Source organism: Rhineura floridana, chromosome 6 (genome assembly GCF_030035675.1).
Source record: "Rhineura floridana isolate rRhiFlo1 chromosome 6, rRhiFlo1.hap2, whole genome shotgun sequence".
NCBI classification, from domain to species: domain Eukaryota; kingdom Metazoa; phylum Chordata; class Lepidosauria; order Squamata; family Rhineuridae; genus Rhineura; species Rhineura floridana.
Window position 1 is genome coordinate 32,974,402 of NC_084485.1, and position 288,358 is coordinate 33,262,759.

The window sequence follows — 288,358 nt, forward strand, 5'->3', positions numbered from 1 at the left end:
ATGCTTTGCCTGGGTTCCCCCTAGAGCAATAATTTTTATACAATGAATAAAGCAATTGCTTATCAGTGATCTGCCTGGATTGCCCTGCATCCCACCCAGGGAAGGGAAACCCCATAAATATACTCCACAGATGGTTTCAGTTTCATCCCTCCCCATCCTTCCAGACAGAAGCAACTTTCAAAGTATTCTAGGCTCAAGTTTAAACCTTCCTTTTCATTTGAAATTCATGGAATATTTCAGACGCCTGTGATGGAGATAAGGTGAGGAGCTGAGATTTTCTGGTTAAGTACAATTGGTGTGCTTTTGAACTGTAACATGGGGAGTGAACTGCCTAAGAATGAAAATTAAGTGGGTGGGATGTTTACCTTATGCTGTCTACTTCCAGCGTTAAGCTACTTCTGTACACCCCTCATTTAATGTTATGTAAAAACTTGGGGGAGTGAGTGAGTTGAGAGTTCTTCGTATGTGTGTCTGAGGAAGTTTTCCGTTTTTATATTGGGAGTCACTTTATGTCCCTTGACACTCAATGTGGAGCAGCACTTTTCTGTGTTTTAGCAGACTTGTTCCTACGTACTCTTTACAAATTCTGCTGTTTTTTCTTTGTCTTTAAATGATGTGTAGATCAATTTCAGAAAAATTAAACACACTTTATTAATGCTGAAAAAAGAAGTTTAAACACTTCTTGGAGAAGTCTTACCAGAATCTGACATGGTGGCTTAAGCCACTCTGCAGTACACTCCACCCACTGGAGACCACTCTTGGTAGACTTTCCCAGAATCCAGATTTGAAAGAGGAAGCTAGTATTTTAAGAGCACCTTAAGAGCAGCAGAGTTTTCCACTACCGCTAGAGTTTTTCCATAATGAAGAGTTTTTACTTCCTTTACAGAGTCATGGTATCCCAGGGCCTTCAAGCCTCAACTCCAGAAATATGACAACTTACCCCAAGAGGGGCACCAGTTTTCCCTGTGTCCAAATCAACCTGTAGTGCAATGTCCTTCACCTCCTCCCTTCCAAAAGTGGTACATTCAGAGTGGGCCCATCTTTTACAATTTAAAGAAAGTTACAAGATTGGCCTCAAATGCATAACTTGCCATCTCAACATTTGGAACACAGAAAAGGACTAGCTGTACATGCCCCAGTGGTGGCCCTGCTTTCAGGTGCCATTTTTGCCAAAGAACACTATATTCCTTCAGACCCTAGTGAAAAGGAGGCCCTAGAAGCAGAGATGACTATGGGGGCCTTTCTGCCATATCCCTTTTTGCTACAGCCTCCTGTGGATGTTAGATTTAATGCAGGAATCCCTTAGATGATAGAACAGAGTGTTTTCCAGATTATACAAGTCCTCCACTTTTATTGCAGATGCAACCCTTGCAGCAGTCCAGTTCTTTGCTTGAGCCATTGCACCTACATCAGTGCAATCACTGTAACTACATCAATGGAATGCAGTTGCCTTCTTGTGCACTAACCTTGCATCAGTTCCCTTTCAGGGAATACATTTATTTGGGAAGACCTAAAAGAGGGACTAATTGAAACTATGGAAAAAAAGAAGCCTATACTTAACTCTCACAGGAAGGATGAAAAGATGACACTTTAAACATCTCTGAAGGTTTATTGCACTCTAGACATTCCGGACCTTCCAGATCCCAGTGGTCAGAGACCAGGTTCTCGGCCCAGCTGAAGACAAACTGGTAATAGAAGACAGAAGGTAACAGCAATTCTGAAACCAACCCTCCTCCATTGGAAGACTCCACTTCTTCCTTCCAACCTGGTGGGCCTTAGCCTGAGCTGCCTGAATGCTAAAGATAATCAAGGAGGGGCTCAACATCAGAGTTCCTTCCCTTGCAGACATCCAGGTCGAGAGAAAAACAAGCTATTACAGAACATGCCATTCAATACTCCTGGATGTGAACGTGGTGAAACCTGGCCATTCTGGGCTTGAAATATGTTAACTAGTGTGACATGCTTCAAGTTCAGGATGGAGTCCCTCTATCTAGAAAGACCTCTACAGAAACAACTACCTAACATCTCATGGAGCCATGCCTCCATGTAGTAGCCATCACTCCTCTGTATAGGTTTATCAGATTCACCTACAAACACTTCTATAGTCAATACACAGGCCTGCCCTTGGGGCTGGCCTCAGCACCATAAGTATTCACAAAGTTAATGTTCTCCATAGAAGCTTATCTTCTTCTACTCATGTCTACTCACAACCAGACCTCTGGTTCCTCACAATTCCTCCCAAGCAGAATAGAACAATTTGCCTGCCCTTTTTCACTGTTGGAGATATTGCTTGAATTACTGAATTCAGTGTCTACGCATATATATCCTCCAGCTACCACACTGTTTGGTGATGTACATGGGATGATCTCTGCAATTACAGAACTCTCTCCACAACTTGTCTTACCTTTTTGAAGTAGGAACTAATAAAGGCTTGCTTGCAACTGATACTCTTTGGTGCCTGCATAACTGAATCAGAAAGTCCTACAGCAATAAAAATACAAGCTTTTTAAAAACTGCTGTGTGCATAGGCTTTCCCCCCTCTCTTTTCTCTGGGGGCTTAGAATAGAATGCATAGAATCAGAATGCCACTTAGCAGTGCCACTCTGGGCAGAGGGGCATGTAGCTTGCCCATCAAGTAATAAGCTGGGTGCAAGCACTGCCAAGGAAGGAGGCAGAATGGGCAGCTTATTCAGATCCCTCCAAACCTGGAGACAACCCAGGCCTTCGAGGTAGGGAGCAGCTTTATATCAGGTCAGATCTATCTAGCCCTGCATTGCCCATTTTGGGTGTCCTGGCTCTCAGGCAGAGCACCTTCCCATCACGTACCATCTGATCCTTTTGAAGCTTAAGATGGCAGGGATTTGAACCAGAGGCCTTCTGCATACAAAGTACATGCTGTACTACTCAGCTAAGGTCCCCCCCCCAAAAAAATAAACCAGTGAATAGGCTTTAGGGTATTTAGAAGCCACATTCCTGCACACCACTGAATAGTAAGATTTCATCTTTAAAGAAAAGCGGGGTTCTATACTGCACCCGCTAGTATTTCAGCCTTCCCCACTCTGGCACTTGCTTATTTATTTATTCATTTTATATATTTTATATCCCGCCTTTCCTCCCTGAAGGAGCCCATGGCAGCAAATAAAAACACTAAAAGCACTTTAAAACATCTTAAAAACGAAAGACTTTAACATATATTAAAGCAGAACATCTTAAAAATATGAAGAACTTCAAAAACAAAAAGTAATTCCAGAACAGATGCAGACTGGGATAAGGTCTCTGCTTAAAAGGCTTGTTGAAAGAGAAAGGTCTTCAGTAGGTGCAGAAAATATAACACAGATGGCGCCTATCTAATATTTTGGAGGGAATTCCAAAGGGTCAGTACCACAACACTAAAGCTCCACTTCCTATGTTGTGTGGACTGGACCTCCTGATATGATGGTATCTGCAAGAGGCCCTCATCTTGGAGAGCTCAGTGACTGGGTATATAAAGGGTAAGACAATCTTTTGGGTATCCTGGTCCCAAGACGCATACAGCTTTGTCAGAGCTTGGAAGTAATTCGTTACAAGTAACAAATTACTTGTAATTCATTACTGGTTTGAGGAACGAGTGGGTAATTCCTTTACATTTTGATTGTAATAGAACTAGGAGTAATTTTATTACTTTTGAGGAGTAATTGTAATGTTTCCAGCATTAGTTTTGGGCATTACTTGGGGGGGAGAAGCAGGGGAAATCTTCTGCTCCTCTGATTTGTGGATGAAAATCATGTGCCCCAAACTGGGCTTCTGTGCAGTGTTGCTCTTCCCTTGTGCTCTGTGGGTGGGTAGGAGGCGACAAGGGAGGAGGTGGAGAGCGAGACGGGGTGGAGTGGAGGAAACAATTGTTTAAAAAAATTAATTGTGGTGGTGAAGAATGAAGTGAAGGGGAAAAGTGTGTGTGTGTGTGTGAGAGAGAGAGAGAGAGAGAGAGAGAGAGAGTGAGTGAGAGAGAGAGAGAGAGAGAGAGAGAGTGTACTGTGTTTGCACTTGGCACAGAAAGTGGCCTCCACCACCCTCTCTGGCTACTGTGCTGCATTTGCAGTATTTTAACCTTTTTGCATCTCGGGAAAATGTTTGCTTGGGTGAGTGTCCCTTAGCTGGTGGCAGGACAAGGTCCGGGAGGTGGTTAAGTGAGAGAGATTATGCTGGCTGGCTGAGTGGGGTGGGGGGTTGCACTTGGTTTGATGTGCAAAGATCTGAGTAGTGGCCTCTGCCTCCCTCCCCACCTCCCTTACCAGTGGAGAGACAACCATTGCTATCTTATGGATATAAAGAATTATTCTACTACCTCTGTATGTGTGTTTATTTTTAATGTTGTTTTAGGCTACTTAGATGTGCAGCAGCCAAGGCCAGCACCTTGTAGGCATTTTTTTAAAGTAACAAATGTAATTGTAATGATTACTTTTGAGAAAAAGTAAAGTAATCAGTTACTTTCAGAGCAATTGCAACTGTAACAGTAATTACTACTTTTTGGGCCATGTAATTGAAACTGTAATTTATTACTTTTTAAAGGTAATCTTCCAAGCTCTGGGCTTTGTACACCTAAACTAGAACCTTGAACTTGGCCCGGAAGCTAATGGGCAGCCAGCGCAATTCTTTCAGCAGCAGGGTAACAAGTTAATGATACACTGCCTCAGTGAGCAGTCGTGCCACTGCATTTTGCACCAGCTGCAGTTTCCCGACCAACCTCAAGGGCAGCCCCACATAGAGCACATTACAGTAATCCAGCTTGGAGGTTACCAGTGCATGGACAACAGGGGTCAGGCTATCCTGGTCCAGAAACTGCTGCAGCTGTCTTACCAGTCAAAGCTGGTAAAAGATACTCGGTCACCTGGGCCTTTAACAACAAAGACCAATCCAGGAGCACCCACAGAGTATGAGCCTGCTCTTTCAGAGGGAGTAGGACCCCATCCAAAGAAGGCAATTAGCTAATTATCCAAACTCAGGAACCACCAACTCACAATGCCTCCATCTTGCTAGGATTCAGACTCAGTTTATTGGTCCTCATCCAACCAACCACCTAGTCCAGGCACTGGTCCAGGGCTTGCATGGTGTCTCTCAATTCAGATGTTACAGAAAGATAGTATCAGCAGCGTGCCAGATATTGTTGGACTACAACTCCCATCATCCCTGGCTTTTGGCCATGCTGGCTGGGGCTGATGGGAGTTGGAGTCCAACAACATCCGGAGGGTCACCAGTAAGCCACCCTGCCATAGACCCTGCTTGCAGAGCATTACAGGTTCAACTCCTGGTATCTTCAGTTAAAATAGGACCAGGCAGTCAGATTAGACAACACTGGTCTAGATGCTAAAATAGCCTGACTCAATATAATACAAGACAGCTTCCTGTGTTCAGTTTGACTGTCCCTCCTTTGAAATGAGTCCCGTTCTTGAGAGCTGCACTACTACATCTGACTGGGAAGGCTGATGAGGTAATATTCTCCCAAGTTTTTGTCTCCTTGGCAAGCTCCTTGGCTAATTTCCCCCCTATTTTTGCTTAAATTATGCTGATCAACTTGCATTTGTGTGTTTTTCACATTGAGAGAAAAAATAGTATTATGATAGATGGAAGAGCCATTCCCCTGGAACTAGGGCACTGTCAATCAATCATAATGTTTTATTGATGGAAGTCTACTCCAGCCTGATTTGGATTTATATATAAGAACAGATTAAAAAGAAAAGAGAAAAGTAACTCAGTTTGTTTCCACCCTGGGTCACCTTGAGGTAGGAATTAAGCTTCAGTTGTAGGTTGAATCAGTTTCCCCTTTAGTGGATCAAGAAAGGAATTCATAAGTTATGCTGTGGTGCAATATGAGCAAGACAGATAAGTAAAATTCATCATCTTTTCTATTTTACCCACTGGAAATGGTGAGGGGGGGAGTTGTCCCATGGTGAGTTGTTAGTGAAAGTTTGCTGCCATCGTGTGTCTGCATTTGGGAACCACACAAGATTAACATGGCTGACAGTTGAAATTAGTTTGTATGGTAGGATATTAGGGTTGCCAGGTTCATGGTCTGAGACTGATCCTTTAGGAGAAGAGAGAGTCAGCCAAGTGCAGGTGTTCTTGGAACCCTGTAATGGGAAAAACCACCAGGTGGAATTCTCCCTTCCCCCTGCACAACTTTTAAAGATACAGAAGACCTCTTGGAGGCCGGACCTGGCAACCAAGAGGTCTTCTGTATCTTTAAAAGTTGTGCAGGGGGAAGGGAGAATTTCACCTTGTGGTTTTTCTCATTACAGTGTTGCAAGAAAACCTGCACTTGGCTGAATTTTCTCTTCTCTTAAACATACAGAACCATTCTCAGGCCTTGAGCCTGGCAACCCTATAGGATATGGATTTATTTGCAATGTTGTGATATGAGAGATCCAGATGCCTCTTCTTAGTGAAGCTCTTGTACTCCAGGGCTATCACACATTCTTCAAACCACAATATTTATCAATGAGAACATGTGATTCTCAGCTCCCAATCCAGATTACACAGAATGACTGCCTGATCTTACGGATACTGCTTGTAATAGCAATTGTCTACTTGCTTTCCCAGTCCCTGTGCCATTTTTAAACACTTTTTTGGTAGCCCTAATTTTTTGCAGTTTACTTCTAAGCATCATCACCTCTTTTGTGGAAGCACTTTTGTGGTATCCCTTTTAGTAACACACGCACACACACACACTCTACAGGTGTATGAGATTATGCATGGTGTGAAGAAAGTGTCTAGAATTAGAAGTTTTTCTCTCTCACACAATAACACTAAAGCCCCAGGTGGTCAACCAATTAAGTCAAATATTGGAAGATTCAGGATACAGCTACTTCTACACATACCACATAGTTAAACTGTAGAATTCACTACCACAAGATCTAGCACTGGCTGCCAACTTGGACAGTTTTAAAGGGGAGATTAGACAGATTAATACAGGATGAGGCTCTCCGTGGCTACTAGTCATGATGGCTGTAAAGTCATGATGTCAACCTCTAAAGGTGGAGGCAGTATGTCTCTGTATAGCAGTAGCTGGGAATTGCAAGTGGGAAGAGGGGTGTTGCACTCATGTCCTGCTTGTGGGCTTCCTAGAGGCATCTGGTTGGCCACTGTGAGAACAGGTTGCTGGATTTGATGGACATTTGATCTGATCCACCTGAATTTACAATTGAATGTTACCACTAGTTTTTTTTTGGTTGTTTGTAGACTGCACATTTCCCTCATCCAGGACTGGAATATGCATTTTCCCTTGGCTTTAGTATTTTAAAGTGGAATACACAATACTTCTGTGTGACCAGGTTATCTCCCTTGTTGTGAGTAGATGGTGCTGGTGGGAAAGCATGCAAGAGTCTTACAGCAATGCAGCTGGGGCTTGCTTCCTTTGAATAGGTAGGAGAGCCCTGTAACAGGGCAGAACTCCATTGGGATTCTGAAGCACAGGGCTGCTGCATCTTGAACTCCTCTTTCCTCCTTTGCAATGTGTAATTCAATGTAGGCCATAAGCTCATTATGTTGTATGTATTTGGTCCCTGCCAGTGGCAGCTAATATTGTGGAAAGGCTATGGGGATGAGCATAGCATAACAGAATCAAAATATTACAGAGGGATAATATACTACCACAGGTCTTCAGATGTATTGTAGCTCAGTGGTAGAGCATTTGCTTTGCATGCAAAACATCCCACATTCAATCGCTGACATCTGCAGGTAAGGTTGAGAGCGTTCCCTGTCTGAAACCCTGGATAGCGGCAGCCAATCAGTGTGGACAGTACTGAGCTAGATGGACCAATGGTCTGACTTGGTATAAGGCACCTTCTTCTATTCCGATGTCTTTTCTGCTAAGCTTTAAAGAACTTGGCCTCTTAATCATCCCATTGACACCTATACGGTATTTACCTGTTGCTTTCTCTTTTTTGCATCATTACTGTTAGCATCATTTTTTTATTATTTGTTTCAAAATCCTTATAACTCTTATAGAGTAAATATATATATATATATAAAAAGCTGACTTGTGGTTTTGTAACATCAGTTTATGTCATTTTTTATTTGTATTCATATCTGTATCTGTAGAGGCAGCTAACAGTTGCTTAATCTTCATGTTTATTCTCTGAGATGTGCCTCTGAATAAACTCATAAAACTATTACAAGTTGCAGAGTGGGGGTTGGGCTGCTTATTTTATTCTGTCCTCAGAGAGGTAAGTGGCAAATAAGAGCCAACTGTGAAAAGGGTTGAAGGGACAATGGGTTATAGTCAACAAAGCCTTACTCAGAGTAGACCGATTAAAATTAATGAATCTGAATTAGCCATGTCTAGCATTGAATATTGCCCTGTGTGCTACGGCAGCCACCTCTGGCGTAAAAACAAAAAAACCATGCGCACACAGTCTGATAAACCATTCAGGCATCATGCTTCTCCATTCAAGGACTGTTTGAATCAGTCCATTACATAGCAGAAAACTCAGATTTGTCCCCCAGATAAGCATCTGAAAGCAAACTGCAGCCCGTCATGGTTCTGTGATTCATGTACTTATATTATATTAATGTTTCTTCACACATTTGTCTTAGATGTGCATCTACAAAAGTAAGGTGTGAACCAATACAACTACTTCCTATTGGGAGGACTTCCTACTGGGAGGAAGGACAGAAATAAAATAAATAAATATATAAATAAGTGTTGTACTGAGGAATATCTCTCAGCTGAAGTGGCGACTGAGGAGGTGGAGAAACTATCATACTTGGCTTTGAGGAACATGATGACCATTTAAATGCATTGAGCAGGGGTTTGGACTTGATGGCCTTATAGGCCCCTTCCAACTGTACTATCCTATGATTCTATAAATGCTTTGCCATATTTGTCAAAACATTTTTTTTACATATTTGCTACAAGGTAGGTCTGTTCTAAGATGAAGTTATATCAATGATGTTCAAACTGAGCAGTCACCAACAGTCCCCTCCCCAGTCACCCCAAGGTGGCTGGATTTACCAGTTCAGGAATCTCTCAAATATTTCCCAAACCAGTTCAAGAACCCCTTAAGTATATATCCGCACTTTCATAACACTATAACTTGTGGACATCCAATTAAACTGAATGTTGGAAGATTCATGACAGACAAAAGAAAGTACTTCATCACACACCACATAGTTAAACTATGGAAGTCACTCCCACTATCCCCCAAGAGGCAGTGATGGCCACCAACTTGGATGGCTTTAAAAGAGGATTAGACAATTTCATGGAGGTTAAGGCTATCAAAGGCTACTAACCATAACTGATATGTTATCTGCCTCCACTGTTGCAGACAATATGCCTCTGAATACCAGTTGTTACGAGTCACACGCAGGGAGAGCACTACTGTACTCAGGTCTTGCTTTCAGGTTTTTCATGGGCATCTATTTGGCCACTGTGAGAACAGGATGCTCGACTAGATGGGCCGTATGCCTGATTTAGCAGGCTGTTTCCATTTCTCTTGGATCAAAATTGCTAGAACACTTATCTCTAATGCTTCTATATGTAAAGGTAAGAGATAAAAATGTAGTATCAACAGGATTTGCTTCTTTGCTAATTAAAATTAATTTGTATTTACATTATAATAAATAAAGACTGAAGCTGTCTGTTTTATAATTTCTCTGTGTGTAAGACAGGGGTAGCCAATCTTTTCTGGCCCAAGAGCCACATTCACCCTTGAGCAACCCACTGGGGCCCCATGCCAGCAATGGGTTTGTCCAAACGTGGATGTGGCCACCTCGCACTCTCGCACACAGGACACACCTACAAAGGAACAAAGGAAGCTGCCACATACTGAGTCAGAGTATTGGTCCCTCTAGCTCAGCATTGTCTGTACTGATTGGCAGAGGCTCTCCAGGGTTTCAGGTAGATGACATTCCCAGCCCTACCTGGAGATGCTGGGGATTGAACCTGGGAACTTCTGCACTCAGAGCAGATGCTTTACCACTGAGTGACGGTGCTTCTCCATTTTTTAAAAAATACACACAGATGACACTCACCCAAACCTCTCTGCCCACTCAGGTGCTGCGTCTAATTTTTTTTCCTTTTTAGCCACTGCCAAAATTCATGGGGGCATCTTGTGGGGGCGCATTTGGGGATCCAGAATAGGCCCCGGGCCAGGAGTTAGCCACCTCGGCGTAAGAAATCAGGTATGAAAAATAAATATAATAGAGGTTGCCTCTGAGGCATGTATACTCTTTGATTAATGTTATTAATAGTTATAATTTCAATCCAATATATCTTTCAATTGGCTATTCTGGCTAACCTTCTGTTCCTTACCAGAGGCCTTAGGAGGAGATGGAATAAAAACAGAACTAAAGGAACGTGAGGGCTGGACCATAGCCATGCAGCAACAAAAGGATGCAGTTATGCTAAGTGGACAGGGTAGCTGGACAAATCCACTGCCTTTTCTTTTTTCTAAAAATCAGTCTTGGTGCAGTCCAGCCAAAGTTAAGCATGTTCATGTCTCATTAATTTAAATTGGATGGTTAAGCACATGCTGAAATCTTTCCTGTTGAAATATCTTGGGTTTTAAAATGTTTAATTAGGATTAGATCATATCCTCTTATATTTGCAGTGCTTCTGTCTGTGTCACCTGTGGTTTTGCTACGCATTTGTTGCCCCAAAGCATAATTGCAGAGGGGAATAATAGTGAAAGAGTCATACAGTAAGCAAGGCAAGGACTAGAGCAGTGATACACGATGCTCCATTAGAACAGAAAGGGAAGCTGCTTGGCAGACATTTCCCTTGGAAGCTGACTGTCTCTCAGCATGACAAGCCACATCTTGTCAAAAACCATTTTTTTATATAATTATAGCTTTTCTGCTGCTGTACCTTTGGCACCTGTACTGCACTAGCAAATGGGCAGTGCACATGCAGGCATGCCCCTGCAACCAATTCAACATTTACAATCTTTCTGCCACCCAAATCATGTAGCAAATGAATTATAGCTTTTATGATTACACATAATACATACTTGCAAGCCTAAATGAGTTTTTAGGATTTTCCTAAGGATTCCACATAGGAACATGGTTTGGGAGATGTGTTGATACTGGAAAAGTATTTGGCATTTGAGATGACACAGTTCCGTGAAGCTGTTTGGATGGAAAGGCATTTTCTTCCTTGATGACAAAGGATTTGTGATGATAGGAACTGCTGCATACTGATGCAAACGCGAATCTTTGCTGTAAACTTCTTTCTTTGATGGATATCACAGATAGATGCAGTGCAAACAGATTGAAGTATTTTTCAAATAAAACAATGGCTGCAGTCTCCCGTCCAGTTAGGCCAACGTAATTTTAAATCCAAATATTGGGATTTAATTGGCCCAGCCTAAATGGGTTTGTATGTGAATTAAATAGCACTGTTTGTTTCAGCTCTCCTGTACACCTGCCACTGGAGAGATTTCCATTCAAGTCTCAAAGGGGATCCTGATGATGATCTTCCACACAAAATAATATTTTGATTTCCATTCCAGGAGCCAAGACTGGCCTGGCCTATGTCCAAGAGGAGTGCAAATCCTATGTAAACAGAGCAGGGGCTGACTAGCAAAACTCCCACAATAACAGTGCCAACAGTAATCCCCACCTGGGACTCAGCAGGGGTGTGGGCTAAAATAATTGAATCCATGCACACAATGTGTGTGTACTCCCATGGCTTTGTTAGAACCGTAATTGAGGGTGTTACAATGTTTGGGATATTGCTTTTTTAACCTGGTTACAAAAAACAAACTCTCTATGGTTCTCCTGTCCAAACACCATAGTTGTTCTCTGAAAGGGATGACAGACCAGCGCTGCAGAAAGAACTAATGATTTGATTGGCTAGTACAAAGCTTTGTTGCTAGAAGCTGAAACGTTCACTGCCTCTGAGATCTTATATTCTTTAGTGTTGCTTCCAGTGGCACCCGGTCGCTCTGTCAGTGAGACAATGGAATCTATTCCGGGTTTTAGTCCAAACTTTCCAGGAGCAGCCCAAGGTGCTTACAGCACCTTGGATAGCTCCTTGAACATTCAGACTAAAACCTGGAGTGGATTCCATTGCCTCACTGACATGGAGTCACCAGCCACCACTGGTCCCTTCTGACAATATCTTAGTGGTGCGCCTGTTGAAAGGGGGGGAAATATTGTCTCTCTCTATAGATTTGTGCTAAACAGTTAGGGTGATATTAACTTGTGGCAGCCTCTTGCACAACAGTCATTCTGCTAGTGGGGGCCCTGTTCATAGCATAGTACAACAGCTAAATCCTATGGGTGTCTTGTGCTTGTGAACAATGTTGTGCAACTCTTCGCACAACTGCTATTCTGATATGGGGTGACAGTTAAGCTTTGTGCGCTACTGCTTGCACAATGTCACCTCTCAAATTACGCTAACACGTGGGGCAACAGATTAGTTATCAGCTAAAGGTTGGGGAACCTGTGTTCCTTCCAGAAGTGGCCCCGATCCAGCAGGCTCTTCTTATGTTCTTATGGCTGAATGCATGCACAACTGACATGGAGCAGAAATAGCTTGATCCATCCTTTCCTACAGTCTTAAAGTTACAGGAGCCGTTTCCTACTATCTCTCTGGCCACCCCAGATTGTGGGTAAAACTTTATGTGATGCTAGCTGTCTGAAAGCAATTAAAGTGCATGCATATAATAGCCACCTATGGGTTTGCCTGAGCAGAAGCAGGGCAGGTGGGCTTTATCCCTCTTTCCCCATGCCCTGATCCCAATGAAAACCAGCTCTCAGAACTGTTATATTAACCCAGGAGGTAAAGCCTCTATTGATAGCTTCTCTTCCAGCAAAAATAGCAACTCTGGGAAAGGGGAATTAGGCAACAAATGGGGATGGTGTGTGTGTGTGTGAACCTAGTTCTTCACCTGCTGCCATCCCAGTCCTGCTTGCCTCTCCTGCTATAGCTATCTGTACTGTAAAATATGTAGATTAATTGCTCTCATGCAATATAATATTGTTATAGAATTGGGGACTTGAGATTGATGGTGTTTGGGTCCACTTTCCAGCCTCTGATTTGAAATCTGTACAGATGGAGTTGTAGCAAAGAAACCTGCTGTACTGGTTAAGCAAATTCCTTTCATAAGATAATGGGTCTGTCCCAATAATGTCCCCATTAACATGTGCAAGGACTTGGCTAAGAGAATATCTGTTGCCATAGTAACGAGGACAGCTCTTCCCCCTCAACTAGCTGGAGCCCCACTTCATCCTGGAGCCAGGAAGTGGCCTGTTTGTTTCTTTACTCAGCATGAAGCTGGGAAGCTGGAAAGATATCCAGAAAGATTTACTCCGTGTGCAGAATCCCAAGCCATGGATTTGGGGTGCCTCCTTGGAATCCTGATGGGGAGACAAGATCTGTTGCACTGGTAATGCTGTGAACCCCTCCATCTTACACTCAGGCCTTATATATGTGTAAATAAACCATATATCATAAAGACACCACAGTCTCCACTGACCTTCTTTCCAAGGAAACCAAACCCTGGGTAAGTGTAGGAACTCCTGTATGTCTCGCACTGCTCAGAGATTGGGGTGTGCACAACAATGTGATTTATATCAAGAGGTTAGTAAATAGCAGGGATGGGAACCTGTAGCTCCAGAGACTGCTGGACAACAACTCCCATCATCCTTGGCCATTGGCCATGCTGGCTGGGGCTGGCAAGAGTTAGAGTCCAAAAACATCTGGAGGGCCACAGGTTCCACATACCTAGCATATAGTTGGGACTGTGGCTGGGAGACTGATACTATGATGTTGATTCTTCTTTTTTAAAAAAACAAACCTTTTAGAGAAGCAACATTCCCCATTCTGCTCACTTGATTGCTGATTCACTCCACTGAACACTCCATGGGGAGAAGCAATAATTCAATGGCAAAACACATGCTTTATTGGTGTAGATCACAGGTGGGCAGCCTGCAACCTTAGGGCTGTGTGTGGCCCTTTGCCCAATATCATTCTGGTGACATGGAGTGGGAAAGGAGGGAATCAAAGGGTGTGAGAGAGAGAAGGGGGTAGCAGAAAGATTAAGGGATGTATATTCTGTGGAGGGTCCCCCAACCCTCCCAAGCTGCTTTTTAGGGTGCACAGGGGTGGGAAAGTTCTGTTCCACTAGCACATGCCTTTGTGCAAGCAGAACAAGTGGTTTGGATACCATCTGAAAAAAAAGGGAAGGCTCTGCCCACCTTTGGCTCCACCCACTTTCAACTATAATCCTGCCCACTTTTGACTCCAGCCTCACCCAACTCCAATATGCAGCTGACAGATTACCGCGAAGGAAATGTGGCCCTCAAAAAAGGGTTGACCATCCCTAACATAGAGGATTGCTAGTGACAGCACAGTAAGGGAGCAAGGCTGAGAGAAGCTTCTCTGCATCCTTAAATGATTAAACCAACCCCATGCACTGGGCTTAGGACACTCTACATATTTGGCCACTTTCTAATGCCTCCTCTTGCACCGTCTAGTGCTCTCCAGTGCATCCGGGTGGGTGTTCAGCATGGGCAGGAAGTTTTCATCCTGAAAGCTTTTTCTGCACAGGAATTGATCTCTGAGATCGCAATAGTAAATTATCCTACAGCAGAAGAGGGGATGGATACTAAAAATAAATAAATAATTGACCATGGTAACTGGAGTAAATCTGACAGAAACTCTGCCAAAGAAACAATACATCCAGATTACCAGATGGCTGTTCAATATAGTCATGAAATCTTCTCTAATGCCTACATAATAAGGTGTGCTGTTGTAAAGAATATGTCAGACCAAGGCTGCAATCCAAGACATGTCTACTCAGAAGTAAGCTCCACTGGGTTCAATGGGACTTACTCCCCGTGTGTATGGGATTGCAGCCTAATATAGTAACCTCAAGATCCTAGGCAAAAGCAACTGTTTTTTGACTGACAAGTGCTAAAAGATTCAGATTTGCTGTCTATCACTGGGTTGGCTTTCAACTGGCCCTCCAGCCCCTGAGACATCCTGTCTTAATTCAGCTTGTTCCTCTCTTGGAAACCTGACAAGGTGTGTTTTTTTTCTTCAAAGAAAGAAAGATAGAAAAAGATTTCCTTTTCCTTCCTTTTCGTTTCCTGTCCTGACCTTGCAGCCAACATTATTTCTGTCCTTAAGAATAATTCAGCAGCCAAAGCTAGAGGCAAAAAATGTGTTCGCTTTGGGCCCAATCGTCTCTTCTCACTCAATGGAGAAACTGGATTCAGTTGGCATTTAAAGGTGAATTTATCAAATTCGCACTTTCTGAAAAAAACAACATAGGAACCAAAACACAGCCATCCTTCAAGATTCACATTTATCTGAATTTTGTGGTGCAGTTTAGAATGTTTAGAAAAATGCATATATTAGGGGAAAGTGTGCACAGAAATGAATATGTTATTGAAAACAACATATAAAATGCATTACATTTGGGGAAATTGTTTGCAAAAATGTGTACATGTGTACAGTCAAAACTGCATACAAAAATGTGTTTATTAGAAGAAATTTGCACTACAACGCTGAATAATTTTCATGGGGATTTTTTATTTTTTAAAATGGTAAATTGCTGCAGAAATGAGAAGACCTGAATTTAAGACTGGAGAAAAGAAAATCTGAGAGTACGAAAATTGACAGATCCTTCAATCCCTAGCATCCAAGGGCAAGCACATGCTCCTTCCTAATACTTCAAGGGGCTCTCTTCCTCAAGGGAGATACATTTTAGGGCTGCGTTCTGCAAAGCCTTGTTACCATAAAAAAGTCATCCTTGAAACATCTTTAAAGTGGCAAAACACCAGTATACATCTGACTAGTGCTGCCCCAGGGACACAGTCTCTCCCCCTTTTCAGTTGCTACTCCGTAGTGGTTGGCGGGGTGGAGCAGTGGTGCTTACCAAACCTCCTGTCACCAGTGTCATTGCAGCTTAGCGGGAGGAAGAGGGGTGAGATGGCAGCAGGGTGCAAACACACAGGCATGAGTGCCCAATTGGCTCCATCGGTGCATTTGCACCATGCTGCCTCTTCATCCTTCTTCCAGTATGCAGCAGTGGGACCGGTGATGGGAGGTCAGGTAAGTGCAGCTGCCCTGCTTCTACTACCCCTACTATTATTTATTAAATTTATATCCCACCCTTAATTCTTCCTTCTACAAAATCTTTCACTGGATAGGAGCCCTCTCAGGAACTGGACCTAGCAATCTTCATACCTTCTGGCTGTGTTGGCATGTATGCAGCCACCAGCAGGGAAGTGTTGAGTGTATTTAAGCACAACAGGCATGGGGAAGTTGTGGCCCTCCAAGCAGTTGGACTACAGCTCCCCATCCCTGGTCACTGGCCACGCTGGCTGGGGATGATGGCAGTTGGAGTCCAGCGACATCTGGAGGGCCACAACTTCCTGCTCTCTGCTTTACAAAATAAAAAACAAGCAAGGTAACAAGCTTAATCCATGTCAAAAAGTAATCATTTTAGTCCCGAACATTGTAAACGGTTTTATTGCCACTCATTCATCACAAGGTAATTCTTCCTCCTGACCATGTGAAAACAAGATGGCAGCCTACGTAGACATGTGCGCAGCCCACATGCCACAGTTTTAAAAACTAGCTATAGTTCTTACACCAACAGTCCCAAATGTGCTCATTTCAAATGGACATGATAATGATTGTTCCACACATTTACCTTGGGGAAAAGAGCTATTAAATTAGAATGGGCTGAGTCCATCCAACCCAGCAGATACAAACACAGGTACTGAGCTTAATATCAGAGTAATAGGATTAGTTCATAAATTAAAAAAATACAAAAGAATCATCTATTTCAATCTTTTCCCCCCTCAGAAACTCATCTGAATTGATAAAACTGTCCATCAAATACACTTAGAAACTCCATGTCTTGTTTTCCCACCCTCTTTCCATTTATTAAAGCAAGAAAAAAACTCCGAATGAATTAAACCGGGACTGGCTTTTTCTGCATCCCTGGAAGTAATTTACATAGCAAAAGTCCCACTTCAGTTCTAAGCATCCAGTTATTAGGTCATTCCATCCAAAGAAAAAAGGAAACTTTGTTATGCTGTGTTCCTGGTGCAGATTCTTTTAAAAGATTTTCATACAAAAGCGCTCCACCTGAAGAAAATGCCAGTAAAATAGATTGTGTCTTCAGGAGTGCTGGTGAAGCCCACCAGGGAGACATCCGGTTCTGCTACAAGTATTCTAGCTCCAGTGCGTGCCGCAAGGCCTCAAGGTCAGCATGACAGGAGATCCTCCAGAATGGCATGTTGTGCTAGAATTAGACATTTCAAAAAGATGTTTCCTAAATCATCACCTAAACAGTACCAATCTTAGAAGTGTGACCTGCTTCATTTGCATAGAATCTAAAAGTTATCTGTGAAATGGAGGATAAGACTATCAATGGCTTCCAGCCATGATGACTATGATCTGCCTCCATGGTCGCAGGAGGGGTGAGTGCTCTTGCCCTCAGGTCCTGCCTGTGGACTTCCCATGGACAATTGTTGGCTACTGTGAGAACAGGATGCTGGACTAGATGGGCCATTGGCAGTAATCACTCATCAGTCCCAGACAGCACAGCCAATGAGCAGGGATGATGGGAGTTGTAGTCCAGCAACACTGGAAGGGTCACACATTCCTCATCCCCAGTGTACAACTTACAGTACTGACATATAAGAGACAACAAGCTGTTTTCTCAGGGCCTTTTCAAAGAAAAACACTCTCCAAGTGAAGTGAGTCATGTCCAAAAGTGGGAGTTCAAAGTAGACAACCCAAGGTAGAGAATTCACCCCTTCTGATGGAGAATGAAGCATACATACCAAATTTAATTCTGATGTCTCTATGATAAAAGAAGATGTTACATCACAGTGTTGTTTACAACTAATTTATTTATTACATGTATACCTCACCTTTCCTCTGAAGAGGTCAAAGTGGTGCACATGGTTCTTCCTCCTCTCCATTTTATTCTCACAACAACCCTGTGAGGTAGGGTTAGGCTGGGAGACTGTGACTGGCCCAAGGTCATCCAATGAGCTTCATGGCTGAGGAAGGCCATAGCTCAGTGGCAGAGCATCTGCATTGCATTCAGAAGGTCCTATGTTCAATCCCCAGCATCTCCAGGTAGAGCTGGGAGAAATTCCTGCCTGAAACCCTGTAGACTGTACCAGTCAGCGTAGACAGTACTAAGCTAGATGGACCAATGGTTTGACTCAGTATGAGGCAGCTTCCCGTGTTCCCATGGATCTGAACCCTACTCTCCCAGGTCCTACACCATATTAAATGTACATACCATTTTTGTTCTGACCTGATTGCAATGCATTTGACATCTTTTCACCCCACCTTTAAAAAGAAAAGCTGCAGGGGTCAAGCTGGAGTTCCTTGTTAAAATGTAGAATGATATCTTGAATGTGCACACCAACTTTCATTTTGGTATCCCACTCTTTCTTTTTTACATCTTGGGGTGAGTTGTGCCAGATACAAATTTTAAAAGTGTGTGTGTGTGTTAATAACCTTATGCTACCATATGCTCATTTCACATTGATTTACTCTCCCCCAGTGTTGAAATACAAAGACTACATCTGTGTAATTATTACCGGCCATCCATTCCAAGTAGTCTGCTCTTATCCCATTTAATGTATGGAGGAATGATCATTGTCTAAGAAAAATCTGGAAATTATCTGACAAATGCAGTGGCCAAGCTGAGCTTTAAAACCAGGTCTACTGGATCTAAATCCAACCTTCTCATGCACTGAACCACATGATAATGAAACTGATTTATCATTGTGTTTTTCCTACACTCAAACCAGCCAGTAATGCATAAAAATGGAGAGATCAAGTGGTTTCTTGGGCAAATAGAAACTCGAATTTGGACTGGGGAGACACGAGTTGAAATCCCTGCTGAGCCATGAAATTTTCTGGATAGCCCTGGGGCAAGTTTTTCTCTCTTACCCTTACCTAACTCACAGGGATGTTGTGAGGATCAAATGGGATAATTCCACATACATTGTTCAAGGGTTCAACCGTTAGAGGATGGGTGGGATATGTGTGTGATAAATGTAAAATATAGCCAGTCAGCTGCTTCCACTTGAAGAAAATGCCAGCCCCACCCATTCCCTCTTCAACTCCTTTTCCCACATGGCTCTGCTTCCATTTAAACAAATCTGTTTTTCTTTCTCTGAAGAGAGGAGATGTTGGCAGCACAGCCACGCCTGCTGCTCAGCTCCCATCAATTTATCACTCGTCCGACAGGTGAAGAGAAATGACCCACTCAGGCTGAGATATCATCAGTACTGCTGGCGAAGGAGTGAAAGGCGCCCTGTCCTCCCCAGGGGTTTACAGAGCTCAGATGTGTAGTCACCCGTGCTAATGATCACCATCAATCAAAGGCCTTGACAGCTCCAGCAAAGAATGTGTGCCCATTAAGGGGAAAGAGGCTTAAAGCAAGAGACACCAGCAAAGGGGCCTCTTGGAGCACAGTATGTAAAAGGTCTTGCTTAGCCCTACTGTCAGGGAGTCCAGTGGCCTTTGATGCACTCACATGCGCTTACCCCATTACTTTTGAAGTTCACAGGAGCCCTGTGTAAAAGCTTCACACTATCATCACTTCACTTTCTTCCTACACATTTGTGGTGTTCTTTAACTCCTGGAGAACCAACATGTTTGCCTGAGAACTGCTCAGCTCCTAGAGATCTACAGCAGCCCAAGACATGAAGTGGGTGCACAAAGGGGAGAACGTACATTTGTAGCTTAATGAAGCAAACAGCAACTTTGCTGCAGGAGTTGGGTGGGTATTTTAATCCAGAAAGCAGCACTGGCAGAAAGGGGGACACAGGAGGATGTGGCCTTGGCTCAGTGGGGAGTGCACATAGCTTTCAGGCAGAAAGACCGAGGTTTGATCCCTGTCATCTCCAGGTTCGGCTGGGAAAGATCCTCTCTGAAATGTTGGGAGATTCACTGCCATAGATCAGTGGTCTGACAGGATAAGGCAACTTCCTGTTTTTTTACCCAGCACTGTAGTGTCAATACAAACTCTTTCCCCCCCATCCCTGCCCATGATTATTTGCATGGAAGATCAGATCATGGATCTCTGTCATGTTGTCTAGTTAGGCCCTCAAATTGTGCTCCCTTAATCCACCTTTCAGCCTGGCCTGCTTTCACCACAGTGAGAATCAGTCCTCAGTTTATGCATCCAAGTTGTGCCCATTCCTGTTTTCTCTCAATTGTTCAATATTATTATGATAATTTAAAAAGAGTAGAAAGTTGTCACTTGTTATTACACAACTGTGCAAAGCGTCCATTTTGTGGTTCTGTATTCAAACATTCTTCCTGCTGGTTTTGGGGAAATGAGAAGTAGCAGATATTGACACACTCACTGATCTGATCTTGCTCCTTATTTATGTAACTAACAAACAGTAGTTAATCAAGAGCAGCTTCTGTAGCAAGCAGAAACTGTTGGAAAGCCCTCAATAGCTGTCAGGGGAGTGGAAAAAGGATTTACAGTAGGAAATTGCTCAAGATCCTTTGTGGACTTTCAAGCTAGAAAAAATGGACTAATTGCACAGGAATGTCTACTTTTGTTCCAGGTAAGGGGTGAGAATGCTTTTTAAAGTATTATTTAAAGATGGGTTCTGAACCTGAAAACTGTACCTTTTTTGCCCCCTGTTCCTCTTCAACACCATCTCCTATTACAATGTACACCGCTTTCCGTCCAAACCTCTGCATTATCCTTTCAAAACAGCTCTCTTTGCCTACGTAACAAAAGAGGAGCGTTAAGTTTCTGTGCAAAGCTGATAGAAGAACTGAGAGTCAAAGGAGATCCCCCCCAGTTTCATTTCTCTGCTTCAATTCAGTTTGTTCTTTGCATGAGGTTTAAGGGGTGAACTTATCTAGCGCAGAGATAAGGAAACTCAGCCCGCCCCCCAGGCCTCTCTGGGTTGTATGAAATTCAGAGCAGACCCACTATGGTAGTCATATCCATTTATTTCAGTGGGTTTACTCTTAAGTAGGGCTTGCAACACTCTAGCTGGTCCTCAGAATTCTCTCTGGACAGACCCCTCACTGATCCTTCACAGCCTCCTCGAGAATTTTTGTGTGACTGGACAAGGACATTGATAATGCCTCTTGAGGAGCCTGTGTAGAAACTAGCTTACCTGGCTAGCCCCTCCTCTGAATCTCCAGAGATAAAAAGCGTAAGGTTTCCAATATTCCTTGCCTTTTGTTTCAGTGCATCACCTGGGATGACCCATGCTATTTTGCATGTTAGCTAACACATTTTATTTAAATTGCTGCTTCAGATAAAAATGTTTTCTTTCTTTTAAAGCAGCTTCCTCTTTATTCTGGTCTCTTTTTACAGATTTCAATAAATCTGTTCTTGTGATTTAAACTCAGGAATTTGTTGTTGTTTTTTGCCTAGCCACAGGATCTGGTCCTCCTCACATTGCCTCACCAAAATGCCCACACTCTCAGCTTCAAGTAGAGGCGCTGGGAATTGAAGGTTGGACCCTGGCTCTCTGTAACAAGGCGGGAGGCTGGAAAAGTGATCCCCCACTCTCAGATCTCTATAAATATCACAAGCCTGGATTTGTTTCCCATCCAGACCTAGGTTGGCTGCAAAAAAAAAAAAGTGGTGGAAGCACTACTTCAGGAGTAAATAACCCTAAGACTGGTTTCAAAGTCTGCTCCAATTCATGGGGCCAGCACAAGTGTGCCCTTTTTGTTACACATAGGTAGACCCAGGCGAAAATCAGGGGTGTGATATTAGTGTACATATCACACCTGGGCCATGATGGATTTAAGGATTGATCCTCTTCCTGACCCCTGGTCAGATTATTTATATATTTGACAGTGAAATGTCCTCAGTGACACACTGAGAATCTCAGACTATTTTTCTGCACATGTCTGAAAATGCAGAGATGCATTGGGAAATGGGTATCCCTATGCGTAACCCTATGTAAACCCCTTAGAGCATGGGTTCTCAACAAGGGGGGAATTCCCCCCAGGGGGGGAATTTTAGGGTTCCAGGGGGGGAATTGGGACCACTATTCAGCAAAGTGTGATGTCCTGTAGATTATGTACAATCTGTAAAATTGTAGTTTGTTTTTAATTTAATCTGCGACATTCAATAAAGTTTATTGAATGTCACAGATTAAAATCGATTCTTGAACATGCAGCATTATTTTCATTTGCAAAATTAAATTATTATTTAAAGACCAGAAAGTGCTTCAAGAAATTCTGTTATAATATAAACTAAGAAATTTTTCTCTCACGAGAAACACCACCGTCACTCGCAAAACGTCAACATGCTATGAGAGACTATCTTGGGAAGAGGGGAGTTATATTCTGAACAATGGTGAAAGGGGGGAATGGAGCAAAACAGGTTGAGAACCACTGCCTTAGAGGTTGTTGTCATCAATTAAGTGTTATATAAAATGTTGTTAAATAAAATAAATAAAGTAGTTGTCAACATTAATTTGTGTATGACTTGAAAAGTGGAGTAATACATAATGACTTTTTAGCATTCACATTTGCTGGGGTAGTCAGCACTGACATATGACCATTGCCCCCCGCCCCAAATCAACAATTTTCAGACATTCATCATCAACATATACATAGGTATACTTGGTTACAGAGAGTGGTATTCAACTAACTGTGCTTGCCTCCTTTTGCACCATCCCCATATCTGCTCCATAGGGTGAGGAGAACCCCCAGAACAGATTTTAAGGGATACATGTGGGGAGGAGAGGTGAAGAACCCTCCACTGTGCAAAGATAAATCTTTGCACTGATGGAACCAGGGCCTTAGTGCTACTTTGAATACATCCCACTGTTCATACCTGTCTTTGTTGCGCTATAAATATTTTCAATGGGGAAGACTGGACCTAATCCATACAGCAGCACTTTTGCAAGTGCTGGTATAAGCTGGGTCGTAGTCACCAAAACATTTACGCAGTTAGGCCTGCAAGACAGAAAACAGCGTAAGAATTAAAGTCAAAGGCCCCCCCTCCTTTCCCTGCAAAGAGACCTTTGTTTTTCTGCTCTATTAGTCTAACCTGGAAGCAGGATGTAAGGATTGCCAGGAACGAGTCCCATGAAATCAGTTATTAACACAGTCAGCAGCAGCTAGACTCTTAAAACGTTTTTCTACCTCCATAATTTATTATAACTCAAAACTAGTCTGAAAGTGGAGTATGTCACAAGTAATCACACACAGGGGATATAAATGGTGTAAAACTCCAATAGCATTTACACTGTGCCCCCCTTGGGTAACTGACTCCCTTTATTACTTCCCTGCTTTCCACACAAGGCATATCTGGGAGCCAGAAATGGGGCTTGAGTGTTCTGGTTTTAGATCTAGTTCTCCATCTCATGTCCAGATGGGCCCCCCACAAATTTGGCAAAGATCTCCTATAAATAAATGTGCCTTGGTTTGTTTGGAGAACAGAAGAGGAAAGTAAAACTTTTGCAGCCTGGAGATGACTCCTTAAGCCGTTCTTACCGGGAATGTATCAAATCCAGAGCTTTTAAAGCATGTGTTAGCCAGAGATCAGTCAGAGCTTCCAGTTCTGCTCTTAACTGCAGCCAGGTTTCCCTCTTAGGAGCTCCTATTAAACCTGCGGACAGAGAAAGCAGCATCTGCAGCTAGCTCCAATGGGAAGGCATGGAATAGCTTGCACATGGCTTTTGCAAAGCCATAGAATCACTGAGTTGGAATGAGCCAGAAATCCATCTCACACAACATGATGCCCAAAAGCCAGGGCCATCCATCCACCGATTTCCTACATACACCCACCTGTGTAGTCGATATCACAGTGTGCCAAAAGGCCGAGAGAGAAAAACCGCATGCAGGAAAGACGCTTATAATAAAATTAAGCAGCATGTTGCTGGTCAGATTTCCCTTCGATGTCATTTGTGGTAGAGCTCCCCCCCCCCACACACAACCTCCGGTATGTCCCAAGACTCAGTCCTGCAATCTCATCTCATTACTCCTTTATTAACTCCAGCAGCCTTCACCAACCTGGTGCCCTCCATATCTTCTTTTACTAGTGCTGGCGAGGGCTGATGGGAATTGGGAGGGCTCCAGGTTGGCATAGGATGAGCTATAGCCTCTCTCCATCTTGAACAGGCAGCCTTGTTTTTACAGCTGCACAGAACCAACTTCAGTTGTTGGCTTGTCTTCAGGCAAGGTTTGCTCAGTTGGTCACCTTAAATGTGACTGGTGGGGCAAGATGGGGGCCAGCAGGGGTGCAGTTATCCAGGGTCTCGGGGTGGTGGTCTTAGACCCTTTCCTTTTTTGGGAGCAGGGTCCCTATGTCTCCAGCATCCTACGAGCCAATCAGCATGAAAGAGGAGTGTGTTAGCCAATGAGAACTGTCTACTAATATGTTTCCTTGTCTTTTCCTGCTGATTGGAGCCAATCAGAGTGAAAAGAGGTGAGTCAGCCACTGAGAAGACTATTTTCAGTAGCTAACACTCTCAAGCTGATTGGGCTCCTAGAGACGTTGTGAGACAAGGCATTAACAAACATTTCTTTCTCAATCCAGCAGCAAAAAAGGGGGGAAGGGGCATGGCTGTGACTATCATGAAGGGACCCTGCGCTTCTGAATTTGCCATTACAGTACTGGGGGCCACGGCTCACTTCATCCCACACCCTCCCCACTCTCTCACAGCATCCACTGCAGGTTCCCAGATGCTTCTAGACATTTGACATGAAGTGGGAAACACCTTACTTTCCCCAAGCTCTCTGCCTGTCAAAAAAAGACAGGACTGCTCAGTGGAGAGCCTCGGGAAATGCCCAGCCTCCGACCCTTCTCATTTGCCTGCAAATGAATAAAGGAGGTAACAGCAGTAGCCACTAAGGGTGAAAAAAATCCCAGTATTCCAAGCTCTTCCTCCCTCCCCTAAAAATGCCTCCCTCCCCAATTATAGCCACTGTTTGAGCCCTCCAATACTGAAGGTTCAAGTCCTGAGCTCTAATAATCTGCCACTGCTTCTACCTGTAATCTTTAGAATTTCTTGCCAAATCCTCACCTTATGTCTAACCTGTTTCCAATGGGCTGTTATGATTATGATCATTATTTATTAAATTTATATCCCGCCCCTCCTCCCAGTAGAAGCCCAAGGCAGCAAACAAATACACTAAAAACACTCTAAAACATCTTCAAAACAAGCTTTAAAATATATTAAAACAAAACATATTTAAAAACATCTATTTTTTTAAAAAAAAGGTTTAAAAACATGTTAAAAAGCAATTCCAACACAGACGCAGACTGGGATAAGGTCTCTACTTAAAAGGCTTGTTGCAAGAGGAAAGTCTTCAGTAAGAGCCGAAAACATAACAGAGATGGCACCTGTCTAATATTTAAGGGGAAGGAATTCCAAAGGGTAGGTGCCACTACACTAAAGGTCTGCTTCCTATATTGTGCAGAACGGACCTCCTGATAAGATGGCATCTGCAGGAAGCCTTCACCTGCACAGCATAGTGATCAACTGGGTATATAAGGGGTAAGATGATCTTTCAGGTATCCTGGTACCAAGCTGTCGGTAATGGGAAGCCAGTGAGGTTCTTTCAGCAGCGGGGTGACCCTGCCCCAGTTGCGCCACTGCATTTTGCACCACCTGCAGCTTCTGGACCAACCTCAAGGGCAGCCCCACATAGAGCACATTACAGTAATCCAGCCTGGAGGTTACCAGTGCATGGACAACAGTGGTCAGGCTATCCTGGTCCAAAAATGGCTGCAGCTGTCTTACCAGCCAAAGCTCCCAAGAATCAGAGTTCTGTGTTTGTGTGCGTTTATTTTCCATTCATGACTGGGCTGCTTTGCTTCTGGTGAACCTTTATGCATCAAGGGAAACTTGGATCCAAACTAGGCACGATTGCAAGTAACATGCTTTAAAAAACAAACAAACACCTTGAGGGGCAGGGAGGGGGATCAGGATGGGGGCTGCATCACAAAGTGCTTTTTCCTCATGGCAGCTTCAGGGAAGAGGGGTGTCATTTGAATGGCAGCATGGGAAGGCAAGTATTAAACCCATCCACGTGGTACAGTCCTGATAATGACCCCCTCCTTGTAGCTGCTGTTTACATTTAAAAACTAGATACGTTAATTGCATTCATGCAATTAATGTCATGCCTAGTTTGACTCTTAAACTGAACATGTGATGCTCAATTGTGTGCATGTTTTCCTTACATCTCCCACTCCCCCACAGTTGCAGGATGCTGTAATCTGAATCAGGGCCTTATCTCTTTCCCTGTGGATATTCAAGCACCCTCAGAAGGCCAATTCTGATAATAAAAATAGTCCTTGGGGAAAGAGGTAACAACCCCTTCCTCTCACTGCATGAACCTCTGATTCTGCCTCCTGCTTCTCATTTTGGAGAATTCCCTTCCCCACAAACCTCAGGTAGAACATTCACACAACTGAGAGCCATGGGTAGTGGCGGCTAGAGGCTCCATGTCAGTAGGGCAGTGGAATCCGCTTTAGGTTTTAGTCCAAACTTTCAAGGAGCTGTACAAGGTGCTGAAACTTATGCTGCTGCCTCCGAGTGATCTTTGAGCAGTCCTGGAAAAATTTGTGCTGATGAAGTTAAAACTACCCTGAAATGTACCTATGGACTGGGTTTGGGCTTTTTGGGGGGGGGTAAGCTACGGGTCAGCTGTTATTGTTCTATGTGAACCTTTAAACCATGTTCAACAGAACATGCACTGTGAACTTAAACAATAACCATTAAAGGTGCAGACTATTTCCTGCAGATTAGTAACTGTCTGAAAGGAGCCCATGGTCTGAGCTGAAGCAGACAGCCAGATCAGTCCAACCAGTTATTATTTCAATTCTCTTGAAAAGCTGTGTGCCAAGGTCATTATTCCGGATGAAATGAAGGCAGACAATGCACGTTTAAAATACCTGGAGGGGCAATTGCCATTTCTCCCTCCCCCCCTTTTTGGTGTTAATCCTAGCTAGGTGACAGATGTGATGATGTAATACCAAGCTGCTTCTACTATGAAAAATGTTAGACTTCAGCATAGGTGGGGTTCTGCACTGCTTTGTGATGGAGTTGTGAAGGTGAATTGCAGGCTTTCCGGTGAAGTTTCCCCCCCCATCTGGAATCATTGGGCAGTTGTTGGACACCCTCCCCCTCAATATCCCAACAGGGCCCACCAGTGCTGACAACTGCTGAGCTTGGGCACTTGCCAGATGTGGATAACCCTTTCCTCCCATTTTCAGGGGGATCAATTGCTTCTTTCTTGCATTCACAAGGAAACAATCTTGCAGCACCATGATCGCATTTAGATATGAACACATCAACAAATATCTCTTCTCACTTATTCTCTCTTTTCTCCACCCCTCCAAATTTTCTAAAACAATTTATCTGAAATCTGGTCCCCAAGGAAACTGGGAATGAGCTGAAATTTGTTAAAAGTGAAAGAACATTCCCTTTGGCAGCATGTCCTTGGGAGTTGCTCTGCAAAGGTCCAAAGCAAATTGGGGCTGAAGCAGGAAGGAAACAAGGATTTACATCTGTGGGAAGTAGTCAACTAAATAATTGTGCTAACCTAGAGCATGGATTAGTGCTAGTGTGATGGGACTTTCCTCATCTCCTCCCCCCATCCCCTAATCTCCTCTAGAGGGTTGGGGGAACCCCCAGAACAGATTTAGGGTGTGTGCAGTGGGAAGAGAGGAAGAGAACATTCTGTTGTACAAGGAGACGATGAAGCCAGTGCCTTAGCGCTACATTGAATACAACCCTGTGTGTAGATAAGTGTGAAACAGAAGAGCAGCTCTCCAAGAACTCAGGCAGAGAGACATTTTCCAGCCCTGGCACTCAGATCCTTTAAGATGAAGACTTGAAGAACTGGAAGTGGTCTACTGGTCCACTGGTCAATTTAAACTTGGCAACTGGATGGGACCATGATATTTCTCTACCTTCAATATATAACAAAAGCAGAACATGGGGTCAAGAGCAATAATGACAGTCTTTTGCTCCAATGATAAGACTATGGCAACTCCTTTGTCTATTCTGTAGCACAGCCTTCCCCAACCTGCTGCCCTCTAAATGCTGTTGGACTACATCAGCCCCAGTCAGCATGGCCGATGGTCAGATAATAGGAGTTGTAGTCCAAAACATCTGGAAGCCACCAGGTTGCGGAAAGCTGCTTTAACCTCTCAGATCATCTAACTAGAAAACAGACAAAACATTTCCCACTCCCCTTTCTGGTATTTCCTCCTCTCTAAATTGCAATGTACATAAGCTGTTCTCCACATCTGCTCTGGAGAACAGGAAGACAGGCTCTTATGAAGATGAGAAGGTTTGGGGAGATACTTACCGCCGACATTGTTTTTGTAGGTGTTGTAGAGTTCTTTCACCCGCCGGTAGCGGAATGCTAATTTCCTCATCCAATCAACTCCACCGTGAACTCCGGAGCCCAGACAAAGATTTGCTCCAGCAGTTGAACTGTGAAAGCCATCTGCTGAGAAATTATATGTGCTGTGGCAAAGGAAGGAGGAGAAGGGGAACGAGTGAAATTATAACCTACACTTCCGATTAGGATGGAGAAGCTAGTCAAGAGAAAAGAGACAGAAGAAGACTTGCTCCAGAGTTTTGGCTACACTAGAGACAGCTAATGATAAAAAGAAAGCACTCTTCCCCTTATCCATTTGTCCAGCAGCTTTGCCCTCTCTGCCTATGGTTGAGCTCATTGAAAACAGTGATATATTGAATTAAATCCTCAGCTAGTCCTCATATGCTTTTATCGTCATGTTGATGAAATGAAACGTAAGACACAGGCCACGATCCACCTGTAAGTTCTCCTTTGCAACCCCCCCCCCTGGCAAAATTAAGGGAATTTTGAGCAAAAGGTTTGTAAGAATGGGGAATATCTGCTTTATTTATTTATTTATTAAACTGATATCCTGCCCTTCCTCCCAGAAGGAGCCCAGGGTGGCCAACAAACAAACAAACAAACAAACAAACAAACAAACAAACAAACAAACAAAAACCCACTAAAAACTCTCTAAAACATCTTAAAAGCAGATCAACCTAGCTTTTTGGTGGCCCCATCATAGGGTTGGCCCCAAGGACAAATATTGCCTTTGCCCAATGGGCACACTAGACCTAATGGTGAAAGAATGGGATCACAAGCATATGGCTCGATTGCCAGAAAATTAATTTAAACGTGATGCATATCTCTGTCAATGTCAGGTGGATTCTAATTCACCTCTGAAACATCTAATACTAGACTACTGCTGAAAAGTAAAAAATGAGACAACTGCCCTGTCCCAATATAGCCTAGGTCTAAAAACTTGTGCCACTGATGATCCTCCAAGTATCAATAAATTCCTGGGGTCTGGTTGCACTGAATGCTGCAGCATACTTGCCTTACCTTAAATCTTGTCCATTGTCATCTGATGATACATCATCTATGTGTATCTGGTCACAATCCTGAAAACCATTTAAAAAAACAATCAGCCAGGAAATGAATATTGCTTTGAAAAACAACAATGGCAAGATTTCGTGCAACACAAACCATGCTGAGGAAAGATCCCCCAACAATTTCTGGTCAATTATAGTAATCAGATTACAAGCAACATTTCAGACACCACATTCCCAGAACATGAGTATTATGCGGTTAAACACAGTAATTCTCACAGACAATAAGGTCACTCATACAAATCTTTATGCATCTAAGAGTAAATTGTTTCCTATTCATTCAAGGCAGTGTTGAAACATGCAAAGAAACACTGACTGTCAAGAGGAAAGCATCATTAATAGCATCTAGGCCTAAACCTGCAAACTTCCTTCTTTAAAGAGAAGGAAATGCCAAGGGAGACAAGACTAACAAATGTATCTGGACAAAGTTTTAGCAAAAGTGTTGTTGCATGCTTTCTACTTCTGTGAGTGGTGAGAAGTTTCAGGGGGAATGTTACCTGGGTTTGGCTTAATTTGGATAAGAAAACACAGGAGGTCTGTGGCATTTTGTAGCATTTGCTTTGCTCACAAATATGTAAGTGAAGGCAAGTGCTACTTCATATCAGATCTGGGGCCCTTCAACACAAATTACTTATAGCTTTCAGCAAACTGCTCTCTCTCTCTCTCTCTCTCTCTCTCTCTCTCTCTCTCTCTCTCTCTCTCTCTCTCTCTCTCTCTCACTCACTCACTCACTCACTCACTCACTCACTCACTCACTCACTCTCACTCTCACTCTCACTCTCACTCTCACTCTCACTCACACACACACACACACACACACACCCTATTGCCTCCTCTTAGATTTTGTATCATTTCCCCCAAGCTTCGATGGCTACCTCCTTCAAAACATTCAAGAGAGCTCCATCACCCACTGGTGAATCACTTTTTCATGAGAGTGCTGTTCGCTCAGGTCCTGTTTTTGGGCTTCCTATAGGCTTCTGGTTGGCCACTGTGAGAACAGGATGTTAGATTAGATAGGTTGTTGGACTAGACAGGTCATTGGCCTGGTCCTACAGGCTCTTCTTATGTTCTTATCACCAAGTTATTAGGCAGCAATCTGCCCAGGCCTGTAGCCAGCCAAAACGGTCAAAGGAAGAGAGCACCAAGAAAAGAAGGGAGGGGGAAATTTTCTTTCTGTAATACATTTATTTTTTGTAAAAAAAAATTAGGGGGGAATCTTGGGGGGAGCTAGGGGAGCACCCCCTAAATGTGTCTGTATCTGCCTACGAAAGGAATGCTCAGATAGCAGCTGTAACAGTTTTTATGCCGCTGGACAAATGTGCTGCTTGATATGCTATTCGTAACATTGGTTGTATATAAATGTTTGATACTTTTAAAGGGGGAGGCCTTGATTAGTGATTAGAACTGCAGAACGTGAGGATGGCCATTATTCCACATTAATTAACATAGTTCAAAAGGTATCTTCTGTATCACACTGGACAATATTGCATGGTTCCCATTGCAACCTTAGGGGCCCATCTCACTGCTTGAATGGCTGTTTCTATCCTACAATTGGCTCAATACCTTTATACCGCAAGCTTGCCAAATTTGGAAATATTCTCAAACGCTGTGTATTAACACTTTATTCTATTTGGAAGTGACCTCCATGATTCTCTCTAGAAGAAGAGTATGTTTTATTTGATTTCTTCATGAAACATACAAAAACGGTCTTTTCATTTTTGTACATTTTTTTTGTTCCTGTTGCTTTGATATGGTTTAATTTCATATGTCTTTTCACTGGATGAAAAACCAATAAATATATGTGTGTTTGCTTTAAAAAACTTTGTACCAGACTGATATAGAAAATCTTAAGAAACCAGAAACTGTTGTCTGCCAAGAACTCTCAGGGGATTATCATTTCCCCTTGCTGAGTGTAGAGGTTGTGATAGGAAAACACTACTGCTATCAACCTTATTCTTTGAGCATACCTATAAACTTATACACAACCTTTGGAGAGAAAAAACAACCAGAGCCCATCTTAATATATAATGGACTTGGAGTTCAGCCACCATAAAATATGTACTCTAACCTTATCTTCCAAGCTCTTTATTGTCTGAGTGAAGGAGGCCTCAACCTCAAAAACTTTAAAAATGTTATTTTAATGGTTTCTTTATTTGGTCTGACATTCCAAATTCTGAAAGAGTCAGGAAGCTTCCTTCTGTGAACCTTGCAGGGCAGAGACAAAAATGTATGCTGCAGTTCACATGCAAATTAGCAAGTTGGTTCCCCACCTCCAGCACAACCCATTGTGTTGACCTGATATTTCATGGAGTTACAGAAGCTTCAAGCAAGAAAGGCTTTTACTGACAAACATGCATGACAAACTTTTAATGAGCAGGGTGATGGTCAACCTACACACTACACTAACTGCATTTAATGTGACTGGTTTTTAAGCAAAATCATGATCCCCAGCAACTAAGATTGGGAAGTGTGCCCCCTCTAATCCTGGAGAGAGCATGTAGCCATCATCACTTTAGTGGTGGTGGGGACAGGGATCAGAACTGGGAACACAGTGGGTGGGGTGAGTTGAACTTTTCCTCCCCATGGTCCTGATGGAAATAGTTTACACACACACACACGGCTGCGAAGCTGCTATTTGCATCATGAGGGAAGGTCCCATTGGCAGATCAGAACCTGAGAAGCCAGAGGCAGGGGTGTGGTCAAAGCAGGGCCTAATGTGAAGGACCAAAGGGGCAAGCATATTCAGACCTGTGTTGAAGTGATGATGGCTATATGCTCTCTCCAGGATCAGAGGCCGCACACTTCTCAAATCTCAGTTACTGGGGATCATGATTAGGAGAGGGTCACTGCCCTCCATATTTATTTATTTATTTAAAATATTTCTATCCTGCTCTTCTGCCCCACAATGTGACACTCAGGGCAGCTTCCAATAAAATCACACACATACACAATAAGATTATACAGAATAAAAACACAAGACAAAATAGTAAGTTAAAATACATAAAATACAATTACTTAAAATACATAATATACAATAAGCATATATATATACAGACAAACCGAGAAACAAACCATATCCTGCTTATGGACTTCCTAGATACATCTGGTTGGCATCTGTGGAAAATATGATGCTGGACTAGATAGGTCTTTGGTCTGGTCCAGCATGGCTCTTTGTACGTTATTATGTTTTGGAAAAGCAGATCAGGATCTGTGGGGCCAGAGACAAGAGCATACGAGAGGGGCAAGGACCAAGCCCAGAGAAGACACCAATTCAGCCAGGACAAGGTGGGTGGGGTAGAATACCCAGATGTTGCATTGCTACTCTCACTGAGGAGTTGCTCAGACTGAGAAACTGGTTCTGAGGCCTAGATTTTATAGGGCCTGGTGGATCCAGATTGGGCTGTGCGGTCAGCTGATATTATTCAGGCAGGCTGGTACTACAGCCTAGCTGGCACCCTTGATCCTCAGAAGTTGGCCAAGGTTGCAAAAAAATAACAACAACAGAGCTCTGGTGGAACACGAAATAAGGTGACTCAGCCTGCTTTATCATGGTCCTGGTTTGAGACCAGTCCTATCACAGGGCCCTTCCACTATATGGAGTTGGGATTCATATTACAGGAGAACCATGTACATTTGCAGGTGTGTTTCTTTAAGCATCGTTTGAAGCAGCTATCTTAAAACTTGCAGGACCATCATATTTGAGATACAAATTCTGCTTTAGCTTGCTTGTGTGTGTTACGAGACAGACTTTTGCTGAAGGCGAATCTGATATACCAATTCCATGCTGATAGTTCTATCTATAGTTCCTTCCTTCCTTCCTTCGTCACTTTTCAGACTGCATTTTAAGTGAGGGCTGACTTTACAAACATGGCCAGAGAAAACAGAATTAAAAGCACATTTCTGCTGGCACACTCACATGCCTTTCCAAAATGATAAAAACATTCTCAACCGTGTGTGTGGATTGTGAAAAACCATGCTGGAATAATATTGTCGCAGCCCACTCAACTTCACTTGCACTACGCAGAGCAATTATGTCAGGGGAAAGGCATGTGTGTGTGTGTGTGTGTGTGTGTGTGTATGGGGGAGAATCTGCTTTTCTCATTTGTGAATGAATTGTTCTGTATGCTAAAGTTTGACAACAGTAGCGATCACATTTCTGACTTAATAAAATACCATGACACTTAGTGAGACACTACCTCATAGTCCATTGCCGACCGACACTATCATGTTACTGGGTAAAACACAGCAAAGCTGGACAAAGCAGGAATGTAGGCCATATTTTACTACAGTACTTGGTTACCAGACTAATTTTTCATTTTTGCAGTTTTTGCTTTTGAGACCTTGGTGAGCAAGGAGGAGGATGTGAACATCTGGGTGGCTCAACATGAGGCTCCAGTTTTGCTTGAATAAAGTTTAGTAATGAGGACATTTCCAAGACCAAGCTCCACATCTGTTGGCTTTAACTGATATGCTGAGATCTCATAGGGTTCTGTGTGCCTCATACAGGCCATGTAGGTAATTAAAATAAACCACAAGCCCTACTTGCAGTCTCCAAGAGCATTTGCTATGGTGCTGTAATGTTTAGATCATCTCTCTCTGGTGATCAAATGTGAATTGATGTAAATAAGCCAACAGGAGATAGTATGCACTCAAGAGAAATTCTGGATTTTATGGGCTCCAGAAGTTAGATTTCTGATGTCATAGGTTGTCGAAAACAAAGCCAAAACTCTGAAGATTTTTGTATTCTACCAGCTAGGAGTTATGCTTACAAATGACACTGCACATTCTCAGTGCTGCAGTCTTTCATTCATAGTAATGCAATTTTCTAGGGCCAGTATGAAATGTTCAGGCATGCATGCGTACATACGCGCACACACATACCACAGCCATTTGGAAACAGAAACAACTAGAAATACAAGAAGTTTACAAAGCCACTCTGTAGCTCTGATTGAAATTAATATGTTACTCGTTTAATTTCTCTTTTGGACATCACACCCTTAGGCAGAGTTCTCATTTTTTTCAAAACCCTAGATTTTACATTATGAACATTAATTGGCTCACACATAAATATGTTTTGACTGTCCCAGTAAACTTTGTTCTAATGGATTTATATGTTCACCTTTGGAAAGTCTGAGCTGCTTTTAAAGCATTGTTTGAATATACCCAGTCCTTTAAACATTATTCCGATACGGCAAACTGACTTTAATTACAGAATACCCAGTTGAAATAATTCCATGAACATGGATGTTAAAAGTGCTAATACAATTATACAACTAAGAGCAAAGTACATTAAAACCTATGCAGATCTGTTCAAGGATTGCATCACACTTGGTGGAACTTCCCACTTTCTATGAGGATCGAACAACAAAAGGTTAGTTGCACCTGGGCTTAACATGGACAAAAATTATACTTTCCTGCCTCTTGTGGTCACTCCCCTGACCTCCTCTCATAAGTTCATTATTTACATACTAACCGACGAATGAGCTTGCTGGATCAATTCAGTTTTGGGTTGTGGATGTAAGCTATCCAGTCTTGCTCACCTCTTCATACACCACTTGATGGTGCTACAACATATTGCAACTTTAGCAGATCAAACAATGCACAAAACGTTCTGCTTGCTTTTCTCCCTCCCTTTTTCACAGATTCTCTTTCCCTACATTTCTTTAGGCCAAACTAGTTGAGATGTGAGACGTGCAGTCCTGGTGTTTTCTTTTTATACTCAAAGGCAGCCACAAAAGTTACAATCTTGACTGTTGTCAATGGCAGGGGAGAGGATGTTCAATCCTTTCCCTATGTCCTGTTTTTCTGATGAAACTTCCCCTCCCAGCTACATTTCTTCCTGCAGGGTAAAAATACAATTTTCCCTTGAGGGGAGAAAAGGAACTGGGAGAAGCAATATCGATGAGGAAAATGGCCCCATATGTGCATACACCACCCCTTTGATCTGCAGAACAGGCACCTTTACAAGTATCATTGAATGTTCATTTTGCACTGGGGAGGAACTGGTCCTTTCGTGTGGCAGCACCTGCTTTCTGAAACTCCCTGCCTATTAAAATTAGGCAGGTGCCTTCATTCTACTGTATCTGCTAAAACCCTTTTTGTTTTGGCAAGCCTACACAGACATGTAATTTGATTAAGTATATTTGTTTTTAAAACTGTAGATTTTATCTACATTTTAATAATTATGTCTATCTTTTTTAAAGTGTTACTTTATTGGCATTTTCTTATGAATATTTTATAATGGTTTATGTAAACTGCTTAGAAGTGTCTTTTTGATTAAGCAGTATATAAATCTTGTTAATTTTTTTTAAAAAAACAAAATCTCTTCCAAAGCATTGATTAAATTATCAACTCTCTGCTTTTCAGTTTTAAAAAAATATATGGTGGGATACTGCTTACGTGTCTCCTACATCTCATACAGTTTGACCCCTTGAAACACAAGTGTTCCAAGGGATCTTTAAGATCCTTCTTGTTTGCCACACTGTGGCAGTGTGCCTAAGGATGAGGGACAAAACGAAAAAAGCCAGTTTTGGTTAATGAAACCTGAAAATGTAAAATAATATATAATGTGATCAGGTTTCAGTAGTATTTTTAATGGATCATTTTATTTAATAATAAAATTTAATAAAAATAGATCTTGATGTTTTTAAAACCTATTTTCTGTCTTTGATATTTTGCTTTTAAACAAACACAGATCCTGATAGATGACTAGGTGTGCAGCCTTCATACCTCCACTGCCACTCCAAGCTTTGAGCAGGAAACAAAAACTAGAAGCTTCTCAGAGACCTAGTGCAGTATAATGGTTAAGAACATCCCAGTCCATGCCCCAGCCACAAGGAAAAGCAGTTCCCCTGAAGCTGCTTTTTGGCACTGGAGGGAAGCTTCCAAACAACCCTTCCTACTTGCCACAGTACAAGACAAGGTTACCCACAGTTAATATTTATAGTTTTTAAAAGGTACAAGAAATGCCAAGCTATGTATATATCATCTCCCATAGTCTGGCCCTTACAGTGATCTTTTGGGAGGATGTGTGTTGACTTGCATTCTGAAACATCCCGACTCCACATGGCAGTGGGTGCTATTAAAAAAGAGTAACAGTGATCTCTTTTGGATTTACAAGCACCTTTCTTTCCAATGCATAAGAACATAGCATATGAAGAGCCCTGCTGGATCAGGGCAATGGCCCATCTAGTCTAGCATCCTATTCTCACAGTGGTCAATCAGATGCCCATGGGAAGCACTGCCTTGGAAGTACAAAACTTCGCTCACATCCACACCATAAAGAGTTAGCATGAAGGCAGCAGCTTCATGTGTGCATAGGATTGTTGCAAGGCTAATACAGTGCTCTAGCCTCCTTGGAGGAAGGATGGAATGCAGTAAGTGACACGAATAGAAAGAAGTTCAATAGGGCTTTACTGCCAGGTGATCAGCCTTAGGTCACATCCAGACCATATATTTAAAGCATTTTTATATCGCTTAAACAGTCATGGCTTCCCCCAAAGAATGCTGGGAACAGTAGTTTGTTAAGGGTGCTGAGACCTTGTTCACCCTTAACAAACTACAAGTTCTCAGGATTTTTTCGGGGAACCCATGACTGTTGAAGTGGTATAAGAGCGCTTTAAATGTATGGTGTGGATGTGACCCTCATCTGGCAAGAGAAATTCGTGGCACAGGTCTACTATTGACTCAAAGAGATAAGAGGAAAATGCATTCAGAGTCATTACTTTAATTTTTTTGTCCCATGCTTGCCTGATGTTTGTTGAGAATTTTTCAGTGTGAAGTACCATAATTTGCTCTTGGGGAGCAAATGGAAATAAACAACATTGAACTAACAAATCAGAAGCACCTGAACTTTCCTTAAGCATATATGTTTTTTAGTTTGCATAAATGACATTTTTGAGGCACTCAGAAATCAGACTCTATTATTATGTGGGTTTGCTTAGGCAAATAACTGCCTCATCATGCGAAGGAGAAGGAAGGAACTGGATTTGTCAAAAAATAAAAAATCATCCATATGTAGTGGAATTGTGGTAAAGCTCAGTGCTATTGGAAAATGGTGGTAGTTCTAGTTAAATAAATGTTTAAGGTAAATGTAGTAACTGACCCACTGCTGTGCCTATTAAACTATACTCAAGGTCAGGAAAGTGCCAGATAATATCAGATACAAATTTTATACATAGTGACCATAGCTAGCATACTCTTTGCTAAAACCTGGAAACAGGATAGCTGTCCAAAGAAAATCGATCTAACAAGGAAAATTTGGGAACAACTGGAGGTCATAAAGCTAACCGAGATGCTGCGACCACATAAACCAGTAATAGAAAAGTGGCTAAGTGGGCTTCTACTATAACGTTTATTAAAAAAGAACTGGAGTTAGATGATATAGGAGTAAGCTGTAAGCTACGATAATTTATATTGATTATTATTATGATTATTATAGTTAATATCTATATTATTATTATAAATATCTATATTAAATCCTTTTCAAAATGAACTGTCAAATATTTATTCTTTGCGGATACCATGGACTGTGAAAAAGACAAATAATTGGGTGTTAGAACAAATTAAACCAGAACTATCATTAGAAGCTAAAATGATGAAACTGAGGTTATCATACTTTGGACACATAATGAGAAGATACAATTCACTAGAAAAGACAATAATGCTGGGGAAAACAGCAGGGAGTAGAAAAAGAGGAAGGCCAAACAAGAGATGGATTGATTCCATAAAGGAAGCCACAGACCTGAACTTACAAGATCTGAACAGGGTAGTTCATGACAGATGCTCTTGGAGGTCACTGATTCATAGGGTTGCCATAATTTGAGATCGACTTGAAGGGACAGAACTACAACAACATCTGTATGTGATTTTTTCTTTTCTCTGTTGTATATTTTTGGTTATGTAATCATAAAGCATGATGATAGAACAAATTTAATTAATAAATGATAGATTTTTTTAAAAAAATAGAATTGTTCTCCTTTTTCTGGACCAGCCTCCTAGATCCAGTGGTGTTTTGTCTAAGGATATTTCAGCCACAAGCTGATGCAAACTGGTCTGTCCAGCTGGGTAAACTAAGTATATTTTTAGCACTGTAATTGCTAGTTTGCAATGGGGCAATGCACACTTGCCTTAGTCAGGGCCCTTAGCAGAATTTGGATCCACTGCACCTACCAGATTTCAGGCTTTTGTTTTTAATACACTAAATGTGTAATCATTAAAAAGATAAAGCCTGTATCTGCTAAGATCTCAGACTGCAATCCTAGACGCATTTACCTGTAATTCTCATTGAACTCAGTGGGATGTACTTCTGAGTAGTCATGTATAGGCTTACAGTCAGTCCCATACTCCTTCTAGAATCCCATGAGGACCATTTGCCCTCCCACCTTTTTACAGAGCAGGACATGGTATTGTCTGATCTGCTGACACTGAATAGTTGTCTACTAAATGATATTGGACTGATTTACTCATATCAAATCACGTTTATGTAATTTATGCAGTTTGCATGCTGTTGTTATTGTTATGGCAAGTTTGTAGGTTTTGGCTGTTTAGGCTGTAGAGTTTTGCTTTTTGAATTGCAGCAAGCCAAGATCCCTAAATGTACTGCTATCTGAAGTGGGGTGAGAAGTAAGGAGCCGCATGTGCTCAAGTGGGCTAGAGAGCAGTTTTTCTCCCTCTCTCTCACAGCACTAGAAATCAGGGTCATAAAATAAAACTGATTGGCAGCAGGATCTGGAACAGACAAAATCCATTTCAATCCGGCTTTCGGCCGGGGTTTGGTACAGAAACAGCCTTGGTCGCCCTGTATGATGACCTCTGTCGGGAGAAAGACAGAGGGAGTGTAACTCTGTTGGTTCTCCTTGATCTCTCGGTGGCTTTTGATACCATCGACCATGGTATCCTTCTGGGGCGACTCGCGGAGTTAGGAGTTGGAGGCACTGCTTGGCGGTGGCTGTGCTCCTATCTTGAGAATCGTCTCCAGAAGGTGATGCTTGGGGAACACTACTCGAGTCCCTGGGTGCTCCAGTATGGGGTCCCGCAGGGCTCAGTTCTGTCCCCCATGCTTTTTAATATCTATATGAAGCCGCTGGGTGAGGTCATCAGGAGTTATGGAGTGCGTTTCCAGCAATATGCTGATGATACGCAGCTCTATTTCTCCTTTTCATCTTCTTCAGGTGAGGCTGTTGCTGTACTGAACCGCTGCCTGGCCGCGATAATGGACTGGATGAGAGCAAACAAACTGAAGCTCAATCCTGACAAGACTGAGATGCTGCTAGTTGGGGGGCCCTCTGCTCAGATGGTTGATGTCAGACCTGTCCTAGATGGGGTTACACTCCTCCTAAAGGAACAGGTCCGTAGGTTGGGGATCTTATTAGATCCGCTTCTGTCACTTGAGGCCCAGGTAGCCTCGGTGGCACGAAATGCGTTCTACCAGCTTCGGCTGGTAGCCCAACTACGACCCTATCTGGACAGGGAGAACCTAGCCTCAGTTATTCACGCTCTGGTAACCTCTAGATTGGATTACTGTAATGCTCTCTACGTAGGGTTACCTTTGAAAACGATTCGGAAACTTCAGCTAGTGCAGAATGCTGCGGCCAGAGTTCTTACTGGGACGAAGAAATTCGACCACATAACACCTATTCTGGCCCAACTGCACTGGCTTCCAATATGTTTCCGGGCCAGATTCAAAGTGTTGGTCCTTACCTATAAAGCCCTTAACGGCACTGGACCGCAATATCTGATGGAACGCCTCTCCCGCTATGTTCCTACCCGTTCACTCCGCTCGACGTCTAAGGCCCTTCTCCGGGTCCCAACCCATACAGAGGCCCGGAGAACAGTAACAAGATCTAGGGCCTTTTCGGTGGTGGCCCCCGAATTATGGAATGCCCTCCCAGATGAGATACGCCTGGCGCCTTCTCTGTCATCTTTTCGGCGCCAGGTAAAAACCCACCTCTTCACCCAGGCATTTTAAAGTATTTAAGCTTTTAATCTTATTTTTTAGTTTTCTTTCACTTTGTTTATATAATGTTTATATTGTCTGTGCAATACACACTTGCTGTATTTTAAATATTGTGGTTTTATCATGTTGTACACCGCCCTGGGAGCTGCTAGCTATTGGGCGGTTTAGAAATGCAACTAAATAAATAAATAAATAATAAAATAAAGTACTTCTTCACGTAGCATGCCATTAATTTGTGGAATTTGCTACCATAAGATGTGGTGACGGCCTCTAGCTTAGATGGCTTTAAGGATTAGTCAAATTTATGAAGTGTGTGTGCCACTTAATACAACTTGGTGGGAGAAACAACAGGAGAGAGCTATTGGCTTCATGCCCTGCGTCCAGACTTCCCAAAGGCACCTGATTGGCCACTGTGGAAAACAGGATGCTAGGGTAGATGGGTCATTGGTCTGATGCACTAGGGCTTTTCTTCTGCCTTCCCTCCTTGCAGTGGGGTGCATTCTAATAAAAAACTTACTTGCCCAGTGGTGGGGAACTGACAGCACATATGCTAATCCTTGGAAGCTTTTGGGTGGTCTGTGGCCTCTTATTAGAATCATGAGAGGCTCAGATTTGTAGTTGCAACATTGTAAGAGTTATGGCAATGTGTGGTCACAAAGCAAGTAAGCCCCGGCACTCCCCTTTCGTGATTCATGGCAGGATCACGCCCCGCCATTCCCTTGCTTAATCTACTTTTCTCAGCTGTTCTGCGGTTGCACACACAGCGCTGCCCTTAACAAAGATGGCGGTCGAGGTTTCCCTAAGGGGCTGAAGCCTCTGCCGCCATCTTGGCTCATGGCATGCATGCGTGCTGCGTGTGCAACCACAGAACAAGGTAAGTTAAGCAAGGGAATGGCAGAGCTCTGAAGCTCTCATCGTGCGATCGGCGGCAGCGATCCTGCCGCAAATCAAGAAAGGAGAGCAGAGGGGCCCCTAAGGTCAGTGCCCCACCTGGCCGCCCTTTGGAACCAGCCCTGCCCCCATTAGACTGTGGGATTTTGTGATTCCCGTTTCATTACTTTTGACGGGCTGAGTGGTTTTTCAATGGTTAGCCATTATTGAACAAGTATATCACAGGTGCAAGTGCTACATGTTCATCTGCTGCGGCTTTCCTTTCGCCACATAGAATAGTAGAGTTGGAAGGGGCCTATAAGGTCAACGTGTCCAACGCCCTGCTCAATGCAGATATCTAAGTTAAAGCATCCCCAACAGGTGGCTGTCCAGCTGCTTCTTGAATGCTTCCAGTGTTGTAGACCCCTCCACATCCATACGTAATTACTTCCAGTGTTTTACCGCTCTGTTAGGAAGTTTTTCTTGACGTTCAGCCAAAATCTGACTTCTTGTAACTTGAACCCATTATTTCATGTCCTGTTCCTGTTCTTGTTCCTCCTCTGTGTGACAACCTTTTAAGTACTTGAAGAGTGTTACCGCATCTCCTCTTAGTCTTCTCTTCTCAAGGCTAAACATGTCCAGTTCTTTCAGTCTCTCCTCATAGGGCTTTGCTTCCAGTCCCATGATCATCCTCATTGCCTTCCTCTGAACCTGTTCCAGTTTGTCTGCATTTTTCTTAAAGTGTGGTGTGCAGAACTCGATGCAGTTCTCAAGATGAGGCCTAACCAGTGCCGAATAAAGGAGAACTAGTACTTCACGTGATTTGGAAACTATACTTCTGTTAAAGCAGTCTAAAATAGCATTTGCCTTTTTGCAGACACATTGCACTGTTGGCTCATGTTCAGCTTGTGTTTAACAACAATTCCAACAACCTTCCCGCATGTAGTATTGCTGAACCAAATGTGCATTTGGTTTCTTTTCACACATATCCCTGTTATATTTCATTCCGTTGTTTTCAGCCCAGTGCTCCACCCTATTAAGATCATTCTGAAGTTTGTTTCTGTCTTACAGGGCATTAAGTATCCCTTCTAAATTTGTATCTGCAAATTTGATAAGCATTCCCTGCACCTCCTCATCCAAGTAATTAATAAAAATGTTGAAGAGCCCAGGGCCAGGACTGAGTCCTGTGGTATCCTGCTCGTTACCTCCCCCCAGTCTTGAGGAGGAATCATTTATAAGCACTCTTTGAGTATGATTCTATAGCCAACTTCATGCAGATGTCGTGAAAACAAGAACCACATATAGCTAACACAAGTGCTTTAGCTGCAGCTCATGAAGTGCTCCAAGGTGGTCCTCAATGGGAGTGCCTAAGGGCCCCACTGGCCTAACTTAGTGGAACAGAAGCAATGAAAGGACGGCCCTTGTTCAGACGTGCTTATGTTCTGAATAGGGCTGCCAGGTCGGGACCATTCAAAAACCTGAGAAAATGGGGGCGGGCCCTAGTGATGTCACGGGGCGGGCCCTAGTGACGTCATTAAATGTGATACATTGTATCAACCACAGTTGCTTGGAGCATACCATTCAAAAAAAAATTCTCTGATCAGAGATTAAAATAGAAATCTTACCTAAAATAGGGTGTTCCTAGGTCCATCTGAAGTGACAAGGTCATTCTTTCTCACAAGCTTAGGGAGTATGGATGGAAAATGGAAATGGAATGCCTTCAAGTCGATCCCGACTTATGGTGACCCTATGAATAGGGTTTTCATGGTAAGAGATATTCAGAGGTGGTTTACCATTGCCTTCCTCTGACTTTGGACACATATACTTTGGACACATAATGAGAAGACATGATTCATTAGAAAAGACAATAATATTGGGAAAAACAGCAGGGAGTAGAAAAAGAGGAAGACCAAACAAGAGATGGATTGATTCCATAAAGGAAGCCACAGACCTGAACTTGCAAGATCTGAACAGGGTGGTTTACGACAGATGCTATTGGAGGTCACTGATTCATAGCGTTGCCATAAACTGTAATCCACTTGAAGGCACATAACACACACATACAATATGAAGAGAGATTCCATTCTATGCTTACATGTAATTAACCTATGAAAGTGATTGTCACATAACGTCTACTAGGATATAAGGGTAGACTTATAGTTGGCTAATAGCATCATTAGGCAGAAGTGAAATCTCCATATTTTTAGAGATGATACAGTACATCTGACTACCAGGCACAAAGGAACCTAGGGGAAAGAGATCATCATGTCATGCTTGAAAAATTCTCGTTGTGTCTTCTGGCTGGCAACTATCGAAAGTGAAAGTTCTGAATCAGATGCATCATTGTTCTGATACTGCATGGCAATTTTGTTGGAGTAGTGGAGGAATTGGTCAGAATTTAATAATCAGAATTTGGTGATGCAAGCCATGTTGCATATATGACACCCTGTCTTCTAATGATGAAAGTTTCTTGCTGTTTAATGCTAGAAGAGTAAGAGACATGACATCCCATCCCATCCCATCCTGTGGCTCAGTGCAACATACAGTAAAGTGATGTTAGTTGTGCACCCAGCTATATCATTGCAATGGGCAGTTTGCATCTTGAGTGCTCACCTGGGTTTTTGCTCAACATGTTTCAGATTTTTTTTGGAGGGGAGCAGAATTTGGAAAACATTGTTTCTTGTCACAGAGTTGGGAAAGCAACTTGGGATGTGTAGGAAAAAATAGAAGCAATAATTTAGAGACAGAGGAACCCAAATGTAGAATCCTAGGGAGGAATTTTTGCTGACTGAAGACCTATTTTCTTGAACAACACTACTTGGATGGGAACTCTACCCAATTCTTTTTCTATTTATTTACTACATTTGTATTTTGCCTTTCCTCCAAGGAGTTCAGGGTGGCATACATGGACTGACTCAAGAACACCTAGTGAGCTTCACGGCTGAGTGGGAGTTTGAACACTGGTCTATAGTCTACTACTCTAACCACTACATCACACTGACTCTCTGGTGCTTATAAAAAAATTTACCATGCTGGTTCTGTAATTGCCTATCTGCAGCATGGGCAAGTAAGGGACAAGTATGTTCTGAAGTTGTTACTACAGATGACTGCGTATATGCCTTGGGTTAGCATTACATCTGTTGCTGCTCTGAATAGGAAAGGCCAAATGCTCTTTTGCCACTGAATGACTTAGTGCAAAAGTCACATCTACAGAAGGTGATGGAAAGAGAATGAGTTGGGGGGAATCAAGAAGATACAGATGTATTTCCATGCTTTATAAAACAGTATTCAAGCTTTCTACAGCAGTGGATATGGGCAAAATATACTGGAAGGTCTCAATTTGTTGACATCACTAAATCCCTTATTCTTTCCCTTGTACAGTATTATCATGTTCCCTGTTTGAGGAATGTGGAATACCACTCCCAATGGAAATTACCCTGCAATTTTCCAGTTTCCCAATTTTTAGCTTGTGTGCACACATTTTATTTTCTTTGTTTTCTAATCTTTCCAGTCCTTATTAAATGTGAAGTATTTCTGGGTCTGTACTTTCTCCGTATTCTTTCTTAATAGGGACTGGATGAACTGTACAAAGAGATTGCGTTTGGTTTTCTAAATCAGGCCACCTCTCTTTAGATTACAGGGATAGTTTGCAGAGGCAATGTACCGTTATGTCAAAATTTAATTAAAAATTGAATGATGCAGTGGAATATGAAGCATGTGCTTCCTGATTCTTATTAGGTCTGGAGTCTATGGTGAACCTGCCTTGAAGTAAGTTAAAATAGCACAAAGACACTACAGGTGCAGCCAGGAACAGAACTCAACTTTTCCTTAACTGATGTTTGAATACTGAGGTGTAGACTTCTAAGCATGGGATGTGGCCTAATGATGCTTTTGCAGGGGAAGGTATAATCCAAGAGCATAACATTTTTTGAGCAGGTGAAGCTTTGTAGGAGAAAATAAATGAAATGGAGTACAAAGAGGCTTCAGATCAGCCTTAAGAGTTTTAAATCTGGATAATGTGCAGAGGCATGTTATTTTGCCTGCACTTGGAAACTAGGCAAAGATGGCAAGAATGAGCCTTTCCATAACTATTTCCTGTGGGTTTTTTGTTTAGTATGTTTATCAAACAAGGAATTTGGGGAAATTGTTTATTGCTTTAGGTAGAAGTGGTGGTCTTAACATGATGGCATACTGTATCTAATGTCTGGCTCTACTTCTGTAAATTAAGAGAGCTGCCTTATAGATAAATACATACCACATTGTCCTTGCCTCAAGAGAGCTCCCAGTCACCAAAGAACAGTGAAGTGGTACAATGAAAGAGAAAATAGGGATTCAGTACAAATGTAGATTGCTTCCATCGTCATGATCTAGAATTCTAACTTCTTGGTCTGCCTTTTCACATTTTTCTGATGAAAGGGAAGTATCCTCAGGATTTTTTTATATTGAGTCCAGTTCAGGCATAGCATCAAGAAGGAGATTTTAAAGTTGTGTAGATCCTCCATAAACTAATGGCTTGTGGATGACTATAAGGACAGCACCATGTAAAGGTTTGGTAGTCAAGCTTGAACAAATCGGAGTTTCTCTTTGGTTATTTTACCCTCCCAACTGTGATTTCAACATTCAGATTAAAACAAGGTTTGGAAACTTTCTTTAAGCAAAGCTCAGAGATTTGCTACTGATAATGGCAGGGGTAGCAAGATCTAAGAAATTCTCTCTCTCTCTCCAGCCTGTCTCTCTTTCTCTCCAGCCAGCCTCTCTCTCTTTCTCTCTCTCTCTCTCCAGCCTCTCTCTCTCTCTCTCTCTCTCTCTCCAGCCTCTCTCTCTCTCTCTCTCCAGCCTCTCTATCTCTCTCTCCAACCTCTCTATCTCTCTCTCTCCAGCCTCTCTATCTCTCTCTCCAACCTCTCTATTTCTCTCTCCAGCCTCTCTATCTCTCCTGCTCAGGCTGCCAGGCCGCGTGGGCCCTGTCTCGGCAGCGGTTGCTAGAAGACGGCTTCCGAGCAGCCTGCAAGCCTCAGCAGGAGTGGAGGCCGGCCAGGGCCGGCTCCTTCTTAGCCCCGGAGCCAGTTCCCCTGCTCCGGAAAGGACGGCTGGTCCAGTGGCTTCACCCCTCCTGCTGTGGGTGCCACTGGGCGGCAGCAGCCGCGATGGGGCTCAGCAGTCTCTGGCTGGGGGGGCCCATCGCGGCCGCTGCCGCCCAGCGGCACCCACAGCAGGAGAGGTGAAGCGGCCGGCCGTCCTTTCCGGAGCAGGGGAACTGGCTCCGGGCCGGGGCTAAGAAGAAGCCGGCCCAGCCTGGCCTCCACTCCACTGCCACCGCCTCTTCACGGGCTCCTGCTGAGGCTGCCAAACCACTGCTGCTGGGGGGGGTCGCTGAAGGGGCGGCGGCTGGACGGAGCCCACGTCGTCGTGGCAGACGCGGGGCAGGAGGCTGCCCTCACTCAGCCAGGCGGCTGCGGGCTCCACGTCCAGCAGCACCCTCACCTGCAATTGTGTGTGGGCGCTGGGTGGTGGCTGCTGCTGCAGCTGTGGCTGTGTGCTGTGGGGGGTCCCTGCAGGGGCGGCGGCTGCTCAAGTCCACGCTCTCCAGTGGTCCCTGCCTGACTGACAGGGCGGGAAGGCGGCCAGCCACAGCCCAACGTATGTGTGTGTCAATCACGCATGCTTGGCTGAGGGGGCCAATGAAAAGCCGGAGATCTCCCTATTTAAACAAAGTATTGCCGGAGGCCAGAGATGGCCCCCTTTTGCCGGAGACTCCGGCAGAAAACCGGAGACCTGGCAACCCTAGTTCTGAATGCCAAGAAAATGATGGTTGTCTAGAAGGTGCCAGGGTGACACTCTTGTAATGCTTCTTCCCATTTACTTCCATCCCTAATAGGCAATAGCTGCTTCTGAACATGGTGGGGCTACTGCCGCTGACTGAGAAGGAGAAGGGCGAGGCATGGAGGGTGGTGGAGTCAATCCGATGCTCCTGCCACCACACACCATGCTCCCTGTGCCTCCCACTCTCAGTCAACGTGTTTGGAAGCCAGGAGAGCAACAGTGCCCCATTTGTGCTGCCTCAAGGGCCACTACTGCTAATAAGGCTGCAGACAGGGCCTGTTTTTATTTTTTAACTTTTATGCAGTGTGCAGCAGTTTTAGATGCTGTAATATGATGATGAAGAAAGAATGAAAGAACAAAAGGAAGAAAGTCATAAGAACCACTGATCCACATTTAATTTGGCTCATTATATGTGGGCTGAAACCTGGCCCTTAGCATTATTATTAATTTGAAGGTGTTAATGTTATCCTGCTGATTAATTTTAGAGAGTTGTGTTTCCTACCCCCATCCCAACTTCAGTGTTACTTTTATTTTATTGGGCCTTGAGCACATGGAGGAACCAGCTTAAAAAATGTTTTCAAGCAAACAAAAAAAATACATAAAGAAGCACAATCTTGGGAGGCACGCACAAAATTGTAACCAATTTTGGCTCCTGCTGGGAATAAGGGCAGGATATAAATCAAATAATAAATAAATAAATAGAGCCATACCCTCCTTGAGTGCCAAATAATTACAAAGCAAAAACATATGGAAGACAGTTTCAAACAGGTGCAAATCATAATTTACTTGTAATTATGTGCAGTTCTATACAAACTTACCTGGGAGTAAGTCCCATTGAATGCAATGGGGCTTACTTCCAAACAGACCTGTGTAGGATTGCACAGTAACAAAATATTTGGTATAGAAAAGCAAACCGCCCAGAGACCTTCGGCCATGGGGTGGTATACAAGTGCAATCAATCAATCAATCAATCAATCAATTGATCGATCGATCGATCGATCAATCAATCAATCAATCGATCGATCAATCGATCGATAGCTTCCAAAATGGGTGGATAAAAGAGAAGGTACAAAATGAAACATAACTAATACCTACCTCAAGGTCATTAAAGAACAGATGTGTATCTGCAAGGTTGAATATCATTTCTTCCATCATAAGGCCTATCCGCACAGATGTGGTAGTGTCCTGTTAGAAAGAAAAGCTGTGTCAGCCACTTGAGCATTTTTTCCTTCCACAATTCTTGCTTCTTGGGGGTTAATTTTGGGAAAATAGATGATATTGTAACTCTTCATTAGGGGAAAAACACAAGAGGGATCTGCAACAAAATGTTGCAGTAGGGAGTACTGAAGTTCAGGATTCCAGACACTCCAGTCCATCCCTCCAACCCCTGAGAGTGGGCAGGTGCTGGCTGGTGGGACCATGACAGAAGGGACAGGAACCAGCTGGTGAGAGTGGGTGAGTGAAATGGAGGATGTCAGCAGGCAAAACAGCAAGTAAATGGGTGGGTGCTGACTGGGCCAGTGTGTGGCTGACTTTTTCCCTCTGGCAGGTGGCCTCATTGTCAGGCTGGCTCTCCTCCAGCTGTGAGGAGAGAGTGGAAGTTGTTAGACAGGGCATCCAGGCTCCTATCAATTTGCAAGACAAGACTGTTCTGCCTGTCTTGCAAGGCGCCAATGAGGGGGCTTCCTCTGCCACCGCTCCACCTATGAGTGGAGGGTACTTCTTTAACATGCTGTCTTTTTAAGGCAGGACAAGGAGGAAAGAACCTGCTGGGCAGGACAAAAGCTCAGCTAACCCCTTAGGAGGAAGATCTCGGGTATAGCTAAATTAGGGATGAGGAAATGGCGGCTCTTCAGATGCGGTTGGACTCTTAACTCCCACCAGTACCCCGCCAGGGTGGCCAACAGTCAGGAATTATGGGAGTTGTAGTCTGATATTAACTGAAGGGCCACAGGTTTCCCAGTCCAAAGGAAAGCCTAGGGATGGAATGATCTGTCCATTTCGGTTCTCTCAAGTTTCTCATTTTTCTAATCTTAAATTCGGTTCTCCACGTTTCTGCAGCTATTTACATTTTTTTAAAAAAAGAAATCCTCATGAAAATTCTTCAGCATTTTAATGAGAATTTCTTCTAACAAATCCCTTTTTGTATGCAGTTTTGACAATTGTACACATTTTTGCAAACAATTTATCCTAATATAGTGTATTTTTGTATATTATTTTCACCAATATATTCATTTTGTGCACACGTTCCCCGAAATATATGCATTTTTGTAAACACTGCTTGGTTGGAGAACTGCATCACAAAATTCAGATAAGGGTAGATTTCAAAGGATGGCTGTGTTTTGGTTTGCATATTGTTTCGGAAAGTGCAAATTTGATAAATTCTGCTTTAAATGTGAACTTAATCGAATTTCTCCTCCTTTCCTACTACAGCCTTTCCCTCCTTTTTTGAGTTCTGGAAATGGGAAGAGGCAGTTCTCTTTGGGGAAAGAGGCAGCAGGGCCCTGCTTCAATGGGCAACCTAATCCAGATACAGAGTGTATTGTCCCCTTCCAGGGCCGGCACCAGGTATTACCAGGCCCTTGGGCACCAGCCTGCTCTGGACCCGAATGCATATAGCTACATGCAGAGGAGTTCTTTACAGATATTCTATGAATGAATGAATGTAAATTGGGGCTGAGCCTGCTACTGCAAGACCAAGTGAGCTCACTGAATGCATGATTAAAATTTATAAGGGGTTTACTTCTCTTTATTAAAGGGTGGAGATTTTCAAGGAGTGGTCTTGTGGCTTGTAGCTTTCAGCTGTGTGTTCAACCATGGATTAACTTTCTGCTTCCTTGCATCTTTGTTTAGAGAGAGCATCCTCTTCAAAATGCCTTGAACACACTACTCTCTTGGAACTACATTAAGTTTTTAGAGAAAACTCTGCTATCCACATCATCCAAGCTTTTTGCCAAAGTGATTGTGTGTTTTCAATTTTCACCACTTTGAGACATTTTTTGCCATGTAAATTCTGATATCCTGAAATACATTCAAGTTTTCTTTTCTTCAATCAGAATTTTGTTAACTTGGATACTCTGCCCACCCATGCTTGCTCTGGTCATGTGGCTACCAAAGTTTGACTTAACTTGTTCTCCAGATTTTACTGGAGTTCTTTTTGGTTTTCTTGAGGTTAAGATATCCCCAATAACCTATTGAAAACAACTGGGGGGCATATTTCAGGTTTTAAATCCCATGGATGTCCACAAAAGAAAATTGGTCAAAAGGCTAAGGGGAAGGTTCTGATTATTCTGTAACATTTTCCTCATCATATTTACAAACTTATTTCTGTAGCCATGAGGCCTTGCAACCTTTTTATTTAAAGAAAAGCTGAGTCTAACTAAAATAGCTTCCAACTATGAGGCAAACCCTGTACGGAAGTCTACATTCTTCTTCGGACTAGGGAAACAACTCACAAAAAAGGTTCCTTAGTTCTCCCCTATTAAATTTAAAACTGTATCATTCATCTATTGTTAGTTTGTTTTTTAAGCTTCATTTTCATTAGCTTCATATTGGACCAGCACTGGGGAGCTTTTTATTTTAATTTCCTTTTGCTTTTCCAGATATTCTTTGGTCCCAACACACCATTCTTTGTAATTTATTACATCACTGCAGGCACTTCTATCAAAATGTTCTTGTAAATTTCTTTTAAGTTGTCTCTATTGAATTTAGTCTGATTTTCTTTCATATCCTTTCTCAGTCTGAATAAATGTATTTACATGTGAATTTTCCTATATCAAATGTAAGGGGGGGAATGTTCTGTAATTATAGTGACTTAAATGCAACATTTTCATGCCAATCAAAACTCTTTCATCCAGGCCCATGTCTGGTCTCTCCTTTCTGACAGGACTGTAGAGAATGGCTGTAGGTCAGGGGTAGAGCATTTGCTTTGCATGCAGAATGTCGCATGTTCATTCCCTGGCATCTCCAGGTAGGGCTGGGAGAGAATCTTGTCTGAGATCCTGGAGAGCCACTGCCAACCAGTGAAGTCCATATTGAGCTTGATGGACCAACAGTCTTACTCAGGATTAAGGCAGCTTCCTATGTTCCTATAACAGTCCAGGCCTGCTTTTTTTTACTCCTGCACCTGAGGGCCAAACTAGATGGTCCACTAAATATGCAACTCATGTCATAAATGTTTTGTTTAACTTCACCTCCCCTCTATAACAGTGTCTGCAGAAATATTTTTCTGGGGTTTATGAATTGTTACTACAGGTCATTGACAACATACTTTACTCACTGCATTTAGACTTCCAGTGTGGGGATGCACCCCTTTGCCCCCTCAACACCCTTGTCTCTCTAATGGATAGCAGGAGGTTACCAATGTCCTGTTGTTCTGTTTTCCCCACCCGCCAACAATGGCAGTCAATGATGTGCAGTTGGGGAAGGGAAATGCACAACACCATGTCAGAATGTGGGTAAGTTCCACTAGCCACTTTAGAGGTGGCATTAAACATTTTGGGTGGCAGATGTGTATAATGTCTCATATTTGGCCCTGATTGGTCTGACCAGTTATGGGAACAAAGCATTGAATAAACCCTTGTAAATATTCCACTGCACGTTCAGATGGCAACAGAGTCCATCTTGAGTAACCCAAGGTGGGTTGAAATAGGATGTGATGAAACCTAAGTTGGTGTTTGCTAGGACACCCACAAGACTAGTCAAACATTGCAGCTACTGCCACTAATTATGTATGCAGCACTATACACAGACAATATGTTATGCAATCTCTGTTGCATTCACTCTCAGAACAATCCTAAGTCACTATTACTCTCGTTCCCCAGAGGAAGAATGCAAGATGAGGATGACTAGTACACTAATATGGCAGGGAAGCAATCATTCAAACCCCTGTTCAGTTGTGAAGCTCACAAGACTGTGGGCAAGTGACACTCTATTAGAGCCTAGTCGGCACCTTAAGGTTGTTGTAATGCCATTCAGACCTTTTTGGAAGGCTGGTATATCCCAATGCCACTCAATGGAGCCAATGGAAGCCTGAACCAGGATATCTCCCAGATCAAAACCCAATTCTCTGTCCCAGCCTCCTCCAATCTGATGTCATCCAGATGTACAGGGTGATAACTCCCATCATTCCTGATGACTGGCCGTGCTGATGGGGGTTCCACCCCATTATTCCATAGTAGCTTTAAAAACACCAATATGAATGGTAAAAATCAAGACTGACTTCAACATGCATTGTGAATCAGCCCTGATTGTGAACTGAGAGGAACAAGCAGGATTACTTCTCTCCATCTGACAGAGGTTTCCAGATATGGCACCACCCCATCCTATCCTCCTAAAATGCCTTTTGTACCCATTCCATGTCTCCCCATCTAAATCCACCAATATGTTTTTGGGGAAGGAAAACACTTTTATTGATACCTATGTCAGGGATGCTTTACTATGCTGGGTATGCTTTAACTTGAATTCCTGCATTGAGCAGGGAGTTGGATTCAATAACCTTATAGGCCCTTTCCAACTCTACTATTCTATGATTCTACTATCTTTACTTTTCTGGCTCCACTGGCTTTCAGAGTTTCTTCATCAAGGGAATGCTTTCTGAATTGAGTTTACAGAAGAACCCCACCCCCTGCACATCCACCATGAACCCCTATACCTTGGAAAGGATTATGGGAAGTCTATTGCCTTCACGTCCTGTTTGGCACCTTCGTAGTGGCAGTTGTTTGGTCATTGGGAAACAGGATGCTAGACTTTATAGACCTTTGAAATGATCCAACAGGCCTCTTCTTATGTTCTTGTGTTCAAGGCCTCTCTGAGCATAGACCACATCTTAGAACAAAACTCAGCAACTTCCTATGCTTATCCTTTAATAAGGGCAATCTGCCATTCAAAAGGTAACTGCTCTTCTCACTGAGGAACCTGATAAACTCTTCCCTGCAACACCTTTAGAAAAATCATTACCTTAATCCAATCTTCTAATTTTTTCTGTGTATTCAGGGCCACCTGCAACTGAACATATGAACTTGCCATATTTTGAGCCAGAACACTGGTCCATCTAATCCAGTATTGTCTTCTCTGATTGGCAGTGGTTCTCCAGGGCCTCAGGCACAGACCTTTCACAGGTATGCAACTCAGCAGCGTTTTAGCTGAAAACACTAGGAATTGAACCAAGAACCTTGGTTTAAGCAAAACATGTATCCGACCACTGAGTTACAGCTTCTCCTAGTTGACAGCTGGAATGAAGAAGCTCAACCATATAGCAATCACATTACAAATCTGTCCCAAATCCTAATCTGTGTAAGTGGAAATATCTTGAAAAGTTGCAATGAAGAAGATGAAGCAATTCCCTGTTGCTCCAGAGGCCAGGATCAAAAGCAATGAGTAAAAATGGCAGGCAAGCAGATTTTAGATAAATAATAGGAGAAACTTCCTAACAGTATGAGATGTTCAACATTGGAACAGCCTGCCTTTGGAGATGCCCCTGTGGTGACAACAGCATGGAGCCAACTGTGGGATGGTGGTGGAGAAGAATGGAGGGAGAAAGGAGCTGGAGGACATGGAGGCAGCGGCAGAATGGCCATGAAGAACTGTGGAGCAATAAAATCTGCACCAGCAGTTGGAATTCCCAGGAGGCTGGGAAAGAGGGCTTGTCATCACTGCCCTCCTCAGCATTTCCCTGTTGCTGCTGTTGGTCTCTTCTGTAGGAGATAAAAAGCAAGCACCTGTAAGTCATCTAGCTGGTGAGAGGGCCCTTCCGCTCTGAACTGTATTCAAGACAGACTGCTGAGGCTCCTTCAAGTGCAGCAAGATGAGCACCTGAAGCTCTATTGTCTGTTAGCTTTCTTTTTTGCTTTGTACTTATGTTTTAAAGTCTAGATGATTTCTTTTGTAATACTGAATGTTTGCTAAATTGTTTTTTTTTTGGTCCTTTTTGAATGCACTGGTTGTTTTGTAAGCTGACTTCTTTCCCCTACCTCAATGTTTTGTATTTTGATATTTTGAATGTTTGTTGTAAGCCACTTTGGGCACAGCTCACTGTGGAAAGGCGGTGTGTAAATAAACTCAATCAATCAATCAATCAGTGCAGGCCATGTTCGTAGGAGGGACAGAATCAGCAGGCTTCTGTCCTGCTAAAAGCACTAGGCATGCCTTGATTTTTGCACAAGTTATTGCTCCTATTCAGGAGTAGTGAACGTGGTGCCCTCCAGATATCGTTGAACTCCAACTACCATAATCTCTGGCCCTTGGCTATGCTAGGTAGGCCTGATGGGAATTAGTTAGAGGCACTTGACTTCCAGAAAGGTTTCTTCTTGGACTCTCCCTCTATGAAGGCCTAGTGTTGTATACACGTGTGTACATTATACTAACTTGAATCAGAATATTCCTCAAGTTTCCCATGCTCTTTCTTCTTAGGAAAAAGAAGATCATCTGCTCTACTGAGGGGTTGCTGTTTATGTGGATATTGTAGCTGTACATTACTTTTTTAAAAAAATGTTTTTAAAGTTGTTTTGTTTTGGTGTATTTTAAGGTCTGTTTTTGTGATGTTTTGATGTGTTTTTAGCGCTTTTGTTTGCTGCCTGGGCTCCTGCTGGGAGGAAGGGCGGGATATAAATCAAATGTTGTTGTTCTGTGCCTCCAAGTAGACTACGACTTATGGCGACCCTATGAATCAGTGACCTCCAAGAGCATCTGTCATGAACCACCCTGTTCAGATCTTGTAAGTTCAGGTCTGTGGCTTCCTTTATGGAATCAATCCATCTCTTGTTTGGCCTTCCTCTTTTTCTACTCCCTTCTGTTTCACCCAGCATTATTATCTTTTCTAATTAATCATGTCTTCTCATTATGTGTCCAAAGTATGATAACCTCAGTTTCATCATTTTAGCTTCTAGTGATAGTTCTGGTTTGATTTGTTCTAACACCCAATTATTTGTCTTTTTCGCAGTCCATGGTATCTGCAAAGCTCTTCTCCAACACCACATTTCAAATGCGTTGATTTTTCTCTTATCAGCTTTTTTCACTGTCCAACTTTCACATCCATACATAGAGATCAGGAATACCATGGTCTGAATGATCCTGACTTTAATGTTCAGTGATACATCTTTACATTTGAGGACCTTTCCTAGTTCTCTCACATCTGCCCTCCCCAGTCCTAGCCTTCTTCTGATTTCTTGACTATTGTCTCCATTGTCAACTGTAAAGTTGCATAAATCTTCTGTTGTCATTACTTTAGTCTTTTTGATATTCAGCTGTAGTCCTGCTTTTGTGCTTTCCTCTTTAACTTTCATCAGCATTCGTTTCAAATCATTACTGGTTTCTGCTAGTAGTATGGTATCGTCTGCATATCTTAAATTATTGATATTTCTCCCTCCAGTTTTCACACCTCCTGCTTCTTGGTCCAATCCTGCTTTCCGTATGATATGTTCTGCGTATAGATTAAATAAATAGGGTGATAACATACACCCCTGTCTCACATCCTTTCCAATGGGGAACCAATTGGTTTCTCCATATTCTGTCCTTACAGTAGCCTCTTGTGCAGAGTATAGGTTGTGCATCAGGACAATCAGATCCTGTGGCACCCCCATTTCTTTTAAAGCATTCCATAGTTTTTCATGATCTACACAGTCAAAGGCTTTGCTGTAATCTATAAAGCACAGGGTGATTTTCTTCTGAAATTCCTTCCTCCATTCCATTATCCAACGTATGTTTGCGATATGATCTCTGGTACCTCTTCCCTTTCTAAATCCAGCTTGGACGTCTGGCATTTCTTGCTCCATATATGGCAAGAGCTTTTGTTGTAAAATCTTGAGCATTACTTTACTTGCATGGGATATTAAGGAAATAGTTTGATAATTACTGCATTCCCTGGGATCCCCTTTCTTTGGAATTGGGATGTATATGGAACGCTTCCAGTCTGTGGGCCATTGTTTAGTTTTCCATATTTCTTGACAGATTTTAGTCAAAATTTGGACTGATTCTGTCTCAGTAGCTTGTAACAACTCTATTGGTATGCCATCTGTTCCTGGTGATTTGTTTCTTCCAAGTATTTTAAGAGCAGCTTTCACCTCGCATTCTAAAATTTCTGGTTCTTCATCATATGGTTCCTCTGTGAATACATCTGTCATCCTGGCATCTCTTTTATAGAGTTCTTCAGTGTATTGCTTCCATCTTCCTTTTATTTCATCTCGGTCAGTCAGTGTGTTCCCCTGTTGATTATTCAACATCCCTACTCTTGGTTTAAATTTCCCTTTCATTTCTCTAATCTTTTGGAACAGGGCTCTTGTTCTACCCTTTTTGTTGTCCTCTTTTATTTCTATACAGTAACTATTGTAATAGTTCTCTTTGTCCCTACGTACTAGTTGCTGTATTGTTGCATTTAGTGTTCTGACTGTGTTTCTATCTCCTTTTGCTTTTGCTTTCCTTCTCTCTTTAACCATTTGAAGAGTTTATTCAGTCACCCATTGGGGTCTTTCTCTCTTTTTAACTACAGGTATTGTCTTTTTGCATTCTTCTCTGATAACGTCTCTGACTTCATTCCATAGTTCTTCTGGTTCTCTGTCAACTAAGTTTAAAGCCTCAAACCTGTTCCTTATTTGATCTTTATATGCTTCTGGGATGTTATTTAAATTGTATTTTGGCATTATGATTGCTTTGTTGGTCTTCTTTAGCTTTACTCTGATTTTTGATACGACCAGTTCATGATCTGTACCACAGTCTGCTCCTGGTCTTGTTTTTGCAGAAAGTATGGAACTTCTCCACCTTCTGCTACCAATTATATAATCAATTTGATTCCTATATTGACCATTTGGTGATGTCCACGTGTATAGTCATCTTTTCGGTTGTTCAAAAAATGTGTTCACAAGAAACAAATTAATGGCTTCACAGAATTCAATAAGTCTTTCTCCTGCTTCGTTTCTGTCTCCTAGGCCCCATTTCCCCACACACTTACACACAAATGCAGTGTGTATGCATTTGTCAGGGCACATGTTTCATGCTCCTTACAATGTGTGCTTATTTAAAGGGGGATAGTTTGGGTATGAAGCTTCAGGAATGGAGAAAAGAGGTGCCAACTGCTAAAGTCCACTGTCTCTTGCACAAAAATACTGCAAGGGCTCATCCTCTAATGCTGTGGCTTTTAGTTTATTTTTAAAAAAATGAATGTTTGCTTATACTTGTTTTAAAGCGTGCACTAAGGCACACAATGCATTTTTTTAACCACCTACAGCTACTCCTGATCCACTTGGCTGGCCCTTTGCATTCAGTTACCTCCTCCTCTGAAGCTGTTGCTGAAATTGTAAAGGAAGTTGGAGACTGACTTATCTTTGGCAATCTCTCAAGCACAAGTCACTCTTTCTTACCTCAGTTTCTGGTTCCAAATCACTCACAGTTCCAGACTTATGTCTTAACAGGTAAACTGTTAAGACTTGCATGCCATTAGTCAATGGGCAGAGATTGAGTGCCCTTCCATTTTACTTATGTGCCAATTCATCTGACATTCCAAATGTTTGCGTAATGTATTTCCACATCTCAGTTTTGCTTTTTCAAAAACAAGGAGTGCACCACACAAAATCTCCCCCCACTAACTCCTCTTTTATTGAAACGATCAGACTTCCTAAGTTCCTGCCAAGTACTTGCTTATGCAGTGAACAAATAATGACTTTTCCACCAGAAAGAAAGCATTAATTAAGCTTATTTGTCAAACTTCTATTCTAAAGGGAGGAGGGGGGTTATCTTTTGGAGGTGTCAGCCAGAGGTGAAAGGCAGATTAGTACACAATTGAGGGCCTTCCAAGTTAAATCTCATTTTTGCGGTTAGCTGTTAGTAATAAAGTTGTCAGTAAAGAAAGAGTTTAATGGTTTTAATTTGGTTTAATTACTTGGAAATGCTTGGAAATGGGACGAGTTTGTTTGCTTGTGTTAACTAGAAAAAAAGAAGTAAAGGTTGTAAGAGAGAGAGACAGAAGGTTGTGTCACATGCCTGAAAGAGGGCAAGTTATAATCTATTCTTTAGTTGCTGAATTTCATGCCTTGATGAGAATGTATACAAAAAAAAATCAACATAGCTTAGTACTTAAGCAAGCAATAGAGAGGAGATTTCCCCCACATTTTTCAGAACTCCAGAAAAACCTTCCCCCATCACCAAAGGCTTCATTGTTCTCTATTTATTTATTTTTAAAAATATCATTTTAGGGAATAATTTATGCCAATATAAAACTATAAACTTGGTCTCCTTACACAGCTATTCTTATAAGCATTCACCAATGTTTTTCTATAACTCATTAGTGGCTTCCAGAGCCTCACACAGTGAGATCTGGGTTAAGATAAAATGATGTCCTTTACTGGATTATTGCTGTTGTAGTAATTGTTAATGCACAGATAAGTTGATCGGCACTGATTCCTGCATGCATCGGAATGAAAAAGACTGCTAAAGTTCTCTGAATTCCATCTTTAGAAGTATAAGAACATAAGAACATAAGAAGAGCCTGCTGGATCAGGCCAGTGGCCCATCTAGTCCAGCATCCTGTTCTCACAGTGGCCAACCAGGTGCCTGGGGGAAGCCCGCAAGCAGGAACCGAGTGCAAGAACACTCTCCCCTCCTGAGGCTTCCGGCAACTGGTTTTCAGAAGCATGCTGCCTCTGACTAGGGTGGCAGAGCACAGCCATCATGGCTAGTAGCCATTGATAGCCCTGTCCTCCATGAATTTGTCTAATCTTCTTTTAAAGCCATCCAAGCTGGTGGCCATTACTGCATCTTGTGGGAGCAAATTCCATAGTTTAACTATGCGCTGAGTAAAGAAGTACTTCCTTTTGTCTGTCCTGAATCTTCCAACATTCAGCTTCTTTGAATGTCCACGAGTTCTAGTATTATGAGAGAGGGAGAAGAACTTTTCTCTATCCACTTTCTCAATGCCATGCATAATTTTATACACTTCTATCATGTCTCCTCTGACCCGCCTTTTCTCTAAACTAAAAAGCCCCAAATGCTGCAACCTTTCCTCGTAAAGGAGTCGCTCCATCCCCTTGATCATTCTGGTTGGCCTCTTCTGAACCTTTTCCAACTCTATAATATCCTTTTTGAGATGAGGCGACCAGAACTGTACACAGTATTCCAAATGCGGCCGCACCATAGATTTATACAACGGCATTATATCGGCTGTTTTATTTTCAATACCTTTCCTAATTATTGCTAGCATGAAATTTGCCTTTTTCACAGCTGCCGCACACTGGGTCGACATTTTCATGGTGCTGTCCACTACAACCCCGAGGTCTCTCTCCTGGTCGGTCACAGCCAGTTCAGACCCCATGAGCGTATATGTGAAATTCAGATTTTTTGCTGCAATATGCATAATTTTACACTTGTTTATATTGAATTGCATTTGCCATTTTTCCGCCCATTCACTCAGTTTGGAGAGGTCTTTTTGGAGCTCTTCGCAATCCCTTTTTGTTTTAACAACCCTGAACAATTTAGTGTCGTCAGCAAACTTGGCCACTTCACTGCTCACTCCTAATTCTAGGTCATTAATGAACAAGTTGAAAAGTACAGGTCCCAATACCGATCCTTGAGGGACTCCACTTTCTACAGCCCTCCATTGGGAGAACTGTCCGTTGATTCCTACTCTCTGCTTTCTGCTTCTTAACCAATTCCTTATCCACAAGAGGACCTCTCCTCTTATTCCATGACTGCTAAGCTTCCTCAGAAGCCTTTGGTGAGGTACCTTGTCAAACGCTTTTTGAAAGTCTAAGTACACTATGTCCACTGGATCACCTCTATCTATATGCTTGTTGACACTCTCAAAGAATTCTAATAGGTTACTGAGACAGGACTTTCCCTTGCAGAAGCCATGCTGGCTCTGCTTCAGCAAGGCTTGTTCTTCTATGTGCTTAGTTAATCTAGCTTTAATAATACTTTCTACCAGTTTTCCAGGGACAGAAGTTAAGCTAACTGGCCTGTAATTTCCGGGATCCCCTCTGGATCCCTTTTTGAAGATTGGCGTTACATTTGCCACTTTCCAGTCCTCAGGCACGGAGGAGGACCCGAGGGACAAGTTACATATTTTAGTTAGCAGATCAGCAATTTCACCTTTGAGTTCTTTGAGAACTCTCGGGTGGATGCCATCCGGGCCCGGTGATTTGTCAGTTTTTATATTGTCCATTAAGCTTAGAACTTCCTCTCTCGTTATCACTATTTGTCTCAGTTCCTCAGAATCCCTTCCTGCAAATGTTAGTTCAGGTTCAGGGATCTGCCCTATATCTTCCACTGTGAAGACAGATGCAAAGAATTCATTTAGCTTCTCTGCAATCTCCTTATCGTTCTTTAGTACACCTTTGACTCCCTTATCATCCAAGGGTCCAATTGTCTCCCTAGATGGTCTCCTGCTTTGAATGTATTTATAGAATTTTTTGTTGTTGGTTTTTATGTTCTTAGCAATGTGCTCCTCAAATTCTTTTTTAGCATCCCTTATTGTCTTCTTGCATTTCTTTTGCCAGAGTTTGTGTTCTTTTTTATTTTCTTCATTCCGACAAGACTTCCATTTTCTGAAGGAAGACTTTTTGCCTCTAAGAGCTTCCTTGACTTTGCTTGTTAACCATGCTGGCATCTTCTTGGCCCTGGCGGTACCTTTTCTGATCTGCGGTATGCACTCCAGTTGAGCTTCTAATATAGTGTTTTTAAACAACTTCCAAGCATTTTTGAGTGATGTGACCCTCTGGACTTTGTTTTTCAGCTTTCTTTTTACCAATCCCCTCATTTTTGTGAAGTTTCCTCTTTTGAAGTCAAATGTGACCGTGTTGGATTTTCTTGGCAATTGGCCAGTTACATGTATGTTTAATTTAATAGCACTGTGGTCACTGCTCCCAATCGGTTCAACAACACTTACATCTCGCACCAGGTCCCGGTCCCCACTGAGGATTAAGTCCAGGGTTGCCGTCCCTCTGGTCGGTTCCATGACCAACTGATCTAGGGAATAGTCATTTAGAATATCTAGAAACTTTGCTTCTTTGTCATGACTGGAACACATATGCAGCCAGTCTATGTCCGGGTAGTTGAAGTCACCCATTACTACCACATTTCCTAGTTTGGATGCTTCCTCAATTTCATATCTCATCTCCAGGTCTCCCTGAGCATTTTGATCAGGGGGACGATAGATCGTTCCCAGTATTAAGTCCCTCCTGGGGCACGGTATCACCACCCACAACGATTCTGTGGAGGAGTCTGCCTCTTTTGGGGTTTCGAGCTTGCTGGATTCAATGCCTTCTTTCACGTATAGAGCGACTCCGCCACCAATACATCCTTCCCTGTCCTTCCGATATAGTTTATATCCAGGGATAACCGTATCCCACTGGTTTTCTCCATTCCACCAGGTCTCGGTTATGTACATCACATACATGCAAAGGATTCCTTTCAGTGACAGATTAAAATATTTTGCTCAGGCATTTGCTCAGATTATGGTATTTTTTAGCTGGCTGAATTGGTTTAATTTTATTGTATTGCTGGTTTGTGTTATAATGTTTTTGTAATGTTACATTTCTTTGTTTGCTGCCCTAAAATCCATTTTTAATGAAGGAGGGCTTATAAATAGATGTGTAAAAAGAGCAAGATTACTTTGCAAGAACTTTTAGGAACATTATGAAAGCTTTGGTGCAACAGAATGCCCTAACCAGCAAAGGAGTTACTAACAGGGAGGGCCAAAATCTTTTTCCTGCTTCAGGTGAAAAGACTAGTTTCTATCTGCTTCTCTCTCTCCCACCAGCCACAGAGTGGTTGAACAAAGTCCTCTACACAAGAGAACCTCATGTTTCATATGGTGTGTCCAAGAAGAGAAGGTTCTGCCACTTTCTCCCTTCTCTGAGTGCTGTATAAAGACACTAGATCTCCAACTTGTACTGGTTTCCTGGTCTTCATGCTTTGCACAAGATTACAGAGAAAGAAGAAAGCAGTACAGGCTTCTGTCCTCTTGAGCATCACCTGTGTGCTGCTGGAAGGATCACCTATGTGCTGCATGGGGTCCTTTTGTTCAGCACCCTCTCTGGACAGAGCAGGTGGCAGCAATGGCAGAAGACAGAAAGGATAAAGTTTGCTTGCTACAGGCTTTATCACAGAGGGTAACAAAATGAAAAAAACCCAAACCCAACGAGTCTGGTGGCACTAAGAAATTTACTACAGCATAAGAACGCACAATGAAGGTGATAGGATGGCCATTCATAAGTCACCAAAAGGAGGACACAGATTCGGATAATATTTGCACATGCTAATTTGCATAGGCTGGGCCTGGCAACCAAGAGGTCTTCTGTATCTTTAAAAGTTGTGCAGGGGGAAGGGAGAATTCCACCTTGTGGTTTTTCCCATTACAGTGTTGCAAGAACACCTGCACTTGGCTGACTTTCTCTTCTCCTAAAGATACAGGATCAATCTCAGGCCCTGAACCTGGCAACCCTAGACTGGACAACAGGCAAGAAAGAGGAGACGTGTAAGTCAGAAACTTGATGGGGAGATATGCAACTGAGCTGAGTATTTAGATTTCAATTAGCCCTTTAATAAAGGATAGTGCAGATGTAACAGCTTTTCTAATAGCAGTGGTTTGCATTCCCTACAGTCATGTCAAGCCATGAGAGCCACAACACACTCCAACATCCCCTTTTTTTTCTCTTAAAAAAAATCCAAGCTGATGAATACACATTAGCTGCCTTGCTCTTCTGTACTAACAAACGATATAGTGGCATGTTTAAAACAGCCTTAAAATTGCCTAAAATGACTGAATCCTTTTATTATTTAACCTAAAAGGGCACTGAACACAAGATTCAGCCTCCAGTAGGTTAAACAAATTTTTTCCTACTTCCTCAGAAAATGCTTCCCAAATTGCGTTCATCTTGAGTTAATCCACCATCTACTGAGCTAATTACAGCGTATTTGTTTTGAAAATCTATTTTATAGAATTCCAAAGAGCTGTGTTTTCCTTAGGAAGGACTTATTCTGCTTTTCTTCCACTTTCCCCTCTTACTTCTTCCTCTTGCTTTCTAAGTAGGGGTGCCTGCTAAAAGGTCATGGCGGGTTTCTAATATCCCAAGGTGATCAGCCCATATGAGTAACAAAATGTAAATAAACACAGCTGAACCAGGAAGAAGATGGAAGGTTTTCTCATTATAGACATAAAATAAACAGATGTCTTTAATCACTTTGGCTTATGTTTGTCAAAGGAACAGAGAACTCTTAGATGTCTGAACAGCAGCAGTGGTGGTACACACATATTAGGCCAATTCTCAAACAAAGCAAAGAATACATGCCATTCTCAATTAGCTAATAGAGCTCCAGGGGAAAGTGTTTATATTTGATCTGAACCTTAGCAATATAGATCTTTGCAAACCGATATAAACCTTGACAAAATGAGTAGATTTGAACCTCTACAATTAATACTGCAGGTGTCAGACAATATAACATGTTTTTACTCTTTCAGAGTGCAAAGAATGATAGGAAGGACAGTTGGGCTAGCCAGCAGAACCATGAACCAGTATCACAGCCAATTACATTTCTATGGCATTTCACAGAAGATAATAATTTTAAGGGAAATTAGCAAAATATATACTAAAGCTCCATTCTGGCAGCGGAATTTTTTTTAAAAAAAGATTTAACATACAATCTAATGACAAACTGCCTTGCTGTTCTAACTGGAGGATATCAAAGGATGACCTGAAGTTGGGAGGGCATTTTAGAGACTGATTGCTCATGATAGCACTGTTCAGACATTCTTCTCACACAATAAGGGCAGGGATGCACTTTCCCTCCATCATGTCCCTGTTGCTTTGTTGCCCTCCATGAGCTGGACAATCAGGGTTCTAAATCATATGCAGACCCTCCATGGGCACAACAGGCTCCCCTCTGCAGACCTTTGCCCCCCCCATATGTGGAGGGTGGTGGAGCCAGTGATGGGGACATGAAGAAGGGGGCTGAGCTAGCAAGCAAGAGAAGAAGAATGCCTCAATAGAGCTAATGTAAATTCTATTCACACCTAGTAACGGTTGGCACCCGTACATCCTGCCCTTTGCTTATGTTCATTGGATGTAAGGTGTATGTGATAAAGTCTGATAAGCTGTGATTTTTATCCCAATGATTTTGCTGGCTGTCAGGCCAACATGCACTGGACTAATCTTGCATATGCACCATTTACATACTATATATAATATATGTAGGTGAATCAAGTCCATTAAGCAAACAGACAATTCCATTGAACCATCACATGTTGAATACACAAGGCTACAAATTTGATATGGACTCCACCTTCCCCCTTCTGCTCTTTCATGTGGCTTCACTCTTCAATTTATTGGTTTTCTCTAGCCACAGTTTGGTATAACATCAGAATTGGCAAAAATGCCAAGTTAGTGCTATCTCCAAACTATGGATTGCAAATCAATTTCAAACTTGGGTTTCAAATCATGGTTTGGAGGCAAGATGCTAATGATAGCAGACCAGTTATACCATGCAAGTGAGAGGGAGCCTGTAACCCCACCCCCCTGCCAGCAACTTCCTGAGCCACCAAATTAGGCTAGAATGCAAGGACATTTTTACTCTGAAAAGTTTGAAATTTGAAATGCTAGGAGCTCATCATCATGACAGTCTCCCATTATGATCCATTACACACACACACACACACACACACACACACACACACACACACACACAGAGTACATAGAATAAAGGTAAAGGCGTCCCCGCACTTGTAGTAAGAGTCGTTTCTGACTTTTAGGGTGACGTCTTGCGACGTTTGCTAGGCAGACCGTATATATGGGGTGGGATTGCCAGTTCCTTCCCCGGCCTTTCTTTACCCCCCAGCATATGCCAGGTACTCATTTTACCGACCACGGATGGATGGAAGGCTGAGTGGACCTCGACCCCTTTTACCGGAGATTCGACTTCCTCCTTCCATTGGAATCGAACTCCGGCCATGAGCAGAGCTTCGGCTACGTTACCGCCACTTACCACTCTGCGCTTTATTAGGATCGGTCAATAGTGATAAAATAGTAAGCTGGCCTCCTTCTCTGACTTCCTCTATGCTAATATTTCACAAACAAGAGTAAAACTTGAAAGCCTTGTTATAACCTCATTAACTTGCCAGAGCAAGGAACATTCATCAGTTACCATGGCACTATGGAAGTTGATGTCATCACACCTGATCTGAAAAAAGTCCTGTGCCTGCACTTCCCCATGTTCCCCCTCCTCTATATCACTTGTGTTTTGTTCCAAGACAACAACAGAATCTTGACTTATTAAATTGACTTGGCAATATGGGGTTTTTGATGTCCTCCCCTGACATGTTGAAAGCACATGTGAGAGGGTCACAGGACTGCTGGTAGCCAGACAGACCACTATAACGCATCAGAAGAGGTGCTACATTTATACTGATGTAGAACTTCTTCATGTCAGGGTGAATCCTGATTGGACCAGGATCCCACCTTTGACATGGAGGAGCCTTCAGATACGCAGCAAACATACAGGGATTTCATATGAAAGAAAAAAAGATGGGCTGTCCCCATTGTAAGATCCCACGTTTTGCCCAAACACACACCTGGAAACTCAAGAATCACCACTGGATATATTTCTATGGTGGTGGCAGCAGTGGTATTGCTGCTGTTGCAACCTATCTTGGATGATGCTGCATCCCAGTAGTAGCTCCTGACCCATTAGTTGAAGACCAACGATATAGTATATACACACATCTTGGTAGGCTGGATGGATAACTGATGACAAATCCCTATACTATCTGGATTATTTATTTATTTTATTTATTTTTTAATTTTTTATTAATTATTTAATTTATATCCCACCCTTCCTCCCAGCAGGAGCCCAGGGCGGCAAACAAAAGCAGTAAAAACACTTTAAAACATCATAAAAACAGACCTTAACATACATTAAAACAAAACAACTTTAAAAACATTCTTTAAATAAGCTTTAAAAACATCTTAAATAAAAAGGTTTAAAAAAATATTGTTTAGGGGAAAAAAAGATTTAAAAAAAAATATTAAAAGCAATTCCAACACAGACGCAGACTGGGATACGTCTTATCTTAAAAGGCTTGTTGAAAGAGGAAAGTCTTCAATAGGCACCGAAAAGATAACAGAGATGGCGCTTGCCTAATATTCAAAGGGAGGGAATTCCACAGGCTAGGTGCCACCACACTAAAGGTCCATTTCCTATGTTGTGCAGAACGGACCTCCTGATAAGATGGTATCTGCAGGAGGCCCTCACATGCAGAGCGCAGTGATCGACTGGATATATAAAGGGTAAGACAGTCTTTCAGGTATCCTGGTCCCCAGCTGTATAGGGCTTTGTACACCAAAACTAGAATCTTGAACTTGGTCTGGTAGCAAATTGGCAGCCAGTGCAGTTCTTTCAGCAGCGGGGTGACATGTTGGCGATACCCTGCCCCAGTGAGCAGTCTCGCTGCCACATTTTGCACCAGCTGCAACATCTGGACCAACCTCAAGGGCAGCCCCACATAGAGAGCATTACAATAATCCAGCCTGGAGGTTACCAGTGCATGGACAAGAGTGGTCAGGCTATCCCGGTCCAGAAACAGCCACAGCTGTCTTATAAGCCGAAGCAGGTAAAAGGCACTCCTAGCCACGGAAGTCACCTGGGCCTCTAGTGACAAAGATGGATCCAGGAGCACCCCCAGACTACAGACCTGCTCTTTCAGAGGGAGTACAACCCCATCCAAAGCAGGCAACTGACCAATTATCCGAACTCGGGAACCACCAACCCACAGTGCCTCTGTCTTGCTAGGATTCAGACTCAGTTTATTGGCCCTCATCCAGCCCACCACCAAGTCCAGGCACCAGTCCAGGGCTTGCACGGCCTCTCCCGATTCAAATGTTATGGAGAAATAGAGCTGGGTATCGTCAGCATACTGCTGGCACCTTGCCCCAAAGCTCCTGATGACCGCTTCCAAGGGCTTCACAGAGATGTTAAACAGCATGGGGACAAGATGGTACCCTGAGGCACCCCACAGCACAGCTGCCAGGGCACTGAAAGACAGTCACCCAATGCTATTCTCTGAAAGCGACCCTGGAGATAGGATCGGAACCATTGTAAAACAGTTCCTCCAATACCCAGCTCACCAAGTCATCCCAGAAGGATACCATGGCCAATGGTACCAAAAGCCGCTGAGAGATCAAGTAAGAATAACAGGGTTGCACTCCCCCTGTCCTTCTCCTGATAAAGGTGATCCATCAGGGTGACCAAGGCCGATTCAGTCCCATAACCAAGCCTGAGTCCAGACTGGGATGGCTCAAGATAATCGGTTTCATCCAAGAGTACTTGCAACTGCTGCACCACAACCCTCTCAATCACCTTCCCTAAAAAGGGGGTATTTGCAACCGGTTGGTAGTTGTCACAAACCAATGGGTCCAGGGTGGGCTTTTTCAGGAGTGGTTGGATCATTGCCTCTTTCAAGGTGGTTGGAACCACTCCCTCCCTCAATGATGCATTGACCACACTCTGGATCCACTGGGTCAAAACACCTCGGCAAGCTTTAATGAGCCAAAAAGGGCAAGGGTCAAGAGGACACATTGCTGGCCGCATCATCACAAGCACCTTGTCTACATCATCAGGCCACATCAGCTGAAACCGTTCCCAAGAAGTTGCAGCAGATGTTGCACTGGACACCTCATTGGGAACTACAGTAGATGTGGAGGGGGCATCAAAACTGCTATGGAGGCGAGCAACTTTACCCTCAAAGTGCCTTGCAAACAATTCACAGTGGGCCTCTGAAGGGTCTAAAACTCCATTTCCTGGAGTTGATCTCAACAGACTCCTGACAATATGGAAAAGCTCAACTGGACGGCTACTTGAGGATGCAATGGAGACAGAGAAGTGGGCCTTCTTTGCCGCCCTCACAGCCACACAGTAGGATGGTTATGATGTTTTACTCATGCCCAATCAGCCTCACAGCATGTCTTTCGCCACTTGTGCTCTAGCTGTCGTCCAGCCTGTTTCATTGCCCTTAGTTCACTGTGTACCAAGGTGCAAACTGGGCTCCACAATGCTGGAGAGGGCGCTTGGGGGCAACCGTATCAAGAGCCCGATGCACCTGGCTGTTCCACAGCGTGACAAGGGCTTCAACAGGGTCACCTGCTCTATCTACTGGGAACTCCCCCAGGGCATTCAGGAATCCTGTGGATTCCATTAGGCTCTGGGGGCGGACCATCTTAATCTGTCCACCACCCCTGCAGGGAAGGATCGGAGCCATAAGTCTAAACTTCACCAGGAAGTGGTCTGACCGTGACAATGGGGTGACATCCACCCCATCTCCAGACCACCCCATCCTCCATCTGGAGCAAAAACCAAGTCAAGGGTGTGCCATGCCCTATGCATCAGGCCATGAAGTCCCAAGCCGGAACACTAGAGGCAGCCTCAGCATGGACATTGAAATCACCCAGCACTATCGTTCTGGGCTCCTCCAACACCACAGCCGAGATGGCCTCCACCAGCTCAGTCAGAGAAGCTACTGGGCAACAAGGTGGACAGTACACCAGCAGCAACCCTAGTTTACTGTCTCCTCAGCCTGACACCAGGTGCAGGCCCTCACAGCCAGCTCCAAGACAGAGTGGTTTTCTGGTGACAGAGATGGAAGTTCTGTAGACCACAGCAACTCCCCCCCCCCCATCCCTGCAGCCTGTGCTGGTGTTGCACCAAGTATCCAGGTGGGCAAAGCTGGGTTAGGTCAACTCCTCCCAGCTCACCCACCCAGGTCTCAGTAATGCACACCAAATCAGCACCCTCATCCACAATCAAATAATGGATGAGAGTGGTCTTACTGTGTACTGATCTGGCGTTAAACAACAACACACACAGGCCAGTGGGCACAGCAGATGAGCAACGAGGAACCCATCCATGAGAGGAGTGGCAGCAAGGAACAAGGCGCAGATAGCCTTGCGCTCGTTTTCTATAGTAAAGGAGTCCAGGGCGGCAAACAAAAACACTAAAAGCACTTTAAAACATCTTAAAAACAAAGGACTTTAAAGCTATTAAAACAAAACATCTTGAAAACATCTTATTTTCATTTTTGTGTTGGCCCAATTAACAAAAAAGAGCAAGGGACAAAGCCACCTCCCCACCTTTTTTTAAAGCTGTACATCTTAGGTGAATAGACAGCTTTTGTGCTGAGCTCTGACCCTGCATCTACCACAAACCACTGGGGTTTGCTCTGGGGTTCACATCTAGTTCCACCATGGGTTGTACCCCCTCAGACCCTGCCCAGGGTCCACAGTATTGGTGGAATCACTGAACACAGCCTTCCCCAACCTGGTGTCTCCAATTATTTTGGACTACAAGTCCCATCAGCTCCAACCAACATGGCAAATGGTCAGGGATGATGGGACTTGTAGTCCAAAATATCTAGAGTCCATCAAGTTGGGGAAGATTAACTTAAACCATAGTTTGTGGGTGAATACAACTTGTTATTTTCATTCTCCTAGTTATTCTCCTAGTGTTTTGTTTTGCATTCTCAACCCAACTTTGGCATTTGTTGTGGGACTGTGGATCACCACACCATGTAAAATATCTGAAATGTGAGTTGTGCTACAAAGTCCAGAATGGTCGTACAAACTAATGTGAATAAAGAGCTTTGGATCAGAATGTGCATGAAAGCAATTAAACTGGCATCCACAGACTTCAGTGGGTATTATAAGTTATGTTTTAAAGTTGGGAGGGTATTCATCTCTCTCAAATAGAAGCGGAAGTTTGGCCCCATTGTGTCTCCTCTTTTGCTGCCATTCCTTTGCCTTCTTAGCACTAAAGGGTATTAGCATGATGTACTCTCAGGTTTTTAGCCCACCTCTTGTTACCTGAAAGCCGTAACAAGAAGAAAAGAAAAAAGCTGGAACAATAATGTCAAGGTACATCTGGTGCTCACAGGGCCTCTGCTAACCTCAGTTGTCCAGAGATTTGGTTCTAATCTATACAGGTTTTGTGACTGCGGAATTAATACCTGTCATGTGTAATTAATGATGGATTATGTTGCAAGATTTGCATGGGAAACATACTGCCTACAAAGAGGATCAGAGCTAGCACAACTAGGATTACTGCAGCTTGGCCGCAATTGGTCAAGGCATGGTGAGCTCATGCAATCATTTGTACAGGAAAAACCCATCAAATAATGGTCTTTGAACAACATTCTTTCATGGAAGATTTTTCTTCCAACTATACCCAAAGATGATGATTTAAAAGTTCCCAGTGCAGTGTACAAGAACTGCAATAAAATGCAACATTAAAAAATCAATACTGAAACCATAAGATTATCAAAGCTCACAAATCTTCCACAAAATTCCAGCAGCACATGATTCACAGCGATCACAGCTGACCAACTATCTCATTAATCTCCAAATGCCGAATATAAGAAGTATGTTTTAATAGATGTCACAAAGGTGGCAGCAAAAGGGACAAATGTACCTCCAACTGAAGGGACTTCCACAACCAGGATGCCATAACAGAGAAGGCCCTGCTATGAGTCACCACGGAACAAGCCATGGCTGTTGATGAAACTATCAGCAGGATCTTCAGGCACAGGTTGGCAAATAATGAGGGAGGCACCACTTCAATATTTAACCATTGCCTATGAAACCTTTAAGTGCTGTCCAATACATGTCTACTCAGAAGTAAGTTTCACTGAGTTTAGTGTGGCGTACTCTCAGAAGCGAGCAAAGGATTGCAGCAGCCTTTGTTTCTTATTGTATTGATTCCCTTATGTTTCTAAAGTCATTCCCACAACACCATTTTTGATACCATAAGACAAAAAACAAGGGTTCTTGCTAATACATCCTTGTGCATGTGCAATCTGCTCAATTCAATTGTTCTATTGGTGGATTTTAAGGGACACAGAATTCTCTAAAATGTTTTAACTTCCATGTCAGCAACTGTAATAAGTAGACCAGTCTGCAAGGAACAAAAGGTGCCAGATTAGGAACAGTGGCATGATCAGGAGCCGTGGGGCTGATTCAATTATGCAAACGTTCCTTCCACACCAATAGTTTCATCTCGAATTACTAGCTTTTGTTCAATCATGTTTTATAGGAAATCTAGACAACACCACAACCAATCTATTGCATCCCAATGTTTTCAGTTTGTCCTTCTGTCTTTTTTTCAGACCTGATTTGTAAACATTTTCCCTGCTTACAATGCAATTGCAGTGCCAGCCTATCCAGGGTGATCTGGTAAAGCACTATAGCACGTTTTTGGCACTACTGTGCCTTTAATTAGAAGCTTCATCCTTGCAGCTTCTGCATCTTATAATTGGTTCCTATTTAGCAGAGATGCGGCATTACTGATGAATAGCCAGTCAGTTCCTGTTCCCCTTGGATGAAAGCTATGGCTTTACATACTGCTCTCTTTTTATTTTCTTTTTTTAAGTTGCAAAGAAATACTTTTTCCCAGAGAGAGAGAGAGAGGAAACTTGTAAAGGAAACTATCCCCAGCAAGGGACAGGAACTAAGTAAGGGACAACTCATCGGTAATACTGCTGCCATTCTGAACAGGAAACAATTACAGAGGCAAAAATCCCAGAGAGGAAGCTTCTAAAAAAGTTACAGGGACCCTTGCTGAACTGGATTTCCTTTTGAGCAAATATTACAGGACAATCTTGACCATAAGTGATGTGTGAAACCATCTTTTTGATTTTGCTTCCTGCTGATTGTGGAAAAGCAATGCCTCAGGAGCACTAAAAGGCACTAGTGTGAAGTTCTGAACAATTTTTTTGCAGTCACTTGTGCTTTCTTTTCACAAGGAGATGCCGAAGCTTTCCAAACACTTTAGTAGGTTTCTGCATGATAAACAATATTTTAGGACTTTTTCAATGGGCACACATTTAAGTGCGGACAATAAATCTATCCTGCTAATTAGACATTCGGCTTGTTCTAACCATCATAAAACAAGCCCAGCTGGTAGAATCATAAAATGATGTCAAATCATATTCCTGTGGCTGCAGCAGCAGTGCTCAAGGCTGTTCAAACAACTGCCAAGTTGGTAATCTCATTCTAATAAATAGCAAATACAGTCCCTTCCACTCCGTATTAAAGTGCTTAAGCATGATCTGACTCAAAGAAATTTTGAACTTATTTGTCATTATCAGAAAGAAAGAAAGAAAGAAAGAAAGAAAGAAAGAAAGAAAGAAAGAAAGAAAGAAAGAAAGAAAGAAAGAAAGAAAGAAAGAAAGAAAGAAAAGAAAAAGAAAACTGTTGTACAAACAAAAAGACCTATTAGAGTTCAGTTATGGTTACTAAGTACTGCTCTTGCAAAGGAGCAAAATGTGAATTTGTGCAGCTTCTGCTACTTGCAGACAAATCCTCTGATTAAATGTCATATGGGATTATAGGTAAAAAAAATGAAGTCACTTTTTGGTATGAAGTTAGGGCTCAATTCTGTACATGAAGGAGGGCAGAGGAAATAGCTGAGGTTACGGGTCTCTACGTCTTCACAGTACTAGTTTCTTGGAGCCATGAAAATGTAATCACTTTGGAAACTGGGTTATATTTTTAATAGCTTTGACAGCTTTCATTAATAACTTCAGGTACCTCTATGGATATAGTATCCTCTGGGCTAAACTGGAACTCATGCCCCTGGATGAACCTTTGCCTCTAGGCTTTTACAGGGCCAGGGACTTTCAACTGTGCCCTAATGAATTGACTTGGGAATTACGATTCCAAAGGATGTTAGTTCGATGGTTACTTGTAACCAAATTATTAAGAAAATACAGTTTAATTTGGACCGGTGGGCACATTTACCCTTGAGTCTATGGGGCAAGGTGAATGTAATAAGAATGAATGTCCTACCTAGGCTAATCCATGTCCTGAGAGGCATTCCACTTTCTGTTCCCCATCACTACTTTGCACAAATTAACTCTTTATTCCGTCCTTTTGAGGGGGAGGGGAACACCTCTCCTCCACATATCTACCTCAAGAAGATGCAACTGACTGAGCAAGGGACCTAACCTAGAGGCCTACCACAACACTTATCTTTTGGTGACAGCTTTGTACTGGCAGAATCCTGTGCCTATGCATTCTGTGCCATGGGGCTTCTTTGGACTCTTCTTATGGGTCTCTGTTGTCTGCCTGGAGTGTACAGGGTTTGAAACATATTTGGGGGGGGGTTCACTTGCCACCATCAACTGCGGCAGTGCAGGAGGTCTGGAGTAGGCTATGAAGTGCTCATTTGATCCTTGCTCACATGAGGTATTTACTTTATGATGTAACTCCTGTGTTGAATTTGGGAGCAAGATGGTGTTGTGGAAGAGTTGGGTGCTCTCTATGTTGGTCTGCCAATAAACAAAGATGGGGACTTCTTGCCTTTTTCTCTCCTAAAATATTAGTTTAGGCTATCATCTTCAGTGGAGTGGCAGTATTTGCAGTTGCAGCACCTCCTGGTCTTTACCTATGACTCAGCATCACTTCTGAAAACTCTGGATTTGTTGAGGGACCTGATAGCTTCAGTACAATTTCTGAAACCCACCATTTGCTTTTATAAAACTCTGTTGAGTGCTGGGAAGTTTGACATGGATGGCCTTATGGAGGGCTGGACCACAGAAGTAGAGCACTCTACACATTTGAGAAAATGGCAATCAACATTGACTGCTGTAAGGTTCTGCTTCCTGGACTTTAGGCTATGTCTTATCCAGCAGAAACTTGTTTGTTTGGCTTACTGGACTCCCCATTGCCACTGTCAGAAGCATATTACATCTGCTAATGTTGTAGTGAGGCAAGGGCCGCACTGAAATATCTGGTCTTGCTGTGTAGTGGCCCTGTTTTGGGCAGAAGTCCTTACTCACATTAATCTCACCATGGGAACTTCTCTAAAAATTTTAGATCTTCCTGCTATATTTCATTGCATCTTGATGTCCTTGAATTTGAGGTAGGGATGCTATAGCTGGACCCTGCACACATTATTAGTGGCCAAGCGACTAGTCCTACAAGACTGGATCAAATGGCTCCGCAATCACTTGTTGGCCAGAGGACCTTTCTTCCCTTGCAGTTTATGAAAGAAATACTTTTACTTGAAGGTGCAAAGAACATAAATACTCTGAGATCTGGGACTGCTACTTGGAGCTGTTTGCATGATTGGTATGCCAAGTGGGCTCTGTTGGAGACTATTTATTGCTCAGGACCCCAATATCTTCTGGAACGCCTCTCCTGATATGAACCCACCCAGACCCTTAGATCTTCTTCTGAGGCCCTTCTACAAGTCTCCCCTCTGAGGGAGGCTCAGCAGGCACTGACAAGGGAAAGGGCCATTTCAGCTGGGGCTCCCCATCTGTGGAATATCCTTTCCAGTGAAGTTTGCCTGGCGCCTTCATTGACATCTTTTAGGTACCAGGTAAAGACTTATCTTTTTTCCCAGGCATTTGATAGGCTAAGATGATGTTGTTGTGTATCAGGGTGCTTCCAAAGCGTTCTGTGGCTGAACAGGGGTTATTGTTTTATTATTTATTTTTATTGTAAGGTATATTTACTTTTGTTTTTAACATTGTTGTATGTTGCTTGGAGACCTTCAGGTAACAAGTGACTAAATAATAATAATAATAATAATAAGTAGTAGTAGTAGTAGTAGTAGTAGTAGTAGTAGTATTCCCTCCCATCCCTTTCCCTATCTGACCTCTTCTCCCCCTGATTTATTTATTTGTTTTTATTCCCCCCCCTTTAGAAACCTATGTCTGATTTTCTTAATGGTATTATGACTTGACATGTTTTGCTGCTCTGTTCCCTCCCCTTTATGGTTCCTGCTTGTTACTTGCATTGTTACAGAAAAAATAGAAAAACCAATGAATTATGCATAAAAAATACAGACGCACCCTTTTAATGTTGGAAGAGTGAGATACTAGTTATGAGCAGGAGTGGACGACATGGTGGTGCAGTGCTGCAGAGCTGCCCTTCTGAAAGTGTTGTCACTGCCCTTTATGTGGCAGGATGGGGCAGGGTGGTGGCCACTGCAGGGTGCACAGAGACACCCATAAAACCCTTACCTGACTGCTACCTTGCTCCATCCTGGCAAGCGGCAACACCACTGTCAGGAGGGTAGGTCCGTGGCACTGTCCCACCATGCCTAACACTCCTGGTTATGAGATGTGGTTTTTGAAAAGCTCTTAGGAATCTTCTGGGGTTTGTGCATCAAGCATACATGTTGGCCTTTCCAGCACTATAAAAAGCATCTTTGGCATCTGGGAAATCTAATGGCAGAAGTACCTTGCACAAAATCTTGTATTAGTGCTGAGCTTCATGTTCAGGAGATCCACATAATAATTTATTTGTTAAAACAAGAATGTAAGAAGAGCTTGCTGGATCAGAATAAAGGCCTATCTAGTCCAGCATCCTGTTTCCCACTGTGGCCAACCAGATGCCAGAGGGAAGTCCAAAACAGGCAGCAGTCCTTTATCCAGCTGTTGCTCCCCAGCACCTAGTATTTTGGGTGCCTCCAGACTGTCAGGATTTTGCAGGAAGGATTCAAGCACATACCCAAACTTTATTTATTTAAACTATTTATATATCACTTAATTATTTTGATGTCTGTGGTGTACATAAAAACAAGCCTACATAAAACAAACAGCAAACTTTACATTTGCACAGCTAAAGTGGATTAAAGGGTTCTGTCACCTTAGCACAAAAAAATCCACTTTTAAAAAAGAATTGGACTTTTTGAGGTTTGGAAAGTGAGAGGGAAATGCATTGAAAAGTGTGGGATGAACAAATGATTAAAGTGAAGATGTACAGTTACTCCTTAAGCAAATAATGATAAATGCAGGATGACTGCTCATTTTCATATAAGCTCCCTGAAAACAATTCAGAACAAGTGCTCAATAAAGACCAGACATAATGTAACATCTGTGTAAGCTTTGTGCAATCAAATCAGGACAGATGCTCAATAAATACCGTCAGTCCATCAACACTTACATCTCATGAGGCCTATAAATTGTGTTGTCTCTCTCACACAAACATTATTTGAGAAAACTGGGTGGTAGGGAGTGGAATCTAGCTAAAATAATAGGTAATAATAGGTACCTCAACCAAGCAGGAGTTCTTCTATCATGTCTGCTGAATAAATTGCTTCTTTTCTTTTTTTGGGAGAGAAAAGTCTTGACAAGAGAAACAGCTCAGTGTCCTGTCTAGGAGAAGCTGAACAATACACTCTTTTGAAGAAATTGGTGTATTGGCCTTGTGGCAGGATGTTAATTAAATTTTCACATGTTTGAGGGAAATACCACTGGACTTAGTTACATTAAATATATTCTGAAGAAAAATGAGCAACATCTGTTAGAAAAGCTGGTGTATTAAGCTGCCCTGACAATTCTCAATGTATTCTGGAAGGACAAGCGGCAATGGTGGGGGATGGGGTGAGGTGGATTGAGAAGATGGATTCCACAGTACCTTCCCGTATCTGGATGCAAACGTTCCCGTGAGCAAGGAGTGAAAAATAATTATCGTCTCGTCCAAGTCCCACACAAAAACACGCTGTGATGAAAGACAGAAGGGTGGAAAAGAGATAAAAATCACACCAAATTAGTTGCAGGGATATACTCATTTGGGGTTATATAAAAACTCAGTCTTCCCCAACCTGGTGCCGCCCAGATCTTTTGCACTACTGACCCTTGTATCAATGACGTACCCCTACCTGCCATCTTTGCTCATCCAGTTCTACCACTTCAGCCACAGGAAGGGTGGCTGCTCCCTCAAATGACTCCATCCTTTCTCCTTTGCTCCCCTTTAAGCCTATCATAACACCTCCATACGATACCTTCTCTTATGTCGTGGTGGGGCCCCTGATCTGGCTGATGTACCAGATCCTTCAGCTGATGATTGTTGGGACTTCAAAGCACCACGTAGCAGCTTGCAAGGAGAGCAGTATGGTGCTTTGCATCACTGCTGATCTGCAGGCTTGATTGTCACTGTCTATCAGCTGGTGGGCAGTGACTTCAAGCCTACTTTTTGCAAGGATGAGCTGCATGATAGATTTCCCCACAGGGAAGTGAGCTACGCAACCAATCCAGCCACATCTCTACCTGCCCCACACCTGATGTTACATGTGGCGTCAGGTGTGGGTCAGGGGTGTGTGGTTTGGGGAAAATGGCCTTTTGGTCCTATGGGCCAAAGGTTCTCAACCATGCCTTATGTCCATCAAATCCTTTTCTGTTAAGCCTTTGGACCAAACCTCATAGCCCCATTACCCTACAGTAACTAAGCCGAAGTGCATGCAACTGAAAGGATCATGTTTTCTTCTCCTGTCCACCCTTGTCTCTGTTTTCCTCGCCTTCCTCTGTGTCTTGTGTGCCTGTCTCTAGAATGCAAGCCCCATGGGGGTAGCTGTCAAACCTGTTCTTTCTGAAGTACCATGTACATTAGAGGTGAAAAACCTTTTCAGACCGAGGGCCACATTACCTCATGGGAAAACATCCAGGGGATGCATGCAAGTGGCAGGCGGGGCAGAGGCAAAAGTGGGTGGAGCACTTTTGCACACAATAGGCCACATTTCAGTCATGCAAAAGTCAGAGGTGTCTACACCTATGCGCATCCCTCCCTACCCTTCCTTCAGAAGACATTATCACAAGTCAAAGACACATTCCAGCCAGGCAAAAGCATGCAAGGAGGATGCAGAGCAGGGCCACTGGGAGGTGTGACCTGAGGAGGAAGAGACCCAAAGGCAGGATAGAGAGGCCCATAGGCCTGAGGTTCTCCACCCCTGACACACAGGAATGATGCAATATAACTAGATAGGCAGATAAATAATAAAGCATTAACTTTTAAGTTGAAAAATGAGATCAGGTATAGATTAGATGTTCCCTTTCCCACCTAAAGTATAACAAATGAGATGCAATAACTAAGATCAAACAGTGCCACCCCAGATGCCCATCAACCTGCTTACTAGGAATAAGGTAGTATCCAATGAAGCTGTCTCCTTAGCACAAGGACTTCCACTTGCACAACGGGACTTTCTCTCCCTTTCCTCTCCCCATGCCTCCCCAAATCTGCTTCAAAGTGCTGGGGGAAAACCCAGAACAGACTGGGAGGGGGGCGCATGGTGATGGCTGTCCACTGCCTACAGCTGGGCCTCCGCCCAATGTAGGAGGGATCCCTCCTAGTGGGCACTCTGCCATGGGTCTCTTCAAATGTGCAGCTAGGCCTGGCTGCTGGCATTCATGAACCTCCTGACTCGGTCACGTCATATGAAAGAAATGGAACGGATTCTATTCCAGATGTAATATAAGTTACATCTGCATAATTTTTCTACCAGGTGCAAGTGATCTGGTGTTTATTTTATTTCACTGGGGAGATCCTAGAATTACACTGTCCTGGATTTAGTCAAACACAAATGAAATGGGGACGGGGTGAGGGGGAGCGAAGAAACCCTCTAGACCTCTCACCTCAATTTCAGTGTCAGCTGTTGGGGAGGGATCATTATTTCTTTTTGATCGACCTCGTAGCTTTCCATCAGTCCCTCTGTACTGCCTGTCTGTTTCTGTGTCTTTTACAGGTGTTGTATATTCACCTATAGGCAGAAAAAAGAATACTACTCACAGACAACATCCCATGCTATGGTTCTTGAGCCTGTTTAAAAACTACATAAGAGTGCTCCACTTCACATCGAAGCAAAACTGACTCCCTTGGCAGAAACTGCAATTACAAGATCCTTCAATATAGCCTCTGATTCCGTTTCAGTTGGAGTTGGGGAGAATGAATGAACTCTTTTCAGTTACATATATATGATATTGCCATGATATTTGCTTGTGGTGCTGCTAACATCTTAGCAAATCTCAAGGCCAAATCAGACACTCATGTATTTGCTAAACAGGCACTCAAATAGACTCTAATGTGGGGTGGGGAGGTATGAGAGAGTGTCTACTTTCATCACTAAATAAAGTGGGGGGAATGGGAGTGAAACCCATTCCTTCCCCATCATATCTTCCTGTGAGCCACTTGCTTGAAGACTATACTGCATACAGACCATGCCTTCTGATACAGGAGCTGGGCTAGGGGTAGATGAGTGGGAAATAAAAGCACAGAGTGTAAGGAGGTAAGGTTGGGTGGGGGTTGCTCCCATCGTTATCACATTCCTTTTAGTGATAGAAGTAAAAAAACCACTATAGACAAAACACAAAGTGCATCTTTAGCAAACAGATGCACATCTGGCAACAAAACGCTCGTTTTTGTATGGAATAGCATGTCTTGCTATTGTACTTCAATCTCAGAATCAAAGGTCTCTGATCTAGGACATGCAAGAAGGTGTTGCATAGAAATAATTGCACGTAACAACTGGGCACAGTGTCCCTAGATAGCAAATGGGGATGAAACAACTGTAACAAAAGATGCATGTGAAAGTGCATTCTCATATATACAATGCAATGCTGTTGAACTGTACCACAACATGCTCACTGTAATGTGCATCTACATGCCTAACCAATTCAGCAAGGTGATCCTTTGCTGGCTTAGGAACAAGAGTTTGTGTAGTGTAGTGGTTAGAGTGTTGGACTGCGACCTGGGAGACCAGGATTCAAATCCCCACTTGGTCATAAAGGTTGCTGGATGTCCTTGGGCCAGTCACTATCTCTTAGCCTAACCTACCTCACAAGGTTGTTGAGATGATAAAATTGGGAGAACCATGTTTGCATGCCTCCTTGAACTTTTGGGAGGAGAAGTAGGATATAAATGTAATAATAAATAAATAAGCAAACAAAATGCAGGCCTGCAGGACCTCAGTAGATTTCTGAAGTTGGATTCCAACAGACTCAGATGCTGAAACTAAAGGAGTTCTGTAAAGGGGAAGAAATCCAGAACAGCTGTGAACAGCTTATTCTTCTGAAACAATGAAACTGTAGACAGCCAAAGGCTGGGTTCAAACTTAATGTTCTTGATCCAACAAAATTGTGGTTTACGTTTTGCCTTCAAAACATGGTTTGCAATCCTGATTTGTAGGAAGCACTCAAACCAGAGTTTCCTGGAATGGGTGTCACAGAGAAACTATGGTTTAACAAACAAAGATATCTCCTTTGCAGCCAGATGTGTGAGGAGGGAGGAGAGTGCTTGAGATTGTTGCCTGTTCCTGCTCAAAACAAACCATGGTTTCTCATACTGTGAATGTTATCACTGTACCCAGTTGTAGTGTCTTAACTGTATATTTTAATTCCTAAAGTTTTGTGCAGAGTTTAGAGATTCAAAAATCATTCACAAATGCCAGTTATGCAATAACTGAACTATCTAATACACTTGGGTTCTTTTTCTTACTAATTGTTTATAATGGATTTTTTATTGTTATTTTTACAATTTATAATTCAAACAGGATAAACATCAGATTGGGGAGCAGAGAAGTGAAAACAGAAGAAACTGAAAAGGATAGTTAAATCTAGACAGGTGTGACAAGTTAGGATGTCCATATATTTTGGCAATTGTAAACACCAAATTTAACAGTAAACATGTTTATAGTACATACACTTCATTTATTTATTTTGTTGTTGTTGTTATGTGCCTCCAAGTCAACTATGACTTATGGAGACCCTATGAATCAGCAACCTCCAAGAGCATCTGTCATGAACCACCCTGTTCAGATCTTGTAAGTTCAGGTCTGTGGCTTCCTTGATGGAATCAACCCATCTCGTGTTTGGCCTTCCTCTTTTTCTACTCCCTTCTGTTTTCCCCAGCATTATTATCTTTTCTAATTAATCATGTCTTCTCATTATGTGTCCAAAGTATGATAACCTCAGTTTCATCATTTTAGCTTCTAGTGATAGTTCTGGTTTGATTTGTTCTAACACCCAATTATTTGTCTTTTTTGCAGTCCATGGTATGCGGAAAGCTTTCCTCCAACACCACATTTCAAAGGAGTTGATTTTTCTCTTACCTGCTTTTTTCACTGTCCAACTTTCACATCCATACATAAAGATCGGGAATACCGTGGTCTGAATGATCCTGATTTTAGTGTTTGCATTTGAGGACCTTTTCTAGTTCTCTCATAGCTGCCCTACCCACTCCTAGCCTTCTTCTGATTTCTTGACTATTGTCTCCATTTCGGTTAATGATTGTGCCAAGGTATTGATAATCCTTGAAAAGTTCAATGTCCTCATTGTCAACTGTAAAGTTACATAAATCTTCTGTTGTCATTACTTTAGTCTTTTTGACATTCAGCTGTAGTTCTGCTTTTGTGCTTTCCTCTTTAACTTTCATCAGAATTCGTTTCTTATCATATATTAAATAATAAGCACCACCTGTTACCTAACAAGAAGCAGTTAAAAATCAAGTGTACTGGGGAGATGTATATTGCTACCTCTTGCAACATTCAAAAATGTGTACATATCCTAGAATTCCAAAGGACTTCAATTACTCATCTGATCGAGTTCTTCATACATTTTCCCCACTCATGCTCATAACAATGTTATGAAGTACCTCCATATTTCCATTGAATAGGCAGAGAATTGAGATCAACAAAGGACTCATCCAAGACCACCCAAATGACCCAAAGCTGATCCAGAATTTGACCCCAGGAACAAGTGTAGAGGCCTGATAAATGTAATTCTATTAAGGTCTCTGTTTATCACTTCAGAGGTTTCTTCATATAGAATATACTGAAGTTGAAGTATCTCTATCCAGAAAGGGAATCCATGTGTAAGGCTTTTGTGTACACATGGCTGACACACTATTTACATCATAACACCTATCTGGGCCCTACTGAACAAGCTGATTGTATCGTGATGCAGATGGGAATGAGCATCCTCGCATCCAGGACCACTGGTGATTACCTGCAAGTAGAGATGTATGGGGGCCAAACTCCTGACAAGACTCCTGAATTGAGACAATGGTCTGATTCAGATGATCAAGATCTCAGCTGAATAAGCCAAGATATGCAGGAGCTTCTGGCACCCACACATAGGATCACTTCTCCCTTCCTGTGACCAAGCGAACAAGCCAGCAACTGTAGTGAACTGTAACTTCCTGTTATGTCTGAATCAGCAGTCACATAGGAAGCTGCCTTATACTTACTCAGACAATTGGTCCCTCTACCTCAGTGTTGTCTATAATTCAGTGGTGGCTGATGGCTCCATGCCATCCACTCTGGGGTAAAGCATCTTGGACGTCTCCTTGAAAGTTGAGCCTAAAACCCAGCGTAGATTCCACTGCCTCACTGACATGGAGCCACCAGTTGCCATTGCTACAATTGCTGGCAACAGTCTTCCAGTGTTTCAGGCAGAAGTCAGTCTCAGCCCTACCTGGAGATGCTGGGAACTGAACATGGGATCTTTTGTATGGAATGCATGTGCTGTACTACTGAGCCATGGTGCTTCCTTGCAGTTCTTATCTTATTTCACCACTTGTGCAAAGGGAGGAGTCAAGTGCTGTGTGTTGAGTACCTGAAGCTCATCCATACCTCAGCTGATTAATCTCAGATCTTGATTGCCTGAACATAGCAATGGAAAAGGATGGGATTATTAATAACTCTGAGGGTTTCCTAGGACACCAAGTGAAAATGTTACCCTAATAGTAAACTTGCCTACAGAATTAATTCAGAGCTACATTTAGAAAAAACAAACAAACCAATCCTATGAGGTATTAAACATTTCAGAATAGGTCAGAAACATCTTCAGGGCATAGTTTATCTAAATCTTTTAACATTCCATCATTCCCCTTTTATGCTTCAACCAAGGAAAAAAGGGTGCCCCCCAACTCATGAAAACTGAGATGTTTTATAAGTTGAATAACATTTTCATATTTGCAATTTTAATTAAAAATCATATGCAATTTTAATAGCCTGTAACATAGCACAGTGGGGAGTAGAGCCTGGCTGGGAGTCCACAGTCTGTGAGTTCAAATCCCCACTTGTGTCTCCTGGGTGTCAAGGGCCAGCTAAAGATCACCCCCACAGTGAGTGGCTCAGGGGTTACGTGCCCTGCCACCTGTGCAGCCATGGGCAAACTGCATCATCCCAAGGAGCCCAGTTGCCCCCAGAGGGCAGCTGCGGACAAGGAAGGGGCTGGCTTGTACAGCTGTGGCAAGCTGAGCAGACCCTAGCCAGCTGGGGAGGACTAGCCTCAGAGGGAGGCAATGGTAAACTCCTTCCGAATACCACTTACCATGAAATCCCTATTCATAGGGTAGCCATAAGTTGGGATCGACTAGAAGGCAGTCCATTTCATTCAACATAGCCCCAGAAAATGTGTGCTCAGGTCTTAAGCGCAAGGAATTGGAATTACTTTCAGTTGAAAATCAAAGGAGCTTATTTCCAAAACATGCTTACAATGGAGGTTTTAATTCTGCTGAACAGCTTAACAGAGTTCTAAAATCTTTGAAAAAATAAAAGATTTGTTACTTGCCTTGGGTCTTTCAGTGGAGGTTATTGTTGACAATGCTAATTAATGTTGATAAGAGATCTACATTTTAAAAAACCTCTTTAGATAGCATTGGTTTTAATTTTCTTTCTACCTTATATGCAGCTCTCCATCCCTCGAGCAATTCAGATGCAGGATTTCATATAGGAATCTGGGTCATTCCTTCATGGGAAGGATTTTGAAATCTCAGGCTGAGATCAAATTTAATGAGGGAAAAATACTCCCAAGTACTTTCAGAGTAATCTGTGTTAGCTTTTTGTTTTGTTTTGTTTTAAATAACTTTATTTTTCTTTTTGAGTAACAGCAGATGTGCAGGGTTGTCTCATAAGTGAGCAGACCCCACTGTGGGCGTATGTAAAGTGATTATCCACAAATGACGTGGTACTTTATATAAATGATACTGCCTGCCAATGAAAATTTCACTGGGGAAGTGATATCCTGACTATATTCCAACAGGACATTGGAAGATAATGATATTTGAGCCCATAATTGATAGTTAAAAACAAAACACTCCAATAGATCATGGTTCATTTCAATAAGTATGGAAGGTTGTTTTTAAAATAAATTATTTTAAATGTGGGGCTCACTGTTAATGGTTAACTCAGCCTGTTTTCTGTAGCTCTATTTAAAGGGTCCTCAGTCAGTATGAATGCCTGTTAAACTTCCCATAAAACTAGATTTTATAGGCAGTTGCTTACAAAAGTTGTTCTATTTCTAGAAAAGAATATGAGACCAGTGGTATTTGTTGTAGCTGTTGTTGTTGATTGTGTGCCCAATCCCTACAGACAGCCATTTAATTCTAGAGTTCCAGTTTTGGTTAGATATCTTGCTCCCTTCTCCGCCTGAACTTGACTTGTTGCATCTAACTACAGTTGCATTATGACTAATACTTCTAGATGTGAAAGTATTTCCATCACTATTTGTTTAAAGTTTCATCATCCTTTTCTAAATTTCTGCTTATAATTGTGAGCCCACAATTATTAAAATATGTGTGTATGTATGTGTGTTTAAAAAAACAGTCCTGCTGTAGTGATCTGATGCTAATATGCACAAAGTTTGTTCTATTGCACTGATACAGAAAGAGCTTGATTGACTTGCATTATATTTTCAAGCACAGATCAAAGTGCTGGTTCTTACTTTTCAAGCCCTGTTCTAAATTGTTTGAGTTCAGGGTAAATGAAGGGCTGTCTTCTCCCATATGAAACTGCCTGTCTTTAAAGATCATCAGCTTAGTCCTTTCTCTGGTTTCCCGCCATTTCAAGTCAGGCAAGCAATTGCTGGAGAGGAGTCCTTTCCAGGGGTGGCATCCTTGAGAGATAGCATGACAAAAACCACCATTGTTGTTGTTTAGGCACCATGATAAGAACTCTTTTATTTCCCAGAGCTTTTACGTTAACAGCAATGGCTTTTTATGTTGGCTTTATTTTATACTGTCTGTTTATTTTTAATTCTTTATTTTACTTTTGATTTTTAATTATTTATTTTTATGTATTTTATTTGTAAGGCTGTATTTACTTAGGAGTAAGCCCCCACTCAATTAAATTGCACAGGGTTGTATCCAATGTTAGTCCTAATCAGAGTAGACCCATTGAAATAATGAACATGACTAACTTAAGTCCATTAATTTCAATGGGTCTACTTTTTAAAATACATGGGAAGTCTAGATATAAGTTTTTTAAATAAGTTTTCATCCACAGAATTAATGCTTAGTTTCTGCTAGGGGGATGGAGGGGGGCGGGATGGGAGGATGCAATGTCACAACTGAAACCTTCCTGGAAGCAGGAGCAGCTGGCACAGAAGAGTGTTGTTGTGGAGCTTCCGTCCTTACAGCCTCATCGCTGCTGCTTACGTAGACAGTGCAGGAATAGGATGATGAGGCTGGGGCTGTGCAGGTGCACTGCTGAAAATGCCAAATTGGCTTCACCAGTGCAGTCACACAGCTTTAACTTCACCCGTGCCCTGGCACCATCTAAGGAAGATGCAGTGATGCTACCATCAAGAGGACGCCTCTGTAACACCACTCCACCATGCTAGCTGCTCCTGCCTGGAAGTTATACAGTCTGATTTGGAATCCCTTTCCCTTCCCTCCCATCTTAGATATGTAGGATCTGGCTTTGTATATTTAGTAATAAAATTAATCTACTCTGCAGATGCTTCTATCCACTCTCCTTAATATTTTACTAGCTCTGAGGCCGAGTCCTTGCTGGCACTGAGAGTAAGTCCTGCACATAGCTGAACTTGCAAGATCATTTTTTGGAAAAAGGGAGCAATTTCTGATTATTTGAGTCACCTACCAGAAAGTGATTCAGTGCTCTGACTGTTGATGTTGTGTGATGACTCTTGGAGCGAGTAGGTTGACGTTGGGATAGCTGACGGGCTGATGCTATTTGCAGACATGTACGAAGAATTGTAGGAAGAGCTGTAATACTGCGAATACTGGCTTTGGGTGAAGCTGGGATATGAAGAATACTCCTTTGAAAGAAGAGACAGCAACTCGAATCATTCCCTAAACATTTAATAAGCAGCAAACATAATTAAGAGCTATGCAGTTTAAGGGCCAAATATAACCAGGCTTAAAATATTTCCCCATTATTCTTGCCATTATCAGATCCATCACTACTTACACAACTATGTTCTGCTAAAATAGTATCACCTTTGACTGTAGAATTCACTGTATCTGCCAAGAAATGTTAACAGTAATTTGCTCATTTTGTGAAGAATATAGGAAGCTGTCATACTGAGTCAGACCATTGGTCCATCTAGCTTATTATTGTCTACACTGATCGGCAGTGGCTCTCTAGGGTTTCAGGCAGAGTTCTCTTCCTGCCCTACTTGGAGATGCCACTGGGGATTGAATTTGGGACCTTCTGCATGCACAAGTCTAATGCAGTGACCTAGCAATTCACTTGATAAGACTGCATGCATGTAATAACACTTCTTTGTCCTCCTAAATAGTTGCCCCACAGCATCAATGTGATGTGCATGTGAGAATCTGCTGAAAAGAAAACAACTGCACAAAAGCATGTGGCCTTATCCCACTTGTTTTTCTCTTGCATGTGGCACTGAGGTAGCACCAAGTCCCATTTTCCTGATGGTTGTTATACATTTTTACAGAACACATATTAAAAAAATTAACATGCATCTGCTGTAAACATGTGAAATGCAAGGCCGATTCATAAATATAATACACAATGGTTTGGTTCAGATCTAATTCCAAACAATGGTTTGGCACTATAGCAATAAAATTTATGCTTAAGCCTCCTCCCTCCTCCTCCACTGAATTACTTTCTGGTTTCATCAAACCAGTTTGCTGTTACAACTAAACCAGTGACTGTTGGTCTGCACTTATCCACTCAAACAATATGCCTCTCAATACTAGTTGCTGTGAATCACAGGTAGGGAGAGCACTGTTGTTCTCATGTTGTTTGTCGGCTTCCCATGGGCATCTGGTTGGCCACCGGATTTGCTGGAACAGATGGTCCCTTGTTCTGATCCAGCAGGGCTCTTCTTATGTTCTTAAGCCAAGACTGCATATTCCGCAACTCTGGTTTGGGGACTGTGCACAAACCATAATTTGCCATTTCAGCTATAACAGAAAACTATAGTTTGATGAAACAAGGAAGAAATTCATTGAAGTGGAGCATGAAAGTGGAGGAGGAATGTGGAGAACATGGCATGTTCTCATAGTGCTGAACCATGGTTTGATGTTACAGGTGAACTAGTTCCATGTATATATCACAAAACAATATTGTGGCTCTCTGCAGCATGTGTTCATATCACAAACACAGAGAAATGTGCATATCTTCCTTTAACATGTACCTCCTAAAGTGTACTTGGCAAAGAAACCTGAATAAATTATCTTTTCATGAAATTCATTAGACTATGCCTTTGACATAGATCACATCCAGCAACCTCCAGTTGTATTCTCTAATTGATTGGTCTGCCAGTCCTACACACAAGCAACAAATTGCTGAAGGCAGGAGAGCTCAGCAGCAACAGTATATGACTTTTGTGCTTCCACACATTTCCAAACTTATAGAGAAACCATGGTTTAGCTTGCTGAGTGAAGCTTTGTTACCAGAGGGCATACAAAGAGGAAGCAGCAGAAAAACCAAAATTTCACTTATATGTAGAGAGGCTAGAGAGACAGGGAAACCTAACCTTAACCATGGTTGTCAAACACACGTCAATCCATAATTTCACATTCTAGTTTGCTGCATCCGTCGACCAAAGGGACAGCCAATATTGTGCCTTTCAGATGTTGTTGGACTACAACACCCAACAGCCCCAGCCAGCATGATCAATGGTCAGGTATGATGAGAACTGCAGCCCAACATCTGGAGGGCAGCACATTGGCTACCCCTACTCTAGGATCTGAGGCAGAGGTATTTTTCAGCTTCGCTCCTTGAGATCCTAGCTAGATAGCCATTCCAGGGAACCTATTATATGCAATAAATGTGACTTTATCACTGAAATATGGCCGTTGGCACTGTACAACCCCCCCCCCAAATAAGAAGCTACTGTCAAAACTATGGGAAGCTGAATTTAGGATATAATTTCTTAAAAAGATTTTATGTCCCATGGCCTCAGTGACTTCTGTTTAGCCTTGAACGCTCATTCTGCCTTGGCATGAACAAAAGAAGTACAGTGACTTCATACTTGGTCTACATCAAGCTTTATGAGCAAGCACACTCATGTAATGTATCCACACCATATATTTATATACTTGCTTTATATATAAAGGTGCTAACATATGCAAAGCATGAAGTTTATAAATAGGTGTATATCCAAATTAGGAAGAGCGCAAGCATACTCCAATGGCTTCATATTTACAAAAGTCTCCCTTTGACACTTCATAATGTTTATTCACATTGGTTACCTAAAGCTAAGTTTGCGGGGGGAGGAAGAGGAAGTGGAAGCTTTCTTTAAGTTGGAAACTGCTACTTTTCGAAAAGGCTGTTCATATGATACTGTGGTCTCATTAAGAATTGTGAAATGTTTCTAGCATTGCAACCAGGGCCGGGACTGGTAGGAGGAGGAAGAGAAGGAGACTGGTGAGAGAAAGATATAGTGTGTGTGTGTGTGCGTGTGCGTGTGCATGCATGCATGTGTGTGCGTGTGTACGTGTGTAAATGGAGCATTTGGTTGATTTTGAAAGCATTTGGTTTCCAAGTCCCTTACCAAGCTGTTGATATCTATGAACATCCATTGATACATACATTTTCTTTGTCTTTTCAGACTGAGACATTAAGAATGATAATCAGAGATAGGTACCAAGGAGGTTTGTCATACCCATGTGGGTGTAATATGATGAACCTCCTTTTCAGGACATAAAAAAATGGTTAAAGCTGTACCTGGTGCACTGTGCTGAACCCTGCAGAACTCGTCAGGCCATTGGGTCCCTGGTAAATCCCTGAGGTACCTAAGAGAAGAGAAAGAAAAAAGATAATGCAATGCTATTAAGCCCAATACAAGTAGCCAAATTACCCTCTGGGAAAGTGTTCTTACCTTGGCCTTGCTTGGCTTTCTGCATCACCTGTCAAGTGCTAGGGAAGGTTTTAGGAACATAAGAACTTCAATAAAAAGAAGAGCCTGCTGGATCAGGTCTAAGGCCCATCTACATCTATCTGGTTGGCGATGATGAACAAACAACTCTGTACATATTCATAGTTTGGGACAATATAATATCTCAAAAGTATGGTAGTGTGTTCATAAGAACATAAGAAAAGCCTGCTGGATCAGGCCAGTGGCCCATCTAGTCCAGCATCCTATTCTCACAGTGGCCAACCAGATGCCTGGGGGAAGCCCGCAAGCAGGACCCGAGTGCAAGAACACTCTCCTCTCCTGAGGCTTCCAGAAACTGGTTTTCAGAAGCATGGTGCCTCTGACTAGGGTGGCAGAGCACAGCCATCACGGCTAGTAGCCATTGATAGCCCTGTCCTCCATGAATTTGTCTAATCTTCTTTTAAAGCCATCCAAGCTGGTGGCCATTACTGCATCTTGTGGGAGCAAATAGATAGGATGGTTTGACTAAGACAAGAGGCAATTAAATCTTGAAGCCAGGACCTACTAGGGATGTGCATGGACTGTAGGGTGTCTATGTCTGTATAGTATAGTTTATATATTTGGAAGTGTTACCATATTTCTAGTCTCCTATGCATGCGAAGTTTTTTAGGGGGAACGTAGGAGGCTATCTTGTACCAAGTCTGGACAGCCACCTGTCAGGAATGCTTTAAGTTGGATTTCTGTATTGAGCAAAGTGTTGGACTCAATGACCTTATAGGCCCCTTCGAACTCTACTCTTCTATGGTTCTATAGTCCAGCACCCAGTTCTCATGGTGGCTAACACAGAGTGCTTCCTTGTACCAGATCAGAAGTACTTGTCTTCCAAGACCAGTATTCCTGCATAGCTATCTTAAGATGCTGAAACCTCAAACCCTTTTAGGCCCTTGCCTGTGAAAACATGCGGCCACTCTGCACTTCTTCAGCTCCAGTCATTCCTTTTTCAAGCAGTGGGGAAATGGCATCTTCCTGGGTAATGTCTGTTTTTGGAAAGGGGTATTTAAAAACAAAAGCTTCCATTTGGAAGGCACAGATTGGCAGCCACAAGAAAGTGAGGCCTTTTCCTGTGGTCCCCCTGTGCTTCTGGAACTTCTTACCTGTCGACATCCAGACGTCCACCACATTCCAGTCTTTTTGGAAAGCTGGTTTGAGACGGCTTTTTGATAAATGCTATTCAGCTGTGGAGATATTTTACAGCTGAATAAATGAATTGGTCTACGGGAGTTTCAGGGGTGGGGGAGCTATTTTATTCTGCTATACAGGTGATGTACTCTTATTTTAATATGTAAGCGGTGTCAGTGGCTATTAGCCATGATGGCTATGGTCTGACACCACAGTTGGAGACGCAATGCTTCTGAATAGCAGTTTCTGAAAACTGCAGGAGGGGAGAGTGAGAATGCGCTCCTGTCCTCCTTGTGGGCCTCCTAGAGGCTCTGGTTGGCCACTGTGAGAACAGGACGCTGGACTAGATGGGCCATTGGCCTGATCCAGCAGTGCTCTTCTTACGTTCTTAAGCCGCCTTGGAGGAATGTTTATTCGGAAAGATGGCACATAAATGTTTTAAACATAAAATAAACAAACAAACAAACAAATTTGAGGTTATGTGCAGATTTCTTTCAGGAAAAAAGGAGGCAAAGGAGCATGGAGTAAACCATTGTGAAGGAAGGATGCAGGCTTGAAAGTTCACAGCTGCTAAGCCTCTGAACACTTTTGGTGTCTTGACTCTCCACTACAGGCAAGGAAGGGCACCTACCTGTCTACAAGTTCTGTCCTCTGTACTCCTGGTGAAATGGCCCTGCGTTGAGCAGGAATTAGCTTACCTCCTCAGTTGTTGTCCTCTCCCTCCATCCCCCACTACAACTTTCTATTTAAAAAGAACCCGAAGAATCAAGTCGCTGACAGTTTCTCATTGTAGGAATTGCCAGCATTTTTATCTGTGCTACAGAGAATCAGTACATGGGACCAGTGGAGTGCTAATTTAGCCAAAGCACAGGAACAAATGCCTCTCAGTGTCTCCATGCTGTGTCTTTTCTCTGAATATCCGCTTGTTTGTTTTTATTTTAAGACCCTAGATTAAGCAGGGGAATGGACAGCTGAACAAACTGCAGCTCGCCAAGTGCAGTCAGTCACAAAAGCACATGCAGGGAGAAATAAATCTCATGCCAAAAAAGGAAAGAAAGAAAACCATCCCACTCTAGGAGGAGAATCTGCTTCCAGAACTAATTTGCCATCACATCTGGCCTTTAAAAGCATTTTAGACAAGGGGAGGGAGAATTAAAAGCATAGGAAGGGTCAAGAGCTAATGATCTCTCAGCAATGTGGAGCCTTAAGAGTGCCAGCTCAGGCCACCACTTCATTTGGGTATTCTCCACCCAACCCTGCCCTGGGCTCAACTTGGAGCATTCATACCAAGGGGATAAATCATAAAAGTACCTGTGTGTCAACAGCTTTGCATTTCCAAGACAATTAAAAAAATCTCTCTAGACTCAGCACTTAAAATCCATGCATGTTCAGAGACATGGGCTGGATGAACTGAAGACAAAGGAACAAAATTGGTTTGTTTGCTCAGCCCCATGGGAGAAATTCTGGGCAAGATCCCTAGTTTCAGTGGAAGAAGAGGACAGTTTTCTAACTGTAAGAGGTGTAATATTCTTTAATGTTCACCTTGAAAATGCTGGAGGATCGACTTCCGGGAAGGGTGACTTAGCTTGTGCCTGCTTTTGGGACGGGCTCCCGCCTCAAAAGAAGCTTATTCAGATATAAATCAGTCAGAACATTTTTTTTTTTGACTGATGAAATTTCTCCCGGGCAGGGAGAAACGTAGAGATCAACCTCAAAAGCCTGTTTTTGTTGGGAGGACTGGATTTCATTAATTTATGAGATAAGGTCCAGCCAACAATGCCGGACGGACTTTCTAACAAGCTCTATCTGTATAAGCGATACGTTTATCTTTTCTTTAAAGAGAGAACGGACTAACAGGCAAGCACCCTTCTTTCTATTATTTTTTTACTTGGTTTAAATTGTTGCAGCAAAAGGAGATTTGTCAGATTGATCGGCTTTGGACAACTTCTGGGTGAGATATAGCTCTTCTCTGTTATTCACGAAATTAACAGCTTATCTCTGTTTCTGTCGCAAAAAGCTGTCCTGGAAGTGCATTCTAAAGATAATAAACAGAAGAGGGATTTCTATTCCTGATTTCTATTCCGAGGAATATTATATTGTCTGGGACTATTCTTTTTTTGGTCTATTTTATTTTGACGAATCTGCTTCTTCACGACGCCACTAACTGTTTTGATGCTGGGAACTAAATTTGTTTTGAATTCTTGAACATAGAGAGATAAGGCAGGTTGCTCTGTTTATATTGTGATGTCATCAAGCCTGGAATATTAACCCAATTGTTGCTGAAATAAGAAGTGGTTCTTCTTTATTTTTGTTTTGCTTTGTTTTTGTGGTTTTAAAAATGGCAATCAAGAAAGTGGCTGAGAATCTGGAAGTAACTATGTTTCAGAAAATAATGGATGAGATTGAGATAACGAAACAAACCCTGCGACAGGGTAGTAAGGAGCTGAAAATTGAACTGAGCAAAATGACGCAGGAGCTTAAAGAAATAGGGGATCCTGTGAGAGAGGAGAATGAGATCAGAGATGAGAAAAGAAAAAATAAAGGGAAGATACAAGCCCTGGAGATTGGAACAAATGTGGAATTGGAAAAAGATCTGGAGTTTATGGATTTTAGAAATAAAATCTGCTGTTTGGAATTTAACGTTATCTCTGAAGAAATTAATGAAGATATTAGAGATAAAGTTATCAATGGCTTGGATAATCTTCTGGACTGGAATGATGTGATGGAGCTTGATATAGAGAAAATCTATGGAATTAACTGCAGCCATGTGACAATGGAAAAACTCTTAAGAGATGAGCCAGTGCATTTTGTAAAAAAGAAGAACACAGATATGACTTTACAACAGTATTTCAGCAACTTATTCAGAATGGATGGCAAGAAAATATTTGGGATAGAGGAAATTCCCATCAGACTCTTATTATATGACTATGGCTACAACAGCAAGATTATTATGGAATACTGATAATGGAAGATTGGACACTGAAATTACTGGACTTAACAGGACTATTGAAGATGGAAGATGGAACTAATAGGGATAATGGAATAATGGCTATTGAAATTATTGGACCTAATAGATTCTGATGAGATGGATTAATCGAAATGTTTATTTGGACTATGGTTATGACAATAAGATTATTATAATTATTAACGAGATGGATTAATTGACATGTTTATTTGGAGAAAAATTGATAGATATATTTCTTAAAGAATTGAAACCTCTCTTTGACTTTTTGTGGAAAGAATAAAGTAATGTTTATGAGATTTGATGATTAATTAAGATAACTACTGGAGGAAAGCGATTTTATAATATGATTTAAGAGACAGGATTGTTATATATTGTAGATCTATAACTGATTTGATATGTGACAAATGGGAAGTCAACATTTTATTTTTTTTGTTTAATCATTTTTGTTTTGTTTTGTTTTTTGTCTTTGAATGTTTTATGATTTTGTTTTCTATGTTTTATGAAAATCTGAATAAAAATTATTGTAAAAAAAAAAAAAGAAAATGCTGGAGGATCAAAGAGGTCACTGGATTTAACACAGAACTAGATATATTTATGAAGGATTGATTACTTAAAAACAAAGCCTCCCATCTGCCCTATACATTTAAAGTGGTGTCATAGCACATTAAATAGTTGACCTCTGTTTTTATTGTATTTTTAATATTTTTATTGTATGGTTGTTTTTTTTAACTTGTAAACGGCTTTGATGTTTTAAAATAAAATAGTGGTATAGAAATATACTTATAAATAAAAAAAATAAAAATACCACTTTAAAGCTCCCCCAAAGAATCCTGGGAACAATAGTCTGTTAAGGGTACTGAGATCCCTGTTCCCCTCACAGAGCTACAATTTCCAGAGTGGTTTAACAATCAATCCCTCTTACCAGAGAACTCTGGGAATTGTAGCTCTGTGAATAGAGCAGTTGAGGACCAAAGTAATGTGTCAGTTTGGCCAGTTGGAGTGAGAATGGGCCCTCTCCCTGGATGATAATATTCTGAATTATTTCTCCCTGTCTGCTCAGCATCAGAGATTGTTATGACTAGAAACAAGATGTTGGGCTAAAAAAAGATTACTTCACAGTATAACTTCCTTGAGAAATTTTGGTGGAGAGTTTTGCCGACTTACAGTGTCTTAGTGATCATTGCATTTGGGACTGGGAAGGATCTACTCCTACAGGACAAACTACAGAATGAAAGTATAAAATCCGACTGTTAGTGGGTGGTTAGGGAAACAGGTAAATTTCCTTCCCTGGCCCAATCAATTAGCAACCAATGAGGCCCACCATGAAGTGCGCAGATCAATAAGCATCCTAGAGGCAGCAACAACACTGAGCCCTGCCTTGGCTGAAGCATCCTTTATAGGTCAGGGGGAATGTCTTCTCTCTGGTCACCAGGGTTTCCCCCAAGCTCTGACCACTCGGCTTGTGGTTGAAAGACTATGGGGGAATTGGGCCAGCAGGGGACAGTGAGCCAGAAGCTTACATGGCAATGCTGCTTCCTCCTTTACTGCTCCACCTGTGTAGGCATAAAGGTGTCCCACAGCATGAGGACAGGACTCCGGCTTCTCTGAACAAAGCATAATGGAATAGCTATCTGGGTGGGTTTTGCATCACAATTTATTTATTTATTTATTTAAAACATTTATAACCCGCTCTATTTCCGAAGACTCAGAGCGGCGAACAAAGAACAGGCATACACAAAGGTTAAAATGAGCAATAAAAAACAATTTTAAAATAAACATAATCACAGCAGGTCCTGTCAAGAATTAAAAGACATCCTAAACATCATTTAAATTAAATGCTTGACGAAATAGGAACGTCTTGACCTGGCGATGGAATACAACAAGAGAAGGAGATAACCGCACTTCTAACGGTAAGGAGTTCCACAGCCTGGGGGTAATAACAGAAAAGGCCCTAGATCTAGTTCCCATCAGATGAGCTTGGGAAGTTGGGGGGATCATAAGAGGAGGATCAACAGAGGACCTCAAGGGTCGGGAAGGTTCATAAAAAGACATACGACCAGACAAATAGAGAGGGCCCAAGCCGTGTAAGGCTTTAAAGGTTAAGACCAGCACTTTGAATTGGGCTCGGAAGCAGATCGGCAGCCAGTGTAGTTGTTGTAGAAGAGGAGTTGTATGGGCTCATAGGCCAGCTCCTGTTAACATTCTAGCTGCCGCTCTCTGAACCAATTTAAGCTTCCGAGCTATTTTCAAAGGCAGCCCCACGTAGAGCGCATTGCAGTAGTCTAACCGGGATGTAACTAAGGCATGTGTTATCTTTGTCAAGTCAGATGTCTCCAGAAACGGGCGCAGTTGGCGGACCAGTCTTAACTGGGCAAAAGCACTCCTGGAGACCGCCAAACCTGGACCTCCAGGTTCAAGGCCGAATCCAGAAGCACCCCCAAACTGTGAACCTGAGTCTTCAGGGGGAGTGCAACCCCATCCAACATTGGTAAATTCCCTATGTCCAGATCAGTCTTACGACTAACAAGGAGCACTTCTGTTTTGTCTGGATTTAATTTCAGCTTATTCACCTTCATCCAGTCCATCACTGCAGTCAGGCATTGGTTTAGGGGCTGGACGGCTTCCCTAGCATCTGGAGGAAAGGAAAAGTAAAGCTGGGTATCATCAGCATACTGATGGTAACGAATTCCAAACCTCCGGATGACCTCACCCAGCGGCTTCATATAGATATTAAATAACATCGGGGATAACACTGAACCCTGAGGGAACCCACATGTTAGAGGCCAGGGGTCCGAGCAGAAATCACCGAGTACAACCATCTGAGTCCTACCCTCCAGGAAGGAGCAGAGCCACTGCAAAACAGTACCTTGCAATCCCATCCCAGAGAGACGGTCCCAGAGGATGCCATGGTCGATGGTATCAAAAGCCGCTGAGAGATCGAGGAGAACCAACAGGGACACACTCCCCCTGTCTAGTTCTCTACGGAGGTCATCAACTAAGACCACCAAGGCCATTTCAGTCCCATGGCCAGGCCTGAAACCAGATTGGAATGGATCGTAATAATCCGTTTCATCCAAAAAACGTTGGAGTTGTGAGGCAACTACTCGCTCCACGGTTTTACTTAGAAATGGGAGATTGGAAACTGGGCGAAAATTGTCTAAACAGAGGGGGTCTAAAGAAGATTTCTTTAATAATGGTCTAACAATGGCCTCTTTTAGACATCCAGGCAAGCAGCCTTGTTGGAGAGAGGCATTAACCACCCCCCAAACCCAATGCCCATCTAGGCCCTGGAGAACAAACTGGATGCATCTTAATGCAGATAGGAATGTGCATCCTCACATCCAGGACCATTACCTGGTGATTACCTGCAAGTAGAGATGGATGGGGGCCCATGACAACTGAGTCAGTGACCTGATTCAAATGATTAAGCTCTCAGCTGAATAAGCCAAGATATGCAAGAACTTCTCTTCTCCCTTCATGTGAGCGAGCCAAGAACTGCAGCTAACCGTAATTTCCTGTTTTGTCTCTGTGTAGGAACCTTGGAAACCGCCCTATAAAGAGTCACACCCATTGGTCCACCTAGCTCAGTATTGTCTACATTGACTGGTAGAGCCTCTCCAAGGTTTCAGGCAGGGGTCTCTCCCAGCCCTGCACAGAGATGCCGTGCCTTGAACATGAGATCTTCTGTATGCAAAGCAGTTGCTGTACCACCCAAGGTGATCATACTCTGAGCTGCCTCCAAAGTTCTTTGAATGATTAAGAAACAAGTTGTTCTGGGGGGTTTATAGGGTGCACAATGACAATGCATGGGCAGGGAGGCAAGAAAGAAAGGAGAAGGCTCTGCTCTCAACCTACATGCATCTACAGAGAGCCTACATGCATAAAGCTATTGTCCTCTTATCCTCCTTGAGGGCTTCCCATAGGCATCTGATTACTGTTGAAACAGGGTGTTGAACTAGATGGGCCTCTGGCATGATCCATTGGGGTACTCCTTTGTCTCCAAAAGGTGTCACGTTTCATAGCCCTCGGCTTACCTGTCCTACATGGATTTGTCAACCACTATTCTGTTTGCTCATCTCAGCTCTCTTTCAAATGATTTTCTTCCATACAGCAATTTGTACGGGTGGGGATCAGGAACCTTTTTCAGCCTTAGGGATGCAGTCCATCGTGGGCAACCATCTGGGGGTGGGATGTGGTGAACATACCGGCGGTAGATTGGGCAAGAGGTAAAAAAGTGGGTGTAGCAATTGATGTGACTCTCACCTTTGTATAGTAGGCTACACTCCAACCACACAAAAGTCAGTGGTTTCTCCACACTCCCCATACGCAATCTGTCCATCCTCCATCAAGGCAAACAAGAGACATTATCGCTGTTCAAGGGCACATTCCATCCTGGCACTTGAGGAGGCATGGAGCAGGGTGAGGGGCACATCCTGGGAGAGAGAGGGTGTAGCCTGCGGAACATCCTAAGGACCAGCCATAGAAGCCTGAAGGGCTAAATCCAGCCCCCAGGCCTGATGTTCTTCTCCTCTGCTGCAGAGCTTTACTGGGTTCACCACTTTGCAAAAGCACCCAAGCATTCTGTTTGTACTGATGCTGATAGTCTGGTACTTCAGTGTATTGATTCCCAACACTTTTCTCTCTGTTGTCAATTCTTTGCATTCCAACAGGCACTGCCATGATTGTTTTTCCATCCTGCCTACCATGCCTCTGGCTCTGCTGTATAAGTTATCTTGCTATTCTTGTTAATAATGCAGACTTGTGAAAGTATGTCCATTCATCAGAGGAGCTTCAGATACTGCTGAAGAAGAGCAGTTCTTACCAAATGCAAGTTACTCCTTCATCTGGCTGCTATTGTTTTTGGGAGTATTTGATAGGAGACTCACAAAGGCTGCAACCTGTGCCCAGTTCAAGGTTCTACTGATGACTTAATAAACCCTAAACGACTTGGGACTAAAATACTTGAAAGAGTTTTTCTCCCTGTATCTCTCTTCCTGTGTTTTAAGATCTTCAGAGGAGTTCCTTCTCAGTGTCCCATTACTAGGACAGGTACATTATGTTACTTGCTAATTATATTTATATCCCACCCTTCTTCCCAAAGGAGCAGTTGTAATGTAAGACAGAGCCTTCTCTGTTGTGGCACCTCATTTATGGAATACCCTCCCCTCTGAGGTATGGTTGGTGCCCATTCATCATCCATTTGGCAAACAACTGAAAACACGTTTATGTGCTCAGGAATTGCAAGATATTAATTTAGTCAGACTTCAGTTGGAATGAGGGGGTCTCTCTGCAATGTTAAATGTGGTTTTAAAGATTGTTTAATTATTGCTGCTTAATTATGTTATTTTACCAGCTCCTGTTTATTCTATAAATGAAATCTGATGCGTGTTACTCTTTATTCTGGTTTTCTATGCCATTACAACTTGCCCTGGGATCAGTAATGATGAAGGGTGCAAGCTAAAAAAAATTATCAAATAAATAAAGATATCAACATAACCTACCCAAGTTGTTTGGGCAACTTCTGATTCAGAATGATATGTGTGCATGTTTAGCAGGCAGCCCTTCATCAGTAAAATGCTTACAGAGCTGCTCTCAGCTTTTGAGTTCATGGTCAGAGCTACTGCTCTTTGTGATAGGATGGGTACATGTGTAAACAATCCATTTAGAAAAATATGAAAGCTGCCTTATGCATTATACCAAGTCAGGCCATCGGTCTCAGTACTGTCTACACCAGTGTTTCTCAAACAGTGGGCCAGGATCCACTAGTGCCTCCTCACTTGCCTGTTCTCCCCCTAGTCATGCCATAGTGTTTTGATTGGACCAATGCCAGCAATACCAACTCCTTGCATGCTGAATAAAGGCAGCCTGGAGATAGAGAAGGTCTCCCTCCTCTGACCAGAGATTTATTTATATATTGCAGTTATATCCCACCATTCCTCCAAGGAGCTCAAGGTGACGTACATGGTTCTCCTCCTTTCCATTTTATCCTCACAACAACCCTGTGAGGTAGGTTAGGCTAACAGATTGTGACTGCGCCAAAGGTCACCCAATGAGCTTCATGGCTGATTTGGGATTTGAACCCTGGTCTGTCAGGTCTTACTTAGGCACTCAAACCACTATACCACACTGGCTCTCCGGTGACAGTGATAATAATACAAACTGGGAATAGAAAGGAAGGGGATAAGAGAACAAACTGATATAAGAAGAGAAATGAATGTAAAAAACGCCAGGGAGGAGGGATGAAAGAAATGGGAGAAGAAATTATAGGAGATGAATGAACATATTTTGAGAGGTATGTGGGGTTGGGAAGGGAAAAGTATAAATCAAAAAGCCTTTTCCACTTAAGAATCTCTGGATCAGCAAATTCTGTCTAAAATGGGGAAGCTGTCGCAGAGTACATGTACCTCCAGAGTACATGGCTGCGCTTAGACTGAGGAGAGCTGAGCTATGGAACTCCTTGCCGTAAGGAAAACACTGTGTCAAAGAATGTATTAATTTCCAAATATGGATTAGATATCAGCAGAAAATGATGTCAGTAACTGCCAGCTGATTACGTCAAACTCTGCCTCCTTCTTTTACCATTTTGTGACTGGCTCTGCCCCTGCGCCACCATTTCATGATAAGTGGGCCTTGGTCATTTTCAGCCATTTCAAGTGGGCCCTGAGGTTAGAAAGGTCTAGCCTGATTGGCAGTGGCTCTCCAGGTTTTCATACAGGAGTCTTTCCCAGGCCTGCCTGGAGGTATGAGGGACTGAACCTGGGATTTTTTCCATGCAAAGCATATACTCTTATCACAGAAGTATGACCCCCACCCCACCCACAGTTATTCACCTATTCTGATGGTGGGTCTATGCCATCCAGCTATCATTCAACCACATGTACTCCTTTAAAATCAGAAGCACAAGTCAAGATCTTTTCCTTTTGGATCTTCTCCACATGGAGAACAGTTCACATCTGTGTTCAATCAAATCAGCTGCTAAAATGTCACAGTGCTCTCATTCACAGGTAACACAGAGAACATTTAGCTGGTAATAAAACAACCTAGGTATTAGAGGAGAACAGCTCTTCAGATATACAGTACTGGAAAGTACTTGGTAGAAAAACTCTAAATTGACCCCGTGCCATCGGCTTTCCTAATGATGGATTGTGAAATGAAACATCTGAGCATATAAGGGCAACACTCAAACTGAAAACATTAGGAAACCCATGAATGAAATAGCCTGTGTCCTTTCATGACAAACTGATTCCATTTGCCATTCCTTTAATGTTTCTTTAATAAATGTGTGTCACACTTTAACACAATTGCATCTGTGCCTGAGCCATAGATGTAGCGGGTCTCCACCTTGGTGGCCCGCATGCCTGGAGGGCCTTTAACTTTCACAGCATGTGATGTTCATTTTTTTTAAAAAAAGAGTTCCCACTGCATTGCACATAATTAATAAGACTTAACAGTTACCTATAAAATAAACTTGCTATGTTATCCAAGGTTTTCCATGCTGACAAAGTATTTATCTATCTAGCCAGCTAGCATTATAAAAGGTGCCCTTTTGATGAGAAGATGATACATTTCTACAGTCAGTTACACAACTAACTTAATCAAGGCACTTACTACCATCATAAATATAAGCAATTGAACAATTACTGAAAAGAGTTCTTTGAGTTCATAAAGCCCCAAATGTAACGTACTATAGTTCTACCTAAATTAAAAGGTAAATAATGAAAAATCAAGGGGTCATCATCTTGGAAAAAAAAGAGAGCCAGTGTGGAATAGTGGTTAATGTGCTGGACTACAACCTGGGAGACCAGGGTTCGAATCCCCACGTAGCCATGAAGCTCTGAATTAAAAGGTAAATAATTAAAAATCAAGGGGTCATTATCTTATCTTACCTCTAAATCCAGTCTCTTTCAAAAGATCCATCAATGTATGCCATGTTGTATAAAAGCTTTAGAGCATAATTCTAAGCCCCCCATGTTGATGGCTGAAGATTGAGGATGGCACGTATAGTTCTCTCTGCTGGCCTCCGCAGAGGGAGAGGAGCACCAGTAGGGTACAGGGAAGAGGGCTCTCAATTTCACCCAGGCAGGTGCTACGCTCCTGCTGCCAGTAGGCAGTGGCATGTTTCAGAGTGGGGCAGGGCAGTAGAGACTGGGAAGTGCTGGATTCTAAACCCAGCAGATCCCCCAAGGGGCCTCATCGTTGGGCACTTCAGCTACGGTTGTAAGCAGGCAGTGATTTCCATCCCGTCTTGTGCTCATTGCAGTCAGTGCTGTTTCTGTTCTGCTGTAGCTTCCACTAAAACCTACATTAGTCTTCTCGCTATCCACTATTGCAGAAACTAACATAATTATGTAATTAATTACCAAACTAATTTCAATGCATTTCAATGAAAGGGAAATGTAAAAAAAATGCAAAAATAACACGGACTAAAAATATGCTATCAAATATTGCTCATATTCGCTTGCGTAATTTCCATTCCTCACCATGGGCAAGCACACAAACTCCGGCAACTTCCACTACATTTCCAGTGGAATTTTCTGATATCCCTACCTTCAGCGACACCAGCCTGCAGCTGGCATACCACAAAAGAAAGAACGAAAGTGCCACCCCGCCTCACCTTCCACCCTGGCAGACACCAGTGGCAGGGGATTTGATGTGGTGGTGGATCAGCTGCTCTGCTCTTACCCACACCTCTATCCTCTGGACCTGCTTAGAATTGCTCTGCCCAAGTCTTTCCTCCATTTGTTCTATCCTAATCATTTCTTAGGTGTGCTTTGGGCCTGGCAGGGTTCAGATGCCCTGTAGAGAGGTAGGCCTTTCCCTTTACCTCCCAGGGAATACACTTGCCCTTCTGGTCCCTTATTTTTTCCCATATGCTCTTTCTACAAAGGAGTATTAGATCAATTGACACAAGTAGTGAACTCACTTATGATGAATATTTGAACTTAGCATTTTTTTACAAAAATATTTGTCTGAAATCTTTAAAATCCTGCACTAAAAAAAAATCCATTTACATCAACATGGTTCACCCTCCCCCCGCCATGAGTAATTAAACGCTGCTGTAATGAGCTGTACTGGATTTGCAAACAACTTCAGAATAAGCACATGGAATAAAAAAGTTTTAGTCACAGTCGGGTGTTTGAGCTTTTATAGGATTTTGTAGCTGAGGCAAGGTACTGTATGGTGGCAAGAGAGGGAAAAATAGATGAGGGGCAACACAGAGTATCTACAATCCACCAGGCCTAACACTGCAGACTAGCATATTTTGTATCTCCCAAGGTGCTTGATTAATGCTCCTGTTTTTGCTGTCTTAGGCGAGTCACACAAAATGGGGGGGGGGCTGTAAAGCACCTGGCCAGGTACAGCACATGGTTGTTGTGCATACCTGGAGTCATATATTGTGCAGGTTTGGAATAAGCAATATAACTGGGAGACGTAAGGAACAGAGAAAGGTAACATGGGAGGAGGAGGTCTTCCTCTGCACTCCAGATCTTCCCATAGAAATACTGCATCCTTTTACATCAGATATGAGGAACCTGTGTCCCTTCAGGTGTTCTTAGGCTACAACTCCCATCATCCCCTGCCAGTATGACCAGTGATCAGAGATTATGGAAGTTGTAGTCCAACAACCTCTGGAGGACGACAGGTTCCTTTTCCATCCCTGATTTAAATGAGTATTGATAAAGATGAAAGCTAGGGTTTTGTTTTAAGACCACTATACAGATTCTCAAATCCCATATTTTTTGGTTTGTGAACACTTCAGCAAATAAACCCCCTTGACTATTTTTCCAACATCACAGGTGAGGTGCATAAATCCTAGGGACAGATTTCATTTCTGCTCAGTATTTGGAGTGTGTTATAGCCTAAGTACTTAAATATATATATACATATATGGGTGCCAGTAAAGTTTGGGAAACTGCCAGTAATTTCATTTCCCCCCTCAACTGACAACCCTGGTTGCTACGTAGGCAAACTGCTAAATTCACAACCAATAGAAGTCAATGCTTTTCTTTCCAGTACCAGTATATATTGGAATAAGCAAGGATTGCAGAAATGTATAGCTTTTTATGGCCAAATCTGAAACAGTAGCAGATCATTCTTCACAGCAATCACTATTTTAAAATACTTGGTGACAGCTTTTTAGATACCTGCACAACGTGTGGGCTTTTAGCTCTGCTGAGCTTAGATGGAGAGACAGAGTGTGATATACTGGTTAGAGTACCAGAATAGGGGATATTCAAGTTCAAATCCCCACTCAGTCATGAAGCTCTCACTGGATGACCTTTAGCCAGTCACTGTCTAAGCCTTCCCTATCTCACAAGTTATTTGTGAGGATGAAAACAAGGAGGGATATGGGAGAACTGTGTACACAGCTCGGAGTTCCTGGAGGAAAGTCATGATATAAATTCTTCTGCCTGAGGCAAAGGAGAAAATGGGCCCCTCTCTCCCATTCCACATACAAAAGATTACTGGACAGGCAGTTATTGGTGACAGCGTCCTTCACCATTTGAAGCCAGGTTAGATGGCACCGGATAGGCCACGTGGCTCTCAGAGCTCTTTCTTGGCACACCGTAACTCTTCTCCCTCCCACCTGAGGCAGTCACCTCACTCTGCCAAATGGTAGGTCCTGAACCTCAGCCCCTGTGAAACAAATAGGATCTGACTCGTTTCGCTAAGCAGTGGAAGGCAGCAACTGGCGACTTCTACTACTTTTGTCACCCCAAGTCGTTTGCCCTGTACTCATTTGCTGTGGGAAAGTTCTGTGGCAGTATAAAAATAGCTATTTTATTCTTTAATTATTTTCTTACATTCATACAACACCTTTCTTCCATCATGGAACTCAAGGGAGCTTACATCGTGGGTTTCTAGGAGGAGATCGCCCATTCAGGTCCTCACCAGATCCAGACTTGCTTAGCTTCAGCAAGGTGGTGGGCTCATGTGTCTTCAGACCACACCTTGGGACTTTATTACGTTTTATAATACATTTATACCCCATATTATTACATTTTACGTATTATTACAAAACTACATATTACTACATTCATGTCCCGTCTGTCTCCCATGATGGAACTCTGCTACTTACATCTGCGTGCAGCACTTGTGGCTTCAAGGCCATGCCGTGGGACTTGTGATCAGTTAAACACCCACAGAAGTCAGCAGGTCTATATTCAACTTAGGGTTGGCATGCACATGCATGTACCTAACTTTTATGTAAAAGAGTTTCATTTATTTGGTCTACAGACCATAAACATAAATACAGTATAGGGTTATCAAAACAACCACAGATGAAGAAAAAACCTCACAATATACATGCACATAACTTGTGCCTTTTTTAAAGTAACTAAATCCATGAATAATCAGAAATAGTATAAAAGAAATAAAAGAATTCAGACAATTTTTACTCAGCATTCTCCATCACTTTATTTATTTAACATTTATATGCCACTTGATTGTAGTAAAACCTCAAAGGATATTTAAAAATTCAAAAACTAATTAAATCAGAAATAAACTAAAAACAGATTAAAACATATGTAACTTTTAAATTCCTGATAGGCTTGCCTAACAAAAATGTTTTAAGCAGGCACTGGAAAGACTACAGTGAAGGCGCCTGCCTTATGTCAATAGGCAGGGAGTTCCCAAGTGTAGGTGGTGCCACACTAAAAGACTGATTTCTTACAACTGCGAAAAGAATATTATATGGCACCTATAACAGGGTGCAAATATCGCAGATCTAATGGGCCTAGTTTTTATTGCTACAACTTGGCTATTTGTTCCATAATCTCATGGCTGAAGTCTGCCATTTACAATTGAATAATAGAATTCATCTGAATTCCCATGTCCATAACTTAATTTTTCATTACTTGATTACCCACAACTCAACATATGAACAAACTACACATGAAAAAATCGTGTTTTGAGTTGAGATGGTTGGTATGATCATTCTGTCTGATGTCTTGTTTATACATTCAACTAATAACTTGATGGTTCAGAGGTTATGAATGTATGAAGTGCCTTATTCCGAGTCATACCTAGCACAATATTGTCTACTTTGGCTGTCTGTGGCTCTCCTAAAGATCTAAGGCAACTGTCTTTCCCAGCTTGTCACCTGAGATCCTTACAACGAGAGATGCCAGGGAATGGACTTGGGACTCTTCTCCAAGGAAAGCATGTACTGTGCCTTAGAGTTAGGACCCATTCACAAACCTATGGCCTTTCCCTTTGAGGCAACAGAACCCCCAAAAACATGTTATTCTAACATAGATCACTTTAAAAAATGTAATTTTATTTTACAAATTTTTCATGCTACAAATACAGGAACTTGCAAATTTTGCCTAGTGAAATGCATGCATTCTTTCTCTGTTACTGTGAAGGCACATCAATTCTGCCATTCTCACTGCACAATTAAAGCTATCCAGAGTTAAATCACACACAGAGAATGTCAGAATTCACGTACCTTCAGTAACACAGACAAAACACATGCACTACACCCAGCAAAATTGGCTAGTTCCTCTACTTGTCATATCTGGCTACTTATTCAGGTGGTCACTCTAAAGGTTCTTCACTACACTTAAATGCCTGACAGGCAAATGTTTATGAGAGTAAATATCTTCTCCAAGATGATACTCTGAGATCAAGAGGTTAAGAGCCCAACAAAATTACCAGCCACCAACAATAGTCAGGTGGCTTGTTATGGATCAAAATCTTGCAGCAATACCTCCGTTTACTGAGCAAGGAAGGACATAAAATGCTACATGTCTGTCAGTGGGGGATATTTCAACTTGAAAGCAACCTGTGAAAGCAGAAGATAACTGAACCCATATGCAGGGCCTGTCATCTTGCTCAACTGTCTGCCATTTGGCATAATTATCCCCTCCAATAAGGTCGGCATGTATTCCTGTCTGGAAGAGTTTGAAAACTGCAGTAAAGAGCACCTTATATATATAAGGCCCTTTGTTACATATATATATATATAAAACAAAGGGCTTTGCTGCTGCTGCACAAATTATGGCATAGTGGACTATAACTTCCACAGAAGCACATTGTGTATTGTTGTTATATGCCTTCAAGACAATTACGACTTATGGCGACCCTATGAACCTTTTTTTGATATATTCATAAGGTTTTCATGGTAAGAGGTATACAGAGGTGTTTACCATTGCCTTCCTCTAAGCCTATGGCACCTGGTATTCCCAGGTGGTCCCCCATCCAAGTACTAACCAAGCCTGATCCTGCTTAGCTTCTGAGATCAGATGAGATCGGGTGTGTTTAGGGTAGTATGGCCATAGGCATTGTGTATTAATGTCTATCAAATCCTGCACTGAAAAGACCTGCTCCCCCCAAAAAAGTATTTAAACCTGGCAATGCATAAAAGCAGTGTAAATTTGAAGCACTTCTTCATGGCTGACCAGTGTTTGATTTTTAATTTGTGACTGCGTGACTAGTAACAATAACAATACTTTACCATGTTATTATTTATATTCACTAATACACAAAAAACCATGAAAGACCAACCCAAATTCTGTTTGCATTTTGACAAATTTGTAGGGCAGTACAATATCTCAGAGAGGAGGTCAGGTCTCCTGCTCCCCTGGTGCATTCACTATAGCTGCCCAATTTCCCTGCTTTTTAAAGTTGGATAGAAATATCTGTGGGCTATAGGTACGTTCTTAAACTGCAAGGTTTTTTGCCTGTTAGTGAATATAATGATGCATGGTGTGGAGAAAGTGGATAGGCAGAAGATTCCCCCCCCCAATACTAGAACTCCAACCCAGGGTTACCGAATGAAGCTGAAGGGTGGGAGATTCAGGATAGACAAAAGGATGTACATTTTCACACTTTCCACAGTTAAACTATGGAATTCCCAGAGCTTGGAAAAGTTACTTTTTTGAACTACAACTCCCATCAGCCCAATCCAGTGGCCATGCTGGCTGGGGCTGATGGGAGTTGTAGTTAAAAAAAAAAAAGTAACTTCTCCAAGCTCTGGGAATTCATTTCTTCATGATGTGGTGATGGTCACCAACTTAGATGATTTTAAAAGGGTATTAGGCAAACGTACTAGCTCCAGGATCTGAGGCTCCATGCCTCTGAATACCAGTTGCTGAGAATCACAAGTGAGGAGAGTGCTGTTGTGCTCAGGTCCCAGTTGTGGGCTTCCCATAGGCATCTGGTTGGTCACTGAGGGGGAAAGGACTGAACGGGATTTTGGTCTGTTCCAGCAGGGCTCTTCCTATGTTCTTATGCACACATAAAACCAAACTATAGAACTGTGGCCATAATTTCTAACTGCGAGTTGCAGAATGGACGCTTGTCCTATAATATCCTTCCTAGTTTTAAAAATGGATTTAAAACAGTTTGAAGGGGTAGTGGTGGAAGGAAAGCTGTGATACAAGTTTTTAGATGTATATTTGGGCTGTTATGTCTCTGTATTTACTTTTGCTACAGCTGCCAGCCTGGAAGCCATTCTGGGTAATTCAATTCTGCTAATGGAAATTGGTTCCTTTCCCATAATGTATTGATCCAAGGTTCTTGGTGTTTAAAAGAGAAAGATGAATTTCACGTGTGAGAAGTTTACGCGTGTATCTTTCTCCTGGCTATCACATTTCCAGTGCACTCCATCCCTGCCATATGTGCGAATAAGAGACAGCTGCTCGCTACAGACAGAATCTAGAATTCCTTTTCCACCATCGGAAAGCACTAAAGCTACTGCTTACTGTTCTGTTGCTGAATTGGATTGAGCTTGTTCGGTCCGAAACAAGAGAGAGAAACAGAACAGAAATGACAAATGCTTAATAATTCTGGTTTGCCCATAAATTGCCCCTTGTTAAGGACCAACAGGTCAGTCTCTACGCAAAAAAAAAAAAAAAAGAGAGAGAGAGAGAGCACAAATCCACCAGAAATGGCAATGGAAACCATTTCAGCCTACCAGGACATTCTTCAAAAGGGAAAACTCCAAAAGGAAAACTCCACTGGGAAACTGCTGAATTACAGTTTATCAGGCAATGAGAGCCAGTGAGGTGTAGTGGTTAGAGTGTTGGACTAGGACTTGGGAGACCAGAGTTCAAATCTCCACTCAGCCATGAAGCGTGCTGGGTGACCTTGGGTCAGTCATACTAACAAAGGGAGCTGACTTACACCCAGTCATACTCTTGGTTCATCTAGCTCAGTACTGTCTACACTGACTGGCAGCGGTTCTCCAGGGTTTCAGACAGGGGCCTCTTCTAGCCCTACCTGGAGATGTCTGGGATTGAACCTGAGACCTTACGCATGCAAAGCAGATGATCAGCCTAACCTACCTGCGAGGATAAAATGGAGAGGGGGGAAATCATGTACATCACCTTGAGCTCCTTGGAGAAAAGGTGGGCTATGAGTGTAATAAAACAAATAAATAAATAAAATTCTACCCCTTGTGGCTTGACTCAAGATTACATGGTCATTTTCTTAAAAATCACACTACACATCATACTACCCTGAATACGCCCAGTCTAGTCTGATCTTGGAAGCTAAGCAGGGTCAGGCCTGGTTAGTACTTGGATAGGAAACTGCAGGGAATACTGGGTGCCATAGAGGAAGGCAATGGTAAACCACCTCTGAATACCAATTACCATGAAATCCCTATGAATATGTTTTTTTAAAAAAATAGATTCATAGGGTCACCATAAGTTGTAATCAACTTGAAGGCATGTAACAAAAACAAAACACATCTGAACTAGCTTACCAATGCCAGGATGTTTATGCACCAACACTGCCTTGTAAATTGGTCACTGTAGCCATTTTGCTTTCAGGCAGTCATCGCTGTCTGTTCTTTTTGCATTATATTTCCCCCTGTCCTCACTCCTTCACACTCTGCCTGCCCCCCCCCCATGTGTATATATGCTTGCCAATTCAGGATTATACTTCTTGTATCTGATGAAGTTGTTAGTCTTTGAGGTGCCACAAGACTCTTGCTCTTGCTAAGGACTAGTCCTCACTTGCATTTTTGATGTGGTAATTATAGTTATCATTTGATAGCTTGAGTGTAGTAAAATGATCAGGTGAGCAGCTATCCCCATATCAACCAACAGTAAATAAACCTCATGCATCAGATTATCAGATGAACCCTGTGTGTGAACTTAACTCTGCTTCAAAGGCAATGAAATACAGATAAAACTTACATTGCTTTGTAACAGGAAGGCAAAGCATCTTGATTCCGTGCAAATGAAATTAGAATGTGAAAGTTTAACATAACTAAAAACAGCTGATGAATGCCTCAGAATTAGAGTTGTTCCCAACTTGATTCGTAATACCGACAATGTGAACAATTGTTTTTTTAAAAGTGCAGAAGCGCAAATGCCAACTTAGATTATCAGTATTGGGCCTACTGTAACCAAGAACAAAACTCTCACTGATTTCAATGAAGCAAGATTGTAGCCTTTGACGTGACACACAGGTTATGTTCAAATACAATGCTAAACCATTGTTTAGTGTGACATAAAGAGCCTAGGTGAGCCTGGGCTTAGGGTTGTCCAAACCAATAAACTGTGGCTAATCTTCAGTGGCGTCACTAGGCAGGTGCGGGGGGTGCGGAACGCACCGGGTGACACCATGGGAGGGGGGTGACACCCAGAGCCGCCCTAGGCACCAGGAAGCAGGGCAGAAAGGATAAGCGATGCCTTGGGCAGAAGAGGCTCGGAGCTGACTTAGTGCTGACAGGCAGCTTTTCGGAGTGGCGCACCCTACAGTGGCTTTCTTTGCCGGCTTGCCTTCCGCAGGTCCCGGAAAGCCAAAGCAGCGCCTCCTCCAGAGGGGCTCCGGGAAAGAAAGACGGTGGCTGCTGGGGGTGGGAAGGCAATCCCAGCCCCGCCCCACCCTGCCGCCCCAGACACGGTAGGAAGAGCTGGCCGGCTGCAGCCAGGATGCGGCCACGGCCAGCGGGCATCGGTGGGGCAGATTTGCCCACCCTGCCTTGCTTGTGAGATGTGTGATGCGGGCAAGGAGGACCAGCCTGTGGCATTCCCGGGCGGGTGCTTGCCTGTTCCCTCCTCTTGCCCTGTGAGACCACCAGCCAGCTCGGCAACGCGCAGGAGGCCCGGAGGCATTCCGCTTCCCGAGAGCGGGTGGAGAGCTGGTCCCAGGCGCGGCGCCGCGGGTCACCTCCTGTGGGCCTGACAGCCGCCTCCACGCTGGCCCTGCGCAGCCCAGGCCTGCTCCTTCTCGGAGAAGGGTCCAGGAGGCCTGGCAGAGAGGCGATCCCTCCGGCATCACCCCAGGGCCTCCCCGCCTGTTTGCAGTCATGTGCTCTTCCGCGGCGCTGATGCCCTCCCAGCCCCTTCGGGTCTCGCCTGGCCATGTTTTTCTCTATGTAACTCCTTGTGTGTGTGTGACTGCAAGGCCTAAGTCTCTCATTGCAGTAAAGATCCACTGCTACAGTATGGGAAGGGGGCCTGCAAGTGGGACTACAGGGGAATTAAAGGATCTACAAACAAGTAAGCAAAAGGCAGTGGCAGCTGAGAGGAAAGGACTGCGGAACCAGTATAATGGCTGGATCATCTTGCTTCCAAAGAGGAAAGAATATAACTGCTCAGCACATTTCAGGCACCCCCACCCAGCAACCAGCTGGCCCACCAGTAGTGTAGTTGCAAATTCAGAAGTGCAGGGTCTCTTCTTGATAGTTATGGTACAGCCCCTCACAGCCACACCCCCAGGATTCACATTCTCTGTAATTACAGAGTTATAGAACCAGAATAAAACTGCTGTGTGCATAGCCCCCCTCCAAATTCTCCTCTCTCTCTCTAGGGGCTAAATGCTGCCAGAAATCTTCTAATTTTAAGAATACTGACATGAAGTCAAGTGTGAGATTACAATTTGGGAGACCAAGGTACTTTGCCATGAAGTTCACTTCTCGCCCTTGGAGCCAATCAGCATGAAAGGGGAAGCATGTGTTAGCTACTTGGAAGAATCTTCTCAGTGACTGACTCGTCTCCTTTCATTCTGGTCGGCTCCAATAAGCATGAAAGGACTAGGAAACATGTTGTTACCCAAGTGAGAAGACTCTTTTCTGTGGCTAACAAGCTCCCCTTTCATGCTGATTGGCTTGTACAAAGAGACCGTGCTGGGACCCTACTCCCAAAGACATAAGGGGTCTACAACTCTAGATGACTACACCCTTGCAGCCCACCAAAATAAAATCCAGAGGGCAAGTATGAAGAATAAACCCAAGTGTTGGGAGGATATGAGTTCAGGGAAGGGCACCAGAAGAGGAAGACTCAACAAGGCCACATTCCCACTGTACATTTATTCCACCATTATTCCACTTTAAACATTCACGGTTTCCTCCAAAGAATCCTGGGAAATGTAGTTTGTGAAGAGTGCTGGGAGTTGTTAGGAAAGCCATATTCCCCTTACCTGCAGTTCCCAGACTTCTCTGGGAAAAGGGACAGACTGCTAAACCACTCAGGGAACTGCAGCTCTGTGAGAATAGGGGTCTCTATTGTTTTCTTACCGAACTTTCACTTTAACTACAATGAAACTATGTATAAATGTAAATACATTTAGGCTGTGCGTATGATATTGTAATTTAAAAGTGTAATTTTAATTTTGCTAGTTATGTCACTACTGTTGCCATTACATTCAGTGATATACGGGAATTATGATTTACGAGTAACATTAGTACAAAAAACAATACTAAGGATTCTGTATGGTCTGGTACAGGAGGAGGTCCATGGGGGTGACACCATGAGTTACCGCACCGGGTGACACCAACCCCAGTGACACCACTGCTAATCTTAACTATGGTTTGTTTAAAAAACAACCAGTTTTTTATTTCAGATGGTTCTACAAGCTGTAATTAAATAAAAGTGGAAGTGAAAGCTTCTGAACTCCTTGCATTATACCAGAGAAGGAGAGAGAAAGGGGACTGCAGAAGGGTAGTTCACGCCATGCTAAACCACAGTTTCCTATGACATTTAAATAAGGCAACAAATTGACATTGACTTCATGCAGGAAAATCCTGGATAAAAATATGCCTTTAAAATTCACCTGCCTGTCCTGTAAGAGGAAGCAAAAGTGACAATCTTGACCCCATGCAGTGTGTATTAGGTTGGTTTGCTTTTAATTACGAACTAAACTGAATTTCTCCCCCATCCCTAGAAGCAACAGACTTCTGAGAGAGGTAATGTATGTTTGTGTGTGTTAAGAAAGGTAATGTGTGTGCCTAAAGCAAAGTTTTGTGCCTCTCTACCATACATCTCCTTCAAATTTTAAACACCACCTCTTACATTATATTTGACCAGGTTGTTCACATGATTTGACCACCTCCGAATTTTTGTCTGGGAAAATCCTTACACAGCTTTTTGTGCTGCAGGATGGCATTTCATAATGAGGAGTCAGAGAGGGCTGTGAAGAGGATCCAGCAGGAGGTAGGGAAGCTAAGCTAAGGTACATGAGCTCAGGAGGCAGAACTGAAGGCCAATGGGCAAAAAATGAGCCTATAAATAGCAAGATAAATAACGTAAATTCAGCAAGGAAAGAAGCCAAAAGTGGCTCAGAAGCAGAGAATAGACAAGGATTGGTGGAATAAGCAGAAAACTTAGGGAAAGAATGTGTCAGTAAATTGAGAAAAGGGGGGAGAAGTGAAAAACACACACAGAGGGACTGGTATACTTGTGCAGTGCTGGTTAAAAGTGAAGCAGATACATTAAGTAGCCTGGGGACAAGAGACCAGGGCAGCAAGTGAGGCAACAAGGAAGGTTGTGGGTTTAAGTTCACAAACTGATTTAAAATAAGTCACCAGTGTCCTTGGTTTATCACCGTATGTGTCCTTAGTTTAGTTTTTGAATGGAAGTCTGTTTTAACAACAAAATACTTGTAGAACCAAAATGTTTGCATATGATGCAGTTAATCATGTTCACAGATTTTAGATACAAGTTGTTAGTTTAGGCCTCACATTTGCTGCGGTCTTTGTCCTTCTCAGTCAATGGCTAGGGCCCCAGGCAGCCTAAAACAGATCCCAACCACATGTTCAAATCTATACTCTTGGGTGACATCCAATTACAACTAAGGCAGTGCTGACAACAGTGTTACTACAATGACAAAGGCATCAGTATCTAAGCAGGGCTTTTCCTTTCTCTAGACAGCAGCATAATGTTAATGATCAATCTTTATGCTTTCTGCCCTGCAGATCTCTCTTACCCCATCATCACTTCACACTGGCTTTTAAACGAAAGTACATTTTTAGCACAGTCAGCCTCATGTTCTGTAGTCCTTGAAAAAAAGGAGCCTTGCTGTTCTAGAGGAACTTTGTATTGTTAAAAAGTGAGGTCTGAGCCCTCCTGAGAGGGGGAGGCGTCTCCCACCCCAAGCTCGTTGCTGGTATGAAGCACAACTCTGCCGCCACAGACTTAGACTGCAACTAATCCAAACCAGCTGTGAGAGGGAATCTCCAGGAAAAAGGGACAACTAATTTTCTACGGAGGTTTTACTTTTATGAAGCTAAAGCATCGCGGTGACAGTATGCCAAGCACAGCCTCTCCGTCTCCTGAACTTTCCATGATGTTAGATGAATCTAATGTTTATAATGTGCTGGGTAAATTACATTTCTCGAGGAAGAGTTGGAAGCATATAAGCCCAAAAGTACATAAGCAAGTTTCAGAGGCAAGAACCTCAAGGGCATACATGTAAAAAGAAAAATACCAACGGCTGCATCAGTGAAACATAGTAGTCATTACTACCAGCCTGTGCAATAAAAACTGGGATACATTCTTAAACATGTACATGTAGATTTATGTTGAATGTTCAGGTTAAGCTATGTATATCCCACAAGCCCCACACATGGATCTTGTGTGTGAGTGTGAGACAGATGTTCCTTCACCTATGATCTTCCTTGCCCCCTACCACCATGCTAAATATCTAGATACTCTATGACAGCCTTTCCCAACCAGTGTGCCTCCAGATGTTGTTGAACCACAACTCCCATCAGCCTCAGCCAGCATTGCCCATGGTCAGGAAAGATGGGAATTGTGGTCCAACAACATCTGGAGGCACACTGGTTGGGAAAGGCTGCTCTATGAGAAAGGCCACCTGCCAACATGCTATAACTATGAAACCTTTGAGAAGGTGAGGCACAGACTCAAGAGGTCCACATGCCAGTAGTAACCAAGTCTTTCAAAACTGGTCTGCCTAGAGCATGCACTGAATATGGTTAGGCAGTATGCTTGAACCTGGTTATCAAGAGTTAGTAGGATCACAGTCTGAAAACATGCTCTCATACTTCTACAATGTGCTCTGTAAGTTTCCTACTGCTAGAAGTTCAGGGTCTGGTTTCATAGTCATTTCCTTACTCTCTACACTCCCTCAAAGCTATTAAAAATATTTTTAGGCTCAGATAAGATCGATCACTCTAGGAAGCTTTCCCTCACCTTATCACCCTGTTCACAAACAATCACACACACACAGATATCACAGGGAATGGAATGCAGCTTTTCACCGTTCATTCATGTCACCTCCCTTAAGCATTCTTCTAAAAATGCAGTTGTTGGATCAAAGGACTGGACCCAAAGGGGCCCTCTCACTCAGTTTTTACATGGCAGTTTTTACATCTCACGCTAAAATCGTTCTGAGAGAAAAATTAAATTCAAATGTAATATCCTTGCACAACTGATTGTACAACCTCCTGCACAAGCAGAAGTAAGAGAACTGTTACAGAACTTACCATAGTGCTGTGTGAATTCTTAAAAACTGGCAGAACAGTGTTAGTGGCTAGTATTGTCCTGCTGCTCACAACCCTATAGTTTGGATCCAAAGAAAAGAGAGACCTTCCAAAAGTCCTTTTCATTGTGCATTCATGATGATTTGTGCTCAAAGTGGCATAAGACACTGATTTTATGCCTTCTATGTTAATTTTTACCTCAGTAGTCCCTTCCATACCACTCCCTATATATGCATATGTTTTTATGTGTGTGTAGATGTATATATATTACATTATGTATTTTAATTGCATTTCATGTATTTTAATTTATTTTAATGTTTTTGTGATTTATATTGTGTACAATTTTATCATGTACATGTTTGATTTTATTGTAAGCCTCCCTGAGTGCCCTATTATAGAGCAGAAGGGAGGGATAGAAATATTTTAAATAAATAAATAGTAAGTGTGGTTATATGCAATTCCACTTTCAATACTCTTTGGGCCTGTAATAGTTTTGGGGCAAACATACTGCTTTGTTTCTGACCATTGCATGTCCCGCAACCAGTAATGCAGTGCCAAATTCAGAAGTGCAGGGTCCCTTCATAATAGCCACAGCAATGCCCTCTTCTTAGATTATACAACCTTCTAAGATTATAGAATAATCTGGCCAGGCTTGAATACTGCTTTAGAAGACTCAGAGAAGTCTTAGAAGTTGCTAATACCCTCTCTTTCATGCTGATTGGTTCATAGGATGCTGGAGACAGGACCCTTCTGGGACCTGGATCCCAAAAAATAAGGGGGCTAAGACTCCCTGAGACCCTGGATGACTACACCCTTGCTCACAACTTCCTGCTGATATCTTGTAACTTTTTATGTCACAAATGTTCCAGTTTATTTGTTGTTGCACTATATAGTGCTTTTGTTGTCTCTCCAATGCAACAACACTGAGGAAGCATTGCAGAATGGAATGATGTGTGAATGGTCCAGTATAAATCCACCACTAATCCAGTATTATTGTATCAATAGCATGTTGCAAAATGCACCTGCAAAAATGATATTAATAAAAAAACAGCCTGGAGGAGGCCAGAGTTGAAAGGGACTGAAAGAACACAAAGTCTCACCTCCCAACACAAGGCAGAGCTAGCCACTTCTCAGCCTCAAGTCAGGTACAAATTCCAAACTACTGTAAGCCACAGTCATAAAGCATCTGCAGTATGTTACAATGTTGGCAGAACAAATGAGTCCAGGCAACTTGAGCAAGCGTGCCAAGCTACATGCTACAAGGAAAGCCAAAACACCCAAAACAATTCATGCCTTTCCTTGGATATAGGGTCAAGTTTAAGGAACACCTCAAATGGATTAGATGGACACAGGGGATTGCTGTTGCTTTCACAGCTGTTCCTCCTTGTCACATCAAGACCTTTTGCTGTGCAGTCAACAAGACCAATCAAAATAAGACAACGGGGCCCTAGAAGGTGTCAGAGAAGCCATGCATGGGGAAAAAGCCCTTACGTTCCTTTAAGTGGCTCATAAAGGGTGGGGGAAGAGAAAGAATCCTGGCCCACCCTCCCATGTGTACTAAGTGTGGGAAAGTCCCAAGAGCACATTCCTCAGTAGCAACTAAGGAAGGAAGGTCCTGAGCATCTCATGCAGAGCTTTCACCAGCACTTCGGAAAGGTAAATAAACCCCAGAGATGAAGAGCTAGTTAAAAAAAAGAAGGGAGGGAAAAAAACACCTTTCCTCTCTTGAGCAGCTAAAGGAAACTTGTTTTTGATCGGAAAAGAAGCTGTGAGTCTCTGGACAATGTTCCAAGCTTAAAAGGAGCTGCCTCATTAAAAAAAAAGCAAGCACCAATGAAATAACATTCACTGAGTGCCTACAATCCCATGGGAGAGACAAAACTGACACTAAAGGCTACTTGCCTGCATAGAACTCTTTTAATACATCTTAGATATAAATTGCACAGAGGCAGGGCTAAATAGCCATACAGCATTTTTTTCCCAGCATCAACATCACATACAAAAAAAGGTCACTTGCGTAAACAAAACAGATGTCTTCCACCCCAAACTGGCAGAGAAAGTTTACAAAAGAGATTAGATCTGAAAGCATTTTGCAAGTAAACACACCAATGTGCACTTTCTCAAAAGATCTGGAAAATCCAGCATCTTAAAGAGTTGCTTGTGTCAAATTCAGGCCTTGGAGCAGCACTAGGAAGGAAACGCAACTCATGGGGTACTTCTTAACAGGGCATAGGGTCTGCGTGCACACTTGTGACAATGACACAAATGGCAGGAGACACCTAACCTTTCCTCTGCCCATCAACTGTCCCCTACCAATCTCCCCACCCCACACTCCTAGCTGCTTTGAATAATTTCCTTCCCAGCTGGGTTATGAAAGCAAAGGTAAGCCTATCAGGGTTGGGGGTTGTTATGATATGATACATATGATTTCCAGAATTTGCTAAGAAAACATGCAGCTTGTTACATGTTTTCTACCATAGACTACTTTTTTTACTTGAATCCTTCAAAATCTCTTTGGTAGAAAAGTAAAAAAACCCAACAGTTTAGATTAGTGAATAAAATAAATTTTGCCAAGAGGAATAGCATCAAGTTCTTATTACATTTGTAGCATTTAATCATATGCTAGAGTTAGGTACACTTAAGCTTATTCATTTCAAAATATCCCATTCTGCCATGAACTCACCCAATTCTATCAACCATCTCGGACCCTGCGATAAGCAAGTGAGGCCTTAGTGGTGGTGCTGCCACTGGCGGTCCCTCGGTTGGTGTTGACCCGTGACATGGCCTTTTCAGTGGTAGCTCCATTTGTGGAATACCCTTCCTAGTGGGGTTTGTCTGTCTCCCTCATTACTGACTTTCAGGAGGAATTTAAAAACGTTCCTGTTTATCTAGGCATTTAATGGCTGTTCCTAGCAACCCAGAGATCAATGGTTGTTAGAAACAGGGCCGGTTCTAAAGGGCAGCCAGGTTGGGCACTGGCCCGAGGGCCCTGGAGCTACAGGAGCCCCTGAGGGGCCCTCCGCTCCTCTTCCACTATTCACACCCCCCACGCCTCCCACTTACCTCTCAGCCGGCTTTTTAGCATTGCCCTTAATGAAGATGGCGGCCGCAGCTTCCCTAAGGTACTGAAGCGGCTGCCGCCATCTTAGTTGATGGCAGAGATGTGCGTGCATAGCATGCACGTGTGCCATCAACAAAGATGGAGGCGGAGGCTTCATTCCCCTTAGGGAAACCGCAGCCACCATCTTCATTAAGGGCAATGGTAAAGACTAGACAGGTAGGGGGGCCATGAGGGGCGTGCGGGGGCCCCCCACGTGCGCACACGTGCGCACACGTGCACCCACCCACCCACCGGGGGGCCAGGGCAAGCTGATGCCCAAGGGCCCCCGCATGCCTGGAGCTGGCCCTGGTTAGAATGTTTTTATTTATAACCGTTTTTAGAATGTTTTATCTGTAACTGTTTTTAAGATTGCTTTTTTGTTGTTGTTGCTATTATTAAAATGTTGCATTGATGTGTTTGCCACCCTGGGCTCCTTCAGAAGGAAGGGCAGGATAAAAATTCCATAAATAATAATTAATAAATAATTAATATCAGGGTAGCTTACATCATAAATGCATTATGTCTTTAAGACCTTATTAAACACCCATCAATAAAAAGGAAAAATACATGGTTCAGTGTAAGATACGTACATAGTAGTTGTAGCAGCCCCTTGTTTATGGAATGCTCTTCCCAGGGAGGCCTGCCTGGCACCACCCTTGTCATTGTTTTGTCACCAAACGAATGTGTGGATCAGAACATTACTGCCCAATGGCTTTTGCATTTCTTGAATCTTCCTAAAAAGTTCTTGGGTCAAAAGCGTATCAAACACATTTTTTAAATTGTAGGTTGTATTCAAGTAAGTCCTACTCAGAGTAGACTCGGTGAAATTAATGAACCTAAGTTAGTCAAGTCTGTTAACTAAAATGGGTCTACTCTGAGTAGGACTAGCACTGAATACCACTCTCTATATTTTGAGAAAAAATATTTTGAAATGTGTTTTGAGAGAAAAAAATACATCTCAAATGCATGCTTAAATGCAAATTTTAATACAGATTTTAAAAAATAGATTAATTGGAAACAGGACAGAACACACAGGTAAATGAACACATGCGAAAGTGCAACAGACCAGATATACACTGATCCACCCATTTCTAAATACAACTAGCACTTCAGAAAGGAAAACTGGACTAGTGGGAAATAATATAAATTGGGCTATACCACAGCTGCAAGGATGATGCCTCCCCATTGTTGGCTAAGAAAATAAATATATATAAGTGCCAAACGGATTGTGTCTTCAGTGGATTGTGCCTTTAATGCGGGAAAAAAGAGTTGTGTTGTAGGTAGCAAAAATTGTCTTGTCCCAAACACACAGACCATAACTTATAAAATAGATTAGGTGCATTAGCATTCCCTGCCCCCACATGCCAAAATGACAAAAGCCTGATGCTGCAACAAACTTCGCAGCCACATACAGCCATACTGACCATGCATCTGGTAGGTGTAGGGTGCCTGTCCTGATGTTGCGGTGCTGAAGCTAGATCCATAGCTAAGGAACCCACTCTGCCCCGGTGAATGGCTCAGGCTGTCTTCTGTTTTGATGCCTTAAGAGGGCAGAGAAGAAACCAAATTATTACTAGGCAGCTACTATCAAACATACACACAAAGGTTTGGTATATTAAGGATTTCCCCTTTTCCTTGCTATTATTATCAAATGATTGCTGTATTATTAAAATAAAAAGCAGTGGGTTGATTATATATCTATCTTACTCTTCTTGTAGAGAAGTCAAGGCAGCAAACATAGTTCCCTACTCCATTTTATACTATCAACTTTGTGAGTAAGGCTAGGCTGAGTGCATGCAACTGACTAATTTAAGGTCAGCCAGCGAGATCCATGGTTGAGTGGGGATCTGAATCTAGGCCTTCCCACTTCAAATCCAACACAGTAGCCCAGCCTTCCCTAACCTGGCTTGTGCTGATGGAAATTGTAGGCCCATCATATGGAGAGCATGAGAGTGGGAAAGTGTGCTCTGGCCACTATATCATACTGACAATTGCATGCAAAGGACATCTTCTTGCAAATTTCTGGATTCCTTTCTCTACATGCCTGCACATGTGTTTGCACAGAACAAATACAAGGTGACAAAACAAATGCTAAACAAATATTCTAATGAAGTCCTAAGCTCCTGTTTCAAAGTTCTCACAGCCTGGGTATTTGTTTCTAGAGACCATCTGTACTGTGATGCAAATGTTGGGATGATTTACCCATGAGCTTGCCTTAATAACATTGTTTATGGTGCTTACATTGACTTTGGGTTGGATCCAACGTAGCGTTAAGCAGATTGTTCCATCAGGGCAAGGATTTCTCCTTGTGCAATGGAACATTCTCCCCCAGCACCCCTTAAATCTGTTCTGGGGGCTCCCCCAAACTTCAGGAGCAGATTTTGGAACAGTGTGAGGAAGGAGAGGGGAAAAATCCCATTGTGCTAGTACTAATCCTGGCACTAGTGCAACTATTTCATTGAATACTGCCTCTTGTGTTTAAATGTATGCGGATAGTTATTGTTTATTTATTACATTTATATCCCAACTTTCCTCCAAGAGGCTCAGGGCAACATAGAAGCTTCTCCCACAACCCTCATAATTCTCACAACAAGTCTGTGATGTAGGTTAGGTAGTAAAACAAAAATTAGCCTGAGGTCACCCAGTGAGTTTCATACATGACCAGAGAACTCTCAGATTTCGGTATCAATCCCATAACTGCATCCCATCACATACACCATTGCTAGGTGAACAAGAACCGTCATGTCATAGATTATAGTTTTCAAGAAAATGTAGTTTAAAGTTTGCCTAGTGGAGACTGAAACTGTTCTCAGTTTGCTGACAGGATTATGACATCACAGTTTACCTTTCCCAGCTACCGCTGAAAAAAGTTAACATTTTTTGAACTTGGTTTTCACTCTCTTTTGCTGTTTTTTTGATAGCTCTGCTGAACCCTGGAAGCCCCCCAAATCCTGTCAGGCCTTAAGGTGATTGTGTTAATGGCTTTTGGAGGAAGAAAGATGGGGGGGTGCTATGTTTCTCCAGCGATTGTTACTGAGCTGGACTTTCACTCACACACTCTCTCCTGCCTTTCCAGATCAATTTGCTGTCACATTTTGTAGGCCATAGAAATTTTGCTTTGACACAGTAGGCTTTTTGAGGATGAGAATTTTGCAGTCCTCATTTGGAGGGGAGATGGGGGAGACCATCAGGCCCATAGCCGGCCTAAAAGTCCGGGGGGGGTACCAAAAAAGTAGGGAGGGCCACACATTTTTTCTGTATTTTTTTTGTAAAAAAGGGGGTGGCAGGAACATGGGGGGGCTCTAGGGCCCACCCCCGGCTATGGATCGGGAGACCACTGAGGAATTCCAACCAGGGTTTCTTTGATGGGCCACTTGCTGAGAAGGGTGGGTGGGTGGATATGTTTATTCCTCTTGGTGAGGATGTGCATGCACGTGTGGTTGTATACAGAGAGAGTGTGAATGTGTGTGTGGCTAAGGTAATTAAATGCGTGTAGAGGAATTGTGTGTACGGTGTGTGAAGTATGATCTCATATGTCTGGAGGGGAGGGGAATGGTGGTGGGGCACAATATTGGTACTGACAGGCAGAGGGAGTTATGGTGCTGGAGAAAGAGAGGGTCATCACAAAAAAAGAGAAACATAGGAAGCTGCCTTGGGTCCATCTAGCTCAGTACTGTCTAAACTGACTGGCAGCACCTCTCCAGGATTTCAGAAAGGGAACGTTCCCAGCTCTACCTGGAGATGCCAGGGATTAAACCTGGGACCTTCTGCATGCAAGACAGATGCTCTACCAGTGAGCTATGATCTTTACCAAAGAGGAGATATATGCCATCAGGCCATCTTTTCTTGCCCTTCCTCCATCCCTCAGAGACCAGGGTTCCATCTGCACTACACATTTAAAGCAGTATTATACCACTTTGAACAGTCATGGCTTCCCTCAAAGAATCCTGGGAAGTGTAATTTGCGAAGAGTACTGAGAGTTGTTAGGAGACCCCTATTCCCCTCACAGAGCTACAGTTCTCACAGTGGGTTAACAATCATTCCCTCTTCCCATGTGCTGAATGAGTACCTGAATGCACTGATAGTGGTGGGCTGGATTGGGGCCAATGAGCTGAAACAGTTCCTGGGTCTGGGAATTAGGCAATTTCCTTGTTCTGAACAGGATTGCACTCCTTCTTAAAAAAACAGGTGTGTTGTCTGGGGGTGCTCAGTGAACCTTCACTGCAACTGGAGGTCCAAGTGTGGGGAGTGGCTTAGAGTGACTTTTGACTGTTCCTGGACAGGGATAGTTTAGCCACAGTGATGCATGCACTAGCAACCTCAAGAGTTGACTAATGTAATGCACTCTGTGTGGAGCTGCCCTTTAGGTTGATCCAGAAGTGTAGCTTGTACAAAATGTGGTGGTTAGGCTACCAACAGGAGCAGTCTACCTCTGCTGAAAGAGCAGCACTGGCTGCCAACTTGCTACAAGGCCAAGTTTATACATCAGCCTTAAAGATCTGAACAACTTGGGACCTGGTCACCTAAATAAACATTTGCACCCATATAGACCAGCCCAGTTACTAAGATCTCATAAAGCCCTTTTGGTTGGGTCACAGCCTGTGGAAATACATCTGGTAGCCTTTTATGTTGTGGCACCCAATTCAGGGAACCATTTCCTTTTGGAAATAAGATAGGTTGAGTTTCTGGCACCCCCTGAAAACGTATTTATTCAACTAGGCTTTTGAGGGTTACTTGGCCTTAAGAATGTAAGAATCTGGCTACTGAATTTATGGTTGTATTTTAATTTGTATTTACTATAGTGTATTTTTATTGGCTTTATATTTTGTTTATTGAATTGTCTTTTAAAGGTTGTAAACTACCTTGGGGTTGGTATGGAAGGTGGTATATAAATGCTTTAAAATTAAGAAAATATAAATAAATAATCTCTTTCCTCATCCGAAACGTAAGACATACATATGGTTATCTTAGCGTCCAAGAGAATAAACATGCTTCTGCTATTATTTCCATGCCCTGTGTGTTTATCATCATAAAAGGTTCTGCTGTAAATTTTCAGCACAGTTTGTCTCTCTAACCCCCACCCCAGAAGTAAACTTTATCAGGGGAACGTGCCTAAAGAATGCCCTGATTGCAAATACTCTAGGTGGCACTGTTAAGCTACATCTGAATCATGGCAAAATAGAGTTAGAGGGGACCTATAAGGCCATCGAGTCCAACCCCCTGCTCAATGCAGGAATCCAAGTCAAAGCATACGAGACAGGTGGCTGTCCAGGTGAAGTGGTTCACAACATTATCTCTCTCCTTCCCCCACAAACCTACCCCCTATGTCATTTGGTAGGAGAACAGCTCACAGGAACCTGTTAGCTCAAAAATGAAGGCCATTACCCGGACTCAGCATTCCCCCCCCCGAAGGTTGAGGAGGCAATTGTGCAATTAACTGCCCTAGGCTGCAGTTCAGATCCTGAACTATTTATATGGTGCACAGAGTTCACACTAATTATTATCTGTGGGGTAGAGGAGAGGGGCTCACGCTGCACCTGCACCATTCAAATTGCATCTCGTCTTGGGAGTTGGTGAATATAGCAGCATATCACTAGTAGCCGCATATTCAGAGTAAATGGAAAAATTCCACCCCGACTCCAAGAACATAGATGCACAGATGCCCCTAGTTTTTCACAGCCATTTAAAAACTAGAAAGAGAACTTCAGCAGAATTCCCAGAGGCACATTACCCAAAGGATAACAACATCCCATGCCAAAGACAAGCCAATTTATTTGGGCAACTATGAGTGATTATATGCTATTATGTCAGAATGCACCGCTGTTGCCCGAGTTTGACTTTGGTAGGTGCAAGCAAAGAAAAACTGCTTTTCATAAATGACATTTGTATTCTGATTACAGTCGGCAACATGCATGCAAACACTCAACCCATTACAGCCCTGACCATGATTAATCTTCAGTGACAGGCTCTTTCTGGAAGCCTGTTGTCAGACAGAGAAATAACTTGGCACCAAATTAATTTCCACATAGTTCTCCGTTTTGTCTAGGAACTTGGAATAGTTTTATTTTTGAGCCAAAAAAACAATAGTACTTCATTGTTCTTGGTTGTCTGCCAGGTGGGATTTTTCAAAATCTACAGTATCACATGCATTACTAGCAGGCCTGGGGGCAGGGGGGCGGGCAGGGAGAGAGGAGAGTCCACTGTTCAAAAGGTACAAAATAGGTAATCTACAGGATTTATAAACAGCAAGTGGGCCTGGCTTGTGTATGCCCTAAAGACACTAGCCGGTAGCCAATGGCCTGGTTTTCACCTGCTGTTAACAATAGTAACTGTTCAGCATTTGTCTTGGCACCTGTCCAGCTGATACAAATGTGATCCAGACAACCAAATCTAAAGATTTCTCTGATTGCCTTGTTAGAGCTTAGTGTTATAAAGGCAGGTCTATTTACAGAGACAGCTTGGAGATGTTCATTAACTTATTTTATAAAAAATCCATTTAATGTACTTATTTGCTCACCCAATCAGGCATTAAAGTTTTTAAAAAGTAAGGAATGGGGTTGTAAAATCAACATTAACCCAAAACACTCTTTAAAATGGTGAGATGCAAAGGATTATGAAGGGATTAAGACTCTGACAAACACATAAACAAGCCTAAAAAGATTTAAGTTTTTGTTATCTGATGTGGACTCTTAGGGTGTTCTCAAAAACAATACTAAGAACTACATTTTAATTTCTTGCCGATAACAAATGGAGTGCAAAGATCACACTTTACAGAAGATACATTCAAAGAAAAATGTCTCTCACATTCTGCAACACATTTGGGAGCAATGCATTAGAAACTAAAATAATTCCTTACATTGTTTGTGAAAGCACCCTTATGTTTTCAAAAGAATTACCAGATTTGACAATCAGAAAGAGTTTCATGAGCGTAGAATGTACCATACATTTAGCATTTTTGAATCAGATATTGCTTCCCATGACATTCTACAGCAGGGGAGGGGAGCCTCTGGGCCAATAATGGCCCTTCAGGGTTACCCATTTGTCCCCCAAGGCCATTTCCCCCACTAATGACGTCAGTTGATGGGTGGAAGGACATGGTTTAATCCTCCACTGGCTGTGTGATCCTGTTCCCAGTAGGGAACAAGATTGCACAGTCAAGGCAGAAGGATTTAATCCCCACTCAGGAACTGAGCAGGGATTAAAGCCCGTGCAAAACTGCCCTTTGAAGCAGCTCACCCATACAAGCTCCTTCAAAGAGGCTTTTGCAAAGGCTTTAAGACAGCTCCTGCGCTCCCGTTTGCCCAAACAGGAGCATAAAGGCTGTTTTAAAGCTTTTTCCAAGTCTCCCCACACTTTCCTTTTCATTCTCCAAGATCAGGGACTTACAGAGGGCAGGAGAAACTTCCAAGACTCCCCACACTTTCCTTTTAAGTCTCTGACTTAGAAGAGGTTTTTGACTTGGAAGAGACTTTTTAAGTGTGGGGAAATTTAGAAAAGGCTTTCGCAAGTCTTCTCCCCTTCCCTTTAATCCCCCCAATCTCAGAAATTTAAAAGTGAAGCACAAGGGATTTTGTCAGGTGGGTGGCCCGACTCACATGGCAATCATGCAACATCATAACAATGTCATGTCATTGACCAGTGGGTGACTGGTGAGTGTCAGATTTGGTCTGCAAGGCAACTCTTGATAAGGATGTGGCCCATGGAGCCAAAAAAGTCCCCACTCCTGTCCTACAGAATCTGTCTTGCTAAACAGATTCTGTGAATTTGTCTGGGGCTTTAAGTCTGGATTCAGACATCTGAGCCCTATGTGTGGTGGGGCTGGTACCTTACTCTGGGCCACCCACACCATGCAAATTATGCCTTGGTGATTCTCTGAATCTTTATGAACCTTCTGCCACTTTCAGTTGGGAGAAGAGTTACACTCATTGGGTGACTTACAGTACATGTACAAAGTAAATGGAATATGCCTGGCTCACACACATGGTGTTAGGTTCACATGTTACATAGGCCTGGTCCAGGCCCCAGTTCCCAATATGCTTAAATAAGTATCTGTCAGATTTAGTTTTAAATAAAAGTCTAGTTCATTCAGACATTCTTTTGATTTGGTTTTGATCTATCACAGATGAGCAGCAGTAAGTCTCAGGGTCATGTGTATCTCTTTTCCTTCTCCTCCTTTGAGCATGTGAGGAGAAATCAAACATTTTTGCTTTCATTTTGGATAAAACCACAATTTCTCCAATGTATGGATTAATCGGAAGCACTTCCAGCTCTCTTTAGTTAAAACAGACGAGGATATCAAACCATGGTTGAAAATACTTAAGTTGGAAATACTGACAATGGACAAAGAAAAACATTAAGGATGAAGGATTATTACATAAGTAACTAAATACACAATTGTTGGTAGTACCAAGAAGAGTAATAACTACACACTGGAATGGTCTAATGAAACCATCAAATGCAACTCAGTACAATAGAATTTGAAACCAACTTGCACCACAAAAGTTAACAAACAGGATCAGATGTGCTGGGGGGAATATCAGATAAATTTAAGAATGACCAGTATCGTTCTTAATACATGCAGGATACACTGCACACTTTGTTCTTGCTTTGTTTTGAATGGCGAGACAGTACCCTGGCCAGCTCCATTAAATCAAAGCTCAGATGTAGCTTCTGCAGTAGCCACCCTTAGACTGGCCCTTAAATAGGAGCTGCAGCTCTGTCACAGTTGCTAACTCTACCTTTGGTTAGAGGAACCTCTTCGTTTAAAGGGGCACAGCTAACTGAGTTGATCTAATGTAGTGTTCTTCAACTGTGGGTCCTCAGATGTTGTTGGTTTACAACTCCCATCTTCCTGTGCCATCTTAGCCAATGGTCAGGCATGACAACATCTGGGGACCCAAGGTTGAAGAACACTGATCTAATGGAGTGGGGAAGTGTTCCACTAGGTCTTCTGAGGTGGATCCTTGGAGTCAGAAGAGAGCAACATGATATCTTCAGGGAAGAGAGGTACTGGTATAAGAGGCTTGTCTACAGCAAGTGCTTCTGGATGGCTACATATATCTGGGCCATTCTCTCACACACCTCAAACCGTTGGCCTCATTCCCTGCAGAATGGGAATCTGTCTCTAGGGTCCTGACAGTTCAGTTATAACAAAATGGAGTATTATGTTGGAATATTTCTCTGTTGTACTTTATTGTAAATGATAAATATATTTTCCTCAAGACAGTGTGGTTAAATATTTCCCTTTCCTCCATTTTTAAAAACTAAATGATAATTGTCACTATTTGTTTAGATATGCACTGTTTTACTCCTGCTAAAGGATTCTCAGGCCTTGGCACAGGTCCAAGATGGCCTGCACCAGGAGTTCAGTTGGTGTGCAGACAGACAAGGATCAGGAGGGGCCAGAGGCATCAGATGTGGTCTGAAAAGGCTGGAGTCAGGTACCAGATCTGGCAGGCAAGACACCAGGAGTCTGCTGTTGCTTCCCCCAAGATATATTGCACAGACTGATGAGCTGACTTGGCTACAAGAAGTGTTTTAAAGGGCCTGGTTGTTCTGATTGGTGGGAAGGGTCAGCTGATGACGTTAAAGCTGAGAGATCAGCTACTCTCTTCAGACTGGAGCTGCAGCCAAGAGAGGACTATTTTCTCCAAGGTCTAATCTGCCTGATCTTCTGAAGACCCAGAGTGCCTGTGATACAAGAGTTGGGGGGGAACCTTTGGCCCTCCAGATGTTGCTGAACTACAACTCCCATCACCAGGGGCCATTGGCTATGCTTTCTGGGGCTGATGGGAGTTGCTGTTCAGCAACATCTGGAGAGCTAAAGGTTCCCCACATCTGCACAAGAAGAAAGACTCTGGAGGTTCTAGTTCAAGTCACCCTGCCCCTTTGTTGCCTTACAAGGTCTTTGTTTAAAAAATAAGAATAAAATTTAAAGGTTGCATTCAACTAACATTTACTCAGAGTAGACCCACTGAAATTAATGGACCTAAGTTAGTCATGGTAATTACTTTCAATGAGTATATTATGAGTAAAAGTTGAACACAACCCTTTGTTTAAGAGAAAAGTGAATGTAGAAACTGTCTACTCTCCTCCTCTCACACCCAGAGGAGGAAAAGAGTAGAAAATTGCATGTACTTGAGACACCATGGTTTGGAGACTGTCTAAACAGGCCATGCCTTTCTAAGCAGGCAAAGCTCAGTTGCCTTTCACGATGGTAAGTGCAACATGTGACTCAACTAAGTCTTAGTATATGCTGTGCATGCAGCCACCTTGCCTGCTAACTTCTCCTGTGTCCACACTAGTCTTCCCAGGTACTCATCTTCCCTTTTGTTCTTTCTCACTGCTGGAGTGAATAATGAATTATCACCTGGTATTTTCATCACTGGTCCACTGTTAGATTTGACCTTGTTGCTCAACTGTTACACCAATCCCCCAGCTTAGTAACCTCCAATTATTCAGTACCAGCTATGTTCTGATCTATCCAAAGTTTTTGTGCTTGGATCAGATAATGCAAATACCACTACCATTTCATTAAAAAAAATACTACAAAGAAGTGTGTGGTGTATATCAGATGCAGGCTCATTTTTTGTCTTATGTTTCTTGTACCTGGACCACTTTTTAAAATTGCTACTGCAAGTACTAATTTCACTACTTCCCAAGTTATTCTATTGTGCCAATGCATTGCACATTCCAGCTTTTTGGCCATTTCTATGATTTTGTTTTAACCCCCACACCACGTCCTTTACATGCTGCAAAATGATGCACAACATTGTCCATGAACTGGAGATTCCACTGAGAAAACAAAAGAAGATCTCAACCTTCCAAACACATCTAACATGATCTCTATTTGTACAAGATGAAGTGTGGCTGTTCTATACTTTGAGCACACAGACTCTGAGCTGCTGAAAACAGTAAGGCAGTCTCAAAACAAACATCTGCTCTGTATTAACTTTGCTACAGCGTATGTCTGAAAATGCATACTGCATGTGCATGTAAAATATAAGCAGCGCCATCATCTAAAAGTTTGTTGTGCTTTGCTAGACAGAGGACTCTTGGCTAGCAACTACTGAACATATGTCCCTCAGAAACTCAGATTACAAAGATTCCACACTACCAGTATCCCATACCACTACTTAACAGGGAATGAGAAACAAGTTGTCTAGTCCCACCTTCTTAACATGCAAGAATGGCCTTCTTAACCTGAGTGGCCTTATTGACCACTCTTGCCACAGTTTCAGAGTATGCATGTTGACTGAGTCAGAAGATGCTTGCTGTTTTCCATTCCAGTTTAACAGTATTGACTGATAGCACCCTTCATTTTGATTTTATGATGACTTGCATATTTCCTTCCAATACTATGACCTACTGTTTCTTCCAAATCTGTACCTCTTTTCAGATGAACCACTCCATGCATCCAACGAAGATGTTGAGGGGGGAAGGGGATCTCACCCATTGGCCATGCATCCAATGTCAGTGTAGCCTCTGGCCAAACACCTGATGTTCATACATATAGCTGCATACATAAGGGCCCCTTTTACATGTACAACCGAATGCACCATCATTGCATGTGGCCAGAGTGCATGGTTGGATTCTCTTGTCTATGGAGGGACTGAAAGAGGCTTATATCAATCAGTAACAAGATACCCATCCTAAACACTAGAATGGAGGTCCTCTAGGTTACAAAATTACAGTTGCTGTTGCTCAGACATTTGTAAATCATAACTTTGTGCAAAATGAAGCGAGACACCCTCCACACCAAGGGTAGGGAACTTGTGGCTGTCCAGATGTTGCTGGACTATAATTCTCATCATTCTTGACTTTGGTCATACTGGCTGGGGCTGATGGAAGTTGAAATCCTCCAACATCTGGAGAGCCAGAGGTTTCCTGCCCCAGCTCTACACAAAGTGAAGTTTCCTAATTTAAAACAAAAAAATCAAACCGCTAGCACACTACTCACTATAGGAAGGTATTCCGTAAGGTTGCCCAGGTGGCGGATATGCAGTATAAGCAGCAGTTTGCTGGATTCCTGTGCTGTACTGAGTCTGTCCATATGTGGCCATCGTTGGAAAGGATGGGACAGTTACTATATGGGGATAATGTCTATTTAAAAGAAAGAGAGAGAATGTAAGACAAACAATGGATGACTTTCAACAGTTGACTTCTAGTTGACTTTAATAATTATATCCAGTATTATGCTAAGGCATGCTTTTAAACCATTAGTCCAAATAACTACTTTGTGAATAATCAAGAGAATTGAAGCAGGACTGTAGTACCATAGTGCTGTAAAATTAGTCACAGCTTTACCTAGATAGATCTGACATAGAGCTAAGCCCATGCAATTCTCATTTTACTAAGCATGCAGTACTTGTGCACTGAGAGGCGCCAAGAAAAGCACAAATGGTGCAAATCCAAAGCTGGCTTCTTTCTAGGGCTGCATACAGAGGTATATAATTTGAGCAACTAAGCTGATATGGAGGTTCACTCACTGCATCTTGTTCACGCAAACTATCACCTCGCCAGAAATGAACATGACCTTGGTATAGATCAGTGGTACAGCATCTGCTTTACAAGCAGAAGGTCCCAGGTTCAATCTTAAGCTTCTCCAGTTGGACTCTAAGGGTCCCTCCCTGAAACGCTGGAGAGCCACTACTAGTCAGTGTAGACAGTACTGAGCTAGGTGGACCAATGGTCTGACTCAATATGGCAGCTTTCTATGTTCTTATAAAGTCCAGGGGAATAAGCCAGATGAAGGGGGTGGGGAAGGTGACTGAGAGACATATGAATCAACAGTCAAGTCACTGGTTAAAAGAGGAGAATCCAGACTCACTCTAATCTGAGGGAGAAAAAGCCACAGCAAATCCTTTGTTACAGTATATTTGCATATGCCTTATACTGTATCTCCTATCCAAAATTGCCAGACCGTTGCATGTGCATGGACATACACAGCATAAAATCACACCTGGACTGGATCCATATTAATAGAATCATAGAACAGTAGAGTTGGAAGGGACCTATAAGGCCATCATGTCTAACCCCCTGCTCAATGCGGGAATCCAAATCAAAGCATTGCTGACAGATGGCTGTCCAGCTGCCTCTTGAATGCCTCCAGTGTCGGACAGCCCACTACCTCTCTAGGTAATTGGTTCCATTGTCGTATATAGTGTCACTCCAACACCTGTTTTGGCCAAGTGAACATACAAAACATTTCCTACAAATCTGATGTGACAGGCACACCATTCGCACCTTCCAGAAATGGTTTTGCATTTAGGAATAGAACTATGGTACTGTTTATATGAAAATTCCTGCTTTTGAAATTTAAAACAAGAGACATCAGAACTTGAAAATATTGGTTGTTGTCTGTATCACTGCCATCTGATTCATTTCACAAAAGGTTCAGAGCAAAGTTCTAAAACAACATTAACCAACATTCACATGCATGAACTTTGGAGAATTTCACATGCTACCGACCGCTGCATACCAGAAATGATAACCCCATAGTTGATTATGTAATTAGCAAAAGTAGTAAGTCAATTTCCCCGATTTGGGCAGTTCTTTAAGCTCCTTTTCCCCTTCCTCTGATGCCCCCCCCCTTCGCAAATATTTAAAACAGGGATGGGGAACCTGTGGCCCTCAGATATAGTTAGATTCCAACTCCCAATAACTCCAGACAGTATGGCCAAGGTTCAGGGATGATGTGAGTTGTAGTTTAACAGAATCTGGGAGGCCCACCATCCCTGGTTTAAACTAACACTGAGCTGAACACAGCCCCTAATCTCTGTAACCTGCTGCATGGTTCAGGCTGCAAAGTTATAGGAGAGGAGTTTTAACTCTTTTGGGTGGGGGTGAAAGGTTTTTTTTTTGCGGTTTCTCTTGCCATTTCCCCCAACACAATGTCCTGGGGAATGGTGGCTGACAGCACAGGAGGGCCACAACTGTGAAACTGGAGAAAGCAAAAAATAAAATTGTAAAAGAAGAAAAGAAAGCAAGAGGTAGACCTACTTTGTGTCTTCTTTTGCCCCGAACCAGTCTCCCCAATTATAGTTGAAAAATGACTTCTTGGCTCAGCCCAGTTTAAACATAATAGTGGTAAAAAGCATTATACCATACTTTTAGGATTTGAATTCAAAACCATTTTTTTTGTTTTACTCAAATATATTCAGATGTTTTGAGTATATTTTCACCAATCCATGAAACATATGTATAGGCTTTAACTATTTTGTTTTTCAGCACATTTATGTTTGTTTTTCAAACATTTAATGTGATTTTAAAAAAAATCTGTATAACTAGAAAGGCCTTTTAAAAAGTAGTTTTAAAAACACACCAAAATAATCTAGTTTCAAACACTCACAATGATAACAGAAAAAACAATGAGCAGCTCAGACATCATGCAAAATCATGGTTTGTGACTGCTAACTATAGATTAGATTCCATGCCCCTTAATCCTCACTCAAACAGTTCGATTGTTGAGTAACAGAGGAGCATTAGCACCTTAAGAAGACTTTAGACCTGGGTTCCCAAACAGGTCAATGGAGCACCAGTGATCCACAAGCTTCATTCAGGTGGTCCATGGCATGTCCCCATGAATTTTAATTTTTAATTGTATTTTTATGGCTTCCTTTATTTATTATATTGCATTTTATTGTATTATGGAATACAAATTATAATACATAATTATATGAAATACAAATTATAATACCATAAAATGCAATATAAGAATATAACAACATAAGAAGAGCTCTGCTGCATCAGGCCAATTGCCCATCTCTTCCAGCATCCTGTTCTCACAGTGGCCAACCAGATGTCCATAGGAAGCTTACAAGTAGGACCTGAGTGCAAGAGCACTCTCCCCTCCTACAGTTTCCTGTAACTGGTATTCAGAAGCATACGCCTCAGACCATGGAGGCAGAGCATAGCCATCTTGGCTTGTAGCCACCGACAGCCTTATCCTCCATGAATTTGTCTAATCTGCTTTTAAAGCCACCCAAGTTAGTGGCCATCACTGTCTCTTGTGGGAGCAAATTCCATAGTTTAACTATGCTTTGTATGAAGAAGTCCTTTCTTTTGTCTGTCCTGAATCTTCTAGCATTCAGCTTCATTGGATGTCCACGGGTTCTAATGTTACGAGAAAGGGAGAAAAATGTTTTCTCCTTGCCATGCAGAACTTTATACACTTCTGTCATGTCACCTCTTACTCTCCTTTTCTCTAAACTAAAAAACCTCAAATGCTGCAACCTTTCCTCATAGGGGAGTTGCTCCATTCTCTTGATCATTCTGGTTGCCCTTTTCTGAATCTTTTCCAACTCTAAAATATTTCCAACTCTACAAGAAATAAAAGAAGCAATAAAAATACAATTAAAAGTCATACAGTATGTCGCACAGTGCATTGCAACTGCTACAACAGTCAGAACAAGACCACTGGCAATTTTCAAGTGGTCTGTGGGAAAATAAATTTGGGAACCACTAGGAACACAGGAAGCTGTCTTATACCAAGTCAGGCCAACAGTCCATCTAGCTCAGTATGGTCTACACTGACTAGCAGTCCAGCATTTCAGGCAGGGAGTCTCTCCCAACCTCATTTGGAGATGCTCAAGACTGAACCTGGGATCTTCCACAGCTTGGAAAAGTTACTTTTTCGAACTACAACTTCCATCAGCCCCAGCCAGCATGGCCACTGGATTAGGCTGGGCTGATGGGAGCTGTAGTTCAAAAAAGTAACTTTTCCAAGCTCTGGGATCTTCTGTATGCAAAGCAGACACTCTGCCAGTGGGCTACGGCCATTCCCCTGCTTTAGAGGCATTCCTTTCTATATGGACAAGAAAGGAGAATCTAAGATGTAATGTGCAGGCAATTATTGAAAAAAGAAGTGATTTTATTGTGAGTAGACATGGCTAGGATTGCACTGTAATCAACTAACAGCACAAACCTGGATATGTCTACTCAGAAGTAAGTCCTGCTGAGTTCAGTAGTTCCCCCAGAGCTTTGTATTTTGATATTTAGAATGTTTGTTGTGAGTCACTTTGGGCACAGCATGCTGTAGAAAGGTGGCATATAAATAAACTTAATCAATCAGTCAAGGGTGCTTCAGATTACAGTCTAAGATTTCTTTAACTTGGTGACACCCCTAGAAATAATATATTTCTTTTGACAGTTATCACAGATTCAGTACAGCACTCTTACTTTGTAGAGTAGAGATGAAGAGAACACTGAGGCGCAGCTTTGGTGTTGCCTACGAAACAAAATTAGCACAATAAATAACATCAGCTATGCTTTCGAGAGGGTAGCCATGTTAGTATACAGCAGCAAAAACAACAGAGGGTCTTGCAGCACATTAAAAACTATCAAATTTATTATGGCAAAAACTTTCATTGACTGCAGCACACTTCATCAAATGAACCGTTAACCGGAGTCACAGGTATGTATGTGTATATAAAGATAGATATAGATCTATGTACACACACAAACACATGGGGAGTACTCAAAACAGTGACATCAGAAAGGGAAAGAAAACTATACTGAAATCAGTGTTGATTACTCTCCAGTCTTTGTATAATTGAAGTGTAGGACGTAATTATGACATTCATAATTGGGCACATGAGACCCCCTGGGTTATTTTAATGTGGAGTGACAGCAGTAGCCCATGATACAAATGCATGAAAGACTTCAGATTCTGGCTGATTGGTGCTGAAATAAAGCAAGTATCAAAACCTAGGAGGAAAATGAAGAATACTTTGGATCCATGCTAATCTCAGAAGGTGACACGCTGGAAAAGGTACAAGCCAGTTAGCCAAAAGGGGAAAAAGGAAGAAAAAGTGTCAGGATGACAAAGGAACCTTAAGGAACCTAATCAGAATTTATTCAGGTCACTGGTATCTGATGATGTACATCCAAGGGCCACAAAGAATGTAGGGGAAACCTCAGAACCTCTACTGAACATATTTGACAACTCATGAAAAACTGGCATGATCATCACACCCTACTGCAACATATTTGTATTTGTAGTCAGAAAGCCAAATATCTTTATTAGGACTGCATAAATTAAGATGTGGGTTTTGAGCATTTACCACCCATTGCCATCTTGATTTACATCTTTGCACTGCTACATAAGAGCTAGAAAGTAAGGCTCTTGGATTGGGGCAAACATGCTTTTACCATATATTCTTGTAAAATCTAGATATTCTCACCATGAGCAACAGTGTCACCTAATACCCAATTCATAGCAACCTTTGCTACTGCATCAGGCAGGATTCATGCAAAGTGTCAAGCAAGGACAGAAATCGAACTTCTTATTTATTTATTTAAATGTATTGACTGCCCTTAACACAAAGGACAAAGGTGCTAGGGTGGGTCACAACAGTTTTAAAATACATAATTAAAAACAGTTAAAAACGAACTAAAACCACTTCACAAAAATGGGGCACGTCCTAAAAATATACATCTCAGGTGTCAACGGCCAGGATAAAGAGGTGCATCTTTTGCATTTGGCGAAAACTGTACAGTGAAGTTTCCAGACGCACTTCTGTGGGGAGTTCCATAACTTAGGGGCCGCCACAGAGAATGCCCTCTCCCAGGCCACCACCACCACCCCTCAGCTTCTGAGGTTGGTAGAACTACCAAAAGGGTCCCCTCTGTTGATCTCAACACCCCAGAGCGTCTGTAGGGAAGGAGGCAGTCTTTTAGATACGGTCATTGAGGGCTTTAAACACTAATGTGAACACCTTGAATTCGGCCCAGAAATGAACTGGCAACTAATTCAGCTGTTTTAAAACACGGGTTATGAGATCTAAAAGGAACCCCAGATGGCTGCTGCATTTTGGACCACCTGACATTTCCGATTTGTCTTCAAGGGCAATACCACATATAGCACATTATTTTATTTATTTATTTTTATTTATTATTTGATTTATATCCCGCCCTTCCTCTCAGTAGGAGCCCAGGGCGGCAAGTAGGAGCCCAGGATGGCATTACAATAATCCAATCTGGAAATTACCAGAGCATGGAGTATTGTGGCCAAGTCATCTCTGTCCAAAAAGGGCCAAACCTGGCAACCAGTTGGAGCTGAAAAAAGGCATTTCTAGCTGCTGAGACCACCCAGGGCTCCAGTGACAATGTGGGATTCAGGAGTATCCCCAGGCTGTGGACCTGCTCCTTCTTGGCGAGAGCAACCCTATCCAGAGCAGGCCATCTCCCCACTTCCCAGACATGAGAACTGTGTGCAATGAAAGGAGATAGTGGGGATGTGCCAGCTAGCTTGTTCCCTGCCATCATGTTGTTGGTCTGGCCACCCTCCACATGTTGGAGGACAAATATGTACAGTGCCTGCTGTACATGTGGAGGCTCTTGGTGTGATTTAGAATCCTGTAGTTTAAGAGTTGTAGATGTTTGCACAATTCACATAGGGGCTTAGGGGAGAAGACATTCTCAAGCCATGTGAGGGCCAGAGAATCCAGATTCACATCAAAGAGGAAAGTGTCATGTGGTATGGAACATGTAACAAATCCGGACGCAGAAGGTGCTGCATCTTCTCATACATACCAAAGGAAAATATTGTCATAGGATTGGGGGTTGGTTGGTTTGGATGATGTCTTTGGTCCCCTCCAAACCTGTAAGGTTGGGATCCGTAGTGGAGGGAACCTGCTAAACTGGTTAACCAGTTCCTTTGTTAAGATAATGGCTCTCTGGCCAAGTCTGTCAAGAGCCCTGTTTACACATCTAAAGAGCTGGTCAAGAGTAATGCTATGAGCCCTTCCATCTTATGCTCAGGTTGTATATATGTGTAAATAAAACCATATATCCTAAGGACACCACAGTCTCCGCAGACCTTCATTCCAAGGAGACCAAACCCCAAGTAAGCACTGGAACCCCCTGGAGTATCTCATAGCTAGAGATTGGGGTGTGTGCAATAATATGTACACACTATTATATACTCAGTAGTATGGGATTAGTGAACAACTACTTGCCGCCCTGGGCTCCTGCCGGGAGGAAGAGCGGGATATAAATCAAATAATAAATAACTAAATAAACTACTGAGCAGGAGATAGTCTCAGTTACCCAGTTTTCAATCAGCATGTGTCCCCATCGCCGCAAGAGAATTGTCCTCATTAGGAAGTCATCTGAAGATGAGACAACTTCAGTTTATTCAGCAATTCATAAGATAGTGAATTAAACATCTCAGACATGTTTTATTTAATGGAATATGCAAATACATTGAAAATATAAATATAAAGAAATAATCCTATGGGTTCATGTAATATTGTTATTCTGTATAAAACCTGTGAGAACATTTCCAAAATATCCAGTGCACGCAGAAGATTTCTGTATACTTTGCTCATTCTTGCTTGAAAATTATCATCTCAATATAATTTTGTTTGCCTTTGATGTTTATTGTCTTTTTATCATCACAGCCTCATCTATTCAAACTCATCTGTTATCAGTTAACCTTTTATTTGTCCTTGTGAGACCAAAGTACCTGAGCTGAATGAAAAAAAATATAATAATCTCTCTCTCTCTCTCTCTCTTATTAGCTCTCTTCGGATATCTTGCAGAAGCATGTGGGCTTAAAGAATGGAGGTGATGGGAACATGCAATAACAACAACAACAACAACAACAACAACAACAATAATAATAATGCACAGAAGCCCCCCCCTCAACCTCCCTGAATGTGCCAGCTCCACTTCAGACCTTCTTGCATTGACAGGGAAGGTCTGAAAGACTATTATAAATGCCTTCAAATGCCTTATTAGGGTTCCCAATTGCAAAGAGGATTCTAAGCACATTAACCTGAATGCACTCTTGATGTGGGAAAAGCTGAAGTGGAGCTGGTGAGTGTGCAGAAGTTGGGCTGAGGGTTATGTGCACACTCCTGTCCCTTCTTTAAGCTCATACACATTCAAGGTGAATGCCTGAACAAGGACCTCTCTTTCATATGAATCTGACCTTGCTGCCACCAGTTATGCTGCACTGCATACAGAAAGAATGGCTTCCTTCAGACATAATGGCCAAATCATGACTATTGTGAATGAGCTTGAGCTCATGTGCTCCTTCCTCCTCTGTCCCTCTCCAATTAACTACATTTTGCCATATGTTCTAAAACAGGCAAACTATTGTGATCACACACCACAGTTTTTCTCCACTTCAGGATTAGAAACCATTGTATGAACTACATTTCCTCATTCTGGTTTGGAGGCAAACCATGGTTTCTGTGGCTCAGTCATGTAGCTTGCTCAGATCACAAAGGCAGGGTAGAAACAGGCCCAAACCAAAACCTGATTGTGATGGCCAAACCATACGTTGACTATTGACCTGATTTGCATGACACTCTAAGCTAAACCTTAGTTTAATAAACTTTGGTTACAGCTCTTCGATACCAAGGAGAGAGCTTAACCACAAACTCCGGTTTGGACAAGACAGTAAGCCAAACCTTGGACTGGAGAGGAGTAAAACGGTTGCAAACTCCTCTCTGGGATGCCACACAAAGTCGTGCAAACTTGCTAAGCCAAGGTTTGGCTTAGCATGTCATGTGAACCAGACCGTTGTATCTGAGTAAAGCCAGTGTCTTCACCCCTTATTCATTTAATTATTATTTATTCTTACATTTATTTCCTGCCTATTTCCCATCATGGATGTGGTTCCCATCTAGGCACTGACTAGACCTAAATCTGCTTAGCTTCAGCAAGGAGATGGCCTCATGTGCCTTTAGACCAATCTTACATTTCTTCTCCCCAGATACAGAAAGCTGCCACAGATGCTGCTATCTAGGCAACTTGTTGATCTAGAATATGCTCTATCACTGAGCTATGCTCCAAATCTCACTATAAGCATAATGTGCATGTTTTGATTCTGTGGGAGCACTGAAAAAAATATCAAATTCAGCTTCCTGAGAATCTCAGCTTTCTTAAAAAAAATAATTCACAGCCCTTATGAGAATGAATATATGCTATTCATGTGGGTGTGAGCAAAACTTGCTGAAGTATCAAAAGCCAGAGAGATAACTGATTAAGATTTTCACTGGCTGAGGGTGGGCCTTCTTCAGTATCCTTGACTCCCCATCACTATAAAAACAAGAATTCTGTAAGTAGCAACACCTGCAGAATAAATTATCCCCCCCCCCGGTCAAAATGCTGGTATTTCCAAAGGCCCATCCTCATTAAACTATCAGTACCTCACAGAGATTCTAACACCATAAATATGTTCTTAACTTATTTAACCTCTCTCTATTCTCTGCCTTATCTTTTTAAAAAAAACTTGTTATAAAATAAAAACACAATTACAGTAACTCACAGATATATGTTCCGTTAACATAAAAGTATAATAACGTTTAAAAATTGTTTCACATGCAAAATTAATAAGTCTTCAAAACATCCAGTGTCTAGAGATATGGTGATGAATTAGTTGAGGATCGTTTGAAACATAAAATTCAGAATACGAAATAAAAACTGTCTTGCTAAATATGTGAATTTTATTTATATATTTTTTAACCAATCTACTAATAAAGGGCATTTATAAACTAACACTCTTCCATTTACCAGCTAGATCTATTTTTGCTGTTACCAAATTAACAATTGCTTGATCTTTTTTATACTTGATCAGCCGCTGATTTTTTTAACCATCTCATCATTTCTCCATAGTCCTTTTCAGATACTTTAATTTCAACAAAAGCTTTCTTAAAAAGTTAGTAAAAAGCTTACTCTGTAGCCTTACTCAGGTGTTTCAACACCTCATGCAATTACAACAGTGTGAGGGGAAAATGCTGGACTATGATTGCTGCCCTGCTGCCTCTTTTACGTCCCCGAGGGTCTGGCTCTGCTATTGTCCATGCACTGGGGTTAAAGGTCTGAAGCAGGGAGCCTGCTGCATCTGCATAGGCTCCCTGTACTATTTAGAATCCTAATCATGCATACACGTACACAGCAGCTCCCCCACTTTAGATGTTCAGCCCCAGTGCATGGACCATCAGGGGATACAAATGGCAGGGGGTGGGGCCAGTGGGTTCAGCCTTGCTTTCCCGGGCCACACAATTGTGGATTAAAACAGTCAAAGGGCTGGGTAGAGGAGGGAAGGATTAAACTTTCCTTCCCCGTGCACTGTGGTCCTGAACCAGATTAGGGCTCTCCACTAACCTTTGGGTAAGAAAAAAAGCAGAAGGTCCCAAGTTCAGTCCTCTGCACCCCCAGGCAGGGCTGGAAATGAAACCCCGGCGAGCCGCTGCCAGTTAGTGTAGACACTACTGAGCTAGATGGACCAATTATCTGACTCAGTATACGGCAGCTTCCTATGTTTCAGGCTCACAAGTGTAATGTGTAGTTTGATCATCAGACACCCCATCTTGGGGTCTGATGGAAGAGCAGCTTTTCTGGCTCACATATTGGTGGCTGACAGTTTGCCAGCTGCTGTACTGGCATCTACCAGAGTCCGTCTGCTAAGAGTTACACAAGCCCCAAGAAAGATGGTATTAAAGATGTTGCAGGCAAAGGGTTAATCACTACAGTTAATTAGCTAGTGACTTCTGCCAGCCCTGCTCCAACAGGAAGATTGTAGGGGCTGAAGCGCAGCAAACAATAGCTGCAATTGTACTAGCAAAAAACTAGTTCAGCGGCATCATTTGCCAATAATTTTAAAAACAGATTTGAACATTCTCTCCTCCTCCCACCTCCATTCTTTTTCATGCTGTCCAAGTGAAGGGAGAAGATGGGAATTGGGGAAAGGCAGATAACTTTCCATCCCCTAACCTCAACTACCAAAAGAATGTGCCCTTAGTATCTGCCAAGTTTGAAACTTCAGACCACAGATTTGAAGGGTGTCTGTCTGTCTGTCTGTCGTGTGTGTGTGTGTGTGTGTGTGTGTGTGTGAGAGAGAGAGAGAGAGAGAGAGAGAGAGAGAACACAAGACAGAAATAAGTATTCAGCAATGATAACAACACTGTCAGCATCTGCTTTCTGATCTTTTAAGGCACACTAAAACAGCAACAGTAGCTCGCCGTCCAACAGTTCACAGCTGAAAACAGGGGGGCACTCCAAAGATCACTGCTTGAGCATCCCCCACCTCCAAATAACACGCTGTGAAAGGCAGTGATCAGATATAAGGATGTTTAATCTAACAATGGATTCAGATGGACATGAGAGAAAGCTTGAAATCCAAACACCAGCAATATTTGACACACTGGAAAGCAATGGCAGATGGGGATAGCAGTGAAACAGTGCACTGGAATTCTGTGATTATGTGCACGTATTTATATCCATGCGCATTACAGTCAATATCTATGTGTACATGCGCACATATATGCAGACCAACTCAGAGATTTAATGTTTGGAGTTCTGCAGCGAGGAACGTGAGACTGGAGGAATTATATGTAAATGTGAATGAATGCCAACCATTTTTTAAAAAGGCATCCTCAACATCTCCCTAAAATAAAAGTTAGGGTCAGTGTCTTACCAGGCAAAGGGACCAGAAAATAGAAACAATTCCTTGTAAATAGGGACAATTGGAACATATAAAGCCCAAGGCACAAATCAGAACATTTAGTACCCAGTTGAGCAAAGTACATTCTTCAAACAAACCCTTTCCCTTTCTAAGTTCATACAGAAGATATAAAAAACAGATATGAGTATGACAGAGAGAAGAAAATGATCACAAGCCATGGTGATATCAAAACAGTCAAACCCACATCTAGCATGAGCAACCACAATAGCTCCTTGAAGCTGGTCTATTAATTGCTCATATCAAGGCTGACTGTTCTGACATTTCTGCTTCCTCTATGTGCTTCAAAAAGTACAAGCAAGCAAAAGTAACACCGAAAATAACCCCTTTCAGACCGATGGTCTGTCATGGCCCAGTGTTGTCAACCATTGCAGTGCCTTGCATCGAGTTCCTTCCCTCACTTCTAACCTGGTACTCTTTAAAAAGGAAGCGCCATGGGGAGGAGAAAATTCAACCTGGATCCTCACAAATGCGAAGTTTACACCCTGCCATTAAGCCACGGGATCTTCCAAATATCCTGCTCATCCAAAAAGGAATCACACAACTGAAAATAAACACTACCAATATAATTATTAGGAATTAATTAGGTTTGATTGATGTGCGTAAGAGAAAAACTCCAAGCCCTGATTCATGCAAGCCAAGGCCATATGCCTGCTTCCCCTCCTACTCTACATACCCGCCCATGGCTAGGCAGCTAAAGTTAATAAGCCATGAACAAGAACTGTCAGCTTACCTTCTATGTCATCTGGAACCGTGGCATAAGTGTTAGAAAGGTTAAGCTTCAGAATGTCAGGGTGTTCTCTATTTACAGTCAAGCTGGGTGATGTCACTAGATCTAGCATTTCCTTGTACCTGGAGGAAAACAAAAGAGGGGGACTCAGATAATTTATTCATTAATTATGCACATTCGCTAATGATTCTACTTTTTTCCCTAGGAGTACAAATATTAAAGCTGATTACCTAAACCCTGGCTTCATATAAATTCTACATAAACAACATCCACAAAAAAAGTTTTTGTCAAAGGGAAAACATTGAATTAAAAATCAAGCCATCGCTTCCCTTGGAGATTACACCCATCTGATTAATTTTTTTCCTGCTCATCTTGGATTTTGCCATCAGAAGATTACATTTATGTATTTCTTAAAATGCCATGAAAAACAAGCAATGCATTTTAGTATTATCATCATCTTCCAATCCATGCCGCTACTGAATAAGGTTGCGAATTACAGGAACATTTTTAACAAGAATGGAGATAGGAGACTCTCGACAGCATTACACAGTTATGGAAGATTTAAAGAGAGGAAGCTATTACATAGGATAGATCCAGATTAATCTTAATGGCAGCAATCTTGCACACAGTCTGCTTAAATATCATTGAAGTCAACAGCATTTAAGCAGATTTAAGATTTTCCAGCATTGCATTAAGAGACTCCCTTGTTGAAAAATGTTTCTGTGATCAGGGCACTTGATAGCAAATCACACAGAAGAGACTTGTAAAGTCACCTGATTTGGGGCAAGCTGGCATCATATATATTCTTGGCTAAGTACAACTTAAGTCTTCAAATGAAGCTACCCTCTAGTTAACAACTCTAGTTCACAACTAGATTTTATTATTTATTTATTTATTAGATTTATATCCCGCCCTTCCTCCCAGTAGGAGCCCAGGGTGGCAGGTGCATTTTGAGGATGGGTGGGGAATGATAGGGAAGTAGTAGTGGTACCCTAGCCCAAGTTGGTTCTCTGAATTATTATAGCCACCGTAGCCTCTCCGTGCTTCCTCTCTCAAAATTAGCAAATTAGGGTGGCCATTTACACATTTCTAAAAAAAAAGCACAATGCATCACCAAAAAAGCAGGGGAAAAGAGAATGCATATTTGCATAATATCTGCATATGCTAATTTATTATATATACAGATACAACTTTAGAGATAATTACTACAATCTAAACAGAAATACATTGTGGGGAAGGCTGTGACCACGTGACCTGTTTGCCTGTTCAGTTTGCTATTCAGGTGCTGTTAATGGGCAACTTCAGACTTCAGCTCTCCCCTCTTATGGCTCTTTATCTTTCAATCAGTCTTGGACCAGACAGACCTTCAAACAGACCTACTATAGCAAATGTGGGCAGATGGTACCCTTGAGGGCTGGATTTGGACTGGGGACTAGCCACCAAATTCTTTATGAGACTTTATTATTGAGTGAGTCTATTTGGTCATGTCTATGGACCTTGAATTAGTTTATTAATACTAGTTATCCAGCTTAGCATATAATTATTGCATAGCTATATTCAATATACAGGTCTCTAAATGTAACCAACAACTTCTTGTTGTTGTTAATAATAGTAACAATTTCACTTATTAATATCTTTCCAAGTGGAATCCCAAAGTGATTTACAATAAGTCAAGTCAAAAATGTTTATTGTGCTAGCCATAGGCCATGACAAATACTGTAAAAAAAACTTTAATATTGAATATAAACAAAGACATAGAAAATATACATAATAAAAATTAACAAGCAGAGTCTCCCTGGCAGTTAATTGCTATGTTGTCTAATTCTTTTTTTCTGATCTTTTTTGCCGCAAGGGCAAAAAGAGCCACCTTGTGGGTCACATAGCTGTTAACATCACTCAGGAGATATAAGGTCTCCTCCAGGGAGTTCCCATTTCCCTGGGACAACAAAGGTTTAATAAATCTCTCTCTTGGGTGATCGTATAGAGGGCATCTTAACATGTAATGCACAATATCCTCCACCTCTCCTAGATCACAAATACACAGTCTTCTTTCAAATGGCACTTTCTGATAACGACCATCCAGTACCGCTGTAGGCATAACTTGGAACCGGAGTTCCATGAAAGCAATTCTTAAGGGGGCTAGCCTTAATTTAGTCAGATAACAAGCTCTAAAATGTTCTGTTTTCACTGATGCAAAATAAGTAGAAAATCTGGATTTTTTGATTAGACACAAATCTCTTTTGGCGTCTATCCAAAGGAGCCAGTCCCTTAGGTGTCTTTTTTGTATGTCCACGAGATATTTTAGCTCGGGAAGGTGGTAGCTATTTAAGAGGTTATGGGACATTAACTTCCAGTTATGGTTATTTTCTAACTCCTTATAACACAAAGTTGGTAAACGTTCCGTTATCAAAGAAGCAATTCGCTTAAAATAATTCAAGCGAAGCCACACAGCTTTTATCTTTATAGATGGCCAGCCAGTTTCTGTTCTCAAGAAAGCTGCAGGTGTTCCTGGGGGTAAGGAGTATAGTTTTCTAAAGAATTTATTCTGCACTATTTCCAGGGTTGTGATCACATTCGTATCTGCTCCCCATACCTCTACCCCAGATTTACAATAATAAAGCCCCAAAATCTGTATGACTGTTTGAATTATGAAGGACAAGATAGGAGCCCTTAACAAAATCCACAAGTCCACCTGCTGAATCTCCCCCCGGTGTTAGCCAAATCATGGCTCCTCTTATCATGACCCACCCCCAGAAGAGTAGTTAAAGAAGCCATTGTGAAAAGTTGGGGTGCCATTGCATCACTAAATCAGGCAAGAAGGTACCAAAGTCCAAATACCATTATAAGCATTCTAGATTTTGGCATATTGCTATGAGGCCCCAATGTCGTTACTCCTGTTGTTGTAGTAGATGAAAAAATTGTATCAAGGCAGTGCAAAATTGTCCAATTTTGTATGTCCTCATAGAAATCTGAGTTGGGAAGCCAGTTTTTCTAAGAGCGTGATATTCCAGATTTTGCTGTACCAATATAAAATTATTGCCCCTGTGAGAAAGAGATGAAGACAACATAGGAAGCTGCCTCATATTAAGTCAGATCACTGGTCCATCTAGCTCAGTATTGTCTACACTGACTGGCAGCAGATTGCCAGGGTTTGGCAGCAGATTGCCAGAAGTCTCCCCCAGCCCTACTGAAGATGCCAGCGATTGAACTGGGCAGATGCTCTACAACTGAGCTATGGCCCTTCCCCTAGAGCAATCAGTCTGTACACGCTAAGAAGCATTCCACATTTTACTCCAGATTTTTCAGGCTGTGGTCTGGCATTCAATGCAAGACAGCTTTTGTGTTGTTGTTTTTACAGGGCCCTACAGTAACTCACCCCATCGCTATGTACAATCACAAATAAAATAAATCCTATATCGTGGATCTCTTTGCTTTGCATTGCCAGATCTATTAGAGTCTGCTGTTAGCAACAGAGATGGGCCCAAAACGAGCTGTACAGGAAAAGATCTAGACATGCATATTGTCTCCCCCTATTCTGCTTTCCTTTTCGCAGCTGTACAGAGCAGATTGCACCATTTGTTAGTCCTGTCGTCACTCCACGTCCCCTGGGGCGACAGTATTAAGGCAAAAGCATGACTGTGCTTTTAGAAGAGTGCTCCACAGCAGTGTCAGGGAGCAGAACTTGGGAGATGACAGCTGGGCAGTAGGGGAAGTAGAAAAAGGGAGGAGAGAAACTTCAAAAGGCTCCCGCTGCTGCTAATGGATTAAAAGCATATGGAAGGTTCCAAGTCAGGGCCTGAACCAGCTCACCTTTCTGTTTACCCCCGCGTGCTTTTGTTCAGCTACCTAAGCTGCAGACAACTACCTACTCGGAGATAAGATCTAACATTCAGCAGCAGAAAGGTAACAGATGGCATGGAAACAACCATGGAGAAGAGAGAGACAAAGACAGAAACAGAGAGCGAGCGAGAGAGCGCTAGGAGGAATTAATTATTTTGCTTTGGAGAGATACCCTCATATTTTGCAGTCCTTAAACCAGACAAACAGATGAAGCTTTGATTTTCTTGTATATGAAACAGGAGCAATACACATAGTTGCTCCTATTATTTAAGAGTAAGGCCTAGTCCAGGGGTGGCTATCCTGGGCCCTCCAGGTGCTGATGGTCTCCAACTCCCATCTGCCCCAGTCAGCATGGCCAATGTTCAGGGACAGGGATGGGTGAGAATTTCGATTCAGTTCGCATTTCAAGCTGAATCTATCAAATTAACACTTTCCAAAACAATATGAGAACTGGAACACAGCCATCCCTGCAAATTTGCATATTTGAACTTTGTGATGCAGTTTGCCAGCCAAACAACGTTTACAAAAATGCATATATCAGGGGAAGTGTGCATAAAAATGAATACATGAGTGGAAATAGCATGCCAAAATGCATTAAATGATGAAAAATGGCTTGGGGGAAAATTTTACAGTCAAAACTACCTACAAAAATGTGTTTATTAAGAGAAATTCATACCATGCTATAAATGCTGAAGAAAGTTTTTAAAAATCATAAATTGCTGCAGAAATGTGGAGAACTGAATTTAAGATGGGATGAGAAACAGAGAGAACTGAAATTAACAGATATTTCCATCCCTTCAGGGATGATGAGAGTTGTAGTCCTGCAACATCTGGAGGGCCACAGGTTAGCCATTGCTACCTTAGTCAATACAGGATGGGGTAGGTCATGGGGAAAGCCCTTTCCCACAGAAACTTTCTACACATTCTAGGTGAAATTGAAATGAGCACACACGCACGCACAGAGAGAGAGAGAGAGAGGCTCTGTGGCAGAAAGACTGTAGTTTAGTGGTAGACAGAGATGTAGATGTACTGCCTTCAAGTTAGGGTTGCCATATTGCCCGGTTAGCCGGGTTTTACCTGGATTCTATGCATGCCACCCGGCGCCCAGCTAGCCGTTTAGGTGGCCCGGATTCTCAGCTTTAATTTAAAAAAAATTAAGTTTCTAGGTGGTCCTGTTCTCGAGATATACATAAAAACGTCAGCCCCCCCGACTGTTAAATCTTTCTTTAAACAGTACTGTATAGCACTTCATAGCTTTAACCCCGCCCGTTCAGGATTGCAGCCAATCAGGGATTGTGTTTCAGTTTCATTGACCTTAGGCAGTGTCTAGAAAACAAAATGGTGGTTTCACCCGGTTTATCTGAAAATCTCATAAATTGGGTAAGTATATACATTTCAGTTTTTTTTCCTCTTGTGTGCGGGAGTCAGATCTTGGGCAGTGTTTTGAAAACCTTCCCAATACTTGCTTTTTGTAAAAGCAATGCTAATCCCATATGCCCAGAGTAAATCCCATTGAATTCAATAGGACTTACTTTTGAGTAGACATGGTTATGAATGTGCTGAAAATCAATGGGACTTTGGAGTGAATGTAAAAAAGAATTGTGTTTGTGCCCTCCAGTCCTATTTTAAAGCAAGTAGGCAGGGCTTACTTAGGTATTACAGTTTTTATTCTGTAGGAAGGTAATACTGATTTTTTAAAAACTAATACTGATTTTTCTGCAATGACCAACTGGTTTGACAATAAACTATTATATGGGCTGTATGTATTTATACATCTGCAGTGTGTGCGTGTGCGTGTATGGAGTCTTTCCAACAACCCTGTGAGGTAGGGTTGGAAACCAAGGCAGCTCACAACAAGAAATAAAGCCATTTAAAATCCAATAACCATAAAAACAAGTATAAACAGTTGCAAAACACCATAAAGTGGCATGATTTGGAATTTTGGGTTGTGTGAATGAAGTTGCTTATCACTTGAAGTTGCATTTCTGTCCCTGTTTGAGTAAGCCCCACTGAATACGCTGGGACTTGCTTCTGAATAAATAAACCTAAGATTGCACTATAAATATCTTTACAGTTTGTGTAAATAATAAATATATTTGATAGTCATGCATTTATATAAATATTTCTTCATTTATCCTATTTTTGGTTTTTGGTTAGGAATCCTGACTGGTTGTGAGATGCTTAGTTTTCTGCCTTACTCATAGGAATCTTGTTGTGGTTGGTATGGTATTACATTTAGGAAAGTGTTACTGCCTTTTGTGTTGTTTTTTTCCTATTTGCATTTCACTTATCTTTAACCTCACTCCGTTACAGCCATAGAAGCAACAGCAGCATATGCAAGATAATTAACTCCCATTAGTGATAAGAACAAGAATTTATAATTATTATTTCAATTAAAACAAGAGGCTTATCAATACTTTGAAGAGGTCCAGATATTTATTTTCTTTCTAAGCCCAGGACTGGGTCTTTTATGATGCCCGGGGGGGGGGGGGGGAGCAGGAGAGTAGTCGAAAAGACAGACATCCTGGCATTGGTAATCTAATTAGCAAGGTATGTGTGGGGTTGTTGCACACTTCCAGGTTTCATTTTGAGTATGGAGGTGGAACCTGTGTAGATGTGGTTGATCAAAGGGAGAAGAAATTTTGAGTTACGCAAAGCTCTGCTTTTATAAAACCTAAGAAACATACAGATACTTTGAATGTCTGAGTGCCTGCACCAGTGGAATACTGGAGGAACTTGTAAAGCTTGCTGCAACAGTATTTACAACTGAGCATGTTGTGTGAAAGACTCCTTTTCCTAACATTTGGCTTCTTGTTTTTCTCCACCCACCACATCTTTGAAATATATCATATATGGTTAACCGTACTGCTGCCCTGACTTACTTTATGTTTGTTGCTATTTTGTGTTTTTATTATGTTTTTATATTGATTGTGTATTTTTATTGTTTTTATTATATATGTAAGCTGTGCTGAGCTCTGTTTTTAACAGCAAAAGGGCAGGATATAAATTCTCTTAATCAATCAATAAATACTCCATAGTGTTGGAAACTAGAGTCTAGGCATTTAAGGCTAAAAATGTTGCTTTTTAAAAAAAGATTTCTCACATCTTTCCCCAGTTTTTGGTGGTAATTCCTAGGCACAAAAACAAAACAACTGGACAATCCAAATATTAATATGCAAATATTTGCATAATATGCAAATACTTTACATAATATGCAAATTAACCTGCCCGGATTTGTGGAACTGGAATATGGCAACCCTACTTCAAGTCGATTCCAACTTACGGCAACCCTATGAATAGGGTTTTCATGAGGCCAAGAGGCAGTGACTGGCCCAAGGTCACCCAGTGAGCTTCATGGCTATGTGGGGATTCGAACCCTGGTCTCCCAGTCCAACACCTTAACCACTACATCACACTGGCTGTCCTTAGTAGTAGATAGGTGGATAATATATTTTGCATGCCAAAGTCCCCAGTTCAATCCCCGTCATCTCCAGGTAGGGCTGGAAAAGACCTCTGTCTGAAACCCTGGATAGCTGCTACTAGTCAACACCGAGCTAGATAGTACAACGCAGTTTCCTATGTTTGGCAGTGGCAGTGATTGATAGCCCAACATAAACACATGCATGGTTTGCGCATGGTCAGATGAGAGGCAACTTTAAGCACATCTCCGTATCACAACTTGCAACTTACAAGAAATACCATGGGAAGGAAAAACTGGATTGGGACCATGGTGTGGGTGGCTAACCCTTCTGCCTGTGCTGTTTCCCCCTAACAATCTCCCCCTTGAAGCTAATGTTTGCCACAGTCTAGAGAGGTACAAAGGTAAAATAAGTGCTTCACAGGCCTTGAAAAAAATGCAGCCCTCCAAATCTTGTTGGGACTCCAATCTCCATCAGCCAACTATCACAGCCAATGGTCAAGAATGATGGAGTTGTAGTCCAGCAACATTTGGAGGGCCACAAGTCTCCCATTCCCTGATTTAAATAATCAGCACTCCAAACCTATGCAAACTTGGAAGTAAGTCTCACTGAGTTCAGTGGGGCTTATTTCCAAGTATACACAGGACTGCAGCCTAAGTCAGCTCAAGTGAGACGCTCAGTCTTTTAGCTTATAAAACTTAAATGGACCATCATTCTACCTGCACCCCACCTCCAAATCCACAGGAACATGATATATGAAAATTCCTAACAAGGCATGTTGTCATGTGATCAGAGGAGCAGACCACCACCCCCAAAGTTACTAGAGTGGCTTTTGAGTGCCCTGAAAATAAGATTCTAATGTGAAATCAGAGACCCATTAGCAGAATCAGACATGCTGATGAAATGCTGTGGCTGAGAAAATCAGTCAAAGCAGGAACTTTGATTATTTGAGCCAACATGGAAACGAACATGGAAGTGATATAAATTTAAAGTGACAAGTACGAGCACATCTCATTGCAAACAATTATGTCTGCAGATAATTGAATTCAGATGCACTTTGCTATCTAGTTTCATTTATATTCACTAAGCTATATAATTCATATGCAAGTACAAAGTTATTAGCCTCTGGCTCTAGAATTATGTATTGAGGTACCTTGTCCCAGGTCACATAGCAAGTCAACAGCAGAACTGGAAATTAAACCCAAGAGCCCCAAACTTCGTGCTTCCCCAGAACATTTTTCATTTAAATGCTATTAAAGCAAACTTTTCAGGACTAGTAAAACATCCTGTCATTTCATAATTAAAAGTCATCCTGTGATACACAACAGGAGATTTTATTTGCCATATAGTAAATCACCTGACTTGTGCTAATAAACACCCAGGATTCTTTTTATATATTGCAATTCAGATCAAACAGACTTGGGATTCAACTGCTTGTACTGACCATGCCATAGCCACAGCTGCAGCTATTGCAGGTACCACAGTCTTAGAAAACACAGCCGGGATTGAACATCTCCCAAGTCACAAGGTTCCATAAATGTATGAATATTTAAATTGCTGCATGCGTCACCTACTGAATTTCAGCCTGTTCTGCAGCTATTCATGGCAAAGGGTTTTTGCAAGGAAAAAAGTAGCAAACCTACCAGATACTTAGCCTGGCTGCAGCCTGCATTTGCAGAAGACAAAGTTGGAGTCACCAGATGGTGTCCTATAAGAAAATAACAGTCACTCTGCACCTTTTTTCGTACATCTTTGCTGTTCAGTTGTTTGGAACCAGAATGGACTGCGTTCTCAGTGGTCAAACATGATTAGTTTTTGGCTAATCTTGAATTATAAAAGCAGGCCCACTGATTTTGGAATCCATCTGCTGACCTCATTTTCCAAATTTGTCCACATGCAATAGTGCTTTACATAAAATATTTTTGTACTGGAATTTCTCTTAGAGATAAATATCCTTCTGTTGTCTTAAAATGAGTTGCTGCAAGTATAGTATTATAAACTGGTAATAATTCACCTTTTTTACATACCAAAGTAGCAAGCAATGGAAAAATATTGGGGTGGGGGAGCCTATTCTCCATGGCTGCATTCAGACATGGAGCTTATTGTGTTAGTTTAACAGATTAAAATGGTAGCGCTTCTGTCCCATTTTCTAAAATTCCTTTCACACTGCAGTATTTGTTGCATTAAGGAACCATGGCTTTTTCAGCTGATATACTGGTAGTTTAAAGTGGTATAATACTTCTTTAAATGTATAGTACAGATGAACAGCACCTTGTTTTTGCCCCTCACCCATTATACACATCTGCACTGTAGTTTCCCTATAATTCATTGCTTGAGTTAGTGTCTGGGCACAGGGGGTGTTTATGGGAAAAGAAGGAAGGGAATGCTGCTACCCACATCTAGGCTGGAATAATGGGTACAATTTTCATCATGCCAAAAAATTGGTGCACACCTAAAAGGCGGGAACGCATTGTGTGTCGGGATGCCTGTCACATGAGAGGCTGCAGCAAGTGCAAAGCTCCCACAATCTTCTGGGTTCCCAGGCTTGCAAACAGATTATTTCTTGTATTATTTATCACAAAAATCAGTGCTAAACTTCCACTAGGTTTAGGGTTGCCAGGTTCATGGCCTGATCCTGATCCCGTATCTTTAGGAGAAGAGAAAGTTAGCCAAGTGCAGGTGTTCTTGCAACACTGTAATGAGAAAAACCACAAGGTGAAATTCTCCCTTCCCCCTGTGCAACTTTTAAAGTTACAGAAGACCTCTTGGAGGCTGGGCCTGGCAACCAAGAGGTCTTTCGTATCTTTAAAAGTTGTGCAGCGGGAAGGGAGAATACCACCTTGTGGTTTTTCCCATTACAGTGTTGCACGAACACCTGCACTTGGCTGACTTTCTCTTCTCCTAAAGATACAGGGTCAGGATCAGGCCCTGAACCTGGCAACCCTAGAGCTGACAGAGGCCACATCTGTACTATACATTTAAACAGTTATGGCTTCCCCCAAAGAATCCTGGGAACTGTATTTTGTTAAGGGTGCTGAGAGTTATTAAGATACCCCTGTTCCCCTCACAGAGCTACAATTCCCAGAATTCCCTGGGAAGAGGGACTGAGTGTTAAACTGAATAGTGATTTATTTTACATCCAGGGATATTTTGTGACCAATGTTAAGAGATCATTTTGTTTTAATTCTTTTGAGGTGTGCTTCCAAACATCATATTCATGCAATCTAATCCTTAAACAACATAATTGTAATGAGCGCTAACATTTTCTCATATTCATACACAGAAGTCACCTTGATCTATGAGGTTCAGTTAACACCTGTTCTAGAATGCTATTCTAAAATGTTTGTTATAACAAGGAATATCATTTGTCAGTTTCTGCTGTAGCCATAGTTGAGCAAGATAAACTGGATCAGGTCATTAATATATCTTTTAATGACAGAAATGAAATTTGTTATCTAGATTAACAATTCATCCCCCCATTTCCCACATTAATGATGTAAAATTTAAGTTTGAGATAACAAATTTATTTTGAGGGTGGGCTGAAGACAGTTTGAAAGAAGAATTATCTGCTTATAGTGTGTACATCCATCCCATTTTCACTTCTGGTAAAACAAGTTTGGCTGCAGGGCCGGCCCTGCCATTAGGAAAAGTGAGGCAGTTGCCTCAGGCACCAGCAGATGCAGAGGAACAAGAAATGGACAGAGGTGTGTGTTTGCCATGTGGCCAGCACTATACCACCTAAGCAAGCCTGCATCTTTAGATGTAGTGGAGAATTTTTAGCCAGAGCCGGCAACAGACGATAGGGGCCCTCGGCAGCGATCGACCACCACCGGGGGCTTAAATAGGTCTGGCTGCATCATGGATTAGCATGCTGTGCACACACACCTCCCATCACCCAAGATCACCCAGTGCTGAAGTACGATTTAACTGCCAGTCTGCTCAGCTTTGCACATGGAATTAGAAGGGGGGGGCAGGAAGGTCCTTGGCCTCAAGCAGCAAAATATCTTAGACTGGTCCTATTTGGCAGGGGCTTGTTTTGTTTCAAAGAGAAATATGAGTACATCATGGGAAGGGAATCCTCTTTCAAGCCATATTGAACTCTCTTGAAATGAATGTTCCTTCCCAGTCTCAACTGTGTTAATCTTGCCAAATCAAAAGGCAAACAATGGATAAGAGATTTGACTATTGAGGAGCACACAGTAAAATCATTGAGTTGTAAGGGACCTTGTAGGCTATCTACTACAACCCCTTGCTCAATGCAGAAAATCCAGAGCTTGAGCGTCTCCAACAGATGGCTAGCCAGCCTCTGCTTAGAGATCTCCAGCAACTTTCAAGTAACTAGTTCCATTAGCAGCAAATGTTGTTGAATCCTTCCACTTGTTAAGACTGGCCACTGATTGGACCAACATCAGGAAGAGCTCTTTTAACTTTAATTTCATAAAACAAAACAAAACTACATATGTGGATTAGGGACCACTCTTTCCATCTAAGCCTCTGAATTGAGAACAATGCTCTCCATCATAGATGAGAGGTACCGATAACATCTCAAATAAGAAACAGACTCACTCTTGCTATTTTTCCCAGTAATTTTGGAGGTAAAAGAAGCCAGGTTAAACATTTTAAAAACCTCAAAATCACAGTCTTGGATGTACAATAGCCTACGAACTGTGTTTCTTTGTAAGAACGTCTCAAATGTTTCACACCAAAGTGCCATCTCATAGACATCATCCCCAAAATATTACAGCTGCATGTTTTACTCAATAGATCAGTCAAATGAAGCTTTCTTTGATTAATTGGTGGAGGCAACTTTACTTTTTGATATCACTTTAGTTCTGCCCACTGTGTGGTACCTCCTCCAGGGCCCAGAGCTTATATATACAACAGCCTGCATGGTGTTAGGAACCACCTGTGCATTAGCTTTCATTAAAGCTCCTTAGTATGTCCTATCTAGGATTTCAGGTAGGAGTCTTCCCCAGCCTTTTTGAAGATGCCAGGGATTGAACCTGGGACCTTCTCCATGGAAAGCATGTGGTTTACCACTGAGGTACAGCCTTTCCCCTACCGGTTTGCACACAACAAGCACATCTGCTATGTAAAGTGTGAACTTTTAGTAGAAGCCATTCCTTTATTCCATTCCTTTATTATTTATTCCAAACCTGGTGGAATAAATGCTCATTTTGCAAAACTGACAATTTATCACAATGATAATGGGTTGTTCCCCCCTAGGTGACCCTCCAGGCACAGTTCCCCAAGGTGACCCTCCAGGCACAGTTTATACTCCTGAGTGCTAGCTGTCTACTGCTGACACTACCAAACTTAAAGTCCCATCAGATTTTTGGATTTCATAAGTCCTTTGCTAATGCTGTATTCAGGCCTCAGGGTAAGAAGTAGGTTCTGATTCTCTTAAGCCTTGAGTAAGCCAGATCCCTCAATAATAAGGAGGAAATAAAAGGATCAGAAAACTATACACAAACTTTAAAACTCTGGGTGGTAATCATAACTATAACATGAAGTAATAAATATGACAGGCTAATAAAAAGACAAGATTCCCACACACACACCTTTTAGCTGAGAAAAAGGATAAAATGAAGTCTGTTCCAAAGGGCAACAGCCAGTGATGAGAATATACGCCCATGACAAAAAAGGATAAAAGAGGACACTGTATTTGTGAGAATCTTAAAAAGATAAACAACAAGAATAAGTTTAAGTTCTTTCTTCTAAAATCCACACTTGGTATTCAATCAATAAAAAAACAGTCCTCAGTTTTTTAATGGATAGTTCAACAATAACCAAAATGGTGCCTTCAGCTCCCATCAGGCCCAACCTTCACAGCTAATGGGAGCTGTAGTCTAGCAACATGTGAAGGGCATTATGTTGGCTACCCCTGTCATAGTTTATTAGTCCCATTTCTGCTCTTGGAATGTTAGTGTTATGATAATGTTTTTAATGTTACTGCTGTGCAGGGCTGGCCCCAGACATGCTGGGGCCCTTGGGCACAAGCCTGCCCCAGGCCCCGGCGCTCCCCTTCTGTGATTCGTGGCAGGATCGTTGCTGCGGATCGCACGCCCCTCCATTCCCTTGCTTAACCTACCTTTCTCAGCTGTTCTGCGATTGCCCTTAACAAAGATGGCGGCCAAAGTTTCCCTAAGGGGCTGAAGCCTCTGCCGCCATCTTGGTTCATGGCAGGGATGCGTGCACGCAGTACGCATGCATGCCATCAGTCAAGATGGCAGCAGAGGCTTCAGCCCCTTAGGGAAACCTCGGCCGCCATCTTTGTTAAGGGCAGTGCTGCGTGTGCAACCACAGAATAAGGTAGGTTAAGCAAAGGAATGGCAGGCGCTCCAAAGCTCTCGCCATGCGATCCACGGCAGGGGGCCCCTGTAGCCCCAGGGTCCCTCAGGCCAGTACCCCACCTGGCCACCCTTTAGAACCGGCCCTGCTGCTGTGAATGGCCTAAGTAATGTTTTTTAATATAAGGGTAGCATAAGCACTGGAAAAAATAAATAGCAGATATAATCCTGATTTCTTTGTGATTGTGTGATTTTTCACATGGTACTTCTCTAAGCCTCATCTTGCCTTCTTCCTCTCGCCTCCCCTCTTTTCCAAAATATGGGATTTTATTCCCTTTCTTTGAACAACTGAGCCAAAAGAGGGTAGAAGAGAAGGCAATGATGCTCCCATTGCCATTTACCACATACCACCTCAGCTGGGCCTCTCTCTGGGTTTTCACTCACCCTTGGCTGTCAATAGAAGAGCCCCCCCACCAATTGACTTCTATGGGCAATTGGGAAGACCATAGATATGAAAGCCAAGACTGGCATGGTGACATGGCTGTCAATCATGAGATTGGTTTTTGCCCCAATTTCTGCTGTCTTCCCCACTGCAGCTCCTTTAATTTTCTTCTAAAGCATGTTAAGAATTTTTTTTAAGTAGATTGCTAGTAAACAAACTATTAACGTCTAGGCTAAAATGCAGCTGCGAAATCTCAGGAGGGGGAGGGAATTACACTTTGAGATAATTATTTTTACCAGTTCTAACAGGAACACAATTCATGTCCTTCCCATCTCACTTCTTTAAAACAACAGCAAAATTATAACTCTCTCCAAAAATATAGTAAACTTATTTTTGCAGGAAAAGGAAAAAAATTTCAACTGCCACAGCCACAGCATTAGAAATGTTGCTGTGGCAGCCACACATTCTTTACTGATGCTCCTTTTCAGACTTTTATACCAATACTATTTATAATATAAATAACTGGCATGTTTTAAAAATATTTCTTCATTTTTATTGCACTTCCTAATCTACAACAGGACTTTCAAAGCAGCTAACAAATAATCATCTTTTTCAAGATGTCAGAGCCAAACAGCAGTTCTAAAGTTCTGTGCTTAAAGAAAAAAAAACTGACATAAAAATATCAAAACCTCCAAGACTTGCAGATCACTCTGGAAAAATATACAAGCTTCAATGTTGCAGAATTTGTTCTGGGCTACACAAGTGTCAAATTTCTTATCAGAGTAGAATTCATCATCGTCAAAAACTTTAAAGAACAGCTTTCAAAGCACTTATTCCTGTAAAGATGATTCTCAGACGATCTTACTTACAGGTATCAAAAGCAAAATAAAATTACATAGTAGAAACAAATATAGATGTGCATTTGCTTAATTTATTTACTTGCTTTAATTTATTTCAAGGCCTATAATTTATTTTTGTTTTGTTTTTTAACATGCAGAGTAAAGACATCCTGGACTTCCTCTCTGGCTCAAGTTAGAACACAATTCTCCCGATTATCATGTCAAGACTCCAGATTGCTCTAGAAGGGTGCCCCAAAACTAGTACAGTATTGCAGATCCTGCTTTCTGAATGCCCAGGGTCCCATATTTATTGAGCAGCTTATGTTATATCTCACATTTTACCAGACTTACAAAGCAATCCAACTCAGGGGAAGCCAGCAAAATGGGTGTCGGTGGAGGAGGAGCCGGAGGAAAGTTCTGGAGCATCCATTCACTGTTCGGGAGCTGCCGGCCCAGTAGAATGTTGGCTCAGCTGGGAGCTGCATGCATTAGCAGAAAAGAAAAAGGTGGTTCTCACGAATACCCCTACCAGTAAGTAAGCGCTCCCCATTAACTTCCATTGTAGTAATTTTCTTAGACCAACCTTTATCTCAGCATAACTTTGGCCCAGATTGGGACTCACAAGAGTGCTCTGAACAGCAGTTGGATGTTGTAAATGCCCCCCCAGTCCTCTCCTCTGACATGCCTCCAGAATGCCCCTTTTTGGACCTTCCGCCGGCTCCCCTTTTGCCAGGCTGGGCTTCCCTAGCAGACCCCCAGCTGAGTCAGCAGGCTCCCAGCTCTGCTACAGCTGAGCTGGGGCATGGGGCTTTTGTCAGCAGAGCTAGGACCCTGCCAGCTCAGCCGGTGGTCCGCCACATCCAACTCCCCTAAGCCCGATGGAAATACAAGTTGGATTGTGCCTTTAGGAGATATATTTTCCCGGTCATTCCTACTCTACACCATACTTAACTTTGTAAAAAATATCTTTTATGTTTTTGAGCTCAGTATAGAAATGTGCCACCATTAAACATAGGACATCCCTTAAGTTTTAATGAGTAGTTATATTCTGGAATCCAGCATTTACAAAGAACAGACATCTGGAAACCCTGCTTAGGGTTGACAAACAAGAAAACTAATTAGACTTAAAAGACCTTAGAAGTGGACTGTAGAAATTCTGAGAGTTTTTTAAAAAATAAATAACTTTAAGTGGAATTTTAATAATTATGCTGTACCACCTGTCAATGTCATCTGTTTCCAGATGTCTTTGGAGTATTTGTTTTCAGGCTCACCAAAACCAGCAGTCTTAATTTTTCTTTTATTATTAGACCATGGGAAGGAGAAAAAAGAGGAGACTGGAAGGTTTCTTAGCACCAAGAGGAAAGAAGTATGCGTAAGTCAGTAAACTAGCCCCATTAGCTAAAACAATATGCCAAAGTAAAACATTTTCCAGGAAGCCTGGTGCTGAAATTTTTTACACCCAAGGGAGGGAGGCCTAACTGTGGGCAATGATGTCAAACTCTTCAGATAAATTGCTGAAGATCATTGTGGGTTTGAACATGTACAGTTACATAAAAATTATGTCAGCCATTTATTGAGGAACAACTTTCAACTCATACGGTCATGATGGGCCATTTATACATTTTCCCATGGCAATTTTCACAGTGGAAAAAAATAGTGTGGTCAAATAGATGAATGCAAGGCCAATTGCCAGTTATCCAGTAGTTTAGGAAACACCTCATTTTGCAGAGCTCTACTCTTGAGTACGTATGCCTTCTGATTCTAGGCTGAGTGCTTCCAGACTACCTGTTTATTGAACACTTATCATGATTTGTTTGCAGGGAGATTAGTTACTGAATGAGAATTCACTCTGATTTGTTTGCAGCAAGGCTAGATGATATTGCATCAAATCAACTGTTATCCCACATTTTCCAGGGCATTTTCCTATCACTCTCCTAATCATAAAAAGTCTGATCTTTTGGGGTAGTGGATTTGTTGCACAAGAGCTCCAAATCATCTATAATTCTGCAACCTGAATTAGTGGCTGAATTCTAAAAACAGCAAGTCTGGAAGCATCCTGAGAGTTGTTAGGAGCAGGGCTTTTTCTGTTGAACTTATTCTGTAAGGAAGATAATCAGGCTGGTTTTAAAAAGAGTAGGAAAGTTTTCTCTAATCCCACAGGCTAAGAGCTATTGATACGGTTTTTTCTGGTTGCTTTTAAGGTCTCTGTTATAACTATTTTAACTTTGTCTGCAGCTACTGTCATTGTAGACTGTAGATCTTAGATTGGGCTGTTAATACCATGTTTATCTTGTAAAGCAACGTGGAATCCTTTAAAAAAAGCAGAAAGATTATCTATAGATTTTTAATGAAATTATTTCAACCCACCACTGCTGGCAAGGTGAAAGGCTGTAATTCAGTAGTAGAGCACATGCTTCGCAAGCAAAACATCCCAGGTTCAATCCTGGCAACATCAGGTAAGTGTGAGGCCACTTGAGAACCACTGCCAGTCAGTGTAGACTATACTGGGCTAGATAACCAATGGTCTGACTCAGTATACGGCACCTTCATCAGGGCCGGATTAATCTGAGGAGGGCCCTTAGGCCGATTGGTGTTTGGGGCCCCCTTCTCCTCTTAGGCACGCATGCTTGCCATCAACCAAGATGGCGGCAGAAGCTTCAGCCCCTTAGGGAACCCTTGGCAGCCATCTTAAATGATGGCAAACTGCAAAAAAACAGCAGAGAAAAAGGTAAGTGAAGTGGAGGGATGGCAGGTGGTTCGGAAGCTCTTGTCCCACAATCCGCGGCTCCTGTCCTGCTTCCGCAGATCGCGGAAGGAGAGTGGAGGGCCCTCTGTAGCTCCAGGGGCCCTCGGGCCAGTGCCCCATGGGCCCCCAAGAGCTGTGGACCCCTAGGCTTCAGCCTACTAAGCCTAATGGATAATCCGGACCTGAGTCCTTCATGTGTTCCCAGTCTTTTCCCTTAGAAAACAGCTTTTCCATTTCTCCCCTCTAAATAAGCAACGCATTGTGATCTCACGGAAGGCTTCACAGCCTTTACAAGACCCAACCCTAGCTTAATTCATACCTCAAATTGTAACTGCAAAGTTTTCATGTGAACAGGGGAGGCACCTTTAGACAGACCGACAGCAAACAAGAAGGAATGTGGTCAAGCAGGTCACAGTGAGACAAGAAGACAATGACATAATAACTACAACTGTAAACCACTTAGAGGCTTTTCACAATCAAGTGGTATACAAATTTGTTACACAAACAAACTATATATTCAACTACCAGGCCAGGCCAGTTCACAAAGGCATATCTAGGTTTGATAAAGATAACAGATCCAACAAAGAGCTGAATCCAACTATGGCTTTGGTTTTGTCACATTCATACTTTCTGTTTTTAGGCTTAAAGAACGTTGTATGTTTATGTACAGTATATATATAGCACTCAATGACCAAGGTTAAAATGTAATACTGTAAGAAAGTAGTAATACACAGGACTGATTGGTACCCTCCTGACAGCAGTGTTGTCGCTGCTGCTTACAGGGACAAGGAGGGGCAGGGGAGCATCAAGACTGGGTGTGCAAGGATGCATGGGGGGGAAATCTGGAGCTCCTACCACTGTGCCCACACAGCCCCGACCTCACAGCTGCCCAGCCTCACCCCCACAAGTTCCTGAAAAATAGCAGCAGCAGCAGCATTGATGGGAGTGCATAGCACTGCCCCACCCACTCCTGGAAATATACAAACATGAAGCCAAAAACAATTTTTTGTAGTGGTCTAAAACAAAATAAAACTACCAGCAGCATAAAATGGAAGGAAATAACATTAGTGCAAAGAATATGAAAAGGAGTTTAAGTCTGAAAAGCCTGGGGAAACAAAAAGGAGTTTTCTTGGCACTGAAATGACCACAAAGTAGGCACCAAGCAAGCCTCTTTGGGAAGGGCACTCCAGAACCAAGGAGCCACCACTGAAAAGGCGCTCATTTGGCAGGAACACATGAAGAAAGGCCTCAAATTATCTTAAGATCTGCATAGGTATATATCGAAGGAGGCAGTCATAGAATGGTTGAGTTGGAAGGGGCCTACAAGGCCATCAAATCCAACCAGCTGCTCGATGAATCCAACATAAAGCATAACCGACAGGTAGTGTCCAGCTTCCTCTTGAATGCCTCCAGTGTTGGAGAGTTCAATACCTCCCGAGGTAATTGGTTCCATTGCCGCACTGCTGTAACAGTTACGTTTTTTCCTGATAGTCAGCCAAAATCTGGCTTCCTGTTACTTCAGCCCATTATTCCGTGTCTGCACTCTGGGATGATCGAGAAGAGATCTTGATCCTCTACTGTGTAACAACCTTTGAAGTACCTGAAAAGTGCTATCATATCTCCCCTCAGCTGTCTCTTCTCAAGGCTAAACATGCACCAGTGTTCAGTCTCTCCTCACAGGGATTTGTTTCCAGTCCACTGATCATCATCCCAGTCCTTCAGATAAGCTGGCCCCAAGCTGTTTAAGGCTTTAAAGGCTGATACCAACACTTTGAATTAGACTCTGAAATAGAATGGAAGCCTTTGCAGTTGGCAAAGCATTGGCATAATATGCTCATATTGGTCAGCCCCAGTTAACAGCATATGCTTAATACATCTTTGGTGTACACCTAAACAGTGTAAAGGGTGGAATGGCCTATGGTCTCAATGCGCCAGAGGAAAGCAGGGCCAAGATTCAACACCCCTTCAAACACCAAAGGCAGAGATGGAGTAGCAAAGAGCTTCCAATACTGCAGTAGCTGAAGCTACCTCCTCAAGAGCCATTTCTCCCCCCCACCCCAAAATGTGCCTCCTATCCTTTGCATCTTTCAACATCAGAAAAGTGGACTAAAGTTGCGTCCTAGAGGGGAAGCAACCAGCCTCTCTGGTCCTTTAAAATACTGGGTCCAAGAGCCATTCAGTGGTTTCCTTTCCCAGAGTCTGTGAGCTGATAATCCTTGGAAGGTAGAAAGCAAAGTATTATATGAGATTCCAAGGGTGTATTTCTGTCACACTATGCATTAAAACTGTCCATTTATTATGTCCATTCATTTCAATGGACTTACTCTGAATGGAACTAATGGTGGCTACAGCCTAAAGGCTCTATTAAATATTTTTGTGGCCAAAACTAGAACTATAACTAGAAGGTAAAATGATGAAACTGAGGTTATCATATGACAAGACATGATTCACCAGAAAAGACAATAATGCTGGGAAAAACAAAAGTAGAAAAAGAGGAAGGCCTAACAAGAGATGGACTGGTTCCATAAAGGAAGCCACAAACCTGACTTACAAGATCTGAACAGGGTGGTTTTTAACAGATGCTATTGGAGGTCACTGATTCATAGAGTTGCCATAAGTCGAAATCGACCTGAAGGCACATGACAACAAAATGTTAAGTCAAAATGTAAAGATTTATGTGGTCACCTAGAACACTAGGCCTGCATTTTTTAAATGTATTTATAAGCTACCTCATTTTTAGAGTTTGTAAAGTTTCCCACTTTAGGAACACCCCATGCCCAAATTACTCTGAATTGTACAACTTTTGCTTCTGTAGGATACCATCCATTTTATTGCACCTTGCCCAGGAAATGTGCCTGGTAAAATACACACTTGGTGCCTTTTTCTTCGGTGGAACACTTGTAGAGCCAACTATTCTGCAATGACAGCATGACTTAAACAACGCTGAGCCGAAATTCAATCCCAGACACACCAAGCATGGCACTAACACACCGTACAAAATCACTGGAAGCTTGTTATCTGGATCCATCCCTTGTCTGCCCTGAAACCCAAAATGCCCTTCTGCCCAAGGAAGCTGGTGTATGCAAGAAACCAAGCCAGCAGATACATTTCCATTCCACAGAGGTAAGAGGAAGACTTGTAGTACCTACCAATAAATTAGGTTAGTAAAAAAAGACAACTTTTAAATAAAAGTTTTATTGCAGTGGATAACATCTAAAATACCAGGTGAAAGATGCCCCTGGATTCTTATGCAGAACAACTGGATGTTAAGACATTATGCCTGAAGCCACTATCCTGTATTTACTCAGCTTGTGAGTCTGAAATGTATGCATTCATCCATCAAATCTTAATGTGAAAAGTCTGTGGGAGTCCATTACTGCATGAGAGATCAGGCAATAGGGACTGCAAGCTCCTGGTTCTCCTAGTTACTCATCACTATCAATAGTTTTGTCCTTCTTAAGGGATTCTCTTTCTGAGGGTTTGTTTTAAAGCTTTCCTAAACCAAACGACTGGTTGCCATGCACACCGTTAACTGCCAACTGGGCATATTTATGCTTGCAATGGAATTTGAAGCTTTTCCCATTGCCCGAAGATAGCAAAACATAAAGTGATGGATTCTCTGGGGGCATATGTTTGTTCCATGTTTGGAAATTATTCTTCCTTTAGTTAAGTTTTAAGCAGCTGCATAATCTGGTATTAGACTACATTTACCTTCCTTTCTCGGCATAGAAGAGCATCTGAAAAGTAATTATTATTTATTTAAGCTATTTATATGTGGCTTAATTATGAAAGTTTATAATTAATTGATCTCTCTCTCTCTCTCATAATAGTAGAACTTGGAAACATTCAATAAAGCTGAATGTTGGAAGATTTCAGGTCAGACAAAAGAAAGCACTTTTTCACACTGCGCATAGTTAAACTATGGAATTCGCTCCCATAAGAGGCAGTGATGGCTGTTAACTTGGATGACTTTAAAAGAGGATTAGACAAATTCATGGAGGATATCAACAGCTACTAGCCATGATGGCTGTGCTCTGCCTCCATTGTAGGAGGCAATACGCCTATGAATGCCAGTTGCTAGAGACCGCAGGAGAGGAGAGTGCTCTTGCACACAGGTCCTGATTGTGGGCTTCCCAGGGGCATCTGTTTGGCCACTGTGAGAACAGGATGCTGAACTAGATGGACCATACAGACAAACCATTTCTGACGGAAAAAATATTCTTTGACATTCTTTTTGCACTTAGTGTAGCAGATGCCATCTTAGAAGAAGCAATGGGTTGGGCCCAGACTTAGTTGAACTTAGTTCCCATTGCTTCCAGGGGGAACTAAGTTAAGTCATGATTAACTTCTTCAGCTTGATTTCATTGGGCCCTAAATTCAACTAACTTCATCTAGTCTAAAGCCAGCCCATTCTCGCAACTCTTTAAAATGGTCCCTGCATGGCTTTTGTAAGTAAATGTATCAAAAACAATTTAAGAATGCTACCCCATTAAATTGGTATGTCTCTAAAAGATCAAAATGTCTTTAACATCAACAATGATTCTATATCCATTGTTGATGGCTTGTGATAATTACAGGGAGAAATTAAGTCCTGGATGGTTGCTCTTAGGTTCTATCTTAATAAATGAAAGGTTTAGTCAAGGTAGTCAGTTGAGACACCACATAAGCCGGGAGTCACAATGTATCACTGAAATCAGGAGTGGCTAATTTCTTTTGGACCAAATGGACCATTCCCCTTTGCCCAAGCCTCCAAGGTCGACATGTCAGTTGTAGGTGTGGCCAGAAGTGAGTATTGCCAACCCTATCACACACCCCACACACCTAGAGATGTGAAGGCCCAGGGGAAAAAATTGGGGGTAAATAGCAGGTTCCCCCCCGTTCCTCCCCCCGTCCACAATTTTATGGGGGGAAAAATAAGAAAGCTTAAAAAAATAGAAAAAATAATTTTCCTCTAATTTTTCTGCCCCCCCCCCGGCCTTCACATCTCTACACCTACCCTTTCCCCCACACACATTCTCTTTCTCAAACACAGCCCTCCAGGTTCAGATCAGCTGAGGATCTGATGGCCAGGGAAAGGGCGGTTTGCATCCCCATCAGGTCACTGGGCTCCACCCACCCCAACACTCTGTCTACGTCAATCAGTGCTGCCAAAATCAGTGAGGTCTTGAAGAGTAGAAAAATTTGCTTGAAGCAGAGTTAAGGAGGATCAGGCTACCGAACAGGGGATTAGCCACCCCGGCTTAAATTTTTGGAAGTTGTTGCAGATGGTACATAAACAGAGAGCAGGTTCAAAAAAAGATGGGGTGTGTGTGTTGGGGTGTGTATGTGCACACACACTTGGTCCTTGTTTCCATACATTCAAATCAAGGTTTTTGTTCATTCTGAGTTTGACCTCCATTTATGGTTTACAAAGCTATCACCATAGAAAGTGTTAGCAACGAACAATACTGGAAAGGCCTCTTGGCTAAAGTGTATTCTGTGGTATCAAATTTGAGTCACAGATGCCAAGACTTTAAGAGATTGTAGGGAAAATATCTGACAGGTCTGGTTTCGGGGAGAAATGGAATCAAACATCAATATCTACCAAGAATTCATTCCTGAGTTTGGGGTTAGGAAAATCACTCTATAAGCTGCTTTTTTGTAGGTATTTAACTCCGGTGAAAATGAAATGGATGTTTTCAACGACCCATTTTAAATATTGGAAGCGTTCTGCTCTGCATATGGCTCTCATTCATATGTGGTTCAGCTGCCAATTAGTGCAAAATTACTGGACTCAGAATACAGCACGTCATGATAAGAGTCCCACAATGGGGGTGCTTCATATATAATCAAAGCTAATTTTTCATATTTGTTAAAAATTCTAATAATGAAGTTATCGTTAGCTGCTAAAATTGTCTGGGCTCGTTAATGGAATATAATTTCCACCTTCAGTCAGGCAACAGTTGTTGAAATCTTTGGACATTGCAGACAACAATAAGCTAATCGATAAATAGCTCCTAATAAGTAGATCTGGCAATGCTACAAACTAGGCAGAAAAAAATGACATCTTTAATTTTATATTGGATATAAAATTATATAAATATGCATTCATAAGGTTCTGTATTAATTTACATTTTATTTTTAAAAACTTTGTTAAATAAACATTGCAGCCCTATGGAAAAGTTTCACAATTTTCGCCCCAATCCTTACTTGAAAACATGTCCCAGTGATTATAATTAAACCTGAATGAGTTTTATAGCATATTGGTCTAGCCAAAAGCCTCTCTTACCCAACTAGTATAGGTGCCCAGGCAGCCATTGCATTATTTATTTATTTATTATTAGATTTATTTCCTTCCTTCCTTCCTTCCTTCCTAGTAGGAGCCCATGGTGGCATCTCACTGTATAGTAGCAACAACTTCTACTAGCAACAACTTCTACTTGGCTGCTTGATGTGCAGTGAAACTAGACACCGACTTGCTACAATAGCGGAGAGAGAAGGGAAGGAGATGGCACAGCAGTGCAGGTATTCTGTCATTCCTTTGCTGTCTCAAACCCAAAGCAGACAATTTATTTAGTTACAAAAATATTTTTATACTGCTGTTCATTTTAAAAAAACAAAAACCCAAAGCGGTGTACAACAATCATACATATATACAATAAACACCATGTAAAATTTTTAAACCAGAGATTGCCTATTACAGAAAGATATTTTCTTGATTACTTGCATAAGCTTGGCGGCACATTATGGTGGAGGTGGGTGAATACATATCTGCTGTCTAAAATTTTGCAAATGGTACACATGTAAGTTTTTCTTAATGGGGCAAATAGTGGTTTGGGGAATGTCACTGGGAAAACAATGCAGGGGAAAGGGTTAACACACACACACCAGACACACACACCCTATTTGCAAAAGTTTAAAAGAGAGCAGAGATGCATTCACACCGTCTTGAGCTCTTAAAACTGTAGTCAGCCTGGGTTATTAATCCTACTGTTACTCCCTCCTTTTTTGTGTCCAGCTGCAATCACAGCCTTGATTCTCACCTAAAGTTGTAAAATTGCTACTAAAAGCCTTCAACTATGTATTAACATCTCTCTCTGCCATGGCATATTTTCCTCTCCAGCCGTTATGATTTAAAATGAACGCAATTGTGTGAAACTTTCCTATGCCACAAAAGAAGCAGAGTCAAGGATTCTTTAATTTTTTTATAGTAATTTATGAAGCATGGCAAGATTTGCTTTCCAATTCAGCTGTAGGAAAACCTGGCCAGTGTCATAGGAAACATTAGGTGTCAAAGTCAGTGGCATCTCCTGGTACACACCAAAAGGAATGAGAAGTTTAAAAAAAATTAACAGCTGGCTCGGAACACAGTGGATTTATGCAGTGGGCTTATAGAAGGTATCCAGCTTCTGCCAAAAACGTAAAAATGAGCGCTGGAGGTCTTAAAGTTAGAGTAAATACACAGCAGCACCTGAAATACTCCCTGCTTTCTGATCTATTCTGGCTCTCAAATCATTAAAAGAATGATTGGTTTTAAAAAGTAGCTCAAAGCATCTGGATTTTCATACATTTAAAAAACTGTCCAACTGGACTGATGCATGATTGAAGCTTATGAAAATTAACAGTGTGTATTTCAATTGCATACTGTAGGATCTCCTATATATCAGTCTCTTTGATATAACCAGAGGGGCAGGAGAGAATAATGGCTAATAGTGTGAGCTGTGAACCTGGTTAAAAGCTTGCCTTGGTCATAAACTCACCAGGTGGTCTTAAACAAACTAATTTCTCTCCACCTCTGAACTGCAGTAAGGGATTAGTAATACCCAACATAATTTGCAGGGTTGTAGCAAGGATTGTAAGAGATAATTATCAGTGAAGTGCTTTGAACACACATAGTTCTTCTATAAAGCATTATTATTGTGGAATATGTCTGTGAACAAATATGAAGTTATACCGAGTATGTTTACCAGTACTGTTTTTTTTTTATCCTATTTTAAGTCTATGGTTCCCCCCCACCCCTCTGTTTATTTATTTGCCAAGTTACAGATATTTGTTAGTATACATTTTCATCTCCAAAGGAACCCACTTACAGTTGGATGTAAAAAATCTAGCGTGATGAAATATGTATTCAGTGGGTTGTAATTAACTAAGTCCTACTCGGGGCAGACCCATTAAAATGAACAAACCTAGGATAGTCATGTCCATTTATTTATTTATTTATTTATTAAATTTATTAGTCGCCCATCTGGCTGGCTGTCCAGCCACTCTGGGTGACGTACAAAATAAAAACATACAGATACATTGAAACATTAAAAATCTCAACAATAATAATAAAACCTTAACCTATTAACTTCAATGGGTGTACTCTGAGGAGGGCTAGCACTGAATAGCACCCAATGTTACTATAACACTGCAACAATGTAAACCAAAAATGAGGGGGAAAGTGGGGGGGGGATAAAACTAGCTATGACAAAATATAATTCTGTGGGGACTGAGGACTTAATCTTACATTGCCTGGGATATTATTCAAAGCATTCAAGGTGTGCTGACAAGTTTTTGCATAACACTACATCATGGGTGGGGATCCTCTGGACTGGGGCCAAATGTGGCCCTCCAGACCTCTCTACCTGGCCCTCAGAACTCTCCCCAGGCCCCATTCCCTTTCCCAAGTCACACCCCTTACTGGTCATGATATATTACATAAGATGTATTATATTTGTTTGTATGTTAATTTATTTAATAAATTTATATCCCGCCCTTCATTCTAGAAGGAGCCCAGGGCGGCAAACAAGAACACTAATAACTATATATGTTCTTTTAGGGATTTATGCATGTTGAGGGATTCGTAATGAAAACATTGATGGTTTTTGTAATGAGCAACCTTGTGAGCTTTACAGTCCAATCCTAGACATGCCTGCTCAGCAGCAACCCAGTTGAGTTCAATGGGACTTACGTCCAAGTAACTGGGTGCAAAATTGCAGCCTAAGGGAACAATCCTAACTCCCAATCCAGATTGGACTGAGGCATCCCTCCGCTATCAGCAGACAGCCATGAACCTACTACCAGTGATAGTCCTGCCAGCACAAGCCAGTGTAACACACACACACCCAAATAAGGCATTATGCAGGCGAGATGGAGCAGGGCTGGCAATGGATCCACTGATTTGGGCCCCTCTGTGGTGCCAGTCTGGAGCTGGTGCAGCAGAAAGCTTACCACCACCACCAGGGCTTTGGATGCAACAGTAACTCCGCTGCTCAGATCATCTCCTGGGCACCGTTAGGATTGCTCTGTTAGTCTTATAGTGAAAAAACAAGTATATAAGATGTGACTGTGGTTGATTTGCTTTATGATTAGAATGGACTAAGGGCCAATTTTACTAAGGCTTGTTTTATAAGGTTAGTCTGACAATAATGGATGCATATTACATATAATTTATATTTTGAATATTTTTATATTATTTGAATTTCGGTTTAATCTTTTGGTGCTCCTGAGGAAGGTTTCTACTAAAATACAATGGGCAATTTTACTATTTTGTTAAAGTTCTCTATTCTTTTTCAGTACAATTTTGAGCCATTTACTCTCTTTTTTGATCTTTTGTATTTGGTGCTAACCCCATTTCTCCTTTCTGATTTTCTCTGCCATAACAGATGTGTGAACTGATCTCCAGAAATTTTCCTGTAATTTTCATCACTTTTCACTTTCACAGGAGTGTTCTAAACAATGCTACTAGCACTTGTCCCTAGATCACACAACAAAGCACACCAATTAACTGTGCTGAAAACTGCTTTGCTTTAATCCTAACAGACTCACTTCTTAGGCCACATCCACACCAGACGTTTATTCCACTTTAAACAGTCATGGTTTTCCCCAAAAGAATCCTGGGAAGTGTAGTTTATGAAGGGTGCTGAGTGTTACTGGGATACTCCTATTCCCCTGACAGAGCTCCAATGGCCAGAGTGGTTTAACAGTCAGCCCTCTTCCCAGAGAATTCTCTGGGAGGATAATAGGGGTCTTCCAACAACTCTCAGCACCCTTCACAAACTACACTTCCCAGGATTCTTTGGGGGAAGCCACAACTGTTTAAAATGGAATAAATGTCTGGTGTGGATGTGGCCTGTGACTAAATAATCTTTTCACAACCAGAGGTGAGACATCAAAATGGAGTTCTTCACAAGATTCTTGGGTTCTTCTGAAAATTTTAAACCTTTTCTTGATGTTGCCTTCTAGTTAATTTAGATCTAAACTCTTGCAATGTCAAGTTCAGATTTTAAAGAATACTAAAAGCCACTGTTCAGCATGGAAGGATGCCTACCTGAAGAACTGCAATATTCTCCATCTTAGGAACACAATCTGAACGATGCAGATAAATAGCCCCCACTCAGTAGAAGCTTCCAAACATGGCAAGTTGCTGCCGCTGGCCAAGAGGAAGAGGAGCATGTGGGGAGCTCAGTGCAGTGGCACGAGCATCAGATTGACTCTGCTGCTGCATGCCGCACTGCACCAAGCTCCCCATGCCTCACCCATTCCTCCTTTGGTCAGCAGCAGTAATCAGCCATGTTTGGAAGCCAGGAGAGCAACAACACCCCATGCGCACCACCTCACCATGTGCTACTGCCACCACAATTTTGAGGGCTACACTTCTACAAAATGGGAGGCAGCTGTGGCAGTCAGGGCCACCAAGACACTTTGCAGCCTAAGGCGAAGGTCAGGATGGTACCTCGCCCATTCTCATACAGAAACCAAATGGGCTGACAACTGAATCTTACTTCAACACCAGTGATCAGACCCTATCCTCCACTGCATCAAAGGGCAGCAGACAACCTTAGAGAGCACCATACAGGCCATGTGGCATACATAGATCTGTCCTCCAACACCTTGCTACTGCACATTCATTGCTCTACATGGCAGCTTTCTTGTCCACTCAAACAAATGATGCAATCTGATGGCAGCAGTAAGTCTCAGGCCACATCCACATGAGATATTTACTCCACTTTAAACAGTCATGGCTTTCCTCAAAGAATCATGGGAAGTATAGTTTGTGAAGGGTGCTGAGAATTGCTAGGAAACTGTTATTCCCCTCACACAGCTCCAGTTCCCAGAATTCTGTGGGAAAAGAGGCTGACTGCTAAACCACTCTGGCCATTGGAGCTCTGTCAGGGGAATAACACTCAGCACCCTTCACAAACTACACTTCGCAGGATTCTTTTGAGGAAGCCATGACTGTTTAAAGTAGAATAAATGTCTGGTGTGGATGTGGCCACATAAACAAAGTAACCTATGCATACGTACTATGCCTGCTAGACTGCATGGCCTGGGCTGACTGCCTCTCTGTCTCCTCGTTTAGTCAAAGGCCTTTCTCAGTGGTGTATAGGAAGGGCCGTGTCTCAGTAGTAGGTCATCTGCTTTGCATGCAGAGGGTCCCAGGTTCAATCCCTAGCATTTCCAGGTAGGGCTGGGACCCCTGGAGAACAGTTGCCAGTCAGTATAGGCAATACTAAACTAGATGGACCTAGTCTGACTTGGTATAACTAGTGTGAATGGGCTCCTCCTGAGAGGAAGGGTAGGATATGAATGAATGAATGAATGAATGAATGAATGGTATGTCCCTATATTCCTGTCCATGATTCACTGGGAGAAGGTGGCTAGATCAGCCAGCTCAGGTCAGCAACAAGCAAGCATTGCTGATGCTTGGGTGGCAGCTCAGGTGGAATGGGGGGGGCTAATGCCAGTGTCCCCCAACATCAGTTGCCTCTCTCTGCCTAATGACGGGGCCAACACTGCTGCTAGGTGTAAGAGAGTGACATTTCGAAGCTCATTAAACAGAGGCAGCATCGCCCTTGCCTGGGTTTGTATTAACTCGCACATCTATAGCAAGGTTTAGATGAAAGGACCTAGAAATTATAGGAGCTGGCTTCAACCATACACCACCAGGGCCCAGTTCAGAAGCCTGGCAGTCCCCATGGAATTGCATGCAGGAGTGTGCTGCTACAAGCGGGATCACAATCTGGCATCCCTGTATGCAAGATTTTTTTATGACCTCGTGTTTCCATGATGAAGCCAGTACTTGCTGCCACTGCCATTTATGCAATTATGGTAACCCATTTGTTGAGCTACTCCAATTATACAAATACAGTAGCCACTTGGAGACAAAGGTCTGTCAGAACTGTCATCTCTGTGCCAGCTACACTGGATCATTAAGGACCCATGTACTCCCCCAGGCAATCATCACCATCTTAACAGGACCCAGATTTAAGGGACAGCCAGATGGTGCAGGGCTTCTCTGCAGGAAGCATCAATCCAGTGGAAGGATGGGATGGAGAAGGAAACCAGTGCCATTTTAACTTGGGAGACCCCCATCTCCTTCCTCTTCAGGCGATACATAAAATGCCTAGTTTTCTTCCTTGGTTAATGAGAAGCTAATGCATAAAGTAGTGAAAAAATAAGGAATAATTACTTAACAGGCTGCATTTTAATATACCTTGTAAAGAACTGGAGTTCATACATTTTTAAAAGAGCAAATTAAAAGCCTACTAATAAGTGCACAAATATGCTTTTAAAATTCCAATAAAATGCCAACCTGCAGTTCAATAAAATTTCATGTTATGCAAAAGGTACATGACCAGTCACTTTCAACCAATCACATTATGGTTGTAGGGCAGCATAGCTAGCTAGGTAGCTGGAAGCTTCTGACTACTCACAGAAGGAGGGAAATTAAGACCCAGGGATGCCTAAATTTTCTCATGACTACATGGTGATGGAGGGTGATCTACATTATTCAGAGCTTGGAAAAGTTACTTTTTTGAACTACAGTTCCCATCAGCCCAATCCTGATGGGAGTTGTAGTTTTAAAAAAGTAACTTTTCCAAGCGCTGACATTATTACATATAAAAATGGTTTGCAGCACTGTCTGAAGGGATGGAAGCTTCAGCTATGGCTGTAGGCCCTGAGCAGCAGAATTAATTAACCTCTGCTGTATCCCACTAAAACTATTCTCTCTGCTTTCCTTTTGGATTATCTGGAGGGCTTGAAATCTCATAATACATCTTCTTATATTAAAAGATGGAGGATGGCATACAAGATTAAATTCATACTATTTCCTGCTTTGAAGATGGACTTGTTGCTGAATGAATTTTGAAATGGCTAGTCCCTCTCAAACATGCCTTGGCCACTCCTTCTCCGAGTGTTATGTGTCTGTCAACCCTTTTGGAAATTCATCAGCCCTAGAGAGAACTCCGTGTAATGCTGCCTACCCCCACCCCTGCTCTTTAAGTGCTTTATTGTTTTATAGCTGTGACTTGGGAAACATTTTAGGCCAGATTGAGAGCAACTGCATTTTGAGTAATGTATGCTGACAGTTATCCGCATTGGACATCCATTGTGCAATGCGTCCTCTTCCAAGGACCGTTTTCTGAAGTGATGAAATTACAGCCGCAATCATCCTCTTGATTAAAGTGTCATCAGAATCATAATGTCAAAGTGACCGGGGGGGGGGGAAGAGCTTAATTCCTGTCCCTTCCCTGCCACACATGCACAGAGCATGACAGCAGAGGGAAATATCTGGGATTGGGGAGCGAAAGAACAGTAAGTAATTACAGGGAGTAGAATCTGGAAAACAATTACCGTTGTAAAGAAATTTGTCTCTAATGGCATGTTAGTACCTGTGTCATGATTTACTAAATGTCAGTTATAGCTCTTTCACCAGGGCTAAACTTTGCAAGCTGTCTTGGCACTAGCTGCCTTATGATCATTAGGAACAGCATGTTCTGGTTGCTTCACCATTCCTGGTCAGTGAGAAAAAGAAAACACAAAACTTTACAGCCATTTTAGTTTTATTTAATGAACTGCAGGTTAAACACACACACAGATAAAGTGTGTGTCTGTGTGTGCATGCATGTGTGCGTGGGGGAAGGTTTTTGAACTTTTTATATTTAGACATATAATCCAGACCGTTTGTCTTGGAACATCTACAAGATTGTAGAAGGGAAACTGAGAACAATGTAGTCCGTGTTTGCTTCCAAAAGCTGCAAGCCCTCTCCTCAGTTCCAGGGGTTTAGCATATTTTAAATGGACTCAAATATTAATTGCTCAGAACCTGGTCATTTGTATAAACAAGTCCACCACCAACTACACACATTTAGTCATCCTGGGCAGAAATTAGTAATAGTGAAGGATTATCAGTTGGAATCACTGAGCAATAGTGAAGTTAGAAGTGCTTTACAGCTGATTTAATTTGTACAAATATTTCACACACCCTTCCCCAGGTAATAGGAAGTTCAGGAGTAACCTTTTCCAGTGAAGAAACTTGTAGCATTTTTGTAAAATTGGGCATTTCGCAACAGCAGGCAAGCACTAAGGCAGACCATGATAGTCTTAAAAGCAGGAGTGGGAAAACCTTTTTAGCCTGAGAGCCACATTCCCTTCTGGGCAACCTTCCAAGGGCCACATGCCAGTGGGCCAGTGGCAAAAGTGGTTGAGCAACAGCACATCTATGATCCAGCACACAGTTAGACTATGGAATTTGCTCCCACAAGATGCAGCGATGGTCACAAACCTGAATGGCTTTAAAAGAGGAGTAGACAAATTCATAGGGGATAAGGCTATCAATGACCAGCAATGATGGCTATGCTCTGCCTCCATAATCGAAGGTAGTATGCTTCCAAATACCAGTTGCTAGAAACTTGAGTGCTCTTGTACTCAGGTCCTGCTTGCAGGCTTCCAATGGGCAACTGGTTGGCCACTGAACAGAATGCTGGACTAGATGGACCAACGGCCTGATCCAGCAGACTCTTTTTATGTTCTTAGGTTCTTATGAGTGCCAGCTGCAAAACGTTTCATTCACTGGTTATATTCCAAGTTCCAAATATTTGTCTTTAGTCCCCACCCAATCAGGCAATACATATCCTGTAGCTAGTAGCCACCACTCTTCAGTTCTGATGCAAGCAAATGTCTTCTGGCATTGAGATCAACTGAGAGAAAATAGGCTGCCTCCTTACTCGGCATGGTCATAATGCCAATTGTACACAAAGTGCTTTGCAATCTTAATCTTGTTTTGCCCACTTAACAACTCTCAGAATAGATAATTACTTCTATATCATTTTGGGTAGGGGTGGGAAACTCTATGGTCCTCTGTCTAATTTGAAGCAGCTAGCCAAAAAAAGGGGGGAAGGGGTAGCCAAAATTATGGGGAGAGAGAAAAAGAGTGGCAGAAAGAGACAGAAAAGGGTGTGGCCCACATACTTGGTCCCTGGACTGGCCCACTTTTGACTCTGGTCCCCAGCTGTCAGGCCCAGGATGTGACTCAGGAACCAGACCAACGGCTGTAGTTAATTCGTGTTTTATTAGGGTAATGTCCAAACAGAGACTGCGTTTTCTCATGAAGCAATACAGGGATACAGGTCCTGCGGCATTGGGAGAAAGTTGACAGAGCAAGGGACTTCTTCCCGCCTGTTCTTTAAGAAGGGGCCAAACGGGCGCGCAATCTTTCGCTCCTCCTTAACTGCCCCTCAGGTACTGCCCGCCTTCCCCCCCTTCTCTCCTGTCTTTTCAGCTGTCTGTGTGTGCGCGGTGAGGGGGGAAGCATCACCCCCTCCTCTTCTGAAGTTTCCGATTCCAGGATGGGGGATAGGGGAGGAGCTGATGGTAAACTGCCTCCCCGCTTTTCGACTGTGAGCAGCCCTCCCTCTTCCCCCTCTTGCTCTGAGCCTGAAAGAAGGGGAGGCGTGAGAATGTCCAGGGAGGGCTCAGGCTCCCCATTGCTAAGCGACCTTATCACTGGCAGTTCCTCTGTTTCGTCTTCGCTCCAAAGGGGGGAAGTTCCTTCCCCTTTCCCTCTGCCATCCATCCGAATACTCTTCTCCCAACTCTCCGGGATCCAGCTCCCCGGGATTGGGACCCCAGCTCTGCCTTCCGACACCATCCCCCCTCCCAGGCTGTGCCCCCCTCCCCTTGTCTGGCTTGGGACGGTGGGGAAAACGTTGATGGAAAAGTTTTACCAATTCTGGAGCATGCACATCAGCTGCATCTTCCCATGATCTGTCAGCCACCCCATAGCCTTTCCAGTGAATCAAGTACTGCAGCTTGTGGCGTCTGATCCTGGAATCTAAGATCTCCTCAACTTCAAACTCAAGCTGCTCATTTACCAGGAGTGGAGCTCCGGGAGGTTCCTCCGGCTGTAACTCACTGGGAGGGGCGGCTTTCGTTAAGAGGGATCGATGGAACACAGGATGTATTTTAAACGTGTCAGGCAGCTTCAGTCGGTACGCCACGGGATTGATTTGAGTTTCTATTTCGAAATGACCCACCCTCTTGTCTTGTAATTTTCTGCATTTGCCCGGCATCTGGAGGAAGCGGGTGGACAGCCATACCTGGTCTCCCGGTTGAAGGGGGGGCCCTCCTTCCTGTGCAGGTCAGCAACTCGCTTGTACTCCGTTTTGGCTTCGTTTAACTGCTGTTTCAGTGTCTGTTGCGCCACTTGCAATTCCTTAAGGAAGTTCTCAGCTGCCGGTACCAGCATTCCTTCTGAGCTGCTTGGAAAGACTTTAGGATGGAATCCATAATTAGCGAAGAACGGGGTTTGTTGAGTGCTGGAGTGCAGAGAATTGTTGTAGGCGAACTCTGCAAAATGCAAATATGATACCCAGTCGATAGGACACATAACTTCGTAAATATCTTTCCAAAACGGCGTTCAAGCGTTCCGTCTGCCCATCTGTCTGGGGGTGATGGGCGGAGGAGAGTTTTAATTCCGTCTGCAACTGTTTCCACATTGCTCTCCAAAATTTGGCTGTGAACTGAGTTCCTCGGTCTGAGACTACGCTGTTTGGCAATCCATGCAGCCGGTAGACTTCTTTTATGAATAACTTGGCCATTTCTTTAGCCTCTAAGGCCCCTGCACAAGGAAGAAAGTGTGCCATTTTGGTAAGTAGATCCACCACTACTAAGATGGCTGTCATTCCTTGGGACTTGGGTAGATCAGTTATAAAATCCATGGAGAGGTCCTTCCAGGGTTCGTGTGGGACAGGCAACGGTTGTAACAGTCCTGCTGGTGTCCCTGTTTGTGTTTTTGTCCGCAGACAGACAGAGCAGGACTTTACATAACTCTCAATATCCCGACGCACTTTAGGCCACCAGAAGTCCTTGGCCACGTTCTGAATGGTCTTGTAAATCCCAAAGTGTCCCGCTGTGATGGAATCATGACACTGGCGTAGGATTCTGAGCCTTAATTCCCCTTCTGGCACATATCTGGCGGTTTTGAACCATAACAGTCCATTTCTCCAGTGAAAGGTTACTTCTGAGTCTTGACCTTGTCCCGTCTCCTGCTGATATTTTAGCATGTCTGCATCTTCTTGTTGTGCCTTTTTGAGTTCCTCTTCCCATGAAGGCTGGCATACTCCCAACGTTAATTTCTCTGGCGGGATTACGTACTGAGGCTGGTCCTCAGATTCACTTTCTTTGTATTGTGGCTGTCGGGATCCGCTCTCTGGTTTTTGGCTTGGGCATGGTAAGTAATCTGGAAGTTAAACCTAGTGAAGAACTGGGACCATCTTATCTGTCTCTGGTTCAGCTTTCTGGCTGTTTGGAGGCTTTCAAGATTCTTGTGGTCGGAGCGCACTTCAATTCGATGAGAGGTCCCCTCTAGGTATTGTCTCCAGTTTTCAAAAGAGTCCTTGATGGCCAGCAGCTCCTTCTCCCAAACTGTGTAGTTCTTCTCTGCAGGCTTTAACTTCCGAGAGAAGTACGCACAGGGGTGCAGCTCCTTCCCTTCTTGGTCTAATTGTAGCAGGACCCCCCCGATGGCAAAATCTGAAGCATCTGCTTCTACTACGAAAGGGCGGTTCGGATCAGCAAAGCGCAGAATGGGCTCAGTAGCAAACCTTCTCTTCAGCTCCTCAAAGGCCTCGGTGGCGTTCTCTGTCCATTGAAACTTCTTCTTCCCCCTTAAACAGTCAGTCAGAGGAGCTGTTGATTTGGAAAACCCTGGAATGAACTTTCTGTAATAATTGGCAAACCCCAAAAACCGTTGTACATCCTTTTTGGTGACAGGTTGGCCCCAGTCCAATATGCAGCTTACTTTCCCTGGGTCCATCTCCACGCCTTCCGCTGAGATTCGATATCCAAGGAAGTCTAGAGACTTGAGGTCAAATCCACATTTCTCTAATTTAGCATACAGGTGATTTTCTCTCAGTCTCTTCAACACCGTCTTCACATGCTGGTCGTGGTCTTCCTGGTTCTTTTAGAGCACCAGGATATCATCTAAGTAACAGATTACATACGTGTCCAACAAGTCTCTAAACACGTCGTTCATGAATTTTTGAAAAATTCCTGGACTTCCACAAAGCCCGAACGGCATGACCAGGGATTCATACTGTCCGTAAGCGGTCAAGAATCCTGTTTTCCATTCATCTCCCTCCTTCATTCTGATCAGATTGTACGCTCCTCTCAAATCCAACTTCGTGAAGATTTTTGCAGAGCGCAGTCGGTCCAGCAACTCTGAGATCAGGGGCAGCGGGTAGCTGTTGGGGATGGTGATCTGGTTCAATGCGTGATAGTCGTTACAGGGTCTGAGTTCCCCCCCTTCTTTTTCACAAACAATAGTGGCGCTCCAGCAGGGGATTGTGAGGGGCGTATGAATCCTCGCCTCAGGTTTTTATCCAGGAATTCCTTCAGGGCCTCCCTCTCATTCTCTGTGAGAGAGTAGATTCTCCCTGATGGGATGCTGGCTCCTGGCACTAGGTCAATCGCACAGTCGTAAGGGCGGTGGGGGGGTAAAGTCTCTGCCTCTTTTTCATCAAACACATCTTTGAATTCTTCATACTTTGGCGGCAGGGTCACTTGCTCGATCTCTTGCACTGCCCCCGCTAAGGTGTTCTTGATTCCTTCAGGTTGACAGTTCTCCTGGCAATACTGTGAGGTGAACCACACCACCGCCTCCTTCCAACTTATTTTGGGTTCATGCTTTGCTAGCCAGGGCATTCCCAGAATCACCTCAAAGTTCGAGAGATCTGACACGTATAGCGAAATGAACTCTTCGTGCCCAGGGATTTGAAGTTTCACTTCCTCCGTGGCTTGTGTCACCCCTCCTGACTTCAGGGGTCTCCCATCGATAGTCTCCACAGCTAGGGGAGCGTCCAGTTTCCACCGGGAAATTCCATGACGCTTGACTAACTTTGCATCAATAAAATTTGTGGAGGCTCCACTGTCAATTAAGGCAGTGGAATTAAACACCACTCCTCTGGAAGTTGTAATCCGAATAGGCAAGACCAACACCCCCTTTGAGGGAGGTTGGATCGTTGGGGGGCCTTTATACAACGCTGCCCCCAGTCCACCGGCCTGCACGTGGACTGGGTGTTCTAGTTTCCCGACGGCTCGGCTTTCCCCCCTTTCAGTCCACAGTCTCTGGCCACATGGCCCGGCTTTGAACAATAAAAGCATAAACGTTCCCGGCGTCGTCTTTCCTTTTCTTCTTCCGACAGTCTTGGCCTAGCCCCTCCCTGTCCCTCAGTTGCATTACCTGCCATCCCTGCAGTGGGAAGGGTCTTGTTGCGGGATGCCGAGGCTGAGTATCTCGGGACCTCCTGCTTCCTTTCCAGGCGCCTTCCTTCCATCCGGTGATCTATCTGTAGGCATAGCCGGATGAGCCCTGGTAGGTCAGCGGGGGGGGAGGTCCTGGCCAACTCATCCAGGATTTCAGCATTTAATCCACTCCGGTACATAAACATCAGGGCGGCGTCATTGTAACCAGTTTCCTGGGACAGAATTTTAAAAGCGTTAGTGTACTCGGAAACAGTCCCTTTAGCTTGCTTCAGAGCGCCTAGTTGCCGCGCTACTGTTTCAGCCCTTTGCGGGTCTTGAAACATCTGGGTCATCTCCTGTATAAATCCTCTGTACCTTCCTAAGACAGTATCCTTTTTCACGAGATACGGAGTCACCCATTTTGCAGCTTCTCCCTCCAGGAGGCTAATCACGAAAGCTACTTTAGCCCCATCGTCTGGAAATTCCGTGTGCCTGACATCCAGATATAACTCACATTGAGCCACGAAGGTTGCCAACTGATCACTTTGTCCCGCGTATTTTGGGGGCAATCCAATGGGAACCTTTACTACGGCAGCTGGAGGGGCTGTTCGCATCTGGTCTATCGTGGCCTTCAAGGTTTGATTATCCGTCTTCAGCGCCTTGACTGCTGCTAGCAGGGCTTGAACATCCGTCTGCAAATCAGCTACCTTAGTCCTCAAGAGTTCCACTTCTTCCGTCTCAGAAGTGGGGTTCGTCCCCCCCGCTGCTCCCTTTGACATCTTGTCCCAGTCAAGTGAAGAGAGCGTTGAGGGTGATTTAGGAGGCTCTGTCAAGCTGTCAGGCCCAGGATGTGACTCAGGAACCAGACCAACGGCTGTAGTTAATTTGTGTTTTATTAGGGTAATGTCCAAACAAAGACTGCGTTTTCTCATGAAGCAATACAGGGATACAGGTCCTGCGGCATTGGGAGAAAGTTGACAGAGCAAGGGACTTCTTTCCGCCTGTTCTTTAAGAAGGGGCCAAACGGGCGCGCAATCTTTCGCTCCTCCTTAACTGCCCCTCAGGTACTGCCTGCCTTCCCCCCCTTCTCTCCTGTCTTTTCAGCTGTCTGCGTGTGCGCGGTGAGGGGGGAAGCATCACACCCTCCTCTTCTGAAGTGTCCGATTCCAGGATGGGGGATAGGGGAGGGGCTGATGGTAAACTGCCTCCCCGCTTTTCGGCTGTGAGCAGCCCTCCCTCTTTCCCCTCTTGCTCTGAGCCTGAAAGAGGGGGAGGCGTGAGAATGTCCAGGGAGGGCTCAGGCTCCCCGTTGCTAAGCGACCTTATCACTGGCAGTTCCTCTGTTTCGTCTTCGCTCCAAAGGGGGGAAGTTCCTCCCCCTTCCCTCTGCCATCCATCCGAATACTCTTCTCCCAACTCTCCGGGATCCAGCTCCCCAGGATTGGGACCCCAGCTCTGCCTTCCGACACCAGCAGATATCCCCAAGGAAATGTGACCCTTGACAGAAAAAAGGTTAGCCACCCCTCAGATTTCAAGGCTTAGTGTTGAAACAAAGGCCACATCTGCACTACACATTTAAAACAGTATTATACCACTTTAAACAGTCATGGCTTACCCCAAAGAATCTTGGGAATTGTAGTTTGTTGGGGGTACTGAGAGGAGGCTCCTGTTTCTCACAAAGAGCTATAATTCGCACTAGCATGGTTTAACAATCAATCCCTCTCCTCTGGGAATTCTGGAACTGTAGCTCTGGGAGAATAGGAGTCTCCTAACTAACAACTCTTCACAAATTACAGTTCCTAGGATTCTTTGGGGAAAGCCATGATTGTTAAAGTGGCATGTTTTAAATGTATGGTGCAGATGTAGCCAAAGTAAACCTCTGAGAATGCACAGAATTCATTTTGAATATACCTTTTTCTTGCCAAAGATTGTTGCCATTAAAAATCCATTCTGTGCAGCTAGAATTTCCACAGAAGGAAAGCATTATTTGTAAAAAATTAAAGAAATATTTTTAAAGATGTTTTGTTTTAATATATTTTAAAGTCTGTTTTTATGATGTTTTAAAGTGTTTTTGGTGCTTTTGTTTGCCACCCTGGGCTCCTGCTGGGAGGAAGGGCAGGATAGAAATCAATCAACCAATCAATCAAATTTCATTGGATCAATCTATGCAGGAAGCAGTTTGCAAACAATATAGCCATTGCACAGAGTCCCTGCTAGGCAAAGTGTTACTGCATCATAACTGAAGTATCCCTAAATAATTAGCCACCCAGGAATCAGAGCTTCCAGATAGCTTGAGAACCTAAAAAACCTATAAACCTCTGATAAAATTGTTAATAAATGGTAACAGAGGAAGCTGTCTTATACCAGGTCTTATATTTGTCCATCTTGCATGCTACTATTTGACTGGCAGAGTCACTGTGATCTCATAGATTCTCATCACCTATTCCTTGATCTTATTTTAACTGGAGATGCCAGAAACTGAACCTGGAATCTTATGCATGCAAAGCTCAATCACTGGACCGTAGTCCCTCCCCAAACAGATCAATTCAGCTAAATAACTGCGCTAGCACAAAGAATAGCACTAGTGCAATGGGACTTCCCCCCTCTCCTCCACCTGCATTATCCCCAAACCTGCTCCAGAGGGTTGGGAGAACCCCCAAAACAGATTTAGGGGGTATGCGGGAGGAGAGAGAATGTTCCATTGCACAAGGAAAAATCCTCGTACTGACAGAACCAGCAACTTTCCACTATGATGACTGCAAGCCGAACTCTTCTTCCCTGTATTCAATCAAGACTGAAAGATGAACTAGTGACTTCCAAAGAGCCATGTAGGAACATACCACAGAATCGATCCATAGAACACCATAGAACACACCATAGAATCGATCCATCCAGTTCAGTGATGGGGAACTGGATCTCGCCAGCTTCTAGTTCAACTTTCTTCAGTTTCAACAATGGCCTGCCAGATCTTTCTGGGAAGTCCATGGTGCAGACAGTTCTGGCCACACTGAGCCATGCTCCAGTTACCTTCAGATTAGACTACTTAATACACTGTACACGGGCTGCCTTTGAAGACTGCCAGGAGGCCTCCATCAGTTTAAAATATGGCTGCCAGAGTTTTGACTCATGGGAGCCAGTCCATCAGATCACAAGATTGTTGCCAATTTTCTTTTAGCCTTACGTCAAGGTGCCCTAAAACAATAAACAACCAAGGACCAGAGTACTGTAATAATCATCTTCCTTCATACAAACCTGTCTGCCAAATTCGTTTGTCTTCTGAGGACCTGCTGTGGACCCCTCCCTGAATCAGAAATATGGTAGATGAATCCCCAAGACAGGGACTTTTCAATTGTTGCATCCAAGATCTAAAATGGCCTCCTAAGGAAGGTCTGCCTGGCACCATCCCTAATTGCTTTGGGGGAGCAGCCAATACAGATTAATTTCAGTGAGCTTTTGCAGAGTACCATTTCAATTTTATTTTTCACTATACTGCCTTTTAATCCTTTTGAACTGTTTTATTGACATCTTTGTTGTCGTTGTGTATTATTTTTATCCAGATTATAAGCTGCCATTAATATATTACAGCACTGTGGAGCATAAAATGTTTATGCCAGTTCGCATTTAACAAATTTCCTTGGGGGAGAAATATCTGCAGCAACTGTTGGCAAATCAGATTACAAGCAACACTTTTGGAAGTCTGAAGTTGCTCCATTACCATTAGGATGTTTCTCCCACCTCTATCATTTCCTGCTCCCCCAAGGTGATTTGACACTTCATTCACAAAAGTAAGCTCTAAAGACTGATCTGTGCTGCTGTGTTTGAGAAAGAGTAACATGCGAGCCAAGGTGATGAGGTTGAATCAGGGCAAAGTCCACAGTAATTTGAAGTGCTTGAGCAAAGTACTGAGGAGGCTAATGGAAGCTGTTTTAATTTATTACAGTCTTCCCCAGTGAATATAAAGACAACATTTTTCTACAGCAGCTTGATTAAAAAGTCTGTAAGTCCCACTGTGCATATAAAAAACAAAACCACTATAGACAGTACAGATGAAGCATCAGAAAAGGGGCTTCTTTCCATTCTGTGAATAAATATTATAAGACTGGGAATTTATTTTTAATCACCCAATTGCAATTCATTTCTCTCTGCAGATTTCTAGCTAAATTATATTCTACATAGTCGCATCACAGCCATTTCTCCAAAATCAGTTTGCTTCTCTCCTTTGATAATTCCTTCACCTAAAGGAATTCCCTTCTCTCATGATATTCTTGGCAGGACAAAAAAGGCCCAATATATTTTCAAGAACACATTTTGTTTACTTTTTCCATTTTGCTGGCCATAGTCACGCTCCTAACTATTGGCAGTAGCAGAATATATGGAGATTGTTGTACATGGCTGGGAGCCAAATGGGCTCTTATTAGTGCAAAAAGCAACCTAAAGTAAAATATGAATAGGCACATAGATTTTGGTTTTAGATAAAGCCTCCCCAGTGCTTCCTTCTTATGGGATTCTGCATTTCAACTCAGAGCTCATCTCATCACAAACCCTCTTCCCCTGTCCACTGTAGCAAATGTAGAATCTAGTTGTGCCCCACAGATGATGTACAAAAGGACAGGCGTAGGATCCCCGAGAACATAAAGCAAGAGACTCTATTGCTTCATTTTTGCCAGACCTTCAGAAGCAACAAGTAAAAAACTCTGGGCTGACATGTGACAGGCACCTAGTGTCAAGATTGCCAAATATTCTCATACTGCTATCAATTACATGCAAAGTGCCTGTTTGTGGTGGATTCTTGTTGTTGTTATGTGTCTCCAAGTCGACTTCGACTTATGGAGACCCTATGAATCAGTGACCTCCAAGAGCATCTGTCATGAACCACCCTGCTCAGATCTTGTATGTTCAGGTCTGTGGCTTCCTTTATGGAATCAATCCATCTCTTGTTTGGCCTTCCTCTTTTTCTACTCCCTTCTGTTTTTCCCAGCATTATTATCTTTCTGATGAATCATGTCTTCTCATTATGTGTCCAAAGTATGATAACCTTAGTTTCAACATTTTAGCTTCAAGTGATAGTTCTGGTTTAATTTGATCTAACACCCAATTATTTGTCTTTTTCGCAGTCCATGGTATGCACAAAGCTCTCTTCCAGCACCACATTTCAAATGAGTTGATTTTTCTCTTATCTCCCTTTTTCACTGTCCAACTTTCACATCCATACATAGAGATCGGGAATACCATGGTCTGAATGATCCTGACTTTGGTGTTCAGTGATACATCTTTACATTTGAGGATCTTTTCTAGTTCTCTCACAGCTGCCCTACCCAGTTCTAGCCTTCTTCTGATTTCTTCACTATTGTCTCCATTTTGGTTAATGACTGTGCTGAGGTATTGATAATCCTTGACAAGTTCAATGTCCTCATTGTCAACTGTAAAGTTACATAAATCTTCTGTTGTCATTACTTTAGTCTTCTTGACGTACGATAACCTCACTTTCATCATTTCAGCTTCTAGTGATAGTTCTGGTTTAATTTCTTCTAACACCCAATTATTTGTCTTTTTCACAGTCCATGGTATCCGCAAAGCTCTTCTCCAACACCACATTTCAAATGAGTTGGTAGTCAAAAACAAAACAAAAGAGCTTAAAGTTATCTCTGAACCCCCTTTCCATTTATGGGGTATTTTCTCTCCCACATATATTTAGTGAGGATTAATACACATTTATTTATTTATTTAAAATATTTCTATCCTGCCCTTCTACCCTATAATAGGGCACTCAGGGCAGCTTACAAAAATAAAATCAAACACGTACATAATAAAATTGTAAACAGTAAAATCGCATGCAGCCAAATAAGGAAGGAATTATGTGTTGGAGCACTGAGCTGGTAGAATCAACTTCATTATTTCAGATCGCAAGCAGGCAGATACAGCAGAGTTGTATTATTATTATTATTATTATTATTATTATAGGTTTTTGGTAAAAAATGAGGTGCCAATACTCATATACTGATAAAAATGCTGTAGGTGCCAACACAAAATGGCAGCTATGGCCGGCAAAAAAAGAGGTGCCCACACTCTATACCGGTGAGCACTGTCACAAAAAAGGACCTGATAACAACATCTCCTTCAAAATTTGTTGGAAATGGACTGCCTTCAAGTGGATTCCAACTTATGGCGACCCTATGAATAGGTTTTCATGGTAAGCAGTATTCAGAGGTGGTTTACCATTGCCTTCCTCTGAGGCTGAGAGGCAGTGACTGGCCCAAGGTCACCCAGTGAGCTTCATGGCCGTGTGGGGATTTGAACCCTGGTCTCCCAGGTCATAGTCCAACACCTTAACCACTACACCACACTGGGTCTCCTCCTTCAAAATAGAAAAGTAATATAGGAGGAAAAGGGATTGGTTAGTTTGTTGTTCCTGATGTGCTAAGCTTTGGTTGGGGTTTTTAAAGAAAACAGGGAGAAATCACCTCACTTTACCCCAATGTTTGGGAGCACTGAAAATGATATCCCTTCCCTGCATTCTGAAATAGCCCAGCCCACTGTCACCTCAAGGCATTAGCAGGACATTTTGCTGCATGCACAGGCTCAATCAATGGCTGGTGCCCCTGGAAACTGATGGAGCAAAATGCATGGAGCCCAAACAGCAGGTGGAGCCAGAGCCAATGACTGTTCTTGATTATTTGTAATCATATTGTTATCATCACAATGTGATTTTGTTTTAGTTGTGTAAGCCTATATTGGTTGAAAGGCCTTTATTTTGAAGAAGAGTGGGGTATCATTTTTTTGCAACAAACAGTTACAACCAACAGGTGAGCCAAGACAAATTTACCAGTGAATCAATGCTCAAGCTAAGCATCTCATTTAGAACAGATCTGCAATTGATATTCAGTCGATGTAATGCCCATCCACGCGATGGATAGGTACATGTGTAGGTAAGGGGCAGGGTTTCAGATGACCCACACACACACACACACACGTATTTCAAGAATGCAGGGCTGTATAGCCAAATGCCATCACCTCTGTAGCTGCACATCGGAACTATGCCTTCTTCATCTGCATGTTTGACTGACATGTGAAGGGGTGTACATGCATAGAGCTCCTCCTCCTGATTGGGCTAGCCCCCTTCACATGCCGACCAAATGCATGGAAGGTGAAAGGGGAGAGGGACACGGCAACCCCAGTGGAGCTAGTCTGTGCAGCCCCCTCATGCATTCTTTCAACATGTGTGTGTTATCTGAACCTTCCCACCCTCCACATCAAGAGGAAATACTTTAAATGAGAGACCAGGAGGATATAGCACCACACAGGTAAGTTCTTCCTGCTCAACTCACATGACCTTTAATGAGGAGGTACAATGAGTGGCAGAATTCTTGGAATGTAACATGTGAACTGGCAAGTGGGAAATTGCCTGCATTAGAAAACTCACTGCATGTTAAAAACAAACAAACCCCAAACACCTAGCAAACCAGGGAGAAATGTTTTACATAGGGCCCTGCTGATGTGCTAATTACTTACATGCAGGAAGCTTCTTATGCATGTTTTGGGGAGCATGCAAAACGTGAAAAACCCGTCTGCAATATGAAGTGCCACAAGCCCTGAATCCTCCCAAGGCATTATGCACAATATGCAGAACTAGCTTTAGACTGAAATGGTACTGAGCCCATCAGCAGACTAGTCTATAAGACTTGCAAGCTGAAGGTTGCTTCACACTTTATGAAACAACTGTAGTTGTTGTGGCACTGATGTTGACTGCAGTGAAGATATGAAGGGTGAAGCTCAGATGCATGTTCCAAAATATTCCTCAGACTCTTGGCAGGGAGCTCTGATTGGTTGTGGGTCAACTGAGTGTTTAGGGATACCTATCTGCCCTGCATATTTTGTTTGCTTACTTCGGGAAATGCTGATGTGACCTACATGGTTAACGAGCAGAGGCAAGGAAGCTTTTAGAGGCAAGAAGGCTCCTTTCATAAAATAGAAGTGTTGCCCAAATGAGGAAAACAAAAAGGAACACCCCCTCAAAAATGCAAGCAGACAATAAGAGATGAAAAGGAGAAAGAAATGTGGACTTTTGGCTAATAGACTCAGCAGTTGTGGGACAAGAGGACAGGTACTCTTATGGATTAGTAACTGGTTAAAGAACAGGAAGCAGAGAGTAGGAACAAATGTAAAGGTTCTCACAATGGAAGGAGGTTAAGAAGTGGGATTCTCCCAAGGATCTGTATTTGGACCAATGCTTTTTAACTTGTTAAATAATGAACTGGAGTAATCATGGATGAGCAGTGAAGTAGCCAAGTTTTCTGATGACACCAAATTTTTCCGGGTGGTAAAAACGAAAAGGAATTGTGAAAAGCTGCGACAGGTTATCTTCAAACTGGGTGAATGGGCATTAAAATGGCAACATAAGCAAGTGTAGAGGCAAAAAATCCTAACTTCACATACACGCTTCTGGGGTTTGAAATAACGGTGACTGACCAAGAAAGAGATCTTGGAGTAATGGTGGGTAGTCTGATGAATTTTCCTTTGGGGACATGTTCTAATGTTTGGAGTTTTTTAGTACAGAAAAAAAGCAAGTAGGGGGAACATGATAGAGGTGTATAAAAATGTGTATGGTGCAGAATAAGTGGACAGAAGGAAGTTTTCCTTCTCTCATTAATACTAGAAGCCGGGTTATCCAATGAAGCTCATGTTGAAAGATTCAGGGCAGACTATTTAAAAAAGACAAAAGGAACATTCCCCCCCCCAAAGCGCATAGTTAAACTATGGAATTTGCTACCACTGTATGTAGTAATGATTTTTAAAAGGGGGTTAGACAAATTCATGGATAATAAGGCTATCAATGGCTACCAGCCATGGTGGCTACGTACTACCACTAGCGTCGAAGGCAGTATGCCTCTGAATACCAGGTGCTGGGAATCACAAATGGAGAGAGCGCTCTTGTGTTCAGGTCCTGCTTGAGGGCTTCCCATAGGCATCTGGTTAGCCACTGTGGAAACAGGATGCAGAACTAGATATATATTTGGTCTGATCCAGCAGGGCTCTTACGTTCGTAGTAAACACAACTGCCATGTAAGGATGTGAAGCAGGTCAACAATCCAAAAGAACTACAAGCTGAATATTTATCTCCTCCATAAAGTCAATGAACGTTGCATTCCAAGTTGCCAGCAGAGTGGATGACAACACAGAGACACTTATCCTGTTATCTTCATCACACAGTTATCTAATGCTCCCCTGTCTACTGGCATCAACTGTTGTCTTCAAGGCCATGCACTGATTACTACCACAGTCTGCAGCAATTACTGTCTTTGTTATGACAGCAAGGTGAACCCTCTGGGCACTATTTCAATGGCATTAATTAATAATATGGCCAGTAATTACACAGCCTGCTCAGAAAAGAAGAGTTGTTATGGCCATTTATTCAACTGTCAGTCATCCTTTGATCTACCCTAAAAACTCACCAACTAGCCTTAAGCTTTATTTGTACTATGTAAATATACACATCTTCATCCTTAATGGAAGCCAGTTTGCATAGCAGATAATATCTTAAGGATAGAGACCTGTGCAATCCAAAGGGGCATGATATTTAGCAGAGAGTGTGGGGAGAAGAAAAGTGATTCGAGAGAAAAACATGAGTATAGTTAGGAAGGAGCTTGGTATAGTTAAGAAGGCTCAAAAATCAAAGTTGAGTAGGCACAGCTTCTAATCATCAGTGGAACTCAACTTCTACATCTCAGTCCCATGGTTCCTTTCCCTGTTGATCTATCCTTCCTCGCACTCCTACCTCACTTCTCACGCTGATCAACTTCAAATAATTTTTTTTAATTAAAAATCCTAGAGTCGCAACTTTTAGTCCATCAATAGGTTAGACTGGTCAAATTAAAATGTTATCACTGATTAATCTGGCAGTACATTTTTAAATTGTTAATTATTTTTAATACAAGTACTTACACATCTTAGAATAGGCATTCCTGCTCCTCCTTACATAGAAGGAGTTATTCTTATAAAATGATGCCTGATGTGACTCGGGTACGCATCATCAAGAAACCAATGACACAATGCATTTTTCTTCAGAACTGTTTTATTAATATGCAGATTGATCAATTAACACACATCATTTATGAACGAAGTTTCATTAAGTGAAGGAGGTAGCCCTAACAAAAACCTAAAATCTTAGAAAATATCAGTGTTTAGAAAAGCAAATTGCATAAAGAAAAGTTGTATGCCAATCTGTCAACATTTGAACATCTTATCTGAAACACACTTTTAATTTTACTTGGACTAAAACTGGAGGTTTTTCTTTCTACTCCTTATATTCATTATTTCCCATTCTCTGGTCTAGCTATCTCCTGTAAATAAAATTTCTTCTGACAATGTGCACCATTGACAATCCTAAACATATAAACATTTGTTAATTGATTGTCTATAGAGCCAGGGAAGGAACTGGCAATCCCACCCCATATATACGGTCTGCCTAGTAAACGTCGCAAGACATCACCCTAAGAGTCAGAAATGACTCGCACTACAACTGCGGGGACACCTTTACCTTTTTATAGAGCCACACTGAATTTCCCTCTATGAAATGGAATTATAAAACACCCTCCTCTCTGAGATACAGTTGGTGTTGACCCTCATGAGCTTTCAGTGCCAGCTAAAGACCCATTTATTCCAGCAAGTCTTCATATCATAACGTTTATAGGATGCTGAAATTTGACCAGCTTGTAAAAACATTATAGTACTAGGGACTCCGCTCCTGCTTGCTTCGCTCACCAACCCCACCTACTGTCACCAGTGCTCTCTCACACAGGTTGCCAGCACTCCCCCTTCCTCCCCTGCACATGAGTCACCAAGCATTCCCCCCCTTCCCCAAGGTCACCAGTGCTCTCCCTCCCTCTCCTGGGTCACCAGTGCTCCCTCCCTCCCCTCTCCCCCTACGGGTCACCAGCACACCCCTTTCCTTCCCCCATGGGTCACTAGCCCTCCTTCCCTCCCCCAATGGGTCACCAGCCCTCCCTCCCCTCCACTGGACACCTGGGCTCCTTTCCCCCTCCCACCACAGGTCATCAGCCCTCCCCCCCATGGGTCCCCCTCTCTCCCAACCACCTAGGCCAGCCAGGCCAGATACCTCAGCTCTTCTCGCTTGCTCACCCACTGCTGCCACCAGGGGCCTCATGCAGTACCACCATCGCCACTCCGCAGCATCACACTACTCATGAAAGCTTTTGCACACCTGTGCAAAAACATTCACAGATAGCGTGACGCTTAGAAAAACATTGTACAGTAAGATAATAGTTCAACTGATACTGATATTTAACTAGGTTGTGGTACTGCTGTTGTTGCTATTGCTTCTCCTGTTGTTTTTATCTACTTCCATTTTTATGATCTGTTAATATTTTGGTTTTAATCCTACATTATTACAGCCCACCATAGGATTGCTTTCAGGATGAAGAAATAAAAAAAGTTTCATTTTCATAAAGCCCCCCTGCTTATCTTTGTTCTCACGCTGTTGACTTTCACAGCTGCATTTTTTGTTCCATTTAAAAAAGGGGGGGGGGACTTCTTCCTGAAGTGATGCCAGTGATGCAATCAGGGAACACATAGATAATTTTAGGATATCACATAGTCAAATCAGATTGGCTGTGAGACAATGAATCAGTGCCACAAAGCTAACTCAAAGTGAGAGCAAGAAGCATTGACCTTATTTCCCAATAACACAATTGGCACATATGATGGTGCCACACAAGTTTCAGTTATTATACCTGCTCTGTTGTTCTGTGGCAGCAATTTGTGAAATTAAATGGTGAGCCACAATGTAATATCACTTTCATCAGAGTGGAAGGATTTCTTGCATTTATGTAACCTATGATCCATAATTAAACTGAAGGAAAACTCTATTAAATCTACTATATGTTTTGAGAGTTGTTTGGTATGCATCTATTTGCTATGCATTTTGATACCTCTTAAGATATCATAACCAAATTTTGCATGTTGGTTCCTAAGAAAAAGGCGCAGGTTTCATCTATGTTTGGATACAATTGGACACCATTTTGAATCAAGATGGCAGATGGAATCTTTCAAAACTGCACTGATTTTAACCACCAATTTCAATACTGCATCCCCCCCACCCTGAATTCTCAAGCAGTGCTGGGTATGAGGCTGCTAATGAACTATAAGTGAATACAGCTGCCTTTCCCCACTATTTCCTTGCATACCATATCTTGTTGCAAAAAATAAAATAAAAATCCAGAAGCACCCAGTAATCTTGAGAGTTTGGCTGGAAGGATGAAATATACAGGAAGACTTGTACTAGGACATTGTGGGATGAGGAATAAGCATTAAGAATTGTAGCAAACAACACAAGAGCAGACACACCCTGCTCTGGAAATCCACAGCCTACTAAAAACACTTAATCCCACTGAAGTCAGGCCTGATTTAAGAGTGATGCTAGGCATGTAAGAGAAACTTACCCATACGGGGTTACAGGCAGCTGACATCATGTTTACATTTTTTATTATTTTTATCCCACCCTTTCTCCAAGGAGCTCAGGATGGCCTACATTGGGTTGTTGGCTCCTGTGAATACAGTGTTAACACACCAGTTGCCAGCTATGCTGGTTTGCTAAAGCTGCATGCATAGGAATTGGCACCCGATTTAAATGCAGCACCAGCTGTTTCCTTTACATGCCTAGCATCACATTTGAAATCAGGCCTCGAAGGGACAATTCTTGTATCGTTACAAATGAAGGCTGTAGAACAAAAAAGCAAGTTCCCAATTAAAGAGAACTATTGCAGACTATATACTTTAGCCATGGTTCAAGCCAGAGCGGAAAATACCTAGTTGTTTTTGTTGCTGTTTGTTGTTGTTGTTGTTGTTAATAATAATAGTAACAATAATAATAATAATAAATAGCAGTGCTGTAGAAGGCAGGCAAAAAAGGAACACTTGTTCCAATAGAAATCAGACAGGCATCTACAATTTTTATATTTTATCACTTACCAAAATATTTTTGTTTTGCTGAGTGTTTTTAGAGAATTCATTTTATTCAGTGTTGGTCATTTGTTCTTTATTTAATGATTTTTAGAATGTTATGATGTTTTAATTATTTTATTGTACACTGCCATGTTATTTTTTTAATGCGTTGGTGGTTCATAAATATTCTTATAAATAAAAATAATTGATGGTGAAAATAGCTTTCCAGTCCTTTTCCAGTCCTTGTGGCACTGAATATCTACAGGTAAGATTTATTAACACAAAGGCTAATTACGGTACAAAGTTTACTGAGTTACAATTGTTGCCAGCAGTTTGTCTGTAGTCTTTAACACAGGTTAGAGCCTGTTAGATCAAACCATGGTTTGATAACTTGGATTGTTTTAAGTAGCCAAAGTTCAGAGGATGGTTTATAACAGATGCTATTGGAGGTCACTGATATATAGGGTCGCCATAAGTCGTAATCAGCTTGAAGGTACATAACAACAACAACAAAGCAGGGGTAGGCAAACTACTGTTAGCAATCTAATTTCCAGCGGATGGCAAGGAGGGGGAAAATGGAGGAGGAAAGGGTGTGGCAGAGAGAGAGAGTATAAAGTAGTTGGCAGAGTGTGGCTAAGAGAGAAAAAGGGGCACCCACCCTGTTTTGGTTCTGACCCTACCCACCACCAGTAAGCAGCCCCCAACAGACAACCCTGAGGGATCAGCGAAAAGATTCCCACTCTGGTTCCACAGCAAAATCAGAATCTTTTGATCTCCTTGTTTACAGAGGTGAAGGAGAGGAAAGGAATATGCAGTCCTGAGGCTTATGGAGGCTTGTTCCTAAAATGCTAAACCATGGCTTGCTGTGATGCTTGAATGGGGCCGTGTCTTTGCCTATTTATTTTTATGTAAACACCTATTATTTATGAGAAGAGCACAAGATCTACAACAGTTTAATGAGGGATGACCATATTAGAAGTCTCTTAACAAACATTTCCGTTCAGGAGAATACAACACATGTGGAGTTTTAGTGATTCCCCTGTCTCAATGACTGGCCTCCATTAACTGGGCTTTGGACCAAATTTTGCAAGAGGAGTTGCTGGGCAAAGGAAGGAACAGCACGTTTCTGTCATGAAGAAGCAGGTGTAAAATGTCAACGCAATGTGGGTGGAAGACTGATGAGGCGCGAATACCAATTTGAGAGAGTAGCTTACCATATAGGGGGAAAATTACTGTCACAAAGTACCATGTACCACAAACAGATGCAGACTTGGGCAATTTTGCTCAGAAAGCAAGCAATCTGGTTGAAACAGGACTGCATGCTTAATTTCCCCCCCCCTAACTCAGAGTAGAGAACAGTTTTAGCACAGATAACCACATTGGGTTTCTTTAATGAGCCAAAGACCTGCAAGGGACATACATAACTAAGATACTTGTAATTAAAATAATTGGAATATCATTTTCATGAACATGGCAGGTGCCAATCTACAGTTGCTTGGCAGATTATATGACTAATCATACGGCATCCTCCATGATGAGGATGAGATGGCGTTCTTGATTCAGGGACACAGAAAAACAGAAACAAGAGTTGGATCCAGAGAAGCACAAGTGGGACTCAGCTTGTACAATACAGCTTCTCTGACCTCCTGTCCACTGCATCTCACTTTGTCCTCCCAAAAGCTACTTCTGAGGACCAAGGGACCTTCTTGAACCGCATGGGATGAGGCATGGAGGGGGCTTCAGTAGGATGGGGTGAATCAGCAGTATGGGGGAGCACTTTGAGTGAATGGAAGTGAATGCACAAAACACCTTTGGATCCAAGCCATAATGAATTAAGGCTCCTTTTCACTTACCACCTTATTTCTGATCCTTCAGCATTCCTGTTTTTACTTTTTTCATTGCAATTAATGAGAGACAGAAACTCCCCCCCCCAAAAAAATGGAAGAGTGGATTCTCAGGATCCGAATAAGTAGCGCTTGGGTGTGTGTTTGTGTGCCAGTAGTCATATCTTGACAAACGTGAAGTGGATGCCAGCACAAAATGCCTGCTAATGGCACACACACACACACAAAAAGTCATGGTACCATCACAAAAAAGCACTGCAAATAAGTACCTGAGATGGCTCAAACGCCACTCAGGCTTATGCTCACTTCTGCTTCAGCAGATATACATTACAATTTTCAAAGGCCTCACGAGAAAATTCATAACAGGTGTTGGAGAGAGAGAGAGAGGCTTTGTTTGTTGTGCACAGGGCTTCGCTTCTCCCCACAAACCTATGACACCATTTGTCAGGAGCTCCAGGGAGAAAATCATACTCTGTGTGGTTACAGCAACATGAGTTTCCCTAGTTGTTGGGCCATCAGACATAAGACAATGGAGGGCTGCAGCAAACGGATAAAATCTACCAACCAGCCAAAGGAGTAAGTTTTAAAAGAACACCAGAGCAATCCACATCCCTGTAAAACTGTACTTCCAGTCATGCCACTGTAATGCTGGCTCACAGCCCATGCAAGTATCTTGGAAGTGGAGCCCATTGCTGAACTCAGGACAGGGCTGTGCTCATATGGAGGCTCTGTGTGTGTGTGTGTGTGCGTGCGTGTGTGTGCGTGTGCGTGTGAGAGAGAGAGAGAGAGAGAAATTGTGCTCATATATGCACCCACTAGGATTTGCACCATCACAGTGGCCTCACAAAAATACCACTGTGAGTATATAAGTCATAGTAACCACCTATAGCCTCTGCAAGAGTGCAGTTCAGCTACACAGGCGCATAGGAAGCTAATTTATACTGAGTCAGACCATTGGTCCATCTCACTCAGTATTGTCTAAACTGACTGGCAGAGGCTCTCCAGAGTTACAAATCTGGCAGCAGTTTCCTCACATTTCCAATGTACTTGCACAACGCAATGTCTGTCTAATCAAATCCTCTACAGGGCTGTGGACTTGGAGTCAGAGTCGTGGAGTCGGAAGCAATTTTGGGTGGAGTCGGTAGAAATGTACCGACTCCGACTTCAAAATAAATTTTGATTGACAAATTTTTTAAAATATAAATTCAAAATGTCAAAGAAGCTTCCCATGAAGTCAGCTGTAGTTCAGCATTTCACCATAACTCAAGATGGAAAACATTTTGTGTGTCAGTGTATGACACGGGACCCAGATGAAGACAAATGCTGTGATGCCAAGATCAGCACATAATCAGGCAGCGATAAAAATGCTCCTATGAGAGCTTCCCATTTAAAAATACATTTACAGCCCTTTCCAGGGCTGTGGAGTTGGAAGCAATTTTGGGTGGAGTTGGAGTCGGAGTCGGACAGTAGAAAAATAGAGGAGTCGGAGTCGAAGGTTTGGCGTACCAACTCCACAGCCTTGCTTCTCCACAGGCTACTCAAATCAGCACCTCAGACCAAAACCATCACATCTGACTTGTAGCTCCTTGATTTTTCTGGCTATGCAAAACAACACTTTGAATATTATTCCTATTTTCTAGATGTGAATCTGAAAATGAAAGACACACAATACCATCCAGAAAAACTATGGCTGTGGTTCGATTTGAAAGAATGAGAACACAGGAGAAGCTTCAAACTGATAATCAAAAATAACGATCAACACACATAGATGGCCCAATAATCTTTAATTTAAAAAAATTAGGAACATTTGCTATAGAAGTAAATAGACATGTAATAGATACTGAGTCACGAGTCTTCCCCAGGCAAGGTGAGAAGAACTAGAATATAGTCTACGTATTGTACTGGTTTATTATAGTTTGTGAGTTTGTAGTCAAGGCTTTTGTTTAAAATTACAGTGACCTCCTTTGAATTAAGGACATTATGGCATCAAGTGATTGACAGGTGGGTAATCTTACCCATCTAACAAAGTTGGCTCACAGGGTGGGTAAGTGGGAAATAAAGATTGGGCCTGCTTGCCAAATCCAGTTCCCCATCACCGATTTAAACCAACAGCACAAGACTACTTAATCTGAGAATTCCTTTCTGCTTCCTTGCACAGCAATAAATGGTCACTGGCTTTAGTAACAGCTGTTTAGAGCTGTTTGGAGTGGTAAACCAACTAGTCCAGACCTGTGGTATCATCAACAACGCACCACTCAGTAGCTTGTTGTGAGAGATTTGCAATCACTTTGAGGGGAAAATTACTCGGATTCATGCTGAACCTGATGCCGCAATTGGTTCAGGCTTGCTGAAGGTCCCTAGGGCACCATCAAATTATAGCTCGTGGGATCAGTTTCAGTTGTTGCAGCCTGAGGATGTGGACAGGATGCTTGCAGCAGTGAGGACAACTACATTCCCTCTTGATCCCTGCCCATCACGGTTGGTAAAAATTTAGTAGGAGGGGATTAACTGGATGGGTCCAGGGTAGGGTTGCTAGGTTCAGGGCCTGAGACTGATCCTGTATCTTTAGGAGAAGAGAAAGTCAGCCAAGTGCAGGTGTTCTTGCAACACTGTAATGGGAAAAACCACAAGGTGGAATTCTCCTTCCCCCCTCCACAACTTTTAAAGATACAGAAGACCTCTTGGTTGCCAGGCCCAGCCCTGAACCTGGCAACCCTAGTCCAGGGAGTGCTAAGTGCCTCACCACAGGAGGGAGTTGTGCCCACTGCCTTGAAAGAGGCAGTGGTGCAGTCCCACTTAAAGAAGTCCTCCCTGGATTCAGAGATCCTGGATCCTCCCTAGATATTAGAGACTACCATCCAGTCTCTAATATCCCCTTCCTGGGCAAGGTGATCGAGAGGGTGGTGGCTGGCCAGCTGCAGGCACGCCTGGAGGAAGCAGATTATCTAGATCCATTCCAGTCTGGCTTTCAGCACAGAAACACCCTTGGTGGCCCTGACTGATGACTTTTTTTCAGAAGAGAGACAGGGGCAATGCAACCGTTGGTTCTCCTTGATATCTCAGTGGCTTTTGATACCACTGACAGGCTGATGGAGGTGGGAGTTGGAGGTACTGTATTGCAATGGTTCTGCTCCTGACTGCAGAAAGTAGTACTAGGAGATTGTTGCTCGGCTCCATGGCTTTGGGGCTGTGGAGTCCCACAAGGGTCCATTCTGACTCCTATGCTATTTAACATCCATATGAAACCATTGGGACCTGTCATATGGGGTCATGGAGCATGATGTCATCAGCATGCTGATGACATGCAGCTCTATCTCTCCATTCCATCTGAATCAGGAGAGGCTGTGAAGGTGTTGGGCAGGTATCTAGAGGCAGTGTTGGGCTGGATGGGGGTCAACAAACAGGCTGAATCCTGATAAGACAGGAATGCTGTGAGTTGGTGGTTCCCATGTCCAGGCATTAGGTGTACAACCTGTTCTAGGAAGGATTGTACTCCCTTCAAGAAACAGGTTTGTAGTCTGGGAGTACTCCTAGATTCCAACTTGTTACTAGAGTCTCAAGTGGCTTATGCCTAGCTGAAGCTGATTCGCCAGCGAGGGCCATTCCTGGACCAGGATAGCCTGGTGTCAGTTGTCCGTGCTCTGGTGACTTCTTGTCTGGACTTCTGTTAATAAGCTGAATGTGGCACTGCCCTTGAAGATGGTCCGGAGGCTGCAGCTATGCAGAATGTGGCTGCTAGGCAAGTGGGTCAGCCTGACGGGACCATTCGTCACCAATCCTGAAAGTGCTGGGGGCTGCTTGGCTGGCACTGACCTGCGACAGGGCCTTCTCAGTGGTGGCTCCCTGTTTATGAAATGCCCTCCCCAGTGCGGTGCTTCTGTCTCCATCTATCACTATTAACTTTCAGGAGGGATTTGAAAGCATTCCTGTTTACCAGGCAGTCAATTGCTGTAGAGGACTGTTCCTGGCAACCTGAAGATCACTGATGAATTTTTTAAGTTGTGTTTTAGAATATTTTAACTATGTTTTAGAATGTTTTTAATAATAATTGTGTTTTGGAAAGTTTTTTCCTGTCTTTAGTATGTTTTTCTTCTTTTTGTTAAATTGTTTTGTTTGTATTTACTGCCCTGGGCTCCTTCAGTAGGAAAGGCAGGATAAATTCAATAAATAAATAATGTATTTCAGCTTTCCAAAATACAAAACTAGTAGATCTATGGCTCTGGTCTGAGAAGTGGAGCTACTAGTTCAGGGCTTACCAACCTTTTGAGGCCTGCTGGCACATTTGCAAACAGAAGAAACTGTTGTGGGTACCACCCACACCCACCCTACAAACTATATAATAGAATTTTCTTTCAATCCTAATTTCAGTAGGGGCGTGGACTCTGCAGGTGCACCATATTGGTGATCCCTGCATTAGCAGATTACCAGTGTTATGTTATATGTTATGTTATGTTATGTTATATTTCTATGCCACCTTTTGGCCAAAAAGGCCCTTGAGGCAGCTCACAAAAAATAAACACAAATACAAAATACACCGTGTGGTTGTTATATATATTGCTTATGTGCTTCTGAAGGAATTTCTTTAAAGGCCTGGCTGCGAGTGGGCATTAAATGATGTAAACCACAAAACTGCTATTGCTCAGACCTATAACTGAATGCATTATTCTAGGGATGGAGAACCCTAGAACATGGCCTCCAGATGTTGTTGGACTCAACAACTTCCAACAGCCCCAGAGACAATGATAAATTGTCAGGGATGATTGGAGTTGGAACCCAAAAGGATCTGGAAAGCCACAAGGTCTCTAGAAATTCTGGATTATGCAAATAACAGTTTTTGGTAGCTTGTCAGCAGTTTCCACATGACAAATGTGGGGAGGAAACTACATCTCTACAACTTATTCAACACATACAATCCTTGCCCATGAATATTACCCCAGCCCTCATCATGATCCAATACATGACCTTCACATTACCTACTGCAAAGTTATCTGTAAAGCCAGTCCTAATGTTAAACATCATTTGCTATAAGAAAGCTCTCCTGCTAATGAATCTCTTCTCTTTTATGTCATGCTCTTCCATATATGGGCATTACGCAATAGAGTATGATTAAAATAGGAAGAGCTAATAGTAATACTTTGCATTTATATAGCACTTTCCTTCTCAGCGTTCAAAGCACTTAGCATGACTTATCTTGCTAATCTTTTACAAAAACTGGTATTAAAAGATGACAGGAGAGGGGCCGAGGCAGGCAGAATAGTGGCTTGTCTATTAGGACTACCACTGAGCTCAGCGGGGTCTCAGGGTTAAGCAGGGCTGTGGAGTCGGTATTGCAAACCTTTGACTCCAACTCCTCTATTTTTCTACTGTCCAACTCCGACTCTGACTCCTCTATTTTTCTACTGTCCGACTCCAACTCCTTCATAAATGACAAATGTAAATCAATTTTTCTACTGTCTGACTCCGACTGTGACTCCTTCATAAATGGCAAATGTATATTAATGTAATATTAAAATATTAATTTTATTTTGAAGTCGGAGTCAGTACATTTCTACCGACTCCAACTCCACCCAAAATTGCTTCCGACTCCGACTCCACAACTCCGACTCCAATTCCACAGCCCTGGGGTTAAGTCCCCAAAAAGGGGTTTTCTGGGAGAAATGGCAGGGCAAGGGGAGACTGACCCTATTCCAAACTCTGTTCAGCTCGGTCACATGATTTAGCACCCCAACAGAATGTACACTGGCAAAAAAGGCAGTGTAAATCATAATCTATCCTAATGACTTGTTCTACTTCTGCTAGGCTCTGCTTGGCTCAGCCAGCAGTAATCCGCTCCTGAACAAAGTCTGGTATAAGGGAAATTTGTTGTAATATGCCTTCAAGTCGATTAAGACTTATGGTGACCCTATGAATCTTTTGGATGTATTCATAGGGTTTTCATGGTAATTGGTATTCAACTGAACAATGGCCCACAGACTGGAAGCATTCAATATATATCCCAATTCCAAAGAAAGGGGATCCCAGGGAATGCAATAATTATCAAACTATTGCCTTAATATCCCATGCAAGTAATGCTCAAGATTCTACAACAAAGGCTCTTACCACATACGACGCGAGAAATGCCAGATGTCCAAGCTGGATTTAGAAAGGGAAGAGGCACCAGAGACCATATTGCAAACATACATTGGATAATGGAATGGACCAAGGAATTTCAGAAGGAAATCGCCCTGTGCTTTATAGATTACAGCAAAGCCTTTGATTGTGTAAATCATGAAAAAGTATGGAATGCTTGAAAAGAAATGGGGGTGCCACAGCATCTGATTGTTCTGATGTGCAACCTATACTCTAGATCAGAGGCTACTGTAAGGACAGAATATGGAGAAACTGACTGGTTCCCCTTCAGAAAGGGTGTGAGACAGGGGTGTATTTTATCACCCTATTTGTTTAATTTATATGCAGAACATATCATACAGAATGCAGGATTGGACCAAGATAATGGAGGTGTGAAAATTAGAAGGAGAAATATCAATAATTTAAGATATGCAGATGATACCATACTGCTAGCAGAAACCAGTAATGATATCAAATGAATGCTGATGAAAGTTAAAGAGGAAAGCACAAAAGCAGGACTACAGCTGAACGTCAAGAAGACTAAAGTAATGACAACAGAAGATTTATGTAACTTTACAGTTGACAATGTGGACACTGAACTTGTCAAGGATTATCAATACCTTGGCGCAGTCATTAACCAAAATGGAGACAATAGTCAAGAAATCATAAGAAGGCTAGAACTAGGGAGGGCAGCTATGAGAGAACTAGAAAAGGTCCTCAAATGCAAAGATGTACCACTGAACACTAAAGTCAGGATCATTCAGACCATGGTATTCCCGATCTCTACGTATGGATGTGAAAGTTGGACAGTGAAAAAAGTGGATAAGAGAAAAATCAACTCATTTGAAATGTGGTGTTGGAGGACAGCTTTGCGGATACCACGGACCGCAAAAAATTGGGTGCTAGGACAAATTAAACCAGAACTATCACTAGAAGCTGAACTTACAAGATCTGAACAGGGTGGTTCATGACAGATGCTCTTGGAGGTCACTGATTCATAGGGTTGCCATAAGTCGTAATCAACTTGAAGGCACATAACAACAACAATCACTAGAAGCTAAAGTGATGAAACTGAGGTTATCATACTTTGGACACATAATGAGAAGACATGATTCACTAGAAAAGACAATAATGCTGGGAAAAACAGAAGCGAGTAGAAAAAGACGAATGCCAAACGAGATGGATTGATTCCATAATGGAAGCCACTTACAAGATCTGAACAGGGTGGTTCATGACAGATGCTATTGGAGGCCACTGATTCATAGGGTCACCATAAGTCATAATCGACTTGAAGGCAGATAACAACAACAACAAAGCCTACGGCATCCAGTATTCCCAGGCGGTCTCCCATCCAAGTACTAACCAGGCCTAATCCTGCTTAGCTTCTGAGATCAGACGAGATTGGGCATGTTCAGGGTGGTATGGCCGCCCATATAAGGGAAATTACACTGGCATAATGTACCATGGGGCAAATTATGCTGGCTTCCTACAGTTTGGATTGCTCTGCTGAGGCCTAACTGCACGTTGCATTGATGGCATGATTAGCAATCACATCAGGGTTAAGATTTTTATGAAATGAAATACCAGACCCGGCAGGGTGGGGAGTGTAACCAGCATTGTCAACAACACCACAGGGTAGGTGTGGGGAACCTTTGGCCCTCCAGAGTTGTTGAACTACTATTCCCATCAGCCTCAGCAAGCATTGCCAATGGCCAGGGATGATAAGAGCTGAAGTTCAGCAACTTTTGCAAGGCCAAAGGTTCCCCACAATTGCCACAGGATAAGAGGACAGGAAGATTGAGCCTTTCCTCTCAACTGCAATCAGAGTGCAAATCCCTGCCCTCAGCAATTAGTGCTAGAGAAAAAGACTCCCATTGGACTATGCTGCTGCTCGTGGGGTTTTCACCCAGATTGCAAGGGACTTAAGTCTTTCTTCCCCCATGCTGTGGTGCTGAGGAAAGCCTTCAAACCTCCCCACTACTGTGGGGCTGATGACAATCATCTCCTCACGTGGTATTTAATTTCAAAAAGCCCCCAACATGATTGCCAGGTGAGTTGCTCATGTAAGATATTGTTAGGCTCTTAACTGGTACACCACTGATGGGCACTAAATACTTGAGTTTAAGTACAACTAAACAAAGGGTTTTTTTTAGTATTAGTTCATTGCATTTTAGTAAAGGTAATTTACCTTTGTAACTACCTTGAAATAATAAACTTGTTTTCTATATATATAAAACTACTTCCCTCACTCTGCCCCAGGGTTGATAACTTTTTAAAAAACTGAAATTGTTTAACAGAACAAATAAAGCAGTTTATGGGAGGTCTAGGCATTTACTTGACTCAACCTGTGCAAATTGTTCCGTACAAGTGGAAATAATTTCCTCTCACTTTCATTTTGAAAGAATCCCCTAATGAGGGATCTGATACCAGCACATACATGTAAATCAAGAATGAGGAGCCAATGGCTCTCCAGATGTTCTTGGACTCCAACTCCCATCAGCCCCAGCCAGCATGGTCAGGGATGATGGGAGCTGAAATCCAGCAACATCTAGAGCAGCCTATCCCAACCTTTGGGTCCGCAGATGCTGCTGGACTACAATTCCCATCATCCCTGACCGTTGGCCATGCTGGCTGGGGCTGATGGGAGTTGTAGTTCAACAACATCTGGGGACCCAAAAGTTGGGAAAGGCTGATCTAGAGGATCACAGGCTCCCCACTCCTGCTGTAAATAAGGAATTCCTTCCCAAATGACATTCATTTGTCCCCCACAATGGCCTCATTTAGGCACAAGATAAAAAAAAAAAGTCTTGTATTCCCAGACCTTTGAAATGTAATCAGGCTTCCAGCTGACACTGCTGCTTTGTATATATTGTTACGATGCTGTTAATGTTATTTTTTATGCTTGTGCCATATTGTTAGCCACTCCCTGCTCTCATTGGGAGGAAAATCAGAATGGAAGTATCATCCACCCATCAATCAATCAATCAACAGATAAATGGTCAATACAAGCCTATAAGCACTCTCCATGCAGGCCCTTCCCACCCAGTGGGGACAACGGCTCTCTTTCTGGGCCAAGGTGAACTGCTACAATATTCTGAGCGTGACTAGCCTCCTTAAATGCTACACACTTAACTGCACTTGTAACTGGGTTTACATGTTACAAGCTATTTAGTGTCTGTGAAAAGAAAAGAAAAGAAGCCATTTGTGGCTGAGTGAATAAATTGTCTGGAGGTGGTCCTGGTTTAAATTTCTGCTCACTTGCAAACTGACTAGGTAATGCCAAGAGCCACGGCAAACCATACAATCTAAAACTTAAGCAGGTATTTTATTTTTAGAAACTATTCTGATTTATGCATAGATCATCGCCCTTTGCACAAAAACAACACTCTTCTTCAGGTACCTAGAGGAAGGATTATGTTGGTACTACTATACTACTACTATAAAAGCAACTCTTGGGCCCTCACAGAGAATCTAATCTATGTAAAAATGAGTAAATGGTCATACACACATACATGTAAAACTGTTATGATTCCTGACCTGCTTTAAAACCTGTTTGCTTCAAGTATATGCTGGCCGGGTGACAAACTTCATTAACACTTGGCCAATTTTCTAACAAGTGATGAAACTGAGGTTATCATTCTTTGGACACATAATGAGAAGACATGATTCACTAGAAAAGACAATAACGCTGGGAAAAACAGAAGGGAGTAGAAAAAGAGGAAGGCCAAACAAGAGATGGATTGATTTCATAAAGGAAGCCACACACCTGAACTTACAAGATCTGAACAGGGTGGTTCATGACAGATGTTATTGGAGGTCACTGATTCATAGGGTCGCCATAAGTCGTAATCGACTTGAAGTGGTGATAACCACTACACCACCTTCAACAGACTGGATTATTGTCATGGATCCAGCGTAGTGCACTAATTAAGAGTATTTGATTGGGAACAGGGAGAACTGGTTCCCAGTCCCTAAAGCCATAGAGCTGATTGGATTATCTTGGTGCAATAGCCCTCTCTAAGTCTAACCTACTTAACAGGATTGCTCTGAAGATAGCTGAGAGCTAAGAGATCCTTGTCTTCTGCCCTGAGATTCTTAGAGTAAAGTGAATGACCTTGTGACAGTCACTATCTTTTAGCTTCTTGAGGATGTGCTGTAGATCAGTGGTCGAATACATGCTTTGTAGACAGAAGGTCCTTCAAATTAAACCCTGTCTGAGACCAGCGTAGCCAGTACTGAGCTAGATGGACCAGTGGTCTGACACTATAGAAATGCACTTGATGGATTATTGTATTTATTTATTTTTCACATTTGTATGCTGCCCATTCACCAATGTCCATGAGCAGTTCACAGTTTAAAAACAATTACAAAACTAGATTAGTCAATACAAAAACAAACCAACAACGAAATCAGCATAAAACTATCACAAGGCAGCATAAAGGCAGCTCTATAACTCAGCCAAACGGGAACACAAAATAGGTAAAAAAACTAACAAACAATAAACCATAGGGTTATATCCAACATTTGTTCCACTCAGTGCAGACGCACTGAAATTAATAGAGCTATGTTAGTCATGTCCATTCACTTCGGTGGATCTACTTTGAGTAAAGCAAATACTGGATACAACTTAATCGGTGTTAAAAGGCCTGCAAAAATAGAAACTTTTTCATCTGGAAAGATCCCAATGTAGGTGCCAGGTGAACCTCTCTGGAAAGAACATTCCATAAATGGGGTACCACCACTGACAAGCCCACCTCGCAAGGTTGTTTCAAGGATAATGATGGGCAACTTCTATGCTGCCTTGAGCTTCTTCATGGAAGGACAGGATAGAAATGAAATGAATATACATAAATCTATGCAAAATTAGAAAGTGGATGTCACTTTCAGTGAGTTCCACCCATATTCCTTTGTAACTTCGTTGCTATACATACAGCATGATCTTACAGCGGCCCTCTCCAACCTGGTGCCCTCCGACGTTTTGGGCCACAACTCCCACAGCTGGAGTGCACTACTTTTGGGAGGGCTATCTTGCAGGGCAGAGTAGGCAGGTCTACAGCTAGATCAGTAAGGCTTGGCCTATCTGACAGGAAAATCCATGCTTGAACTTTCCTTTCTGTACCTTATCCTACCACTACATTATTTTAAAGCCAACTAGTAGGTGAACAACAATTAAACGACGCAATGGAACTTTAAACTGCCCCGGGATAAATATTATGAAGGGCAATATATAAATACCTAACATAGAAACAAACAAAAAAGCAAACATGCTCCAAGCAAACAAGTAAGTAAAATTAAGAGACTCGTTATAAAATCACAATGGAGCTAAACACATGCATATTATTCATGAATGTGCAGAACAGTCCTGTTGCTTTATGAAAACACTTTAGGATAATTTGAAGGCCCTGGTAGAAACAAACTCCCTCCTTCATCCTTTATGTGTGTGTTTTTCTGGCTTTCTCAGAGTACACAGCCTTTCCTCCCACACACACACCCCTTTCTATATTGCTTCAATTTCGTGTGGATACATGAGAACTTTGCCTCTTCTTCCAAGTTTAAACTAATTTTCTAAATAATAAATAGACCTCCCTCCTCCACTTCTCTGAACACAGAAACTAATTACACTCCTCTAAATTTGCTGCTGCCGTACACTTTAAAAAGGTGAATTTCACCTGCCCAGGTCTTCAGTTGTTGACTGACCTCCCTCTTTTCCCCATTACAGAGAAAGTCTGGAGTACAGCTTGTTTTTTTTCATGTATGTCTTGCCTTTCTGTACATACTGCAACTAGAAGCCAGCTCACAAAACAGTAACTGAAACGCAACAATGTAAATTACACAAGACAATGGTTAGATGAACACGCAGACCTGCCTTGTACATTTATTTTATCCATTTATATCCTGTGTTGTAATGAAGAAACCTCAGGGCAGCTTATAACGCAACATGAAAATAATTAAACATAACAACAAGCAAGATAAGGGCCTCAATACCCAGTGTGGTGTAGCAGTTAGAGTGTTGGACTAGGACCAGGGAGACCCAGATTCAAATCCCCCAGTAGGAGCTCCCTGGGCTATCTTGCACCATATTAGGGATGAATGAATATGTCCATTTCAATTCCTTTCATCTTAAACTCTGTTCTCCACATTTCCACAGCAATTTGCGATTTAAAAAAAAATTCTCATGAATATCTGTCAGCAAATATCTCATAACACGTTTTGTATGCAGGTTTTACTAATATACACATTTTGCAAGCAATTTTTCCTAATATAATGCATTTTCATGAACATGTGCATTTTTTAATGCAAACTTTCCCCTAATGTATGCATTTTTGTACATACTGTCTGGTTGGAGAACTGTATCACAAAATTTGGAGAAGTGCAAATTTCAAAGGATAGCTGTGTTTCTATTTGCATATTACACTGAGAATTGCAAATTAAGTAGTTTCTCATTAAATGTAAACAAAATCCAATTTCTTCTCCCATCCCTGGCCACCATCTCTCAGCATTGTTGTGAGGATAAAATGCAGGTTGTTGTTGTTGTTATGTGCCTTCAAGTCGATTACAGAAACCAGTAATGATTTGAAACGAATGCTGATGAAAGTTAAAGAGGAAAGCACAAAAGCAGGACTACAGCTGAACGTCAAGAAGACTAAAGTAATGACAACAGAAGATTTATGTAACTTTACAGTTGACAATGAGGACATTGAACTTGTCAAGGATTATCAATACCTCAGCACAGTCATTAACCAAAATGGAGACAATAGTGAAGAAATCAGAAGAAGGCTAGAACTGGGTAGGGCAGCTGTGAGAGAACTAGAAAAGATCCTCAAATGTAAAGATGTATCACTGAACACCAAAGTCAGGATCATTCAGACCATGGAATTCCCGATCTCTATGTATGGATGTGAAAGTTGGACAGTGAAAAAGGGAGATAAGAGAAAAATCAACTCATTTGAAATGTGGTGCTGGAGGAGAGCTTTGCGTATACCATGGACTGCGAAAAAGACAAATAATTGGGTGTTAGATCAAATTAAACCAGAACTATCACTTGAAGCTAAAATGTTGAAACTAAGGTTATCATACTTTGGACACATAATGAGAAGACATGATTCACTAGAAAAGACAATAATGCTGGGGAAAACAGAAGGGAGTAGAAAAAGAGGAAGGCCAAATAAGAGATGGATTGATTCCATAAAGGAAGCCGCAGACCTGAACTTACAAGATCTGAGCAGGGTGGTTCATGACAGATGCTCTTGGAGGTCGCTGATTCATAGGGTCGCCATAAGTCGTAGCCGACTTGGAGGCACATAACAACAACAACAACCCAACTTTGTACTTGAGTCCACCCTTTGAGGTTGGGTTTTTTATTTCCTTGTTTTTGTATCTTACCAATTTTTTCTGTTCAAACTTTAAAAGCATTAAATATTTCTTTTTTTACCAAAAACAGACACAGAAGAAACAGTGTCATTTGAAAACAGAAAAAAATGCTTATTTTTGACTCATAGTGATTAGTACCTTATGGCTGCAATCCTTTATACACTTACATAAGAGCTCAAGAACCACTGAAATCAGTGGGGCTTACTTCTGAGTAAACATATGTAGGATTGCAGTGTGTATTATTCATTTTAAGCCAGTTGTACTTATATGAATTTAGTAAGCATTCTTACCATGAAACAGCTCACCACAGATGATGCCCCATTCAAGACAAAAACAAACAGCATTTGATGTCAATAATATAGTCAGCGTACATTCTCCAGTTCTGTGAACATAGCTGTAGCCTGTTTTAAAATTTTATACCCAGTCCTTTTTTCAAGAACTAAAAAAAAATCATAAATTTATCATGGAGGAACCAATTCACAATCCATATCCTAGGACTTTAGCACCCCAGGTTTAACACCCTCCAAAAGAATAAGGTCCTGCATCCTTTTATGAATAATTGTAAAAGTGAGCTCTAGTGGGTCTCATCATACAACTGGTTCTAGATATTTATTTCTGGAATTTATTTTTAAATTAGTCAATCAAGCAATAAGTATGCCAAATATGAACAGTGATTGCACACTTTGTCCCACCCACTCAGTGCCATCTCTTCGTTGACAACGGACAGATTCAACAAGAACAGTACATGCCATTATCTTAACGATTTCCTTTGTAATATTACTTTTACAAAAATGATCTTGGTTTTTCTGATCTTCTAGTTCACGTGTTTTAGTACAAAGAAGTACATAATCTTATTGCCTTCAGGAAGAGTACAAAAAAGAATGAAAACATATAAAAGCTAAGGCTGCAACCCTATACCCACTTACCTAAAAGTAAGTCCCATTGAACTCAGTGTTGCTTACTTCTGAGTAGATGTATATGTATAGGATTGCACCATAATTCTCTCTTTGAAGGAGGAGAGAGAAAGAGAAACACTAATTAAATATGCTTGCAGGACGAAAGATGTTTCAAAAGACATTATCAATCTCAAACACTCCGTATTCTCTTTTGTTTTAAGGAAACACTCCTGCTTTAAAAAGTCCTCTCTCACTGTCATATCAGTCTTGAAGTTCTTCAAATCTACTCATAAATTTCCAGTACATTTCAAGACCAAACCTTTAAGCCTTTAAATAACAGGGAAAAGGTTGTGCCCTGCTGTGTTGTTAATCCTGAGCTTCCTTGTCTTGTATGAACACAATTTTCAACAATTTTCAGGAGCGACTTATCAAGGAATGTGCATGTTCATATTTCTCTCTGATACCATGGCTGAATAGCATGTCATAGGTGATATTGCTAGCTGTTATCTTGACTCATCCATTCAGATTTAATGTCAGACACAAATATGTACCCAAACATGCATCTGCCTTAACATGCCCAACGTCAAGCTAAGAATTTTAAGGAACATTTACAGGGCTTATCAGTGGCTATCTAAGACTGCTATAGCATCTGTGAGATGTTTACACACTCTAGCCTTAATATGTTATTTTTATTTTATTGGGTTTGGATGGTATTTTTATTTATTTATTAGTTTTTAATTGTTAAATTTATATCCCAACTTTTATATGTAAACTGCCCCACAGGGCTAATGCCAAAGTCAAACCCTGTTTAAAAAACACAAAGATTTGTCCTATAAAAGTAAAACAAATCCTTATATTTTGTAAAAATGTTTAGCCCAAGCTTTCAGGATACAAAATGTAAAAGGACACTAAATATGGTGTTCACAGAGGACCCGACCGTCCAGGAAATAGATCTGTGCAACTTTTGCTGAAATAAATGGAAGTCACTCAAGTGCATAGTAGCTTCTGGAAGATGAGCTCTCTCCTGCAGCCTGTGTCATGTATGAATAGGTATTTTCACAGCATGCATGGATGAATAGGAAAGAATACTGGCTTAGCTATTTAGATTGGTCAATATGTACAGTTAATGGGCCAGAAGCGATAAATGAAGACATTTCTCATAGCCTTGTACTGTTAAATTGAAAGGATTGCTTCTGTGCTAGCAGTCAGAACACGTACGACATGAAACAGTACCACCATGGGTATTAAATAAATGTGTTCATATGGAACCCCTAGTATGCAGCACAAAAGCTGCACACTAGCAAGGGTAATTTAATCAGAGGAGCCAGCCTGTTCGTTTGTTGCTGCCCACAAAAAGATGATATCAGCTTTTTCATACTTGCCTGGCTATTCATGGTTTGTCTTCTAAACCACCCAGAGAGCTTCGGCTATGGGGCGGTATACAAATAAATAAATAAATAAAGTAAGTAAGTAAGTAGGTAAATTTCAACAGTCTTTTTTAAGGTTAGTTTTAAAAAATACAGGCTACAATCCAGCATAGCATTATGCACATTCAAGACCCTGTGAATTAAACAGTGTTTAAGTCAACATAAGCCTGAACTGAGTTTGTGGCACAGTATGCCATCGTTCACACATAACACTAAGCACAAACAACTGTGAGGGCTCCTAGAGAGGAGATTGTGACTGCTTTGCTCCTCCCTGGTCGTTCTGCTGTGCACTAAGCTATGGTTTTCGCTTAGGATGTCATCTGAACTCAGGGTCATGGCTTAGCAATCCTGGACAAACCACAAGTCGTAAACCATAGGAAAAAACCTTGGTTATAGTTTGTGGTTAGTCTGAAGAGAGCTAAACCATGAGTCTGGGTTTTGATGACACACTAAGCCAAGCCACTGCTCGGCTCAGCAGCAGCATGACCAAGGAGGTTCAAAGTACCCACAATCTCCTCTCAAGAAACCCACACGCTTCTTCATTCATGCCAACTCATAATTTGATTTAGCATCGCATGGGAATTGGGACCCTATCTACTCACAAGTTTAAGCATTTCAAATACCTATATATGTACACTATACAAAGTAACTTTGGCCCAGTTAAAAGTACTCTTGTCCCACTGATTTCAATGGAAGAGTTTAAGTAAGTGCTTATATCGAGTACTTTGAAAGGTCCATTAACTATAGTTGGTTTGCATCCATTTTTAAATACTACTGCTTAAGAATACAACCTTGCTAAACAGGCCTTCTCTGTTGCAAAATCTTATTGGTAAAGCCTATTTCAAGACCCCAGAACTTTTGATATTTTCAAATTATGGGAGAAACATATTTCATCTGTAATTTTGTACAATAGTACATTGGTTACACTCTTCTAAAAAAAACCCCTCTTCCCTCCCTTCTTGCAGGTTTCTTACAAGAAATAAGAATACAATAAATGACTGTACAACAGAAATGAATTACAGCTGCTTATGTACACTAGGTGACGACGTTTATGTTGTACTTAAGATACAATTCACGTGATAACAAACAGGACATTTGACCACAAAAGATGACAATTTTAAAGCTATTAATTTTTTTTAATACACTTCTTTTGTTGTCAGCATTCTATTGAGATGGCATACATTTCAATGGCGCAATCATGACAAAGTGTGGCAGTACAATGGTGAATCAACTATTGCTACATGAAACACATGCCTAGCAGAAGCAGGTTGCATCTTATTTCTATATCTTTGATATGTACTTTGCTTATTGCCCTCTGCATGCCTCTCTGCATGTTATTTTTTTAAGATGGAAGAAGCTTCATCTTCTAAAATGTTGATGTGGATTTTTAAAAACTGCACTACTGATCTATCACATTTTCTTTGGCTGCTCTCACACTCATTGTATCATTCACAGCTAAAAGTAAATATGCAGCCCCTTATTTCCACTAGAGCAACAGAAGTCAACAATGCCCTCCTTACATGCATGAGCAAAAACCTTTTTAAAGCATCGTTTTGTTCCATGAAAAGCTGCTTTCCCTCTTTTTAAATTTAGTTTTATTATAATTAGTTACATTCCACCTTTCAGGATATAAATCCTTCCAAAGCTTTCCCCTGTAAAATTACAGTAGAAACCAGACCTTTCTGTAGTGGCCTACTGAGCTAAGCTCCCCAGGTACAGTCACTGAGATGCTGCTGTCTTTATTTCTGCAGCCACCTAATTGTGGGATTTATCTTCACCTGATTAGAAAAAGGTGTTTGTTAAACACCATTAGAGGAGTTAAGATCTATAAATAAGGATTAGGTATTGTCTTCTTATTTTCTAAATGGACCTGTGAAATAAATATAACCAAAAAGCGCCAAGCTCACTTGGGATGTCTTCTCCACCAGAAAGAAAGAAAGCAAAACAAAGCAAAGAAGAGAAAAGAAAAGAGAAGACCACAAAAAGGCAATTTCTTTTCTGTTAATCGCTCTGTGTGTTTGTTTAGCTCTTATTCCTATTTGGGTGTGCACGATCTGAAAGAGAGCGCAGTACAGAGTGGTGGGTGGGAGCCACAGTCACACTCAAATAAGTGAAATTATCGCTGGACTGAATTAACCATCTAAAGGACTTTTTTGGGGGGAAAGCTGCTGGTGATAATTCCAGATCTTGTTACATGGCACTTCCAACTACAAGACATAACAAAATTTGAAGAACAACATCTGAAATAATTTACACTTGGCGGAGATGCAATTTAAGATCAATGCTATGTTCTCCCTTGCATCAAAGCAGATCTTTTTATTTATTCTTATTTTAAAGTTATAAACTGATAAAGCCAAAAAGCTACTTGGTATCGCCCCACACGCACGTTTATCCACACAGTATAGACACTGGCATCTGAAACATTCTTTTACAACCAACCAAAGTATCTCAAGGGTACACTTCTGTTAGTATTTTTCCATTTCTAAACAAATAAGATTTTTATCTGATTAAAGTTTACACTTTATGCATAAAATAGAGAGCATGATTAAATAAATCTAAGCAACTTAAAGTCCAATGGGGAGTTAATTATCCCATTGAGTTCAATGGGGCATAAAAGTGTTTATTTTGGCTGAGTCTCACTCAGAGTATTTAAGCTGACCATTTCATTTTAACCTTAACTATTTTAACTTATTTCAGAGTTGGGGGGGGACGACGACGACGTCAGTTTCTTATAGATACAATTATGTTTGCTAGTTTATAAAAATCTCCAGAATAGAGTTCCTTAAAAAAAAATCTGGTAACAATTTTCTCATTAAGTGGCACAGCCTATACATTTGCTACAAAAGGAGATTACAGGTAACATTAGTCATTAATACTTTTTAGCTTCACTAAATGTAAATGTACTGCCTTCAAGTCTATTCCGACTTATGGTGACCCTATGAATAGGGTTTTCATGAGGCTGAGAGGCAGTGACTGGCCCAAGGTCACCCAGTGAGCTTCATGGCTATGTGGGGATTCGAACCCTGGTCTCCCAGGTCGTAGTCCAACACCTAAACCAATGCACCACACTGGCTCTCGCTGGAGATAATTTAAATCTGCAAGTCACTACCAAAATTTGTCAGAGAGTAAATGAGGGAGAGCACTTCACAGGAACTCAACCCAACAACAAAAGAAGCATTCATTCATATCAGTAAGAAGAGAGATGGAGAGACTCTTCTATTAATATTTGAGGCTGCAACCCTATACAGGCAGTTAGCTGTGAGTAAGCCCCACTTAATTCAATGGGATTTGCTTCTGAGTAGAAATGTTCAGGATTACACTGTTTATGTAGATAAAATGTGACTAGACCAAATAATCATATCCCTCCATTAACATACATCTATTAATTTTAAACTCTTCATTGTTAAAGGTAAAGCCCCAGGAAAAAATCCCCTGTGGCAGGGATAACAACACATTAAACAAACTTAAACTTCCATTTTGGCTAAAATGTCAATCACCAATGAAATGTGTTCCTATTTGAGTCATACACTTACATGTGCAGGTGTAAACATGGAACAATCAGAATGCAACCCTTCAGAAGAGAGACATATAAATACATTCTTAGTAGTAATTTTTCTTGCCGCCGTTAACAAAGCAACTCCACATTCAGCCTTATATATGTTTTGGTTGTTGCTACAACTATAGGTCTAGATTCTAAAGCATTTCATCCGTCTGGTGATGTTACTGTTTCATAGAGCCAAAACCACCTTTTTAACACAAGAAGATAAAAATAATGATAGAGCTAAAAAATAAAACCACCACCTTCCAGGCATGGAAGTCCTTAGGACTCATGCAGCGTTGATTTATAAAACTTCTCAAGTTACATTTTTCAAGGTCTAAGCTGTATAGAGTGCAACTCCTGAACCAATGCTATTATTTGTTACTAGCTTAGCTGTAATATCTCATTTCAAGATTGTCATTGGAATGCAGCTGGTGTCGTCAAAATGTAGCAGTACTTGGGGATCTGAAGTTTCATTTACAATAATTTAAGAGAAAAAAACTCACAAAAATGAACAGAGCCGTATGTTAAAATGAACCAATGGTACAATCCAACTTAAAGAAAATCAATGTGTCACAGTAAAAAAGTAAAAAAACAACCACAGGGAAAAATAGGAATGAAATAGACTTATTTAACTCATTATTATCTTCAATAATGCCTTCTTACTTGTCAGGATCAGTGCACAAAAGTTTATAGAAGTCAGATGATAATTAGTAGTCATACTTAGGAATGAAGTAACTTCCCAGGAATACTCCTAAATGTCGTTGTCTGTAAAGCTTTGCACCAAGAAGATTGAACACCACAACCATGTTCTGGCCCATTGATTTAGGCATGTTATGGGATGCATACACCTGAGATTGCCTCAAACAAACTGATATGGAACAATAGAAAACATAATGGGTTCACCACATGTACTTTGAAAGCTCCAAAAGGAATCCAAAAGTAATATATCAGTCTAAACAAGATTAGTTGAGAAACACAGCAAACTGTATACTAGGCAATTTCCTTGATGGGCCCTTCCCTGGGCTCAAATATTTAATTTCACTTTCAAAAGCTTACATAATATGCATAAATCATACTAACTTTTCTTCTTGAAACAGTAAATCCCATTACTGGTTTGTAATAAAGCCTAATTTTAGATTTTTTTTCATGCTCTTAAACCCTCATCATCATATTAAATTTGAATGGCAATACACAAAACTAGATCTTCCTTGTACACTTTGGCCAAAAATAATTATTATTACTCTAAAATTAATAAATAATAAATATTGGACCCCAAGAAGAAATGACGTCCACAGTTTATATTTATTACAAATTTCATCTTTAAAGATTACACTATTCTTGTTGGTGAAAGCACCCACAACCTTATATAGGCAAACTGCCATTTACTTGCAACTTTATTTTCATTTTTTAAACAGAAAACCTTTCCTCTCTAGTGTACCCCTGTGCGGCAAGTGTTAAACGGTGCACACATCAAAAACCTGAAGCAGATGTAAAGCTACGATTGATGCCACATTTACAGGATCAATAACATTCATTGCACGCGCCTTTTCAATTATAGCGGTGTTACTAAAGTCTCAATTAATACTTGAAGTGTTCAAAGCATTTCATCCAGGACATATGAAAACAGGAGCAAGAATAAGTAATGAAAACATTACGGGCACTGATCTCACAAAAGATAGGTAGAAAAATATAGTTATCCATTATGTAACAAACTGAATATTTGTTCCTTCATGAACATATTTGTTACCTTGAAATGAACATTTTAATCATCATGGATGAGTTACCTACATTATTTTCACATACAATTGAAACTCACTCATACCTACATTATACCTCAATCACTTGATGAAATATCAGAAACTCTATTTACTAACTCTCCACAAAGGAATAAGGACAGAGAATCCATAATCACCTACTCAAGATAACGCAAGAGAGTTGATAAGTCTTCTGCAAACCCATTCAACATGCAGAGAAGTCTTTCCATATGTTGCAAACAAAAATTACTCAGGAGAGCTTTGACCAAAAGAAATAAATAAAGAAGTAACTTTTAAAAACAAAATATCTCAAATGCAACACCATAAGTAGAGAGAGAGAGAAAAAAAATCTGTCAAATGTCACAGCAAATGTGTGGCTATGAAAATTAATAAAATGCTGAATGGTAAACAAGGCAGGGGAGGAAGAGAGAAATCCTCATACTTAACAACCCCTTACTTTTTCTGCTCCAACGATAGAGAAATATTTAGAGGGGGTGCCCTCCCCAAAACCACATGGGGCGCAGATACACACAGACTCGGGCACGCGTGGATGTTAAGTTTTGGTGCGAAATATTTGGAACACTTAAAAATGTAGAAAGAGAGAAAATGTATGAGGAAGGAGCGCGTTTTGACCCTCTCCTCCAGAGAAGCTGGAGGAGGGGAGGGGGACCTGGGGGGGGGAGATGTCCCTACATTAAAATCTAAGACAGCAGCTTGAATTTCGTCCCCCCCCCCGACTCGATAAAAATAAGTGTCTTGTTGAGGAGGTTCAAGGGCGGCTCCTCCACGTGGGAATGTCGATAGCCGCCTTCCCGCCGCCCCCCTCACCCCGGGCCGGCGTCAAGACAAGTGCGCTGGGGGATTCCCAAGTGCGCACAGCATCGCTGGCCCCCACCCGGAGACCCTTTGCAAAAATCAAGGACCCGAGGAGGAGGAGAGGAGGAGGAGGAGAGGAAGAGAGAGGGAGGGGAAGGCACCGCAGGGGGGTCCCGTCCACTCACCGCAGGCTGCCGCAGAGCGTCTGGCGCCGCCGGGCTCCCGGTCCCCGCAGCCGCCTGCGCGCGAGGGAAAAAGAGAGCGAGCGAGCGGACGGGCGAGTCTGCCCTGCCTGGCTGCGGTGAGGGCAGCCGCCGCCGCTCCGCCTTGGCAAATCCGCACCCGGTAAGCGCACGGTCCGCTTCCCGTCCACAAATGTGCCCTCCAAAACTCCTCACGCCGCCCCAGTGAGCATGTGCGCTCCAGGTCTGCACATGCCCATTCCGGAGCAAGGATGCTGCTGCTTTGCCCTTACCTTGCCCTTCACCTAAAGTTCAGCAGCTCCTTTGCACCCGCACCCCAAAAAGTCTCCGTTGGGTGGGCGGATGGAGACGGGGCCGGTAAGCGCGCGCGCACACGCGGCACGAGGCCGGCGAATGAGGGTGCAAGGCAGGGAGGAGGGGGCGGGAGGAAGGCGAGGGAAAGGGGTAGACACCGGCGATTTGTAAGAGTCTCATCAAGGATTTCGGGGCGGAGGAGAGAGAGAATATCCAAACTTTTTTTTTAACTGCAAGTTGCTTGGAAACAGAGCATCTCCTATTACCTTGCGCTGAATTTAAACTCCACGAGTGATTTCAAGGCGCCTGTTCTGGGAAGATTTACATGGCACAAAATACAGGAGAACTTCAAAGCATGCAAGGAAAATCTGTTCAGAAGCGGACTCGCTTGCGCGATTCGCTTTCAGAATTGCTCTGTCCTCCCCCTTTTTTAAAAAATGTATCTTTCACCCTCAATCTTAAGCACGGGTCGGCTCCACGAAGGCAAACTTTTTATTTCAACAGAACTTACACTGCGCTCACAACGCTAAGCATATTTACTGACTTAAGTGGGGCCGAGGCCCTAGGATCTGTGTTTAGGGTCGCCTTAGTGCTGAACGTTTGTAAATCAAGGTATGTTGTATACCTTGACAATCCCAATAAGTGTTTAGGACTGCTGCCTGATTCATTTTTATAAGAGTTCAGTGGGGCTTGCTCCCAAATAGGTGTTCATAGGAGTGCAGCCTTACTTGGAGAGATCTCCCATTGACTTCAGTTGATTGTTGAACAGGGCATTCTCGTTGTGTGAAGACTGTTTCTTGGTCCTCATATTGTGTGACAGTTACCATCATCAACATACAGTGCCTTACAAAAGTAATCAGACCCCTGACCAATGCTCTCATATTACTGAATTATAAATGGTACATTGTAATTTTGTTCTGTATATTTTATTTTGAAACACTGAAACTCAAAATCAATTATTGTAAGGTGATATTGGTTTTATGTTAGGAAATGTTTGTAAGAAACATAAAAAACTGAAACATGCTGTTTGCGTAAGTATTCAATCCCCACACATTAATATTTGGTAGAGCCACCTTTCACTGCAATAACAGCTTTAAGTTTTTTGGGGTAGGTATGTACCAGCTTTGTACGCAGTGTTGGAGGGATTTTGGCCCATTCTTCTTGGCAAATTTGCTCCAGGTCATTCAGGTTGGTTGGACGTTGTTTGTGGATTGCAATTTTCAAAGAGTGCCACAGATTCTCACTGGGATTGAGATCAGGACTTTGACTGGGCCACTGTAGGACATTCACCTTTTTGTTCTTGAGCTACTCCAGTGCTGCTTTGCCCTTGTGCTTGGGATCATTGTCCTGCTGAAAAGTGAATTTCCTCCCAAGCTTCAGTTTTTTAGTTGACTGAAGCAGGTTCTCTTGCAGTTTTCCTTGTATTTTGGTCCATCTATTCTTCTTTCAATTTTAACAAAGAAGCTCAGTTCCTGCTGATGGGAAGCATCCCCACAGCATGATGCTAACACCACCATACTTCACTTCAGGCATGGGCAGTGTTAGGTTTGCACCCACATAACGCTTTGAAGTTTTGGCCAAAAAGCTCTATTTTGGTCTCATCTGACCACAAAACCTTTTCCCACATCGCAGCTGGGGCACTCTCATGCTTTCTGGCAAACTCCAGAAGTGCTTTCAGATGGTACTTTTTGAGTAATGACTTATTTCTTGCCACCCTCCCATACAAGCCAGTGTTATGCAGAGCTCTTGATATGGTTGACTGGTGCACCCTTACTCCACTCCTAGCCACTGAACTCTGTAGCTTCTTCAAAATGACTGTTGGCCTCTCTGTGGCTTCTCTCACAAGTCTCCTTCTTGTTCAAGTGCTGAATTTTGAAGGATGGCTTTTTCTTGGCAATGTCTGGGTCATGTGACACAGCTTCCACTACCTGATTATTGATCCAGCTGTGCTCACTGGGATATCCAAACACTTGGATATTATTTTGTACCCTTTTCCTAATCTATGCATTTTTATTACATTATCTCTCACTTCTAGAGAATGCTCTTTGGTCTTCATTTTCCTTCAGATCCACAGCCTGATCAATGATCCTTCAACAGCGGGGTTTTTATCCTGACAATGTGACAGCAACTTTAATGGTTCACAGGTGGAGGCCAATGGTAAGGTAATTGTGTTCTTGATAGGGAAATTTATTTCATCTGTGTAAACTGGGAGCTTCCACAGCACAGGGGTTTAAAATATTTATGCAAGCAAAATGTTTCCGTTTTTTATGTTTCTTACAAACATTTCCCAACATAAAACCAATGGCATCTTACAATAATTGATTTTGAGTTTCAATGTTTCAAAATAAAATATCATACAAAATGAAATTACAATGTACCATTTGTAATTCAGTAATATGAGAGCATTGGTCAGGGGTCTGATTACTTTTGCAAGGTCCTGTATTTTCCACCACATCAGGGACAACCTGAAGTGACTACAAAACTCCACAAGACATGTCAAAGAATCACAGAAGAGAATGAAGAGGAAGTAATCTAGTCCTCCGAGTCCTCACTCAGTGCAGAATCTGCAGGCTGGGGTGCTTCCAGAGGAGAGCTTAATTTGCATACAGGTTGCTCAAATATCGCAAATGGGTTATTTGCAACAGGTTTTTGTTTTACTCCTCAGATTTTCCTTGCTGAGGAGAAATCTGGATTATATGGGGGGAAAATAAAGGCTGGCAGTTTGATGCCAATGATGTCCTATGGATGTTGCAAAAAACTTGCGTGCATGAGAAGCATCAATTTCACATTAAACACCTGCCTGGAGGCACCCCCAATAAAGCTACAGCTGCCCATCCTTTGCTTTAATAACTCCAGCGTAGGAGAGACCAAGGTAGTCTGTGTTCCATTGTCAAACAGCCCTTACCATTAGAAACGTTCTCCTAATGTTCAGCCAAAATCTGCTTCTCTGCCATTTCTACCCATTCATTCTAGTCCTGCCTTCTGGAGCAAAAGAGAACAGATCTGCAACCACAAATGCAATTTTGATGTGAAATATGCTGGGAAATAATGAACATCTTGATTCTGGCTTAGTTATATCTGTATTTACCTCCTTGAGAAGACAGGAATGAATTGTTATTCTCGACTATGAGCTTGAAGTTTTTGACCAACTAGAGTGTGTACATGCAAATACCTGTGCTTGGAATACATATATTTATTTATTTATGTATTATAACCCGCATTTTCATAAAAATATATCAAGTTGGTATACAAGTATAAAAATAGAATCAGCAAAGAGCATCCATAAAAACATCAGTAAAAGTTCAATAAAGGATAACTGGTTAAAAAGAGAATATTTGCTTCATATGTCCTGAATCACTGTATTTATGTATATGTGTATGAAGGGAGCAGGATCTAGCCTTGCCATGCATTCATGTTGTCATGGAATTTATGACTAGGTTGTTTTTGGAGGAGACTCAATAATGAAGCTGAAGCCTGTTTTAAGGTGATTTATCCCGCAAAAAGCTTAACTGGAGCAAAGTACACCACCGACTAAAAATGGTGGTTGGGTACAGACATATATACCCCTACATTCGTCATTGCCATAGCAACAGTCTTATCCAATTATTCTATGCCACTGCAATACTTTGTCCCCATACTAGCTACACCCCTCTATGCATTCTTGTGAGATCTGTGTCTTTGCGCATGTTCAGTCTGCTACAGAAGTTCTACTCACTATTGCCTATGTGGCTCCCCTGCTTAGAAGGAATGGCGGCCAGAATCCGCATCAATGTGCACTATCCAAATGTATCAGTAATTAAAATATACCACCATTAGCAATCCAAGAACAGTAACAAAACCAAAAATAGTTGCTTTTTCAGAGTGCATGTTAATCATCATGGATGTGTGCTGCATTGTGGGATAGACTAACAGCGGTTTGGGTGTGTTAAGAACATGTTCGGACACATCCTCAGTGCCAATCAGCACGTTGTCTCCCAGTTCTTAAATATGTGAAACTTTATGGCAAATGGTCCAAGTACAATGGCAATTCTCTGTGGTGTGGTGTTCTTTCATTTCCTTTCTAATTAACATAAACTTGTCTGAGGAGACATGCTGCCTGTGAAAAATAGCTATTTCTTTAGGAGGAAACTTCAGCAGTATTATAGTTTTATCCCATACAATATTGCAGACTTTTTTGTGGGAAACTCAGGGACCACAGAACAACATTTGAATTCAAGATTTTAATGTACTGCAGGTTTCATTCCAGCCTCTGACAATGCAACACAAACTGTACTGTAATTGGGCAGCTGGTTCTGCCATCAGTTCCTGTCCAGAACAATCTGAATGCCAAACATGTCCAAAAAAAGAAACAAAGATCCCCAGCAGCAGCATGTAAGAGCTGGCTAGCATTTTTAATGCCTTGCCTTCTTGCTGCATGATCTCTACCACATCAGTGCTCTGTCGATTTTGGTTCGCCTCATGCAATGAGATATGGCGAGTTCTATGATCCACATTGAGGATCTGCATCCCAGTATGCAGCAGTTTGTAACATAGGATCATCACTGTTTCCTTTTTTGTTCTTAAGAGAAGGAGAAAGAGATGGACAGACAGAGCAGACATGCAACAAAAAATTAAAAGCAGGTCCCATGTTTGTTTGTTTAATATTTCTTACCATAGGGTTCCAGGGCGGATTACAACAATATAACAATACAATGAAAAACAAGTAAGATAGTTTATACAATTATAAAAAACAAGTTTGAGGGTAAAAACAATCCCTAACAAAAGTAGCAAGTATAGGTTAAATTATTCATAAAATAAAATATTGCAGGTTGAGTGTAAAGGTGAGCCCTCAGTCTGAAAGAACTGAAGATTGTTGATCTGTCAACTGAGATATAACTTTATCTAGGAAGCTCAAAACAGCAGTTTAACCACACAGTAACCTTGTGTGGTAGGTCCGGCAGAGAGCAATTTACTTAATGTTGACCATCCCGTCAGCTTATGGCTGAATTAAGTATGTTTGGGAAAAGGGCATAGCTCAGTGACAGAGCAACTGTTCTGCATGCCGAAGGTCCCTGGCGTCCCCAGGTAGGTCTGTGAAATTCCCTGCCTGAAAGCCTGGAGAGACACTGCTAATCAGTGTCACCAATACTGAGCTAGATGGACCAACAGTCTGACTCAATATAAGGCCTCATCCTATGTTCCTATGCAAACTCATCACACAGATTTTCCTTTCTGGTTAGTCTCCATATTATAATCTCACACTGAGCAAAGTTGAGCAAACGTTTCTTTCCATCATTCACTCTGCAAGGAAGTATGGCTTCATGGGCCAGTTGCGTCTGTTTACTAGGGATGGTTCTTATGTGTTGTTACTGTGCCCATTTTGTCTGCCTTTTTGTCAGACCTTGTTAAAATTTGGTTCATGTTAGTTGGTAGCAATTGCATTCCTCTGGGTTTAGCACCCTCCTCAACGTCTCTAGAAATTAAGAATCTGAAACAGGTGTGTGGACAGTATGCTTCCAGGGTAGGACAGAAGTCCAGGGCCCCATTTGGCAGAATAAGCAGGACTCCAAACCGCAGCAAGGCTGGTTTATCACATTTTGAACTAAGTATAGCAGCACACATTTCCATCTAAAAAGGGGAGTCACCCATAAGACCATTAAGTCCAAAGTCTAAGATTATTTAACTGCACCACTGTTGATGCAATTTCTCTGGTCCATGTATAGGAAAATGCATGCCATTTTGCATACTGCAGGTGCTAAGGTATGTTTTGCACCTATTGTGGAACAGCTACTTTTTCATAGTATATCCTTAACCAAAAGAACCATCACCTTTATTTCTTTCAGATCTGTAACAGACAGGTTATCATACAGGGAGTAAATGAATGCAGCACACAGCAGACCTTGGCCTGGTTCAGGCATAATGGTACACCACACTATGGGTTATTATGAACGAGCAAGCAGGCTGGTGCTCCTGCTGTGCTATTGGGAGCTAAGCCATGGTTTGGCTTAGCATTACATCTGAACCCAGGCATGTGGTTTATCTCACTCCCTACACAACCTATAATCAAGGTTTGTACTTGGCTTAGCACTCATAGTTTGTTAGGGGAAAACAAACTGACTTAGCTTCTGACTGCTCAGTGGCAGCAGAGGGGAAAGAGCAAAGCGGCCGCAATATTCTCCCTGTGGACCATATACCAGTTGCTGGAAACCTCAGGAGGGGAGTGCTGTTGTGCTCATGTCCTGGTTGCAGACTTCCTACAGGCTGGCCACTGTGAGAACATAATGCTGGACTAGATGGGCCACTGGCCTGATCCAGAAGGGTTCTTCTTTTATATTCTCATGACAGGGACCTGTCCCTGGACCTCTTCCTCCTGCTCCTCTGCCCTTTCTGTTGAGGGGTTCCCTCAGCACCCAGCGATGCATCCTACTTTTGGGGATGGGTGGAGATGAAAGCCAGAGCCTCTGTTGCCCCATCCCTAACATCCTGAATCAAGGGGACTGGATCCTCCCCTCCAGCTCACTTGTCCTCTCTGCCTCCTCATCCTCCCCCTTCTCATCTGTCAAACAGTGCCATCCAGTCCAGACCCTGGTGGAACCACAGGGCTGATGACTATGGCCAGGACAGAACATTAGTGGCCCTTACTAAAACACCAAGTCAGAGAACAACATTGTTGAAACATTGTTGAGCCAAGGGAGCTGCGAGGGGGTGCCCTGTGGAAAAGGTAGGTAAACGGAGAGACAATGTATAAAACTGGGAAACAGAGATGGCTTCAGGTCTGAGGGGGGTGGTGGTGGAATTCCTTCCTCATGCAACAGGTCACAGCTAAGGCTTAAAATAACCATCATACCATAATCTTTATGTCTTCTGTAATTCTCCCTTTTACCCTTTATTAACATACTGTATTTCAGGTGGGAGGCCTCAGCAACTATGTTCTGAGGATTTAAAAACAGGTTTATACGCCACTCATCAACCACTTTGACAAAAGGCTTCTAAAGTGCACAGAGAGGTAACTAATCCATGCTAAGGGATCCCAAATACACGGCTGAAAGCGAGCATCAGCTTTCTGATTCACCAGCTTGTGGCTGCTTTTACCTTCATCTTTTATGGAACCATGGGGGCTCACTGGCCAGAAATGTGGGGTTTTCCCCACAGTGCTGTGTGTCTCAGTGGTTTCAAACATAGGCACACCAGAGCCTCCCCAAGGGACCTCAAATAAATGTTCTTGTTTTTCATGAATGCTTCCCCATCATGTGAATGGTGAGAGAGAGAGAGACTGGGGGTGGGGGGTTGAAAAAAGGAGGCAAAGCATATTATGTTTTCATTCCTCAGACTTTCAATCCTGCAATGCTCATTTCCATAGGCCCTACTGTCTCTCATTAAACATCAGATGCAATTTGTGCATGAGATATACATGTGTGAAAGCATTCAAAACAGTCATTCATATAACACAATATCCTGGATAGGTCATATATCCGCCACACTGGTGTTTTATTTACTCCAGGGAAAAAGAAAGAGTAAAAGGAAGACCTTGTGGCTCTTGTTCCTGAAAGAACATGCTGCTGAAAGGACATTCTAGATGCCAGGGAGAGAGAGGCATATGGTGACATGCCACACAGGGAAAGGATTAGGTGCACAAACTCCACTCATGAGCGTGTTGTATGGTTAGTACATCATGTAGCCACTTCACCATTCATCACACATTTTTTCTTGTTGGTCTTACTTGTGATGCAAATGGAGTAAAAATCCAAACTATGCCACGTGCGAAGCTGTATGCATGTTTGGATTGTGTGCTTTTTTAAAAAAAACAACTGCTAACAAAAATGCAGAACAGCTAGGCTGGAAAGCCCTTTTGTGGGTTTCTTATGATGTGTGTGGCATCCAATTTGAAAGAAATATTCCATCTTCTAGAATCTGAAGCTAATTCAGTGCTTGTATTACCGGGGGGGGAATGCAGGGGGGGGCTGGTTTCCTCACAGTTGTGTTACCCATTTACCTACTGTTTTTAGAAGGCTATGGGCATGGTTAGCTAAAATTGGAGATATCAGGGAATATGGATTCTAGACTTAATTAAGACTCCCTCCTGTCATAAGTCAAGCACTGAGGTATCATTTTTTTTTCTTAAAAACAAAATAGCAAAGAAAGATAGCTCAGTGCTATCTTCCTTGCCCACAGATGGGTTTAATCCCTCACATCTCCAGGTAGGGAAAGTCTCCTGTCTGAAACTCTGGAAATCCACTGCCAGTCAGCGCAGAGAGTACTGAGTTAGATGAACCAATGGTCTGACTCTGTGTAATGGCACTGTACTTACTTGCTAAGTTTTCTTGTCCTCAAGAAAGCTTTCCACGTGTATAACAAATGCAAGGAAGGGGTGGTGGGATTGTGCCTGCTCTTCCCCATCCCCAAAGCCCACACTCCTCATGGACCCACCTCAACATCAGCACATTTTGTGGAACTTACTGCCCCCTTCCCATGATGGCTATGTGTGATGGAGTGGGCTGTTGTAAACATCCCCATTTTTTAAAAAAAATTGTGTGTTTTAGCTGATTTTATCCTACCCTTTCAACACTTCTGCTCTCAAAGTGGCTAACAAATCCAAAGGTTCTCATCCACCCTTTATTTTTACAACAATCCTGTGAGGTGGGCTATGCTGAGTGTGTGTCACTGGCTAGCCCAAGGTCATAGCTGAGTGGGGATTAGAGCCCCATTCTCCCTGGCTGGAGTCCAGCACTCTAACCATTATGCCACACAAGCTATTTCCACCAGAAAGAAGAAAGGAAGAGATTTCTACATGTGCCATGTGCAGAGGCCAAACAGAGCAGAAGGGAGGGAAGAGGACCCATACAAAGTAGAGTCTCCCTACAAATAAAATTTTATGGGGTATCAAAACAGCCCCATTGCCTTCTTCCAAAACTGGTTGTTTCTTTCTGCTGGAAGACAGAACTATTTGTGCCATATGGCCTGCCCTATACCCTTTAAGCTAGCCTGCTAACCTCAGGTGTGGTGAAGGATGCTGTCCTTTTGCCAGTGTTGAAGTAACGCCCCATCTTTACTATATATTTAAAGCAGTATCACACCATTTTAAACAGTTATGGCTTCCCCAAAAGATTCCTGGGAACTGTAGTTTGTTAAGGGTGGTGAGACTTGTTAGGAGACCCATGTTCCCTTCACAGAGCTACAATTCTCAGAGCTTCTTGAGAAGAGGGATTGATTGTTAAACCACTCTGAAGGTTGTAGCTCTGTGAGGTGTTTTCCTAACAACTCTCAGCACACTTAACAAATTACAGTTTCCAGGATTCTTCTGGGGAAAGCCATGACATTTTAAAGGGGTATGATACTGCTTTAAATGTATAGTGCAGATGGGGCCTACAACTCAGATGCCACTCTGGCGGGCATCTCTACGTGGAATGAGGTGCCTGTGATGTTCCTGTATTAATGTATATATGGTAAGTGCTGTTTGTATAGAAGATATGTGGTAAGTGGAATGAAAGAGGAGGGGGGAGTAAATGAGCAGTAGAATGCTGGATGATTGGCTGAGTGTTAGAATGGCTGAGCGTATAAAAGGAAGAATGACAGTTGAATCTGGGTGGACGTTAGTGGGTTGTTTGAGAGGTGTTTGGTGGGGTTTTTGAGAGGAGATTGTGTGGAGAGTTGGTGGATGTGGGGAGAGTGTGGAGTTCGGATTAATACTAAGACAAGTATCACAGGAATAAATGAAACCATATGCTTATGTGCCTTTATAAAGTAATCCTGTTATTTCTAATATTTAATAAACACTATTTTGGTTTACCGGAGGCCTGATCCTTGGCTGGGGAATATACGGACCAGAGGGGAGGGCAAGGTACTTACCAAGGCTGAAGGGAAACTGTAACAATTGGTGGCAGCGGTGAAGGGAAGAATATAACACCACAAGTATCCAGAGCAACCCAGAATTATATGCATTCTATATAGATCAAAGGGATTGGGACAGCTTAAGCACGCAGTCACAGAGGTAACCTGATTGAGAGAGACTCAGGCAGAGTCTCTGGGAATACTGGTTATAGGACGTGACTGGTGGTGCTGCCTAGCAGGGGGATCTGGTGAGGTCTGTGCTAGAGCGGAGAGAGAAACCATAAAAAAGGGACAGTCCAGACTGGTGGAGTCCCTGGTGGTGCCTAGTGACAGGCAGTAGCCACGAGCAGGTAGGAACCTGACAGGGAGAGCCAGGGAAGGGCGTCACACATGGTGGCAGTAGCGGTGGGATACGAACAACAGAGAATACGAACACAGGTGTTGACAAGAGAGTCCAGATACGAATACTAGAGAATCCCTAACAGTGGTGTGGCAAACAGAAATAACAAATAAAGATTACTTGTGAGAGTGACTGGCAAAGAGTGTGTGGCAAAGAGGGAGTGAACTCCAACATCATGGCTGAATACATAAAGATGAAAAGAGAGGAGCTGGTGGAGAAGTGCATAACATTCAATTTACCTCATGAGGGTAAAGGGGTAGATGAATTGAGGGTAGCACTAATAGGATTTACAACTGTCCAGCAAAAACAACCTGTCAGGGAAGAGACCCCAGAAGGATACTTAAGCAATCCCGCTTACATAGAGTATTTGAGAGAAAAGTTGAGGATGGAAGCTGATGGGAAGGAAAAACAGAGGGAGTTGGAATTTGAGAGAATGAGAGTGGATGCTGAATTACAGGTGGAAAAGTTAAAATTTGAAAGAGAGAAGTTTCATTCTGATGAAACAAGAAAGGACAGAAATGAAACAAAGATAAAGGTTACACCAAAAGACTTTGCAGTGTTTGAGCCTGGACAAGATCCACAAATTTACCTCAGCACTTTTGAAAAGGCAGCTCAATTGTGGGGGCTACCAGAGGATAAATATATGCAATATTTATCAAACCTGATCAAAGGGGAATTGGCTGAGGTATACCAATATTTCCCCTCAGACAAGCCCGTCACATATGCCGAGTTTAAAGAGGCAGTATACAAAAGATTCAGACTGGGACCTGACTATTTTAGAAAGTTATTCCAAAACTGTCAGATCCAAGCAGGGAGGTCTTTTGTTGAACTGGGAGCAAAGTTGATGGATATATTTGGAAAGTGGATGAGTAGTGCCAAAGCTCAGTCAGTGGAAGAGGTGAAAAGCCTCATGATACTGGATCAATTATTCCATCAGTTACCACCAGAAATAAGGCTCCTTGTCAAAGACCGTTCCCCTACATCGGTGCAGGAGGCCGCAGAGATGGTGGATCACTTTGCCTCCAATAGAACTGGCTGGGTGGGGAAAATCAAGAGAGTTTAAACCCAGACCATATAATGGTGGCAGAAAGGATGTGGTGCCACAGCGAGTGAGCCCTCCAATAAAATCTGAAGGGTACAGGACACCCCAGAGTGGATCTGTGTACCCTAAAATGGAGGAGAAATTATGCTATAAATGTGGTAGACCGGGGCACCTACGTTTTCAATGTTAGGTTGCCAACCCCATTAGTAATCCTGCTCAGGCAAGGGCAGTAAAAACAGAACCAAAAGAGCTAACAACAAAAAAGGTTCAGTTCTGCCAGATAAATTGGACAGAAGTGAAAGACTTGGATTCGAGTCTAAGAGAAGAAGTGTGTGTTCAAGGGGCAAATTATTGGGCATTGCTTGATACTGGTGCCGCTCAGACGTTACTGAGTCCAGATTTAATAAAATCTGAGGAAATATTACCTCAGGAAATGGTGACTATCCAAGGAGTGAGGGGACAACCAGAAAGCTTACCCATGGCCCTAGTGAAAATGCAGTGGAGAGGCCAAGAGGGAAAATATAAAGTCGGTATTAATGCCCACCAACAAGAACCAGTGATACTGGGAAGAGATGTTATGGGGGCACAAGGGAAAATATATGTGGTGACCAGATAGCAATTTGGCAAAGAAGCAGAAGCCATGTTAACACAGGCTGAAGAAAACAGGGTGGAATCTGTTATTGAACCTAAGGTCACCATAGCAACCCCTAGCAAGCCTGCTGAAAGAAACAACTTGTATCAAATGGTCTCTAGTCAAGGAGAGACAGAGCAGTTCAGGGAAGAACTGAATAGGGATACAAGTTTGAAGCAAATAAAGGACCAAGCCCTGACACAAAAGATTCCCTTTACTGACAAACTGAGGAATCAAATTGTGTGTGAGAATGGGATTTTATATAGACTGTGGATGCCTGCTGAGAGAGAGAGTGAATGTGAACCAGTGAAGCAATTGATAGTACCTAGCAAATACAGAACCAGATTTAATGGGGTTCTGAAGGGCATGATAAGAAGTTATGTTCAAGATCACCCACAAGACTGGGATGAACGTTTGGGGTGCTTCTTATTCGCGTATAGAGAAGTCCCTCAGGAGTCAACAGGCTTCTCACCCTTTGAACTGATGTTCACTAGAAAAGTGAGGGGACCTTTGGAACTGTTAAAAAATTCATGGGAAGGAACCCTGGGAGAGTACAAAACATCTGTAGTGGATTTTGTATTAGACTTCCGCAGCAAATTAACATCAATGATGGAAGCTGTACAAAAGAATTTGAGTCAAGCTCAGGAGAAGCAAAGTTACTGGTATGACAGAACAGCCAGGGAACATGTGTATGATGTGGGAGATATGGTTATGGCATTCATACCCAGGAAACATGATAAATTACAGGCTAACTGGGAGGGACCATATACCATAAGAGAAAAGCTTGACACAGTGACGTATGTAATTACCACAGACCAATTAAACAAAAACAAAGTGATTCATGTAAATATGTTAAAGCCTTACCATACCAGGGATGCAAAGGTGTTGCAAGTTACCTTATTCCCTGAGGGAAGTGGGCCTGAACTTCCGGATTTGGTACAGGAAAGCAAAGACAAAGGAGGGGTAGATCAATTGGAATGGTCAGAGGAGGTGAAGGAGGAAGTAAAAGAAGAGATTCTGAGAGTTTTGAAAAACTATGGGAATCTCTTTAGCAATAAACCCGGCTGAACCAGTAAAGCCAAACATTCCATTGATACTAGAGATCATGCCCCAATCAGATCCGTTCCGTACCGTGTGAATGGGAAAGTTTTGAGTGAAATCAAAAAGGAGGTCGAAGATATGCTGGAACTAGGAGTGATCAGGGAATCCATCACTCCCTGGGCCTCAAGTATTGTCCTGGTTCTGAAAAACGATGGAACGACAAGCTTTTGCATTGATTATCGGCTAATCAATAAAATTACTGTCCCAGATGCGTATCCTATGCCTAGGGTAGACGCAATGTTAGAGTTATTGGGGGCAGCAACCATTATCTCTACAATAGATCTCTGTAAGGGATTTTGGCAAATGGAACTAGACGAGCAATCCAGAGCCAAAACTGCCTTCAGTACACCAGATGGGTTATATGAGTTTGTGACCTTACCCATGGAACTAAGGAACTCACCAAGTTCGTTTCAGAGGCTAATCAATACTGTGTTGCGAGGCATGTCAGATTTTGCAGTGGCCTATATAGATGACGTGGCCATTTTTAGCAAGTCGGTGCCTGAGCATGTCCAACACCTAACAACAGTATTAGAGGCATTAAGAAAAGCAGGCCTCACAATAAAAGCTAAGAAATGCCAGTTTGGGTTAAAGGAAGTAATCTATTTAGGACATAAGGTGGGGAGTGGGAAAATCACCCCCTTATGGAGCAAGGTGGAGGCAATACAATCGTGGCCTATCCCCTTAACTAAAAAACAAGTTAGGGCATTTCTAGGTGTGGCTGGTTTTTATAGAAAGTTTGTGAAAGATTTTGGAGAAATAGCAACCCCCTTGCATGAGTTGACAAAGAAAAAATGTTCTGAGCGTGTGGTATGGACGGATGAATGTCAGAAGGCTTTTGATCTGCTGAAGCAAGCCTTGTGCCAAGGACCCATATTAATAGCACCAGACTATGAGCAACCATTCATCGTGGCTACAGATGCGTCGGACCTCGCGCTGGGAGTCGTCTTGCTGCAGGAGAGAGAAGGCACCAGACATCCAGTGGCGTATCTGAGTCGCAAGCTGACGTCAAGGGAGAAAAACTATTCGTCGGTCCAAAAGGAGTGCCTAGTGGTCGTGTGGGGACTGAACAAGTTGTGCCCATACGTGTGGGGACGAAGATTTACGGTAACAACGGATCATCGGGCCTTGTTATGGTTACAGACTATGAAAAACCATAATACTATGCTGCAGAGGTGGTCATGGGCCCTACAAGACTATCAAGTGGACTTCCAGTTCATAAAAGGCAAGGACAATGTATTGGCCGATGGACTGTCAAGGCAGGTGGCTGGGACTGCAGTGACGTGACCAGACGGAGGAACAAAGAAAGACATTTTCCCCAGAGAGACTTGTTTTACTTGTTAACGCGACGTATGAATCCTGGAACAGGAATAATACTTTGCCGTTATTTTTAAGGGGGGGGGAAATGTGATGTTCCTATATTAATGTATATATGGTAAGTGCTGTTTGTATAGAAGATATGTGGTAAGTGGAATGAAAGAGGAGGGGGGAGTAAATGAGCAGTAGAATGCTGGATGATTGGCTGAGTGTTAGAATGGCTGAGCGTATAAAAGGAAGAATGACAGTTGAATCTGGGTGGACGTTAGTGGGTTGTTTGAGAGGTGTTTGGTGGGGTTTTTGAGAGGAGATTGTGTGGAGAGTTGGTGGATGTGGGGAGAGTGTGGAGTTCGGATTAATACTAAGACAAGTATCACAGGAATAGATGAAACCATATGCTTATGTGCCTTTATAAAGTAATCTTGTTATTTCTAATATTTAATAAACACTATTTTGGTTTACCAGAGGCCTGATCCTTGGCTGGGGAATATACGGACCAGAGGGGAGGGCAAGGTACTTACTAAGGCTGAAGGGAAACTGTAACAATTGGTGGCAGCGGTGAAGGGAAGAATATAACACCGCAAGTATCCAGAGCAACCCAGAATTATATGCATTCTATATAGATCAAAGGGATTGGGACAGCTTAAGCACGCAGTCACAGAGGTAACCTGATTGAGAGAGACTCAGGCAGAGTCTCTGGGAATACTGGTTATAGGACGTGACTGGTGGTGCTGCCTAGCAGGGGGATCTGGTGAGGTCTGTGCTAGAGCGGAGAGAGAAACCATAAAAAAGGGACAGTCCGGACTGGTGGAGTCCCTGGTGGTGCCTAGTGACAGGCAGTAGCCACGAGCAGGTAGGAACCTGACAGGGAGAGCCAGGGAAGGGCGTCACAGTGCCATCTTGCATTTCGCCTCAGGCAACAAAATGTCTTGGTCCAATCCTGGTGGGAATCTTCCGTTCACTCCCAAAGCAACCATGGCAGGGAGGGAATTTTACTCTATATGTCACACAGTCCTCACCTTTGTTTTTTATATGATTCTCTCTCACACACACACAGCAGAAGTGATCTAGTTATAAGGAGGTAACACTGCACACAAACTGCGAGCTGATTCCTGAGTGCTGAGGAGGAGAAACTAAATATTTTGTTGCTTTTTACTGTCGTCAAATTCAGAACATTTGTAACTCATAAACAAAATGCATGTTAGCCATTAAAGCTCAAAATTAGGCAGGCAGTAAAAAGTAATCTGAGAGGAGGACTGTAGCTACTGATACTATTGATGCTGTTCTTAAAACATATGGCTCCCAATCATTAACACAATGCGCAAAAATAAAAAAAACTGCAGCCGATGGATGTTTGAGCTTTTCATCACTAACTGATCAAATATGCTCTCTCTTTCTATGGATACTTTCACACGGCCCAAATTGCCCTCGGGCTGGCTTAAAATGAAACCAGCCCAGGGCCAATTTCATGGTGTGCGTGTTCTGTAAATATGTGGCATAACGGCTATCAGGTAGTGGTCAGATGTGGGTGATTGCACCATAGAAACACAAAGGGTACATTATCCTCTGATCAACATTTTGCCAAGAGTTTAGACAGAATACAGACAGCAGACAAAGGTGTGGATTTGTCCTTTTTGTCCATCTCACTGCTGCCAGACAGAAAGGGGGTAAAATATTTTTTCCAGCTCAGTCCTGAACTTCTTTAGAATCAATACATCTGAGGCCCAAACTAGATGTGATGTTAATCATGGGGTGCTTGGTTTTTTCTTTACCAAATAGCCACTGGGGGGTATCTGGATCAGGGCTACAGCATGGGGGGGCTTTAACACTTTGCCCCTGCCACATGCCCCTTCCACAAGTGTTTTTTTTTTTTTTTGCACTTGGAGGAAAACTCCCATTGATGTCAGCGGCTGCTTTTTTCTGGGCAACTCTGGGCAGTGATGGGCTGATCTGGATCAGGCCTTTCTATTTTTGAAGGACCATAGCTCAGTGGTACAGGATCTGCCTTGCATGCAGAAGGTCCCAGGTTCTATCCCTGGCATCTCCAGGTAGAGTAGGAAATGTCCCCTGCCTGAAACACTGGAGAGTCACTTCCAGTCAGTGTATTGAGCTAGATGGACCAATGGTCTGACTCAGGATAAGGCAGCTTCCTCTATTACTCTGAAGTGCTGTTTGGTTCAAATCTAAATACTTCTCACTTAAAATATTGACTCTCAAGTTTCACTCCAGTATTAACTCACTCTTAGACTCAGACAGACTGCTGTCTGTAAAATGATATTAATAACCTACCCTGTAATAGTATCGTGGTTTCCTGTCAGATTTCTATGAGGAGGGCTATCTATGTGGATTGCCCTGAGGCAATACCTGGCCAGCTTCTTGGATCTGGAGTGTCGACAGCCAGTCATGTTCCAATGATGTGTTTCCTTAGGAGCTAAGGAGGCAAAGTGATGGTCAGAGGGGATGAGTTGTCCAGATTCTCTCCCCACCTCTAGTTTGGGCCAGGCTAGCTGTGAATGGAGAAATAAACACAACAGTTTGAGTTAGAGACTAAAAAGGGATCAGAGATAGAGGGAGATGGAGAGATACATTTGGACTTTGTAAGCTAACAACATTTTGGGTAGCTGACTACTTCTTTCTAAAGACCTGATGTGGGTGCAATAAACTTTGGCAATCTGTTGGAGTATTTGAGTTGTGCCTCCATCTATGTTCAACGTGTTTATTAGTAAATAAACTGAAATGTTACAAGAAGCTTCCAGTGACTTCCTTCTAAAGGAATCCAAACCTGGGTAAGCACCACAACCCTGGAACTTTTCACTGCTCAGAAAAATGGGGCAAACACTGTTTCTCTTGTGAGGAGAAACAAGATAGGAAAAGTCAGTTTCTATTCTGAGCTGTAGATATGTTATATATCTATCTAAATCATGTGCTGAAAAAAATCAAAAAACCAAAGTGCTGCTTCTCAGAACATGTTACTGAGCATTTTAAAATAGTTGCTCCCATTATTTTATTTAGCAATTGTTTCATTCAGTTAATTTTATAGTTGCCGCCCCCTCCCTCCAGCGACCTGCAGCGGACCAGAATGTAAATATAATACAGGTCGCAACTACTGAGTACATTACAAGTAGCAGGTTACACTTCAAAACCTTTGGTTCACAGAGCTCAAGACTATTCATCATTTTTATTATTCTAAAGGACTGGAAAGGCTTTAGAACCTTTGCCTAGGAAGCAATATAGATTCTGAACAGCTGGATGTAGTTCCTGCTCATATTACAGCTTTAATACTGAGCACTATTTCGCAGTACATAATCTGGGCATTCTGGAAATATTTTTTACTGGAAATCTGTTTCTCACAAAACTTGTGGCTTTTTATTATTTTTTTTAACAAAGGCAAACTTCTTAGTCATTCTCATTCAAATAATACTTAAGGCACTGACTGCTTAGTACCCTGCATAACTGTGGAGACCTGTGAATGAAGGACTGTGAATGTGGCTGTGTTGAAGTGCTTTTGTGATTGCTCCTGTATGTATCCAACTTGCCCATGAAACCATGGGATTAACATGCCACAGCAAACAAGTTGAACAGTAAGGTGGTAATCGTGGATTGAGTTGTGGACTTAAGAACATAAGGATGCAAGAAGAAGTGGCCATCAGATGCTTCTTCGAAGCCCACAAGCAGATCAAGAGGGCAATAAAATTGACCATATGGGATGTACCCACTTCACTCACTCAAAAACCCAAATGTGCCCACAGAACCAAAATGGCTGGCAACCCCTGCTCTAGGTCCTGGGACAAAACTTCTTCTTCCTTAACTCTGCAGCCATGAATGGCTCACTCCAAGCAACACCAGAGAATGGACCAGGAGGCTTTGGGATCAAATTTCGATTGATCCCAACAATAACCCTCTTGCAATTCAACCCACAATTATTACAGGTTAATTGACAGCATAGTTAATACAAGTGAGCTGGATGTCGCCACCAACCCCATGTTTTTTGCAAAGGTCCCCTCAAGCAATGTTCTCAGTAGACATGCTTGCAAATTGGCCCTGATCAAAATCAAGGGACCCTTTCACTTACTTTGTTGTGTGATGCACATCTTGCAAAATCTGTTCTCTGCTAAAGAGTCAAGGTATGTAGTTTAAGAAATGTATTCAAATATGATATGAGAAACCACTGAGAAATATGGGTTAAGGAGAACATGTTTGGCTATGTAAATAGCATGCAAAGGAAGACTGAGCATCCTGGGGGCTGGGAGGGGTGAAGAGAGATGAATTTGTAACTCTTTCTATCCCTGTTACAGTTCTAACACAAATTGCCTCTCTGAAGCTGCTGTTTTGCTATTTGCATTTCAGTGGGAGATTCCTTTTTTGCCAAATGCAAGTAACAGCTGTGGAGAGACAACTGGACTGCAGAGACAGAAAGAGTTAAACTTCCCTTCCTCACCCCTGCTGTTATGTACAGAACAAAAAAACCTGTGGGTTAATTGCAATTGCAACTTACATCTGAACTTAGAATCAGACTGTCAGTTAACCAGAAAGTTCATGCATAGAACAGAAACTGTTTTCTGGGGTTATGGTGGTTTTGCCTTTTTGGAAGACCATTGTGTTTGTCGATGTTATGGAAAAACAATTCTTTGTAAAATGCTGTTCCCGAAAGTAAGCTCCAGTCTTGAACATTTTCCACTGAAGCATGCAACTTCCTTCCCAATTGGCTTCCCTCTCTCATTGCTCTTAAGATGAACTTTACTCACATCATGGTATCTTTCTCTTTGTGTTTTCAAACAGCTTTTTTTCCCCCTGTCAAGCAAAGTGTTGTTTCTTTTCCCCCTCTGCCCTCCCTCAGCTCTCCAGACTCTTCCTCTGAAAGCACTGAAGCATGTTGAATACAGGCAAGCAATTTGTCCCCTCAGGCTGTCTGTGTCTTTATTAAAAATTACAAGGTGGGAATCCACAGCTAGACTGAGAGAGAACATATGTTGGAAATGTGAAGTCGGAAGACAATGGGCTGTAGCTAATCTCATTCACTCATTGCTGATAATGGAGGTGCTACTTGTCCCTCCCCTCCTCTCTCTCCCTCCCTCCCTCTTTCTCACAGAATCAAATCCTATCTGTCATTACAAACTATTTCACCTAAATCAAGAACAATTTGATTAAGAGGATAAGACTGGGTAACACCTCTTCTGGTAAGAAAAAAAAAGTACTATAAAGAGCTTTATTGTGTGAGATTCAGTAGAAATACTGTCTTTTTGAAATGCTAGTTCGGGGGTAGGAAACCTCTGGCCTAGGGACTGATTGTGCCCCCACCTGGCCTCTCTTCCCAGGTCACACTTCCTCAGTGGCCCTGTTCTGCACATTCTGTGAGTGCTTTTTCCTGACTGTCTGTATGTCGTTGATCTTGTACTGTGATAGTGCCTCTTGCTTGACTAGATGGAAGACAGAGAGATGCATAGGCTGTTTCTCCACCCACTTTTGCCTCTGGCTCCACACACCATTGGCAAGCGGCCCACAGAAGATTGTCCAAGAAAGAATGCAGCCCTCAGTATGAAAAAGTTTCCCCACTTCTGTGCTAGTTGATAAATAATATGCTTTTTGCTTGAAGTGGCGTCAGCTTCAAAAGGTAGAGGGAAGAAGCTAACACCACTGTAAAATCTTTGTGGATTGGCATTTATAGCCAGTTTTAATGAGGTAATGGTGGGACATTAATATATGTCAATTCTATCTTCAAAGCAATACTGTCTTTCTTAAGAATGAAATATTTTTTTAAAAAATGATGTATACACTTGAAGATATCTGAGCCTTTGCCTCCCTCCTGTCCTCCTGTTTCTGAGCACCTCACCACACATAATATCTCATATCATATTAATATATTATAATATCATAATGACTAATCTTGCAAAAAAAATACACAAGGGCAGTGCACGGTTGAAAAGCTGCTGTTTCTCTCAAACTTGGAAAGTTAGTTTCCAAATGATGAAGTCATGAAAATATTGAGGAGCAGACAATGGAAACTACATCACTTGATGTTACTTATGGTTTGTCTACATCACTTGATGTTACTTATGGTTTGTGTCCTGTCACTTGATGCTTCATTTGGTATGCTCTTCTTGTTCCTAGTGAAAACATTTTTTAAGAGGAAGTATGAGCAGCCTTTCTGCTTTTTTGTGTGTTCTAGGCATATATTTTGCCCATGACTCAAGCTTATTCTGGGCCATGTAGATGTACTCTGGAAGGATGGAGGAATCCTAGTCATGAGCTCCACATGGGGACAATGGGCAGTGCTGCTGTCAGGGCAGAATGTTGGGTCAGAAGTCCAGAGCACTACTCAGCAGAGTGAGCACGATGGTGCCCAAATGCAGCATGGCTCACTTACCATGCTTTGAAGTAAGTGAAGTTACATGTTTTACCATCTGAAGCGGGGCGGGCAGGAGTTAGACCATGAAGTCCAGAGCATAAAATTGCACTACTGAGAGTAGAGCTCTGACGTGTGGCTGTGTAAGGCAATAAAAAGTGGGTAGTGAATAGGAATGGTGAATATTTGCATTCCATTTCAAGCAGAATCGATCAAATTCAAGCCTTCCAAAACAAAATGAGAACCGAACACAGCCATCTTTCAAAATTCACTTATTCAAATTTTGCAATGTAGTTTGCCAACCAATGTTTACAAAGATGCATATGTTAGGGGAAAGCGTGCATAAAAATGAATATATGAGTGAAAATAACATGCAAAAATGCATTATATGCTTGTAAAATGTGTACATTAGTCAAAACTGTATACGAAAATGTGATTATTAGGATAAATTTGCACTAAAATGCTGGAGAACTTTCATTAGGATTTTTTTTAAATAGCAAATTGCTGCAGAAATGTGGAGAACTGAATTTAAAATCAGAAAAAATAGAATCTGAGTGAACTGAAATTGACAGATCTTTCCATCCCTCAGTGAATCAGCTTGGCTCTGGAGCATTTCTTGAGATGTTGCCTGCAAAACACCCATTGTGGGAATTCCAAATCCTACGCGGTGCTCCACAGATGTTAGTGTCCAAAGAGTCTGCTTAAGGAGACATTTGGCTCTCCTCACAAGATCAGTGCTGCATGTAGACCCTCTAAGGATCTCATAATCATTACTTTGTAACTCATTGGTTATGTCGGGGAAGTCAACATGGTGCCCTCCAAATATTGTTGGACTCACATCAGCCCCAGCCAGCATGGCCAACAGACAGGGATGGTGGAAGTTGCAGTCCAACAATATCTGCAGGACACCACATTGACTATCCCTGAATTATGTAAATAGGAAGACATGAACCCTGTTCATGTGTTACTGTAGGGTGTAATCAGTGCTTTTCTTTGGTAAAAAAAAATGAGGTGCCTGTATTCATAACTTGATAAAAGTGCTGATGCCAGCATGAAATGGTTGCCATGGGCAGAAGAAAAAGAAAGAAAGAAATGTCGGTACTCTGTATCAGTGAGTTCCATAAAAAAAACTACTGGATGTAATTATGTTTACTTGGAGTGGGGCCACTCTTTTAGCCCTACCCACAATGTCACAGCTCCTTCCTGAAACAACCATGCAGCACCTGTGGTTGTTTGAAGGGAACGCCCAGCGTGCAAGCTCTTGCTCAGGTGCAGGGCCTCTGTGCAGTTGTGACACCTGCACACAACCGGATGTCCCAATCACGCAGAGGCACTTCACCTGAACAGGAGCGGTGGTATTGCGGGTGGAGCTAAACGAGTGGCTGGTCTCCACGTAAACACAATTACTCCACACATGCAAGTAATGTGTGAAAAGAGCTAATTTATTTATTTATTACATTTATATACCGCCCCACAGCAGAAGCTCTCTGGGCGGTTTACAGCAATTAAAAACAATAAAAACAAATATACAAATTTAAAACACAAAAAACAATTTAAAAACACAATTAAAAAAAAAACAACTTAAAAATGCATGCTAAAATGCCTGGGAGAAGAGGAAAGTCTTGACCTGGCGCTAAAAAGATAACAGTGTTGGCGCCAGGTGCACCTCGTCAGAAAGATCATTCCATAATTTGAAAGAACTAATTTATGGATTCCACTTCTTACATTTCTATAGGATTAAACAAACAATGGCTATGCTCTGCCTCCACTGTTAGACACAATATCCCTCTGAACATCAATTGCAGGAAACCACTGGAGGGTAGAGTGCTCATGTCCTGCTTGTGGGCTTCCCATAGGCACCTGGTTGGACACTGTGAGAACGGGATGCTGGACCAGATGGGCCATTGGCCTGATCCAGCAGAGCTCTTCTTATGTTCTTAACTAAGTGACAAAGACTTTCTTGGATGATGCCATGTCAGAATATAGAAAGGGGGGTTCATGTTTGAATTCCTTTCCTGAAAAACACTCCATGCACATAGCAAAATAGCACATCAGGGATAGTTACCTGTTGGTTATGCTTTAATTTGGATGCCTGCATTGAGCAGGGGGTTGGACTCAATGGCCTTATAGGCCCCTTCCAACTCTACAGTGGTATGATTCTAAGGTACCAGACCAGCCTTCCCCAGTTTTGGTGCCCTCCATATGTTGTTGGACTACAGCTCTCCTATCAGCCCCAGGCAGGATGGACAATGGTCAGGATGATGAGAGTGGTGTAGTCTAGCAACACCACATTGGGGATGCCTATTCCAGACTAAGGGCTTCTCACTGATATGCTGCTCTTCTACATTTAGGGAGGTATTTTTAAAAGGCAGAATACTCAAAAATGTGATCCCTCACCGATAAGTTGAAGTGGTACAGTCAGGACATGCTCTTCCAAGTGGTTCTGCTAACTGAATTTGGGAGTTGCGAGGCCCGGCCTCCAAGAGGTCTTCTGTACCTTTAAAAGTTGTGCAGGGGGAAGGGAAAATCCCACCTTGTGGTTTTTCCCATCACAGGGTTGCAAGAACACCTGCACTTGCGCTGACTTTCTTTTCTCCTAAAGATACAGGATCAGGATCAGGCCCTGAACCTGGCACCCCTACTCTGGAGGGTGGTGGCTATGAGGGCAAGTATAAAAAAGAATCACAAAGCAGGTGATTCTTAATATCTTACTAAATGTTTTTAAACTTTTCTGATTTTTTAAAAAATGTTTAGGAGAAATCCTCTCAAAACCTCACAGGCTGTAAGTCTTGAGTTTAGATGGGTTAGCATACTTGCCCTGTAATGAGAAAAAACATATTTGGGGAGGTGGAGCTCAGGACACATAGGCCTCTTTAATATTTGTATGCAAACCTAGAGGCTGCAATTCTGTAGTCAATTGCCACTGAAAACAGATTTACTCCTAAGTAGACATACGTAGGACTGTGATATCAGCTGTTGAAGCAATGTTTAAGGGTGCCTCCAGAGTCCAGACTATCGCAGTTTTGCAGGGCTCAAATGCATACTGTAAATTTAGATTTGAACAATTAAAATGGATATAACCTAACCTGTGTCTAAGCTTTGTGCAAGCAAATCACAATGAATGCTCAATAAATAGGTTTTTTGGATGAGCCCTAAGTAAACAAACAGTCACATATGCCATGGTCACATCTTCATAGATTTAGAAGCAGCCACTGAAGTATTTAGAAGGATGCCATTGTGTCCTTGAACCAGTGTTCAGAAGCTATAATGGAATGGATGAAAGCTAACTAACTGAAGCTTAATCAAGATACAATTTATTTTATTTTATTTACCAGAATTTGTATACCTCTTAATTGTAAATAGAAGCTCTAAGCAGTTTACAACGAATATAACATACATTAAAATTATCAATAAAGTCAATGTTAAAGGCAAGTTTTAAAAGAAATCAAAATATAAATAAAACCAGGAGTCAAAAATATACATTATAAACTCAAATTACAGATTAAAATGTATGTCAACTTTACATGTTTGGGTAGGCCTAAACAAAAAAGTTTTGTTTGAAACTTGTTTGAAAAGAGTACAGCAAAGGAGTATGTCTAATATCAATGGGGAGGGTGTTCCAGAGTGACGGAGCTGCCTCTCTACAACACTGATTCCTCACAAGTGCAGAATGAAGATTTAGTGGCACTTGTAAAACTGCCAGTTCTGTAGATCAAAGTGGGCCTATATGGCGTAAGGCAATCCTTCAAGCAAACAGGTTCCAATCTGTTAAGGTCTTTATGTACTAAACGTAACACCTTGAATTTGGCCCAATAACAAATCGGCAACCAATGAAGAGCTGTGAGATTACTATGGTGGCTGAGTCACTCAGTCATTAGGAGGCAGAACTGCTTGGCTTTGTCAGAATAACATTCTCCCTATGGGATTAGATTTGTGGTATAGGGGTTCTCCTGGACTTAGTGTTCAGTTGTTGCAGGGGCGGGGTTCAAGTTACGTCAGATATACTCATTGCACCCCCTCCTGGGAAGTCAGAGTTGTTGCGTTTTCATCCACGCCTTGAAAATCTTTCAACGCTTACTGCAGTTTCCTCTACTCATGGAGTTCGGAAACTGGAAGCTATGGAGACTAGTGCCTGTGACACTCATGAGACCACACTGCACACTATAATTATAGTGTCAATTAACACATTATCTGGGGGAAAGGATCACGTGTTCTCAGGTACAAAAGACAGCAATTTGCTCAGAAAATGAAGCCACTCTCTTGAAGGAATCATTGCAAATTCTATGCTCTGTTTGGTCAAATGCTGAAAACAAAGGAAAATTGCATTGCAGATAAGAAACAAATGCACTTTTAATATACAACAAATTGATGGTGCAGAAAGACCCTCAGACAAGGTGTGCAGTGTTTGCTGCCCGCATGCCAGCCAGAATGTATTTGAAACTAATAATGCATAGAGTATTGCCATGCTAAAGGATTTTATTTATTTATTTATTTATTTATTATGAGATTTGTTAGTCGCCCATCTGGCTGGTTGGCCAGCCACTCTGGGCAACGTACATGTTAAAACAGTATATAAAACAGTTAAAAGTTTAAGAACACAGGAAAACTAGCCCGTTCCAAAAGCCTGCTTAAAAAACCAAGTCTTCAGGGTCCAGCAGAAGCTCATTATAGATGGGGCATGGCGTAGATCATTTGGGAGAGAATTCCATAGGGTGGGGGCCACAATTGAGAAGGCCCTCTCTCGAGTCCTCACCAGTCTAGCTGTTTTGACTGGTGGGATCCAGAGAAGGTCTTCTGAGGCTGATCTTGTTGAGCGGCATCCCTGTCAATGCTGGAGGCGCTCCTTCAGATAAGCTGGGCCACAACCGTATAGGGTTTTAAAGGTTAAGACCAACACCTTCAATTGGGCTTGGTACACAACCGGTAACCAATGTAACTCCTTCAACACAGGAGTGATGTGATCTCTACGGCGGCCGCCTATAATCAGACGCGCCGCTGCATTTTGTACCAGCTGTAACTTCCAAACCGTTTTCAAGGGTAACCCCAAGTAGAGCGCATTACAGTAGTCTAAGCGAGTGGTGATCAGGGCATGTACCACCGGTGGGAGCAGATGATTGGGAAGGGAGGGGCATAGCCTCCGTATCAGATGGAGTTGATACAGAGCTGCCCAGTTCACAGCCGAAACTTGAGCCTCCATGGACAGCTGGGAGTCAAGAACGACCCCCAAGCTATGAACCTGGTCTTTCAGGGGCAGTCGTACCCCGTTAAGCACCAGGTCTATATCTCCCAGCCTTCCCTTGTCTCCCACAAACAGCACCTCGGTTTTGTTAGGGTTCAGCTTCAGCCTATTCCTTCCCATCCAACCACTCACCGACTCCAGACATTTGGACAGGGTTTCCACAGCCAACCCTGGTGAAGATTTAAATGAGAGATAGAGCTGCGTGTCATCCGCATACTGATGACACTGCAGCCCAAATTTCCTGATGATTGCTCCCAGCGACTTTATATAGAGGTTAAAAAGCATTGGAGAAAGGATAGATCCCTGTGGTACCCCACAAGTGAGGGGCCAGGGATCTGAAACCTCCTCCTCCAGTGCTACTCTTTGGTACCTCCCAGTGAGGAACGAATGGAACCACTGTAATACAGTGCCCCCAATACCTAACCTCTGCAGGCGGTCCAAGAGGATACCGGGTCAACGGTATCAAAAGCCGCTGAGAGATCGAGGACAAGGAAGGTGCATTCGCCTCTATCCCACGCCCTTCTCATACCATCTACCAAGGCGACCAAGGCTGTTTCTGTCCCATGTCCCGGTCTGAAGCCCGATTGAAATGGATCTAGATAATCCGTTTCTTCCAAGTGTGCTTGCAGCTGTTCTGTAAAAATGTTCTGTAAAGTTTTGCACCTTCCAAAGATCTTGGAAAGTTCTGCTGAGCTATAAAAGTTGTGCTTCAAATAATGCTTCAAACATTATACTTGGTTCACTAAAACTATCAGAGCGTATGCAGTCTCTTCATGAAACAGAATTCTCATGTGTACACAATGTTTAACGCTTTTGCCAAACATTTCACCTTCTCTCCTGCTATGACTCATCATCTGATAGTACACACCACTTGCATACTTTTAAAAAATGAGTTGCACATAAAATCCACACCTCCAGTTATGCGTGAGAAACTGCTGAAAAGAGTTCAGCCCTGAAAGAGTTCTGGTTTTGTCTTTTAATGGGCAAAGTCCTTAAGGCTGTTTTTCAGAAATTTTGCACTGTGTGCAATGCCTGGCCCCCACAGATATTCACAGAAGATGGATAACATGCTTTTGGCTGTGCTTGTTGGCCACACAAACAAACAAAAACTCCATACACTTACAAAATATCCAAATTCTTGGTAGAAAACACTGAAGAAATTGCCAGATAGGTAAATGCATGTCTGTTCCCACCTTTCTATTCCAAATTAAACTAGCAATAGAGAGCAACAGAACAGAAAATATACTGTAGTGTCCCATCTCTTCACTATCAATGGCTACCTGCCATGATGGCTATGTTCTACCTCCACTGTCAGAGACAGTATGCTTCTGAAGGCCAGTTGCTGGGAACCGTAAGTGGGGAGAGCACTATTATACTCAGGTATTGCTTGTGGGCTTTCCATAGGTATCTGGTTAACCATTGTGAGAACAGGATGCTGGACTAAATGGACTCTTGGTCTTATCTAGCAACACTCTTCATATGTTCTTAAGTTCACTGGTTATTAGTAACTTAGGCCACAATCCTGCATGCTTGGAGAGAGTCATTCCCCATTAGGAATGAACTAGTTGACTGGGTATTAGTCTGGAAGTGAACCAGGACCATCCAAAAATAATTGAGGACATTGAGATAAGACAAATCTAGACTTCCGGGAAGGGTTGCTTTGCCTGTGCTGCCTCTGAGTCGAGCTCTTGTCTCAGAAGAAGCTTTTTCAGCTCTAAAATCAGTCACAACGTTCTTTTTGACTGATAAAGATTTTCTCCCGGGCAGGGAGAAACGTAGAGATCAACCCCAAAGCCTGTTTTTGTGGGGAGGACTGGATTTCATTTATTTATGAGAGAAAGTTCAAACTGCAATGCCGGACGGACTTTCATCAAGCTCTACCTGATTACAGCGACACGTTTATCTTTTCTTTAAAGAAGACGGACTCTAACAGGCAGATAAGCATCCTTCTTTCTATTTTCTTTTTTTATTTGGCTTAAATTGGTGCAGCAAAAAAGAGATTTGTCAATGAATCAGCTGTGAAGAACTCTTAGGTGAGTTTTGGCTTTTCTCTTTCACTAACGAAATTAAGGAGGAAAGAAATCGAAAAAGCTTATCTTTGTTTTTATCGCAAAAAGCTGTCCTGGAGGTGCATTCTAAAGATATCAACGGAAGAGGGATTTCTATTTCGAGGAGGGGGGGGGAATTCTTTTTGGTCTATTTCATTTTGACGAGTCTGCTTGTTCACGACGCCACTAATTGTTTTGATGTTGGGAACTAAGTTTGTTTTGTATTCCTGAACACATAGAGATAAGGCAGGCTGTATTGTCTACACTGATACAAGCAAGCCTGAAATATTAACCCAATTGTGGCTGAAATAATTTTTGTCTCTGTGGTTTTAAGAATGACAACCAGGAAAGTGAATGAGACCATGGAAGAAATTATGTTTCAGAAAATAATGGGTGAGATTGAGATAACAAAACAAACCCTGAGACAGGGTAGACAGGAGATGAAAATTGAACTTAACAAAATGACGCAGGAGCTTAAAGAAATAGTGGATTCTGTGAGAGAGGAGTTTGATGGGATAGGGAAGCTACAAGCCCTGGAGATTGGAACAAATGTGAAATTTGAAAAAGATTTGGATTTTATGGATGTTAGAAATAAAGTTGACTGTTTGGAATTCAACGTTGTCTCTGAAGAAATTAATGAAGATTTTGGTGGTAAAGTTATCAATGTTTTGGATAATTTTCTGGACTGGAATGATGTGATGGAGTTTGACATAGAAAAAATCTATGGAGTTGGCTACAGATATGTGACAGTGGAGAAACTCTTAAGAGATGAGCCAGTGCATTTTGTAAAAAAGAAGAACAGAGATATGACTTTGCAGCAATACTTCAGTAATATATTCAGAATTCTTGACTGGAATGATGTGATGGGGCTTGACATGGAAAAAATTTATGGAATTAACTACAAATATGTGACAGAGCAGAGATGCACCCAGAACAGAGATGTGACTTTACAACAATATTTCAACAACATATTCAGAATTGATGGCAAAGACGTATTTGTGATGGGGGAAATTCCCATCAGACTCTTGTTATATGACCATGGCTATGACAGCAAGATCATCATGGGATACTGATAATGGATGAATGGATACTGAAACCACTGGATTTAACAGGACTATTGAAGATGGAAGATGGAATTAATATTGATAATGGAAGAATGGTTATGGAAATTATTGGATTTAACAGATTTGACGAGATGGATTAATTGATATGTTTACTTGGACTATGGCTATGACAACAAGATTATTATGGGATATTGATAACGGAAGAATGGCTACTGAAATTACTGGACTTAACAGGATTATTGAAGATGGAAGATGGAGTTAATATAGATAATGGAAGAATGGCTATTGAAATTATTGGGCCTAACAGATTTGAATTAGATGGATTAAGCGACATGTTTATTTGGAGAAAAATTGAAAGATATATCTTTCAAGGAATTGAAACCTCTCTTTGACTTTTTGTGGAAAGAATAAAATAATGTTTATGAGATTTGATGATTAATTAAGATAATTACTGGAGGAAAGTGATTTTACAATATAATTTTAGAGATAGGATTGTTATATATTCTAGACCTATAACTGATCTGCGACAAATCGGAAGTCGACATTTTATTTTATTGTTTAATTGTTTTTGTTTTGTTTTGTTTTTTTGTCTTTGAAAATTTGAATAAAAATTAATGATAAAAAAAAGAGATAAGACAAATCTAGAGCAACATATCTCATTGTCCCAAGAGGAGACTTTTGAACATACATTCAACTCCAATTATTTAAAACTCCTGTCTGCTGCTACCTTGTGGGGTACAACTCCCACGATCCCTGGTAATTGGTGATTCTTACTGAGGCTGGTGGGAGTTGTAGTTCAGCGACAACTGGAGGGCCAAAGGTTCCCCACAGCTGTTGTAAGCTTTTAATAGGAATGCATGCAGGCTGCTTTCAAGAGGAGTCAACTGGAGTATCAATAGGGAATGATGCCCTCTGATGGTTATTGGTAAAATAAATGCAAAATCTTACTTGGCGTGTTTGTATGTTTGTATTGTTGTTGTTACGTCCCTTCAAGTCGATCATGACTTATGGCGACCCTATGAATCAGCGACCTTCAATAGCAATGTTTGTATTAGTTACTATTTATGGCAAAATCCCCATATATTTAGCTAGTCATGCTGGACTCTTCCATCAGCACTCTTTGGAGGTAGGGAAGCTTTGCCACTGCACAACTGTTCATTCACTCTTCCCTGATTTTTCCTCATGCAGTTGGCAAGTATCCAAGAGAGGGCTGTTTGTCTGGCTCTTTAGGAAGTTCCCATGAACACAGAAGGCAGCTGCAATGCCCAGCAACTCTTGCCACATCAGAGCTAGCAGCTTTCAGCAAGGCCCAGGTTTGCCCAGACACACACACACCACACACTCTCCCCCCACCATTCTCGCGCCAATGAAATAATCTGAGGGGGAAAATGGAAAATGGAAGGATGGATGAAACTGCTGAAGGCAAACCCAGCCGTTGTCCAGCCACCCTTCTGTTAATGTCTTTCAGAAAACTGCTAAGTCTTAAGAAATGGTATGCATAACCCCGTGAAGCTGAAACAGAAAGGCAGGAAATTATGGCTGAGCCTGTGTTTTCTTAGGGAGTTTGTGCTTGCTGCTGGACAACTCTGTGCCAGCTATTGTGCAACACAGCAAGAAGCAGCCCACCCCACCCCCATGCCACTGTAGCTGGCTTTTCTGTAGACTCAGACAAATTATAGTGGGATGAAAACCTCCAAAACAAATAACCTGTCAAAAGAGTCAGCTTGGCTTCCAACAGTGCCATAAAGTGTTCCCAGCTAGTGCCACATTAAGAAGCCTGGTGGTGGCATTCCAATTTACTTCCAAGATAACTTGGGGAACCTGCGGCCCATCAGATGTTGTTGGACTCCAGTTCTCATCAACCCCAGCTGGCATAGTCAATGGTTGGAGATGATGGGAGTTGTAGTGCAGTAACATCTGGAGGGCTGCAGATTTCCTATTCCTGATATAGAAGCTTTGCCAAATAGTATTGACATGTGTGATGCATGTCCTCTTTCTTTCTTTTTTTACAATAAATTAGTGTAAGTAGTTACATTATTAGTTACCATCCTAGGTAGAGATATTCCACCCCTATTCTGCTTACCTTAAAACAACCTACATATTAAAGAACAAATTTCAATCCATGTGTATATTTCTTGTCATAGGAAGCTGCATTATACCAAGTCAGGTTATTATTCCACTTAGTTACACTGTGTACACTGACCGGCAACAACTCTCCAAGGTTTCAGACAGGGGGAGCCATCCAATCCTACCTGGAGATGTCAGGGACTGAACCTAGGACCTTCTGCATGCAAAGCAGATGCTGTTGCACGGAGCTACAGCTCTTTGACCCTGTACACTGGTCTCAAACACATTGCCCCTATCTCACTGTGAATTGCTGTTCCTGGCAGTCAGCAGAGATCATTACACATGGCATTAAATGGGAGTGTTATTCACTATAGATAAGAAACATACATTGGTAAGTTGCTTTAGGTGAGAATACTGAATAACCAGGGGGCAATATTAGAATATAAGACTCCATTATATATGTGGTCTTAGCAGAACCATCCTAGGAGAAAGCACAAGTGTACTAGATGTCAAGATTCAGCAACAAATGAATACCCATATGAACTGTTTCTTTTCTTTGAAAGAACAATAAGAACAGGAAGAGAGATGGAGGGTCTCCCCCCCTTTCTTTTGCATCTGCCAAAAGTTAAGTCATTACTGATACAAACAGCATCTCAAGTTTCTGTTTGGGTTTAGAAACATTTATGAATTGCAATCGATTGAACTTCTCAACTCTGAACTTCAACCTCCATCTTTTTTCCTGACTGGCACCAAAAGATGGCTTTCATTTTGTTCCATATCACACCAGGGATGGAGTGGGGGGGAAACACCATTGTTAAGTTTCTTGTGAGGAAAATTATAAGAAGAGTTTTATTTGGAATCACAACAGATTTTCAGAGCCTAACTTCTTTTGTTTCCACAAGTTGAGGCTTCTAAGCAAAGATCAAACCAAGTGTGGTGAGAATTTAATTATACACTGAATAAATACAGAGAAGAGGGGCAGACTCTTTTGTCTTCTTGCACCAAGCAGTCACAGTGAAGTATATATTACAGTTACTTCAGAGACATGCATATAACTTTCCTTTAGAGTATTTTATTGCCACTATATACAAATACAAATAGGGGAAAAAGGGGAAAGGAAGGTTTTCTAGTATGCATATTATCCTTTGCATAGGATAGATTATCTTCTCCCTCCTCTAATGCCTTCATAATGGTATACTAGAAGCTTAGAGCCAAGGAACTATCTGATTAGTACAAATCAGTACATGAAATTTAGCCCTCAGCCCTCTTGCTTTCTGGCTCTTGTTGCCCCCTTAGGGGTACATGATCACAACGTTGCAGTGATAGTAGAAGATGCAACTAAAACAAATTCCACTTCTGTACAGATGTTGCTGAATTACAACACCCATCGTCCCTGCCCATTGGCCATGCTTGCTGAAGCTGATAAGAGTTGCAGTTCAGCAACAACTGGAGGGCCAAATGTTCCCCACATCTTCTGTAGATATAGCATCCCTATGCCCCCTTGGCTACTTGGCCCACAGTCCCTAGTAGTCAAATCCTCCCTTGAGAGGTCCACTTCCTTCCTGCAAGTAGGGCTCAGCATCTCCTATTCCTAAGCCCATGTGACAGTTTGCTTCAATCCCACTTTATTTTTTCTTGGCTCCTATTTTCTTCAACTCGATCTCAACACCAGCAATGGTTTCCTCAGGCCCAAGGCTGACAAGAGAACCCAGCATGGTCAGGTAGCTGTCAAGGGCCCCATCAGTGCTTGAGGTGGAGTCCTTTCCCTTCACCCTGTTTTTTGCATCACGTCCATCAAACTGCAGTAGCAATTGAGTAGAAAGACACAATTTTTTGCCCCAAAGCACTTTTGGCGTCATTGAACAAAAGAACATTAGAAGAGCCTGCAGGATCAGGCCAAAGGCCCATCTGTTCTAGCACCCTGTTCTCATAGTACCAACCAGAGCCTGTGGGAAGGCTACAAGCAGGACCTGAGTGCAAGAGCACTCTCCCTCCTGTGATTTCCAGCAACTGGTATCTTGAAGCATACTGCCTATGACTATGGAGAGAGCATAGCCATCATGGCTAGCAGCCATTGATAGCCTTATTCTCTATTTGTCTAATCCTCTTTTAGAGCCGTCCAAGTTGCTAGCTATAGTTCATTCTATAGTTTAACTATGCGCTGTATGAATAAGTAGTGTCACACTTGGCGTCATCTTGGGGTTGTCTTGGAGAAAAGACAATGGAAGAAATGTTTATAGTGCTATTGGTTGTAGAAGATGGGGTTAGGTGGGGAGAAGCACAATGGGACACTGGAGAATATTCTTAAGATGTTTTTATAATTGTTATGTTCAGTTTGTTTTATTTATTCTGTTATGTTATGTACATTGTTGAGATTTATTGTTTACTTATGTTTATTTAAAATGTGATGTATTTTTCCTTTTAATTGTACCAAATATGAATTGTATATTATATATTGTATATTGATTTTTATGTTGTAAACTGACCAGAGAGCTTCGGCTATGGGGCGGTATAGAAATTTAATAAATAAATAAATAAATAAATAAATAAATAAAGTACTTTCTTTTGTCTGTTATGAATATTCCAACATTCAGTTTCATTGGATGTCCACAAATTCTAGTGATATGAGAAAGGGAGAAAAACCTTTCTCTATCTACTTTCTTCATGCCATGCATAATTTTATACAGCTCCAAGACTAAATTCATGTAACAGCCAAGTGCTGCAGCAATATACAGTTGGGTTACAACCCATGTTTACAGTAGCCTTCAGTTAAGATCTAAAGCTGTTGCTGTTACATTGTATCTGAAGCTACCTAAAACAGACTGTAGCCCCCGTTTGTTTTTCTTTTACCAGTCTGGACCAACTGGGGTCAGGAGATGGGTGGGAGAACATCACATATGAATGTAAGAAGAGCCTCCTGGATCAGGCCAGAGGCCCATCTAGTCCCGCATCCTGTTCTAACAGTGCCCAACCAGATGCCCATAGGAAGCCCACAAGCAGGACCTGAGTGCAACAGTCCTCTCCCCTCCTGCAGTTTCCAGCAACTGGTATTCAGAAGCATGCTGCCTCCAACTATGGAGGCAGAGCATAGCCATCATGGCTAGTAGCCATTGATAGCCTTATCCTCCATGAATTTGTCCAATCCTTTTTCAAAGCCATCTAAGTTGGTGGCCATCACTGCCTCCTATGGGAGTGAGTTCCATAGGTTAACTATGCACCGTGTGATGAAGTACTTTCTTTTGTCTCTGTGATGATGATGATTACATCAACATGATAGGCAGCTTGCAGGTACCCACTGCAGGTTGCAGCACTGCTGTTGGTTTTGCTCCTTGCAGAGCTAAGGTGGGCCACCTGGATGACACTTTTCTCTGAGCAATCTCACATCTGACACTGATCTTGCTCAGGTATATGCATTTTATCAAGGAAAAATTAGCTAAGCCAAAGGTGCAAATAAGATCAAATGTACTGAATACAACCAATTATAGACATATCCCCTGTGTGCTTCAAGGAGATCTGAACAAAAGTTGTTCTATTAAAGCTGAATTTAAACTGCTAGTTTTAGCCTGCCTGTCTGCTTGGTCTCAGTTCCTTTAGCCAGCCTGTCTTCTAGGCAGACTCCCTATAACTCCTGTCTTTCTTTTTTCCCTCCCTGCTCCTCCCCATAGCAACCTTCTTTGGGAATGTTTGTGGCCACATCCTCACCAAACCTTTAAAGCACTATTATACTACTTTAGCTGTCATGGATTCCCCTGAAGAATCCTGGGAATTGTCATTTCTTAAGGGTGCTGTGAGTTGCTAGTTAGGAAACCCTCTTACAGAGCTACAATTCCCAGAGTTCCCTGGGAAGAGGGATTGATTGTTAAGCCACTGGGAATTGCAGCTCTGAGAGGAATCCGGATCTCCTAACTAACCACTGTCGGTATTCTTAACGAACTGCAGTTCTCAGAATTCTTTGGGGGAAGCCGTGGCTGTAAAAGTGATAGAGTAGTGCTTTAATTGTATGGTGCAAATGTGGCTATTGTTTACACCAGCTAAGCCAATCAGAGTCTTCACTCCCACAAGGGCAATGCAGTGTAAATAATGTCCACTCTTGCTATTGCTCATGAATGCAAACATAGAGGGAAGACAGTATAACACTGGAGAAACACAAGCATATATGATGTCCAATAACAGTATGCTAAAAATCCCACCGTTACCATGGATATTCAAGAGAGTCAGTCATAGAAATGCTGATGACTGAGCCCAACTGTATGGAAACAAAGAGATTCGCTGCTAATATGGAAATTTACCTGGCCAGGTTTTCAGATCAGCTTTAAGGGAAGAGAGGCAATTGGGGAAGGCGGGGGAACTCCTCTGGTTGTGAGACAATGCAGCCACTGATGAAAACTGGAGGAGTTAATAGTACCAGAAGACCAAGTGGGAAGCGGATTTTCTGTAGCCAAGACATTTGCTAGAATGCTTGACTTTTACACAAATAGGAAAGGGGAGGGGGGACCAAGCCCAATCAGTTTATATTGAAGTGCTGTGATTTGTACCCAACTCCTGTGCTGAGGTTGCAGAGGAAACCATCAGTGCTGCTGTGTGATGGGAAGGACTGGAGAGGACGGTTGGACTGCCAGCAGCTTATTGTGAAATGTTCTGTGGGCTAACAGAAGGATCATGTTCTCTGACTATTGCATGGTGTTGCTGCAGCGGTTTCTTTTTGGGGGTGGGGGACTGTTTAGGAGACAGACTGCACAAGAGGCACAATTGACCAAAAGGAGTTGTCCCTGAATATGGGTTTCACACCTGAAAAATGTTGGCTTCTTAGTAAACTGTTTTCTAGTTCCAGTTGAGTTGTCATCACTCTTCCCCCCCACACACACACTTTTTGCTGCTGCATATTTTCCTGTACTGCATTTATAAAAACAAGGGCCTGGGAGCGGAGCAACTGGATAACAACATTACCCCCCACCCCCGCTATTTTTCCTTCCATGATTTGTGCAACATCCACAAGAGACCTGGCCATGAGGTGATGCTCTGGTAAAACTTGCAACATCTTGTTACAGGTCTACTATGAGTTTCCTGGCTCCTAATCAGAGAAGCAGACTCAGGACTCGCAGACTGGGTTTTTCTGCATAAAGCCTTATTCCAGAAATCAGAACTCGGATCTAGCATCTCACGCTAGGCCTAAACCGGGATTCAAACAGGAACAGGCATCTAGATAATGAAGCAACAGCAGACGAATTGTCACAACAGATAATGCAAGCAGTGCTATTTCTTATATACAGGAAAAAAATGGGCATTTAACACTATTAATTGAGGCTCTTCTCAGCATGAGCTGCAAGGCAGGGACTACAACAGTGCGTGGGGTGGATGAAATTGGGCTATTTGTAACAGTCTCTTCTCTAACCTCTGCAACCTTGGAGACATGCCAGTTTCTGACTCTGCTGAGTCACTTTCATTTTCCCCTACCTGAGAAGTTCCAATGTTTTTGTTAGCACTTACCTCGTTTACCATTACGTTTAACCTTGGTTCCTACATAGAATCCTCACCAGCTGGCTGACACAAGGAAAGGCTATCTGAGCACAGCCAGTTTCAAGGCTTCCGGAGACACATCCTCTGTAATCCCCTCACTTTCTTCATCAGTGCTGGCAATATCCTCCCCAATGTTGGTAACCCCTTCTTAATTCTCCCAGACTTGTCAGATATTCTCTTTGGGGCCCATGACAATAAGTAGCATTCAACATGCATGCAATGCCCACAGCCCACTGATTTTGCAAATGATTCTGTGGTCAGCAATATTATAACTTAATTAACCCAAGAAGAACACAGGGACTTTTCACATTTGGAAAGAGAAGCCTAATCTAAAGTCGGATCAATGGTTTAACGGAAGTGTATTAAGCCAACAGGTAGGTGCAATTTTTTAAAAAATTGGCAGACAGATACAAAAAAGGTCTATTACGCCAAAGCTTTTGATACTCATAGAAAGGTGAATTTAGTTTGTATCTGAGTTGCTGTAAAAAGGCAGCTCAAAAAGTTAATGCTACATAAAATATATTTTGCAATGCTACTTGATGTGGTCGTTTAAAGAGGTAATTCTGATCTGAACCTAGGTCATGGTCAAATTGGAAAATTGAGATAATGACAGTGGAGCGAAATGAGGAAACATGATAGACTGGGTTACACAGAATTTTGAAAACTTGAATTAAAAGTCGGGGCACTTGAGGCATAAAATTGAAACAGCAATGCCGAGGCAAGATATAAAATGTCAAAGCAGAGAAGAAAAAGTATTTGCCCCACATGGGGGTAATATTGTCAGTACCAAAGATGATTGTAGCTATTAGTAGTTATCACAAGCTTGGGTGGTATCTTCTAATTTCATTAGCTAGACATTAATTTAGATGTCTCTGCGCAGTACCAACATTTTGTCAAAAACATAGCCCAGTACTTTTGTTTGTAGTAAGAAGGTAGTTTTTAAAACAAATGTTTCATTTTATTTCAATTTAATTTGTGTCCTACTCTAACTCTAGTACTCAGGGCAGATTGCAGCCAAAAGTTTTTTGCATAATCAAAAGCATAAAAATAACCTCTTAAATATGCTCCATATAAAAGAGCAAGATTTAAAACCCCCAAGATGACCACAAGATTAAAGTCTCAGGTATCATGTTTAATCCCCAACCACTATAAACCAGCCCAATAAAAACATCTTTCAATGCACACAGAAGAATAGGATGGAAAAAAACAAATTCTGGGAATGAATTCATTGCCACAAAACGTGGAGACAGCCAATAGTTTAGTGCAGAGGTATGCAATCAAGAAAATGACACAGCAGAGCTACTGCTCAAATATACTGCTTTAGATTTTAGGTGGCAAATTGTATATTTGAATGTTTTCGCCTATATAAAGAAGCATCCAAACATGTAATCCTCCTCATACAAACTGAAACAGTAAAGTCCAGAAAGAACTAAACAATGCAATACTGCTAATTATGTTTAGTTATTTATTTATTGACTTTATTGTTATCCTGCTCTCCCTTCAGAAACACAGGCCAGTGTACATCGTGCATAATCTTCCAATTGTTATGCAAAGAGAAGTGCTTTCTCTTCCATTGTTTGCTACATTTCCCTTGCAACTCTCCCCAACTCCACATCCAGGGTTCGAGATGCGAGTTTGGGCTGGAAGTATAATCCTCCTGGACTGTTTCTTCAGAATGTCTGTTCTTCGGACAGATTCATCTAGTTATCGGTGTAATAAAGATAACAGTGACCCATTCTCATTGCTAGGAAATGTATAAGGTTTAGTTATACTGGAAAGAAACCATAAATAATAATTGACAAGTATATTCTTGCTTATATTATATGATTATATATTATTATTATAACATATTATCTGATGTAATTAATTAAACCATTGGAAAACCCAAATTTAAATCAAGTGAAGAAAAAGACACAAACAAAACTCCAGCAAAGAATAAGACAGATTCATAAGCCTTCCTCAGATGTTCAGATTGAATGTGATAAGTAGTTATGTGTGGGGTGTGTCAACCTCCTTAATGATGCTGTACATGCTGGGCACACTCTCTGGCTGAAGTGTGACTGGATCTAGTTCTAAAGGAGGCTGCTTCACTTCTGCATAGTGTTTCCAACATAGGGATGAAAATCCTGGTCAGTCAGTGTTCCTGTACTGATGTTCAACTCCATGTGCAAGTAAGACAGCCCCCTTCATGTTGTAATGATGCCAGTCACTGAGGAGTGTGCCCAGCATGTTCAAGGGACACACACACAGCACAGTGATCACTCTTTTCTTTCAAGCTGCATCTGGGTAGATGCAAAACATCAGTCACATCTCCTCCATACACACAGAGCAATCCATTTGGGTCCTGATTTTCCCTCCTTCTCCTCTCCCTCCCCTACCAACAGCCAGCAAAACGCCCATCAGGGCGAGGGCCAAGGCCTACCCTCCCCCACTGCCATTCTCCTCCTCCTCCTCCTCTCCCTCTAACAGTCAGCAAAAGGCCCATCAGCACAGAAACATAACACGCACCCAGCACCACTCTGCTCCCTTGCTCCCCATGCAGCAACATACACCCACCAACCCACCCACTCTTCACAATCAAATACTGAACTGAACTCACACAGAAATGTTGCGGCTGCTTTCAACAGCTGGTTGCAGAGAAAGAATTGTGCGTCATGCTGCTTTAACCTGCAGCTTGCAAAAGTGAGGGAATAGCAATGCAAACCCAGAGAGGAGCCAATGCAGATTGCAAATGCATGTATCAGAATGGCTCAGATTGAAATGCACTGAGGAGGCTCTTCATAGTCCTGCTCCAATACTATGGAACTTCCAATGCATTTCTGAGGGACTCCTCCTGATTGACTTAGAGCTTATTCTAAGGGAAATAAAATCAAAATGGAGGTCCTGGGGGGACCCCCTGCCCTCCCTAATCACTCCTACTAGAATTTTACCTCTGGAGACAGGGGTGGGACCACAGCAATGATTGTGATTGGCTGTGCTATACAGAGATGATCGGCCAGAACCAAAGAGGGACAGAAACAAGTCCAGAGTGTCTCTAAATGTGAGGTAATGAATTGAATATGAATGTAAAGAACAGAGAAGGGGCTGGGCTATAGGTTTGGAGGTTTTCGGTGGTTAGGATGGGCAGTGCCCTACCTGACCTTAATGAGGGGCCTCCACTGAATAACAATTCTAATTGTTTAGGTTACTAAGGAGATCCTCCTGACATTGAAAGTAGTGGCAGTATGACTGAGAAATTTAAGGCAACTGGATGGATTATACTAAAGTAATATTTTTTTATCTTTACTGTACTGTAACCTGCACAGTGCACAGATGATTAAGCTGCAGTATGGAGTTCAAAATGGAGGAAATTTAAAGGAAATGCTACATAGGATGAAACGCAAGCTGACATCTCTGCTCTTTATGAACTTGAAAGATACTGCCAAAATATCTCTATCAAGTTTGCTTTGATGGAACTTTTATAAAAGGAAGCTAGATAGAATGGGAATTTATAGTGAAGTTAAATGCAATCCAATTGTTCCCTAAATACAACTCAGAAAGCAGGGTATCCTAACGTAAAACAGATTCTTAAGTTGAGAATTCGCAACTTGTTGAGAAAGGGCCGTCGCTCAGTAGTAGAGCATCTGCCTTGCATGCAGAAGGTCCCAAGTTCAATCTCTGGCACCTCCAGGTAGGACTGGGAGAGACTCCTGCTGAAAACCCTGCAGAGCTGCTGCCAGTCAGTGTAGATAATACTGAGCTAGAAGGACCAATGGTCCAACTCAGTATAAGGCAGCTTCCTAGGTTCCTATGTATCAGCATACCATAAAAAATTCCTTTCTTTCAGGCTTTCATACAAAGGTGGGCCACTGTTTTGAGGCCAAGGGGCAGCCATGAAAAGTGGATCCATTCTCTGGCTGAAAGGATGGCAGGCCCAGCCTCCAAGAGGTCTTCTGTATCTTTAAAAGTTGTGCAAGGGGAAGGGAGAATTTCACCTTGTGGTTTTTCCCATTACAGTGTTGCAAGAAAGCCTGCATTTGGCTGAATTTTCTTTTCTCTTAAAGATACAGAATCATCCTCAGGCGCTGAGCCAGGCAACCCTAACGTACAGCTGTTTGAGGAAGGAAACTCAAGATGAGGGGGTGGGGCTAAAAGCATGGCCCTCTTCCAGGTAAACACAGTAACACATGAGAGTAGGGTCATGAGAAAGAGTACATGTGGATAGGGCCATCCTATCCGCTCAAACTGTCTCCATTCCAGCTGGTTCTTATAAGAAATTTGTAATTAAGAACTAGTGCCTGACTTTGCCTTTTGCCCTCCTCCCATTCAATTCTGTTTCCTTTTGTGTCGTGTTTTTTAGATTGTAAGTCTGAGAGCAGTGGCTGTCTTATTGGTGATCTTTGCAAGCTGCTTGGGCAGCCTTTTTTAACTGAAGAGTGGGGCAGAAAAGGCTTGAAATAAATACATACAGTTAATGTAGTTACTCAATAGGTGGACCTAGGAGTCATAAGAACTGACTGTGGTTGGAGAGAAGATCCAGTAGATCCAAGGACACAAAGAACAACTTGGACTACAGACATTAAAAATGTATTATGTGTTCCATGACCCAAAATACAGCACTGGTTGACGTGACAATGCACATTTCCCCCGCAGTGGCTTCTGAATGCCTACCTCATTCCCACCTCCATGCATACCTACCCAGTGAATGTCCAGTCTGATACACAGTAGTTTGTCTTTATGCTTTTGATAGTTTGTACAAAAAAAATTCACTATGAGACTACCAGCTATTTTCACTCTTGAGTCTAGCCTTTATGCCTTAGAAGTTTCTTCTCAATGCCATAAAATGTCAGATTGTAAAATCCATAATGTAACTTTAACAACAACATCTGTTTTAAACATTTTTGCTGTCACAACCCAATGTGAATTTAATAACACAGCTATAAAAGAAAAAGCTGAAGGAAATTATCACAGATTTGTAAAGCCGTAAGATAGGGCTCCGTATTTAGGCGAGAAATCATATTACAAAGCTGTGATGATGATGATGATGATTTATATCCTCCCCTCCTCCCAGAAGGAGCCCAGGGCAGCAAACAAAAATACTAAAAACACTATAAAGCTTCATAAAAACAGACTTTAAAATATATTAAAACAAAACATCTTTAAAACATCTTTCATATAAAAAAACTTTTAAAACATCTTAAAAAGCAGTTCTAGCACAGATGCAGACTGGGATAAGGTCTCTACTTAAAAGGCTTGTTGAAAGAGGAAGGTCTTGAGTAGGTGCCAAAAAGATAAAGAAATGGCGCCTGTCAAATATTTAAGGGGAGAGAATTCCAAAGGGTTGGTGCCACTACACTAAAGGTTCACTTCCTATGTTGTGCAGAATGGACTTCCTGATAAGATGGTATCTGCAGAAGGCCCTCACTGGCAGAGCATAGTGATTGAATGGGTATATAAGGGGTAAGATGATCTTTCAGGTATGTTGACGTACTAATCTTATATATTGATTTATGATATATTTTTGTATTTGCTTTAACAATGTTACGTTATTGTTGATTTTATGTTGGTCCTTGCCATGATTTTTTTAAAATCTTGGCAGTATAGAATTTTTTTGCAAATGTATTACAAATCATTCTTAGTCTCCTTCACAGAACTACAGCTCCCAGATTCCTTGGGGAGTGGAATTGCCATTACTGTAAACCAATTTAAGTCTATCGTGTAATCTTACTGTAGGGCTTGTATCAGTAGGTATTCAAAATGGGTGTGTGGAATCATCTCAGGTAATATTAAATATGGGGGTGGATATATAAAAACCTCAGTTCATTTTTTGTATAACCTCAAGTTGCTGTACATATTCCAGTGAATATAGATTTGCAAAGGTAATTCCCCCTTATTCTGGACAAATATGGCACTTGTCATGTGAATTTGTAATTATGTTGGGTAACTAAAAGAGGTGCCTTATGTATGTAAGAACATAAGACCATAAGAAGAGCCTGCTGGATCAGGTCAGTGGCCCATCTAGTCCAGCACACTGTTCTCATACTGGCCACCTAGATGCCTGTGGGAACTGACATGCAGGACCTGAGTGCAAGAGCACTCTCTCTCCCTGCAGTTTCCAGCAACTGGCATTCAGAAGCATTCTGTCTCCAACTGTGGAGGCAGAGCTTAGCCATCATAGCTAGTAGCCAGTAGTCTGGGAGTCTTTTTAGATCCTTCCCTGTCACTTGAGGCCCAAGTGGCATCGGTGGCACGGAATGCTTTCTACCAGCTTCGGCTGGTGGCCCAGCTACGTCCCTATCTGAGCAGGGAGGACCTAACATCAGTCGTACATGCTCTGGTAACCTCGCGACTGGATTACTGCAATGCGCTCTACGTAGGGCTGCCTTTGAAGACAGTTCGGAAGCTACAGCTTGTCCAAAATGCGGCGGCCAGATTAATAACAGGGACCAGGCGGTCGGAACACATAACACCTGTTCTGGCTCGCTTGCACTGGCTGCCAATATGCTTCCGGGCTAGATTCAAAGTGTTGGTTCTAACCTATAAAGCCCTATACGGCGCAGGACCACAATACTTGTCGGAATGACTCTCCCGATATGAACCTGCCCGTACACTACGCTCTACATCAAAGGCCCTCCTCCGCGTTCCGTCTCATAGGGAGGCTCGGAGGGTGGTGACAAGATCTAGGGCCTTCTCAGTGGTGGCCCCCGAATTGTGGAACAGTGTCCCCGAAGAGGTGCGTATGGCGCCGACATTGTTGTCCTTTCGGCGCCAGGTTAAGACCTTCCTCTTTGCTATGGCGTTTTAATATGTAACTTGTTTTAGTTTTAAATTTTGTTGTAATTGTTTCTGATTTCTTGTTTTTACATATGTTTATGCTGTATTTTATTATGAGATCTTGAGATGTTTTTGTATTTTTATATTTTGTTGTACACCGCCCAGAGAGCTAATGCTAGTCGGGCGGTATAAAAATCTAATAAAATAAAATAAATAAAAAAATAATAGCCATTGACTATTCTCCATGAATTTGTCTAATCCTCTTTTAAAGCCCTTCCTGCTGCACAAGAAGTGTGCTCTGTTTAACCAAATACGGGAACCAAAGAATCCATTCTGTTAGAAGGGATTATGTCACCCTTATACCTCCTCCATTTGTTGATTGTTGATCATTATGGGGAATGAAGGCTTGGTCAAGCTGGCCCAACATGAGCAAAGCTTCTACTCTGAATCTATGTGAAGCTTTGCTTTTGCTTGCAGTTAACAAAAAATATACAAATGGATGAAATATGCAAGTTATGTCAGGATCCGACACTGACAAGTCAGAATTGGATCTAATCCTAGAAATATAGAGCTTGGAGTATTTGGCATGAGCCTTAGGAGGAAGAAGCTTATAAAGCCATTTTGTGCAGGTATCACTCCATATAGCAGACATTATTGATTGATTCATATATTCGATATTTATATATTCAAATATTTGTGTGCTGCTATATCATAAAAACAAAATCAAAGCAGTTTATAACAACCATACATATATACAATACATACCATGTAAACATTTAAAATCAAAGATCACCAACTAATAATTACGGGAAGATGTTTTCTTAATTCCCTGCGTAAACCTACCAGCATAGACTTTTTTTCAGCAGATGTTTAAAGGTTAAAACAGAAGGTACCTGCTGTTTGGATATTTAATTATTGATTGGACAGCAGAATACATTAATATGAACCAGCCTGATGAAATATACCAAATTTATACCTCTGCATCAGTCTTAACAGATTAGCATCACCAGTACAAACTTGAGTCTATTCCTGAAATATACACCAGAGCTAGCAGGAACAAAAACTGCTAATCTGCCAAACATAGATCCTCGTGCTGTCAGTTTCAGAATCCTAGACACAGATCCTATGAGCTGAGGCCTTTGTACAGTTCCATATAGGATTGGACCACTAGCAAAGAAATCTTGTGCTAAGATTTTGTGGTAGAGCTATCACTGTTGCCAAAGCCAAGCCAGCTCACTTTGGCTGGGGCACAAGATGTGGGTGTGTGGCTTTTCTTCCTTCTTTTTCTTTTGTTGTTTGTCTTTTTTTTTTCTTAGTTTGGGGGGTATTGGGAAAATGAGGGGGCTTAGCATCCTGTAGATCCTCAAGATGCTCCCATCAGTACACTTGCAGAAAGCTCCCACCAGCGGTGTTCCACCGCCAGGACATCTATGCTCCTGGAACTTTCTGCAAGTGTACTGATGGGCCTCAGTTGGCATGACTGCATCTTGCTCTTGGGCCTCCCTCTCCAATACCTATGCCACATCCAAGAGCCCCTCAGCTGGCCTTCCACTAGCTCTAGGACTGTACTCCTAAAACATATGTTTGTGTTAAACACACACATTTTTCTTCATAGTTTCCCTTTGGAAAATGCTCTAGGACATAAATGCCTCTCTCTCAACATTTTCACAATTCACTTATGCAAAACAGTTTTAAAAAGAGATGCACACACACAGAATGTTAAAAAAATGTTAAATTAAGAACAGCACTATCTAGCTATTAAATTAAGTTTACTGATCTAATTCAGAGAATCTAATGAATTTTTTATGTAATAAAGGATATTCCCATAATCCCTCCAAAAAGTAGCATGACTATGGTTTTTGTAGACCCCTATCCAACACAAACTCTGCAGCATAGGCTTGGATAGCTGTACAGCCATTATTTTATTTATTTATTTATTTACATTTATACTCTGCCTTTCTTTCATCATGGAACCCAAGGTGGTATACATGTGGTTTCCAGGTGATCTCTTATCCAGGCACTGATCAGACTCATAGAATCATACAGTTGGAAGGGGCCTAACCAGTGCTGAATAGTGGAGAACAAATACTTCACGCGATTTGGAAACTATACTTCTGTTAATGCAGCCTAATATAGCATTTGCCTTTTTTGCAGCCACATCATGCCATTTGCTCATATTCAACTTGTGATCAAGAACGATCCCAAGATCCTTCTCGCATGTAGTATTGCTGAGGCAAGTATTCCCCATCTCATAACTGTGCATTTGGTTTGTTTTTCCTAGGTGTAGAACTTTGTGCTTATACCTGTTAAATTTCATTCTGTTGACTTCATCCCAATGCTCCAGCCTATCAAGATCCCTTTGAATTTTGTTTCTGTCTTCCAGAGTATTAGTTGCTCCTCCCAATTTTGTATCATCTGCATATGTGATAAGTATTCCCTGCACTTCCTCATCCAAGTCATCAATAAAAATGTTGAAGAGCACTGGACCCAGGACCGAGCCCTGTGGTACCCTGCTCGTTACCTCCACCCAGTTTGAGAAGGAACCAGTGATAAGCACTCTTTGAGTACAGTTCTGTAGCCAACTGTGGATCCACCTGATAGTTGTTCCATCCAGCCAACATTCAGCTAGCTTGCTAATCAGAATATCATGGGGCACTTTGTCAAAAGCTTTGCTGAAGTTGAGATATATTATGTCCATAGCATTTCCCACAGTCTACCAGGGAGGTTACCTGATCAAACAGTGAGATAAGATTAGTCTGGCAGGATTTATTCTTGATAAATCCATGTTGGCTTCTAGTACTCACTGCATTGTTTTCAAGGTGCTTACAGAATGACCACTTTATAGTCTGCTCCAGAATTTTCCCAGGGATCAATGTCACACTGACTGGTTTGTAGTTCCCAGGTTTCTCCTTTCTGCCCTTTTTGAAGACAGGGACAACATTAACCCTCCTCCAGTCTTCTTGCACTTCAACCATCATCCACGATTTCACAAATACTGTATAATAGATGGCAGTTCCGAGAGTTCTTCAGCCAGTTCCTTCAATATTCTAGGAGGCAGTTCATTGGGCCCTGCAGATGTGAACTCGTTCAAAGTGATTAGGTATTCCTTGACCATTTGTCTATCAGTCTTAAGCTGCAATCCTGATGTTTCCCAGGAGGGTTATAGACCCTCTTTTGGGAGAAGACTGAGCCAAAGTAGGAACTGAGCACTTCTGCGTTTTCTTTGTCATCTGTTACCATTTTGCCATCCTCACTGAGTAGCTGTTCCACCATTTCTTTTCTCTGTCTTTTACTATGGATGTACCTGAAGAAAGTTTTTTTGTTGCTTTTGGCATCACTTGCTAACTCCAGCTGATTCTCAACTTTAGCCTTCCTGACACCATCCCTGCAATTCTGTGCTACCTGTCTGTACTTTCTTTGTGGCCCTGCCTTCCTTCCACTTCCTGTATGTGTCCTTTTTTGTTTACAGGTCATCTCTAAGTTTTCTGTGAAACCACATTGGCTTCTTCTGCTGTCTTCCCGTTTTTTCCTTGATGGAATTTTTTGCCATTGTGCCTTTAGAATTTCCGCTTTTAGAAACTCCCACCCATCTTGGACTCCTTTTCTCATTAAGGTTGCTTGCCGTGGAACCTTACTTACTTACCATTGTCTGAGTTTATTAAAATCAGTTTTCCTGAAAACCAGACTCAGACCTGGTTAGCTTCAGCAAGGTGATAGCCTCAGACTGTAGCATAGGACAATTATCCACCTTTCTGTTTCCTTCTAAGGGATTGCCCTCTCTTCTGTCCTTATTTGCAATGCAGTGAAAAGACTGTTGTAACATACTGAGTTTACAGATCAGATTTCTTCCTCATTCTATGGCTTTCCTGGACTCCATTGAAATGCCTTATTGATTCAAATTCAAAGCACAAAGAGGAAGAAAAAGTCTCCCTATGTCATGGAAATTTTCCATCTTTCCCTCTTGGTGGTAAGTCAGGCAATATAGAAGCCATCCATTTCTTTTTATTTCTTTTTTTGTATACATTCTAAATTAATTTTTTCATTAATCTCCAATAGATAAGGCAGCATCAGTTATGATTCGTACATGAGAAGAAACTGCAATGAGATACAAACAGAACAAACCTTAATCAAATTAGAACAAGAAACAAAAGGCATATGCTACAGAGTTCAGTATGCAAGTGTGCAAATTAAAGCATAAACTGCACAAATAAGAAATATCCAAACAGTGTCAGCATCTTATAAGGTCAATAACACAGTCGCAATTGCGTCCAAACCTGCCACGCTTCAGTGGATGGGCAATTCACAAATGTGTCCTTCAAAGTGTAATCAATAAGTGTGTGCCAAACCATAAAGAACGTGTCTGGGTCTCCTTGTCCTTGTCTGAGTTTCAATTCAACTGTGAGTTTTTCCATTATAGCTATATTCCAAAGGGAGTTAAACCAGTGTTCCAGGGAGAGGTTGCAAGCTGTTTTCCAATGTGATGCAATTACCAGTTTCACCGCTAAGGCCATATCAGTTATCAGTTCTTTGGAAAGTAATTTAGAACACTCATCATCAAAGATATGTAATAACATCAACTTCAGAGAGAATGACATTTGTTTTTGGAATATGTGTAAATGTCTCATTATAACTCAATAGCCAAAATTCTTTCACCTTATCACATTCCCACCAGAAATGCCACAGCCTCTCCAGCAATGAGATGAAGCAGTAGAAAACATGAGAAATTTGGACTGGTGTCCATACCAACAATGAACAATTTTTAAAGAATTTTCTTTTATATAACTGGAGACAGACCTGAAACGGTGTGATTCCCAAAGCTAGTTCCTAGGTTGAAGTTCAGCACCTAAATCAGTTCCCCATTGTAATTTAAGGAAAACATTAGATTTTGAAGCCACATTGAGAAGGATAGTGTAAATCTTGGATACCAAACCTTTTTCACCCTTACACACATCCCTGATTAATTGCTCAGATTATATAGAAGGCCGCTGTGCTTGACGTTTAACAAAATCTAAGGTAATTTTGTAGGAATATTATCCAATTGGTTTTCACCTCTTTCATTTTAAAATTCAGCTGTTCAAGTGAAAGTGGCAGTGAATTAACATAGAAATGACACACTCTGTAAAGACCATTGTCACTCCAAGCCTTCACCTGGGCTTTTCTATTAGGTGTGAAAAATTTAGGGTGAACAGCAAAGTTGAGTTCATAGGTGATAATTTGTGTTGCCATAACTTCCAAGTTTGAAGAGTACATTTTGTAAGATTCATAATATGGTTAATAATTGGAGATTTGATATTCTGAAATGGCAAAGCCTTAAGATATAAACTGTGCTCCAACTTTATTTCCATTTCAGTCCAATGCTTATCTCCTGTGTGCTTGGTAAGGTAAATTAGTTGACACAATTGAAAAGCATTATGATAGGAAGATAAGTTAGGAATTCCCCAGCCACCCAAAGCAGTCTTCCTATATATCAGAGAACAAACCAGTCTAGATTTTTTTTCTCCTGCTGGAAAACAAATGTGTTAATCACCTGTTGCCAAGATTTCCCCGGTATAGCAATGGGTAAAACCTGGAACAAAATTAAAAAGCAAGGTAGAAGTTAAACTTGTCTTTCCAACTCTTCAAGTAAGTTTGAAGCTTATTAACAATAGGGTCATAATTCAAGTAAAATAATTTATGCATCTTTTTGGGTTTAATAACTCTTAAATAGTTGAAGGATTTGGCACAGATAGAAATTTCCATAGTGTGTTTTAACCAAAGTTTGTATTTTGTGTCCCAAATTCACAAAAAGGGAATCTGACTTGGACTTGATGGCCTTATGGGCCCCTTCCAACTCTGCTATTCGGTGATTCTATGGCAGTATATTTGATTGTGAACCCAGATGTATCATGGTACTTCTTAAATAAATCCAGCAAATTATCCATAGAAGACGTTCATATGACAGAAGAGTCACATCATCAGCAAAGATAATAATTTTATGTTCATTCCAGCAGTCTTGCAACCCTTAATGGTGGGTTCCTCTCTCACCGCCCATGCCAATTGTTCCATAGCAATAGCAAACAAAAGCAGTTAGGAAGGACATCCTTATTTGGTCCCCCAAAGCCATCAGTTTCTGAGGTCAGGTTCTGAATAAACCTAAAAACCTAACAATGTTATGCCTTTTCTCTTTGGCCAGACACAAACTTGTAGTCAGTTATTCATTCATAACAGGCAACATCTTAGAAGCAAAACTGCAGCCTTTGGTGTCATCCCAATGTTTCTCTTTATGTGGCAAAGCATTCTGTGCTAATTTCCACACAGTGTCACGCTAGGGATGTTCACACAGCAGTTCCCATACTTTCACTGAAGATATGATGGGAGCAGGTTTGCACTCTCCAGCAATCCCCCCCATACACACCAATATTCCTGCTCTCTATGTCCTTGGGTGGCCACCCATTTGGCATTAATATGAAGGAGATTTACATGTGTTTGGATGTACAGTATCTGTATATGTCTTCTTCCATGTGAGCAAGACCTCTAACCAATCAAGACTCTCATTCACATGGAGGTGTCCCTACGACACATGTACATCTGTATGTGTTTCATTTCAGTTTGTCATGTATCCCCATCAGTCTGATTTATTAAGAAATGTCCTCAGAAAAAATTGTCAGCACTTTAGTGTGCATTTCCACTAATATACACATTTTGTAAGCAATTTTCCATAACATAAAGCATTTTTGTATATTATTCTCACTAACAAATACACTTTGATGCACACATTCCCCTAATATAAAATTTTTCTTTTGTTGAACAACTGCTCATAAAATTTGGAGAACAGTAAACTTTGAAGGATAGTTGTGTTCACATGTTGTGTCCAATATGTTCACATATTGGATAGTTGTGTCCAATATGTTCACATATTATTTTGAGAAGTATGTATTACAAACTTTTGCATTAAAATGTGAACCAAGTCAAATTTATCCTCATCCCTAGTATAGGGCCCCTTCATACCGCTGCTGAATACACAGCCACCCAGAAGCACACTAGTGAGCTCATCAGTGGGAGCGGGGAAAATAATGGGTAGTTATTACTGCTGGCAGCAAATCTGAAATATTGGGAACCCACTGATGGCTGAACCAGTGTTTAGTTCTCTGGCATGTTCATCTGTCATTTGGGCTGTGAAGCTGAAAAGAAGCTGGGATGACACTGTGGCTGCGAAACCCACGGTGAATTCTCTCTTTATATTATATTTTCTTCACCATTAGGGGTGGGAGAGAAATGCAATTCAGCATACATTTAAATGTGAACTTAACTAATTCACACTTTCCAAAACAATATGCAAATCAAAACAGAGCCATCCTTCGAAATTTGCCCTTCTCTGAATTTTGTGATGCAGTTTTCCTGCCAAGTAATGTGTGCAAAAATGTATATACTTGGGTAAAGTGTGCATATAAATGCATACAGCAATGAAAATAACATGTGCAAATGTCTTATATGAGGGGAAATTGTTTTGCAAAAACGTGTCTATTGGGCAAAATGTATTATATTTTTATATATTAGGAGAAATCACACTAAGATGCTGATGAATTCTCATGAGGACTTTTAAAAATAAAATCTCCGGTGTGGAAGTGTGGAGGATTGAATTTAAGACTGAGAAAAATGAGAAAATGAGATAAATCAAAACTGACATTTTTGCGCATGCCTGTTCACCATTAGCCTCAGAGACATCTCCATGGATTTCTGCCATAACAGGGGTGTTTACACAACACCACCACACATTCAGTTGGCATATGAGGGGGAGCACAATGATGCCTGCTAACCACATGGTCATGTAAGAACCAGGCATTTGCCATTCGTGTGAAGGAGTCCTATGTGCATAAAGATGAATGCAGGAGCAACTCCCCATAAAAAAGAACCCTGACTGTCCAGGGTTCCCACTCACACAGAGTAGCCCTTTTCAGTAATAAAATACTAATCAAACCTGTAAAGTCCCATCAGGCAAGAAGAGATGTAGCTGTAGTTAACTCCCCTTCGATATTCATATTGTATGTTCAGGGAAAGGGCCTTAGCTCAGTCGCAGAGCATCTGCCTTGCGTGCAGAAGGTCCTAGGTTCAATCCCCAGCATCTCCAGGGAGGGAAGGGGAAGAGAAACCTGTCTGAGAGAGCTGCTGCCAGTCAGTATGGACAATATTGAGCTTGATGGACCAAGGGGTATGACTCCACATAAGGCAATTTCCTATGTTCCAGGTTACTGATTCCCCCCCCCAAAAAAACTGATTTACAAAAGCAAGCAAACAAAGAAGTTGTTCTGTAAGCTCAGTTGACTTTTCCTTTCAAAACCATCTAAACATACTTTGTGCATTTTGCACCTTCTAGCTGTTGATACTCTCCAGTGCAGATCTCTGACAAATACAGAGTAGAAGAGATTCCTTCCTCTCCTCCTGCTGCCAGACACTGAAGCATCTGAGAGCTAAACACACTTTTTACCATCTGCACAGCACAGGTGTAGGGCTCCGCGTAAGCCCTGTGCACAACCTGATAGACTTAGCACACTGCAGGCATTGTTCTGCTCTTATGGGCCACTAATTCAGGGGACAGCTGCTTGGAGGCAGCCATCTGCATAGTGCTGGGTAAGGAGGGGCAATGACAGTCACAAAGGGACAGACTCTTTGAGTAGCAGCTGACATAAGCTAATTTATTAGACAAAGATATTAGCAGGTGCTAACCTGTCTCAGACTTGAGCTAATGAGATATTCACTCTTGGGATTCAGCCCAAGGGCTATTAAAAAAACCAACCCTTAACATGAACATCTCTCCAGTTTGCTAAATAATATGACTGTTGTACTGCTGTTGTTAGTGCACATGTATTTATGCAGGTGGTACCCAACTGTGGTCTAACTAACTGCATTATTTAGTTTAGATAAGGAATGAGGAACCTGTGGCCCTCTAGATGTTGCTGAACTACAACTCCCAGCATCCTTGATCAATGGATATGCTGGCTGGGGCTAATGAGAGCTGGAGTCCAACGGTATGTGGAGGACTACAGGTTCTCCACCCCTACTTTAGATTTTCTTTTGGGTTTTGAACATGGAATGCTCCTTCAGGGGAGTGGGGTGGGTGAGAAATCCTATACACAGAAAAAGGTAGAGGAGAACTCTTTTCTCCCACAGTGGTGAAGAGGAGGGTAGGGTAGGGTATTATTTTTCCAGAGCAGGAGCAATAGCATCATCTATAACAGTGCTAGAGTAACTGTCAGATCCTCCCCGCTTTGACAAACGAATGAGGTGATAACGAGGCTTTCAAATTGTAGTATTATTTACGACAGATCATCAGAGAAAGTCAGAGAAAATCAAGCAGTGACTGGATACTTCTTTTCTTTGATGGGGTTCCTATTCCTTACTAGCAGTTTGAACTGTAACACTTCATTGAAAGATAGTTTCTGTTTCAAATTAAAACCTAAAGGGAAGTAACCTCAGGGATATGGACACATAGGCACTTCCATTTGCTATTTTTAAATGGGATTCGATCACATGCTGGCAAATCCAGCCAAATCACACAATTAATTTGGTGCTCTTGTGCAGAAACCTGCCTCAATAACAGACTTTTTGCAATAAGGAAAGCAATGGGAAAGTGCACTGGAAAGTGTGGGATGACAATTGCTTGATGCGATCTTGTATGACTTTGATATTGGCAAGGCCAGCCCCCCTGCTAGTGAATGCACAGGGCTGAGGGTTCTTGCTTTCTCCCTTCCTCTGTGTCTACATAGAGTCCTTGTATGTTGAATGTTAGTTCACCTAAGCTCACAGGTTATTAACAACAGTCGTCCAGTGTGGGAGGAAAATAGAGGAGTCCCTACTCAAGAATTCTAGAGTCTTGGGGGGTACCAGAAATTTTCTGTTTTGGGAGTTAGACTTCAGACAGCAGAACAGTCTTTATAATATATGCTATTTATTCCTATCTTGCACACAACAACTAATAAAATGCATTCTAGGTGGCCTTAGCCATCATTGCAGAAACAGAAAAATAGAAATACATATCAGCATGAAAGAAGTTGCTGGATATCCATTTAACATCAAAGTAAAAGACTTTGCAGGCACATCTTAGTTAAAACGAGTTATAACAGAAAAAAGACCAAGTTAAACTCTAAGTCATATTACAGAGCCAAAGTTACAAAGTACCTGGAAATACTTCACCCATCAGATGTCATAGAAGGAACAGATGGATGGTTCTCCTGCTTTCTTTGACCCCCCACTCCAGCAGAGCTAAGAGGTAATGAGTGCTGGCTTTTTATACACTTTTTTTCAATGGGAAGGTGTGTTCCCATGGCCTTATCTTGCTACTGCTTGTTCATGCAGTTCTTTACTGTGCCTCATTGCTGCGTCTCTTTATGCAGACTCATCAGGCTCTCCATCAGGTCATTAGCCCGATGCTCCCAGCGAGTCCTCTATTGTCAACTCCCTAGAAAGTCTGTTTTGCCCTGTCTGCAAGTATCAGCCATGTCATATAATGAGCTTCCTCTTTAAAATGCTAGTTGAGTATAGGCTGGCTGCCTAGACATCTCATCTCTATGTCTCTTCCAGTTGTTTTCATAGGAAAATTACAGCTTTAGTCAGGAGACAGGGAAAAAGTGGGGCAGTTTTAAACTACTTCTTTCTTACTATTAGGCAGACTTCATAGGCTTTTTCAGCAAACCTTAAGCATATTCTAAGCAAATATAAGCAGATGTAAACCATTTCAGCATAATTTAAGCATATTTTAAGACATTATCTGGACTGGCCCGTTATAACCTCACAAACAGATCAAAAGGACTGGTCAGCAAGCAGCCAATGTCATCTAGCCTCCCTAGAAACTTTATGCAAACAAATCAAGATGATTGCTCAGTGAACAGGCCTTGCAACGACCTGCTCAACATGCAAGACACCACACGACTCTTTGCCAGCTTCCTATTCTGTGACTGTCAGCTAACTCCAATAAATTGGGGATTATGCTTTGCATTGTTGCTCTATGGCGCATATGCACTTTTGGACTCTTGGGCGGGTATCAGCTCTGGAGCCTGTCATGATAATTTCCTGTAGTTCACATTCACACCACTGCTCTTTGGCATCTATTTGTCTATACAATTACTTGCATGGAAGAGCATTTAGTCATGGGAGGTCCCCTTTTGCAGTTTGAAGTAGTACAGCCCAGTTTCAAGTCTGCCACTTTAGTGAGAACTAGATTTAGAAAAGTTGAGGGCAAAAAGTGGATTAGATTATTATCAGGGTAAAGCTGGCTGGCATAAATGCTTACCCTCTGAGTGTCTTAGTTTTATATAACACTGTCTGGGAAAAATGGGGAGGAGAGGGAGGAGACAGCGTGTAATTGTCCTGTTTCTAAAAATGCAACCATGTTTCTTTTTTGCACTATATATGTTTATGGCAATTAAAGCTGAGTCCCAGAATAGGTAACATAAAATAGTAGCCTATCAAAGTTGTATATAAACTCCAGTATACTTGATTTTTTTCTTTCCAGCTATGGTGATGCAAAAGCTGTCACTGCTGATCTGTTATCTATGAATTCTCACAGAGGCAAGCAAAGAAGCAAGCACAAAATTCATCATTTTAAATAAAGTTGCTGATTTCTCTCTCCGAATTTTCCTCCAAAAAACCTGAGTGTGAAATGCAAATCAGAAGCTTTTACCATTGGTTGCCCTGTGCTTTTGTGCATGTGTGTGTGAAAGGGAAAAAGAACCTGTGCAAACAGTTGCTGGAAGGAAAGTAAGGATGAAATGAGGAGTGGATTCCTGCTTAGAGGGGAATGTGTGTTCTCTGACTAATTTGTGGGTATTGGAGCATGGAGGTGGTATCAGTGCTTAATTTCTGAAATTATCTGAAAACATGAAAATAAATGCTTGTAACAAATGTTATTACATTTTGTAGTAACAACATACGTAGTGCCATAAATCCAGAATACCATTGTATTTTGAGGAGGTTTGGGTTCATAGAATTATAGAATCATAGAACAGTAGAGTTGGAAGGGGCCTATAAGGCCATCAAGCCCAACCCTCTGCTCAATGCAAGAATCCAAATCAAAGCATCATTTGGTGTGCAGTACTTGCTCATTTCATGCCTAGGGATCCTTTCTGGGCCATAAGGCATATAATTGGCTACCTGCTTATAATACTTATCTGACTAGTTGTATTGCCACATATATGCAAAATGCCCTATCACACCTACTTTTGTGTATTTAGGAGCTTGAAATCATGCTTATTAGAAGCCATTATATGAGGCTTATTGTGGTAACCAGAGCTACTAAGTAGAAGGCCTTCCTTCATGAGCTAAATTAGCTTTTATGCAGTCCTCACTGCTTCTCTCCATGAACTGCCAGCTTGGCACTCGTTCTGAGAGACTGTCCTAGATCATAGATGCTTTATCAGTGTAGCAGTATGAGAACTGGGACAATAAGATAATGGCCACAGGAGCACGAGAACTGTGTTGAATAGTAAAAACAACTAGGGAATATCTCCTTCTGATGTAGACCATTCAATCTTCTCACATAAGATAAGCTCACTGTCTTGTGCCCTGCACCTGTTGTTTAGAACTAAGGAAGCTCACTAGTCAACTACAGACCTCAGCTATGTCTCACAAATTCCGTCCACTAAGTGCTGTTTGAGCTTTGTGAAAAACATAAACATCCTCACAATAACCAATAAACAGCAGGTGTTGCTTATTTATTTATTTATTACATTCTTATACCGCCCCATAGCTGAAGCTCTCTGGGTGGTTTACAGCAATTAGCATTCAACAGTATAAAAAGCCATCCCATGTTGGAATTCAGTGTAGACCCAAGATCCCAGGGTGGTGTGCTGAGTACTAAAGCTCCTACAGGGGTCCTCCCATTGTCATTCTGAAGGGTTCCCCAACAACAGAAGGAACATAAGATTAACTGCTTAGCTTTCTGTATCTCTGTACTTTACTTAGTAGTTATTAAACATGTGACTTTTCACTCCATCTGTGTTGTTACTGTATCCAAATTTGCAAAGAAACTTTGACACTATAAATTGTCTCTAGCAAAAAAGCATCATTTCTCAAAAACTTCATTTGTGTCAACATATTGCATTTATATAATTGAAATTCAGCTTGATTAATAAGTCAACCAAATACAGGTTTTAGCGAGATATAAACAACAACAGCAACAACAATTTAAATTTCTTACCCACCCTTCACCATGAGGTCCCAGGCAGGCCACACTAATCCCCAAATATGTGTTTGTTTTTTAAATGAAACAGGAACAATATGTAGTCCTATTTTTTAGCAGTATAAATGCAACAGCGGATTTTGAGAATAACCAGTCCCACACCTTCTCTCAGACATACTAGTTAATCAAATAACTAAACAGAGACAATTTTCTTAGGTAAAAAGAATAAAATAATATTTACTCATGACCTTCATATGTTTAAGAAAACATAGGCTCTAGTTTAGACAGAAATAATCTGTAGTCTCAGTCCATTTTCAGTCATTGATGAGGATGCTCCTGGAAGGAGCATCTGCCTGCTCCCTCTGCTAGAGGTTAATGGAGAATATGCAAAAGGATCAATATCCCCAGACAAAGGAGGAGGAGGAAGAAGGTAAATAACCCCACCCTTTAAGGAAGTTACATCATGGTAAACAACCATTTAGAGATATATCCAATACTGGTTAGAGGGAACATCTCCCTATCAAAGGCGATGGCATGCAAGCTTACTTATTCCAACAATATGGGGTGGTATTCAACTAACTCATCCTGTCAGCAGAAGGATTCCCACTTGTGTAATGGGACTTTCCCCCCTCCTTCCACCCGTCCTCCCCAAATCTGCTCCAGAAGGTTGAAAGAACCCTAGAACAGGTTTAGAGGGTGTGCACAGGGAAGAGGGGGGAAGTCCTGTTGTGCAAGCATAAATCCTTGTGCTGACAAGATGCTTCCTTAGTGCTGTGTTAGATACAACCCTAGTTATTAAAATTCATTAAACAAATTACAGTCAAAATAATAGAGTGTGTCTAAAAACATATCTTAGGTGTCAAAAGGCTGCATCTTTAATATACACATCACTGTGGGGGGACAGAATTCCATAGCTTAGGGACTGCCACAGAGAATGCCTTCTCCTGGGTCACCTGTCCAATTATCTGATGGTGATGAAACTATGAAGAGGGCCCCCTCTACCCATCACAACACCCTAGAGGATCTGTAGACAAGGAGGTGGTCTTTCAGCTATTGGGGGCCTAAGTAGTTGACAGCTTGGAGCTTGGAAAAGTTACTTTTTTGAACTACAGCTCCCATCAGCCCAATGCAGTGGCCATACTGGCAGGGGCCCGATGGGAGTTGTAGTTCAAAAAAGTAACTTTTCCACGCTCTCCTTGAAACACTAGCACATTTGCTGGGATGGGGGCAGTTCTTGGACACAGGCAATAACTGGTTTTAGGCACACTATTATATCTCAGCCTCATAACCTCATTTGCAGAATAGTGATAAGAACGCTGCCCTCCCTTCAGGGTTGTTATTGTTAGGATCACTGAGATAACATATTTGAAGTGCTTTCAGCGCTTAGGAATAGTACTCCAATGACGATATTGATCATAATAATTATCTCCACTAAGCACTATCTTATTATCGTCTTTATTAATATATCTTCAGTTGACAACCATATGATAGAACTCAAGTTTTGGAATATGTACATTTTAAGGTTAATGGCAATAGAACATAGAGGTTCAAATGCATTTTCTTCAATAATGTCAATTTTTCCAGACTAGACTAGATTCTCTTTCTTCTCAGTGTAAATAAATCCTCCTGCCTGCCCCAGACATATTAATTTTCCTGTGATACCCCCAATCTTCCATTCCCTTCTGCGAGATGTCTTTCCTGTTATTGATGTGGGATCACTTGCAAGGTCTTCTTCTTGTCCACATGTGCAAGTCACTTAATAAGATGAGGAGCAATGTGTAAAATAACAAGAGTGTTCATGTAAAGTTCTCAGATGGCCAGTCCTTCAATGAATAGTTAATAGCTTTATTGACATATGTTGGGTATCGATGATGGGCAACATAAAGGCTCCAGTAACAGCCATATAGATGGAGTCATTTCCGATGACTGTGTCTTCTTTCAAAAAATTAGACTGTCATCTTTCTCAGTCAAGTTAACAGAATACAGGCATGCCAACTCTTCATTGGGTAACTTTTGAATTAGGTCTAATGTACCTCTTTACCACTTATGAATTTGTGTATTTCTTTCTTTAAAATATTTCTAACCATTGTAACCAGTTAGACAAAATACCCATTAAGATTATAATTTTAATGTTTCCTTAGTTTTGAAATTAAGATTGATTCAGAAAAAATTGACATTTCAAGTATACTGGACTACACAATGCATCTATTGGAAGGCATTGTCTAACTCAGATAGATGCTGGACATGTAATGCTGGAAATTCCTCGCTGAAGCATATGATGTGGGCATGTCCAGTAATATATGCTTTTTGGTCTGAAGTTGTTGTCCATATCAACTTTGTGTTGGCAAAATCCTTGATATTTGCAGATGTTCATGTACTTTTAAATTACATTCCTGTGGTATGGAGATTAATGGCAGGACATCAAAAATGGGTATCATGAACTTTATGGTTGCTTAGATATTTATACTTCAGACATGGAAAGATGTATTATTTATTTATTTCATTTATATCCCACCTTTTCTCCAAAAGCTCAAGGTGGCATACATGGTTCTCCCCTTCCTTATTTAATCCCCACAACAACCCTGTGAGGTAGGTTAGGCTGAAAGGCAGTAACTGACATCTATTATGCAATGGTCTGAAGACCTTAATGCCTTTGCTACATTTGAATATACTTTTTATACACACCAACTTTGCTTAGATACCTATTTGGACACATAATGAGAAGACATGATTCACTAGAAAAGACAATAATGCTGGGAAAAACAGAAGGGAATAGAAAAAGAGAAAAACCAAACAAGAGATGGATTGATTCCACAAAGGAAGCCACACATCTGAACTTACAAGATCTGAACAGCGTGGTTTACAACAGATGCTATTGGAGGTCTCTGATTCATAGGGTCGCCATAAGTCGTAATCGACTTGAAGGCACATAATACACACATATCAAGCTATATGTGCAAAGTAAGATGGATGCACTGGTGTTTGTTGTATTGTTAATGTGAGCTGACAGTTGTTTTTACTTGTTTTTTCTTGTGTTTTTTTCCTCTCCTTTTTCCTTTAATAAATTTCTATTAAAATCGATAAGAGTATAAATTTAAAATATAAAATATTTGTGTGATATCAAATTCTCCATGTGTGCTTAATTTTGACTATTGAAAACCACTTTTTTCAAGCAATTATGGTCCTCAGAAATGACCTGGGGGCTAATCTCAAGATATACTCAGATGCTATAACCACAGCCACCATTGTAGCTACATCAGTGCTGACTTCCAGCAGCACAGTCTTGTCAACATAGTCATGTGCAGGCAGATGCCATGCACAAAATTCAGCATGAATGCCAGAAAGCGAACTAGAATGCTGCATGCAATGATCTGTATGCTCTACCATCAAACTATAGTTTATACACAAACACAGGGGTATGGGCTAATAATCTAGCTGAGTTGTTGAGTGGGAGAGCTGAAAGGCAAGAAAGCACATTGCCAGACAAGCAGGTAAGGGTGGTCTGATGAAAGTTTGGTGCATTTACTCAAAAGACTAAACAGTTTCAGTCTCATTGACCTCTTATGTCACATGATGATCCATGTCAAGCCAGTAGCACACAATGTCACATGAGCACAGTTGAAAGCAGGCTAGCAACTCCCTCTTTTGGCAAGCTGCTATGGATGCTGGAGGAAGGCACTTTGGCCTGTTGCCTGACTCCCTGGCTCTACACAGGAGTCATCACTTTACAGAAAGTTCCACCATTATAGGAATGCCTCCCTTCATATGTCCTGGCATAAGAACATAACAAGAGGCTGCTGGATGAGGCCAATGACCCATCTAGTCCAGCACCCTGTTCTCACAGTGGCCAACCAGATGCCTGTGGGAAGCCTGCAAGCAGGACCTGAGTGTAACAGCACTCTCCTCTTTTGCCATTTCCAGCAACTGGTATTCAGAAACCTCCAAATATGGTGCATGGATACACGATTCAAGAGGACATTCTTCAGGGGTCATAAAGATGGTGATGGAATATAATGAAGAATAGAGCCCAAGCTGCAAGTGATTAAAAAAAAAACATTTCAAACTAGGCATAAAAGACTACCTAGGGCTTGTGCAGATGCTGACGATGAAGTGCAAAACTCCAAACAGCACAGAGTACTAGCTATATAAAGCCCCAATGTAGAGTTCCACTGTCTCTTAATTTGCTTTTGTCCTGGATAATTTTATCTAAAGTGTTAAGGGTAATTCCTACATGGAGGTTTCCCAAACCATGGGATGGGTTGCGAAGAGCAGCAAAATCCACAGCAAGAGATAAAGTAAGCTGCCACATCAAAGCAAAACTTCATGCAAGAAGAAGGTTCTTCTACAAGTTCTGCAGGAAGACAGCTGCCAAGTCAGTTACAGCCCTCTTACATCAGAAGGACCTTGTCTCGAATGGCTGGCAGACACTGATGTCTGAGGAAGAATATGACACTGTATAGCAATAAGAGTTTTTCTTTCCTTGATAACTGATTCTTCCTTGATAACTGAATCTTCAGTTTAAGGTCAGGGTTATTTTTATTTGGTATGAGAAGCAAAATGAGAGATTTCTGTAAGAGAACAGCTGCTCAAGTGATGGGATGCACCAACTCTGGAAAGGGGAAAATGTTCCATCTGTGCAATAGTGGGCAGCAGGAATTTGATTGCCAATTACTGTTTTCCGAAACCACAAAATAACATAAAATTATGTCAGGGAAGCTTCTGTTTTGTTGTGATTTACAGAGGGAACATTTATCTCACCCAAGAGCCAGCTCCTAGGTCCTATTACATTATAGCTTAACTTTCTAGCACAGGAACATAGGAAGCTGCCTTTTACTGAGCCAGACCATTGATTAATCTACCCCAGTATTGTCAATGCTGACTGGCAGCAGCTCTCCAGGGTTTCAGGCATGGTTCTCTCCCTGCCCTACCTGGAGATGCCAGGGATTGATCCTGGGACCTGCTGCATGCAGAGCAAATGCTCTGCTGCTGAGCTTTCATCCTTCCCATTACCAAGAAACAAAAGCTAGGGTGAATCAAATCACCCTAGGTGGGGGAAAATGCAGATAGGGGTTGTGTGTTCTATAGGGCAAATTCAGTGGCCTGCAGCATGGGACATAGTTGACCAGTGGTGGGGAATCTCTGGCCTGTGGGCCTAATAGGGCCCTCCAGACCTCAGAGATTGGCTTGCAAACCATACACCCCTGTCCCGGGCCCAATGTCATACGCCATCAGGTGTGGGAAAGTTCAAGACATGGCTGCACTCATTAAGCGCGTTCCTGAGTCTTCCTTTGCGACCCCAGTTCAGCGTTTTTTGAATCTGAATTCTGGCCTGCATGGTGGCAGAAAAGGCACCACCTTAAAAAAACACCAGCTGCAAAAGGGCATGTTCCTCACTCCTGCAGCAGACAAAGGAGGCAGGGTCTGATGTGTTGGAAGTGTGGCAAGACCAGCTCCTATTTGGTTCTCCTTGCATACCTGAGGGGAAATAGAGAGAGGGTTCTCCGGCTTGCTAGGCTGTCTATCCTTACCTGTGTTCCTCTCCCTGTCTTCCTTCCGTTGTAAACGGGTACTTTCAGGAAGCTGACCTTATTTCCCAACTCTCCTTCTTCTCAGATCAGCTGAGGAAGAGCAGACATCTTTGTCTTTCTTCCTCTCCACTGAAGCATGAGGGCAATGACCAATCCTGGCCATTGCACCTCCAATTTAGTTAGCTAGGACCAGAGCCTTTCCTTTCAAGTACATATTTCTGTCATTAAAGTAGTCTTTTCTTATTTTTGAAACAAGTTTAAAGTCTCAGTGATTCAAAGCAAGATAAAAGCTTGCTTTCTGTCAGGTAAACCACACACACTCACTCTGCACAGCAACTAAACTCTGCTAATTTACCAATATTCTAACATAATGCAGGGATGAGGAACTTTTGATCCTCCAGATGCTGTCGGAATCTGAGCTCAGTTAAGCTGCATATTCATATTCTGTTTTGTTTTCCATGTAATCATTATATGCCCACTGTTCCTTATTTCTTCCTTTCCCAAGAAGTATAATATGCTGTTGGTTTTTCTTTAATATGACTCATATCTTTCATGAGATGATGTATTTAAAATAAATATTTCCTTTTTTTTTTTTCAATAATTTTTATTCAGATTTTCATAAAACATACAAGACAAAATCATAAAACATTCAAAGACAAAAAACAAAATCAAAAATAGTTAAACAAAAAGAAAAAAAGAGAAAAAAAAAAACAAAAATAAAAAATAAAGAGTAAAATATTGACTTCCCATTTGTCAAAGATCAAATCAGTTATAAGTCTATAATATATAACAATCCTGTCTCTTAAGTCATATTATAAAATCACTTTCCTCCAGTAGTTATCTTACTTAATCATCAAATCTCATAAACATTACTTTATTCTTTCCACAAAAAGTCAAAGAGAGGTTTCAATTCTTTAAGAAATATATCTATCAATTTTTTTTTCCAGATAAGCATATCGATTAATCCATCTCATTACTAATTATGATAATCTTATTGTCATAACCATAGTCAAAATAAACATTTCAATTAATCCATCACATCAGAATCTGTTAGGTTCAATAATTTCAGTAGCCATTGTTCTATTATCTCTATTAGTTCCATTTTCCATCTTCCATCTTCAGTAGTCTTGTTAAGTCCAGTAATTTCAATATCCAATCTTCCATTATCAGTATTCCATAATAATCTTGCTGTCAAAGCCATAGTCATATAGTAAGAGTCTGATGGGGATTACCTCTATCCCAAATATTTTCTTGCCATCCATTCTGAATAGGTTGCTGAAATACTGCTGTAAAATCATATCTCTGTTCTTTTTTTCAAAATACACTGGGTCATCTCTTAAAAGTTTTTCCATTGTCACATGGCTGCAGTTAATTCCATAGATTTTCTCTATATTGGGCTCCATCACATCATTCCAGTCCAGAAGATTATCCATGCCATTGATAACTTTATCTCTAGAATCTTCATTCATTTCTTCAGAGATAACATTGAGTTCCAAACAATAGATTTTATTTCTAAAGTCCATAGACTCCAAATCTTGTTCCTGTTCCACGTTGGTTCCAATCTCCGGGATCTCCTCTCTCACAGGGACCCCTATTCCAGTCTCCAGGGTCACCTCTCTCACAGGGACCCCTGTTCCAATCTCCGGGGTCTCCTCTCTCACAGGGACCCCTTCCAGGGTCACCTCTCTCACAGGGACCCTTATATCTTTAATCTCCTGCTTCATTTTACTCAATTCAATTTTCATTATCTCAATCTCATCCATTATTTTCTGAAACATAGTTATTTCCAGATTTTCAGCCACTTTCTTAATTGCCATTTTAAAAGAAAAATATAGGAAAACCACTTCTTATTTCAGCAACAATTGGGTTAATACTCCAAACTTGGTGACATCACAGTATAAACAGAGCAGACAGCCTTATCTCTCCAATAGTTAAGTAAACAAAATGCAGTTCCCAGGATCGAAACAATTAATGGCAATCGTCAAGAAACAGATTCGTCAAAATAAAATAGACCAAAAAGAGAGTAGTCTCAAAACAGTATAATATTTTTCAAAATAAAAATCTGGAATAGAAATCCCTCTTCTGTGTATATCTTTAGAATGCAAATCCAGGACAGCTTTTTGCAACAAAAACAGAGATAAGCTATTAATTAGTGCGTAGCAGAGAGAAGTTATGGCTCCCCAGTGAGATGTCAAAAACTGATCAATCTGGCAAATCTCTTTTAAACAGCAACAATTTAAGTCAAGTAAAAGAAAAATATAGAAAGAAGGGTGCTTGCCTGTTAGTGCGTTCTCTCTTAGAAGATAAGGTGAACGTTCGCTTTATCAGATAGAGCTTGCTGTTAAAAATCCGTCCCACCTTCGTCGGCAGGACCTCGTCCCATAAATTAATGAGATCTGGTCGTCCCAACAAAAATAGGCTTTGAGGTTAATCTCTTCGTTTCTCCCTACCCGGGAGAAGTTTAATCAGTCAAAAAAAAAAGAAAAAACTGACTGATATATCTGAATAAGCTTCTTTTGAGGCAGGAGCCCGTCTCAAAAGCAGGCACAGGCTAAGTCACCCTTCCCGGAAGTCTAAAATAAATATTTCCAAACAGATTTTAGCCTTTTGGGTTCTGTTTGGCCATCACCCTCTCGGCTATTGGGCAATTTAAGAACTTCTTTTTCAGATTCCAACTCCCATCAGTGCCAGCCAACATGGCCAGGGGCCAGGGATGATGGGAGTTGTAGTCCAAACACATCTGGAGGGCTAAGGTTCCTCACCCCTGTTGTAATGCTCATCTTAGAAGACGCAGGGGGCATCAAGGGCAGGACTAGCCCCCACTGCCATATTGCCATCAAGTGCTCCGTGTAGTTTCTCTGATATGAAGGGTTGCACGTCCTGATACTATTGTCATGGATGAGCAAAAGCTGCTCTTCACATCTAAGAGCGTGCACAGACAGAGGATCCACCTAATATATCAATATCTGTATATCAAATGTAGACATACACACAGAGGCATAGTATATACTTGTAGACTTGGATCTCGAGTTGCTCCTTCATTCATATAAAGGGGGAATTTCTGCTAACCCCCACTCCCTCTTCCCCTTGCTGTTGGAAGTGGGGCAAGAGCAACTCCTGTTTGGGTTCTTTTGTTTGTATTACAGAAGGAAGATAGAGTTAGGGTCCTCCAGCTGGCTAGGCTTGCCTACCTTTACCTGTGCTGTTCTCTACCGAACTTCTTTCCATTGTAAATTGATACGCTCAGGGAAGCTTATCTGCCCCTCCTTCCTTTTGTCTTCTTTGACTGTTCGAGGAGAGAGGAGACATCTTTCTCTTTGCTCTCTCTCCTGAGCCATGAGGACAATACCCAAGTCTGGGCATTGCTCCTCCAACTTCATTAGAACTAGGTATGCCTTTCCTATCTACTATGTATTTCTATAAATAAAGTAGCTTTTCTTATTTTACTAAGTCTTAAGTCTCAGTGATCTAAATGCAGGGTAAAAGCCTGCTGCTTAGGTAAATATACACCCTGGCACACACACAGCTCAGACTGCTGAGGATCTGTGCATATATATATACATATTTCCATAACACTTGCACCATATCCCACACCATTCCAGGGGTCCCCAGTCCCCAGGAGTAGATTTTGCAGGGGTGTGGAATGGCAGAGGAAAGGGTCAGAAGGGAAAGCCCTGTAGACATAAGGAAATCCAAGGATGCAAACCACAATATGTATCTCCAGGGGCTGAAAATAAGCACCAAGACGTTCTCATACAGATGTATTTCTGGTGCCTGTCCTCAGTATCTGGCAATTTCATAACTTTGGGTTAGCAGCATGCAGAGTGAAAGTATTTTAAATTGCTGACAGAGTAATCCACATAAAAACATTTCTCTCTCCCCAGTGCCCACAAATACAAACGTATGCTATATATATACATAAATGCCCTGCACACACATATATTTGGCATCTTTACTTTAGAGACAGGGGACCTGTGGTCCTCTAGATGTTGTTGGACTCTAGCTCCCATCAGCTTCAGCCAGCATAGTCAACTGTCAGGGATGATGGGCCTTGTAGTCCAACAACATCTGGAGGGCCACAGGCTCTCTATCCCAGCCTTACCTGAACAAGGATGTAAAAGGTGAGTGAGCAGAATGCTAGGCGGTTAGAGTGAGCAACAGGTGAAGAGTGTTGAGAATGATAGTTGGATGAAGAACTGGATGAAGTTTCTGGGGTGGTGTGTTTGTGAGGGGGTGTTCAGTGCTAGGCAGTGTATGTGTGTGTGTGGCATTCGTAGCGGGGTGGGGTGTGTATGCAGTTTCAGTGGGATGTGGCATGTGAAATGGTTGCAGTGAGACTGGTGCATATGTAGCTGTGGGTGTGTGGTCCCCCATGACAGTTTCTTAGGTTTCCAAATGTACCCATGGAAGTATAAAGCTTGGTGACCCCTCATCTAACCACCTCATCACTGCAGTACGGAGTGCATGTGAGGTTATGGCGTGTGGTCTCCCACCACAGTTTCTCAGGTTACCAAATGTGTCCATGGGCCCCAATAGGTTGTCAAGCCCTCATCTATTCACTGCACCACACCGTGATTTTTCATAAGTAAAAGAATAGGCATTGCACATGACATCCACTAGGTGTCTCCCTCTGCAAACATTGCAGTCCTGATAGAATTTTGGCTTCACTTTTGGTTACAGTCATGCCCAACACTATTTTGCCAGAACTTGGTTTCCATAGACTTTAATGGGGAAGGAAAACCTTAATAACTTTTGAACTGCTGAGCCAAACCAGAGCTTGGAAGTAATTAGTTACAAAAAATGAATTGTAATGTATTACTTTTTTGAGGAATGAGTGGGTAATTCCTTTACATTTTGATTGTAATAGAACTAGGAGTAATTTTATTACTTTTGAGGAGTAATTGTAATGTTTCCAGCACAGTTTTGGGCATTACTTGGGGGGGAGGAGCAAAGGAAGTATTCTGCTCCTCTGATTTGTGGATGAAAATCATGTGCCCCAAACTAGGCTTCTGTGCAGGATCGCTCTTCCCTTGTGCTCTGTGGGTGGGTAGGAGGCAACAAGGGAGGAGATGGAGAGCGAGACAGGGATGGAGTGGAGAAAACAATTGTTTAAAAAAATGGACAGTGGTGGAGAAGAATAGAGTGGAGGGAGAAAGGAGCTGGAGGGCAAGAGCATGGATACAGGAGGAGAAGGAGGCAGCAGCAGAATGCAGTTAAAGAACTGTGGAGGTGAGAGATGACAGTGTGTGTGTGTGTGTGTGTGTGTGTGTGTGTGTGTGTGTGTGTGTGTGAGTGAGTGAGTGAGTGAGTGAGTGAGAGAGAGAGAGAATACTGTGTTTGCACTTGACACACAAAGCAGCCTCCACCACCCTCCCTGGCTACTTTGCTACATTTGCAGTGTTTTAACATTTTTGTATCTCAGGGGAAAATGTTTGCTTGGATGGGTGTCCCTTAGTTGGTGGCAGGGCAGGGTCCGGGAGGTGGTTAAGTGAGAGAGATGATGCTTGCTGGCTGAGTGGGGTGGGGGGTTGCACTTTGTTTGACATGAAAAGATCTGAGCGGTGACCTCTGCCTCCCTTCCCACCTCCCTTGCCAGTGGAGAGACCACCATTGCTATCTTATGGATAAAAAGAATTATTCTACTACTTCTATGTGTGTGTCTTTATTTTTAAAGTTGTTTTAGGTGACTTAGTGTGCAGCAGCCAAGGCCAGCATTTTGTAGGCACTCTAGTTTTTTTTAAAGTAACTTAACTGTAATTGTAGCGATTATTTTTGAGGAAAGGTAAAGTAAGGACAATTGAAATTGTAATGATAATTTATTCATTTTGGGGACCATGTAACAGTAATTGTAATTTATTCCTTTTAAAAAGTAATCTTTCAAGCTCTGATCCAAACTTCATCAAACCAGTGAAAACGTCGTCTCTGCAACAAGCCTGAACAAAGTATATCAGTAGTTTTCTCCAAAATTGGAAAGAAATACATGATGGGGTTCATTAAAAATTGGGAAAGGGGTGTCAGTGTCCATTTTTAGCATTTTTATTGGATGGGTTTGAAATTAGCCACTTTCATAGGCCTCATCAGATAGGTCACGTATGTTAAGTTTCAGAAAATTAGCCCAACAGATGCTATTTGCATAAACTATAGAATTATGAGGCTTATAATGACAAAACCTTGTTTTTGCTACTTACCTTAACTATAGGAGCACAGTAATTCTGTACATGTTCTGGATGTTATGTTCCTTAAATAAATATATCTTTAGTGGTTTAACTACATCTGTTCTGATCTGGGTGCATTAAGGCTAATATATCTCACCACACATGTCTTGTGGGGATATATTCCACAGCATTGTTCCACAGCATGACAAGGGCTTCAACAGGGTCACCTGTTCTATCTACTGGAGAAGTTCCCAGTAGATAGAGCAGGTGACCCTGTTGAAGACCTTGTCATGCTGTGGAACAACGAGATGCATTGGGCTGTTGAAGCAATTGCTCCTGAGTGTCCTCCCCAGCACTGTGGAGCCCGGTTTGCATCTTGGTACACCAGTGAGCTAAGGGCAATGAAACAGGCTGGACAATGGCTAGAGTGCAGGTGGCAAAAGATGTTCTGTGAGGCTGATAGGGCATGAGTAAAACATCATAACTGTGCCTACTGTGTGGCGGTGAGGGCAGCAAAGAAGGCCCACTTCTCTGCCACCATTGCATCCTCAAGTAGCCGTCGACTGGATCTTTTCCATATTGTCCGAGGTCTGTTGACATCACCTCCAGGAAATGAAGTTTTATTTTAGACCCTTCGGGGCCCCACTGTGAATTGTTGGCAATGCACTTTGAGGATAAAGTTGCTCACCTCTGTAGCATTCTTGATGCCCCATCCACATCTACTGTGGTCCCCAATGAGGTGTCCAGTGCAACGTCGGCTGCAACTTCTTGGGATCAGTTTCAGTTGATGCGTCCTCATGTCATGGACAAGAAATTTGCAACAATGCGGCCAACAACGTGTCCTTTCAACCGTTGCCCTTCTTGGCTTATTAAAGCTTGCCGAGGGGGTTTGACCAAGTGAATCCAAGGTGTGGTCAACATGTTGTTGCAGGAGGGAGTGGTTCCAGCTGCCCTGAAAGAGGTGGTGATCCAGCTGCTCCTGAAAAAGCCCACCTTGCATCCATTTATTTATTTATTGTATTTATATACTGCCCCATAGCCAAAGCTCTCTGGGCGGTTTACAATAACTAAAAACATTAAAAACAAATATACAAATTTAAAAACACATCTTTTAAAAACAACAATTTAAAACACTTGCTAAAATTGATTTGTGACAACTACCACCTGGCCACAAATACCCCCTTTTTAGGGAAGGTGATTGAGAGTCTTCCTTCAGAAAATGGAAGTCTTGTCGGAATGAAGAAAATAAAAAAGAACACAAACTCTGGCAAAAGAAATGCAAGAAGACAATAAGGGATGCTAAAAAAGAATTTGAGGAGCACATTGCTAAGAACATAAAAACCAACAACAAAAAATTCTATAAATACATTCAAAGCAGGAGACCATCTAGGGAGACAATTGGACCCTTGGATGATAAGGGAGTCAAAGGTGTACTAAAGAACGATAAGGAGATTGCAGAGAAGCTAAATGAATTCTTTGCATCTGTCTTCACAGTGGAAGATATAGGGCAGATCCCTGAACCTGAACTAACATTTGCAGGAAGGGATTCTGAGGAACTGAGACAAATAGTGGTAACGAGAGAGGAAGTTCTAAGCTTAATGGACAATATAAAAACTGACAAATCACCGGGCCCGGATGGCATCCACCCGAGAGTTCTCAAAGAACTCAAAGGTGAAATTGCTGATCTGCTAACTAAAATATGTAACTTGTCCCTTGGGTCCTCCTCCGTGCCTGAGGACTGGAAAGTGGCAAATGTAACGCCAATCTTCAAAAAGGGATCCAGAGGGGATCCCGGAAATTACAGGCCAGTTAGCTTAACTTCTGTCCCTGGAAAACTGGTAGAAAGTATTATTAAAGCTAGATTAACTAAGCACATAGAAGGACAAGCCTTGCTGAAGTAGAGCCAGCATGGCTTCTGCAAGGGAAAGTCCTGTCTCAGTAACCTATTAGAATTCTTTGAGAGTGTCAACAAGCATATAGATAGCAGTGATCCAGTGGACACAGTGTACTTAGACTTTCAAAAAGCGTTTGACAATGTACCTCACCAAAGACTTCTGAGGAAGCTTAGCAGTCATGGAATAAGAGGAGAGGTCCTCTTGTGGATAAGGAATTGGTTAAGAAGCAGAAAGCAGAGAGTAGGAATAAACGGACAGTTCTCCCAGTGGAGGGCTGTAGAAAGTGGAGTCCCTCAATGATCTGTATTGGGACCTGTACTTTTCAACTTGTTCATTAATGACCTAGAATTAGGAGTGAGCAGTGAAGTGGCCAAGTTTGCTGACGGCACTAAATTGTTCAGGGTTGTTAAAACAAAAAGGGATTGTGAAGAGCTCCAAAAAGACCTCTCCAAACTGAGTGAATGGGCAGAAAAATGGCAAATGCAATTCAATATAAACAAGTGTAAAATTATGCATATTGGAGCAAAAAATCTTAATTTCACATATACGCTCATGGGGTCTGAACTGGCGGTGACCGACCAGGAGAGAGACCTCGGGGTTGTAGTGGACAGCACGATGAAAATGTCGACTCAGTGTGCGGCAGCTGTGAAAAAGGCAAATTCCATGCTAGCGATAATTAGGAAAGGTATTGAAAATAAAACAGCCGATATCATAATGCCGTTGTATAAATCTATGGTGTGGCCGCATTTGGAATACTGTGTACAGTTCTGGTCGCCTCATCTCAAAAAGGATATTATAGAGTTGGAAAAGGTTCAGAAGAGGCCAACCAGAATGATCAAGGGGATGGAGCAACTCCCTTATGAGGAAAGGTTGTAGCATTTGGGGCTTTTTAGTTTAGAGAAAAGGCGGGTCAGAGGAGACATGATAGAAGTGTATAAAATTATGCATGGCATTGAGAAAGTGGATAGAGAAAAGTTCTTCTCCCTCTCTCATAATACTAGAACTCGTGGACATTCAAAGAAGCTGAATGTTGGAAGATTCAGGACAGACAAAAGGAAGTCCTTCTTTACTCAGCGCATAGTTAAACTATGGAATTTGCTCCCACAAGATGCAGTAATGGCCACCAGCTTGGATGGCTTTAAAAGATTAGACAAATTCATGGAGGACAGGGCTATCAATGGCTACTAGCCATGATGGCTGTGCTCTGCCACCCTAGTCAGAGGCAGCATGCTTCTGAAAACCAGTTGCCGGAAGCCTCAGGAGGGGAGAGTGTTCTTGCACTCGGATCCTGCTTGCGGGCTTCCCCCAAGCACCTGGTTGGCCACTGTGAGAACAGGATGGTGGACTAGATGGGCCACTGGCCTGATCCAGCAGGCTCTTCTTATGTTCTTATGTTCTAGAGGGTTGTGGCACAGCAATTGCAAGTACGCTTGGATGAAACAGATTATCTTGACTCATTCCAATCTGGGTTCAGGCCTGGTTATGGGACTGAATTGGGCTTGGTCGCCCTGATGGATGACCTTTATCAAGAGAAGGACAGGGGGAGTGCGACCCTGTTATTCTTACTTGATCTCTTGGCAGCTTTTGATACTATTGACCATGGTATTGTTCCGAACTGACTTGGTGAGATGGGTACTGGAGGCACTGTTTTACCGTGGTTCTGATACTACCCCCAGGGTTGTTTTCAGAGAATAGCATTGGGTGATTGTCTTTTGGCCCCCTGGCAGTTGTGCTGTGGGGTGCCACAGGGTACCATCTTATCTCTGATGCTGTTTAACATCTATGTGAAGCCCTTGGGAGCGATCATCAGAAGATTTGGGGTGAGGTGTCAGCAGTACAGTGATGATACCCAACTCTATTTCTCTGTGACATCTGAATTGGGAGAGGCCGTGCAAGCCCTGTACTGGTGCCGGGACTCTGTAGTGGGCTGGATGAGGGCCAATAGACTGAGTCTGAATCCTAGCAAGACAGAGGCACTATGGGTTGGTGGTTCCCGAGTTTGGATAATTGGTCAGTTGCCTGC

At 42.1% G+C, this 288,358-nt stretch overlaps 1 protein-coding gene, 1 non-coding gene and 1 pseudogene across 7 annotated transcripts; all 3 read right to left on the minus strand.

The window, feature by feature from the left end:
- Positions 1 to 15,514: 15,514 nt before the first annotated feature.
- EYA2 (EYA transcriptional coactivator and phosphatase 2) lies at positions 15,515 to 216,373 on the minus strand. 6 transcript variants are annotated; one of them, XM_061631390.1, is made up of 16 exons: positions 216,257 to 216,373; positions 142,007 to 142,125; positions 133,977 to 134,025; positions 129,757 to 129,899; positions 119,222 to 119,338; positions 88,724 to 88,791; positions 85,664 to 85,841; positions 78,420 to 78,544; positions 76,429 to 76,512; positions 48,134 to 48,223; positions 29,342 to 29,400; positions 28,286 to 28,446; positions 23,459 to 23,573; positions 22,797 to 22,918; positions 20,612 to 20,712; positions 15,515 to 17,240 (listed from the first exon to the last, which is right to left on the minus strand). In XM_061631390.1, the coding sequence occupies exons 2-16, from the start codon at positions 142,113 to 142,115 to the stop codon at positions 17,160 to 17,162; spliced, it is 1,602 nt and encodes a 533-aa protein (XP_061487374.1). In that variant the 5' UTR covers positions 142,116 to 142,125; positions 216,257 to 216,373; the 3' UTR covers positions 15,515 to 17,159. The 6 variants fall into 6 exon arrangements, with proteins under 6 accessions (XP_061487374.1, XP_061487379.1, XP_061487373.1 ...); XM_061631395.1 differs by lacking the exon at positions 216,257 to 216,373 and adding an exon at positions 215,967 to 216,173; XM_061631389.1 differs by lacking the exon at positions 216,257 to 216,373 and adding an exon at positions 150,906 to 150,939.
- Positions 106,185 to 106,303, minus strand: LOC133388107 (5S ribosomal RNA). Its single transcript, XR_009763660.1, has one exon. It is a non-coding gene; the product is annotated as a 5S ribosomal RNA (ribosomal RNA).
- Positions 201,291 to 201,409, minus strand: LOC133388165 (5S ribosomal RNA; annotated as a pseudogene).
- Positions 216,374 to 288,358: the final 71,985 nt, after the last annotated feature.

Bases quoted from the DNA above. Each gene is read 5' to 3' on its own strand.
- EYA2 (XM_061631389.1), bottom strand. From the start codon at position 150,934: ATGCAGGCTGCAGCCAGGCTAAGTATCTG. The intron at 88,792-119,221 runs GTCAGTATGGCT...CTCTTCTCTTAG, and splicing joins CTACACCTACCAGATGCATG to GTACCTCAGGGATTTACCAG. The intron at 20,713-22,796 runs GTATGAACAGTG...TTTGTTACGTAG, and splicing joins TTATAGCGCAACAAAGACAG to GCAAAGAGAGCTGTTTTGAA.